This window comes from Meriones unguiculatus, chromosome 5 (genome assembly GCF_030254825.1).
Source record: "Meriones unguiculatus strain TT.TT164.6M chromosome 5, Bangor_MerUng_6.1, whole genome shotgun sequence".
NCBI classification, from domain to species: domain Eukaryota; kingdom Metazoa; phylum Chordata; class Mammalia; order Rodentia; family Muridae; genus Meriones; species Meriones unguiculatus.
Window position 1 is genome coordinate 36,025,684 of NC_083353.1, and position 288,358 is coordinate 36,314,041.

At 38.8% G+C, this 288,358-nt stretch overlaps 3 long non-coding RNA genes across 4 annotated transcripts; all 3 read left to right on the forward strand.

The window, feature by feature from the left end:
* The first annotated feature begins 594 nt into the window (after positions 1–594).
* On the forward strand, positions 595–20,906 carry LOC132654205 (uncharacterized). 2 transcript variants are annotated; one of them, XR_009591843.1, is made up of 4 exons: positions 595–1,112; positions 12,064–12,186; positions 14,016–14,064; positions 17,710–20,906. It is a non-coding gene; the product is annotated as an uncharacterized LOC132654205 (long non-coding RNA). The 2 variants fall into 2 exon arrangements; XR_009591844.1 differs by lacking the exon at positions 595–1,112 and adding an exon at positions 6,855–6,950.
* A 7,288-nt stretch (positions 20,907–28,194) lies between these two features.
* LOC132654206 (uncharacterized) lies at positions 28,195–121,872 on the forward strand. The gene is made up of 4 exons (XR_009591845.1): positions 28,195–28,401; positions 30,736–31,101; positions 31,575–31,629; positions 121,409–121,872. It is a non-coding gene; the product is annotated as an uncharacterized LOC132654206 (long non-coding RNA).
* Positions 121,873–250,348: 128,476 nt separating this feature from the next.
* Positions 250,349–266,258, forward strand: LOC132654207 (uncharacterized). The gene is made up of 3 exons (XR_009591846.1): positions 250,349–250,432; positions 251,722–251,868; positions 265,684–266,258. It is a non-coding gene; the product is annotated as an uncharacterized LOC132654207 (long non-coding RNA).
* Positions 266,259–288,358: the final 22,100 nt, after the last annotated feature.

The window sequence follows — 288,358 nt, forward strand, 5'->3', positions numbered from 1 at the left end:
TTTAACTTGCTCGAATCTCCAGGCTGCGGGAGACCAAAGCTACTTTTGTGCTGGATTTTACCTTCTTGCCCAGAACGTGCGCGGCGCGCGTATAAACAGACGCGCTCGTGCGTGAGCACAAACACACAGGTACGCGCGCGCACGAACACACACACACACACACACACACACACACAAACAAACACAAGGAGAGAGATTGAGAGAGAGAGAGAGAGAGAGAGAGATTGAGAGAGAGAGAGAGAGAGAGAGAGAGAGAGAGAGAGAGAGAGAGAGAGAGAAACTCCGTAAGAAAGAAAAAGAAGAGGCAGGGATGCCCAGTGAAGAGCGGAGGGCTTTGGGCTCTGGCTCAACCCGGGCTTTGGGGAGGGGGACTGCGGGAGGTGGGGTGGAGCGCGACTCAACGGACTGCTGCCAGGGTGCTGCTGGACAGGGTGAGAGGGCAAGGATGCCCTGCGGTCCCTTGCACTTCTCGGACACAAAACAGGATGGCTAGGCTTCCTTCCATAATGAAGTAAAAGTTCCCGACGGCTTGAAGGCTATGGATGGCTACCTTGGCCGTGAGAGGCTGGCGGCGAAGCGGCCTCTGGGGCTGGTTGGACTGGGTGGAAGCCCTCGCAGGGGGTCCTGCGGTGCTAGCTTTTGTACGGCCCCTCCCAGGCCAGTCCGGAGCTGACGCACCAGCTCCCCAGAGACGCTGGGGGCGTCGCACTGCAGCTGGGTGGGGAGCAATTTATTCCTGGCGGTCACATCCCACCCCATCTTCTGTTACTCCACCCTACCCCTCCCATCCCTCCACCTCTTCCCTCCTCCTCCTCTACCAGAGCCCGCACTATCTTCTGGCTCTTCTTCTCTTCACCCTGCATTCTCCCTCTCTCCTTTTCTTTTCCTCTCTCCCTTCCCCACTCCCCCTCTTTGGTGTTCTTTCCCCCTCCTCTGAATAACCAAGCTTTTGCCTCTGAAAGTCGAGAGAGAGAGAGAGAGAGAGAGAGAGAGAGAGAGAGAGAGAGAGAGAGAGAGAGGCATGCGGTGACTGGAAGACAGAGGGGTTCTGCTACATCTGGGAGCGGAAATTTGATTCTTCTGGGCCATGGTTTACCAGGGCCTCGCCTGAGGTGAGTATCCTGGGACCCCAGGAGTTCCCACTTGGAAGCGTCCAGACCCCGCCCAAGTCTGAGAGTTCGGCTGTAGTCAAACAGCGGTTCAAACTGGGATGGAGTGACGGTTGGGGAAGCGCTACAGAAAAAGAGTCCGGGGCCAGACGGGTGCTGTCAGCCTTGTAGATCCTAGCTCCGTCTCCAGCCCAGGGCTGCCTCCCAGGTTGGTGGGGTATCCGCGACGGCTGCGGCTTCCAGCGTCCTCTCCCTAGGTCGCTGACCTCGCAGCTTCCCTCCTTATACACCCGGGTTCAAGGGAAGCTTTGCAGCCAGGAAATGAAAAAGTATGCTTCTCTCCGACCTTGAACGGGGAAAGTTTGGCAAGGAGGATGCGCTTTGGTTCTACCTTTCCCTCGAATCCAACCTAAGATCCCTAGATTGTGCAGAATATTCTTATATTCCTTTTAAAAAGGAACGACTTGAACGAAAATTCGTATGCAGTCAAAATGATTATTGGATTACCATGACTGATCAGCTGCTGCTGACCTACCAATAAGAGTTTTTAAATACACGCGCAATTCATGCGTGCCCCCTACACGCAAACACACTCGGCAGGCTACGTGTAAACAGCTCTGAGTTACCAAGAATAAAGAGGGAATCTAAAGGGCTTTTAACTGTTATGTACGTATCTCTCATTTGTGTGCAGACTGGGTGGGGGGCGCTGAAGGAACACTCGTTGGCTGGGCATTTTCTCTGTGTGCTGCCTGTGTTGTCAGCTGGCTCTGGTTTCTAAGCATCGAGTGTTGCCAAAGGCTGGGGCCAGCATCCACCATCCACCTCGGCACCCTAGCGGCCGAACAGGACTCGTTTGTTTGGTGAAGAGCAGTGAGGACCTGGAAGAGACTGGAGTGTAGTTAGGTCGGCCCCCTGCCACCCATTACACCTGCGGCAGATGGCTCACGGAGTAGACCGGTTTTGTTTGACAGAATCAAGAAAGGAGGAGGAGGAAGAGGAGAAGGGGAGGAGAAGAAGGGGGGAGGAGGAGGAGGAAGAAATTCAGCCTCTCCCCACTCAAATGAAATACCATAAAGAGCCAGAGAGATGAAAGAAGCCACGTCCACGCCATCAAAAGCAACAATGCTGCCTCCCCTGAGTTATCCTGGGCAGTTAGTGACCTTGATGCTTGGTTTCAACAGATAACATGATAGAATTTTAAGAATGTAGTTTTGATCAAATGTTTTCTACACACCACACACACACACACACACACACACACACCTCCAAGTAGATGCACACAGGTGTTCCTTCCTCTCCGTGAAGCTGAAGGAAAAGCCACTCACAATTCAGGAAGCCTGACCTCTTCTGAAGAGTTTAATTCACTCGGACTGCCAACTTACAAGCATAAATGTTCCCTCCCCAGACAGCCATCTAGCTGGGGTTTAAGCAGGCTTCAAATGTGTCTATCTCATTTTTACATAGAGTAATGTTCCTTTCTGATCAATATCGGCACCTTCCTTCATGTTACTCAACCGTCAGGGAATGAAGTAAGCACACCCTCCCTGGTGACAACAGAGCATGGGGAGATGTGACAAAGAGCACATACCCAATCAATCTAGTAGCGAAGCCTGTTTTCATTTGTTTAATTCTATACTAAACAGGAGAGTTAGGAGGGAACTAACTACATCAAGGGAAACCAAAACACAGCAGGATTTTGTCTCCACCTTCACATGATAATCACCCACATCTATATTTATAGCAAATATTTTAAAGCAAATATTTTCATATTTCTTATAAAATTATTGTGCTGACCTAATTTTCTGTTCTAAATCAAGTAGCTCTCCTTTGCAAAGGGTATAATATGCTAACTTGTTAGGACTGTTTAGTATGCAGACACAGAGATTCCAACATTTTTGAAGCACACATTTTATTTTTCTGCATTTTTCACATTAAGGCTAAATAATGTTTATAGTTATACCAAAGATGATGAAACAGGAATCCATTCTAGCTATGGTTTGGGGGTCACACGTAAAATACGTTCTAAAACCCCCACATGGAAAGGGAAAGAAGCGCTGCCATTTCCCAAGGTGCTTTCAATGTCTAAGGAACCCTTTGAACTGGATTTGTTTGACTGGGGCTTGGATATCCAGTGTAGTTTAATTGTTCTGCAGTCATTTTCCTTTTCTATGAGGGTTTTCATTTTTTCAAGAAGAAACCTTAATATGTAGCAAGATATAAGGCTCATTGAGAAGAAATACCATAAGAACAGTATTAGCAGTGCAAGTTTGCACATAGATAATACAAACGGCTAAGGGTTTACTTTAAGGTTTGAGTCCATATATTACTGGATACACTCCTATCCACTTTCAGGAGAACTAGAAAAAGAAAACTGCATTTGTAAAAACAAGCCAAGGCTTCTTGAGCACTTGAGAGATTTTTTTAATATAAAAAAGAAAATAGAAGACCATTTTAAAACTTCTGTTTTTAAGGATACTAAGAGCTTCCTGTTTTATTTAAAGAAAAATAAAATTAGGAAACTTTTGCAGTTATTCAGAATAAAGACAATAATTTTGCTTTATTCTGTTTTGTAACAAAGCTTATTCCCTCCCTCTCTGTGTTAGAAACATATTAGACCCTGATTCCACCCAGTACTATAAATCTAAGAATGTCCAATATGAAGTCTTGACCTTTGAACTGACAGTTTCATTTACTGATTAAAAAAACCCCGGGATTTGTTAATAAGTGACATTTTAAATTGAAACCTCAACGATTCCAAATGCTGCAGTGTTCCAAGAGGAAGGAATCTGCCCTAATTGAACAGGTTAGTATCAGAATCACAGTAAGGTTTCAGAGTCCCTGCTGGCTCAGACCTTGGCACATGGAAAGAAAACATATAGAGGGTAGGGAAGCTGGGTTCCCCAGTCCTCCACCCACACCAGTATCTTTTCGAAAGAAATGGCTATATTGTTTTATGGGAAAGACTCATAAGACAAGGTCTAGAATACACAAATTGCAGCCAGACATACTTTATATAAAATATACAAGCGTTAATATATCTACTTTGATATACATGCTTTGTGTGTCTGTGAGTACGTGTGAGTGCGTGTGTTTAGGACTCAAAAAAATCACCATCACTCCAAGTTTGCCTTAACTTGAGGAATTAATCAGATTATAATTCTTAAAGAAAAAAGGTATCAAATGTCAGTTTCTGGGAGCAGTGCAACACGGTAAAGTTGGGAAAGCCATCTAGCACCTAGAAGGGCTTGGCCAATTTCCAGGCCTATGCTGCCACCCATTTGTAAAGATAACAGTCTTCACGTGGCGCTGAAGTAGGTGTGGTGGTGAGGAGGACTATATTATTCGCCCGAGTAAATTCGGATTTTGACATTTGTTTGGGTCTCATAAAACCGAAGGGCTGTGGTCAATTGCATTTGCAGGTCCTTAGGGTTCCCGAAGAAAGGACCGTCAACTAGAGATGGGGTGTGTGCTGCCTGTGTTATCAGGCCTCTTCTGCAGCCCCCTAGGGCCCTCTGGAAACTAATGTTTGTCTTTCTTGTCACAGTAATGGCTAGAGAGGTCCAGAGAAGCTTGAACACAAATCTCTTGAAGCCCCACAAGGTCCAAAAGAATTCAGGTTCTCCATGCCGGGGCCGCCCCGACGACCCAAGCGTGGTACTCAGGGGCCAGTAGGTGTCGCTGTTTCCCTGCTGGCAGGCGCCTGGAGCCCGACGTTGGCCCCTAGCACCACTCAATTTTCGGGCCCTGTTGCTTCCCCAGATTCCTCTGAGCTCTGGAGGTGCGACTGCTCCCTCATTCTGCATCCCGAATCCCTGCCCTGGTAACATTTGGCCGCGAACACAAACACTGGTTGGCCTAAGTAAAGGAACATCTATGGAGAGAGAAAGGAGACAGGAATTTGGTGGGGGCCCAAAGGCCTCCCCGAAGAAATAAGCTGAAAGCCTCGTTCATCAGCCACCCAGGCTCCTTCGTTTCTCTTCACAAGCCAAGAGTGGCTGGGGGTTATCAGGAGTTGGTAAAACCCTAAATTAAGCAATTCAGACAATGTTGTACTTTGACTTTAAAATAAATATAAACAGGAGGCTCAAAATATTCCTGTGCGGGAACTATTCTTAGAGTTTTAATATCCTTGTCTCAAAAGACAAAGAGAGAGAGAGAGAGAGAGAGCGAGAAAGAGAGAGCACCATAGGCCTAGACCATGAGCTACCTATGATCTTGTCCACATGTCTGCACGCAGTGACCTCCTTGGCCACCCTTTGCTCTGGCCCAGAAAGGGAACTTTTTAATTACATTCGTGTCCCCGCCGTCCTCACCAAAGCATTTCTTACTCGGTATTAATCTCCATTGGATAGGCTTAGCTCATCTGTGGAATCTGTATTAAAATTCTAGGTATTGAGAATTCTGTTCCTTTCTCTAGCGTCCCGCGGCCCCCTGGCTTTGGCTCGGTATGCCGAGTAAGCGATTATTAATCAGAGGCGTTCTTTTTGTGTCTTTCAAAAAGAGGGCATTTGGCTTGCAGATTCCAAGAGAGACATTTACAATGGTTACATCCTATGGATGACTGGAGATTTTTTTATTATTACGATTGGGATTTCTTTGCATAGGGAACTCATTTCTCTGATAAAAAGGTGGCAAGAGAAGATGGCATCAAACACCCTACATTCACAGTCTTGTGTGGTCACAAGAGGTGCCGTGGAAATGAAACTAGCTCTGTATATAATTTGAATCTAGAGTAATGTCTTCAGTCAAGAGTTTGCTGTGATTTTTAAAGGTTTATACTGCTGTTTTGTGTAAAAGTAAAACATTCATAAAGAGGAAAACCAAAACAAATATAAAACTAACAAAAAAAAATCTCACTTAAAATCCCAAGTATACCGGAAGAATTTTGCTGTGCTGTCTAGGCTTAGGTAGGCCTTATCATCTGCAGCGCAAGAGGCTTCGTATTCAGAGAGGCTGAATTTCAAGCCAGAGTTGGCAAATATCTTCATTAAATGTCATGCCCTTTGCTATGTTCTTAAAATTAGCTCCCTTCTTCAAAGTTACATGTCTGTTACACAATTTTAAATAATAATTTCTGATAGAGAGCAGATTTATCTCTGGGGGAGGGGGACAGACACGTATCTAATTGGAGGTTGTGAAGTTCGGTGAGATGATTTTTTAGGTTGAAATGCTCGAATTCATATATTTTGATATTTCTTCCGATCTCATCCTTTCGGTTTTCCAGTTTCACTCAACCCCATCTCTCATTTTCCGCTCTTTCTTGCCTCTGTCTTCCTCCTGCCCTCTACAGCGCCTCTCCCCCTTTCCTTTCACTCTTTCTGTTTCTCGCCTTTCTTTCTTTCTCTCTTTCCCGCTCCCTTTCTTGTATAATTTGTTGTCTTATTCTATCAGTCACGTTAATATGAAACTAGCAAGTGGGAGGCACAGCACCCTAATTTGGCTCTCTCCCCGACGCGCATAAGGGACTTTAGGGAGGTGTCGGTAGCTACCAGGTTATGGACCCGCGCGGTGGTCCTAGGTGCGGAGCACGCTGCTTGTGGAGGAGTTGGGGTCCGCCTAGTGTTGCGGGGCTTATTCAAACACCGCCCGCTGCGGCTGTGATTCGCGGGGACTCGGCCTCCATATGGTAAAGCGGGGGCGGGGGTGGGGTGGAGGGAGGCACAGAGGGGAGGGGAGGGGTGGATGGGGTTGAGGGCGGGAGGGAGGGGGCTCCGACATCGCGCGCTCTGCTGCCGTGCTGGGACAGAGCACCCGGACCGGCGGCAGCAGCGGCAGCGCGCTACCTACCCTCTACCGCAACACTCAACGAGCCAGGAAACCACCAAGCCAAGGGCGCTCGGGGTAAGCCACAGCGTGCTCATCGCAGCGATGGTGACGCCAATGAGGGAGATTAGAAACAGAAAAGATTACAGAGCGATCAGAGATAAGAGGTGTACCTCTCTCTGTTCCTTGTCACACAGCGCGCGTGCACATGCATCTGTACAAACATGCATGCTCAGACAGCAATTCCACATTCCTTGCTACTTCCATCTAAATACATGCACAGACACTCGATGCCCTGCTACGTGGCCACTGTGTTTGTCCTGATCCTGCATGAAAGCGGACAGGTATGTGCCAGAGCCCAGGCAAGAATAAATAGCCACGCACAATTGAGCTGAGACATTCAGGACATTCAGCTCTGCTGAATTGACTCATTCGGCCAGGTTCCCTCCACCCCAACCGGCATTCTGTAACCAGTTGTGGAATTCTGCAATTATTCATAAAATGTGCTGAAATTTTACCCCAGGAAACGTAATCTTGCTATATATGGCAAGGTAAGGGTGAACCTGAAGGATGGATGTGTTTCCATTTTTTAATGTTTTACGCATAGCCATCTGACCACTTTTTATTGGGTGACATACCATATGAGCACTTTCGTGTAGGCTTGGAAAAACTATAGCCAGAGGTAAGGCTGGAAAATGCCATAAGGATTAAGAGTGCTGAAAATGGATGCTAGAGAGTCCAACATGAAAGATGGCATACAGCTGTAGGTTTGAAATGGCAGGAAATACATGTGAATATTTATGCACAAAAGCCATTGGGGAGGGCTGAGTCTTGCCTTGAGTAGCTGTGCAGGTAAGTCATTCATAAGAAAACTAATTACCTGTGCATGTACTCGGACTTGGTTAATTGAAAAAGCTGCATGTATGCACATTTTCCCGTTCTTTGTGGATATGCAATTATGGGTTGGTTCTTTTCTTACATGATGGCTTTAGGGAATGTTAATATATAATTTAAACATACATATATTCAATAGACATTGTGCCGAATAGCTATATTGCCAAGAAACAAAAATCCTATTCTATAAACAAGATTACTATTGCTTGAAATCCAACTGAAGGCCTGTATATTTTAAGGCACATCAACTGGTTTAATACAGTTAGCTGTTTTGTTTGTGTGTTTTCACTTCAAAGTCTGGAATTAAGGATTCTTTGCAATTCAGATAACGAGCTTCCATACGTATTGGGATAAAATTAAACTCAGTACATTTTAAATACTGCAGACATGATACAACATACAACATGGTTGAAAATGTCTTCCTGGCAGAAGGCTGTCCATTGCTGTGTCTACACATTTTTAAATAGATTTTTTAACAAGAAATGTTAGAAAGCAATAAATATGTGGTGAATATAGCATTCCCTGAGTTAATCAGCACAATTCTTTATTCATCTTTTGGAATCCCTTCACTCACACGTACTTTCTCAATATATTGGCTCCAATCTATGATTCTACTAATATGAAGTTAATCAGACAATCAAACTTCGAGCCTCAAAACCGTAGGCATTATAGTCAATGGAGGGTATGTAAAGAAAGACAAAAAGGGATGTGTTTCTTTTATGATCGAACTAGGATGTTCTCCAGTTGGCACTGCATACATAACACGTATGCATATTTGTAATCTTAATTAAACAGAAGGGAGGCAACAGTGTAAATAATCTAGCTAGAATAGCAGCAGACACTAACCAAAAAAAAAAAAAAAAAAAAAAAAAAAGACGGATAGAAAGGACAACAGAGACAGACATAATAAAACAGTAAAGAAAAAATGGAGGGGGGAGGGGAATTAACAAAACTGTAGAACCAGAAAATTTCAAGGAATTTTTAAAAATGCAAATATAGCTTTACATATGCATCAGTATTAAAAATAATACACGCTGGACCCAAGGGGAGTTGGAGCAGGAGGAGGAAAGGTGGAGGAGTGGAGGAGGAGGAGGAGGAGAGGAGGAGGAGGAGGAGAAGGAGGAGGAGGAGGACGAGGAGGAGGAGGAAAGAATGGAGGCGCCACGGAGCCCTGATTATGCATGGGCCGGAGCTGCCTCCTCTAACCTGTTCTCGGAGCAGGGCAGCCGGCGGTCCTCAGCCGCCCACAGAACAGGAGCCGAAACAACCGTTCCCGAAGGCTACAGCGTTTATTTTTTCTCTTTTGGGGAATTTTGGCGGTTGTTTCAGGGGCTAGCCAACTGGCCCCTTTAATTAAAAGCTTCAATAAAAGGCGATCGCTCCAGGAATGCACCCGCTCCTCTTCGCGCAGGATTTGCATATTTTTTTAAAGCCCTAATTTCCTTGATGTATGTAAATGTAGCCGGACGTAGAGGGAGACAGGGAGCTGACGTCAATGGACGTGACCTCGCAGCTAAACCTTGAACGTGAAGCCGGGATGGGGGAAAACACGGAGCGGCAGCCGGTGGAGCCCGAAGAGTGTGTGGCAGTGTTTTCGGTGGAGGAGCCCAAGCCGGAGCTGGCAAGAGGGCCCTTACCAGCCCCAGGGGAGAACCAGCCGCTGCCTGGTTACTGCCCCGCGGCAGTTGCCAGCCTCGCCCGCCTTCCCGCCACTTACGCAGACTAAGGTTCTGCTCCTCCAGCCCCACCAAATACACATTCTTTTCTTTCCCCAGGGTGGGAGGGGGGTGAGAAAGAAAGAAAGAAAAGAAAAAAAGAAAAGAAAAGAAAACACACACCTAAAGCAACAAACCGAAAGCAACAGATAAACTAAACGAATCCCAAGTGTAGTAGAACTACGCTCTGGTCGCCTGTCAGAAAAGAAGATTGACAATGGAACATAGCATTTTTTTTTTTCCTTCTTCTTCTTCTCTTCACAAGAAGAGGAGAGGGAGACAGCAGACACCAGCAGAGCAATTCCTAAAACACGTTCCCAGTAGGGAGAGGTAAATTGCCCAACCTAAAGGTGAGGGCTTCTCTTTTTGGTACCTGTTTACCTGTGAACAAATTATGCGCATCAGCTTCGTTAACAGCGGTGCCGGGAGCGAATTTTACTGTCGTGGGAGTGTCATACGTGTGTGTGCGCGGGCGCGCGCCCGTGTCCGTGTCCGTATATGTGTGTGTGTGTGTGTAAGGTGCTTATACTGGTGAGCACAGAGGGAGGCGACTCGAGACAGACTATTCTTTGCATGGCCAGGTCTGGGCTCTTATCCCGCCAGGGTGAGGCTCGAATTTCCCTCTTTGAAGAGATAAACCTAAAAAGGCTTCCCTTGGGCAGCTTTACCCTTCTGATTGCATTGTCTGAAGAAGGGGACTCGAGGCGGGAGCCCTCCCCTGGGCTGCGGCTGGCTTTAGGCCTGGTGTTTTCTTCCAGGAGCTCAGGCCTCTGCGCCGAGGCGGTGGCGCGCGGGGGGGGGGGGGACTCGGCGAGGAGGCCTGTGGGCTCCACTCCCTCTCCGCGAGCCAGCTCGCGTGTGCCCGCGCACCGGGAGGGGGCCGCTGGCACGTCCCGAGCATCCTCGCCCCCGCCTGCGCTCGGCCCCTGCTGGGAGCCGCGAGGCTCGGATCTTCGGCCCCAGCTGAGTTCGGGGCACGAAACCGCCAGCAGGCTCTGATGGGGCGCTAGAGGCCGCGGTGTCAGCTTCGCCGGGCTGCCGTTTCTGCCTCCACCTCGCAGTCCCAGCTTTGTTTTCCTGACTTGCTGGCGGCGACTGGGCCCCACGCCTGCTAGGGGAGTGTGTGCTTGTGCGTGTGCGCGGGGGCCGTGCGTGTGCGCGGAGGCCGCGGGCGCGCGCGGCGGGTGGGGACCCTCCCGCCAAGGACGTGCTTGGCTGGCTGTCCTCCGGCTGCACTTGGCGGGAAAGCTGGGGCCTGCGGGCGCGCGCTCGCAGTGCTCAGGACTGCCTTCCTTCTTTTTTCTCCCTGGCCGCATTTACATACTGGCGGTGTCGAATTTTACAGAGCACCACCCCCTCTTCGCCCGGGGTCGGACGCGCTCGCGGGCTCCAACCTCAGCCCGGGGCTCCTAGGTATCCATCGGATGCTGCTTCCAGCTCAGGTCTCTCAAATAGGCCCAAGGGAGCAGACAGCCCTCACTGGAACAGAGTCCTGCAACCCCCCTCCCCCGACAGCCTGCACCCTGACAGCCTCCGCTGGTCTTGCAGCCCCCACCTTCCCCGAGAGCCCCCACCTTCTCCTCTACACACTTCCAGCTCCTCCTCCCCATGTCAGTCTTCCTGACACACGCACACATACACACACACACAAGCGCGCGTTCCTGGTACCTTTTGAAAAAAAAAACTAGAGTTTAGAGAAGAAAAATCTTTATAATGTATTCCTTGTCTATAACGAAACACCTTAACAATCAGAAAGGGGAAGGGACTTGAACCAAAAGACCTTTCTTAAAAAAAAAAAAAAAGTCTGCAAGTCAAAAGGTCATTCTCCAAGTTTGTAAATAAAATTGCAAAGGAAACCCCATAAAGGAAGGAAAGGAAAGGAGGAAGGAAAGAAGGAAAAAAGCCCATAAGTTAATGAAACGGTGCACTGAGCAAACAAGACGGAGATTCTTTTAAAAATGCTACCAAGGGGAGAAAAGCTAGGGTAAGAGGGGAAAAAAAGGTAGAAAAGGCAAGATAACTTTCCAAAGAAATGTGTGCTTTTGCATCCTACAATAGAAAAATGTAGGCATTGCCCTCCTTCAGAGGAGACATTTCTAATTTGTTCCGTCTGTCAGGAGGGAACTATGAGAGGTTTGGGTGCAAATTCATTATCTCTGGCAACGCAGAGCGTAGTGTGGGGACTGAGAAAGACCGTGGCAATGGATGAACAATAGCGCTTCAGTTCATCAGTAACAAAAGCAGTGGGGAAATTGGTTGAGTTTCAGAGCACGTCCTCCTCGGCAGAGGGGGCTGGACTAGACCTTGGACAGCCCCCCCAAAAACTTGCCGAGCCTCGCACACACCACTTCACTCTGCACTCCGAGGCTCAGGGAGCAAGTGCTGGGAGTGGGGGGGAAAGTTGGCATTTCCCCCCTCCTCGGTCTTTTGCGTCCTTCTCTCTCCCTCGGAAGAGAAGAGCGGCATAAACTATTTTAGACGCAATCAAGGAAGAATCTCACACCATGTGGAATTGAGCGGCAGTTTTAAACGTACTAAAAGAAGACTGATCTGAAATTTTATTTTTCCTTTCTTTTTTGGAGACGCCTAAAGGAGCCTGTTTGTGTGCTGTGGCCACGTTCTGCTGTGACTGGATCTTCTGCCTAGCGCCTCGATTTCGGTCGGATTGGATTTGGGAACAACACTGCCTGGCGCAGAGAGAACAAGTGAGTATCTGGGCGACGTGAAAGCTGCAAGCTCCCACGGCTGTGCGAGGCCTGCAGCGCCGTAGCTGCCCGGCACCCACATTAAGGGCCGCTGAGGGCCGCTCCGAGGGCCAGTCCGGGCTTTGCTTCAGCTAATTGATTGTATGTCTCCTATGCCAAACCTGTTGATCTTGTGAGTTGTCCGAGCCAGGACTGTTAATTATCCTTCGGACTGACCCCTAATCCCAGAGAGATGCCAGGAAAAATTCGCGCAGGAAAAAGAAATTTTGTATGTAAATTTGTGATGTTGGTGTTGGAACTTTCTTCTGTTAGATGCAGTTGCTAAATTCAGTTAGGTTTATGTTCCTGAAATTCTGGATTCTAATTTTGAATTAATTTGTCTATTTTGAATAGCCCCAAAGTTTTAGTTCCCTGGCGCTGAAGCCACTGTCTGATTAGATCCTGGTGGAAAACTTGTGTATACAATAGCTCACTGCGTCTGGTAGGTCCCCCCTTCCCCCCTCCCCCCCCCCCCCCGCTTTTCGGATTTTGGAGGTGAGAGACTACTTAATAGGGCTACCCCGGGTTTAGCTTTTACCGAGATGCGACCTTCATGGTTAGTGTGGGACTTGGAGCTATTCGGCTCCAGAGGCCCCTGGAATCGGAGCGAAGCCTGTCTTGCTTTGCTTAGAGCCCAAAACCAGCTGAAAGCGAGACCTTCTTTCGGTGGTTAGGAACTATGCAGAAAATCCTGAGCCAGGAGTACATAGCCATGGTTTATTTATTTTTTTCTTTAGAATCTGCGGCGTTTTTCTCTTGCAAATGTGCCTGCGGTGCTTGAATGGAGCACTGTCTGAAGGGCTCAGGGCAATTCAGTGGAACTGATCAGAAGTTAGACCCCAGGCCCTGTCATGTCACGGCCACGGCCGTGGGGTGGGGAGGGGGGCTAGAGCTGTGGCTGCCTTGGGCCCACAAGGATGGAATCAGATCGTTTTCTCCCTGTCGTGGTGCCGACTCCTGCCCACCATCCTCTATCTCCACCTTGGCACCAGTAACTAGGGCGCCTGAACGAGGGAGACGCTGTAGTCAGCGCAGTAATTTCATTTTGCAAAAACAACAGCTCCACCCCTCCAGTCCAAAATAATAGTAAGCATTAAAAAAAATCATTAAAAATTCCAACCTTATTTTTAGGAGTATTAAGACTTCCTTAATATTGGATTGTGGGGGGTGGAGAAAAGGGTATAAAAATCCACCACTTTCCAGCAATCAGGTTTTACATTATTCATTGATTTAACTGAAGGAAAGAGCCAATCAGGAGCCATAGCTATGCATGCACATCTCACTGCGCTGTGGCTTTACAGTAAACTATTTGCATATTTTTAATGGATTAGACATTTTCCTGGGATTCCCATTGTTTGAAAGGCCAGAAAATTCAGTCCCTTAAATATTTACAAAATAAGACTTTGTTCCAGACTTAAAATCCTTGCGTGGTGGGGCTATCTCTTCTCTTTTGTATGGCAGGTTACAAGGTTCAAATCCCAAAGGTTTCCTAAGTCTCTCTTCTTTAAGCTAAAAATAAAAGGAGAAAGAAAAATTAATTTCTCAAACCCCTCTAGATCCTGCATATTTTGCATTCCCATTATCATGCATGTCTCCATTTAAATGTAAATTAGCATATTTAACCCTGTAGGTGCTAGGGCCCAAGATACACAGTACTGGTGTTTTATATAATCTTTTGGCATTTTAAAGAAACACAGTTATTGTAATACTTTAAATTAAGTCTTATCTATACATGATGACATATGTATATATATATAAACTCTGATCATTTGTTTTATTGCCTTTTTCAGATAAGACTTCAAAGAAGCATAATATGAATAGGCTATTCAACAAACAAAGGTAATTTAAAATTTTTATTTGATAAAATCTGGCTGATGTACAAAACCAAAATCGAATATTGTTTATTGGCAGACAGGTCTGCAGTGTATCTCATATCTCCCCTTGCAACAGAGAGAATTCTAGAAACATCTACATTTCAGTTATTTCTCCTGCAGAAGCCTTTGTGAATATGTGTGTAATATATACATATATGTGTATGCACAAAGCATAAGATAAACATGGCCTACAACAGCCTAGAAGAAAGAAGCTCACATTCAGAAGAAAGAGTAAGATATTTTTATAACAATGAAAGCCAGCTGAGTTCATTACAGTGCACCATGGACATTGATGTCAATAAAATGGCTTTTTATAAAGACAATAGCTGTATTGACAGTAGAGTACAGTTTGCACACCTGTTATTCTTATGGACTAAACATTGAAAATGAGTTGTTGTTAGGCCAGTTCTTTTTGTACTCTGTATTAATGGTGAATAGGGTTTAGACATGCTCTAAATATTGGTCATAAAACAAGTGTATTTGAATTAATTAACTAGCATACTTCTGACCTAAATATGAGGAAAACCATAACTTTGTACTTTAAACCAGCAGAGATTGTTTTAGGCCCAAGTAAACCAGGATGTTTCAAGTCATTTTCAGCAATCTGAAGACCTATGAAAAGATCAGAAAGCAAGTATGACAATCACACGGTAGTCTACTAGCTGCTAATGGGAATTGGAGAATAAGCAGGCAGGGCTGTTTGAACTCAGTATACCCTTCACTGTGCTGATTTTCAAGTGGATCTTCTGCAGCTCAGCTAGATAGTCTATTAAAAGCAAAAATATCTGAGTTTAAAGTCTAGTTCCTGAGAGCTCTCTTTACGTGTAATCTTGCTAGGACTCCTTGGAGCTGTGTAATTGTAACATATTGTAGGTTGTATATAATAATGCATATGATAAACTATGTTATAAACCTTGGCAATATTATGAATAAGGAGGCACTCGCTGTTAAATATTTGTGTATTTAATTTTTTTCTGTGTGTCTGAAAGGTTGCTAGACAAATAAAATATTTAATTGGCTACATGTCTAATAAACAGACTGCCCATAATCCTGATCCTGGCTCAATTCACTCATTGGGGTTACCATGATGAATACCAAATATGGAGATCAGTCTTGTAGTAAGTTGGTCTGACTATATAGGGCTGCCCTAAGAACATGCTATTTTAAGATATTATCTTCTATAGATTCTAGTGGAAGAAGCATTCAAACATTCAGTGTGTTAACTCTCATGGTAGATACAGTTTCTAAAAACATATTTATTGTTAAGTATGGGAATATAGTCATAATATTTTTCAAACTTAGAAAATATCAGGATAATAGACACACATATACATGTAGCTTGCCCTTTCACACCTAGGTATACATGAAGCAAAGAGATTTTTTAAAGAGATTTTGGATTTCTTGGGCTTTGACTTAGAGAGTTGAGTCTATTTGACCACATGCTAACTTTATGTAATACATGCCAAATCACTAATCACTCTGCTGCTAGTTCTTGGAAAGCAAGGCCACAGTGCTCGCTAATCTTCCAGGATTCAAAGCTCACTAGGATATTTGCACGTCAGAGTGGTTTGTGTCTCAGTAAAGTTGTTTATGTTTAAGTCTGGTTTAAAAAGAAACAATTTCAGGAACATGCTTTTAAGACTGGATCATAGTATCCATGTGCATTTTATTTTTATTTTTTAATATTAGTTACAGTTTATGAACTTTGTATCCCTGCTGTATCCCACTCCCTCATTCCCTCCCAATCCCACCCTCCCTCCCTCATCTCCTCCCTGCCCCTTTCCAAGTTCCCATGTGCATTTTATACCTGACTTCTTGTTCATAATTTGATAAGAAATATAGATGAGATCTTTCCACATCTTAGTCTTTTCTAAATAACAGGTAAAAGAATACTTACCATAAAAGTAAACAAACTAATCTAAGGACAAGTTGGCATCTCTGTTACTAAGCCATATCTTAACTAGAGTGATATTATCTTCATTGGAAATTTTTATGGCTTAAAAAACACTTGTCAGTCTCTCCTTCTATGGGTTTATATTTGTGGGCTCTGTATGTGACTGATTAAGCAGGTTCTCATTCATGTGTTAAATGAATACTGAATTACTAAGAAAAGTATATGCTTCAAAAAATGTAAATCTAAAAGTGTTTCAGAAATGTGTACAACATTAGAAACTATTGCTGTAATGTTTACCTCTGCTGCATTCTAATGCACACACCTTTTTCATTCAATCATTAAAAAGAAGAAGCAGCTCATCTGCCATTGGGGGAAATAGACAAATTATGGAAGAGAGAGATTTTGAGGCACTGGTGATGTGTACAATGGGTATCATGGTTATTAATTCTCTTTTAGGGTGAGGTTTTAAAAAGCAACAGCATTAAAAATTAGTAATTTTGAATAATAATTCATAATGTTTACCCACAGAGAAAAATGCCTCTTATTTAGAATCCCCGAATGTTTTGTTGAGAGGCATTTGAATGTTAGATATTATAGATGTGCAAGACAGATTATCTATTATAAAGAATGGAAAAGAAAAGGACTCTTTGAAGTCATTTTAAAGTCACACTTTAAAAACTTCTAAGACAATGAGTGAAGCTAATTAATTTATGGAATGACCTACTTCTAGATAGACGAAGATACGAGTGGGTGGGGCAAGGGCAGTGTGGTGGCTCCCGCACTCCTCGCATCCAGGTGTTTTATCTGCGTTCTCAGGAGACAACACTTTCGTCTTAATTTTATGAGCAAGTCTAGTCCAAATCTTGTCCGGTGTGAAAATGGATGTTTAAAACAGTAGACAAAGGCTCAACATTTTCACTACAGCAGAGTGCGTACAACCTTAGAAACTATTGCTGCAATGTTTACTTGTGCTGCGCTCTAACGCACACACTCTTTATAATATGCAACATAAAGAAAGAGAGAAAGAAGCTCTTCTGCTTAGATCGATCAGATCAGTTTGAACTTACAGAACAAAATACGCTGCCCTATCGCCATGGTACACAGACACAAAACAGGACTGTTCTGTAAAGCCATTAGAAACACAACACCAAAGCAAATTGTCATTGTAATCACACATCAACTCCCTGCGTAAATACAGACCCGATTCCCAGCCCCAGAAAGCGAGGCCCTGCTTTAAGCAATAGTAAAGTGCCTTCCGTCTGCCTGCCTACGCAATCTGCCAGAAGAGAAATGCAGGCAAAAGACGTTCCCCAGACCTAAAATGCTTTTATCTGTCCTTAGAGAGAGATTTCCTCCAGTCTTTGGATATTAGAGCGATCTACACAGGCGCCGAGGAGGTAAAAGGCCCAGGGTTGCTTTTCCAGGAGCAGTCGGTAGTGCTAGTGGATGAAATGTTGACTGAGAAAATGGGCTTGTAGCAAAGCTGCTGCTTCCACCACCACTGCCGCCGCCGCCGCCGCCCCCACCACTACTGGGCAGCGGGCGTGGGGCAGTTGGCTGATCACCGATGCATATCAATAACCATGTACTTGAGATTTCTCATGACATCATCATTACCTTGGTCTCCCGCGGTCTCAAACCTTTGACCTTGCCGGGCTGGTCCACAATTTGGCAGTGAAAGCCGCTCCAATGATGGCCCTTTTCTCCTTCTTTCAGACCGAGGCAGCAGTACGCCAGCAAGACGGCATCTTCTCCTCAGCCTAGAAGTCCGGAGAAATCGAGGATTCCCCCCCACGCCCCCCCAAAAAACATTCACATACAAGATGTGTACAATCAAGCTGCCAGCACTTGGTAAAAAGCTCAAGGTGCCTAACCGAATGATCCGGAGCAGATCTTTGAATCAGATATCACCTCTATAGAATGGGATTTTCCCCCTTTTCCTCTTTAAACAGCGCTGGAAACTGCCGATGGCTTTATACGTCTCAGTAGAGGAAAGCTGAAGAATCTTACGGGAGAATGAAGCAATTTACAATGCAAATAGAGGCCTGTGAAGGGATGGACTCTGCTGCTCACTCCAAACAGCTTGCTGCACCTTAGTCGCTGGTCATGTATTTTTTGATATTAATAGATGAATTGTTGGCTAACGCTGCTGGAAATTACTTGCTGGAAGGGGAAAAAAAAAGTTTGGAATAAACTCCTGAATGCAACACATCTCATTTGGATGTTCTAGCTACACACCCTCAGACAGAAACCAGGTCATGTTTACATGAAACCAGGAATCTTAAAGGCGGCAAATATCCCGGAGGACTATGCTTCCCGTAGAAGAGGATCCGGCTCTGGAGTCCAGCCAGATGAAGACAGCCCTGTGAGGGAAGTGAGTTGTTATCTTTGGTTATCTAGCTGTATGAGTGTATTGGTCTTCATAAAGCTAGATAACCGAAAGTAAGAACTCCTTCAAGATCAGCGAGGAGCGTTCCAGAAAGACTGCAGCCAAGAGACAGTAAAAACCAGAAAGGTCAGGAATGCTTATTGAATCTAACTTTTTTCTTATGATTGGAAGTGGGCCACAAGGAAACTAAGTGACACGTATTGAAGTGTGAAGGGTCCAGGTTGTGAAGGGGCTGTACAACTGCAGAGGAGAATTGTGTAGTGTTTCTATGGGCGAAGATGCATGTACTTTCTCTATTGTTCTATTTTGAAGTGAACGTTTACATATGAGATTTTTTTCCCCCTAGAAAGCTGTTGTAGCTAAGCTTGGTACCTCGTTTTAAAAATGATTTCATAATTATGTAGATTTGGGCAGTTCTCTTCTGAGGCCCCTCCCCCAGGTTTGAAGCTTGTGCGTGGAAAAAGTTTCTATGTATTTGGGGCTGCACATCAAATTCTATGACGTTAGACTTTCAGTAAAGCTTATACTGAAAGGTTAATAATTTATATCTACCGAGGACTTAGAGCTAGCAGGGAAAATGGGGCGGAGGGAGGCTGATTTTTATTCTTCTATTCAAAATACAAGGACAGATGCTTCTGTGTTCCAAGAGGGTTTCCTTGAGGAAGCTACTGAAGCAGAAAGACATGATGGAGACGAGATCACCTCCCCTCTTGTCAAAGTGCTAAAAAAATGTTCTGTCTTACTCTGCGCCTAGCATTGGAAATGAAAGTGACATTTACGCCACAACCCACGTGTGCGCCTCCTCTCTTTTTGTTTAAGGATGATCAGGTCTATCCAGGAAACAGCTCTGGCATCCCAAACTGAAATAATTAGGACGTATATAGACCTGACAAAAATGGAAAGGGGGTGGGGAACCTAAGGGTCTGTCTTGCCTAATTGATTCCGCTAAACGGAAAGCAGGAGATGTGAACGGCAGGACGCTCCGATTCCCACGCTCGGGGGCAAGTGGTAAAGCCTGGCCCGCAGCCTATGACAGACAGCCCTGTTGGGGGGTAGGGGTATGAAAAAAACATCAAGCACACACACCATACTCATCTCCATCGCTTAAGAAAGTAAAGGCATTTCCCACCCACAGCCATCTGCAGCCTCCCAAATGGCAGCACCAACTGCTTGGGAGCTGCTACATACTGTCACTGTTAATTTTTAAACCACGGTTTAATCTAGCCATGATTAAATTTGGCTTTTTTCTTTGGTTGAAACTTTCATTCTTTAAGGAAAGCAAGTGGAAGGGGTGCCAAGAACGTCCCAGCACTGCATGCCCTTCTTCCTCGGGTTGTGGTGAGGGTGACGGGTCACCTTTGGGCTTTTGTCTCGGCTGAGTTATATTTTAGAGTCATGTCTCATAACACTCGTCATTATGACTTACTTCATCGGGTTGTTTACTTCCTTATGTGAAACTCAGGAACTTGGCCTACTTAAGCTAATCTACATTCTGGAAATAAAGCTATAAAGTCATCAGTCTATAGAAAGTTTATTACAATCACAATGTTAAAGAACTTGTTTTAGAAGAGTCATAGCAGGATGTGTTGTACACAGCTTCTGTTCTTTCTTTCTTTCTTTCTTTCTTTCTTTCTTTCTTTCTTTCTTTCTTTCTTTCTTTCTTTTCTTCTTCTTCTTCTTCAAATCTAAAAGTAACTAGTCCTAGCATAACTAGTCCTAGCATAAACCTTGAGGGTTTGGAGAAAACCATTGTAGTCCTCTGAGATTCCTTGTATTTTGTTATATGTCATCAGGCAAACATTTGTATAGGCATTTGCACATAAATACAACCACTGAAATGAAAAAACAATGTCCAAAATTGCCTGGTATCTTCCACATGGCCTAAATTACTGACATTTTCAAATCCATAATATTTCTTCAGGAACAGTACATATTTCTGTATAGCTTCAACTTCTTATAAGATTCAGACTGGAAAAGCCTGTTAAGCCAATGTTAGTTTCATTCAGAAAAGCTGAGAAACTTTAATAACGTAAATTCTCAATTTGGCTGCTGACCACGTGCCAAAGTTTTACTGCTGTAGTGACTGTTGAGAAGACCCTTGTTTATTTACCTTACCTTTGAAGCACTGTTTGTGCAAACAAGCTTTCATTGTTAAGTGCCTGTATTCCTTTCATTTGCTTCATGTCCAGGGGTGCTATTTACCTAGAACCATTGTCTACTACAATTAACATTTACATTACAAAGTGTGTGGTTTTCTTTTTCAAGGAGGTTCAATTAAGGCAATAAGATGTTTGCTGGGGAAATCTATTGTTTACTCAAAGCTCTCAATGGAGTCAAATTACTGAAGTTTTTTTTTTTTTTTTTTTGCCTACATCTTGGTCGTTTATGTAAATATGTTAACTATAACATCTAAGGAAAATAAACAATATTAAAATTATATGTTTGCCATTGTCATATCCAACTTGCTTTGTATCATACTAATGTTGCATAACTTATCAATCAATAAAAATACATTTCAATGTTATTTTCATTTTATTTTTTGCTGTTCCACTGCTCTTGCTGCAACATGTCCCAAATTTTCTTTTTTCTATTTATTATGCATCAAACTTCTGACATTTTGTTTTATTTGTGTGTGTTGGAGGAGGTTCCATATCTAAGCATGAGCCCAAGATAATCTCTACAATAATGACCTTATAAGGTGATATTTCTTTGAAATCTGAAATATTCTGAAAGCATGCACATTTATGTCAAAAGAAGTGTAAATATCAGTTAAGTAGTTCTTTGAAAGCTAGTTTTAACATTGGCAGAAACCAGATCAAGTTTATTTAGCATACCACTGCATTGTAAAACAGTTGGAGTGAAGTTGCAGGTTGCGTGAGTGTGCATGTTAACTAGGGAGAAGCAAGGCGGTCTTTGTGAAAGCATAGCAGCAGATTGCTGGGCAAGGCCAATGTTAAAAAGGCAGCTGAATTTAACACCATCTGGAAGAAAAGATCCCTTCACGACTTTCTCACACCGTCAGACAAAACTAGTGTCTCTTGTTCTGAGCCCTTGTCTATGCGACCATACAATACTGAGTCATTATACTTTTGCTGAGAGAAAATTTGAGAACACAATATGGGTAACCAGTGAATGACCAAGTCTCATTGTGGCCGTCTAAGTCGATTGAAATCTACGTCTAGAGCTATGAATGGTTGTATTGTTTTCCTCACCAGGGCTGTACTAAATGTCAGCACAGTGTAAAGAAAAACTTGAAGTCTGCAAATAACTTACCAGATCTCAATTATAATATTTTCCCACACTAGAACTAATATCATTGCAAGGCGCTACAGTGCAGAAAATACCAAAAGAAATGAGAAGAAATAAGAGAGGTCATTGCAAAGTTATTTTATCTAGACAAACAGTTTAATTTTCTGATGGGAAGTTCAGGATGCAAGTCTAGGTGAAGAGTGGAGTTCATTACTTTGGATGGTGAAGTTACAAAAAAATCCTCTTGTGCAATTAATATAGATTAAAACAAATATTCACTTCTACCTGAAACTCTAATTGAGAATAAATGGACTCTACTTGGATTTTATTGCTATAACTCTAGTTAGACTTTTTAGTGTGATTCCACCTTAAATTTTGCTTTGAATTTCATCATAGTACTCTTTTAAAGTTTATTCTTACGATTGCTGTTGTAAATGAAAGCCATACAATTATATTTCCCAAAATACACAAGAGCTGAGTGGTGTTTTCTAGTGCTCTATATGCTTCCTCTTTATTGTTTATAAATTCTTGTTACACAACTGTATCAATCAGTTATCTTTAAAATTACTATTCTCATGTTTTATTTGATTGTAAACAGTTAGAAAAGGGTAGCAAAGCAGTTCAGAAAGAGTAAAATAAGTTGGTTGTGTATTTTTATTAGATGTCTATTTTAAATATAATTGACTTTGAAAATTTGTTATTGTGTCACCAAGTGTCACCTATTCTTAATATGTAAGTGCAAAACAATGAGTAATTGCTGTTTTGCTGAATAATCCATCTGAGTTGCCAATATCAAAGGTATTATTTTGTGTATACCTAAATAGGAACATTAACTGCAGTTTTTGACATTTAGAATATTTTTATGAAGTACTTAGAAAGAGGATGATAAAATGATTCCTTTAAAAATAAGTGTAAAGCTATAAGCAACTTACATTATTTGTTGTATTTTGTGATACTAGAAATTAACAAGGAAAAGTCACTCAATAATCAAATTCTAAATTATATGATATTAAGCACAAATAAAAATCCAACAAAGCAGCAAAAGTAGAAATTGAATAGAAGTTAGAAAACAGATGCATAGGAAGACTTGTAAAATATCTTGGCAAATATGCATGAGCATATTTTCAGTATCTTTCCCTCTCTGGAGTTACTATGAATATGCATGATAATAATATAACTGCACTATTTACATTCAAAATGGAATGTTTTTTCAATGTAGCTTTTCTTTGGGTCTTCTTAAGGCATTACATTTTTGTAGTGCTCTTCATGTGTATTTTTAAAAAGTATATTTAAAAATGATTTTCTTACTTAAAATATGTAAAATTCTAATTTGATTTTGTGTTGTTTAATGAAAATTAAAAAATTATTTAAATAATGGGATGAGAATGAGTACATTTCAAATTTAAAATCACATCTTATTCATAGACTACATAAACATTTCAGGGTAAGTCATAATTCTAAGAATTTTTATTTTAAAAAGGGATTTGTGTTTTAAAGTGGGTAGATACGGTGCTAGAGAGGTGTTAAGAGTACTTGTCGCTTTTTCAGAGGACCCAGGGTCAATGCATAGCACCCACATGGCTGTTCTCAACTGGCTGTAACTCCAGTTTCAGGGCATCTGGTGCTTTCTTCTGGCTTCCTTGGGCACCGGGTACCAGGCACAGACATGGTGTATAGGCAAGGACGAAGCAAAGTAGTCATACACATAAAATAGAATAAAATAAAGTAAAATTAAAGTGCCTAGATAATGAATGAAAAAGACATGTCTAAGGGTTTGCCTATGAGTTGCTTGTGAAAAATGCCCTTGTGACCTCAGAATGTCATACTCACGTTATAGCATTGTGTTTGGTTTTGTTTTGTTTCTTTATTTTAAGATAGGGTTTCTCTGTGTAGTTCTGTAATTTGTTCTGTAGACCAGGCTGACCTTTAACTCAGAGATCAGCCTGCCTCTGCCTCCTGAGTGCTGGCTTTAAAGGTGTATACTGCTACGGCCTGAGGTCATTTTATATCTTTCTGTGACTTATATTTTCCTAAATTAAAAACAAATCAGCATGTTCTGTTGAATTGGGGTAGATGAATTCTGGGTGGTGGTGAGATGGCCCATAAAGGTTAAGTGTCCCTTGTGATTAAAAATTAGAATTGCAGTTGTTGAATAGAAAATAATTGTAATACTAGGTCAATTGTCTTACCAGTACTTTGAGACTGTTTAATAGATCTAACAGCAATGGAGCATGTAAGGCAGTTAGTTCTTAGGTTCTCCGGATTAATGGATGGCTTTGTTATCTTGTTATTCTGCCGCCTCCCCTTGGCCCCTCCGCCAAGTTAAACAAAACTACTGCAGAAACATCCATTCCCATTTGCCCAGAGAACCTATTTCACCTCTTCCGGAAATTGTTCTACTTTCCTGTGGAATTAATCCTAAAGTGGTGAATGGAAATGAAAAGTATATAGTTGTGACTGCTACTAAGGAATATTTGCCTGCTCTCACACAGGGCTGCGGGTCTGAGTACATGCCTGAGAAAGGTGATGGCCGTCATTTGAGGCAGAAACATGTGGCTTTCTGCTTTACAGCCAACTGCCAGACCACAGGGGATAGAGTTTAAAAAGTGCAGACAATCTTCTTTATTCAGAGAAAGAGGGAGTTCTGAATCATATGTGTTCAAAGAGAGGTGCATCACTGTGCTTAGTGGTTTGACTCTGTTTTAGCTCAGAGTCTGCACGACTAGAGATCTAAAAATAGCTAAGCTTCGCTTCTCAAGGTGCTTGGTGTGGGCGTTGTGCAGAGCAGACATCAGGCTGTGACTGGCTGCAGAAGTGGCTGGGCCAGGCAGTGACAGTGGCTGAGGCTGCGGGTCTGCTGCTGGGCATCACAAGGCCCGTCAGCGCGGGCCAACAGCCGGAGTCCTCGCTAGGCAGCCGCGTTTCGCGGTGGGCCACAGAAAGCGAGAGTCTGATTGGTGTTTCCCGGGAGACCGGCTGCCCGAGGTGCAGGAGCTGGTGCGCCGGCGTGCGCGCTCCCGACTGGAGCGCGGGATAGAGGCGAGGAGCGCGCGGTGGCGCTGGTGGCCTGGGGGGGGGGAAGGGGGAGGGGGGAGGGAGGAGGGGGGAGGGGGGGGAGGGGGGGAGGGGGGGGAGGGGGGAGGCGTCTGTGGTCCCGAGCTCACGTGCTCGAGCCCCGCTGCAGGGAGGCTGAGGACTCCGCGGGGCCGTGCCGCCCAAGCCGCCCCTCCTTTGCCTGGCGCGCTGAGTGCATCCAGGGGGGCTGCTGAATGTGATTTGCCTTGTCCGTTGGCCCGGTACCAGCGACCTGGTCCTGCTGGCCTGCTTAGGAGTACCTGAGTTTCCTTTGCGGATGGGGTGACGTTGGGGGTTAGTCTCGTTTGGACAAGGGTTTCCGACAGGCTGGTGTTTAATGGCTCAGAGCCTCTTCCTATCTGGTCTGCTCTCTGTGGTTTAAGGGGTTCTCTACTGAGCTTTTCTAGCTCTTACCATTTTCCCCCCTGAATTGTTCAGGTTTAATGGTGGTATCCCCTTCAACTCCTCATACTTTTTTTTTTTTTTTAGCTAGAGAGTTGCTGCTAACAGAAAAGGAACCCCCATCCCCCAGGTGGAACACTGATTCGGGGTGTTCCTGGACTTGGGTTCACGGAACACCCACTTGGAGTCTCACCCCCCTCTACTATCGCCAATGGGAACTCTGGGCATCTTCACTCCATTAGATCTGTTGCAACTATTAATCTCCTTGTTGGGTGGATACAGTAGAACTTGTTCAGAGATTACTTAAAAAAAAAAAAATCTGGGTCTTAAGCACTTACTAAAGCCAGTTAATAACATCATGCATGGACATTTAAACTTGTTGTAAATTGCAGACGGGATTAAGCGGAAGTCACGCTGTGCGCAGCTAATGATACCATCTTAAGTCTAACTGGCCTAAATCCACCTCCCCTGGCTCAGGTCCGGGTCTTAGACCCCTCAATGATCCTAGAAGAGACAGTGGGCCGTGGATGTGTGAACTGAGCAGAAACTGGGAGTATCTTTAGTTTTTGCTTTAGGTGACAATCAATTTTCCAGAGAAGCTATGCTGGGTCTTTCTGCTGGAATGGAATGATCCATCAAGAGGAAGTCCAAGCTATCCTGGTGTGCACATGCATGTGAGGACAAAGACACTCAGTGAAGGGTACTGGCGAACATGTAGAACATATTTTTATTTTATTAACCGCAAGTGTGAAAGGTTGTTGGATGATGCTAAGGCGAGTCTTTCAGATTCCAAAGTCGATGCTTCCAGTCGCTGGTCTGTTTGTATGGCCAAGGCAGGTGTTTTCTTGTCTATTTTGAAAAAGTAGTTCAGTGCCGTATTTCACAGGTACATTTCTTAGAGTATGAACAACCTCTGTCATAAGTTTCAAACTGATTACTGTTTTAAAGAAGTTTGTGACTATTTTATGACAGGGCCAATTAGAAATAACTCTGGAAAAATTCTTAAAAAAATGCTGCGATATTAAAACAGCCTACAATATCCATCTGGTTCTGTCACTAAGTAGGTATCTGGCAGATTTCTTGTGTTTATAGATTTCTTTTAACAATCATTTGCCTTGGGAAAATAAGTTATCAGGATAATTTTAACTGCAGATTAGTTCTGAGCATTAAATTTTTTTAAACCCCTATATGACAAGGTTAAAATGTTTATGTCTCTTATCATTCATTAATAGTGTGAGACTGAAAATAACTGTGGTTACTGATCACTGTAAAAACTGGTGAAAACCTGAAAATTAATGGCTAAGGAATCACTTGAAATAAGGTTGTGTGAAAAAGTAACAGAAGAGCAAACTAACAATACTTTTTAATAATTAGGTTACAAAAAAATTCAGAATATTAATCATGATGTCTTTTAAATATTTGCCTTTTAGAGGAAAAATTCCATCAACATGTATGTAAATAAAATTTATTAGAATATAAAAATTACTGACATATATGATAAAAATATCTCATTGAATATTTCAGATAATTTATATGTTTATCAGGTTCATCTAATGAAAAAAACCTGCTATAATCTATTTGGAATTAATGCCTTCATGAAGACAATAACAGGTTTAATATCATTGAAATTCAGATTCTACCAACTAGCTTCCTGTGAAGGCTAAATTTCTTGTATAGTAATAATAAAAGTGTACTTAGTTCTTATTTTTAATTCAGCAAGCATTATGAAAGATCCTGAAACAGTTGCATGAATATAAGAGTATTGAGGAAGAACCCACATGATAGCTTTTAGGCCGTATATTTTCAAAAGCAGATATTTTATAGAAATTTGTTGCTTAAAATTATTTTAATATATTACATTTCCTTAAAATACATGCTGCATGTACTGGGTTAAATTGCCACTGTCCAGCACTAGCATCTGAAATTGACGGGGTAGAGCAGTTTGTGGGATAGCTCGAAAACTGTTTAAAAGCTTTAAATACAAAACTGTGGCCATGACTAATTGATGGCAAGTGAATTTGAAAAAAAAATAGGAAAGAAATGTTTTTGAATCAAGATCTCATTTTGTCATGATGGAGCCTAAATTGGCTTCAAACAGAAATCTTCCTGTCTCATCCTCTGCAATGATGGGATTACAGTGTAAGCCATCATTCCTAACTCAGAAATGAAGCAATAACAACAAAACAAAAACAAAATCCCAAAACTGGATCTTTATCTTTACAGTTTAAATTAGATGTTCCTTGAATGGTTTTAATAGTGAAAATAACTAACCAACAAGGAAATAGGAATTAACAAATTAATGTTTGTACTTCTTTTTAGAATGACTGTTGACAATTTGTATACACTTAGGTTAATACAAGAAACAAATAGCTTAGTTATTCCAGAATCATACTAGAAATTGCTGTGTAGCTGAAGTTTTCCTACTGAAGACTCAAGCTCAATTATAACCTGAAGTCTCAGTTTGCAGATATGACAAGCAGCAGGCTTCAAATACTGTATCTATTTCTTCCAATTAAGGAAGAGTCCCTAACAGGCCTGAGCTCAGGGAAAGTGTGCTTCCTCTCCAATAGGCAACTCTGTATCCATTAGTATGCTATGGGCAGGAAAGAGGACTTGGATTTCTACTCTTGTAGACTTTAGTCTTAGGTCTGTGTTGTCATGTTAGAATATTTGAAGTGAAAACTATTCATGTTAACCAATTACTGTTGACTAAATTATTTTCTTACCACTGGAAATAGAAATTTGGCTTTGTTTTTTTTTTTTAAGTTAATATTCAACTAGCTCTATTTCATTACAGATTTTCTAATTCAATTTTGAGTTTTCAAATTATGTTTTATACAATGAAAAGGTCTTCGGCAGAAAATGCAACTTGAAACGGGAAAATATTTATGCTTTTATTGTTACAAGTGATCAAGTGCTGCAGTGCTAGATGTTCGGCTCTCCTGAACGCACTACATTATTAACTTAATGTAATGCTCAGAGTCATTACCACAGTCATGGTCTCTTTCTGATATCTCTCCAGTCCACTGGATTTTGAAGTGTGATTATGTAAATTTTCTACTGATAAATAAATGACTATAATTGTACTTGAAATACCACTCAAATTCTTAAGACCATGGATTCTAAATAATATATTATGCATTCCTTAATTATTTATCAAGACTAATTCAAAATAACTGTAGGGCAAAGCATACATTTATTTTTAAATAGCCATCCCCTTTCCCAATTTTTTCAGATTAAAAAGTATTCCAGATGGTGAAAACACGTGGAATGAGAAAAGGTTGAAGAGTGGAGTAAGTAGGAAGTTTATTCTTCAAGCAGACATGTTTGCCTTGTCCAATAGTACTTCTACCTTGATGCTATGTTTATAGCATGTAATCTTAACACCATTTTAATAAAGGATATTTTGGTGGTAAAAATTTTTTTTTAAGTGGAAATGCCAAAATTCCTTATCATTATATGACAAAGGAAGAGGGAAAGTTAAGAAATAAAATGTTTTGTTTTATTTTTAGCCATGGTTAGTTTTGAAAATTCTTTTATAATCATGAGGAAATTGTAAAATTTGAGTAAGGGTTCTATGTATCAAATGGTACTAAATTTTAAGTATATATATATTTTTTTAATTTAATTTTGGATACATAAAATCCCAGTAATTGAGTGGTGTCTTTTCATTGTTCAATATTGTGTGGCTGTTTCCAGAACTCTGGGTGTACTGTGCCTTTAAAGGAAGCATGTGTATGTTTCACCTACATAAATCCTAATTGCAGAATCTACCCTAATCACCATGTGGAAATCATCTGAAGCCTCAAGTTCCTGAGCTTCACACTTTCCCTTTTTATTCTGCAGACCACACCTTATCTGGTTGCTAATGAAATACAGGAGATTGATTGCAGAAAATCTTCAAGGGAATATTTGCTGTAGCACATATAGTGAGCTCCATTTGGTGCATTAGCATTTAGCCATTTTATGCAAATTTAGAGAAAATGACTCATGTATATGATTTAATATGCATCAACGATAACTCATACCACCCTTATAAGAAAAAAGAAATTAAAAATTCATTAGAAAACTAGACTAGTGTCACTACGTGGCTGAAACGTTATTAAAGCATATTTCAATGTTTTGCTTACAGTAGTGTTCTCATCATGGTGCCACCATTTCATGACAAAGGCCGTCGAGGGGAAAACATTCAACTTAAAATGTCTGCTGGCACACATCGCTGGATTTGTGTGTCACTAAACAATGAGCGAGCATAGCCTTGAATACCAACTATTTAATTAGCACTTTTGGAAGCCGTGCATAGAAAATAGCTCATTTACATGCATCTGCTTAGCGATTAGTCCCATAAAAAGCCACCATTTTTTTTTGTTGTTGTTGTTTAATATTCTGAGCATTTTACCATTCGGCCATGAAAAAAATCAAAACATATGTTATTATTTTCAAATTCTGAAATTCAGATATTTAATTAAAACAGGCAAAGTCTTTATATTTCTTTTCAAGATATATTTAAATTACTTAACCTTAAGTGTACCATAAAAGGCTGGATGCAAGTAATAATTAAGAACTTCAAAGGGCAGCGGAAACCCTCTAACAGTCAGTCTTTGGTTTAATTAAAGGCTATTATTGGAAAGCTCTCAAATATACAGTTATCTTTAATGACAAATAAGGACTAGTAAAAGCAGAATTTGAACGTTATGAGTATCTTATTTTAAATATACTGATATACTCTAGAAAGTATTCTTCATCATTCCATTTAAAAATAAATGACATACATTTCCTGTAAAATCTAACTGATAACACTAAAAGCCTATTTGCTTAAGATGCTTTTTTGCTTTTCGTTAATTATCCAGTCTACATGTACCTGTCATTATAACAAATTAATTGTATGCTTCTTTAAAATAATTTCTGCCAACTTAAATGCCTTTAAGAGGACATGCTTTTCTAATACACTTTATGAAGGCACATATACAAATGTGCAAGGATGCATTAACAATAAGACTGGCTTTCCTTAGTCATTTTGGAGGCAATATTCTTTTTTGAATGTAAATTGATATTTAATATTACCATAAAAATTATTTCCTTTATATTTTTGTATTATTTACCACATTTTTGTCAGACACCAGACAATTAGCCAGGAAAAAAAAAAACACTCAAATGATGCTAAATAAATTGTATGTAAAATAGAAATGCACATTTATGTAAATTTTAAAATTTATTGTAAGTATTTGTACTTATACTTATTGGACTACTTAGCCTTCTGTATATTTATTTGCATGAGAAATTCAGTTGAATTTGCATAGATACAATTCAGGGCTGATGAATGAGTGCTGTGTACATAGGCTTTTTTGTTGTTGTTGCTGTTGTTGTTTTTGAGACGGGATTCCACTATGTAGCCTTGCCTGGTTGTCACTGTGTATAGCAGGCTGGCCTTCAACTCAAAGAGATCCTGCCTCTGCCTTCTGAATGCTGGAGTACGCTAACATTCTTTTTGTTTTGTTTTCCTCCCCCTCCCTCCCTCCCTCCCTCCCTCCCTCCCTCCCTCCCTCCCTCCCTCCCTCCCTCTCTCTCTCTCTCTCTTTCTTTCCTTTTCTTTTCTTTCTTTCTTCTTCTTTTTTTTTTTGATACAGGGTTTACCTGATAGCCTTGGCTGTCCTGGAACTCGCTCTGTAGACCAGGCTACCCTGGAACTCAGAGATCCACCTCCCTCTGCCTTCCTAGTGCTGGGATCAAAGGCACCACCACTGCCCAGCTTACATACATTCTTAAGTGAACTTTGAATGTATGTTTCACTGATCTTGTTTGCTAATTATCTTCCTTTAATGACTTGTAAGCACATCTATAATTCAAAAATAATCTATTTATTATGCATGTAAAATTTTACTTTTATCGGTAATTTGTTATTTTGCAGATGTGGCAATTTCCTCTGCTCATTCATGAGCCAATGAATATCATGGGATGTATGAACTTACAAAGGTTGCTTAGATTAACTATGGGTATGAATTTATCTACCTTATCTTGCTAACTAGATAGATTATACATATGTGTGCATGTATATAAACATATGTATGCATATACACTTTTCACAATGGAATATATGTCTGTATGTTTGTATATATGTATTCCTTTGTGGAAAGTGTTATTTATGTGCCATTTGTATAGCATGCTGTCTTCTTTCTTTCTTTCTTTCTTTCTTTCTTTCTTTCTTTCTTTCTTTCTTTCTTTCTTTCCTTGTTTGTTTTTAAAATAAGGTTTCTCTGTGCAGCCCTGGCTATGCTGGGTAGACCAGGTTGGCAGTGATCTTAGAGATCTGCCTGCCTGTGTCTCCCAAGTGCTAGAATTAAAGGTGTGCCCCCCCAACACCTGGCTTATAGCATGCTGTTTAATTTGTTTTCACTTCTGTTACCTATTATAGTCTCCTCAAAAATGGTACCCCCCTTTTTTGAGACAATCTCATTATGTATTCCAGAGTGACCTGAGGCTTCCAACTGTCCACCTTAGTCTCTGAGGTGCTGCTGCTCCAGGTGAGCGCTACCACACAGCTAAAACTAGCCTTCTCTTTTACTTGATGTTCGTTGCCTCTCAAAACACAAGCACTCAGGAGAAATAGAAGGTTTTAAGTGTGTTGAACCTACTTGTCTTGGACATTGTTGAATATTTCGTATTTGCAATAGCAATGACAAATTGTGTTATTTGTAGATGAATCCTTTTGAAATAACCCTTGCCAAATTGGCTAACAGGTTGATTTGGAGGGAACGGTTTCCTTCCACAGGAGAGCCCTCATGATGTTGCCCCGCTGTTGAGATTGCTCGCATTTCCTAGAGAAAATAGTTCTTTGGGAGTGAGTGACTGGAAACAATCTCTAAACAGGCTTTCAAATCTGTTAGGTGAACGGGTTCTGAGAAACAGTGTTGTAGATGAGGCGTGATGAGTGGACCTCATATAGGGCCAGCCAGGTTAGCAGGACACTGAAGCCTCAAAACCCTGAAACAACTGCATGAAGACATCACAAGTAAAGTATGTGGAGGAAATTTTCTATATTAGTTCACTTCAATTAAGATATGTAATTCAGGAGCTGGAGAAATAACTCATCGGTTAAGAGCATTGTCTGCTCTTCCAGAGGACCCTGATTCAATTCCCAGCACCCACATGGCAGCTCAAAACTGTCTGGTCTGTAACTCAAATTCCAATGGATCTGATTCCTTCACACAGATATATATGTATTCCAAATGAATGTAAAAATAAATAAATTTTAAAAAGCTATGTAATTCACTGAAATACATTGCTTATGAAAATGGCTGAAAATATACTGCTCATGAAAATACAAATTTAAGGTCAGTATCTTTCAGATCTAACCTCCTTGACTGAATTAGCATTTTGTTTAGTAGTGCTAGCATCAAACTCAGAACCTTTATTGTACTTGATTAGGGCTATTGTGTGTGTGTGTGTGTGCGTGTGCATGGGTACTTCCATACTTGTTTCTTTGTGTGTGCTTTGTGAGTGCTTGTGTGTGGTGTCTGTTCTTTTGTGTGGATACAGATGTGTGAGGGTATGTGTGTGTGTGTGTGTATTATGTTCCCATGTGTGGGTGCAGGTGTGTGAGGTGCATGTGGAGGCTGGACATTAGGTTTCTTCCTCTGTCACTCTTCACCTTATACTGAGGCAAGGTCTCTCACTTCAATACAGAGCTTACAAATTCAGCTGGTCTGGCTAAGCAGCTTGCTTGGAGAGCTTCTTTCCCTAGCTCTGAGATTACAGGCAGACCTCCATGCCTGCCCAGGTTTTTTATTTTTTAATTATTATTTAAATTATTGTATCTATCTATCTATCTGTCTGTCTGTCTGTCTGTCTGCCTATCTATCTGTCTATCTATCTATAATCTTCTATCTATCTATCTATCTATCTATCTATCTATCTATCTATCATTCTTTTATCTTTCTATTTATTATTTAGACACTTTTCATCCTGATTGTAGCTCCCTTCCTCCTCTTCTCCCATCCCACCCACCCTTCCTTTTCCCCCTATCCCCTTTTCCCTCAGAAAAGGGGAGCCACAGCCCCCTTCCTGCCTCCTCCACCTACCAACCCACCCCAGCATATCAAGTTACATGAGGACCGAGCCTCCTACCCCCACCCCATGGCCTGGCAAGCTAGCCCAGCCAGGAGGAAGTGATTGTAAAGCAGCAACAGAGTCCTCATCAGAGACAGTTCCTCTCCCCTTATTAGCGAACACACATGAAGACAGAGCTGCCCAGTGTCTACATCTGTGTACGGGGCCTAAGTCCAGTCCATTCGAGATCTTTGGTTGATGCTACAGTCTTTGCTAGCCCTCCCCTCCTCCGGGGGTGGGGACTGGTTAGTTAGCTCTGTTGGTCTTCTTGTGGTGTTCCTGTCCCCTCCCTTCTGTCCTTCCCCCAGGTCTTCCACAAGACTCCCTGGGCTTAGCCCGATGTTTGTCTGTGAGTCTCAGTGTCCGCTGTTGGGTGGAGCCTCTTAGAGGATAGCTATGCTAGGCTCCCATCTGCAAGCATAACAGAGTATCATTGATAGTGTTAGTGGTTGGCTCTCTCCCATGGAGTGGGTGTCAGGTTGGGCCAGGCATTGGCCTGACATTCTCTCAATCTCTGCTCTATTTTTATCCCTGCACATTTGTAGGCAGGGTAAATTTTGTGTCAAGGATTTTTGGGTGTGTTGGTGTTCCCCTCCTCTACTAGGAGTCCTATCTAACTAAATGGTGGCCTCTTCCATCTCTATGACCCTCCCACGCTACAAGGAGTCACCCCACATCCTCCCAGGGGCCTACTCTGCTGTAGATCTCCAGCTTGTCACAGAGGTGCTTCTGCCCACAGTTTCTCTTCTCTCCGAAAGTCTTCTGTCCTCTGGTCTACATTCACCCCAGGTCTGATTTCCACCCTCATTTCTTTTCTACACCTTCCCGGCTTTTAGACTGGAGATCTGGTGTGAACTCTAGTCCCCACAGTTGTATGGCAAATGCTTTGTTCATTGAGCTGTGTCTTGAGCCCCTAGGACCAGTTTTGAAAGCTTCCTTAGTTACCTTAGAATACTAGAAAATATGATTAAAGATACACCAAGAAATGATACCTCTGTGATATAACAATTAGTCTTACCAAGAACTTAACCTGCAGTCAAAGAGCTACATGGAATATTTAACTCACTGATTATTATTCATGCAGAAATATTTCATATATAGACAGCAAAAAAGCAGACTTCTCACATTATTACAGATCACAGGTTCAAAATAACAAGAAAGAAGCTGGAGAGACCGCTGCTCTTCCGGAGAAACTAGATTCAATTCCCAGTGCCAAATGGTGATTCAAAACCATTTGGAACTACAGTTTCAGGGGTTTCTATGCACTCTTATTGTCTCCAAAGGAACCAGGATCATATGACGTTGGGCACAAAAATAGCAAGCAAAACAGCCATACAATAAAATACTTTTCAAAAATCCAAGAGTAAGATGAGAAACGCAATCCAATGAAATGTTTATTAAATTTATGTTCCACCAAGGTTCTATTAGAAAACAAGTGGTGAACTGGTACATTAAGAAGCAACAGTCAGGAGACTAGAGAGATGGCTCACTGGTTAAGAGCAGTGACTGCTCTTCTTCAATTCCTAGCACTCGTATGGCAGCTCACAACTCCAGTTCCAGGGCATCTGACACCCTCACACAGACATATGTGCAAGCAATACACAAATTACATAAAATAAATAAATAATTAAAATAGTTTAAAAGAGAAGCAACTCATATATGTTCACAAGACTGAGTAGTAGACAAATCTTCAGAAAGTACAGCCCATTCCCACTTATGTACAATTAAGAAAGGATTTGCCTTAAATATTTGTCTGTTAATTTTCCAGTGTTATTAACATGCTATTTTAGCCAATGAATGACATTTTTAATGCAGTTATTTCTGCTTCTGTGCTAAAAGAGAACACATGATAACGTGGGGGCATACTAGGATTTCCAACTCATCTGTTTTGACCATCATGACTTTGAATTCTGGTAAAATTAAGACTGGCATTGTCAACAGACTATCATTCAGAAAACCAAAAAATTCAAATGAATTGTTCTGTCTGCATCAATTTCATGATTCTGATTTAGTTTTAAATTATTCATTTATTTTTAGAGAGTGTCTCACCATATAGCCCTTGTTAACCTGAAACTGCCTCCGATGCTTTTGCTTTTTTTTTAAAAAAAATTATTATCATTTACTACAATTTATTCAATTTGTATCCCAGCTGTGGCTCCTCCCTCATCTCCTCCCAATCCCACCCTCCCTCTCTCATCTCCTCCTATGTCCCTCCCCCTGTCCACTGATAGGGGAAGTCCTCTTCTCCTTCTATTTGACTCTAGCCCATTAGGTCTCATCAGGAGTGGTTGCATCATCTTCCTCTGTTGACTGGCAAGGCTGCACCCTCCAGGGGGGAGGTGATCAGAGAGTCTGTCACTGAGTTCATGCTAGAGAAAGCCTCTGCTCCCCTTATTACGAAACCCACTGGGAGACTGAACTATGGGCTACATCTGAGCCCTGGTTTTAGGTCCTTTCCATGCATTGTCTTTGGTTATGGTATCAGTCTCTGCAGGGGCCCGAGGACTCAGGTTTTTTGGTTTCTTTGTGGAGCTCCTGTTCCCTCCAGGTCTTTCTATCTTCCCCTTCTTTGATAAGATTCCCTGCACTCTGCCCAAAGTATGAGCCTCAGCCTACCTTGAACAGCAAAGTCTTTCATAGGCTCTCTGTGGTAGGCTCCTGTGCTGTCCCGTCTTCTCCTACTTCCAATGTCTATAGCATTTGCCCTTCTGAATGAGGATTAAGGGTCTTCCATGTTGTTTAGCTTCTTTAGGAGTATAGATTTTAGTATGTTTATCCTATATTATATGGCTAATATCCACTTATGTGTGTCTTTCTGCTCCTGGGTTACCTCACTCAAGATGAGTTCCCACCATTTGCCTGCAAATTTCATGATTTCCTTGTTTTTAATAGCTGAGTATACCATAATTTCTGCATCCATTTCTCCACTGAGGGACATCTAGGTTGTTTCCAACTTCTGGCTATTATGAATAGAGCTGCTATGAACATGGTTAAGCAAATGTCCTTGTTGTATACATGAGCAAATTTTGGGAATATGCCTAGGAGTGATAAAGCTGGATCTTGAGGTAGCACTATTCCCAATTTTCTGAGAAAGCACCAGATTGATTTCCAAAGTGGTGCTTTTGGCTTTTAATGACAAAAGAAATTTCATGTACAGAGGGCTACACTTCTCCTTCCTACATTAAAGGTAAAACTAAGTCTATTAACTGGCAAATATTTATGGAGTTACTAATAAGCATTAGAATGCTAGAGGATTTTTATGTAGTTGTGAATATAGGGTTATGAGTCACAAAGCTTTGAATGAGGACCACTGAAAAAGTAAAGGAAGTGAATAGAACAAATGAACTGTAAATGTTTCAAGCTCTGTTTGAAGAAATTAGATTAACAAACATGAAAAAATACAGTAAGCACATACTTAAAAATAGTTAGCACTTATTACTAATATAGAAATTCATAGTAAATAGAAATTAATATAGAAATGTAATGTCAGCAACTTTGGATTGGAGATGTGAAAGAGTTATGGAATTAAGAGAGGTAGAAATAGGAGCATTATGGGCCAGAAAAACAAAATGATTGATGATGACCCGGATGCATAATAAGTAAGGCATATTTTTGAGACTAAGAAGAGAAAGTGGCTTTATAGTCAGCAATGGTGATTAATATTTGTAGACAGGTGGGATAAGAAAAAAATCTTTAAATTCTTGAAGTGTCTCATTGGAGATAGGTGTGATGATAGAAATTATGAATTGTTATTTCAAATTATTTTTAATTTTATTCAATACAAGGGACTGAACCCATGACCTAATTTATGCTAAGCAATTATTCTGCTGTTTTTCTTCATACCTAATCCTAGTATTTTTTTATTTGATACAGTCAACAAATATTTATTGAGGATATAATATATGTAAAATACTTGGCTATTTCTGAAAATACAGTGAGACTAAATTAATTGATGGTTAACATTATGAAATGTGTATTGCAGTATAGAAGTTGGATTTAAAACAAATAATTGTAGCCAGGTGTTGGTGGTGCATGCCTTTAATCCTAGCATTTGAGAGGCAGAGGCAGGTGGATCTCTGTGAGCTTGAGGCTAGCTTGGTCTACCAGAATGAGTTCCAGGACAACCAAGGCTACACAGAAAAACACTGTCTCAAAAAACAAAAACAAATAAACAAACAAACAAAAACTCAAATAATTGTCTAACTGACTAACTGCATAAGTAGGTTTTAGAATGGAGAAATACAGACAAGTCTGGGATTAAAGACATGGCCAGAAATAATGCTTGGCAAGTTAAAAAGAAGGATGAGATGACTTAGTGAAAGAGAGGATGCCAGGCAGAACTTACAGAGAAACAACATATGTCAGAGTTCTCAGGCAGGAAGAATCCTACTATGTCTGAGAAATTTCAAGATGAGTGTGAATAGGGTAAAGAAGTAGATAGAAATCAAGGCATGATGCTCCAAGAAAGTCTTGGTGTCCCAAACTGATAGTGTTGGTAGTTTTCATCTTTGACATAGGTGTGACAGAGCAACATCGATTGGTTGTAAACTAAGACTGGTATATTTGAATTTATATTTACAAAAAAATTTGTCTTTATTACTGGGTGAGGTAAAAACTCATGAAGCTGTTGTACAATTAGGAGAGGATTATGCTTTGAGCTAGAGTAGTTTGAGAATGGAAAAAGACAGATGTATCTGAGAGAAGTTCAAAGAAGCAACAATAACCCAGTATACAAAATAAGAACAGAGTTTAAAAGAAAAAAGTTTCTCTTGTTATTTTCAAGTGGATCAAAGTGAGCCACTAGTTGGAGACTTAGAACATTTTGAAAAGGTATGAAACCTGAAATTGGGAAGAAAGAAGATTAGTTATATGTTAAATATATTTAAAGAACAACAACTCATATTTTTTAAAAATAAACATTTTACTGCAAATGCAGTCTGTTTGTACCCTGTTTCTATCTTAGGAAGATTTTAATATATATATATATATATATATATATATATATATATGTAATATGTATAAATCCTTTCTTAATTACACTTTATTCATTTTGTATCCCCCCTGTGATTAGCTCCCACCTCCTGTTCCAATCCCTCCCTTTCTCCACCCACTGATAGGGGAGGTCTTCTTTTCCTTACTTCTGATCCTAGTCAATTAGGTCTCATCAGGAGTGGCTGCAGTGTCTTCTGTGGCCTGGCAATGCTGCTTCCCCCTCAGGGGGAGGTAATTAAAGATCAGACCAATCAGTTCATGTCAGAGACAGTCCCTGTTCCTATTACAATGGAACCCACTTGGATACTGAACTGCCATGGGCTACATCTGTGCAGAGGTCTTAGGTTATCTCCATGCATAGTCCTTGCTTGGAGTATCAGTCTCAGGAAAGACCCCTGTGCTCAGATTTTTTGGTTCTGTTGCTCTCCTTGTGGAGTTCCTGTCCTCTCCAGATCTTACTGTTTCCCACTTCTTTCTTAAGATTCCCTGCACTCTGCTCAAAGGTTGCCCATAAGTCTCAGCATCTGCATTGATAGTCTGCAGGGCAGAGCCTTTCAGAGGTCCTCTGTGTCAGGCTCCTGACTTGTTCCCTCTTTTCTCCTTCTTCTGATGTCCATCCTCTTTGCCTTTCTGGATAGGAATTGAGCATTTTAGCAAGAGTCCTCCCTCTTGATTAGTTTCTTTAGGTGTAGAGATTGTAGTAGGTTTATCCTATATTATATGTCTATATGAGTGAGTATATACCGTGTGCATCTTTCTGCTTCTGGGATAGCTCACTCAGGATGATCTTTTCCAGATCTCACCATTTACCTGCAAATTTCATGATTTCCTTGTTTTTTATTGCTGAGTAATATTCCATTGTGTAGATACACCACGATTTGTGCATCCATTCCTCCACTGAGCGGCATCTGGGCTGTTTCCAGGTTCTGGCTATTACAAATAAAGCTACTACAAACGTGGTTGAGAAAATGTCCTTATTGTGTACTTGAGACTCTTCTGGGTATATGCCTAGGAGAGGTATAGCTGGATCTTGAGGAAGCACTATTCCTAGTTGTCTGAGAAAGTGCCAGATTGCTTTCCAGAGTGGTTGTACCAGTTTACATTCCCACCAGCAGTGGAGGAGGGCTCCCCTTTCTCTACAACCTCTCCAGCATGTGTTGTCTCTTGAGTTTTTCATCTTGGCCATTCTGATGGGTATAAGGTGAAATCTCAGGATCATTTTGATTCGCATTTTCCTGATGGATAATGAGGTTGAGCATTTCTTTAAGTGTTTCTCTGCCATTCGATATTCCTCTATTGAGAATTCTCTGTTTAGCTCTGTACTCCATTGTTTAATTCGATTACTTGATTTTTGGCTGTTTAACTTCTTTAGTTCTTTATATATACTGGATATTAATCCTCTGTCAGATATAGGGTTGGTAAAGATCCTTTCCCAATCTGTAGGCTGTCGTTTTGTTCTGATGACAGTGTCCTTTGCTTTACAGAAGCTTTTTAGTTTCATGAGGTCCCGTTTATTGATTGTTGCTCTTAGAGCCTGTGCTGTTGGTGTTCTGTTCAGGAAGTTGTCTCCTTTGCCAATGAGTTCAAGGAAGATTTAAATATGTGTGTGTGTGTGTGTGCACTTTTCATTCATAATGAAACTAGAATGGAGTCCATGAGAGAGAGAGAGAAGGAGGGAGGGGGAGAGAGAGAGAGAGAGAGAGAGAGAGAGAGAGAGAGAGAGAGAGGACTGGTTAAGGGGAAAAGAGGCAAATAGAATACATATACAGGGGTGAAAAAGAAAGCTACTGGAGGTGAAGGGGAGTGGAAGGAGGGAAAAGGCAGACAGAAGGGAGTATTAGGGGAAAAGAATCAACAAAAACAATGTGCATATGATCATGGCATAACGATACACTCTATGTGCTAATTTGAAAACTACTAATAATATTTTGCCTGGATGTGTTAGCATTCTAGTACTGTAACAGATACTTCAGATACTTGAGATTCATATATTTAGAAACTGGAAAGATCAGTTGGCTCACAGTTTTGGAAGTTTCAGTCTGTGCTGAGGAGGATTTACTCCCTTTGGGTCTGCGGCAAGGCAAGGCAGCGTTTGAGATGGGGCAGTAGAGCAAACTCTTAACCTCCTGATGTTAAAGTGTGTGTGGGGGACTGGTATCTCACAACCCCATTGGGGGGCATTCTCCCCATGAGCTAAGGCCTCTCATTATTCCACATTTCCTAAGGTTTCCACATTGTAAGGTGGTGCCACTGTAAGGCAGTGGCACACTGAAGACCAGATATGGCTCTAACACATGGGCCTTGGGAGGACAAGTCAAATCTGAGTTAGAGCACTTGGTTATTTCAGTGGCTTTAGTGGCTATAAGAGGTACATAGACTAGAGAGGAAAACGGACTTATCTCAGGAGTCTGGAGTTTAGCTAACAAGAAGGATGTAGGGACATAGCTCTGTGATTCATGTGCTTGCTGAGAAAGCATAAGGACCTGAGTTTGGATCCCCAGGACATAAATGATTTTAATTATTGCACAGAGAACACAAGAGACAGGAGGATCCCTAGTACTTAGTGGCCAGACAGTCTAGCTAACTCTGCTTTTTCTGGCTCAGTGAGAGACTTTCCCATGAGGCAATAAGATATATCTGATGTCCTTCTCTGGCGTCTGCATACACGCACATGCATTCCCATACTCACATGTGTATGCACCACACACGTATTCCCACACTCATATGATGGTCCATACACACACACACACACACACACACACACACCTACATACGAATAAAGAGGTGAAACAACTGTGGAAGTCACCCAAGTCAGGCTCCAGCTTTTACACACATATTACATATACAAACCACACAGGAAACATACACATGAAGACAGAAAAGAGCAATAAGAAAGTGGTTGTTTGGATGGGTATAAATCGAGATTAGTATTGGATTCACAGAATACAGTATGTGTATTTTAAGGAAGCAGTGTATGTAGAGAACTGCAACCAAGGCCTGATTCTGAAAATTTTAGGAGAAATAGCAGTTGTCACCCATGTATCAGCTCACAGGTGGAAACCCAGTCACCTGTGGGAAGATTTAAATGTGTGTGTGTGTGTGTGTGTGTGTGTGTGTGTGTGTGTGTTTTGAGACTGTGGAAATGCAGTCTCAAAACAAAAGTAACTTAAATTTTAGCAGTTTTCTTTCACTTACTGAAACAAGTGAAATGACTATGGTTTTCCACAGCTAGAATATGAATAAGCTGAGCACCAGGTAGCAATCCACTAAATCTAGCATTCATACCATGAAAGGAAGATTTCAAGTCTGAGGACAGCTTGAACTGCATGATGAGATTATGTCTCCAAAAACAGAAAGTGAGAAAAGATTAGGCACGTGTTCATATAATTCTAAAAACAACTAGAAGGTAAATGATGCTGCATGAATATTATGAAAATTATTATCTAGTTATCCAAATATGCTGGAGTGCATGGGCACTTCTCTCACAAAAAAAAGGTGCTAATCTTTGCATCTAGTGAACATTCGAACTGGTTTGGGTCTATACATTTTAGTCCTAATTAGGAATTTATTGTAAAGATGAAAAATTGAGATTAGACAAACAGATAAGAGACAGTATTAAGATTGTTAGGACGATCGAAATACAAATGGAAGGTGTGACACTTGAGAATGGTCAGACAAGTTGTACTTGGAAAAGTCCAAGTCAGTTTCAAAGTGACACCTTGATGCATGAAGTTGAAAGACCTGCTTTTACTGTTTTTGTTTGTTTCACTATGAAGCTCACGTTGCCCTCAAATGAATATCCTTCTACTTCAGCCTCCTGAGTCCCAGGAGTCCTAACATGTATCACTATGGCCAGCTCTTACTTACACGTTTGAAATTTCTAAGAAGTACATGTTTACTTACTTAAGTGGAATGAACCCATTGGGTTTAATAGGAACAAAAGTTTCTCTCACTTTTGGTTCTCTAGTAACGGTCATATGAGACAGAAGGATGCAGAGGAAAACACGACACAAACACGACTACTTAACTGCATGCTTCACCTCTATGATTACGCATTCAGGTCCCCCACCTGCTTTCTATCTTCAGCTCTTGTGGATCAGATGTAAACTCTTAGCTACTGAGCAAGCCCAGACCTTCTTGCCTGCTTCCATGCTCCACCACGGTCATCACTGACTCAGCTTCTGAGACTGTGAGAAAACCTCAATTAAATGCTTTTTTTCACAAGTTGCCTGTGTTTCACATGGTGTTTCTTCATAGCAATGGACAGCAATAAAACACTACTGAAGTTTTTCCAAAGGATTTTAAAAACCGGAGCGCGCGAGAGAGACGGAGACAGAGAGAGACAGAAACACACACACAGAGACTGGCCTTGGCTTGGGCTTTTTGCAACCTTAAAGTCTACCCCTTCAGTGATGCATCTTCTCTAAGCAGCCATACCTCCTAATCCCAAACAGTCCACCATGTGACCCTGGGGACTGAGGGTCATTTTCATTCAAATCACAACCAGGAGTAATGGCAAGCTTCCTCAGTTCCCCTCTTCAGGGGTCACTGTATATTCTTGAGATTTGGAAACTGTTTTAATGTTGAAGCTGAAATCACTTTTCCTATGTGAAACGTTCTCAATTTATACCTATATTAGGCTTTGAAATATTTTTCTGCTATTTCACATCCTTATGTAAAACATGATGTCAAAGGTATGCCAAGATTGAATTCAAACATAAAATTTGTATATTTCAGAATTAAGGGAGCTATCTTTGGTATGGTTAATTTGTAAGAAATTCATAGTAGGAGAACTAAAGAAAAGTTATGAATGCTTTGTGTCACAGTTAACTCATAATTGTGGGTTAGTTCATACGGCTTTCCCGGAAAACATCATGTGCTTCACCAGTTTTCAAAATGACAAGATAACGGGCTGTTTTTCCACTCTAACTTAGATAAGACCCGAATCTTAGCTTCTCCTGTAATCAACAGTCCTGAAAACAAAACAACAAGTGTAACAAAACCAAATTTAAGAATCTCAGGAGAGCTGGCTGTTCTGCTGCTGGCCCTTAATCTCAGTGCTCAGGAGATAGAGGCAGGCAGATCTCTAAGTTTGAGGCCAGCATGGTCTACATAGTGAGTTCCAGGACAGCCATAGCTACACAGAGAGATCCTATATGACACATCTTATGAAGCACAACACAGTAGAATGGAGGATGCAGGTGTAGAATTTAACAGTTAGGTAAGTAGTTAAATGTCTTGGGTTTTCATAAAAAACATTATTAAAAAATCTGAAAAGCAAATATAGCATTGATCAATGATGAGTCTGGGGAATAGCTACAGATGTGACTGGGTAAACATTGTTTTTCCTCAAAAATAATGATTTCTCAACAAGATAGACAAACCCTTAGTCAAGCTAACTAAAAGGCAGAGAGACACCATCCAAATCAACAAAATCAGAAATGAAAAGGGGGACATAACTACAGACAATGAGGAAATCCAAACAATAATTAGGACTTACTTCAAAAGTCTATATGCCACAAAATTTGAAAATCTAAATGAAATGGACAATTTTCTTGATCATTTCGACTTACCAAAGCTGAATCAGGACCAGGTAAATCAATTAAATAGTCCTATATCCCCCAAGGAAATAGAAATGGTCATCGAAAGTCTCCCATCCAAAAAAAGCCCAGGACCAGATGGTTTCAGTCCAGAATTCTACCGGACCTTCAAAGAAGAGCTAACACCAATTCTCTTCAAACTATTCCACAAAATAGAAACAGAAGGAACATTACCAAACTCATTCTATGAAGCCACACTTACTTTGGTAACTAAACCACACAAAGGCCCAACAAAGAAAGAGAATTTCAGGCCAATTTCCCTTATGAACATTGATGCAAAAATACTCAGCAAAATACTTGCAAACTGAATACAAGAACATATCAAGGATATCATCCACTATGACCAAGTAGGCTTCATCCCAGGTATGCAGGGGTGGTTCAATATACGGAAATCCATCAATGTGATCCACCATATTAACAAACTGAAAGAAAAAAAACACATGATAATCTCCCTAGATGCTGAAAAAGCATTTGACAAAATGCAACATCCATTCATGTTTAAAGTCTTGGAGAGATCAGGGATACAATGCACATGTCTAAACATAGTAAAGACAATATGCAGCAAGCCTATAGCCAACATCAAACTAAACGGAGAGAAAATTAAAGCAATCCCACTGAAATCAGGGACAAGACAAGGCTGCCCACTCTCTCCATATATCTTCAACATAGTTCTTGAAGTCCTTGCTAGAGCTATAAGACAGTTGAAGGAGATCAAGGGGATACAAATTGGAAAGGAAGAAGTCAAATTATCACTGTTTGCAGATGATATGATAGTATACATGAGTGACCCCAAAAACTCTACCAGGAAACTCTTAAAGCTGATAAACACCTTCGGCAAAATGGCAGGATACAAATTTAACTAAAAAAAAAATAAAAAAAAAATCAGTAGCCCTCCTGTATACAAAAGACAAAAGGGCTGAGAAAGAAATTAGGGAAACAACACCTTTTACAAATAGCCACAAATAACACAAATAACATAAAGTACCTTGGAGTAACCCTAACCAAGCAAGTCAAAGACTTCTATGAAAAAATATTTCCAGTCTCTGAAGAAAGAATTAGAGGAAGATATCAGAAGATGGAAAGATCTCCCATGCTCATGGCTTGGCAGGATTAACATAGTAAAAATGGCCATCTTACCAATAGCAATCTACAGATTCAATGCAATTCCCATCAAATTACCAACACAATTCCTTACAGACCTGGAAAGAAAAATTCTCAACTTCATATGGAATAACAAGTAACCCAGAATTTCTAAAACAATCCTCTATAAAAAAATGATCTTCTGGAGGTATCTCCATCCTTGATCTTAAGTTGTACATAAAAACTGCATGTTACTGGCATAGAAACAGAAGGGTGGATCAATGGAACTGAACAGAAGACCCAGAAATAAACACACATACTTATGGACACCTGATCATTGACAAAGATGCCAAAAACATACAATGGAAAAAAGATAGCATCTTCAACAAATGGTGTTGGTCTAACTGGATGTTTACATGTAGAAAAATGCAAATAGATCCATACTTATCACCCTGCACAAAACTAAAGTCCAAGTGCATCAAAGACCTCAACATAAAACCAGGCACATTAAATCAGTTAGAAGAAAAATTGGGGAAGAACCTAGAAGTCTTTGGTACAGGAGACAACTTCCTGAACAGAACACCAACAGCACAGGCTCTAAGAGCAACAATCAATAAATGGAACTTCATGAAACTGAAAAACTTCTGTAAAGCAAAGGACACCGTCTTCAAAACAAAAGGACTGCCTACAGATTGGGAAAGAATCTTCACCAACCCATTATCTGACAGAGGACTAATATCCAGTATATATAAAGAACTAAAGAAGCTGAAAAGCAGCAAACCAAGTAATCCAATTAAAAAATGGGGAACAGAGCTAAACAGAGAATTCTCTATAGATGAATATCGAATGGCAGAGAAACACTTAAAGAAATGTTCAATGTCATTAGCCATTAGGGAAATGCAAATCAAAACAACCCTCAGATTTCACCTTACACCCATGAGAATGGCCAAGATCAAAAACTCAAGTGACAACACATGCTGGAGAGGTTGTGGAGAAAGGGAACCCTCCTCCACTGCTGGTGGGAATGTAAACTTGTACAACCACTCTGGCAATCAATCTGGAGGTTTCTCAGACAACTAGGAATAGTGCTTCCTCAAGATCCAGCCATACCACTCCTAGGCATATACCCAAAAGAGGCTCAAGTACACAATAAGGACATTTGCTCACACATGTTTGTAGCAGCTTTATTTGTAATAGCCAGAAGCTGGAAACAGCCCAGATGCCCCTCAACTGAAGAATGGATACAGAAACTGTGGTACATCTACACAATGGAGTATTACTCAGCAATGAAAAATAAGGAAATCATGAAATTTGCAGGTAAATGGTGGGACCTGGAAAGGATCATCCTGAGTGAGCTGTCCCAGAAGCAGAACGACACACAGGGTATATATTCACTCATATAGACATATAACATAGGATAAACCTAGTAAAATCTGTACATCTTAAGAAACTAATCAAGAGAGAGGACCCTGACCTAAACACTCAATCCCCATCCTGAAAGGCAAAGAGAATGGACATCAGAAGAAGAAAACAGGAAACAACCTAGGAACCTGCCACAGAGGACCTCTGAAAGCTTCTGCCCTGCAGACTGTCAAAACAGACGCTGAGACTTTGACCAATTGGTGGGCAGAGTACATGGAATCTTATGCAAGAAATGGGAAATAGTAAGATCTGGAGAGGACAGGAACCCCACAAGGAGAGCAACAGAACCAGAAAACTTGAACATAGGGAACTTCCCAGAGACTCATACTCCAACCAAGGTCTATTCATGGAGATAATCTACAAGCCCTGCACAGAAGTAGAACATGGCAGTTTAGTGCCCAAGTGGATTACATAGTAATGGGAACAGGGACTGCCTCTGACATAATCTGAACTCCAACCAAGGTCTATTCATGGAGATAACCCATAACCCCTGCACAGAAGTAGAACATGGCAGTTTAGTGCCCAAGTGGGTTACATAGTAATGGGAACAAGGACTGCCTTTGACATAATCTGATTGGTCTGCTCTTTGATCACCTCCCCCTGAGGGGGGAGCAGCCTTACCAGGCCACAGAAGATGACAATGCAGCCACTCCTGGTGTGAGCTGATAGACTAAGACCAGAAGAAAGGAGAAGAGGACCTCCCCCATCAGTGGACTTGGGGAGAGGCATGTGTGAAGAAGGGGGAAGGAGGAGGGAGAGGCTTATGGGATGATACAAAGTGAATAAAGTGTAATTAATAAAAAATAAATAAAATAAAAATGATTATTTCTATGTGTTTTCTAGAGATAACAAATATAAGAGATATAAGAAGAAGAAGAAAAAAAATTGCTGAAGATTTTAATTCAATCCCAGTGAAATTTTTGTGTTTTATTTTGGCCTCTCAGAGTTAGAAACTGAGGTAAGTATAGGAAAACATACATAGTAGAAGCTGAGAAAAGCAAGAACATTGGAGAAACATTTAGATATTAGAGTACCCAGTTCAGAATAGGGTTATTCTAGGTCAACAATAACAACAAAAAAACCACTTCAAGAATATTATGGTTTAACTGGCTACCCCTATAATTAAGAAAACCTTCAAGCCAGAAAAATTCCAGCACTACAAATCATACATTTTCAAATTAGCAGATTATTTAAGAAAAAAAAAAAAAAAGGATAACTTTGAATGGTGAGGTATGGAGAGAAATTAATGTCTATACAATACAGACTATTTCCTTCTAGGATTACATGCTGTGGTATATTTAGGTATAATTTATAAGCACACATTTGATATTTCAAATATACATATTTAGAAATTATATTTATATCTATAACTATTTCAACACTCACTTGAGTTTCTTGGCAAAATAATCCTTTTTTTATATGTCAAATTTTATCTTCAACTGCGTGGAAAGGAAAAATGCATTAAAATAATGTTTACTGTCTGCTATTATGGCTATCTAAATATATTAATTCTAGAGTAAATAAGTGACAATTTTCTTTACCTAATGTTTAAGTGTATGTGTGTGGAGAAGTGCCTTTGATGATAGTTAAAATTAACATAAGCCATATTTGGTATGCAAGCATTATTTCAATCAAATATACATTATCATTTTTTCCCCTGTAAGCCTCTGAATTTGAGCACAGAAATAAAGGCTTGGTTCTGCGCACTTCTGCACTGCCAAGGAGCAGGCTGCTTTAAGTTGCCTAAGTGCACGGAAGGCAGGTTGGCTCTGGGAAGAATCGTGAATGAAGGGAAATTTCTATCTTGTATTTGGATAATAAATCCTTCCTCCTCTGAGCTTTCTACCTTCATGGCTGTTTCTGTTTCCACACCCATTCTTTCCTGAGAAATCTCTCCTTGTTCTCTCTTTCTTAGCTCTGTTGGTCCTGGTGCTAGAGACAGAATTGAAAGAAACCAATTCCCAAGTTGAAAATGGTCTGCAGCTTACTGTCCGTTTCAGTTTATTCCCACTTCTGTTACCAAATACTTTATATTAGATACCGGAAGTAGTGTGTTTTTTTTCCCCTCATGGTTCTGGAAGGGTGAAAAGTTCAGGCCATGTCAGGCCTGGTGTTGTCTGATGTCCTTGTGGCATTCAACAGGTGGAAAGGCAAATCACAGGGAAGAGACAGGCACTTCTAGAACATCCCCTCTATGAAAGCATTGTTCTCATTCATGATGGCAGAGCCCTTGTAAATTAATCATTTCCCTCCATGTAACTTCCTACCCAAATTTTGGAAGGATGCACAATTAAACCAGTATTTTATTTCTTTAAGCATAATGTTGCTTCAAAGAAATTGTTTCACTGAATAAGTACTCACTCACTCTTATGTTTATTTTTTAGACATTGACTAGTTTAATCCCCAGTAATCCATGAGGTAGGTTTATAATTAAGGAATTTCCGGTGACCAATAGGGGAATTATAAAGCATTTGATAAACTTTTTCTTTGTAATCATATCACAAAACAAAACTAGTCATGTAGCCAATTCTGCCTGTTACTTCGATGATGGTACTCATGAGGCTAGGCCAATCCAACTCATATCTTCTATTCACTCAGATTCTACTGCAGGTAGTGGTGACAGTCAATGGGAAGATTCAATCAGAACCTCATGACAGAGGTTTAGCTGACATATTCAGGTAGAAACATTTACACTTAAGTATGAAAAATTTGAAAAAGATATGTGAAATTCTTGTTTTTTATGTGTCGCATTGTTGAAATATTATCATTAGTAATGTCAAATATTAGTAATGTCAAATATTTTATATTTTATATATAATATTTTAAAACACTGAAAGTAAATTTTCTTACTTTTGAAATAACACAGTGTGATTCTACTTTTTGTATTTCCTTTACTGAATATTTCCTTTTCATTTTAAACAATCCTTTTTAGAGAAGTGCTTTTAAAAATGAATTGCATTCATTTTTAATGGTGCTATACAACAGTGAGAATATTTCAAAGATATAATGAATTGTTTTTATTTTATATTTATTTAATTTTTAAATGTACAACAGTACTTAAATGTGACCACTGAGGAACATTCTATCTTAAAGACACTTGTAAATACATAAAATATTGGAGGATGAGAATTTACATAGTACATAATTTAATAAAATTTCTATCAAACTTTCTTACAGCATGCACAATTACTAAGAGAAAAGTGCAAGTAGTGAAAGCAACAATGGGAAGGAGGAAAGTGCTAACCAGAGTAGACTAATTTTAATTAGGAAATGTCAAATTTGAATGTAAATGGCAACAATTGTTTATGTTTCTCAAATCTCATATGACAAATTGATTGAGAAGAAATAGGACAACTCTGAAGCTTATTATTATACAAGAATTTCAACTGTCAGTTGATTTCTCAAAGAAGCCCGGACAACTGGTACCACCATTTTTCTCAAATCATGAACAATAGAGATAGGCCTAAAATAGTAATTCTCAACCCTGGCTATACATTAAAAAACTTCTAGAAATAATCAGTGTTTAAAATTATTTCCCACAGTTTCTGATTTAGACAGGCAAAGCATACAGAACACATTCATAAAACGTCTCTCTAGAGGCAGAGTTCAACAATAGCCAACACCATTCAGAGGTTCACCAGGAAGGTCTTCACACTACTATCCCTTCCACATAATTCTGTTTTCTAAATGGGGTTTTCTGACCTTAGACAACAGAAGTTTGATGTTTCATAGAGATTAAATTTAGCTGCAGTAGTTAATCTGGGCTTGATTCAACATACTTAAAATCAAAATGTTTCATAAAATGTATTACATCAAACTTGTTAAAGCATATAACTTTATACAATAAAAAGTGAGTTTATAAATTAGAGGTAGGCATTGCTTTCTATTCTAGTAATAATTGAAATAAGCTATATTTAAAAATTGTACAACTCAATTTGTCATTATTCAGTTAAATAGATGAATTATATTCAAGGAGATATTTTGTTAATTTGTTAATATTATGACATTAATTTCTGAAAGTGAACTGGGCATTTACCCGGTCTAGAATCCAGAACAAATTCTACCTATCAATGACTTCAGGTTCTCCCTGAACATGGTCAAATCCCAGAAATACCTTCATCTGTCTTTCTCCCTCACTTTGCCTTTTATATGTCTAATTTTAGCTCTCTACCTTACGACTCTGATCCTTGCCAACTTAAATTTAATAAAAGTTTAATTCTATTATTTCCCCCTTTTAGCCCTACTAACTATGAAACATCATGGATAAGAAAAACAAAAATAAAGACTTGTTACTGTAAGTTGGCAGTAAGGAAAAGCTTATAGGCCCATTTAGTTTGTCTAAAGTTTCTCCAAACTGGAGGTCAAGGTGACGGCTCAGAGATACAGTGTTGCTGCCCAAGCATGAGGACTTGAGTTCCGGTCCCCAGAACCTCTGTATGTTAGGCACAGTGGCACAAACCTTTCACCTCGGCCTGGAAGATGGGTGATAAGAGGACCCCTGAGGCCCACTGACCACGTAGTCTAGCCATGATGGTGAGCTCTAGGCTCAATGAAAGGCCCTGTCATATAAAACAGTGGAGACTGACAGAAGAAGACTTCTGTTGTTGCCTTCTGGATCTGCATGTGCACACACCAGAGCACGCACCACTCAATACATGTATCACTCATGTGCATATGCCACCCATAGGCATATGCCACACATACATACAGGCTATAAATTTAGAACTTTTAAAATAATTTATGAAAAATCAAGCTTTCTTTTTCTTAATTTTTAATTTTTTTTATTAATTAGAGTTTATTTCACTTTGTAACCCAGTTGAAGCCCCCTCCCTCATCCCTTCCCAATCCTACCTTCCATCCCTCTTCTCCTCCTATGCCCCTCTCTCAACTCACTGATAGGGAGGTCCTCCTCCCCTTCCATCTGACCCTAGCCTATCAGATCGCATAGGACTGGCTGAATTATCTTCCTCTGTGGCTTGGTAAGGCTGCTTCCCCATCAGGAGGAGGTGATCAAAGAGCCAGCCACTGAGTTCATGTCAGAGACAGTCCCTGTTCCCCTTACTAGGGAACACACTTGGAGACTGAATTGCCATGGGCTACAGGGGTTCTAGGTTATCTCTATGCATGGTCGGTGGTTGGAATATGATCTCTTTTTTCAAAGAAACTATAAAATAGATCTGAAAGCTGACTTTCATTCATTTAAAATTAAAAATGAGCAGGTCTGGAGCTTCATTAAGTAAAAATTTCTTGAAAGGCATACTCAGTTCTTGGTTTATAAATACTTTTATTTCTTTGTTACCCTATGGCCAATTCCCAAATGTCAGAACACAAAGAATGGATTCATGTGAGAATTCTGTGGGCTTATGAGGAAACTCCAAGAAAACAAGACAAGAGTCCTGTGACCTCACTTCCTTCAAAACACAGAACTGTGTCTTCCTGTTTCTTCCAGGAGAAGCAGACAGGGGTCAGTTTACTTCAGCTGTTGCTATCCACATGTCTCTGTGGGATAACATGTTTTGCCATGTGTCACTTGTCCTGCTTGAACACCTTACTCATGTGATTCTTTTTAACATACATGGTACAAACCATCTGATGCTCTAAATAAAGTTGGTTATTGCCTCATTTTCAGGCCCCCTTTTCCCAGGTTCACATTGCTAACTAGAGCAGTAAACACCCAATGGTAGATTTATTACAATACAAGGATGTCACTTTTCAAGTGATTAATAGTTTATAGTATTTCCAAATATTTTTATGATTTATTATCAATTTATCCTTCCCTATACAGTTATGAGTACTAATCACATTTTAAATCTTATAAAATAATTTGGACACATACGAAATAAAATATAGAGAAATAGAATAATCACTGATATATTTGATGAAGATGCAACTTAGTTGTTGATTTGAGCTTGTTTTTGATCTTAAGTGAATTGCAGAGCTCTGTGCTGACAGAATGAGATGGAGATGAAGTAGCATCAGAAGTAAAGCATCTACTGCATCATTACTGTTGTGTCTTCTGAAATACCTGCTGTAAGAATCTGAATGCAGTTAGATGTGATGGAACATGACTTTAGCCTCAGCACTCAGGATGGTGAAGCAGGCAAACCTCTTGAGTTCAAGGGTAAAACAGTCTACATACTACTTAGCAATATTTGCAATATTGCAGAATTTGCAATAACTAATAAAAAATAAAAACCAATTGAAAGAGGCCATGGTAGCAGAGAAGTAAGTTCTTCATAAGCTTAACAACTTCCATATTCAGAGGCTGAGCTGGCGATACATTGCTTCATGTGACACATCAGATAACACTGGATCTCTCTGGAGAACAATGAAACTTTATTCTATTGGCAAATGACTGAATACTTCTACCATGGATAGGGTTCAGCTTAGTATTCATTGAATTAGGAAACGTATTCTGGAAATAAATTTACTTTCCCTGACAACACCAGTGTTTTTCATCTCATTGGCTGCCTTCATAGTATTCATGATCATAATATTCTGTTCATTTCACTTTTTAAGACTTACTTATTTTATTTTACCTGTACCAGTGCTTTGTCTGCATGTATGTGCACCGTGTGCATGCTAGTATTAGAGGAAGTGAGAAGAGGGTATCAGATTCTCTGGAGCTGGAGTAATGGATGGTCGAGTGCTAATGTGGGTGCTAGGAATTGAACCAAGGTCACCGGCAAGGGCAACAAGTGCTCTTAACAACTGAATCATCTCTCCAGCTCCTATACATGTCACTTTATACATAAAAAATTTCAGAGATAGGCTTATGTCCAAGAATTCAAGGGTCTTACCATGTATGTTATCGCCTAGAAATAATTGGCCTCCTAAAGACTCAGCTCAAGCCTGACAAGGTGGCGCATGCCTTTAAGCACAGCACTTGTGAGGCAGAAGCAAGTGGATCTCTGTGAGTTTCAGGCAAGACTTGTTTACATAATAAGTATCAGACCAGCAGGGGTTACATAGTATAACTCCCATCTCAAAAACAAAGAAGCCTACAAACCAACAAAAACAAACAAACAAACAAACAACAGAAAAACCCCGAACAAACCCAATAAAAATTCAGTAAAAACAATACCCCGGAGTGATGACACTTTTCTTTGAAGAATAAAGCACACTTTCACTCAGAGATCAAATAAGGTGCTTGATGTTATGTAACAAAATTACATATAGTTAGAAATCCAGAAGTAGAGAAGTGGCTCTTTTTAAAAATTAAGTATTTTTGTTAATTCTTTGAGGATTTAACACACTATATTTAGATCATACTTACTTCCCATTCCTTCCTTTTGACTCCTCCCAAATCCACTCTCTTCTTCAGCCCCTTTGGATTTCTTGGTCTTTCTCTTTTGATTTTGTCAATGACCCACTGAAACCATTTTGTGCTGCTCATGTACTCGTGTTTCTGGGGTCATTCAGGAGTCATCTAGCATCATGGTCAACCTACCAGAGCTTGCACACTTAAAGAAGACTGATTTTTTTCTCTCCCAGAAACCATCATCATGGTGCCACAGTTACAGGAAGAGGCTCATGAGACCTTTCCATGATGCAATGCTGGTTGGCTTGTTGTACACGTCTTGTGTTTGCACACCTACTTTGAGTTTATGAATACAATACAAAAAATTATTTTTAGTCACTCTGGTGTGTAGTCATATTGTGGTTTTCACTTGTGTTTCTTTAATGATTAATGAGACCGTGAGCAGAATCAAGTTAATGACACATTTATCACTTTAGAAAATTTATTTTGTGTCTGCTTCTTTTCCATTCATGTATTTCTTTTGGAAACGTGATTATTAAAACCTTATGCTTATTCTTTTAAAAAGTAGATTGCTTTATTGTTAAGAAATTTTGAATTATATATTCTGAATTCAAGTACTTAACCATGAGTATAATTTTAAAGATAGCTTTCCTAGCTTATGGATTTATTTTCATTATTTCAGCCACAGTTTAACATCTTTAAACATGTCTTGTTTTTATTTTTTGTGTTTGGGTGTTTTTCTTGCACGGATGTCTGTGCATCATGTGGATACAGTGTTTATGAGGGTCAGAAGAGTGTATTCCATCAGCTGGAACAGGAGTTACAGAGGTTGTGAGCGACCACGGGTACTGAAAACCAAACCTGCTTCTTCTGCAAGAGCAACAAGTGCTTTTCACATCTGTTCCATCTCTCCAGTCCCTCAACCATATCTTTTGAAAAATGAAACTCAGCTATGGACATATCCAGATCATCAATTTTTTCATTGGTGGATTATGCTTTTTTAGTAAAATATTTTGTGTAGCTCAATGTCAGTATATTTCTTAAATTTTTTATAGCTTTAATCTTATTTCAGGTTTGTCTATGTTTGATTTTCCCTTAAAGTTTGTGTGTGGTATAAGATATGAATCAAAGCTTAAATATATATATTTTTTGTATTTAGGAGTCAACATTCCCAGTACTTTTAATATTGAAAGCTTCTTCATATTGAATTTTATCTTTCAAAATAAATCATGTGTTTTCTGTTTGTTGATGAAACAACCTCATTGTCTCTTTAAATATGATCCGGATATCTAAAACATTTTAATGTTTTTGTCCAGACAGTCACAGCATATTGCATAAATAGTGTCCAAATGGGATCATCAAAGCAAATACATTAGTAATAATATTAATTGTAGAAAGAAATGAAAATTTTACTTGCTCAATACTAGATAAAATATTTTAGAAGAAAATAAAGTTTTACTCAGTCAATATTTTTATATAGTAAATACTTGATTCTAAGTACTTTCAAAAATATAAATTGGGATTTTTTGGTAGGTAGCCTCTTAATATTATATTAAGCGGTAACATATACTTAAATATTAAAATTAATAGCTATCAACTTGTGATCTTTTAAAAAAGTTTTATTTATTTTATTACATGTTTGTGTTTGTCTGCATATATTTATATGTGCATTTCATGTGTGCCTAGGACCTAAGGAAGCCAGAAGAAGGCATTAGATTCCCTATAACTGGAGTTGTGAACCACTATGTTTGTGCTGAAAACCAAATCCTAGTCCTCTGTCCTGAAAGAGCAGCATGTGCTCTGAACCAGTGAGTCATCTCTCTAGCCACAAGTTGTATCCTTATAAGTAGTTGTATAGATCCATATTTATCACCCTGCACAAAACTAAAGTCCAAGTGTATCAACGACCTTACCATAAAACCAGACACATTAAATCCTTAGAAGAAAAAGTGTGGAAGGGCCTTGAACTCATTGGCAGAGGACATAACCTCTTGAACAGAACACCAGGAACACAGACTCTAAGATCAACAATCAATAAATGGGACCTCATGAAACAAAAACAAAAACAAAAAACAAAAAACAAAAAACAATCTTCTGTAAAGTAAAGTAAAGGACACTGTAAAGTAAAGGACACTGTCATCAGAACAAAACGACAGCCAACAGACTGGGAAAGGATCTTCACTAACCCTATATCTGACAGAGGGCTAATATCCAGAATATATAAAGAACTCAAGAAGTTAAAAAGCAACAAATTAAGTAATCCAATTAAAAATGGAGTACAGAGGAAAACAGATAATTCTCTATAGAGGAATATTGAATGGTAGAGAAACACTTAAAGAAATGCTCAATGTCCTTAGTCATCAGGGAAATGCAAATAAAAACGACCCTGAGATTTCACCTTACACCCATCAGAATAAAAAACTCAATTGACAACAAATGCTGGAGAGGATGTGGAGAAAGAGGAACCCTCCTCCATTGTTGGTGGGAATATAAACTTGTACAACCACTTTAGAAATCAAAGTGGCGCTTTCTCAGACAATTAGGAATAGTGCTACCTCAAGAGCCAGCTATACCACTCCTAGGCATATATCTAAAATATGCTGAAGTATACAACAAGGACATTTGCTCAGCATGTTCATAGCAGCTTTTTTTTTTTTTTTTTTTTTTTTTTTTGTAGCCAGAACCTGGAAACAACCCAGATGCCCCTCAATGGAGGAATGGATACAGAAATTGTGGTACATTTACACAATGGAATACTACTCAGCAATAAAATACAAGGAAACCATGAAAATTGCAGGCAAATGGTAGGAACTGGAAAAGATCATCCTGAGTGAGGTATCCCAGAAGCAGAAGACACACATGGTATATACTCACTTATAAGTGGATATTAGACATGTAATATAGGATAAACATACTGTAATCTGTACACCTAAAGAAGCTAAGTAAGAAGGAGGACCCTGGGCATGATGACCAATCCTCACTCAGAAAGGCAAAGGGGATGGAAGAGAGAGAAAACAGGGAACAGGACAGGAGCCCACCACAGAGGGTCTCTGAAAAACTCTACCTAGCAGGGTATCAAAACAGATGCTGAGACTCATATTCAAACTTTGAGCAGAGTGCAGGGAATCTTATGAAAGAAGGGGGAGATAGAAAGACCTGGAGGGGACAGGAGCTCCACAAGAAGAGCAACAGAACCAAAAGATCTGGGCTCAGGGGTCTTTTCTGAGACTGTGTAGGCATGTTGGAAATGGAGACTGGGTCCTCTTGAAGAACCCCCAACGCTTCTCACCATTGAGTCATCTCTTCAGTTCAGTCTGTAATTTCTTGTCTTGCATTCCAACCTTCAAAAGAAATATTGTCTTGATATTGTGAACATAGAGTAAAAAGTGTAGAATTTTCCCCTTCTAAACAACTATAGCCTTTGTTCAATCCCTTTGAGTAATCCCATGTTTAGAACATGTGAATTAATGATTATTTTCTTAGTTATGAGAAACAAAAAAAACAATAGTTAAAAAATGCAAACACACTCAAAGCTATTTTAAGTTCTGGCCATATAAAAAATAATCAACCAAGGTGTGTTTTGTTTGTTTGTTTTGTTTTTGCTTTTGTGTTTTTTTTTCTTTTGTTGCAACTTCTCTAACATTCATTTGCAGTCTTATAACAGTGGGGAAAATCTACTGATACTGACTTTCTAAAGATGCTTGAAAGAGCCGAGACACATGTGAAATCTTAGAGTAAGTCCCAAACTACATTTTAGATCAAAGACTAAAAGGAGGGGTTGGCTGATACACTATGTAGAAATAGAAGCCCTGCCAAAGGCGATGTTTTGGCTGTTGGTCTTTCTCCAGGTGTAACACATAAAACCAACATTTTTGTATTGCTTCTGCCCAAAGAAAGTCTTAAAGACAGAATGTTGCTGACAACCTTACTCTGTGTTCCATGGAGTATTGTTAAAAACAGGAAAAATATCACAAGGCAAAAGTGATTGAGGCTCTGAAAAGACCAGAAGCATGCTACTATTATTTCTTTTTAAAAAATGAGCAGATAGTGAAAACTTCAGCCACAAACTTATTCTGAATTCAGTGTTGTTGCCAGAGACTTCTATAGTAAATAAAAAAGATTGGCATAGAGCTCATTATATTTTGGAATCTGAGTCTTTCTTTCTTTTCTTTTTTTCTGTATTGTGGCTTTAAGCTTTATCTGTTTTTCTATAAATTAACATCTTTTTTTTAGAGAAAAATGTTTATTTTAGATATTTTTAATTAACTTTTATTTTTATATTAATCATAGGTTATTTACCTTGTATCCAAGCAGTAGCCCCCTACCTCATTCCCTCCCAATTCCATCCATCCTCCCTCCCTCATCTCCTCCCTGCCCCTTTCCAAGTCTACTGTTAGGGGAGGGCCTCCTCCCTTTCCATCTGACCCTAGCTTATCAGAAATCTTCAGGACTGGCTGCCATGTCCTCCTTTGTGGCCTGCAAGGCTGTTCCTCCCTCGGAGTTGGGGAGGGGGAGGAAAAGGAGCCAGTCATTGAGTTTATGTCAGAAATAGTTCCTGTTCCCCTTACTAGAGAAACCTACTTGGTTACTGAGCTACCATATGCTACAGGGGTTCTAGGATATATCCTTATATGGTCCTTGGGTTGGAGAAACAGTCTCATAGAGAGCCCCCGTGCCCTGATATAGTTTGTCTTGTGGAGCTCCTGTCCTTTCCAGGTCATACTAACTCCCCTTCTTTCATATGATTCCTTGCACTCTGCCAAAGGTTTGGTTATGACTCTCCACATCTGCTTTGATACACTGCTAGATAGAGTCTTTAAGAGGCTCTCTCCAGTAGGCATCTGTCCTGTTACTTGTTTTCTCCTACTAACCCTGTCCATCCCATTTGTCTTTCTAAGTGAGGATTGTTCATATTCTTCCGGGTCCTCTTTCTTGTTTATCTTGTTTAGGTGCACATATTTTAGTATGTTTATCCTTTATTATAGGCCTATATAAGTAAGGATATACCATGTGTGTCTTTCTGCTTCTGGGATACCTCACTCAGGATGATCTTTTCTAGATCCCACCATTTGCCTGCAAATTTCGTGATTTCCTTGTTTTTAATTGTTAAGTAGTATTACATTGTGTAAAAGTACCACAATTTCTGTTTCCATTCCTCCATTGATGGACTTCTGGGTTGTTTCCAGGTTCTTCCTATTAAGAATAAAGCTGCTACAAAAATTATTGAGCAAATGTCCTTATTGTGTACTTGAGCATCTTTTGGATATATGTCTAGGAGTGGTATAGCTGAATCTTGAGGAAGCACTATTCCTAATTGTCTGAGAAAGCACCAAATTGATTTCCAAAGTGGTTGTACAAGTTAACATTCCCACCAGCAACGGAGGAGGGTTCCCCTTTCTCCACAATCTCTCCAGCATATGTTGTCACTTGAGTTTTTCATCTGGGTGTAAAGTAGAATCTCAGGGTCACTTGAGTTTTTCTGATGGGTGTAAAGTAGAATCTCAGGGTCGTTTTGATTTGCATCTTCCTGATGGCTAAGGATGTTGAGCATCTCTTTAGGTGTTTCTCTGCCATTCTATATTCCTCTACAGAGAATTCTCTGTTTAGCTCCATACCCCATTTTTAAATTGGATTGCTTGATTTATTGCTTTTTAATTTCTTTAGTTCTTTATGTATTCTGGATATCAGCCCTCTGTCAGATATGAGGTTGGTGAAGATCCTTTCCCAGTTTGTAGATTGTCCTTTTGTTATGATGACTATGTGTTCTGTTTTACAGAAACTTTTCAGTTTTATGAGGTCCCATTTATTGATTGTTGCTCTTGGAGCCTGTGCTGTTAGTATTCTGTTCAGGAAGTTGTCTCCTGTGCCAATGAGTTCCAGTCTCTTCCCCACTTTTTCTTCTAACCGATTTAATGTGTCTGTTTTTATGTTGAGGTCTCTGATCCACTTGGACTTTAGTTTTGTGCAGGGTGATAAATATGGTTCTATTTGCATTTTTCCGCATATAGAAATCCAGTTGGATAACTTAACATCTTTATCTTAAGGAACACACCTTATTCTAGAATTATTTTAGACAGTAGAATTATTTAATATATTTTATTTATATATTATTTCATTACATCTGAAACTTACTATAATTATATGAAGATATTTTTTCAAAATTATAAAATAACTACATTTTATTACTTTTCTCATTAATTTTTCTTTTATAATCATGAAAAGTGAATTAAGAGCTCATAGTGAAATGACAGGAATCAAAACATTACCTCCAAAAACTACTAGAAAGTTAACTTCCAAACATTTTTATCAGTATAAGGATCAGACAAACATGATATTGAGAAAAAGTATATTTTTGACACAGACGCCCCTTGGAATGTGCCATTTTAGCAGGATCTTCTCCTAAAAATCTTTTCTGCGTCCATATTCACCAGCTGTCCTGGGCGGTTGTCAGCGTTAAAAACTGCAGTAAATATCTATACCTCCTAAAGAGAATTACAAAAAGGAAAGAGCTGAGTTGATGTTGGCCCATCAATATTTTTCACATACAGCCTCATTTTCTGTTTTTTATTTCAATTTAATTTTTCTTCCAATTTTTTAATATTAATTACAGTTTGTTAACTTAGTATCGCTGCTGTATCCCGCCCCCTCATTCCCTCCCAATCCCACCCTCCCTTCCTCATCTCCTCCCTGCCCCTTTCCAAGTCCACTGCTAAGGGAGGCCCTCCTCCCCTTCCATCTGACCCTGTTTTATCAGGTGTCTTTAGGACTGGCTGCAAAGTCCTCCTCTGTGGCCTAGCAGGGCTGCTCCTCCCTTGTGGGGTGGGAAGGTCAAAGAGCCTGCCATTGAGTTCCTGTCAGAGACAGTCCCTGTTCCTCTTACTAGGGTACCCGCTTGGATACTGAGCTGCCATGGGCTACATCCGAACAGAGGTTCTGGGTTATATCCATACATCTGAAAGACTCGACCTAGCAGTGTATCAAAGCAGATATTAAGACTCATAACCAAATCTTCGGCAGAGTGCAGGGAATCATAAAAAGGGGGGCGGGAGGTAATATGACCTGGAGAGGACAGGAGCTCCACAAGGACCAAATATATCTGGCTCTTCTATGAGACTGTTTCTCCAAACATACAGCCTCATTTAATTCTCATGATTATCTCAAAGCAGTAAAACAATTTATTCATTGCAACAGAGCTGAAAAGTGGTCACAACTGACACAGATGTGTTTGTTATCAAAACTGCATCATTCCCACTCTGCTGAGCTGCCTCTTAGGCATGTATCAGCTTATGTCCACTCACTGGTTAGATGAAAAGTAGAATACCACCAAATATACTGAGTACTCAGGAGAGCTATCTATCTTTTAAAATATGTTTAAATTATTTTAACTACCTTAGGTTAGCATACAGAGTAATGAATTTCATTATGTCATTTTCACATAGAAGTGACATCATACTTTGTTGTCATTTGTTCTGGTATCTACTGCCCTGTGTCCCCCTCTGCCTGGTTCTCCTTTTCCCCAGAAAGTTTCTGCTTCTGCTTTCTAGTTTCCTAACACCCACACCCCCCCACACACCCACTCATCTTTACACACACACACACACACACCCTCACCTTTACACACACACACACACACACACCTGTAATTTTAAATTTATGTTCTATTCATAACAGAAGATATGGTATTTATCCTTCTGAATCTGGCTTGTTTTACTTAACATAATAATGCCTAGTTCCTTCCATTTTTCTGTGAATGCTATGATTCCATTTTATTATGTCTTTGTAAATCTCCATTGAGTATATGTATCACTCTCTGGTTTAAGGGATACAGACATATACAGACATACTCAGCTATGGCTGTGGGGAATTTGAACTCAGATCCTCATGTTTGTGTTTCACCTGTCACTTGACAGATGAAGCCATTCCTCAAACCTCTGTGATTATTTTTAATGTATTCCATAAAAAACAGATTTTCTTCCCTAATCCTTAATGTGTCAGCATTAGTTTAAAATTCACCTTTTTTTTTTCTTTTTGAGAAAGAGGGCTCCCCTGTGTAATCATAGCCTGGCTTGGATTTCTTTTTATTCTATAAAATCTGTAATCTTCATTTGTCATTATTTTTAGACACAAATTAATTAATGGGGTCAAATGACTAATTCAACACGGAGTTCTTATGAAGCAAAAATCATTCAGGAGACGAATCATTTGTAAGTTTCCATACATGGGTGACAATTATAGTCTCTTTTTGGTTACTTTTTCATTTGCTTTAGTGGGGGCTTCTCTGAAATGCAAAAGATATTGGGAGGTTTTATATTTGATTCAGTAATAACACTGCATCAAGTCATGCTAGGCAGACTTAAATTCAAGCAAGGATTTTGTGCCTATGTGTGTGTTTTTCAACCATCAGAATTCCTGAAGAATACCTGTACAAATCTCAAGTGGTTTCATCTGCACATTGATGAGGGATGTGTGATTCAGCAGTGCACTGCTCACATCAGGTACTGGCAACTGGCATTAGACAAAGCTAGCAGATTTTGGCAAGTATTCTTTCTACGATTTATATTTGGAGCACTTCTACTTCAGTCAAGTCATGGAATGCTACTGAGGATTTGCCTGTAAAAATATCTTTGTACTACAAACATCACAGAGGATAGATCAGGCTTCCAACTACAGCTTCAGGAAGATAACAAGGTGGCAAGCAATTTTCATTTTCTGTAAAGTTTCATGAATAGCTGACCAGAACTACAGATGGGTATTGACATCTTTGGGAAAATGGTTACAGGATCCACACTTATCATAGATTCTAATCCATAGGTCACATCTTTTCCATGAAATGGAATACTCCCTTCAACCTGTGCACATCCTCCTATATACAGTCATAGTGTCTAGGCTATATATAATAAACAATATAATGTAGATTATATTAAAGTAGTTGTTACTCAGTATTATTTAAGGAATAATAATTATAAATAATAATAATATAAATATAATAATAATGATAATTATAAATAATAATAATTATTTAAGGACTGTTTTCAATGTTTAAGGTTAGTGTCAAGTGAACAACATAGTCTATTGACAGCCATAAATTACATCCCCTCTGGTCAATTTAGTACAAACAGTAGTGGCTACAGTCAGGGTTAAATAGCATGTAATATAGTGGTTTTGTTTATTTGTTTTTGTTTTTTGTTTGTTTTGTTTTTGAGAATAAGCTAAACTTTCTTTTGGAATATGTGAAATTTCACAATATCAGCTTAGTTTTGGATGTGTTGAAGACTTCAAACATAAGAGGTCAGAATAAATATCTTAGCAGTACAGCGGCACAAGCATAAGCAATAGCTCCCTGTTGGTAAGTTCTAGATACAGCAGTCTTAACATCTCTGTTTGTGAATCAATGTCCGTGAGACTGTCACCATTAAAATAATTGTGACGATAGCTTCATACATATTTTCTCAAAAGTCTTCCGATAGGTGAAGGTAGAAACCTCAGTTTGTCTTTTCAGCAAAAGACAAAAATATTTGTCAGAATCCACAAGTAATTCTTTTACTAAATCCTTTTACTAAATCCTTCTTTTATGAGCCATCATGTGGTTGCTGGGAATTTAACTAAGGACCTTTAGGAAGAATAGCCAGTGTTCTTAACCTCTGAGCCATCTCTCCAGCCCTAAATACTTCTTTTAAATGCTTGTGTTGAATTTACAATTAATTATACAAAATTAGGCTTTTGACAGATGCTTGTCTCCAGCCATGCCTTTGATTACTAATAGTTTTTTTAACTTGGTAAAACAAAGAAAATGCAGTATATGATGCAGACAACTTATCTTCTCTGATTTATTTTCAAGAGAATTTGTTTTCTTTCCTTGGGAGGATTTCAGGTCACAATTTTTAAATTGACATTGAAGAACCAGCCGAGAAATATAGATCATGCAGGTCAATTAGATTATTTTCTAAGTTAAGCTCATGATTTGGTCCAAATAGAAGCGCTAATTTTTCAACCTATACTTTATGATATTTTTCAATTTCTTTCTTAAGGAGAAATAACTTTAAGTCATTATATTTGGTTCTGATGTTTTCTTATGCATTTATTTAAAAAATGATTTCTCATTTCTTCATGCCATTGAATTAAATAAGATCTGTAATTAAAATCAAAGTCAAAAGTGTCTTTGGGAAAAAAAAGTATTTATTTTCCCAAAACAAACAGTACCAAGACACTGACATATACCTGGTCTCTAAGGTATGCGCCCAAGTCTCCCAAGGTGATGTGATCTTCAGTTACCTGGTAGGAGACCTGTGGGAGTGCAGGCGCCATACTGAAGGTGAAGGGTGAATTAACAAGAAGGCCTCCACCGAAAGCAGTGCTCTGAGGCCAGTGCGTTTGCATGAAGAAGCAGCAAGTGAAATACAAAATGCATAAAAACTCTGCGCAGCATCTTTAGAGCCTTGATAAAAATATAAAATGTCTTTAACCCTTTTGCTGTTCTTGCAAACGCCTGCAATTCAAGAATTATATTATTCTGGGGCTAACGTATTTTAAACCTCAATAACCGAATGTTTCCTTTGGGATACCTTCAGGCAAACTATATATTGATTTTCTCAGAATGCACTGTTTTTCATTAGTACCAAGGTTTGGTGGATATCTAGTCATTTGTTCACCAAATTCCTCTGAAAATTGAAATGGACCACTCTGTTTTGGCTGTGGAGCCTTCGGAGCATGGGTGTGCTTTTCTGCTCTCTATGTAACAGTAACAGAACGGAACCTGAGCCTGGACAGATTTCTTGTCAGAGCATGTGCTACCAAATTGTGACTTCAAATTGGTCTGTCATTTCCCTTTAAACATCGTTTTGGTTTTTTGTTTGTTTGTTTTTGCCATTTAGGTTTCATGACTTTTTGGACATAGTCAAGACTAACAATGATTTTCCTCTCACCTTTAAGCCATAAAGTTACACATTTGCCTATAAGGTAAATAAAAATAAGATCTTCATGTAAATTATCTTCATGTCAAACCTTCATGTAAATTACCTAGAAAAGACAGGTTATTAAAAAACAAAAACAAAACCAAATCACACTACCTCTGGTCCACATTCACTGTTTCATGTGTTAGAAGATGACAGGTTCTCAGAGTTAGAAGTAAAAGTCCTCAAGTGATGTTGTGATTCCAAGCTCCTCCTCTCTTAACCCATCTCTAGTTGAGAACTCTACCAAAGTAAACTGGAAGTCTTCTTATGCTTTATCCTGAAAGCCAGAAGAGAGAGAGAGAGAGAGAGAGAGAGAGAGAGAGAGAGAGAGAGAGAGAGAGAGAATCTATAAATAAAGCAAAAATAAAAATTAAAAAAGATAACATTAAACAAACAGACATACAAACACACAAACACATAACACTAACAGGACAAGGAAACTTCTAAAATGTCCTCCAGTTCATTTTCTGTTGGCCATCTCCTGCTGGGCATGTGGTCTATCTTAAAGAGTTTGTTTACCCAGCAAGACTGTACTGGAGAAAACGGAATTTTCATTTGCAAGTGGTTATCTATTGAAGAAAGCTTCTGGGTTAGGGATGGGGATGTGATCATTTCCCTCTTTAGATCTATGACCCCATCTGGTGCAGATAGGTACAGGCCCTGTGCATGCTGCTTCAGTCACTTTGAGTTCATATGTACTTAAATACTGTTGATTTAATAGTTCTTCCTTATGTCCTTGGTGTCCTCCATTCCCCCTGGCTCTTATATTTGTTCCTCTTCTGCAGGGTTCCCTGAGCCATGAGGGGAGGGATTTAGTGGAGACATTCCATTCAGGTCTGTATATTCTAAGGCCTCTCACTCCTCTATGGTAATGCTTGGCTGGGGTCTCTGTATTTGTTCCCATCTGGTGCAGAAGGAAGGTTCTCTGATGATGTCTGAGAAATGCACTGTTTTTTGAGAAAAGTACTGGTTTTTGAGTGAAGCAAAAAGTCATTAAAGTCATTTTATTGCTCCTTTTTCTGTTTTTTTTTTTTTTTTTTTTTTTACAGTAGCATTTGATTTTCCCATAGTTCCCTGGGCTATCTAGAATCAGGTTCTTGGTTACCCACGCAGTGCTGGATATGGCTTCCATTTTCTGAAATGGGCCGTTAGTCAAATCAGATGTGAGCTGGTTACCCCGATTAATGCTGTGCTACCATTTCATTAGCTTCTTTTAAAGGATACCATTATAGACCAAACAGTTTGTAAAGAGGCTTATGTTTGTTTCTTGTGTGATAGTATGTAGATTATCTTTCTGTACCAAAGATTATAGCATGTAGGAATAAAGGCTCAATGTAGGTACCAGTGTGACTTCTTCTTTTTCAATGAGTTGTGTAGATGTTGTCTTCAGCACTGGGCCTTGCTCTTAGTTTATGGTAGCAGCCTGTAGTTTTGGCAACAGTTTGGATTGTTTGGGGGTTCCCATAAGATTCCTGTGGCCAACAATTCAATGAATTGTATCCCAGTCTTTGTACTGGACGCTTCATTTGTTGACCAGAGATGGCTAGTGGGGGCTCTGTTTGTTTGTTTGTTTGTTTGTTTTTACTGTTTTAATCCATTCTTCTGTTGAGGGCCATCTAGGATGTTTCTAATTTCTATCTAGTATGTATAGAGCAACAATGAACATGCTTGAATAAGTGTCTCTGTGGTATAATGAAACATTCTTTGGATATATGCTCAAGTATCAGCCATTAAGACTGATGATAATCAATCTTAGACAAGTGGCAAAGAAGAGTCTGAGACAAGACAAGCAGCCTGGAAAGAGACAGAGACAGTCAGAGCCACCTATAAGGGACACTCTCCAACCTGCTGAGCTGTCTGCAGGGTTTCCAGCTATTGTGAGGTGTCGCTGTGCTTGGAATGATCTTAGGTGGTACAGCTGTCTTTGAATCATTTCTATACCTGTAAATAACTCAAGTGACCCCTCACCCATATTTCTGCAAGTAACCCCACTAAAGCTTATTGATTCATCATGTTGGACTTTGTTGGTATGTATACTTTGGCCTGTCATGGGGGATCCCTATCTGGGCTGTGTAGAAATGTGTGTGTGTGTTCCCAGAAGAAATATTCTCACATAACAACATTCGTTCAGGACCTCATTCACTTAGGGCTTCCTCCATGCCCCATATACCTGATATAGATTTCCAGTTTGGGGTCTAGCACTATATTGTCACATATTCTATTTATTATTTGCTACCCACTGCAACAAAAACTTTTCTAATGAAGGCTGAGAATGGCACTAATGCATGGTTGTAAACATGAGCATTAGAAGCACAACAATCATAGTAAGTTTATCCCAGAGTGTATGATCTCCATAGCCATAAGCATTTGAATAGATTTCCTGGACTGTACGAAGTTCCTTCTTATGCAATGCATCTGCAATTAGAAAGCGGTAACAGTGATGCCACTATTGCCCTACAGAATACATCTTGTGTGGTAGGTGTAATTGTAGCTTAAAGGGTTCACAGCTGTGTAAGACATGATGGCATTTTCACTCTCATGTTAATTTAGTTTTAATTCTCCATGTCTTATTATTAATGTATATGTTGTCTTTAGCAATAAAGTATTACCTTCAAGTTCCAGTGGACAACACCAAGGGCAATGGCAATAGCCTGTTTTATTTTGGGGGCATCTGGGGCCTCCCTAACCAAAAATCTGTTAGGTGATATCACTTATCTGACACTGAGATTTTTACCTTATAATGTATGGTTTCTGAGAAGACTAATTTATGGAGGGTATCTCTATTCAAATGCTTTAAAAAGTGGGTTCAGGATAAGTTCCCTCCCATTTAAAAAAACAAAATGTTTCTAAGAAGCCAAAATTTGAAATAGATGCAATGAAATATTTTCAGAAAAACAAGTATTTTCTTTCTCTGCTCCTTTTACAGTATTGTTCCTCTACTACTCTAAAGTTCATGTCTGATTTGCTCCCAGATAAACTCAACATTGCAACTGAAAGCTTTGTGACAGACTTATTTTTCCCATACAAAATAATATTTTAATATTTTATTAACCTTTAATAAAATTTTTGTTAGTTTTTTTGTGTAGAGCTGAGGCTTTGAATACAGTGTTTTGCTTCTAAACATTTTCATTCTATCACCGTTATAAGGATATGAAGAGGCTTTGCCCATGCCTAAAACATAAATATGATGTTCCTCTATCCAGGCATTGATTAAATCTTTCTTCTTCATTTAAAAAAGTGACAAGGGATTAAGAACCTGTGGAACTCTTTAATAAAAAGGTAATTTTTAGAATGATTCATTTTTCAATATAATAACACTAGGTCTACTTTAAGATCTCTGCACTTTGGTGGACATATCATGATACTCTTCTGGGCATCTTTAGAGAGTTTAGTTATCTGGTTCTTCCCTAGTCCAGTATGATTTTAAAAAGTAAGTTTGCTGTTCATTGCACAAGAATTGCTCCAGTGTCTGGGAAGCAAGTGTCAAGTGGTATCCTAGGTCCCAGTAACTGCAGTGAAAAGAATGATTCTGCTGCTCAGCCTCATGAAGCTGTCAGTCTGAGAAAATGAGAAGTTTAGATGATACTGTTGGCTAAGATGAACTTGACATTGAAAGGATCATTAATAAAATGTTACACTATTTATAACAGTCAGGTATAATTACATTAAATTTATATATAATATGTAAACAAATAATACCCAGAATAAATGACATTGGAGTACTAGTCCCTAAGTGCAACATTTTTATATCTGTGAAATATTACTTATTTCAAGAAAAGTGAGCAGGAAGTGGTTTGGATAAACCTTCCATTTGGCTTTGATGACTATTCTAGAGCTAGATCTTAGAGATCATCTGCTTGACTCCATGTTGTAACTATGAGCATACCAAGGCGCATCACAAAGCCATGTGCAATGTGGCAGTTCTATGGCACAATCAGAATTCAGCTATTGCTGAATAGTCCCTGTGACAAACAGGTTTATTTTTTTTGTGTGTGTGTTATTTAAAATATACCATTTTATTAGTTCTTTAGGAATTTCATTCCTGCATACAGTGTTTGACAGAATGCCTTGGTTTTGGCTGGGTTCAGCAGTTTTCCGGCTACACCATCTTGTCTACCTAAGGAACAAAGTGCTTGGCTGAAATTCCTGGTAGTTAAAAAAGACTTCAAATTTCACAGATTTTCAGAATCAATGTGAGAATAATGCAGAGTTCCTACGCATACCTCCTTTCCTTATTATTAACATATATGGGTATTATATATTGGTCAGTAGTAATATTGATACATTAATATTCATTAAAGCCTATTCTTTGGTTGATGTTCTGTTTGCCTTTTGTCCTTTATCTGTTCTTATATGTCAATAAGAACTTTACATTTAATTTTCATGTTTCATTAGGTTAGTCTTGGCAGTGTAGGTTTTATGTAGGTTTTTCTTAGTTTTGAGGACTTAGTTTTGAAAATGTTTGGTTGCATGTTGTTGCATGTCATAGGACTGAAATTGTTTAATGTTCTGTTTGTCGTTAGGCTGCAGTTATGAGTTTTGAGAAGTGAGCCAGCCATCATAAAAGGAAAAAGACTATCAGTAAAGGCTGTTGATGTTGACTGTAGACCAGATGGCTTGCATGGTGTCATTGTTGTCAAATGGCAGCATTTGTCAGGTTTCTTTATTACAAACTGAAAACTTTAACCTCCTTCCCACATCACAGAATGCACCCCATACTCAAATGCGGGGTGTAATTTTCTACCTTTTATAAAGTGGAATGGCTACAAAAATTATTTGGAATTTACATAAATGAGGGCTTTGTGTCTTTCATTTATTCACTACTTTCTCATAATTTCCACATTTTTGGAAATGCATTAATGAAAAGTTATGCTCATTATTGAAAATTACTGAATAAATAAACAAGATACGTAACCCAATAGTACCTTAGCAATTGGTAGAGTTATAATCTGACAGTGCGTTGTTCTTTTGTAAATTATTTTGTTCAGATGGTTCCAGCTCCATCCAAATGCTCTCTGTCATCTGACTCCCTTGTGCTGTGTGTTTCTTATTTTTAAGCACCTCAGCATTCCTGAGACTTAGATCACATCCATCCCGAGTTCATGATTAATTTATTATGTCAGGTAATTTTTATTCTTTTTATTAGAAAATAGTATTAGAAACCATGATGTGGCCACTAGTTGTGCTCATTTCTAGTGGTACGTCATCACACTTAGGCTTTCTCAGCTGATGAAGCAAAAATATGTGTGTGTGTGTGTGTGTGTGTGTGTGTGTGTGTGTGTGACCTTTTATGTATGTATTATAGGTATTTCTATAACACAACCATCTGGGTCTGTATTAGACTAAGCAGAAATTCATACTAATTGAGACTTCTGAGCCACAGCTACACAGACTCTTGGGGCTCTCTTTCTTTCGTTGTCAGTTATCTCCTCCAAAGAATTTGCCACCTATTTATTTAATGCTTTAAATTCCAGTATACGTATATAACTGACTACATAATTTCAGCAGTGACTCCGAGTGCAGGATTTCTGTACTAATCATTCTCTCTTTAGTCTTATAGACTCTGCTAATTTCTAAAGTTACTTAGGTCAGCAAATCATTTTACCATCCTCCTCTGTGAGGTATTACCGATTTCCTAAATTGATAATAGTTACAGTTTATTTTGTAACAATCTGCAGTCCTTCTAAATAGTTTTTTTAATTTATATGTATCAAGGTTTATTCCTTGTATTTCAATGTTCTATGCATTTTGACAACTGCACAATATTATGAGTTCACCATTACAATCGTATCTATAGATCAATTCCCACGTCCCACCTCATAAACCCTCCCTTCAGGGATTAAGTCCTAGCCAAGAGTCTCTTTCTCACAGTTTTTCCTCTTCTGTGATGTCATAAATAGAGTAACACTGTACCAGCCTGTTCAGACTGGCTTCTTTCAGTTTGCATTTAAGATCTATTAATGTCTTTGAATAGTATTGGTTTTTAATCAAATAAGATATTAATATGTATTTTTTCGGTGGATTTTCTTGAGATGGAATTGCTGTCCATGAAGCATATGAACAGCCGGAAAGAACAGAACACTAAAAGATAATTGATCACCCTCCTGAGAAGGAACACACATCAGGAATTTTATTTTAATAATGCTCTTTCTGAGAGAAACATGAAACACATAGTCACATAATCTTATTACTTTAGCACAAAAGGTATACATTTCATTATAAATGCATAAATTTGTAAGAATTGTTATAAAATTAACATATTTTAAAATTTATTCATGTTACTGAAACATTTCTCATGTTTTCATGTACTTTTCAAAAATGTAATCTTGAATGCTTTTATTTTATTTTTTTATTTTTAAATTGAACCTGTCAGTTATATTCTCATTATTCATATGCAAAGAAAACATTTTAGGTACATTTCCTATCAGAATTTGAATGACTTATAAAACCTTATGCCTTTAATTTTATTTAGAATTATTTTATGTTAAGAATCTTTACAAGAAAAATTTTAAATTTAATTGTTGTGTAATTATTTTGATGTTCTGGCATGTTGGCACTTCCTTTTCTAATACTGTAAAAAATTATATGATACTATCTCAATAATCAATTTGTAAACAAAATTTTCTACATATTTCAATTATTTTCTTCAGAGACATTCTTAAAACAAAAATTAAGTTCAAATCTTGTATCAGTTAGAGATAATTTCATTTCTGTAAGAAGCAATAACCCTCAACTAAAAAAAGCTTGGATTATTTTCAGTTACAATCAAATAATAATTATTTTATGAATTACTTAAAATAATAATGATAAAATTTATAGTATCATGCATAAAGAAACCCAGAATTAGAATTCAGAGCTGTCAGTATGAGGCAAGGTAATGACAAATTCTTGTCCTGTTAGGGCTTTTTCATTCTTAGTTTCCTGTGTTTGGTATCAGGGTTTTTCCTCATTGGTTGTAATATGTTGCTGTTGTTCTGGGCATTTATACTGTTACCACCACAGGCAGTGAGCTCTCCTAGTCCTCAGTGTAAAAATCATCATTATCACCATCACCATCATCATCACAATTATTATTATTATGCATGTATGTTTGAATGCACAATGTGTGTGGTCATTTGTGCCATCATGAGGTGTGTGTGTGTGTGTGTGTGTGTGTGTGTGTGTGTGTGTGTGTAGGACAGAGAGTAACTGTACAGTTTTCCTGCACTTCTGCCTTTTCTTAATCCAGTGTGGAGATCAGCTTATCAGGCTTGTCCAACAAGTGTGTGCACCTGCTGAGCTCTCCATCACCCCTACTTACCCAGTTTTAACCATTCAAAGGTACTCCCCAGAAGTCTCCGGTGATGCTTTCTCAGATCTCATTGTCTAGATTTGAGTCTGTGTCTGGCAAGGCGGGGATGACATCATGACTGGCTCATTTATGTTATTTATGTCTTGTTCAGAAGAATCTGCGTCAGGGTCCTTATCAGACTTTACATCTAAAAATTTCTCTTATATTTGATTCCAGACTCCATACAACTTTTTTTTGCATTTACTTTTTTATTTATTACAATTTATTCACTTTGTATCCTAGCTGTAGCCACCACCATCATCCCCTCCCAGTCCCTCTGTCTCTCTTCTGTTCCCATGCCCTCCCCAGCCCACTGAAAGGGGAGGTCCTCCTCCCCTTCCATCTGCACCTACCCTATCAGTTCTTTTTGTTATTTATTTAATTTTATTATTATTATTTTTAAATTCATTATTAATTACACTTTATTCATTATTCACTTTGTATCCCCCCTGTGGTTTCCTCCCTCCTCCCGTCCCAATCCCTCCCTTCCTCCACCCTTTGCATGCATGCCCCTCCCCAAGTCCACTGATGGGGAGGACTTCTTTTCCTTCTTTCTGATCCTAGTCAATTAGGTCTCATCAGGAGTAGCTGTATTGTCTTCTTCTGTGGCCTGGTAATGCTGCTTCCCCCTCAGTGGGAGGTAATTAAAGAGCAGGCCAATCAGTTCATGTCAGAGACAGTCCCTGTTCCTATTACAATGGAACCCACTTGGATACTGAACTGCCATGGGCTACATCTGTGCAGGGGTCTTAGGTTATCTCCACGCATAGTCCTTGCTTGGAGTATCAGTCTCTGGAAAGACCCCTCTGCTCAGATTTTTTGGTTCTGTTGCTCTCCTTGTGGAGTTCCTGTCCTCTCCAGATCTTACTGTTTCCCACTTCTTTCCTAAGATTCCCTGCACTCTGCTCAAAGGTTGCCCATAAGTCTCAGCATCTGCATTGATAGTCTGCAGGGCAGAGCCTTTCAGAGGTCCTCTGTGTCAGGCTCCTGACTTGTTCCCTCTTTTCTCCTTCTTCTGATGTCCATCCTCTTTACCTTTCTGGATAGGAATTGAGCATTTTAGCAAGAGTCCTCCCTCTTGATTAGTTTCTTTAGGTGTAGAGATTGTAGTAGGTTTATCCTATATTATATGTCTATATGAGTGAGTATATACCATGTGCATCTTTCTGCTTCTGGGATAGCTCACTCAGGTCTTTTCCAGATCCCACCATTTACCTGCAAATTTCATGATTTCCTTGTTTTTTTTTTTTTTTTTTTTGGCTTTACATATCAGAATCATTAAACACTTACATGGAGGTTCAAACACTACTTAATGGTAGAGCTGAAATTGCAATCCAGTAACATGATGTCTCCTTCATTGTTGTCTCCTCACAAACTGACACTTGTACAAAGGGATTTACTTGTGGTACAAATACCTTGCTAAATATGGTGTAAGTCAAGATGTCAAATTGAGAAACAAGTGAAACAAAAGTGACTTGTTTTTATTCAATACAAGATGTGCCCAAAAGGAAAATAGCTAGCAGTAATGAATTTGCCATTAATGGAATATGTGATTGAAAACAACGTGGTCATTTCTAAGAATATTACTGAAGTGTAGATTTTTTTTAATTTAATTTATTTTATTTATTTATTTTTTATTAGTTACACTTTATTCATTTTGTATCCCCCCAAAAGCACCTTCCTCCTCCCCTCTGAAAGGCAAAGAGGATGGACATCAGAAGAAGAAGAAAACAGGAAACAACCTAAGAACCTGCTACAGAGGGCCTCTGAAAACCAGGAGAAGAAAACAGGATTTCCTTGTTTTTTATTGCTGAGTAATATTCCATTGTGTAGATACACCACAATTTGTGCATCCATTCCTCCACTGAGGGGCATCTGGGCTGTTTCCAACTTCTGGTTATTACAAATAAGGCTGCTACAAACATGGTTGAGCAAATGTCCTTATTGTGTACTTGAGCCTCTTTTGGGTATATGCCTAGGAGTGGTATAGCTGGATCTTGAGGAAATGCTATTCCTAGTTGTCTGAGGAAGTGCCAGATTGCTTTCCAGAGTGGTTGTATAAGTTTGTGTTTCCACCAGCAGTGGAGGAATGTTCCCCTTTCTCCACAACCTCTCCAGCATGTGTTGTCACTTGAATTTTTGATCTTAGCCATTCTGATGGGTGTAAGGTGAAATCTTAGGGTCATTTTGATTTGCATTTCTCTTATGACTAAGGATGTTGAACATTTCTTTAAGTGTTTCTTTGCCATTCTATATTCCTCTATGGAGAATTCTCTGCTTAGCTGTGTACTCCATTTTTTAATTGGATTACTTGATTTGTTGCTGTTTAACTTCTTTAGTTCTTTATATACACTGCATATTAGTCCTCTGTCAGATAAAGGGTTGGTGAAGATCCTTTCCCAGTCTATAGGCAGTCGTTTTTTTCTGATGACAGTGTCCTTTGCTTTACAAAAGCTTTTCAGTTTTGTGAGGTCCCATTTACTGATCTGAAAACAACCCAGATGTCCCTTAATGGAGGAAGAGATACAGAAATCGTGGTACATTTACACAATGGAATACTACTCAGCAATGAAAAACAAGAAAACCATGAAAATTGCAGGCAAATGGGGGCGGGAGACTAGAAAAGATCATCCTGAGTGAGGTATCTCAGAAGCAGAAAGACATACAACGTATATACTCACTTATAAGTGTATATTAGACATATAATACAGGATAAACATACTAAAATATGTACACCTAAAGAAGCTAAGCAAGAAGGAGGTCCCTGGGTAAGCTGATCAATCCTCACTCAGAAAGGCAAATGGGTTGGACATTGGAAGAGGGAAAAAAAATAGGGAACAAGACAGGAGCCTACCACAGAGGGCCTCTGAAAGACTCTACTGTTCCGGGCATTAAAACATATGCTGAGACTCATAGTTAAACTTTGGACAGAGTTCAGGGAATCTTATGAAAGAAGGGGGAGATGAAAGACTTGGAGGGGACAGGAACTCCATAAGGAGAGCAACAGAACCAAAAAATCTGAGCACAGAGGTGTTGTCTGAGACTGATACTCCAACCAAGGTCCATACAACTTTTATTCAGTTAAAATAATTAAGGAAAACTTGCAGAGAAATTTAGTCATTTTCATGTAAAGGCATTTTTATGTTTAGCGAATGAAAGATGGTTTAACTGAGTCTAAAACTCATGCATCACAAATTAGCATTTTACTTAAAAAGCTATAATGATGATGCTTCATGGGTTCATGTAAAGTAAAAGTGGAAAGCACTGTTTTCCTACAAGGAGAATCTGTGTCCAAGTTAACAGTAACATTTTCCCTCTTTCTGGTTTTGCAAATGTTCATTTTCTTTGTATTTAAAAATCCTTTAAGGTCTTTTCATTTTCTATTTTTACTGATATCCTCTGAAATCTACCTTCTCTCAATATTCAAACTTTTAATTTCAATTAGGAAATGCTGGTTCTTCTTATTACCTTCTCCCTCAGGCTACTTCATTTTCTTTCAAATCCTTGTGCTTCCCTCCCTTGGAGTTCTTACTGCCTTCTGTCCTTAGTTTTCATTGTTATACTTCTCACATTTTTAGAGAAAAATCTAAAATTTCAGTATCTCAGTGCTGTTTGTTTCCTTGGAGCATAAATGGCACTAATTGTTTCCATCCAAATTGTAAAAGATAATGTTTATTATGTATAATATATGTACAGATATCACAAAATGATTACCGTAATCAAACTAAAGAACATATTCATTCCCTCATAAATTTACCATTCTGTAATCAGTATACAAAAGATCTACTCTCTCAACCACATTCAAACATACAGTATGTATTATTAGCTGTGGTCATCATTGTACACAGTGTGATTCTATCTTGGGTAAGATTATCATTTGGAGAACTTTTTTTTTATCATTTAATCCTTTCTGGATATTCCTTAGATTGAATTTCCTTCCACTTCTAAAATCGTATTGTATTGCTCATATTTTTGTTTATATTCCTTTTCTCTGTAAGCAGGTAAATCTAATTTGCATATTATTTTATTTCCTAATTTAGTCATTGATATATTAATTTTTAATTTTTATTTCAGTTTTATTAATTACAGTTTATTGGCTTTGTACCCCAGCTGTAGCCTCCTCTTTCATCCCCTCCCAATCTCACCTTCCCTCACGCTTCTTCTCCTATCTCCTCTCCAAGTCCACTGATAGGGGAGATCTTCCTCCCCTTCCATCTGACCCTAGTCTATCAGGTCTCATCAGGACTGGCTGCATTGTCTACCTCTGTGGACTGGTAAGGTTGTTCCCATGTCAGGGAGAGGTGATCAAAGAGCCAGCCACTGAGTTTATGTCAGAGCCAGCCCCTGTTCCTATTACTGGGGAACGCTCTTGGACACTGAGCTGCCATGGGCTACATCTGTGCAGGGATTCTAGGTTATCTCCATGCATGGTCCTTGGTTGGAGTATATGTCTCAGAAAAGACTCCTGGGCTCAGATATTTTGGTTCTGTTGCTTTCTTTGTAGAGCTCCTGTGCCCTCCATGTCTTTCTATCTCCCCCTTCTTTCATAAGATTCCCTGCACTTTGCCCAAAGTTTGGCTGTGAGTGTCAGCATATGTTTTGATACCCTGATGGGTAGATTCTTTCAGAGACCCTCTGTGGTCGTCTCCTGTCCTGTTCCCTGTTTTCTCCCTCTTCGGATGTCAGTCTTGTTTGCCTTTTTGAATGAAAATTGAGTGTCTTACCCACAATCCTCCAAAAGATGCTCAAGTATACATGGATATTTGCTCAACCATGTTTGTAGCAGCTTTATTTGTAATAGCCAGAACCTGTAAACAACCCAGATGCCTCTCAATGGAGGAATGAATACAGAAACTGTGGTACATTTGCTCAATGGAATACCACTCAGCAAATAAAAACAAGGAAATCATGAAATTTGCAGGCAAATGATGGGATCTAGAAAAGATCACTCTGAGTGAGGTATCTCATAACCCAGAAAGACACACATGCTATATACTCAGTTGTAAGTGGATATTAGACATATAATATAGGATAGTAATTCTAAAATCTGTACACCTAAGGAAGCTAATATCTTAAATTAAAATATTAAATTAATACCACATCGTGCTACAATGGCAACAGAGAGTTCTCTCTACTTTTATCATAAGGAAAGATATCTTTTAGAAGTCTCTAGAGATAGATACAAAGTTTGACTAGCCACTATGAACCATATTGTTTTTGATCCTAGAGATATATTGGTGCAAAAATAAGAGACAGTTGCTCTTTAGTGAAGAGACAATGCAATGGACAGTATACAATGTCAAATAACTAATTTCATGAACAAAAGTGAAATTGAGTTTTGGAGCAGAGTGATGAGTAAAGCTATTTTATAAGAGATGCTCAGAGAAGTCTCACTGCAGGTGATGGTTATACTGAAAAGGAGCCAGGCAGCTAGCTTCCCTGAGAATGCCCTGGAGATCTTTGCTGAGCTGGAAGAACAGCAAGGAATCAGTGTGTGTGCACTAAGACCAGGATGAGAAGCATGGAGAACAGACCAGATTCTCTTCTCAGGATCAGATACAACTCTGTATTTCCTTTTTTTTTTTTGTTGTTGTTGTTCCTTTTCTTTCTTTCCCATTCTTTTAGACCAGGTATTCCAGGGAAAGTTCTCAATTTTCATTCTCCTGATAACGCCTGTAGTTATTTTTCTCTGAGACTTTCCCTGTAACATTTGTAACATGGAAATATAACATGTTACATTTCTCAGCTAAAGAGTCTATTACTGGACTAAATCCCCAACATCAAAACTTCATTTCTGAAGAAAAATTTGACTGCATAAATTTCTGGATTGTTGCTGTTTATTTCTTATGTGAAAAAGAGCATTGTCTCACTCCCCTTTGACTTCTGTGATTTCTGGTGAATAAATTCTTTGTCTTTGTAATGCTTTTTCTGCTTTTGGTATTCTATTTATTCCCACTTAGTGTGATTGCTTCTTAGGTATCAGTTCATGGCAATTCGATTATTATGTGTTTGGGGTAAGAAGATCCTTAGTTTATGGTGTTAAGACTTTAATCAAGTTTTTTTAATTTGTAGGTTTATATGTTATATTTGGAAAATTTTAGTGTACATATCAGTGTGTGTGTGCACACTATCTCACATTCTTTCTCCTCTTTAGTACACATTTGATGGAAATATTGTTTTTATTATTTTTTTCTGTAGGACTTTGACCTCTATTCAGTTTCCAATCTATTTTCTCTCTATTGTAGTAACTGGATACTTTCTATTCATGTATATTGAAATATACTTATCCCCTTTTTTACACTGATTTATTTTATAATAAAATCATTAATTATTTTTTGTTAGCATATGAAGTAATGTGTTTCACTGTGGCATGTGTATGTGTATGTGAAAAACTCATTATATTCCATTCTTTATTTTTTTAATTTTTTATATTACTTACACTTTATTCACTTGTATCCCAGTTGTAGCTCCCTCCCTCATTCCCTCCCAATCCCACCCTCCCTCCCTCAACTCCTCTCATTCCCCTCTCCAAGTTCACTGATAGGGGAAGTCCTCCTCCCCTTCCATCTATCCCTAGATTATCAGATCTCATCAGGACTGGCTGCATTGTCCTTTATGGCCTGGAAAGGCTGTTGCCCCCTCAGGGGGTGGGGGTCAAAGAGCCAGCCACAAATGGGATGGACATTGGAAGAAGAAGAAAACAGGAAACAGGACAGGAGCCTACCACAGAGGGCCTCTGAAAGACTACCCAGCAGTGTATCAAAGCAGATGCTGAGACTCTTAACCAAACTTTGGGCAGAGTGCACTTCTCCAATCTTTATATGCTTCCTCAGAACAACCTATTATAGACTGAGCTCTCAACAACTTTTCTAGTTCAAAATTTCAAACACTTCATAAATTCTTCCCATAACAAGGTGATCAGGCCTGTCACAATGATAGCCCACTCTCTGGTACCAGTTTCTGTTTTGTTTGCTTCTATATTACTATAGTAGTGTGCTGACCAAAAACAACAAAGGGAAGGAAAACACTTATTTGGCTTACACTCCTACATCACAGTCCACCAGTAAGGGAAGTTAGAGCAGGAATTCAAGGCAGGACTCAAAGCAGGGACCTGGGAGGAACGCTGCTTACTGGCTTGCTCCTCAGTGACATGTTCAGCTGGTTTTCTTATACAGTCTAGGACCATTTGCCCACCTGGATGTCACATTGCCCACAGTGGGCTAAACCTTTCCAAATCAATCAATGACCAAGAAAATACTCCACAAATAAAATGAGACTTAATGTTGCTCTGCTATACTCATAGATCAGTGTCTTGTTCAGTTGTCATCAAAGGAGCTTCCCCTGCAATAGATGGGAGCAAATATAAAGAACATCAGCCAGACATTATACATAAAGTAAAGAGAATGAACAGCTGTGGAACACTCAGCCATAATTAGGTTGTCTCCACCAAATCCTGCCCTCTGGGTTCAAGGAACCTCTCAGAAGAGAAGGTAGAAAGAGTGTAAGAACCAAAGGGGATGGAGGACACCAAGGGGATAGAGGCACACTGAGTCAATATGATCAAAGATCATATGAACTCACAGAGACTGAAGCAAGATGCATAAGGTCAGCTTGGGTCTGCACCAGGTCCACTGTGTCTACATTAAAGCTTCCAGTTTAGTGTTATATAGGTTTCCTCACTCTGTGAGCTGCTAGGTCTCTGATGCTTGTGCCTGCTCTTGGGCTCTTTTTCTTCTGTTTGTTTGTCTTGTCTAATTCTGATATGATAGCTTTTGTTTCATCTTACATTCTATTTTATTATTTCTTAGAAGCCTATTCTTTTTCTAATGAGAGACAGAAATGGAGTGGATCTGGATGAGAGGGAAAGTGGGAAGGAACTGGGAGGACCAGAAGGAGAGGCCAGCCCAAGTACTGCAAACATGGCTCTGACAGGCCTTGCCCTTCTCCTCCATTCCCTCTTCCTTGCTAAAAACTCCCAGATTGCATTCCTAAATCTAGCCACTGAGGTCCATTTCTTTATTTGGCCACTTCCTCCTCCTGAGGCTGAGTACCAAGGTCCAGCTTTCAAAGCATTCAAGTCTGGCAGTCAAAAGCTCCCTTTGGCTACCCTAATTAACACCCTCAATTAAAATTAAAAACTCATTTTTTTCCTCTTCCAAGACTGGATTTCTCTGTGTAGCCTTGTAAACCAAGCTGGACTCTAACTCACAGAGATCTACCTGCCTCTGCCTTCCCAAGTTCTGGGATTAAACACCTCATCTTACCATTTACCTTTACCTTTATAAACTGCCATTTTCCAATGTGTCATATTCTGTCTCTTCTCTATCCAGAGGCCGAGAGTTGTCCCTTTCCAGTACAAACAGTTCTTACTCTTCTCCCTTTCCCCTTTCCTCCCTCATCCTTTGTTCCCTTCCCCTTCTCCCTTGTCCTCTATCTCTTTGTCTCTTATTCCCTGCCCTGTCCCTCTGGAGCAAATAAATCTTCTTTGAACTGAGAACTTGGTCTTGGGGGTCCTGAGCAGATACGGTTTCTTTGCGGAATCTATTTTCAAAATAAAAAGAAATAGAAAAAAAAATAAATCCCAGACTTGCAGGACAGTCTGATGGAGATGATTTCCCAGATGAGGCTTCCTGTTCCCAGGTCTCTCCAAGTTGTGTGAAGTTGGCTAATGCTAGGTAGCACAAAGTCTAAAACACGAAGACTTAGGGTTTTTTAAAACTATCCAAAATCTCTAAAATAAGATGTAGGTCATCTTTGCCAGGTCTTAAAACACATTCTGTTCTCATTGTGTTGACATCATTTGTTTTTATTTTTATTTTTTGGTGTGTGTGTGGGGGGGGGGTTCCTTTTCTCTAAGGATGTCCTTTCTTAGTATTGTTGGCAGATTTCCTTCCTCATTTCTCCCTTAATTTTTTTTTCCTCTCTATATTCTGTGACCTCTACATTTTATTGTCAGTTGGAGCTCAGAGAAATGGCTAATTTCAGGTCTGGTACAGGAAAATATATACTCCAAACTAGAGATGTCCTTCATATTGACAAATAGAGAAGCTACTAAAGATTATTGGAGTTATGTAAAATAAAATAAAAAACAATCCATAAAACTCAGTTCGAAAGCACCCACCCTGTTAAGATTTGAGGCAATAATAAAATAATAATAATCATATCAGATAAAACAAAATAGGTATGTTAAAATCCATGTGTTACCTTCTTTTCCTAATAGACCCTTTTCAAGGATATTAGGAAACTAGCCCATTGTGTGAACTGGTACAGAAAAGAACTTACCTAGACTCTGTAAAGAGCTACTGTGGTGAAATTACTCTCCAGAGGAAAACACCAAGCAATAAATTTGGAAGAAATAAGAAAATGTCAACGTTTCAAAATTCATAATGAGATAATGGCCTTAGGAAATGATAATAGATGGTTGACTAAAAAATCAAGCCAACAACAACTAACTCCACACATTCATTTAATGTCATTAAAAGAAATACCAGATACAGTCTGTTTTTTGACAGCCACTAGCCATGTGGTGGCTACTGACCATCTGAAATGTTAAACTCTTAACACTGTGCATGTTAAACACAAATTGAAGTAAGTGAAATACATCATTGATACTTGAAAATATTGATTCGTATTGAAATGTTAAAATTTGGACACTTAGATCCATAAAATATCAAACTGAAAATTTACCTTCTGTGTTTTACTTTTGGAAAGTGGAAAATTAAAATCATGTGTGTATGCTTGCATTGCACCTGTGATTGATTGTTCATGATCAGATGAATCTTCAGTGACCAGAAAATTGCTAAAAACTCGATAGGTATCAAATGGAGCTTTGCTGTGTAAATGAATGAAATTGCTAACAAATAAAAGTGTTTAATCATGATTTTATCTACTGAGAAACACAGATCTAATTGAGAAGGGGAGTGGTGGGTGTGAGTGGTGGAAATCATGAGGATTATGGGACGGTTTTAGGGAGAGCATGGAGAACATACACCTTCTGATGTCTGAATTGTGTTTGCTCCTTAATATGACATGATACCTATAAAAACCCCACTCTAACCTCTTTTATAAAATTCATCTTTCTTCTTAATATCATATAAGCTTTTGGACTTTTATGTTAACCATTTGCTTTGTTTTCTGTTTGGCTTTAAAATTCTATTGGTTCAACAATTGAAGTGAAAACAAACCTTGTAATGAAATGAGTCAAGGACTTTGATGTTTACTTAGCATGTTACAATTGTACAAAATAGTACAAAGTAGTGCCATGATAATTCTATACATGCATAAAACATACTTTGAGTAAATTCACCTCGTTGTCACCATTTTCTTTCCATCCAGATCTTTTTCTTTTCCCTAATATTCTGCACTTCTTTATTTGTTTATTTTTCTGGACAGGGTTTCATCTTGTAGCTCTCTCTGTCCAGGAACTCACTTTGTAGACCAGGGTAGGCATGAACTCACAGAGATCCTCCTGCCTCTGCTTACTGGGTGCTGGGATTAAAGGCGTGCTCAACCACTGCCTGGCTACTCTGCACTTTTGTGAGCTTTTACCTCCCATGTTACACAAAAGAAAGATAAAAGTTTAATTTGGGGAGTTAAATGCTGTAGACTGAATATTTATATGTTGTAATAGCGTATGTTGTAATAGCAGCAGGAAGAACTGTGGGATGACTAGGCTGTGCATAAGTTGGATTTTGCCCTTTATGGCAAGATTCCAAACCTTTGCTAGCATAGCAAAAAGATAAGTATCCAAGTATGCCTTGCTTCAAAATGATGTCGAGTTTTACCCTCTTTCCTGCAAATGGTACAGTTTCAATCTTATGTATGGTTGAATAATATTCAATTTAAAATATATATACCACCTTTCCTTTATTCATCCTTTGGTGGGCAACTAAACCATTTTTATAACCTGGTTGTTCTGAATAGTGTCATAGTAAATATGGTTGTCCAGATATACAATAGAGATTGCATTTTTGCCTGGATTGGTTTTTTTTTCATTTTTTCTTCTGAGAATTTCATACATAGATACTGTATTTACATAATTGTTACTGCAAATTCTACTCCACATTCCCTTTCAGCTCTCTCTCAACTTCACAGTCTCTTATTTAATTATTATTGTTTCATAACTATACACACAATCTATATTTTACAAACTTTTTAGTTATTCTTGGTCTTATTTATTCCTCCTACTTCCTTCTCTTTCAGTATTGTGCTCCTTAACCCTTTCCAGATAATGTACCATTTCCTGTTTTTCTCATTTCCCCCTTCATAGCATCCCTGTTCTAGAGAGATGAGCTCTCTAGAGCTTTATGGTCCCCTTTTATTTTTTTAGTTTCTGTGGTTGCTCTAGTGACATTGTCACACTGAAATCTTTTGAGTATAACCAAGACTGATCTAGTTGGATTTTATGTTAAATATGATAGTTCTAGTTTTATTTTATCCAGGAACCTCTATTTTGATTTTCATAGTGGATTTATCAATTTATATTTCTATTAAGTAGCGAATAATCACTTAATTTTCTCTGCCTTAGTCTCTTCAAGGTTCTGGAAGAGACTGCTAAAGGCTGGAGGCTTTATTAACAGTAGAATTTGACTTTTCACAGTTCTATAGTCTGGAAAATCTTAGATCAAAGACTTAATGAATTTCGTGTCACTTTCATTCTGGATCCTGAACATGTCCTCCTTCTGTGTCCTCATATTATAGAAGGGACAAGTGAGCACTTAAGGTCCTTTTATGAAGGCACCATTCCGTTCATGTGTTTCAGTCTCATAACTAGTCATTTCCCAGTATTTCTGATACTATCATCTTAGTGGTGAGGGTTTCCATACATGAATTTGGAAGGACATGGTAAGTCTATGATATTCTTTTTCTTCCTCAGTGAAGAGACTGGCTGTTATATTTTTCCTGTTAATTGTTTAACAAACTATAACTTCCCAGAACATTTACTCTTTTTAGCTGCTCTCTTATACGTACATGTAATCTAAAGGCCATTAGAAATCTTTTTACCATTTTTAATTGAAACAGATTTTTTTCATAAAATACATTCTGAATCCCTTTCCCCAAATCTTTCCACTTTTCCAGCCACCCAAATCCACACTCCTTCTTATTCTCTATCTTTAGAATACAAATAGGCATCTAAAAATAATAATAAAGTAAGACAAAATAAAAACCAACAAACCAGAATAGGACAAAACAAACACACAAAAAGAAAAAAAGCATCAAAAAAAAAAAAAAAAAAGATTAAGAAACATGTACAGGGGGATACAAAGCAAATAAACTGTAATTAATAAAAATAAAAATAAACATAAAAACATCTGTAAACACAGAGAAGCACACACAGAAATTACATGTAAAACTGGAAACCATAATATATATGCAAAAGACCCATAATATATACGTAAGGTTAAATTGAAAAGAAAAGAAAACAGAAAGCTAGGGTTGATGGAAGGGGAGGAGGAACTCCCTTGTCATTGGACTGGGGGAGGGGCATAGGAGAAGAAGAGGGAGGAAGGGTGGGATTGAAAGGGGATAAGGGAGGGAGCTACAGCTGGGATACAAAGTGAATAAACTGTAATTAATAAAAATAAAATTAAAAAAATAACGAGTCAGAACTGACCACCTCTTCTACCATCTGCCCCCATGTATGATCTAATTGCGTTTTTTGCCTTTATAAACTGACACTGGGAAACAGGCAAATGTCATAGATTTTCTCCTGAGTCCACTATAATGACCATAGTCAGTCTTGGGGGTTGTCTTCAATAAACTATGCATACCTAACTGAAAAAAAAAGAAAAGAAAAAAAGAAAACTTGGACAAAGCATTATGAGACAAATGACTTCAGAAAGTAGCAGTGAGTTGGTTTTGTGATGGCCATCTACTGCTGATACTGGACCTGGTGTTGAGTGGCTTGGAAATTGAATGTGGTGGCGCAGGCCTGTAATCCCAGCACTCAGAGAGGCAGAGGCAGGTGGATTTCTGTGAGTTTGAGGTCAGACTACTCTACAAAGTGAGTTCAGGACAGCCAATGCTACACAGAGAAGCTCTGTCTCAGAAAAAAAGTGGCTTGTATATCCAGTGAAACTCCATTGAGAAAATTGGCAAAAACTAAATTTTTATTTGCCAACAATTATCAATTGGTGATAGCTTCAGGCTTCAGCATGTGGGCTTCTTCTGTCCATTTCCCTTGTCAGTGCTAGGACCCTATCTGGCGCAGGCACTGTATATGCTCCCACAGTTTCCATGAATTCATATGTGTTGGGGTTACCCTGGGACCCCTTTGGCTGATGTGTTTAGAAGGCCTAGTTTCCTTGTATTCCCTTATTTCTGACGCCTCTTCTTTAGCATTCCATGAGACCGGGGTGGGGCTGGGTAGAGATTTGATGGTGTCTATTTAGGGTCAGATGGAAGGGGAGGAGGACCTCCCCTATTAGTGGACTTGGAAAGAGGCAGGGAGGAGATGAGGGAGGGAGGGTGGGATTGGGGGGAAATGAGGGAGGGGGCTTCAGCTGGGATACAAAGTAAATAAACTGAAATTAATATAAAAATAAAAATTATTAAAAAAAAGGATTGAGTATTTCAAGCTGTCTCAATTTCTGTTCTTTGTTTGGTTGTGGGTTTTTCTTTTTGTTCCCATTTACTGCAGGAGGAAACTTCTCTGATGGAGGCTGAGAAAGTTACTAATAAATGGGTATAGCAGAATGTTGCTAGAAGCCATTTTATTGCTACGTTCCTACCTAGTTTTGTGTTTTTGGCTGTGCAAGTGGTGATGGGGATAGGCTCTATCTCATGAAGTGGGCCTTTCATCCACTCAGACATTAGTGGGTCGCACATACCAGCTTTATGCCACTATTGCACTAGCACATCTTGTAGGCAGGTCACGAATGTAGACTGAAGGTTTTGAAGCTGGGCTAGTGTTTACCTTTCTCCTTTGGTAGTGTGTAGAACACTATGTATCCAGAACCACGCCCAATTGTAAGTAAGGTTGAAGGCCCTAGGTAGGGGCTTTTTCAACCTTTTCTTGTTCAATGAATTGTGTAGGTGTTGTCTCCAGCAATAGGGCCTCATTACCAGTTTGTGGAAAACAACTAAAAGCCTTGGCAATAGCTAGGGTTGTTTGGGCATTACCATGGGACCGCTTTGACTGACAACTTGATTAGATTAGATGTAATCCATTATTGGAATTTGAAGTTTTGACATCTTTTAAATCCCAAGCATTTAGAACATTTCTTTAGTTTCTTGCTAATATAAGAAATAAATATCCATTTCATTATAATAACATAAACATGTTTGAAATTGACCTAAGAAGCACACATAAACAACATATTCAGGATGATGGAATTAGAAATTAGAAAATGTTTTGAGAAAGAACCAAGAGGTGGAGAAATGTGAGTAGATTATATATGACCAAGAAATTCAACAAATATGAATAAATATCTTTTTACTTCTCTACAGAGTGGCTTCCTGGCAATTTGAAATCTGTGGTTTATAAGATATAATGTAGTACTTGCAATACAAATACAAAATTTTATTAAAAAATCTTTGTGTTTTTTATGTTCTTGATTTCCTACAAAGCTTGAGAACATCCCCTTTTTCTCTTACGTAAGTCTTGAAAGTTTTTCTTGGAAACCAAATAGATAATTAACTTCTTCAATGTTGGCACCTACATTTCTATATCAGAAATTAAATTTTATTTTAGCAAGTGCATTTAAATATACCTTTTTCCTGTAATTAAACACACCAGCATCAAACTATTGTTGATGAGAGAGGTAATGTGAACTGCTTTGAATTTCCCTCTAGATTTTCATAGGCATTAGTAGTTGGAATAGGTCATGTCTCCTGCTTTTATTTACTTCTGCCATATTCACTTGTAAGGTAATAATTATATCTGAGGAAAGAAAGTAGCAATTTGATAGAGGTTATAACATGGATAGAATAAGGTGTGCTGATATTTAACTACTTGGATTTCAATCTGGGGCATGCAATTTAATTTCCTTGTAATTCTGGGCAAATTATTTTCCAGCCTGAAAATTAATCTCACATATAAAATTGATAAAGTGATAATATTTGTCTCAAAAGTTTATGTAAACAACTCAACAACTTAACATCTGTTTGATGATGAGAATGGTTAAGGTCTTCAGTGATTAGTAAATATTGGGTATCATTTCTTGACAAATAGCAGTAGGACATGTGTAAGGTTCTCTGTGGTTAGAGTCAGGTCTAATTTACCTGTTTGTTTCTGTCTTATAATAATAAATTTAGTCCTAAACTTGATTTAAATCAGGTACATGGTTATAAAGATTGGTTAGACATTTAGCTATAGTTTTCTAAATTATTGTATAGAACTGAAAGATAGAATAAGATATCTAGATTATAACAACATGGAAGTGTTATTAGTTATTAAAACAGCCTGTTTCAAGGGGTAAATATTTAGAGTAAGTTTTCTGTATGAATATGAGAAGTAAATATGTGGACCTACATTCTGTAAGAGGAAGCCATCCGACGAGCTAACTTAGTGTGCACAACCATTCTTTTCATGAGTAAAACAACTGACCATAGCTCTCATACTGTGCTCTATGGATGAAGGATACCTGGATTATTCAGATATGATTTTTCATTTGGCTAGTGTGATGGCTAGTTTTATGTCAATTTAACACAAGCTAGAGGCATCTGAAGTGAGGGAGCTTCAAATGAGAAAATGCCTCCATAAGATTTGGCTGCAAGCAAGACTGTAGGTAATTTTTTTTAATTAGTGAGTGATGGGGTAGGCCTAGTCCATCGTGGGCCACCCCTGGGCTGGTGGTCCTGGACTATATAAGAAAGCAGGTTGAGTATCAGGGGAGCAAGCCAATAAGTAGCAGTTAAAGCTAACACCATGGCCTCTGTATCAGCTCCAACCCCTTCTCCCCACAGCCCCATTCCTGCCTTATTGAGTTTCTGTCATAACTTTCTTTTATGCTGAACAGTGGTATGAAAGCATAAGCTAAATAAACTCTTTGTTTTCCCCCTCAAGTTGCTTTGGACATGGTGTTTTATCACAGCAACAGTAACCATAACTAAGACAGCAAGCAACCAAAGTACAAGTTAAGATTGCTTAATCCTTGATACATGTCTTGTTTGTTTACACTGTGAAGAAACCCAAGGGCCAGGCTTTAGGTACAGTTGTTGCCCTGTCTCTCAATCATTCTCCTGTCTACACGTATTTCATGATTTATAGAGCTGTCCTAAACTGAGGCAGGAGACTTATGTTTTTCACCTTTGTTGATCCCTACTTGGGTGCAAGCTGTCATAAAGATAAACTACATTTGAAGACAAACTACATTTTAAAATCTATTTTAATATTTAAATTTGTGTGTGTGTGCATGCTCATAAGTGCTTGTATGTGTGTGCTTGAGTGTGTGTGTATGTGCATGTGAGTGCTTGTGTACTCACAGAGGCCAGAGGATCCCTGGAGCTGTAGTTACAAGAGGCTGTAACTTAGGTTGTCTTCAAGAACATTGCATCTCTTAACAATTGAGACATCCATCTTTCCATTCTCAGATAAGCTCCATTTGACAAAGAGCAGTGCAGGTCAAAGCACTGGACTCTCTAGACCCAGTCCTAGGCATAGTTACTCAGGAGAGGTGAGTAGTACTACTGAAATTACTTTAAGATTATAAACACTTTGTTTTCATAAACATACAGTGTATCTCAATAGATACTGGCACTTTATTCTATGTTTCTTTAATATTTTGTTGGTGGTTTAAAAAAAGACAGTAGGTATGGAGAGGAATTATTAGAAAGTCTTATGAAGTATGTTACTACCAATGTAGATACTTACATTTCTTTGGAGTTTTTTAGTTTTTGGGCTGGGAGTACCTACAGTAGAGCATTTACCTAACACTTGCAAAGACATAGGTTCAGTCTCCAGCTCCTCACACCCAAATAGAATTATTGACTAGAAGAAATAAAGAATAAGACTTTTAATTGATAGTAGTTTTTTTTTGCAAACAAAGATAAAACAGTAAAAAAGAATCTGAAAATAAAAACAAGAAATCAAGGTAAATGGGGCTGATGAAATCAACTTGTTCAGAGAGCTACAAGATATGTAGCCAACAGAGGCTGTTGATGCAAAACAAAGTCTTAACCAGCATCACCATTGTTCACTAATCCTAAAAGTCAGGATGCTAGCCATCAGAATGATGGCTGCAAAACAGGTGAAAATTTAAAGGTTGCTTTTCCAAACTTACTTCATCTAAGAATAAGACTTTGCTGAGGTAGCAAATTTACATCTGCAAAGCATAATTAACTATAACTTTAAAAGTAGACACTTCCATCTAGGCATGTGACAAGTGTTAGAAAATTCTTATGCTTTAACCAAGGAAGTTAACAGTAGCCTTTAGGCTGTCACATGTTAGACTTTCAGGTTTGGATGAGGCTCTGGAGAGCAACAAGCTCAACCTTGCTTGTTCTTTAAGTGAAGAGAGGGGCAAAACTACACACAAAGTAGTTGGATGATTGAAGTAAAGTCAGTGGCAAAGCCAAGAACAGACGTGGATCAAAGCATCCCTCATGTAAGGCCAGTGCTTGTCACCATGAGAAAAAGCAGCAAAATTGTGTCTCACCCTTTCTTGTCTTTATGAAGACTGAGATCAAACTTGATCTTTGTCAGGCAAACCATCATGCTCATTTCAGTGTAATGGTTTTGTAGCTCAGCAATTAAAAACAAGGAACTCATGAAATTTGCATGCAAATGGTAGGATCTAGAAAAGATCTTCCTGAGTGAGATATCCCTGAAGCAGAAAGACACACATGGTATGTACTCACTTATAAGTAGATATTAGACATATAATATAGGATAAACATATTAAAATCTGTACACCTAAAGAAGCTAAGCAAAGGACCCTGGGTAAGATGATCAATCCTCACTCAGAAAGGCAAATGGGTTGGACAGCTGAAGAGGGAGAAAACAAGGAACAGGACAGGAACCTACCACAGAGGGCTTTTGATACCCTATAGGGTATCAAAGCAGATGCTAAGACTCATAGCCAAACTTTGGGCAGAGTGCAGAGAATCTTATGAAAGAAGAGGAAGATAGAAAGACCTGGAAGGGACAGCAGCTCCACAAGGAGAGCAACAGAACCAAGAGATCTGGGCACAGAGGTCTTTTCTGAGACTGATACACCAAACAAGGATCATGCATGGAGACAAGCTAGAACCCCATGAACAGATGTAGTCCATGATACTCAGTCTCCAAGTGGGTACCCTAGTAAGGGACTGTCTCTGACATGAACTCTTGGGCTGACTCTTTGATCACCTCCCCCTGATGGAGGAGCAGCCTTCCTAGGCCACAGAGGAAGACAATGCAGCCAGTCCTGATGAGACCTGATAGGTTAGGATCAAATGGAGGGGGAAGAGGACCTCCCCTCTCAATGGACTGGGGGAGGGGCATTGGAGGAGAAGAGAGAGGGAGAGGGGGATTAGGAGGGAATGAGGGAGGGAGCTACAGTTGGGATACAAAGCAAATAAACTATAATTAATATGAAAAAATAAAAAATTAAAAAAAAAAGAACTGAGGGAAAGGCCAATTTAGATGTGGGACTATGGTGAATCTATTTGTTGTTTTTGACATAACAAGTACACTTATTTGTTAGCCTCTTATGTTCTTCGACCTAAGTCAAGGAATCCCCTTACCTTAAAAGTACGAAGGACTTAGATGAAGTTAGAGTTTTGAAGGTTCAACGTTTTTTGCTTGTGGGTTCTTGGGACTGAGAATTCATTCAAAGCAGTCTCCCACATTGGGGTTTTCAGCTTTGATGATGCTTAAAGAAACGCACTGATTTGGAGATGTGTTAATGCTAAGTCAAGTCACTGAATTTTCCAGAAATATTCAAGGAGAGGTCTTCTGAAGTTAAGCCTGTGAAAAGAAAGATTTTTGATTTGTGAAGGGAAAGCTTCTAATATACACCTTAAAATATGAAACATGTTACAGAAGAGTCCTCAACTTAGTTATCTGAAAGCCATGTGTGCACAAGCACTGCTGAATGGACTCAGAACATTGTATTTATGTATAGATATATATTTGTGTGCTTGCGTGAGCACATGAATATTTGTATGTGCATGTGTTTGTGTGTAACAATAACAATTAAAGAAGAGAACATCAAGAATTTGAAAGGGAGCAAAGGGGGACATGCAGGTATGGATCAAATGGAATGAGTGCTTCGCTTCGGAAGGGAAGCTATTTTAAATAATACAGGCGGGACCTCACTGTGAAGCTGGTCCCTAAGGAGCATCAAAAGAGACGAGATGGCTAGTCTAGGGACACTTGAAGGGGGTGAATGCAGCAAGTGCAAAGGCCCTGAGTGGAAGCGCATATAGAGCGTTGAGAAGTCTATACAGTTTGAGCTGATCACATAGGGGATAAAGCCAGAGAAGAGATGAGCATATGGACTTAACACTGGTTATTGGTGTTGAACAGGACAGGGTCATGATCTGTCAAACATATTTATAAAAGATAGTTGTGGCCACCATGTTGAAAGTGTGCTGTAGCTATCAGGAGCATAGATGGGACACCAGTTAGGAGGATGTGGCCATGAGGAGGGGTAAGGGTGATTAGTAACACCTAAAATGGTGGTCACTTGTCAGGGATCTAGACATTCTCTGTGAATATTTCTGATCAGTAAGGAAAAGTGAATAAACAGAGAACTCTGGAATAATGCTAAACTTTACCTTAAGCAACTATAAGATGAATTTGCCATTTTCTGTGACAACAACACTAGGAAGGGCAGTTTGGGAAGGAGGACCAGAAGTTTGATTTTAAGCATTATTAACTGCTGATGGTTGTTAGTGTGACTGGAGATTTTCTCTCACTGTGTGTATGGTGAAGTTAAGCAATCTTAACAACTCCAAATAAGTTGACTTCATTTTTAGTGTGAGGCATCAAAAACTTTTATTTTATATCTGAAAAATTTTACAAAGTATTTGTTCAGTGTTTGCTACAGTTAATATTTATATTTTAATGGAAATATACATACTTTATAAAAATCAAGAATATAGTTTATTTTCTTGAATGCTAGGAAAAAATAAAATGTATTTTTCTAATGATGAGAATAATACCTTCAGTGAAATGTTAGTAATAAAATAATAATTTTTATTGTATTATTTTAATAATACAGAAAAATCCCAGATAATAACATATTTACCTAAAAATGCCTTGCAAAAAAAGAAGAGTATGTCTGATCCACTCTTTTATCTAGCTTCAGCTTCCAAGGTCAATCCACAGAGTACCACATGGAAACCTTGGCTGTCTATGTTGCTGGTGCAGCAGCTCCTTCAGGCCACCCTTAAGAAATCCTCTAAGTGACAGTCTTAAGATGACATTCTTCAGTGATATTACCTTACTCATATTAAAGTAAAACATTTTCTTTCTATGTTCACACTTGTGTGACGTGTCTAGGTTTTATTGAAATGTTTGTATAAACATGAGTTCTATACCTCTGAGGAAGAGTCATAAGTACATACCTAATTGAAATGCAGCTCAGCCAAGGTCTGCAAATGAGGACTTTCCAGGGAGGTTAAAATATTTCAATATTCTGTTTAAAAAAGCAGGATATTTTAAATGATCCAAATAGAAGCCTCTAGATCAGCTATATTTTGAAAATATCTAAGTGGAAATGAATATTTTATAATTACACAAGAGACTATCTAAAAAATATTTCTGTGTAGTAGGATGATTAATGTATATTTGTCTCAGCCATTTACAGATAGTAAACTTAGATTATCATCAAATTGATTAAAGCCTGAGGTATAAATGTATTTTAACCAAGTATATCCCAAAAATAAGTGACAAAAAGAAGCAGGGATGGAGGGGGATGGACATAGTCCCACTTAGACTCAGATCCTTTAAACTGAGATTTGTGGTACATCAATGATTGATTTTTGGAAAGAAAGCTATAAGCTTGTAACCATCAGGATTCTTCTAGTACATCACGTCACCCTAAGGAGTATTAAAATCACCAAATGCAAAACTGCTTGAAATAGGCTGGAGTCCCAACTCGTGGAATTCAGAAGCTATTTTAAATACAGAATCTCCCTTTCAAATAATATGTTCTTTCCTTATCTCACTCTTGTGGTTTTTCCAACAGTGGTAGTGTATTTTAAGGGTCCCCCACAATACCTCAAACCCTTAAAATGTTTAGAACTTCAAATAAATCTTTTTGCATGGTCTTTTGGATAACAGTCCTTTGTTTAAAGAAAATCAGACTGAAACTTGTATTAAGTGATTAATGTAAAAGCTCATTCTTGTGTTTCCCTGTTACTTCAATTTTGATCTTTCAACTATGACCTTGGCTTTTGATCTGTCTCCAACATATTAGAACATAACCGCTGTAAAGAACTAGCCTTTATACTAGCTGAGTCTTCAGTGTGGACTTTAGTGACTCCCCATCATTCAGGCCTTGCTCCTCAATTTTGATTCTACCTGAGTATTCATTCTTTCCCTGATTTACATTGTATCAATGGGTTACCAGCTTTCCTCTTTCTAGGAACATGTTCAACATCTAATTTCTTTTAATATTAAAATCAACAAAATAAACCAAACTGTGGCAAGGTTTTTACTATGTTTATAGGAGGAAGTAAACAAAATTTACAAATGTTAGGGCAAAGGAGGATTAGTTACAAAATACTTTGGAAAAACATTGCTAGAACAATAAGAATACAAGTATAATAATATGTAAATATTCATAAATATATTAAATGCTCACTTAGTTTCAAATGTGAGCTAATGATGATATTTCAAATGATGCTTCTTTGGGAACTCTTAGGAATCAAATCATTATTCTAAAAATGGAAGAATATTAATTGTTGAATTTTGGACAGTAAAATAAATCTTCTCAGTTTTCACCAAACACTACAAAACTTCTTAGTGTTCCAACTATGTGTTATGTCTACTACACTTGTAGCATGCTGGGTTTTATAAGATCGATTCTGGAAAATTTACAAACTTATTAAGTATAATTTTGTCTGTGATATAGAATAGAATTAATGGTGATATTTAAGTGAACTAATGAAGATACTTTGCTCCTCCTTCCCTTTCTTCCTTCCTTCTATTCTCCCTCTCTCTTTGTTCCTTTTGTCCCTTCTCCTTTCTTGTTCTCTCTCTCCTGCTACTCTCCCTCCCTCCTTCCCTCCTTTTGTCCTTTCTCCCTTTCCCCCCTTTTTTCCTCCCCACAACCCCTGACAGGACGTTTTGCAGTTCAGCCTGGCCTTAAACTCCTGATGCACCTAAGAAAAAAAGACTTTAAACATTTGGTGCTGGGGATCAAATTCAGTTTTTTGTTGTTTTGTTTTGTTTGTTTGCATGGTAGGTAAATACTCTACCAGATGAGCTATATTCTTAGCTCTGGAGGTGTTTTTTTAAACTTTAAATATTAGTGGTATTAGTGGATAAAATCATAGGACCAAATTCAAGCCAGAGTTTCTCTGCTACCTTCTCTTAGTGTCAGGGGGTCCTCTAGAAGCTTTCCTCTAAGATGCAATTCCAGATAGCTCGGGACTTCCCCAGCATTCCATGGAGGATTGCATTTTTACTGAAGCTTATATCATATCGTACTCAGGCATTAAAGGAGTAGCTGAGTTTTCAGTGCTTTAGGTAATTTCTCTCTTTTCATTTCTGCAGGCAGGAGATACATGATGTTTCTTCCTCAAGAACTAGTCTGAACCCAGTTCCAAAGCACCTCTTTTCCCTAATTCTCTTCATGTCCCCCATCCCCCGGTTCTTCGTGCCACTTTGAGCTCTCATATCAGCAGGGATTCTAGACAAAACTTCTTCCAGGACATATTTCTTTCTCTGGAAGGAATAGATAATACCATTCTGCTGTCCCTGGCTGTACATACATTCCCACATTTTTAGCAAACATCCAGATGCACCTGACTGTTTCTGTCTTCAAGATGTCTTTCTCCCATCCCTCAGAGGAAGCCTACAGCTCTATTATTCTGGGCCCACATGGAACTTTGCAGACCATTTCCTGTGCTCTGCAGCCTTTCGTACACTGGAAGCTGGACATCTCACTGGATGTGAATTTTCCAGAAGTCTTGACTTATTTATTTTCTAACATAATTCCTGACCCTTTGTGACCATTCACTAAAGAGTGAGAGAGCAGAAGAATTAAAGAATGGGTAAATGGATATAGGCTCCTGTGTCTTTTCATGGTCACTCTTCCCGTTTCATTCCTGTGCTTATGAAACTTTTTGTTTACTTGTTTTCATGGATGTTGTGTACTTATATTAAGTAAATATTTGCATTCCAATCTAGGTAAGCAACCTTGAGATACTTTGACTTTAGATTTAACTCTAACACCCTATATATCAGTAAATCACTGTGGTTCATTGTTTTATATTTGCCTACAACAGAAAATCATGAATGAACTGCTCTGAAAGGGCAATGGTTAGGGCTAGTTGAGGGGAAAGCCAAGCTATTTGATTTGTTCTATTGGATTTCCCTCTGAACATAAGCACTTGCCATTTTACTGGCAGCAGTAAGTTTTTCTGTTAGTAAATGCTTGATAATCAGAGAGCAAGCAGCCATCTTGTGAGTAATATAAACTTTGAAGTGGTTTCCACCACCTTGGCAGTCCTGCAGTTTGAAGACAAGTATTGATAACTGAACTCGAACTGTTTAATCTCTGCCTGCCTTCCTCCTGCCTAGCTATACTTTATCTAGTTATCTCCCCTTCCTCTTTCAAATTCAAAGGCTCTTGATTTTAGTTGACAGATAGTGTGGCCTACAGATGACCTCACTTTTGTAAGCCATATGTTCCCCATATTTATAGGACATATTCATTGTTTATTTTTGGTAGCTCACTTTATTATGTGAGTAGGTGTCTTGCTTAGCATTTTATTGCTGTGAAGAGACACCATGCCCAAGGCAACTCTTACATAGGCAAACATTTAATTGGGGCTGGCTAACAGTTTCAGAGGCTTAGTCCATTATCATCATGGTGGGAAGCATGGCAGTGCAGAGGAAGAAATGTTGCTGGATAAGCTGACAGACAGTTCTACATCTTGATTCAAAGGCAGTCAGGAGACTGGATGTGTTTGACATCAGGTGTGGCCCGAGCATTTAAGAGCTCAAAGCCCCGCCTCCACAGTGACACACTTCCTCTAATAAAGCCCCACCTATCCCATTAAGGCCACATTTTTTTTACATTAAAACTAAACATTTCTTATTTATATATCCTATGTAAGTTCATAATAAGTTCAGAATGACAAAGTTTGACAAGGCCTAAAGTTTAACAGGGTTCAAAATCTTTCAAGAATATATGTCTGTTCAATTAGGATTGATCTACCTACACATTTTCCAGCTATCTCTTAGTTGATAGTGAGTTCAGGACAATAATTTTATCTGTCTTCCATTCCAAGACACAAAATAAATTTAGAATGACAGTGTATTATGCCATAAGCTGACATGGTATAAGGAATTACAATAAAACAGTTTGTATATTTTGATATTAAGGTTTCACTTAATTTAGACATTTCTTGGTAGCCCCATTATATTTTGGGTTTATGGAACTTTTTTTCTATTTTTTTAATTACAATTTATTTACTTTTTATCTCCCCTCTAGTTCCTTCCCCCCCTTCCCAACCGCTCTCTTCCTCCCCCTTCTCCACACACTCCCCTCCCCAAGTCCACTGGTAGGGGAGGGTTTCTTTTTCTTCCTTCTGATCCTAGTCTGTTAGGTCTCATCAGGAGTGGCTTCATTGTCTTCCTCTGTGGCCTGGTAAGGCTGCTCCCCCCTCATGGGGAAGTGATCAAAGAGCAGGCCAGTCAGTTCATGTCAGAAGCAGTCCCTGTTCCCATTACTATGGAACCCACTTGGACACTGAACTGCCATGGGCTACATCTATGCAGGGGTTCTAGGTTATCTCCATGCATGGTACTTGGTTGGAGTATGAGTCTCAGGAAAGACCCCTGTGCTCAAATTTTTTGGTTCTATTGCTCTCCCTGTGGATCTCTTGTCCACTCCAGATTCCCTGCATTCTGCCCAAAGTTTGGCCATAAGTCTCAACATCTGCTTTGATAGTCTGCAGGGCAGAGCCTTTCAGAAGCCCTCTGTGGAAGGCTCTTACCTTGTTTCCCGTTTTGTTCTTCTTCTGGTGTCCATCCTCTTTGCCTTTCGGAGTGGGGATTGAGCATTTTAGCCAGAGTCCTCCCTCTTGATTAGTTTCTTTAGGTGTACAGATTTTAGTAGGTTTATCCTATATTAAATGTCTATATGACTGAGTATATACAGTGTGTGTCTTTCTGCTTCTGGGATGGCTCACCCAGGATCAGCCTTTCAAGATCCCACCATTTACCTGCAAATTTCATGATTTCCTTGTTTTTCATTGCTGAGTAATATTCCATTGTGTAGATGTACCACAATTTCTGTATCCATTCTTCAGTTGAGGGGCATCTGGGTTGTTTCCAGCTTCTGGCTAATACAAATAAAGCTGCTACAAACATGTGTGAGCAAATGTCCTTATTGTGTACTTGAGCCTCTTTTGGATATATGCCTAGGAGTGGTATAGCTGGATCTTGAGGAAGGGCTATTCCTTGTTGTCTGAGAAAGTGCCAGATTGCTTTCCAGAATGGTTGTACCAGTTCACATTTCCACCAGCAATGGAGGAGGGTTCCCCTTTCTCCACAACCTCTCCAGCATGTGTTGTCACTTGATGTTTTGATCTTGGCCATTCTGATGAGTGTAAGGTGAAATCTCAGGTCGTTTTGATTTGCATTTCCCTGATGACTAATGAGGTTGAGCATTTCTTTAAGTGTTTCTCTGCCATTTGATATTCTTCTATTGAGAATTCTCTGTTCAGCTCTGCTCCCCATTTTTTAATTGGGTTACTTGATTTGTTGCTTTTCAACTTCTTTAGTTCTTTATATATACTGGATATGAGTCAGATAGTCTTCTCATCTCTCTTATTGCAAATCCATTTTTCTAAAACTGGACAGACCACACATGATGTGTTGTAGGCCTCTGAGTGAGGATGCCATACTCAAGTGTCCACCAGCCCAGAAACAAGTCTTTGTTATTTAAGAGCAATTGCAGGGGTCTTGAGGTGATCAGTTTTTGCAGAATATGCTAGGTGTGTGTACGGATCATGCCTGTGTCTTACTATTCTTTGTTGCACCTCCCTTCTGCTCCCACCAATAGCTATTCTGTTTTGCTTTAACCTACTTTACTTTTGCCACCTTTTACCTAGATACATCATCTTTGTTTTCTATTTTTTCCCTCATCCCACCACTTCTCCTTCATTGGAATGAAATCCTGTGGGTAGGAATTTTGCATTGTTAAATTGTCTAAACAGAAGGATTTTGTAAATGTTTAGTGAGAGAATGAATATTGAAAATTAACACTTGAATATTAAGTAACCTCATGTGTTGCTCTGTGGGTTCACAGTACAGCAATGAGAACAGCAACTTCAGTGCTCTGCTGGAGCTTTATGGCTAACCATTGTCCAAGTAATACCTTGAAAGAGCTGAAGGACAGGCAAGGCACTAGTGGGAGACAGCAGTAGCTATTATCAGAGAGCAAGAGAATCAGACAGGATGGACTGCTGAAAGCTAAGAGAAGAGGAGGTCTGGGATCCATGTCAACTTTTGCTTAGTCATACTGGAGGCAGATGTGTCTGCTGTGATGGTTTAAGGATATCAGGAAGTTCAAAAGTAGCTGCTCAACTTCACTTGATCATCAGGGATGTCCTTGAGAGTACTTTGTGAAGTTGATTTTATAAGGACATTATTAAATCCTATCTCAGTGACTACCCTGGAAGAGCAAAGGACCCCAGAGTATCTTGCTTAGCACTGCACAGATATTCATGGCTAAAATGTCTTCCCCAATTTTTTTTCATTCCTTGTGTGAGGACCAAGGTTTTACACATTTGAAAGGCTCCCTTAAGCCTTACTTAGTGAATGAGACATGATATTCATCCTTTCCTTTTGCTTTTTCCCCACTGACTACTGGCAAATTCTGTTGGCTCTTCCTCATTATTTCCTTTCTAGTATTTCTGGTTCCATCACCATGTCAAACAGCCACCACCTGCTTTTCATCTTCCTGTAGTAACTGCTAAATTTGTCTCAGCGTTTCTGTTATGTTCAGCTCTAGTTCATCTTTGATAGTGCAGCTTCCATTCTCTTCGGAAATCAGATCATGTCATTGTGTCACTGAGATCATGCTCCATAACAGGACACTGGAATAGTCTCATGTACTGTGATATTGCCCACATTTGGATCTTACCACTTTCTATGTTCTGCTTCCTTCTTACTGCAGAGACTGTCCCTTTTACCTTTTCCACAGGACAGCAGATGCTTATCTTATGGACTTGACAGTGTGACAGTGTGACTTCTTCCTGGATGCTCTTTCCAACAATTTTCATTTGTCTGGCCCTTCCTCACTTTTCCGCTTTCAGCACAAAAGCCATCCGTTCAGGGAGGGCTTCCTGCCCCATCTGACAAAAGGGTCTCCCTCTCAGCTTTCATTGTCACAGTGCTGACAGAGATTGTTATTTCAGTTTTTGAGTCATATCACTGTTTACTTATGCCATCCATCTTGTGCTTGAGAACAAGGGTTGTTGTGCTCCATTTGGCATTTTCTGGGTCTAGAATAGTGCTTACATTTAGTACTCGTTGCCGTTTATATTTGCCACTAATGTAACATTGTTCTGAAGACAAAAAAAAATTTGTTTTTTTTAAGTTTTCATAGATGTATACTGTAAACTTAACATAATTATCTGAAGCCCTTTTTCCATCCCTTTTCATTCCGGCCAACTCTGTTCTCCCTCTACTCAATTTCACTTCTAGTTTCATGTCATATATGCATACTTGCTTGTATGTATTTAAAAATCTAGGAATCACAAATAAAATGAAACATACCAGAATCTTTTTTGAGACTGACTTAATTCATTTAATATGAGCTGCATCCATTTAACTGAAAACACCCTAACTTCCATCTTCTCTTTGGTTAAAAAAATTTCATTGTGTGTCTAGACCACATTTTCTTTACCCAGATTTTCTTTACCCAGTACCTAGATTATGGACATTTGCTCATTTAATTTTTACTTATAACTCCAAATAAAAGTGAAGAAACCAGGATAATGAATTAAATACTGATTAAATAGTGATACTGAAACTGAGATACTGATCTTGCCAAGATCAGTGAGTGATAATGTTTTAGACTAACATTTCTCCTATTCTAGTATTGCTAGAATCACCCAGGCACTTATAAAAGTGGAGGTTGCTGGACCTCACTGTAGTGTTTTTTTTTTTTGTTTGTTTGTTTATTTTTTTATAGCTTTGGTGTGGGTTCTGAAAATTTTCCACACCACCCTTTAAGAATCAGTCCAAAGAACCTAAAATTATCTCCCCTGGTATCCATATGAATAGATGCATTCCCAAACCCTACTGTGATGCTCACTGTGTGGCAGGAGGAATCATGGTTCCTACAAGCAGTTTGACCTTCCATGAATCACAGAGGCAATAAATGGAAAAGTATCTTGGAGGCAGTCTTTGGATCCAGATCAAGTCATCTTCACTTTGCCTAGGAAGTCTCCAAAAGGTATTGGACTTTTTATAATGATGTTGTAGTAGATCAATTGTAAAGATTTTATGAATTTGGCAGATGAACAAAGAAAATTTGAATCTATTCTTCTGTTTGTTTGTTTTTTTCTTAATTTAATTTGAGTGATCAAGATGGTTTCTTGACAAGTTGACTTGCCATTTATTTTCTGTCTAATTTCGATGTCCCATAAGTATGTCCCACCACTTTCCATGTTCCAAGTTGCCTGAGCTTCTGGTAGATTGCACATGAGGTGGTATTAAAGAAAGTTCCCTAAAAAAAAAAGAGGTGAAATTCAAGAGTACTTATTAAAAATGTACAGACATTTAATATTTATCACAGTTCATTCACTTTGTATTTCAGCTGTTGCCCCCTCCCTCGTTCTCTCCCAATCACACCCTCCCCCCTCCCTCCCTCATCTCCTCGCATGCACTCCACCCAGTCCACTGATAGGGGTGGTTCTCCTTCCCTTCCCTCTGACCCTAACCTATCAGGTCTCATCAGGACTGGCTGCATTGTCTTCCTCTGTGGCCTAGAAAGGCTGCTCCCCCCTCAGGAGGAGGTGATCAAAGAGTCAGCCACTGAGTTTCTGTCAGAGATAGTCCCTGTTCCCATTACTAGGGAACCCACTTGGACACTGAGCTGCCATGAACTATATCTGTGCAGGGGTTCTAGGTTATCTCCATGCTTGGTCCTTGGTTGGAGTATCAGTCTCAGAAAAGACCCGTGTGCCCAGATTTTTTTGGTTCTGTTTCTCTTCTTGTAGAGCTGCTGTCCCCTCCAGGTCTTTCTATCTCCCCCCTTTACATAAGATTCCCTGCACTCTGCCCAAAATTTGGTTATGAGTCTCGGCATCTGCTTCAATACCCTGCTGGGTAGAGTTTTTCAGAGGCCCTCTGTGGTAGGCTCCTGTCCTCTTCCCTGTTTTCTCCCTTTTCTTATGTCTACACTGTTTACCTTTCTGAGTGAGGATTGATCATCTTGCCCAGGGTCCTCCTTCTTGCTTAGCTTCTTTAGGTGTAAAGATTTTACTATGTTTATCCTATATTACATGTCTAATATCTACTTATAAGTGAGTATATACTGTGTGTCTCTCTGCTTCTGAGATACCTCACTCAGGATGATCTTTTCTAGTTCCCACCATTTGCATGCAAATTTCATGATTTAATTGTTTTTAATAGCGGAGTAGTTCCTTCTGTAAATGTCTCACAATTTCTGTATCCATTCCTCAGTTGAGGGACATCTGGGTTGTTTCCAGAACAATAAATGGAGCCTCAAGAAACTGAAAAGATTTTGTAAAGCAAAGGACACTGTCACCAGAACAAAACAACAGCTTACAGACTGGGAAAGTATCATTACCAATTCTGTATCTGACAGAGGGCTAATATCCAGAATATATAAAGAACTCAAGAAGTTAAAAAGCAACAAATCAAGTAATCCAATTAAAAAATGGGGAACAGAGCTAAACAGAAAATTCTCTATAGAGGAATATTGAAGGGCAGAGAAACAATTAATGAAATGCTCAACATTCTTAGTCATCAGGGAAAAGCAAATTAAAGAGACCCTGAGATTTTACCTTACACAGATCAGAATGGCTAAGATAAAATACTCAAGTGAAAACACATGGTGGAGAGGATGTGGAGAAAGGGGAACCCTCTTCCATTGCTGATGGGAAAGTAAACTTGTACAACCACTTTGGAAATCAATATGGTGCGCTCTCAGAAAATTAGGAATAGTGTTACCTCAAGATCCAGCCATACCCCTCCTGGGAATATATCCAAAATATGCTCAAGTATACAAGAAGGACATTTGCTCAACCATGTTCATATCAGCTTTATTCGTAATAGCCAGAATTTGGAAATAACCCCGATGTCTCTGAAGTGAGGAATGGATACAGAAATTGTGGTACATTTACACAATAGAATACTGCTCAGCAATTAAAAACAAGGAAATCTATAAATTTGCAAGCAAATGGTAAAACTTGAAAAGATCATCCTGAGTGAGGTAATCCACATGGTATATACTCACTTATAAGTGGATATTAGACATAAAATATAGGATAAACATACTAAAATCTGTACAACTAAAGAAGCTAAAGCAAGAAGGAGAAACCTGGAAAACGCAAACGGGGCAGACATCAGAAGAGAGAGAAAACTGGGAACAGGACAGGAGCCTACCACAGAGGGCTCCTCTTCATGATTAACATTCCAGTGCTGTACTCACATGACAAAGACTAATAAGAGCAACCGACACACCCTGGATCTATTTTAGTGATAAAGACAGGAGTGGGAAATGGTACAATCTACCTTGTCTTCATTACCACAGTGCTAAAACTGCCATCAATTATAATCATCCAGCATCTCCCAAATGTGAGAGTTTGTTGGTAACTTCTCAGAAGGGCTCTATCTTCTTTAGTCCCCTCTCTCTGTAGAATGTGGATGGAAATATATTGATAGTGTTTGCATTGATGGCATTCTCTCCACTTATAAAAGCCTGTGTTGAAAAAGATGTGATGTCAGCACATAACAGCAGATTTCTATGGACAGCCATTTCTGTTTTATTGCCTATCATCTTATAGGCAAAATAGAAAATGTTCCAAGCATTTACCTTGAGCTATATTTCACAGACATAGTTAGCAATGCTGAATGTTTCTTTTGTCTTTGCCAAATGTGCAGAAATATTCATGTACTTCCTTTTGACTGTGGCTTTATGTTCATCCCCACCCCCTACCCTCTGAACTGTAGATTGAACCTAAGGCTTCGTGCATGTGAAGCAAGCCCTTAACCACTTAGCTCAAGCTCTGAGTAAGAGCATGTCAAGAGACTCAATCTTGGTATGCAGGCTCTTTCAAGATCTGCTGCTGTGACATTTGATTAGGTCCGTGGCCAAAATAAGTCATCATGGAAAGTGTGAATCATGTCAGGCCTCACTTACTTGGAAGCACCAATGCAAGTGAAACACTCAGAAAATAAAGTCAGATAGGAAAGTGAGCTGGGATGTTAAGAAATCCTGTGGAACCAGACACTACAGCAGAAGATTTTGCAGGAGAGGCTTAGTTTCATCTATGGGATCTATGAGAAATTCACTAGGAAAATTTGAGAAATTTACAGGAAGGATAGGACATGAGTGAAGCCTGAAGTACTAAATGCTTGAAGAACAGACATAAAGATTGTCAGGGGACTTGGAAGACAGTCAGCTGCAAGATTATGTCTTCTAGATATTATGTTGAAGTTACCCCCATGAAATCTCAACAACATGGATTCCTAAGCAAGAATTGAACATTGATAATAGCAACTGGCATTCTGACATGGATGAAGAAAATTTCATGAGACTCCACCCATGGATGAAGAGATATGGGCAATTAAGGATGGAGAGATGGAGAATCAGCTCTAAAAACACACACACATAAACAATTACTATACAGACTCACCATGTTCTTCTAGTCTTATATCTATTTGTGTACATGTTTGCAAATACACACATACACATCCACACATCCACATGTGCACACACAGAATTAGAGAAAACGAGGTCATGAATTTGGGAGGGAAAGGTGAGAATGTAAGATTATGGAAAGAGGAGAGGGAGAAAAATGCCATAATTATATTTTAATTATAAAATGAATTTAAAAAAATGAAGAACCAACAACAAATTACATGGCCAACATAGTGTGAAGGGGCAGGATTGGAGGAATCAAGAAAGCTGCACTCATGACCATGTTAGTGTATTTCAGGCTAGACTGGAGGACAAAGATTCCACAAATTGCTTCCATATTTTGTGAGGGTGTGTGTGTGTGTGTGTGTGTGTGTGTGTTAAATATCTTTAATTGAAGTCAGCTTTCACTTCAACACATTCAAGATGGAGCATGATTAATAATTCAGCTTTATTTGCCAAACTTTCACTATGGACATTGATCAGCAGCTGAAGTTACTGACTTTCAAATGTGTGCTAATTATCAATAGTGTTAGTCTTTGAGGCTTACTTATAGTCTCCAGGCGGGGCAGACTCACTTTCAGGAAGCATACATTCATTACACAGAATGCCTGAATGAAATCTTACTTTGCCTACTAATGATACTGTTGCATGCTGTACCATTTCTGGAAACAACAAATTTGTACAAAAGTACAGTTTCCGCGATGAGTCAGTTATTTTTTCTTTGAAATACTTCTTTTAATGTTAGGCTAGATTAGATGAGTCCAAGAAATTAACAGTTTAGTGTAAATCTTTTCTTGGTATTCTGTGAGGGATTGTCAGGGAGCTTTGAATGTATAAACATCAGCTCTTGGAGTTGGGTGTCCCAGTCAATGTGACACTCATACCCTGGCAGCCACAGGCAAGCCATGGAAATCTGGCAAACACTAGAAGGAACAAGTTATACTACAAAAACTGAATGCCTTATCTTTACCTAGACAGCTGCTTTGAGAGAAAAAAGTAGAAGCTAAAAATCCAGGCAAAATAAAATGAAGCCATAATATCCTATGGAATTCACCATGCAACTGACTCATTCTCTTTGACTTTTAGTTGATTTTGGGACAACATATGATAAACACTCACATATTCACTTATCTTCAAGAATGATGAAATAATAAAATGTGGCTCTAAATGTATATGCTCATTATATTACTTGGTGTGCTTCACTTTTTAAAAATGTTAGTATACAGGTATATGTCATGTAGGTCATACATTCTCTAATGTGGTACATTCAACAATAAAACAGCTGATATTTATTCTCTACTGAGTGTTTTATGTGCACTATCTTAGTAATACTCACCACAGCTTTGATTTAGGAACTCTTATTATGCTTTCCTTGGATATCGGGAAAAGAAGAGAGAGAGAGAGAGACCTTACACAGTCTATCCAAGGCAACACAGCAGAATTTAAGAGACATTTGTGTATTTTGCAACTAGGTATTTTTAACTACTATTCTAGCCTCACACATCTTATGAGCTTTCTCCTATTGTATTGTACTTTAAAAAAACTTGAACTAAGAAATATGAGGGAAAATTTGCCAACTGAGAAAGAACATATGCTGTTAGGTAATATTTTCTTGCTGTTTTCTCAACATATCAGAAGGGGCAATGTGTATTTTCAAGTGATATTTACTATCAATAAATACACAGTGCTAGCTGTATTATAGGTCAGTATTCATTTAACATTTTAATTATTTTATTTATAAAATTCATTTGAGGACATATTAAACATTGACCATATTTCCCACTTATTCTTCTGCCCTCCCTTTCCCTGTCCTTTTCTGCCCACTTTAGTCACCTTTGTTGCCATAGAGAATGTCATGTCAACTCTTTTTTTTAATTTTTTATTTAAGTTTTATTAATTACACTTTATTCATTTTGTATCCCCCCATAAGTCCCACCCTCCTCCACTCCCGGTCCCACCCTTCCCCCCCTTTTTGCATGCATGCCCCTCCCCAAGTCCACTGATTGGGGAGGTCCTCCTCTCCTTCTTTTTGATCTTAGTCTATCAGTTCTCATCAGAAGTGACTGCATTGTCAGGGTTCTAGGTTATCTCCATGAATAGTCCTTGGTTGGGGTATGAGTCTCTGGGAAGTTCCCTGTGTTCAAATTTTCTTCTTCTGCTGCTCTCCTTGTGGAGTTCCTGTCCTCTCCAGCTCTTACTATTTCCCACTTTTCACATAAAATTCCATTCACTCTGCCCATCAGTTGGCCATCAGGCTCAGCATCTGCTTTCACAGTTGGCATGGCAGAGGCTTTCAGAGGCCCTCTGTGGCAGGTTCCGAGGTTGTTTCCAGTTTTCTTCTTCTGTCTTTCAGAGGCCCTCTGTAGCAGGTTCCTAGGTTTTTTCCTGTTTTCTTCTTCTTCTGATGTCCATCCTCTTTGCCTTTCAGGATGGGGATTGAACATTTTAGTAAGGGTCTTCTCTTTTGCTTAGTATGTTTAGATGTACAGATTTTAGTGGGTTTATTCTGTTGAATGTTTATATGAGTGAGTATATACCGTGTGTGTCTTTTTGCTTCTGGGACAGCTTACTCAGGATGATCCTTTCTAGATCCCACCATTTACCTGCAAATTTCATGATTTCCTTATTTTTCATTGCTGAGTAATACTCCATTGTATAGATGTACCACAGTTTCTGGATCCATTCTTCAGTTGAGGGGTGTCTGGGCTGTTTCCAGCTTCTGGCTATTACAAATAAAGCTGCTACAAGCATGGTTGAGCAAATGTCCTTTTTGTGTACTTGAGCCTGTTTTGGGTATATGCCTCGGAGTGGTATGGCTGGATCTTGAGGAAGCACTATTCCTAGTTGTCTGAGAAAGCTCCAGATTGATTTCCAGAGTGGTTGTACAAGTTTACATTCCCACCAGCAGTGGAGAAGGGTTCCCCTTTCTCCACAACCTCTCCAGCATGTGTTGTCAATTGAGTTTTTCATCTTGGCCATTCTGATGGGTGTAAGGTGAAATCTCAGGGGCGTTTTGATTTGCATTTCCCTAATGGCTAATGAGGTTGAGCATTTCTTTAAGTGCTTCTCTGCCATTCGATATTCCTCTACAGAGAATTCTCTATTTAGCTCTCTTCCCCATTTTTTAAGTGGATTGCTTGGTTTGCTGCTTTTCAACTTCTTTAGTTCTTTATATATACTGGATATGAGTCCTCTGTCAGATAAAGGGTTGGTGAAGATTCTTTCCCAATCTGTAGGCAGTCGCTTTGTTTTGATGACTGTGTCCTTTGCTTTACAGAAGCTTTTCAATTTCATGAGGTCCCATTTATTGATTGTTGCTCTTAGAGCCTGTGCTGTTGGTGTTCTGTTCAGGAAGTTTTCTCCTCTACCAATGAGTTCTAGGGTATTCCTCACTTTTTTTTTCTAGCCGATTTAATGTGTCTGGTTTTATGTTGAGGTCTTTGATCCACTTGGACTTCAGTTTTGTGCAGGGTGATAAGTATGGATCTATTTTCATTTTTCTACATGTAGACATCCAGTTGGACAGGCACCATTTGTTGAACATGCTATCTTTTTTCCAGTGAATGGTTTTGGCATCTTTGTCAAAAATTAGGTGTCCATAAGTGTGTGCATTTATTTCTGGGTCTTCTATTCAGTTCCATTGATCCACCAGTCTCTTTCTATGCCAGTACCATGCAGTTTTTATAACTGTTGCTCTATAGTACAGCTTGAGATCAGGGATGGAGATACCTCCAGAAAATCTTTTATTGTAGAGGATTGTTTTAGCAATTCTGAGTTTCTTGTTATTCCATAGGAAGTTGAGAATTTTTCTTTCCAGGTCTGTAAAGAATTGTGTTGGCAGTTTGATGGGAATTGCATTAAATCTGTAGATTGCTTTTGGTAAGATGGCCATTTTTACTATGTTAATCCTGCCAAGCCATGAGCATGGGAGATCTTTCCATCTTCTCATATCATCTTCTAATCCTTTCTTCAGAGACTTGAAATTTTTTCATACAAGTCTTTGACTTGCTTGGTTAGGGTTACACCAAGGTACTTTATGTCATTTGTGGCTATTGTGAAGGGTGTTGTTGTTTCTCTAATTTCTTTCTCAGCCCTTTTGTCTTTTGTATACAGGTGTGCTACTGATTTTTTTGAGTTAATTTTGTATCCGGCCACTTTGCTGAAGGTGTTTATCAGCTGTAGGAGTTCCCTGGTAGAGTTTTTGGGGTCACTCATGTATACTATCATATCATCTGCAAACAGTGATAATTTGACTTCTTCCTTTCCCATCTGTATCCACTTGATCTCCTTCAACTGTCTTATTGCTTTAGCAAGGACTTCCAGAACTATCTTGAAGAGATATGGGGAGAGTGGGCAGCCTTGTCTTGTCCCTGATTTCAGTGGGATTGCTTTAAGTTTCTCTCCATTCAGTTTGATGTTGGCTATAGGCTTGCTGTATATCGCCTTTACTATGTTGAGATATGTGCCTTGTATCCCTGATCTCTCCAATACTTTGAACATGAATGGATGTTGGATTTTGTCAAATGCTTTTTCAGCATCTAGGGAGATTATCATGTGTTCTTTTTTTCTTTCAGTTTGTTAATATGGTGGATCACATTGATGATTTCCGTATATTGAACCATCTCTGCATACCTGGGATGAAGCCTACTTGGTCATAGTGGATAATATCTTTGATGTGTTCTTGTATTCGGTTTGCGAGTATTTTGTTGAGTATTTTTGCATCAATGTTCATAAGGGAGATTGGACTGAAATTCTCTTTCTTTGTTGAGTCTTTGTGAGGTTTAGGTACCAAGGTGACTGTGGCTTCATAGAATGAGTTTGGTAATATTCCTTCTGTTTCTATTTTGTGGAATAGTTTGAAAAGAATTGGAGTTAGCTCTTCTTTGAAGGTCTGGTAGAATTCTGCGCTGAAGCCATCTGGTCCTGGGCTTTTTTTGGATGGGAGACTTTTGATGACCACTTCTATTTCTTTTGGGGATATAGGACTATTTAATTGATTTACCTGGTCCTGATTCAGCTTTGGTAAGTCAAATCGATCAAGAAAATTGTCCATTTCATTTAGATTTTCAAATTTTGTGGCATATAGACTTTTGAAGTAAGTCCTAATGATTGTTTGGATTTCCTCAGTGTCTGTAGTTATGTCCCCCTTTTCATTTCTGATTTTGTTGATTTGGGTGGTGTCTCTCTGCCTTTTAGTTAGCTTGGCTAAGGGTTTGTCGATCTTGTTGATTTTCTGAAAGAACCAGCTCTTGGTTTCATTGATTCTTTGAATTGTTTTATTTGTTTCTAATTGATTGATTTCAGCCCTGAGTTTGATTATTTCCAGCTGTCTGCTCCTTCTTGGTGTGTCTGCTTCTTCTTTTTCTAGGGTTTTTAAGTGGGCCATTAAGTTACTTGAATGAGCTGTCTCGAATTTCTTCTTTAAGGCACTTAGTGCTATGAACTTTCCTCTTAGCACTGCTTTCATTGTGTCCCACACGTTTGGGTATGTTGTGTCTTCATTTTTATTGAGTTCTAGGAAGATTTTAATTTCTTTCTTTATTTCTTCCCTGATCCAGCTGTCATTTAGTAACAAGTTGTTCAGTTTCCATGTGTGTGTAGGCTTTTTGCTATTTCTGTTGTTGTTGAAATCCAACTTTATTCCATGGTGATCAGACAGGATACAAGGAATTATTTCAATCTTCTTGTATCTGTTGAGGCTTGCTTTGTGACAGACTATGTGGTCTATTTTGGAGAAGGTTCCATGAGGTGCTGAGAAGAAGGTAAATTCTTTTGTGTTTGGGTGTAAGGTTCTGTAAATGTCTGTGAGGTCCATTTGATTCATGACCTCTGTCAGAGATATTGTTTCTTTGTTTAATTTCTGTTTAGTTGACCTGTCCTTTGTTGAGAGTGGGGTGTTGAAGTCTCCCACTATTAATGTGTGGGGATCTATATGTGGTTTAAATTTTATCAATGTTTCTTTTACAAATGTGGGTGCTCTTGTATTTGGGGCATAGATGTTCAGGATTGTGATGTCTTCCTGGTGGAAGTTTCCCTTGATGAGTATGAAGTGTCCTTCCCCATCTCTTTTGATTAATTTTGGTTGAAAGTCTATTTTATCAGATATTAAAATGGCTACTCCTGCTTGTTTCTTGGGTCCATTTGCTTGGAAAGTCGTCTTCCAACCTTTTACCCTCAGGTAATGTCTATCTTTGTGCCTTAGGTGTGTTTCTTGTATGCAGCAGATTGCTGGGTTTTGTTTATGTATCCATTCTGTTAATCTGTGTCTTTTTACTGGAGAGTTGAGTCCATTGATGTTGAAAGAGATTAATGACCAGTGGCTGTTAGATCCTTTGATTTTGATGTTGGCTGTGGTCATAAGGTCGTGTGCTTGGTTGCTTTTTGTTTTACTGTAGTAAGGTTAGTTATTTCCTGTGTTTTCTTGACGGAAGCTAATTTTCTTGAGTTGTATTTTCCCTTCCAGTGTCTTATGTAATGCTGGATTTGGATGTAGCTATTGTTGAAATTTGTTTTTGTCATTGAATATTTTGTTTTCTCTGTCTTTGAAGACCTAGAGTTTTGCAGGGTATAGTAGCCTGCGCTGACATCTGTGTTCTCTTAGCGTCTGCATGATATCTGTCCAGACCCTTCTGGCTTTCATAGTCTCTGTTGAAAAATCAGGTGTGATTCTAATGGGTTTGCCATTATATGTTACTTGGCCTTTTCCCCTTGCAACTTTTAGTATTTTTTCTTTGTTCTGTATACTTACTGTTTTCATTATTATGTGACGGGAGGATTTTCTTTTCTGGTCAATTTTGTTGGGTGTTCTGTAGGCCTCATGTATTCTTATTGGCTTCTCCTGTAACTTGGGGAAATTTTCTTCAATGATTTTGTTGAAAATATTTTCTGGGCCTTGGAGAAGGGAGTCTTCTTTTTCCTCTATACTATTATTCTTAAGTTTTGTCTTTTCATATTGTCTTGGATTTCTTGGATGGTCTGTGTCAGGAATTTTTTGGATTTAACATTTTCTTTGGCAGATACATCGATTTCTTCCATTGTATCTTCTACACCTGAGATTCTTTCTTCCATCTCTTGTAGTCTGTTGGTTATGCTTACCTCTGTAGTTCCTGTTTTCCTCCCTAAATTCTTCCTCTCCATTTTTTCCTCCATTTGTGTTTTCTTTAATTTTTCCAGTTCTATCTTCAGGTCTTGATTTGCTTTGTTTACTTCCTTCACCTGTCTGATCGTATTTTCCTCTTTTTCTTTTAGTTCCTTCAACTCTGTTTCTTTTACTTCTTTCAATTATTTAATTTATTTCTTCTTTAATTTAATTATTTCTTCTCTGAAGGCCGCAAACTGTTTGGCTGCATCTTTCTGTATTTCTTCACGGATGGCCATAATCTGTTTGTCTTTAACTTCCTCCATTTCTTTATGGATAGCCATGATCTGTTTGGTTTTATCTTACTCTAATTCTTTACGTATTTTATTTGTTCCTCTATTATCCTCTTCATCAGCATAGATGTAAGGCCATCTTCTTGATTTTCTATTTTGCTGCGTTGTCCATGGCTGTTTGCCCCTGGATGGCTGTTTTCTGGAGATGCCATATTGCTCTGTCTTTTGTTGGTTGAGCTTTTACGCTGACCCCTACCTATTGGGCTGTTTTAGGTGTTGGCTGTTAGTTTCTGTGCTTCCTGAAGTCCTGAGGTAGGGAGAATCCCCTTGGCCGGAAGATGATTTTTCTTGAAGGAGTCCTCCTCTGCTTTTTGGTTATGGTCACTGTATGGCCAGTGTTTCTCAGGAATTGCCACTGCTCACCTCAGGTGTATAGCCCTGAGTAGTAGCTGTGGTCTTTGTTATGCAGGGGGGCTCTCCTCTTACCCATAGAAGTTCTCAAGACAGCTGCCCCACTGCTGGGTTTCTCCTTACAAATTTAGTGAGCTGCTGCTGTTGTTACATTTTTCCAGGTACATTCCTCTTGAAGAATCTGCTGATTCCCTAGCTGTGGGTTTTTCTCCCAACAGGGAAACTCAGTCTGTTATCCTGGGGCATACAGTTCTGTCCGGGAAAGTAAGAGGAGTGCCCAGCAAGTCTCTGGGCCAGAGGCTGAGTGCTCTGCTCTGGGCCTGGAGAATGTGCACCTAGGTTGAGTTGGTGCCTGGGGGCACCGCTCAGGTCTGGAGGCTGGGTGCCTCAGTCTGGACTGGAAGTTGTGTGTCCCTGTCTGGAATGTCGGCTGCAGGCACTGCTCTGGTCAGGACGCTGTGGGTGCAGCCCTCTTGAAGGACCAGGGGTTCCCACCGTTTTGTCAGTCTAGCTAGGGATAACTGGTTGATCCTTGGCACAGTATCTGAGGGCTGCTGTAATGGCTCTCTGGCTTTTGAAGGTCTGAAGATGCAGCTGTGTGCTCCAGTGCCCTAGGGGTACTCAATAATGGCTGCTGAGCACAGCACTCCTGCCAGCATTGGAAAGCTAGAGCCTAGAGTCTGCATGAATCCAGAAAGTCTTTTGGTGCTGGGTGTCCTGAGTGTTAGACCTGATTACCGCCCCCGCTGGGGGTTTCCTCCTGCCAGGGACACGCACTCTTTGCTTTGGGAACCGCCATTCTGTCTGGGGTGGCGGTGAGTAGAACCACAGGCACAGACGCCCGCCCGTGGCTCCGCCTTTCTGGCCGTTGTGAGCCTGAGTGTCTGCCTAAACTGGAAATTTTCCCAAGACCTTTTCGGGGTGGTGGTATCAGCTGAGTGCTCTGCGATCAGACCAGCCGTTTCCCTCCCTGTGGGTTTGAACCCAACGGTGAAACTGAGTCTCTGGTGCCCACAGTTCTATCTGAGGCAGTGAATCAGGCACGCATGCAGGGTTCTGTGCAGGTGCCTGGGTCCCCGGCTCTGGCTCCGGGCTGGCTCCTGGGGCGCCCTCGGAACCCGAGTCTTTTCCAGCGGATGTCTGGGTGACCTAAGGTCAGTCCCAATTGTTTACTGCTCTGTGGGGTTATCTCTCGACTGGAAAATCCAGTCTGTGCTGTTGTGGGCCCACAGTTCAGTCTGGGACAGTGACCAGATCATGCTGGCGTGTAGCTCTGGGCTGGCGACCAAGCACCTGGCAGAACCAGGGTCTCTTCCTCAGTTTAGCTGGGTGAGTTAAAGCTGATTGAATCCTCCACCGTGGGATATCCTCTCACCTGAGAAACACAATCACTTGTGTTTTATGGCCTCAAGTTCTGCTTGCTGGTCACTGTGCCGATCCTGCTGTGCTGCTCTTCAGAATGAGAGTCCTCCCGGCTCTGCCATCTAGCCCCACCCCCCTATTCACATGTCAACTCTTATATCAACATATACCTGTGATTTCATGAATCTAACCATGCTAGAGGATCCTGGTTGTCTACATGACACACTGGGAAGAAAGAACCTCAACTAAAGAATTGCCTCCATCAGATGGACCTTTGGGCATGTCTGTGGAACATTGATTTTTGTTTCTAGTTAGTGGAGGATAGCACACTTTATTCTGGGCAGTCCAGTCCCTGTGCAGATGGATCTGCACTGTGTAAGAACCAACTAAAGTCCTATTTAGAAAGCCTGTGCCTATATCATGAAATATTTTCCCTGATTTTTCCTCTAACAGTATCAGAGTTTCAGATCTTTCACTAGGGCCTTTTACATAATTTGGAATTGATTATCATGTAGTATAAGAGATGAGGGTGTAATTGCATTGTCTTATAAATTGATATTTAAATTTCCAAGAGTCATTTGTTTTAAGAATCAGGTGACTGTTGGTGTTCTGTTCAGGAAGTTGTCTCCTGTACCAAAGAGTTCTAGACTCTTTCCCACTTTTCCTTCTAATTGATTTAGTGTGTCTAGTTTTATGTTGAGGTCTTTGATCCACTTGGACCCAAGTTTTGTGCAGGGTGATATGTATGGATCTATTTGCATTTTTCTGCATGTAGACATCCAGTTAGACCAGCACCATTTGTTGAAGATGCTGTCTTTTTGCCATTGAATGGTTTTGGCTTCTTTGTCAAAAATCAAGTATCCATAGATGTGTGGGTTTACTTCTTGGTCTTCTATTTGATTCTGTTGATCCACCATTCTGTTTCTACGCCAATATCATGCAGTTTTTATTACTATTGCTCTGTAGGACAGCTTGAGATCAGGGATGGAGATATCTCCAGACAATCTGTTATACAGGATTCTTTTAGAAATTCTGGGATTTTTGTTTTTCCATATGAAGTTGAGAATTGTTCTTTCAAGGTCTGTAAAGAATTGTGTTGGTATTTTGATGGGAACTGCATTGAATCTGTGGATTGCTTTTGGTAGGATGGCCATTTTCACTATGTTAATTGTACAGATCCATGAGCATGAGCGATCTTTCCATCTTCTGATATCTTCTTCAATTTCTTTCTTCAGAGACTTAAAGTTTTTTTCAAACAGGTCTTTCACTTGCTTGGTTAGAGTCACACCAAGATACTTGATGTTATTCATAGCTGCAGAGGTCCTCTGAAAGACTATACCCAGCATGGTATCAAAGTACATGCTGAGACTCATAACCAAATTTGGACCAAGGGCAGGGAATCATATGAAAAAAGGGGGAGACAGTAACACCTAGAGAGGGCAGGAACTCCACAAGGAGAGCAACAAAACCAAAATATCTGGGCACAGGACTCTTTTCTGAGACTGATACTCCAACCAAGGACCATTCATGGATACAACCTAGAACCTCTGCTCAGATGTAGCCGATGGCAGCTTAATATTCAAGTGGGTTTCCCTAATAAGGTGAACAGGGACTGTCTCTGGCATGAACTCAGTGGTGGTCTCTTTGACTACCCCCCTTGAGGGGGAGCAGCCTTGCCAGGCCACAGAGGAAGAAAATGCAGCCAGTCCTGATGAGACCTGAAAAGCTAGGGGTCAAATGGCTTGGAAATGGGCATTGGAGGAGATGAGGGAAGGTGGGTAGGATTGGGAGGAAATGAGGAAGGGCACTACAGTCTATAGTTGGGATACAAAGTGAATAAACTGTAATTAATATAAAAATAAAAATTTAATTAAAAAAGAATTAGGTGACTGGACTCATTATCTGTCTTGTTCTTTGAAGTGTATTTCCTATTTGGTTAATTAATTCTTATCACATCCCTGTGAGATAGGCACTATTGTTATCTTCCTTTTGCACACAAGATAGTGTGAACAAGTCAAGTAACATACCCAAGGTATGTGGGTGTTTGGGTTCAGATTCCAGCAGTCAGAACTCAACCTTGTGTCTAACTACTAGGTACTTCAGCTCCCAAGTTTTTATTTGTTTTTGTTTTTCACTTTTAAAGAGCTGTGTATTTTTTTGTATTTCTTCATTTTTGCAGTTTCTCTTGCTCCTTATAAAGTGTGTGTCTACATATTTAATCAACTGCCTGCTTGAGGAAAGACTGAGAGCCCTTACTCACTACCAAAGCAGAAGAATGTTTGGACTGAGCCTAAATATCATTTAAACAAAATAATTTCTGAATCATACTTGAAAACAATATTACAATGGATCATCTCATTTAACATGTAAATGAGATATGTTATGTATAAAAACATAGCTAGTCTTTGATTGCCCATACCGTTCTGCCCTCGAACGTGGCTTCCCTGTAAAGTTCTTTCACAGTCTCAAAGGAACCCACACACATGGTGCTACCGACCACACACTCACAATCCAAAGCTACTTTTTAAAAGAAAAGATTTTTTAATTTATTCCACAAAAATATTATCAAAAATTACAGTGGAGTTTGACGAGGTGTCCTCTGCTACAAGGCCCAGTGAGTGACATTGGTGAAGAAAAAAAGTGTTCATGGAATATGGTCATGAAAAATCAAAGACTATATTTTTAAATGTTAATTACTTAAAATGAATAAAATAAAGCTTATACTTATTATGTTATGGAATTGGATAATATCTTTTGCATTTATTATGAATTTGAATCTTGATTTTCAAAATTAATTCTTACAACAATTCAGTGATCACTGAAATTGATATTTACAGGTAAAAATTATCTCAAAAATCACTGTAACATTTTTTAAATTCAGAGGCTCTGAAATATAGTAGAACATGTCAACAGCACTTAGATTATTCACGAGCATAATTTCTTCCAGTTTTCAAATAAACTAGAGCTTCGAATGATTTTTAACATAAAAACTTTAATTATTGCTTTAAACATTTTAGCATTTCTTTTTTTTTTTTTTCAATGCAGTTTATTCAGGAACCTTGAACAATCATCTGACCCTGGGGAAAGCCAGCCCACAGCTTAAATAGCCTCTGGGTAGCCAACCCCAGCGTGCCACATGGGCAATGCAGATAGGTCCACATACATGGAAGCAAGCCAGATCCTCAGCCTTAGCCAAATGTGGAATTGTTCGTGACAGAGAGCACTCACCATCGGGAAGGTGGAAGGCAGAAACCAGCTCCATCTTTAAGGCATAGCATTCCGCAGCTCTCTACAGTTCCCCCTTTTTGTTTTAGATGCATCAGGCAAGAGTAGAGGTCTGATCTCTGATATTAGAAATAAATTGGGACTTTGTACTGATGTTCATTTAGGTGTCATCCACCCAAAGAGCATCAGACCCGTCTGATACCTTTTTCTCAGAGGCGGGACCTGGGGCATCAACCCGCATGCAATCAGACATGCTCTTCTCTGAAGTCCAAAGCGGCTGACCCTGAGTGCAGCGTAACATTTTAGCTTTTTATGGTATCCAACCATGCTTGGGGAGACTGTCCTGCTTCAATGGCTGTAAAGGCCTGAATGATCATGGCTGCATTACGCTGTTGTGAGACTCTAATCTTGCATATATACCACAGGCAAACCAAGGAGACCAACACCAGAAGGCATGCTAACGCTCCCATGCCCGCCCATTCCTTCAGATGATTCATGGCTGCAGCAATCCATGATGATAATCCTGTGGCTAGTCCTGCGTCCACTCTGGTAGAATTTATCGTGACAATGGCCACTCACATCTGCTCCATCGTAGTATCGAATTCTCCAGTCCAATTACCTAAAATATAGCTTGACAATTGTTTAGACAGATTTGCAGCACAGGAAAAAGTCTCATGTTATATGCTAGTGACTCAAAGTCCAGCATATTTTCATTGACAGCCAAGTTGAGCGATTTGCCATAGGGTATCAATTTGCTCCTGCATGAGGTCAATCCTCTGATTGAACACCATCAAGCCTCCTTTTAGTTGAGCATTAATTCCTTTTTGTACAACTAAGGCATGAGCTACATTGGCTAAAAGATTATTCAGGGTCTGAGCAGTCTGCCCAGTATGACTCATGGCTAATGCCCCGGTGGTAGCTCCAACAGCCGTCAATGAGATGGTAGTAACAATGGTGGCTGTAGTTCCAAGATCCCTTTTCTGTCTGAAGAGAGTCATAGTGTGAGGGGCATCAACGGGCACAGGCACCCAGCGAGGCATGCGAGTAACCAGGGCATACCTAAATTTACTAGCATTCCAGCATTGGACAAAAAAGCAAGTATCATTACCACAATTACTTGGCTCTATCTGGCTAATAATGAATAAAAATGGGGGATATAAACAAACAGGTGGGGGCTTATAGGAAATATTATGAGAAGCCTTAACCCCCTCTTTGGAACATCCTGCATCAGTTCTAGAACTAGCAGTGGTGGTGTCCGAAGAAATTTTAGCATTTCAAATAAATTATTTCTATTTTTAAAATGCCCAGAATTATGAAACATAAAATATCTGATAGTATTGACACATAGTAACTAGTTGTATAATTTTAATGATTCAGAATGTAGAAATAATTATGTGTATAGCACTAGTGTATTTTTTCATTGAAAGAAAAGTGTTGATGCATGAGGATTTAACTTCATAACTTTGAGGATTCTCTGGCACTTTTGTTATGCATGAACTAATGAATAACTAAATATCTTTTAGTTATAGACTTTCATTCAGTGAGCATTGAGTTTAAGGAATATTCTGTGTAGGAATATGAATCATGAAGCAGGTAGATTTTTCAGCTAGCTACTTATATCCCCATAGTGATAACAGGTATTAAACTTCAGCCAGAAGGAGATCCTTATTTCATGTGGTCTTCAAATAATTTTAAACCATCTAAATTCTCTTTAGGCTCAAATTTCCTGTGTTTCAATAACCTGGGCTTCTTTTTGTTGAAGCTTGTTATCACAGAATATGTGCATTCAGAAATATTTTTATTTAAGTCATAAAATACAATGTACTCCTGTTATAGCATGGATATTGCCTGGCTTTGAGTTTAACATAAGCAAAGCTTCTTTCAGCTAACACTGAAGTTAGAATGGAGTTTTCACAAAAAGCACAGAAGGTGAGACTTGCATTTTAAAATAAATGTTACTAAATGTTCCAGCAATGGAGAAAAGGTTTTTCTGTTTCATAGTCAATGTAAAAGGGCAGGACCCATTAGATATCATCAATTCAAGTTCAGTGACTAGGGATGGATGGAAAGACTAATGAGAGTCATGAGCTACGGGCTGCACCTGCACTTGAAAAAAATCAACATGGTTATTTGCATATTTTATCACTATAAGTATAGCTTTATTCTGATTTAATGATTCAGTCTCCACTTAACATCGTATACAAAGTCAACACTTGCATATCATGTTTCTTGTTAAATTTTTAGTAGTAGTGTATTGTGGCAATCTATTTTTAGATACACAAATGTTTGTAGAAGAATATTGTAAACCTATTCATACATCCATCCACTTAATCATTCTCTTAGTCATCCATTCAACAAAACTTTGTGTTCTTTTTAGCATGAATTACTTCCTGTGGCTGTCTTAAAACACATTGATAAATGAAAACAACACAAAAGTTAAATAAGCTCATGTATTTGATCCTTGCTCTTACAAAGATTCGGACCCACAGAGGAGGCAAATATTAATAACAGAATTTCACTAATCAAGTTAGAATTAAAGTTGTTATCTTGTGGAAAGCCTTTCAGTATAACACAGCAACCAATCTTCATCTTTGGATAAGGCAGTGGTACAAAGGATGGCTCTTATAAGGTCTAAATAAAGTGGAGGATGGAGAGTCTTACAATAGAAGCAAAAGTATTTGCAAAGGCTCCAAGAGGAGGAACAGATAGGAAATATGAAAGGTGTCCAGAATTGAAGAGGTTCAGAGAGAAGAGGAGTGAAAAACATACAGATAGACCAATGATCAAACATTTAGTAGCTTTTAGCCCATCTCCCTTTGTCCTCTTTGTTTGTTTGACTCTTTGCTATTTAAGACAGTCTTATTATATTGCCTTGGCAGACCTGGAACACCCAGTGTGGGCAAGGTGGTTGTAGACATGCAATGGCACTCCCAAATTCTGGCCCTGTATGCTAGGATTGTAGGCATGCACTACTATGAAAGTTCTAAGAATTATTTTTGACCATCATGCTTCTAACAGTTTCCTAAGTCCTGCTAATAGTAGAGATTGAAAAGAAAAAATGAACCTTGCAGAGATTATGGGGTAGGAAGAAAAGAAGGACATTACTATTCATAAACAGGTGCATACAACCAATGAAAAAAATCTTATTAGTTTGCCATGAACATTGTCTTACTTCATATTGGAACCTAAATTATTATATTGAATTCATTTGAGACAGCTGATCAAAAAGAAAGCACAGACAAGCAGGTACTCTTTTGATTTAATGGCTTTATGAAAAGGAAAATTCCCAATAGTCTTCTCTAAGGATGAAATGGGAGCATATACAGTTTAGATGTCATGGTAATAAGCATATGTAAGCAGGATATCAACAATTACTTTCTTTTCCTTTTAAATGAGCTGACTAGGGAAAATGATTTATTTCTCTTCCTTTTGGCTGAGAATTTCTTTTTTCCTTCCATGTGATAGTATTTTGAGAAAAATGACCTTTATGATGTGGTGAATATACACCATTGACTATTACTCAACCATTAAGTCCTGATGCAACTTGATATACTTGGGGAAGGTGGATAGGTGCTGGCTCCCCTGCTCTGAGGAGTAAGTGAGGGGGATAGGGGAAACAGGGAGGGAGGTTGTGACTAGCAAGAGAGGAATGAGGGGTCTACCACCAGGATGTAAAACGAAAAAATAAAAATCTTAAATAAAAACAAAAAGAATCAAATAATGGATGACTAGCTTATGCTCCCCACAGGGGTAGACGCCAGGGTGAGTGTCTAGTTGGCAAAAGGAGAAAGATGGTGGTGGAAATTAAGAAGCATGAAATTATGAAATGTGCAGACAAATTGATGGAACTAGAAATGATCATCCTGAGTGAGGTAACCCAGAACCAGAAAGACAGACATGGAGTGTACTCACTTATAAGTGGATATTAGACATATAATACAGGATAACCATACTACAATCCACAAACCTAAAGAAGCTAAATGACAAGGAGGATCCCAAGGAGAATGCTTAATTCACATGCAGGAGGCCAAATAGAATAGACACTGGAAGTGGTTAAAGAGAGGGATAAGGAAAAGAGCCTACCATAGATGTTCTCTGAAAGACTCTACCCAGCAGGGGATTGAAGCAGATACAGCTAAACTTTGGGCAAAATGCAGGGAGTCATAGGAAAGAGTGGGGAAATAAAAAGACCCAGAGCCCACAGGAACTCCATAAGAAGACCAACAGAGCCAACAAATCTGGACCCATGGGGGCCTGCAGAGACTGATGCACCAACCAAGGACCATGCATGAAGGGGACGTAGACCCCTCCTCAGATGTAGCTGATAGGCAGCTCAGTCTCCATGTGGGTTGCCTAGTAAGGAGAGCAGGGGCTGTCTTTGGCATGGACTCTGTTGCCCGCTCTTTGGTCTCTTCTGTGTCGTTGCGGGTAAGGGTCTTGCTAGGTCACAGAGAAAGAGGAAGCAGGCAGTCCTAGTGAGACTTGATAGGCTGGGGTCAGATGGTAGGGGAGGAGGGCCCCCCTTTCTGAGGACTAGGGGAGGGAATGAGGGAGGGAGGATGAGACAGGGAGGAGACGAGGGAGGGGGCTATAATCGGATGTAAAGTGAATAAATTATAAAAAAATAAATTTAAATTAAAAAAGAAATTAAGAAAGAGCTGGAGAAGACCCCGCCCGCTTCTGCCGCTGGTCTTTGTCACCAATAACAGCCGCTGCCACTGAATGGATCAGTTCTCCCAAGGGAACCGTCTGGTCAGAGCCAGCTGCAGATCTGCACTTGGATGGATGCAACCTTTAAAGAACTGGCTAGCTTAGTAAAAAAGTCTACCCAGAAGCCAGAAAGGAGGGCACACACTTCAATTTTGAAATTGTTTTTATGAATCTTAAAGGACCTGGATATCTAATTAAGAAGATCAGCAGGACCATGCCTGGCAGGAAGGGCACTCCTGACACTGCAGTCACAGAAGCTCCAAATAGGGGATTATCTGGACATAGCCATCACTCCTCTAAATCGGCACCGCCTTGGTCAAGGCAGATGAGACCATCCTGGATTCTGTTGACTTTCTTGAAGTTATTTTTCAGCTAGTTTGTAAAACGAACTTAGTCTTTTCCTCCCAGAAAAACAGAATGAAATGTTTTGTTTGTTTATTTGTTTGTTTATTTGTTTGTTTGTTTTGTTTTTCAGGAGGATGGATGGAATCAGGGGTCACCATGTTCAGCAAAGTAAACCAGACTAAGAAAGGGCAATATCACACATGTGCTTTCTGTCACATATAGGATCTAGATTAAAACAATAACAAACCATGAAAGTAAAAGTGAAACTATTTGGATAAGGAAAGAGACCTGTGGAGGAGAGAGGAGGAACAAGAGAAGATCATAGGTTCTTGAACATCACCAATATTCTACACATGAACAACAGCATCATCAACATGAACAAAGTCACTCTACACACACATGAAAATCTCCTACCAAATCCATTATGATAATGGATGATAATTCATGTGTGATAATGCCCTGGTGTGAGTCCTGACCTCCTGCTCCCACACTCCTATTATCATACTTTTGGGGAGCAACCTTACTAGGCCACAGATGACAATGCAGCCACTTCTGATGAGAACTGAGAGACTAAGATCAGAAAGAAGGAGAGGAGGACCTTCACTTCTGATGAGAACTGATAGACTAAGATCAGAAGGAAGGAGAGGAGGACCTCCCCTATCAGTGGACTTGGGGAGGGGCATGCATGAAGAAGGGGGAGGGAGGGGGGATCAGGAGGGAAGGAGGGAGGGGCTTATGGGGGATACAAAGTGAATAAAGTGTAATTAATAAAAGTTAAATAAATAATTTAAAAAAAAAGAAAATCCAAAATGTAGAGCTTGAAATTGAAAAAAAAAAGTTTTGCTTTCAACGTAGCTGTTTTGTAAACTAACTTTAAAGATGGAAAAATCTGCTTGTCAGGTATGTAGCACAGGGCTAGGGAGATGCCCCAGACGGGAAAGGCTCACTAGTACACATTTGGAGTCCCAGTCCTTCAACTGCCAGGAGGGATTGAGAGATAGGAAAAAAACGGACTATGAGCCAGCTAGCCCCAGAAACTCTGCCTGAACAAGGCAAGAGCAGACTGCTGTCTCTTCTGTGACCTTGACACCTATGCTATAGCTAGCCTGCCTACCTACACACACACACACACGCACGCGCGCGCGCGCGCGCGCGCACACAGGCACACACACACAGACAGAGGCACACACACAGTCACATACTCAGGCAAGCATGCATGCGCACACACATTCATTCATGCACACCCACAGTTTCACATACATATGCATACATGCATGCATGCACACACACCACTAAAATAAATATTAAGAGTATGTAGTGCATTTTTTAGATGTAATAAGAGCTGTATAAATGGTGTTGATTGTTATGTTGATTTCAATAGTATTAGGCCCTCTAGACACAGCAAGGGGTGACACAGATATAGACTCACACATGGGCCCTGTGACAACAAACACAGGGCCAGCACAGTCTAAGACAGATGGGTTCCCAGAGCTGAGAGGGAAAGTGGACGCAAGCCCCATCCCTAGCCTAGATTCTATCTTCAATTGATAATCATCCACAAAGGACAAACTACTTTTGTCCTCCAGAGTTTCACTAGGTGTGCAAACCTAAGGGAGGCCCCATGCCCAGAAGGAGATGAATAACACACATACACTCAACGCTGTCTTTGCAGGGTTTAGTTGTTTTGCAACTCTTTGTCTTGGCTTTTTTTTTTAACCTTATCTGTCTTTTGATTTTAGTTTTGGGTTTCTGTTTTTGTTTTTAGGGGACTTTTGTGCGGAGGAAGTGTGTGTGTGTGCGTGTGTTTGTGTTAGTATCTGTATATAATTCTTTTGCTTCTTCTTGAACTCTTTTTTTGTTTGTTTTTTCTTTTTCTGAATTGTTTTAATCTGGTTTGTTTTTATTCTTTTTTGATGCCTCTTTGTTTTCTATCGAGAAAGAGAAAAATAAATGTGGTGGAATTCGGTGGGTGGGGAAGATCTGGGAGGAGTTGGGAGAGGGATAACCAAAATCAAATTATATTGTACTTAAAAAATCTATTTTCAGTGAGAAAAAAGTATTATAAACATTGTAGTTGCCCTTGTGTGACCATTTATTTCACTGTTGGATACAAGCGTGGGAAGATAAGCACATTTAAGATGTGCAGTGTAACTGCTTCACAGGAGAAAGCAAGGCAGAGATCTTAGAGAATTAAGAAGGGTGAAGATCTTCAAGATTTTCAAATGGCCCAGATCTGGTGTCTAAAATAGCATATTATAAATTCTTTTGGAGGTCATCTTACATACCTGCTAGTTTCATGTGCTGAAAACTCTTCCCTGTGTGTCTTGGGTGTCTCTGGAAGCATTTCTTGTTTTTGCATTTTGCATTCCCTTTACAGACATTTTCTTTCTGTACTATTTTAATTAGGCAATATTGTTTACTCAGCTAAAGACCAAGGACTGTTCCAGACACTGAGGACAGGCCATTCCTTCCCTAGTCTCCTAGAGGAACTATGTACAGTTGGCCTTCAGTACGCTGGTGTTCCAGATCATCAGAGTCAACAAACTGTGGAAGGAGATACATATAAAAACTCATAACCAAACCTTCGGCAGAGTACAGGGAATCATATGAAAGAAGGGGAGTTAGTATGATGGGGAAAGAATAGGAGCTCCACAAGGACCAAATATATCTGGGCACAGGGTCTTTTCTGAGACTGACATTCAACTAAGGACCATGTATGGATATAACCTAGAACCTCTGCTCAGATGTAACCCGTGGTAACTCAGTAACCAATTGGTTTCCCATAGTAAGGGGAACAAGGACTATTTCTAACAGAAACTCAATGGCTGGCTCTTTGACCTCTCCACCCCCCAAGGGAGGAGCAGTCCTGTTAGGCCACAGAGGAGGACTTTGCAGACCTGATAAAACAGGGTCAGATGAATGGGAAGGAGGTCCCCCCATCAGTGGACTTGGAAAGGGGCAGGGTGGAGAGGAGGGAGGGAGGGTGGGATTGGGAGGGAATGAGAGAGCAGGATATAGCTGGGATACAGAGTTAATAAAATGTAACTAATAAGAAAAATATAAAAATTTAAAAAAATTCATAAAGTTCTAAATAGCAAACTTGATTTTTATAAGAGCTGAGTAGCACTTTCATCTGTGATGTGCAGGCATATCCTGCTGCAGCTCCTGCCACCTCAAAGCTCAGACTGTTACCAGCAACTGAGCATCATTCCCCTTGCACTATTTTGTATACAGTTAAGACAATGACTGCTGCGACTTTATAGAATGCATATGGATATATTTTCCTCATTATTATTTCCTGAACAATGCAGAATAACATCTTTTCACATAGTATTGGCAATACCTTAAGTATAAAAAGTAAACTGCAGATGGATTTAACTTATATAAGAGGATGTGTATAGGATATATGCAAACATTACAGCATTTTATAGAAGGGGCTTAACATCTGTGGATTCTGTTATCATCAGGGGGTCATGGAATCTATCCTCTGTGGATACAAAAGGACAACTGTATTTCTGTTAAGATTCATTTATTTTAAAGTGTGCTTGAAAATCACCTAGATTCACATTTTCTCACATTTTATCTGAGAAGTGCATGATGTTTACTTGTGAGATGGAAATGAATTTTAGTATTGCATTGACTGCTGTGGGGTGTTGAGTTAACTTCATCTCATTAAATGCATGGGTGAATTAGTGTATTTATTTGCATGTATGATATATCTGTATTTCAAAGCAAACATTTCAAAGGATCATAGAAATATGTATGTAAAGTTTGTATTTGCCTCCTAGTGATGTTCTTAGAGAGGGTAGGCACTACACATATCTGCTTTTATAAGAAAAATTGGACTGTTTGGAATTCCATTACTCAATTTTCATGGGCATAGATGTAGGCAGTCTTCTAGATGCAAAATTTTCAACTATTTATGACATAATTTTAAAATATGGCAGTAAATAGGTAAGATCAAATTCTACCCACAGGTAACCTAGTGTGTGCCCAAGCAGTGGCTTTTCTGTCCTGTGTTTATAACAGAGTCAAGACACACAGGGCTAAGCATAGTTTTGTGAGACAGTTCTAAGTCACACACATTTCATTTTTATAATGTGGGTGTTTTACAGTAAATAACCTGAGATGGAGCACATATTGGAAACAGTGCCAGAGGCTGTTAAACCAGTTTAGTTACCCACAGATGTGAACTCCTTTAATTAAACACAACATGATCCCATGTTTTTCCATATGCCTTCTTTTGGATTTTAGTTCTTACTTTTTATTTTATCATAAATAGATTTCAATCATGATTTAAACATGCATGAGCTTGTTTTTACTTTGATGTAGGGATATCTGATTCCCATGGAAGTTAATGGGAAGCATGGGTGCATGCAGAGGAAAAAATGTACCCACAGCTTCCAAAACAAATTTAGAACAATTTAAAATGCCCTGCAGTATTAAAGAGCTGGCTTAAGGGGTCAATAAGAGGGTAATATATACTTTAAAGATGATTTTGTGAAAATTCTTGTAGCTTAAGGACCAAGGGAAGAATACATGGGTGTGCCCTCCAAAAAGAAACAAAACAAAACAAAACAAAACCCAAAAATTACACATAAGGTAAAGTGTAAATTATGTTTTCCCTTTCTAGGAAGCACATGACTGCTCACATTCTTTATGTGTACTAGTTTGTATTTTCAAGAGTGGAATATCCATTGTTTAAACTCACAGTGTCTTTGTGAGGTAGGCATTTCTTACCAAGAAGCCTCCAATTAGTGACATACAGACTTATTTAAATTTTGGTTCCTAGGATCTAATATTTTTAAAATTTCATTATTGGATTGCTGCAGCCATGAATCATCTGAAGGAATGGGCGGGCATGGGAGTGTTAGCAGACGTTCTGGTGTTAGTCTCCTTGGTTTGCCTGTGGTATATATGCAAGATTAGAGTCTCACAACAGCGTAATGCAGCCATGATCATTCAGGCCTTTACAGCCATTGAAGCAGGACAGTCTCCCCAAGCATGGTTGGCTACCATAAAAAGCTAAAATGTTATGCTCAGGATGCGAGGCTAAGCACTGCACTCAGGGTCAGCCGCTTTGGACTCAGAGAAGAGCATGTCTGATTGCATGCGGGTTGATGCCCCAGGTCCCGCCTCTGAGAAAAAGGTATCAGACGGGTCTGATGCTCTTTGGGTGGATGACACCTAAATGAACATCAGTACAAAGTCCCAATTTATTTCTAATATCAGAGATCAGACCTCTACTCTTGCCTGATGCATCTAAAACAAAAAGGGGGAACTGTAGAGAGCTGCGTAATGCCACGCCATAAAGATGGAGCTGGTTTCTGCCTTCCACCTTCCCGATGGTGAGTGCTCTCTGTCACGAACAACTCCACATTTGGCTAAGGCTGAGGATCTGGCTTGCTTCCATGTATGTGGACCTATCTGCATTGCCCACGTGGCATGCTGGGGCTGGCTACCCAGAGGTTATTTAAGCTGTGGCCTGGCTTTCCCCAGGGTCAGATGATTGTTCAAGGTTCCTGAATAAACTGCATTGAAAACATTTTTCATTTATTTATTTACTAATTACAGTTTAGTTTGTATCCCAGTTATAGCCCTCACCATAAAATTTTTTCCATTCAGATCTTTCACATGCTTGGTTAGAGTCACACCAAGGAACTTTATGTTATTTGTGGCTACTGTAAAAGGTTGTTGTTTCCCTAAATTCTTTCTCAGCTCTTTTGTATTTTGTATGCAGGAGGGCTACTGATTTTTTTTTTTTAGTCAATTTTGTACCCAGCTACTTTGCTGAAGGTGTTTATCAGTTGAAGGAGTTCTCTGGTTGAATTTTTGGGGTCACTCATGTATACTATCATATCACCTGCAAAGAGTGATACTTTGACTTCTTCCTTTCCAATTTGTACCCCCTTAATCTCATTTAATTGTCTTATTACTCTAGCTAGAACTTCAAGTACTATGTTGAAGAGCTAGGGAGGGAGTGCTCAGCCTTGTTTAAATCCTGATTTCAGTAGGATTGATTTCAGATTCTCTCCATTTAGTTTGATGCTGGCTACAGGCTAGCAGTATATTGTATTTACTATGTTTAGGTATGTGCCTTGTATCCCTCATCTCTCAAAGACTTTAAACATCAGTGGGTGTTGGATTTTGTGAAATGCCTTTTCAGCATCTAAGGAGATGATCATGTGTTTTTTTTTCTCCTTCAGTTTGTTTATACAGTAGATTACATTGATGGATTTCCACCCCTGCATGCCTGGGATGAAGCCTACTTCTTCATGGTGGATGATATCTTTTATGTGTTCTTGGATTCAGTCTGCAAGTATTTTATTGAGTATTTTTGCATCAATGTTCAGAAGAGAGATAGGTTTGAAGTTCTGTTTTATTAGTTGAGTCTTTCTGTGGTTTAGTTATCAAGGTGATTGTGGCTTCATAAAATGAGTTTGGTAATGTTCTTTCTATTTCTATTTTGTGGAATAGTTTGAAAAGAATTGGAGTTAGCTCTTCTTTGAAGGTCTTGTAGAATTCTGCTCTGAAACTGTCTGCCCCTGCACTTTTTTTTGGAAGGGAGAGTTTTGGTGACTGCTTCTATTTCCTTGGGGAATATAGGACTATTTAATCGATTTACCTGATCTTGATTTAATTTTGGTAAACGGACTTTATCAAGAAAATTATAACTCATTTAGAGTTTCAAATTTTGTGGCATTTAGGCTTTTGAAGTAAGACCTAATGATTGTCTGGATTTCCTCAGTGTCTGTCATTATGTTCCCCTTTTCCTTTCTGATTTTGCTGATTTGGATAGTTTCTCTCTGTCTTTTAGTTAGTATAGCCAAGGGTTTGTCTATCTTGTTGATTTTCTCAAAGAACCAGCTCTTGGTCTCATTGAATCTTTGAATTGTTTTCTTTGTTTCTAATTCATTGATTTCAGCTCTGAGTTTCATCATTTCTAATGGTCTACTCCTCTTGGGTGTGTCTGCTTCTTTTTTTCCTAGGTCTTTTAGGTGTGCTGTTAAGTTGCTTGTATGAGAAGACTCAAACTTCTTTCTGGACGCACATAGTGCTATGAACTTTCCTCTTAGTCCTGTTTTCATTGTGCCCCATACGTTTGGGTAAGTTGTGCCTTTATTTTCATTTAATCTTAGAAAGTGCTTAATTTCTTCCCTGACCAAGCTGTCATTGAGTTGTTTAATTTTAGTTTCCGTGTGTATGTAGGCTTTTTGTTATTTCTATTGTAGTTGAGGTCTAGTTTGAGGCCATGTGGTCTGATAGGATACAAGGGATTATTTCTACCTTCTTGTATCCATTGAGGCTTGCTTTGTGCCTGACTATATGGTCAATTTTTTAGAATGTTCCATGAGGTTCTGAAAAGAAGGTATACACTTTTGAGTTTGGGGAGAAACGTTCTGTAGACGCCTATAAGATCCATTAGATTTAGGACCTCAGTAGATGTCATTATTTCCCAATTTAGTTTCTGTCTAGATGATCTGTCCCTTGGTGAGAGTGGAGTGTTGAAATCTCTCACTACTAAGGTGTTGGTATCAATGTGTGATCTAAGCTTTAATAATGTTTCATTTACAAATGTAGGTGTTCTTGTATTTGGGGCATAAATGTTTAGGATTGTGATGTCCTCCTGGTGGATTTTTCCTTTGATGAGAATGAAGTGCTCCTCTTCATCTTTTTGATTAATTTTGGTTGAAAGTTTATTTTATTAGATATTAGGATTGCTACCCCAGGTTGATTTCTCGGTCCGTTTGCTTGAAAAACATTTTAATAGCAGATTACTCTGAGGTAGTGTTTATCATTGTTGCAGAAGTGTGTTTCTTGGATACAGAAGAGTATTGAATCCTGTTTTTGCAACCATTCTGTTAGTCTGTGTCTGATGTTGATCGATATTAGTGAGTAATGAATGGTAGTTCCTTTTTTTTTTTTTTTTTGCTTTTGGTCTTAGTATTTTATTATAGCAACAGAAGAAACTAGAACAATCTTTGACCCTTGGTTTATTCTTTTTTTTTTTTTTTCAATGCAGTTTGTTCAGGAACCTTGAACAATCATCTGACCCTGGGGAAAGCCAGCCCACAGCTTAAATAGCCTCTGGGTAGCCAACCCCAGCGTGCCACGTGAGCAATGCAGATAGGTCCACATACATGGAAGCAAACCAGATCCTCAGCCTTAGCCAAATGTGGAGTTGTTCCTGACAGAGAGCACTCACCATCGGGAAGGTGGAAGGCGGAAACCAGCTCCATCTTTAAGGTGCGGCATTACCCAGCTCTCTACAGTTCCCCCTTTTTGTTTTAGATGCATCAGGCAAGAGTAGAGGTCTGATCTCTGATATTAGAAATAAATTGGGACTTTGTACTGATGTTCATTTAGGTGTCATCCACCCAAAGAGCATCAGACCCGTCTGATACCTTTTTCTCAGAGGCGGGACCTGGGGCATCAACCCTCATGCAATCAGACATGCTCTTCTCTGGGTCGAAAGCAGCTGACCCTGAGTGCAGTGCTTAGCCTCGCATCCTGAGCATAACATTTTAGCTTTTTATGGTAGCCAACCATGCTTGGGGAGACTGTCCTGCTTTAATGGCTGTAAAGGCCTGAATGATCATGGCTGCATTACGCTGTTGTGAGACTCTAATCTTGCATATACACCACAGGCAAACCAAGGAGACTAAAACCAGAAGGCCTGCTAACACTCCCATGCCCACCCATTCCTTCAGATGATTCATGGCTGCAGCAATCCATGATGATAATCCTGTGGCTAGTCCTGCATCCACTCTGGTAGAATTTACCGTGACAATGGCCACTCTCAGCTGCTCCATCGTAGTATCGAATTCTCCAGTCCAATTACCTAAAATATAGCTAGACAATTGTTTAGACAGATTTGCAGCACAGGAAAAATTCTCCTGTTGTATGCTAGTGACTCAAAGTCCAGCATACTTTCATTGACAGCCAAGTTGAGCTATTTGCCATAGGGTATCAATTTGCTCCTGCAAGAGGCCAATCCTCTGATTGAACACCATAAAGCCTCCTTTTAGTTGAGCATTAATTTCTTTTTGTACATCTAAGGCATGAGCTACATTGGCTAAAAGATTATTCGGGGTCTGAGCAGTCTGCACAGTATGACTCATGGCTAATGCTGCAGGCGGTGGTAACTTCAACAGCCGCCAATGAGATGGCAGTAACAATGGTGGCTGTAATTCCAAGATCCCTTTTCTGTCTGAAGAGAGTCATAGCGTGAGGGGCATCAATGGGCACAGGCACCCAGCAAGGCATGGAGTAACCAGGGCATACCTAAATTTACTAGCATTCCAGCATTGGGCAAAAAAGCAAGTATCATTACCACAATTACTTGGCTCTATCTGGCTAATAATGAATAAAAATGGGGGATATAAACAAACAGGTGTGGGCTTATAGGAAATATTGTGGGAAGCCTTAAACCTCTTGTTGGAATATCCTGCATCAGTTCTAGAACTAGCAGTGGTGATGTCTGAGGTCTGAGTAGGTTCAGGAGACCATTGCCCCCAGGGGTGAGACGTGCTCCATGTAAATTGACTAACTCCATGTTTTCCTCCACTTTTGAAAGTCATTTAAGGTTCTTAAATTATTTTTTCCCTTTTTTTAAAAAAATTTTTCATCAATTACACTTTATTCATTCTGCATCCCCCCTAAGCCCCTCTCTCCTCCCCTCCCAATCCCACCCTCCCTCCTCCCTCTGCATGCATGCCACTCCCCAAGTCCACTGCTAGGGGAGGTTCTCCTCTCCTTTCTGATCTTAGTCCATCAGTTCACATCAAAAGTGGCTGCATTGTCCTCTACTATGGCCTAGTAAGCCTGCTCCCCCCCTGGGGGAGGTGATCAAAGAGCAGGCCAAACAGATTATGTCAGAGGCAGTCCCTCTTCACATTACTATGTAACCCAATTGGACTCTGAAATGCCCTGGGCTACATCTGTGCAGGGGTTCTGGGTTATCTCTATGAATAGACCTTGGATGGAGTATGAGTCTCTGGGAAGTTCCTTGTGTTCAAATTTTCTTGTTCTGTTGCTCTCCTTGTGGAGACCCTGTCCTCTCCAGCTCTTACTATTTCCCAGTTCTTACCTAAAATTCCATTCACTCTGCCCAACAGTTGGCCATCAGGCTCAGCATCTGCTTTGATAGTCTGTAGGGCAGAGGCTTTCAGGGGCCCTCTGTGGTAGGTTCCTAGGTTGTTTCCTGTTTTCTTCTTCTTCTGATGTCCATCCTCTTTGCCTTTCCAGATGGGGTTTGGACATTTTAGTTAGGGTCCACTCTCTTGCTTAGTTTGTTTAGATGCACAGATTTTAGTGGGTTTGTCCTATGTTGTATGTCTATATGAGTGAGTATATACCATGTGTGTCTTTTTGCTTCTGGAACAACTCACTCAGGATGATCCTTTCCAGATCCCACCATTTACCTGCAAATTTCATGATTTCCTTATTTTCCATTGCTGAGTAATATTCCATTGTGTAGATGTACCATAATTTCTGCATCCATTCTTCAGTTGAGGGGCATCTGGGTTGTTTCCAACTTCTGGCTATTACAAATAAAGCTGCTACAAACATGGTTGAGCAAATTTCCTTTTTGTGTGCTTGAGCCTCTTTTGGATATATGCCTAGGAGTGGCATGGCTGGATCTTGGGGAAGCACTATTCCTAGTTTTCAGAGAAAGCTCCAGAAACATTTCCAGAGTGGTTGTACAAGTTTACATTCCCACCAGCAGTGGAGAAGGGTTCCCCTTTCTCCACAACCTCTCCAGCATGTATTGTCAATTGAGTTTTTAATCTTGGGTTTTCTCATGGCTGTAAGGTGAAATCTCAGGGTTGTTTTGATTTGCATTTCCCTAATGGCTAGTGAGGTTGAGCATTTCTTTAAGTGCTTCTCTGCCATTCGGTATTCCTCTACAGAGAATTCTCTGTTTAGCTCTCTTCCCTATTTTTTAAGTGGATTACTTGGTTTGCTGCTTTTCAGCTTCTTTAGGTCTTTATATATACTGGATATGAGTCCTCTGTCAGATAAAGGGTTGGTGAAGATTCTTTCCCAATCTGTAGGTGGTCGCTTTGTTTTGATAACAGTGTCCTTTGCTTTACAGAAGCTTTTGAGTTTCATGAGGTCCCATTTATTGATTGTTGCACTTAGAGCCTGTGCTATTGGTGTTCTGTTCAGGAAGTTTTCCCCTGTACCAATGAGTTCTAGGGTATTCCCCACTTTTTTTTCTAGCCGATTTAATGTGTCTGGTTTTATGTTGAGGTCTTTGATCCACTTGGACTTCAGTTTTGTGCAGGGTGATAAGTATGGATCTATTTTCATTTTTCTACATGTAGACATCCAGTTGGACAAGCACCATTTGTTGAACATGCTATCTTTTTTCCAGTGAATGGTTTTGGCATCTTTGTCAAAAAATTAGGTGTCCATAAGTGTGTGCATTTATTTCTGGGTCTTCTGTTCAGTTCCATTGATCCACCATTCTGTTTAATGCCAGTACCATGCAGTTTTTATAACTGTTGCTCTATAGTACAGCTTGAGATCAGGGATGGAGATACCTCCAGAAAATCTTTTATTGTAGAGGATTGTTTTAGCAATTCTGAGTTTCTTGTTGTTCCATACGAAGTTGAGAATTTTTCTTTCCAGGTCTGTAAAGACTTGTGTTGGCAGTTTGATGGGAATTGCATTAAATCTGTAGATTGCTTTTGGTAAGATGGCCATTTTTAGTATGTAATCCTGCCAAGCCATGAGCATGGGAGATCTTTCCATCTTCTCATATCTTCTTCTAGTTCTTTCTTCAGAGATTTGAAATTTTTTTCATAAAAGTCTTTGACTTCCTTGGTTAGGGTTAATCCAAGGTACCTTATGTCATTTGTGGCTATTGTGAAGGGTGTTGTTTCCCTAATTTCTTTCTCAGCCCTTTTGTCTTTTGTATACAGGAGGGCTACTGATTTTTTTTTGAGTTAATTTTGTATCCGGCCACATTGCTGAAGGTGTTTATCAGCTGTAGGAGTTCCCTGGTACAGTTTTTGGGGTCACTCACGTATACTATCATATCATCTGCAAATAGTGATAATTTGACTTCTTCCTTTCTAATTGTATCGCCTTCATTTCCTTCAACTGTCTTATTGCTCTAACAAGGACTTCCAGAACTATGTTGAAGAGATATGGAGAGAGTGGGCAGCCTTGTCTTGTCCCTGATTTCAGTGGGATTGCTTTAAGTTTCTCTCCATTCAGTTTGATGTTGGCTATAGGTTTGCTGTATATTGCCTTTACTATGTTTAGATATGTGCCTTGTATCCCTGATCTCTCCAATACTTTAAACATGAATGGATGTTGGATTTTGTCAAAGGCTTTTTCAGCATCTAGGGAGATTATCATGTGGTTTTTTTTCTTTCAATTTGTTAATATGGTGGATCACATTGATGGATTTCCATATATTGAACCACCCCTGCATACCTGGGATGAAGCCTACTTGGTCATGGTGGATGATATCTTTGATGTGTTCTTGTATATGTTTTGCAAGTATTTTGTTGAGGATTTTTGCATCAATGTTCATAAGAAAGATTGGCCTGAAGTTCTCTTTTTTGGTTGGGTCTTCGTGAGGTTTAGGTACCAAGGTGACTGTGGCTTCATAGAATGAGCTTGGTAATGTAGCTTCTGTTTCGATTTTGTGGAATAGTTTGAAGAGAACTGGAGTTAGCTCTTTTTTGAATGTCTGGTAGAATTCTGCACTGAAACCATCAGGTCCTGGGCTTTTTTTGGATGGGAGACTTTCGATGACTGCTTCTATTTCCTTCGGGGATATAGGACTATTTAATTGATTTACCTGGTCCTCATTTAGCTTTGGTAAGTGGAATTGATCAAGAAAATTGTCCATTTCATTTAAATTTTCAAATTTTGTTCAGTATAGACTTTTGAAGTAAGTCCTAATGATTTCTTGGATTTCCTCAAAGTCTGTAGTTATGTCCCCCTTTTCATTTCTGAGTTTGTTGATTTGGATGGTGTCTTGCTGCGTTTTAGTTAGCTTGGCTAAGGGTTTGTCTATCTTGTTGATTTTCTGAAAGAACCAGCTCTTGGTTTCATTGATTCTTTGAATTGTTTTATTTGTTTCTAATTGATTGATTTCAGCCCTGAGTTTTATTATTTCCAGCCGTCTGCTCCTTCTTGGTGTGTCTGCTTCTTCTTATTCTAGGGTTTTTAAGTGAGCCATTAAGTTGCTTGAATGAGCTGTCTCAAATTTCTTCTTGAAGGCAGTTAGTGCTATGACCTTTCCTCTCACTGCCTTCATTGTCTCCCACAAGTTTGGGTATGGTGTGTCTTCATTTTCCTTGAGTTCTAGGCAGATTTTAATTTCTTTCTTTATTTCTTCCCTGACCCAGCTGTCTTTTAGTAGCAAGTTGTTCAGTTTCCATGTATGTGTAGGCTTTTTGCTATTTATGTTGTTACTGAGGTCCAGCTTTATTCCATGGTGATCAGACAGGATACAAGGGATTATTTCAATCTTCTTGTATCTGTTGAGGCTTGCTTTGTGACCAACTATGTGGTCTATTTTGGAGAAGGTTCCATGAGGTGCTGAGAAGAAGGTAACTTCTTTTGTGTTTGGGTGTAAGGTTCTGTAAATGTCTGTGAGGTCCATTTGATTCATGACCTCTGTCAGAGATATTGTTTCTTTGTTTAATTTCTGTTTAGTTGACCTGTCCTTTGTTGAGAGTGGGATGTTGAAGTCTCCCACTATTATATGTGGTTTAAGTTTTATCAATGTTTCTTTCACAAATGTGGGTGTTCTTGTATTTGGGGCATAGATGTTCAGGATTGTGATGTCTTCCTGGTGGAATTTTCCCTTGATGAGTATGAAGTGTCCTTCCCCATCTCTTTTGATTAATTTTGGTTGAAAGACTATTTTATCAGATATTAGAATGGCTACTCCTGCTTGCTTCTTGCGTCCATTTGCTTGAAAAGCCGTCTTCCATCCCTTTACCCTCAGGTAATGTCTATCTTTGTGACTTAGGTGTGTTTCTTGTATACAACAGATTGCTGGGTTTTGTTTATGCATCCATTCTGTTAATCTGTGTCTTTTTATTGGAGAATTAAGTCCATTGATATTGAGAGAGAGTAATGACCAGTGGCTGTTAGATCCTTTGAAGTTGATGTTGGCTGTGGTCATACGGTTGTGTGCTTGGTTGCTTTTTGTTTTACTGTAGTGGGGTTATTTATTTCTTGTGTTTTCTTGAATGTAGCTAGCTTTCTTGGGTTGTATTTTACCTTGCAGTGTCTTCTGTAATGCTGGATTTGTTTGTAGGTATTGTTGAAATTTGTTTTTGTCATTGAATATCTTGTTTTCTCCGTCTATGAGAACGGAGAGTTTTGCAGGGTATAGTAGCCTGGGCTGACATCTGTGTTCTCTTAGGGTCTGCATGATATATTTCCAGTCCCTTCTGGCTTTCATATTCTCTGTTGAAAAGTCAGGTGTGATTCTAATGGGTTTGCCATTATATGTTACTTGGCCTTTTTCTCTTGCAGCTTTTAGTATTTTTTCTTTGTTCTGTATACTTACAGTTTTGATTATTATGTGGCAGGAGGATTTTCTTTTCTGGTCTAATTTATTGGGTGTTCTATAGGCCTCTTGTATTCTTATTGGCCTCTCCTTCAAGGTGGGGAAATTTTCTTCAATGATTTTGTTGAAAATATTTTCTGGGCCTTGGTGCAGGGAATCTTCTTTTTCCTCTATTCCTATTATTCTTAGGTTTTCTCTTTTTATGTTGTCTTGAATTTCTTGGACGGTCTGTGTCAGGAATTTTTTGGATTTAACATTTTCTTTGACAGATACATCGATTTCTTCCATTGTATCTTCCATACCTGAGATTCTTTCTTCCATTTCTTGTAGCCCCTTGCTTATGCTAACCTCTGTAGTTCCTGCTTTCTTCCCTAAGTTCTTTCTCTCCACAATTTCTTCCATTTGTGTTTTTTTTAATTTTTCCAATTCTATCTTCAGGTCTTGAGCTATTTTGTTGGTTTCCTTCCCCTGTCTGACTGTATTTTCATGTTTTTCCGTCAATTCCTTCAGCTGTTTGTTTGAACAATCCACTGTTTCTTTTATTTCATTCAGTGATTTAAACATTTCCTCTCTAAGTGCCACATACTTTTTGGCTGCAGCTTCTTCTATTTCTTTTTGTATTTTATTTGTTTCCTCTGTTATCATCTTCTTGAGCATAGATGTTAGGTCATCTCCTTGAATTTCATTTATGCTGGGGTGTCTAGGGCTATTTGCCCCTGGATAACTGGGTTCTGGAGATGCCATAATGCTCTGGCTTTTGTTGGTTGAACTTTTACGATGTCCTCTACCCATTGGGCTATCTTAGTTGCTTGAATTTAGTTTCTGGTTGTTCCTGGACTGTTGTAGTGGAAAGAATCCCTTTGGCAGGAATATGGTTTTTCATCAAGGAAGCAGATAGATGCTTCCAGCTTTTTGGGTATAGTCCCTGGATGTCTGGTGTTTTTCAGGAGTTGCTACAGCTCACCTCAGGCATAGAGACCTGGGTGGTAACTGTGGTCCTGATTAGTCAAGAGGGCTCTCCTCTCACAGGGAGAAGTCCTGGAGACAGCTGCCCTCCTTCTGGGTTTCTTGCTGTAAATTTAGTGATCAGCTGCTGTAACCTGTGTGTCCCGTGGATTGGTCGGTTTGTTAGGGATAACTGGTTGCCCCTTGGAGCAGTATCTGGGGGTTGATCTCAGGGTTCCCAGTCTTTTGTAGGTCCGAGGTTGGGGCTCTGTGTCCCAGAACCCAAGAGGTAATCTGTGGTGGGTGAGTACTGCTCTGGTGTCTTGGGGCACTCAGTTCTGTCTGTAAGAGTAGTTGGTACAAAGCAGGCCTCTGGGTTGGTGGAGCGTGAGCCCACCTGCTAGTCTGCAGAAGCTGAGTTTCCAATCACTCTGTGCTCCCTGTTTGGACCCAGATCTGTGATGGCTGGCCGTACTCACCTGTTTGCGATCTGCAGTCTGCTAGACTTTCCCTAGGTGACCCCAGCAGCACGGTTTCTTCCTTCTCTGTGGGGTCCTCTCCGGACAGGGGTTCCCAGTCCCTGTTGTACTGGGGCGCGCAGCTTGTCTGTACCACTGAGCTGAGTGTGCAGCTCTCTGGGTGCGGCAGGAGCTTGGCTGTGATGGCGGCAGAGACCTTCTGGGGAAAGACTGGGTGACCCGCGATCAGACCTGCAACCTTGCTTCCCCGTGGGGTCTCCCCTTAACTGGGACTCCCAGTCTCAGGTAGCCTTGTGCCCACGGATCAGCCTGGGAAAGTGATTGGGACACGCCTGCTTGTAGCTCCAGCCCGGAGACCCAAAGCCCGATTTACCCGGGATTTCTTCCGGGTTCTGGCTGGGTAGCCGTGAGTGGACCCGACAGATTCCCACACCGTGGGAGCCTCCCCTCACCTGGGAAACATGATCGATGTAGTTTCAGGGCCCCGAGTTCAGTCTCCTGGTCTCTGCACAGAGAGTGCTGTCCTGCTTCTCAGATGCGGTGTTCTCCCGGCGCCGCCATCTTGGCTCCCCCCCCCCCCCCGCCCCCGTAGTTCCTTTTATTGTGGAGTTGGTGGTGTTACTGTTTTTCAATGCCTGTTTTCTTTTAATTCTTTGTTGTAAAGTTATCTATATCTTGTGCTTTCTGGAGGGCTGGGTGGCTGTGCATATATTGTTTAAGTTTAGTTTAGTCGTGGAATATTTTGTTTTCTCCATCTATGTTGAGTGTAGTAGTCTAGGTTGGCATCTGTGGTCTCTTAGAGTCTGCATGACATCTGCTCAGGCCCTTCTGTGTTTCATAATTTCTATTGAGAATTCTGGTATGATTCTGATAGGTCTACCTTTATATGTTACTTGGTCTTTTTCCCTTGCTGCTTTTAACATTTTTTCTTTGTTCTGTAGATTTAGTGTTTTGACTATGATGTGATGTGAGGAGTTTCTTTGCTGTTCTACTCTATTTGATGTTCTTTAGGCCTCTTGTATGTTAATGGACATCCCTTTTTTTAAGTTGGGAATTTTTATTTTTTATGATTTTCTTGAATATATTTTCTGGACCTTGGAGCCTGGGATCTTCTTTTTCATCTAACCCTATTATTCTTAGATTTTGTCTTTTCATGGTGTCCTTGATTTCTTGGATGTTTTGTGTTTTGCATTTTTCGGGTTTTTTTTTTTTTGAGTGATATATCAATTTCTGCAATTTTATCTTCTGCATCTGAGATTCCATCTTCCATCTCTTATATGCTGTTGGTGATGCTTATCTTTGTGGTTCCTAATCTTTTATCTAAATTCTCCAGTTCCAGGGGTTTCTCTGTTTGTGTTTTCTCGATTGATTCTAATTCTGTTTTCATGTCTTGTACCATTTCCTTCATCTGTTTGAATGTGGATTCTTTTCTTTGCATGGTGTTGTCTACTTTTTTGTTCATTTCTTCTCTACATGCCAGTACTTGTGGCTCTATCTGTGCCTCTATTTGTTTGACTGTCTTTGCCTGTATTTCTTCAGGAGCTTTGTTCATTTCCTCTTTATGTGCCTCTAATAATTGGATAAGCATAGATTTGAGATTATTTTCCTGTGTTTCCAATGAATTAGCATATCCATTGCTTTTAGGGGTTGCTGGTGAAGCCATAATATCCTGATTTTTGTTGGAGGTGATCTTAAGCTGACCTCTAGCCATCTGTTTATCTGTAACCTTTGTTGTTTGTTCCTGGAGTCTTTTCTTCAGACTGGGTCTGTCTGTCTCTGGTGTTTGGAGTATTCTTCAGGAAGATGAAATAGATCCACTGGTTTGAAAGTGAATATTGCTATTTCAGTTGTAGCTAAGGGAGGAAGGTCATGAATGCATATGTGCAAGCATAGGCATATGCGTGGAAGTGGTCTTTGAGGAAGAGGGTGCTAGATATATGTAGATGCATGGAAGGGTGAAGTTTAAGCACAGGAGGAGTTGCAGGTGCTAGTGCTGTTTGAGGGTGCTATATGCAGATGCCCTGAAAATCTCACTGGCTTACAGTCTTTTTGTACTGTCCTCCTGGTTTTCAGATCTGTCTGGGCTCTAGGAATTTTTTTACCTTGACTCCACTGGTAGACCCACAGTACAGGGGCTTCAATGTTGAGAACACTGTCCCAAGGATCCCTATGTTACCTACAGGGGGTTATGAGTGGGAAGGATTTGATGTCTGTCTTCTAGCTTAGGATCTGGGGCTCTGCAAGCACTCACTTAAAGGTGCACTCATTTGCTAGCAGGTCTAATCTGAAAGCACAGGGGTCCCCCCTGTTTTCTATTGTCATATTTAGACCCATAGGGGCAAATTAGAGTGTAGGAGATCCATCAACTTTAGTGGTGTTCACTGTTAAGCTGCAGGGCAGGGAGGCCTGTACTTGGAGCAGCTCCCTTTGATGTCTCAGTCACAAAGCATGGAGGCTCCTGCTTGTGCTAGCTGCTGCCCAGCTGCAGCTACAGCCCTGGGAGGCCAGCCTGTGTCTCTTCAGTCACAGAGCCTGGGGCAACCACTGCTGCCTCTGCTGATCAGGGAGGCCCGTGATTGTGGTAAGGGGAAGTGCAGGGGAGTAGAATATTAGCCACTCTCAGTCCCTAGAGATGTCCACACATGACCTGGATCCAAACTTTCCCAGCTCATGGGTTGTCCCCTCTCTCAAAAGAAGCCTCACTGTCAATATTCTGGCTTCAGCTACCCCTCCACTCACCAATTTTAGAGTTTTGGATCTTTTCACCTCAGATATGGTGCCTGCTGGTCACCGCCATCTTGGACTCCCACAGGATCTAATATTTTTAAGTCATCAGCTTAGCTTCCTTAAGTATGCACCTGTACAAACAAAGACACAGGATAGCAACGTTCTCCAGACAGTTAAATGGTGACATGTTGGGAGATTTCACAGGGAATCCCTCTACTGAGTGTCTAAATGGCACAGAACATATTTGGTCATTCTTATCTTCTAATCTTTTCACTTCACATCTGTTTTGCTATTATTTATGAAGATGCAAGGACAATACATGGCTAGAACCTGCATCTTGAAATGCTATTTATATATTGGTACTCTCCTCTACTCCTTAAAAGCATCAACAAATATTACTTATGTCAGTTAAAATAAATACACTATTTTCTTATTTCATCCAAGGCATGATAATAAGAAAGAGCCAATGTCAACCTCAGTCATATCATACAATAGTATAGATCACCTAAGAGATAGAACTATGTGTGTAAAAGAAAAATCATTGAACTAAAGTTGTAGGACTTGGCTTCTTTTTTAGTGTTTGAGACTGGAACTTCTCATTAGAAAAATATGGTGCACTTAAAAAAATACTGATGCTAGGTGTTAGAGAAATGGCTCAGTGGTTGATAGCACTTGCTGCCAAGGTATGAGGTTGGGAGTTTGAAATATAGCACCCATGTATAATCCAGTAAAGGCTTTGCACAGGCTTGCAGACAAGGAAGATGGCTGGTGCTTACAGGCTGACAGCCTAGCTAAAACAACATGAATTTCTTATTCAGCAAAAGACCCTGCTTCAAAGGAATAAGACAGAGAGTGGTTAAGACCAGCCAACTATTTTCTGTAGAGTTCTGCACATGCACACCACACACTTTACACACATCACATGTTCATACACACCACACATATATTTACCATGTATGAATGTGCAGGAAAGAGAAGAGAAAACTCCCACGAGAGATTGAAAGAATGAGCAGCAAAGGCAGATAAATAAAAGGCAAACAAACCAAGGAAATTATAGTTTATTTATCCTTAATGAAAAAGACAAAACTTTTGTGGAATAAATTTGTGCCAGGCTTCTGCAAACATATTAATAGGAGACACTGCTAAAACCTAGAGGGGTAACTAGAAACTGACAGACAAGTAGACCAAGTTACAATACAAGGTCTCAAATGCAGCATTTGCTGACATTAAATAAAATTGTGCAGATCTCTGCAGGACAGAATATAGACCTTAGGAATGTGGTCAGGTTAGGTATTCAAGAAGATATTAAGTATGAATGCACTGTGTCTTGAGGGATGCACGGAAGTAGGTCAGATGGAGAAAGGGTCCTTCAGGCAGAGAGAGTGAAGCAGAAGTGGGAGTGCAGAGCCCCCTCAGAAAACTGCACGATGCTCATATCACTGCATCGAAAATTCATCTGGGAAACTTGGAGAAGATGAGTGAGGATTCGGGGAGCTAAGGCTAAGTATGAGTGGGTTTATAATTCATTATGATGGCCATGGGGATATATTTTATTTTCTATAGGGCAGGAAAAGATTGGGTTGGGTTTCTTTTTGTTTTGTTTTGTTTTTAAATCCACTCCACTAACCTTTGGGGAGGGAAGGAGACTGGAACAGTTCACCACTGCTGTGTCCCAGACAAAGATGATTAAAAATTGAACTAAGGGTGGAAAAGCGAAGAGTGACTTAGTAATTGAGCTTTTTCAGAGAGTAGACAAAAAGTTTCATACAAATATACGATAATCATGTTAATTTTCAAAATAAAACCAATCATGAAAAACCAACTTGTTCGTTATAATGTTCTTGTGGAATGTATACAACTTACCCTTGTTCATTCAAATGCTTATTTCTCTACCCCACTATCTGTTTTCAATCCAGACGTTGCATTGTGATGTCTATTCTAAGCATCACCTGTGTCAAGTCTGTGTAAACATGTCACCATTTGTTCTCTGTATTTTCAATAAAACAACCAGACAAAGCTGTGTAGTGGAGAGACATCCAGGTCTGGAGGGGAGGAGACAGAAGCGAGTGGGAGGAGTCAGAGAGGAGAGATTGGCAGGAGAAGACTTGGAAGGATGAGGAGAGATGAACTGAACCTAAGATATGACTAAAAGCAAGTATAATGGGTAAAATCTGCAAAGTAGTAAATTATGAAGGCTTGGAGGTTTAGGATGGAGTAATTATTGCCCAGCATTGTGCTCTAGGTTAATTAAATAAATCCAAGTCTCTATGTGGTGATTTGGGTATACAGCTGGTTTAGGAATAGCCTCTATTTAACTAAAAGATAAATCACTAAAAAATATTAATAACCAACAACACCAACTTATTAAAATGGGGTCTTGGTGCATTGGAGAATGACTCCAAAATCTATATTACAATTTCTGACACCTGTGGATATGTTGCTTTGATGGCAAGGGGAACTTTGCAGATTTTTTTTTTGAGGAAGAAAGGTTATTCTGGTTTATTGAGGTAGGTCCAGTGCAATATCAAGGGTGTTGGAAGAGTGTTATGACAAGTATGAGTCAGTATAGAGATGTGACAATAGAATAAAAAGCTAACTTAACATAATCAAGTTTTCTGAGCTAAAGACAGTGGGCTGTCTCTGGAAGTGAGAAAATGAAATGTGAGGCTGTCTCTTAGCAAGCCTGAAGCAAGGAAACATCCCTATGGGCCTTGTGTCATTTTTCCCCCACTAGCATCACTGAGATCACATTCTTTATTCACATTTTTTATATTATTAGTTACATTTTATTAACTCTGTATCCCAGCTGTATCTCGCTCCCTCATTCCTTCCCAAACCCTACCTCCCTCATCTCCTCCCTGCCCCTTTCCAAGTCCACTGATTAGGGAGGACCTCCTCCCCTTTCATCTGACCCTATTTTATCAGCTATCTTCAGGACTGGATGCAAAGGCCTCCTCTGTGGCCTTGCAGGACTGCTCTTCCCTTGGGGGGTAGGGAGGTCAGAGAGCCTGCCATTGAGTTCCTGTCAGAAATAATTCCTGTTCCCCTTCCTATGGGAAACCAGTTGGTTACTGAGCTACCACAGGCTACATCCAAGCAGAGGTTCTAGGTTATATCCATACATGGTCCTTGGTGGAGTGTCAGTCTCAGAAAAGACTCCTGTGCCCAGATATATTTGGTCCTTGTGGAGCTCCTATCCTTTCCATGTCATACTAACTCCCCCTTCTTTCATATGATTCCCTGCACTCTGCAGAAGGTTTGGTTATGAGTCTTAGTATCTGCTTTGATATATTGCTAGGCAGAGTCTTTCTGAGGCCATCTTTGTTCACATTTTAAGAACTATTTTCATTAAAGGGAACTTAAGAGAGAGAAGGAAAGTAAAGATCTTGTACAGCAGGAGAAGTCCTTGCAGGGGGACACTACTGAGCATCACTGCCTTGGGGTTAATAAGACTTTGTTAGATAGAGGAAGGGAGGTGGGTACTGACCTGACCAATCTAGTTCCCATCTTGATGTTGAGGTGCCTTCTCAGCTCTCTCATGTCTTTATCATTGTTTCCCAGAAAGGAGTGCTTTGTAGGGAAAAGAGATAAGAAAATAAGACTCCTACAGCTCTGTCAGGAATCTCCAGCCTCTGTCATGAAAGGTCCAAAGATATTTTGTAATTCTACACTTTTCCTTCCTTTTATTAAAAATAGATTTTTTCATACAATGTATCTTAATTGCAGTTTCCTCTACCAGTATTCCTTCCAGTTCTTTTCCACCTCCTTTTCCATCTGCATCCACTCCCTTTCTGTCTCTCAGTAGAAAAGAACAGCCTTCTAAATGATAATAACAAAACAACAAAATAAAATATAATAAGATAAAATAAGCCCCATCACATTGAAGTTGGATAAGGCAAACCAACAAAGCAAAAGAGCCCCCAAAGAAGACACAAGAACCAGAGACCTACTCATTTACACACTCAGATGTCTCATAAAAGTACTAAACTAAACTGCATAAAACACATATGCAGAGGGCCTGGGCAGACCTGTGTAGGCCTTGTAGGCTGCTTCAGTCTCAGTGTGTCAGCTTCGAAGGCCTTGTTCTCCTGCTGTCCTCCATATCCTCTGGCTCCCGCACTCCTGTTTTCTCTTCCAATGGGATTCCATGAGCTATGAAGGGAGAAATTTGGTGGAGATAGCTCATTTAGAGTTGTATGTTCCAAGGTCTCTTTCTCTATGTAATGTCTAGATATGGGTCTCTTGTATTTTCTCCTATCTGCTGTAAGAGGAAGCCTCTCTGATGACCGCTGAATAAGCCACCACTCTATGAGTATAAAGTACAGTGGCTGTACAAGTTTGCACTCCCATCAGCAATGGAATGTTCCCCTTACTCTATATTCTCACCAAGAACAGTCACTAGATTTATTGATCTAAGCCATTCTGACAGGTGTAACATGGACTCTTAAATTAGTTTTGATTTACATTTCCCTGATAGCTAAGGAAGTTGAATATTTCTTTAAATGTTTCCCAGCCATTTCGTTTCCCTAATTCTCTGTTTAGATCTGTATCCCATTTTAAAATTGGGTTATTTAGATTTTTGATATCTAGTTTTTTTAGTTCTTTATTTATTTTGGTATTAGTCCTCTATCAGATGTGGAGTTGGTAAGAATGTTTTCCCATTTTGTAGGCTGCCACTTTGAATGATGGTGTCTTTTGCCTTACAAAAGCTTTCCAGTTTCATGAAGTCCCATTTGTTATAATGTTGATTTTAATGTCTGTGCGCTAGTTATGTTCTGTTAAGAAAGTCTTCTCGTATGCCAATGCATTCAAGGCTATGCCCCATTTTCTCTTCTATTAGGTTCAGAGTATCTGGTTTTATGTTGAGGCTTCTGATCCATTTTAAGTTGAATTTTGTGCAGGGTGATAAATATAGATCTATTTGCATGCTTCTATATGCAGACGTCCAGTTTAAACAGCAGCATTAAAAAAATGTTGACTTTTCCAGTGTGTGTTTCTGGCTTTGTTAAAATGACAAATCAGGTGTCCATAAGGTGTGTGAATTTATGTTTGGGTCTTCAATTTAATTCCATTGGTCAATGTGTCTATTTCCATGCCAGTAATGCACTGTTTTTATTACTAGAGCTCTGTAGTATAACTTGAAATTGAAAAGAGTGAGACCTCCAGCAACTCTTTTATTGTTCAGTATTGTTTCATCTGTTCTGGGATTTTTGTTTTTCCATATGAAGCTAAGAATTGTCATTTCAACTTTTGTGAAGAATTATGTTGGAATTTTCATGAAGATTGCATTAAGCCTTTAGATTTCTTTTGATAAGATGATCATTTTTACTATGTATACATACTGAAACATGAGCATGGGAGATCTTTCCATAATCTAATACCTTCAATTTCCTCCTTCAGAGATTTGAAGTTTTTAATTATACAAGTCTTTCACTTACTTGGTTAGAGTTACACCAAGATATTTTATATTATTTGAGGCTATTGTGAAAGGTATTGTTTCCCTGATTTCTTTCTCCAACCATTTGTTATTTCTATAGGAGATGACTACGATTTTTATGTATTAATCTTGTATCCAGCCACTTTACTGAAAGTGTTTACCACCTGTCAGAATTCCCTGATGGAATCTTAGGGTCACTTACATATATTATCAATCATCTGCAAATAAAGATACTTTGACTTCTTCCTTTCCAATTTGTATCCTCAGCTCTTCTTCAGCTGTCTTATTGCTCTAGTGAAGACTTCAGGTCCTATATTAAAAAGATTGGAGAGAATGGACAGCCTTGCTCATGATTTAAGTGGGTTTCTCTTTATTTAAGTTGATGCTGGCTGTGGACTTGCTGTAAATCACCTTTATTGTGTTTAAATATCTCCTTTGTGCCACAAGTCTCTCCAGGACTTTTATAAGATGCTTTTCTTATTCTCCAGTTCTAGATATTTGATTCTATTTGTTTCTTATAATTCCCCCTCATTTTGTTTCCATTTTTACTTTAGTGCCTCTGTGTTTCTTGTGTTGTGCATATGTGTGCATGCTTTGCATAGTGGTGGGCACAAAAGACCTGAGGTTGATGTCTGGATTCATCCACCATTGCCTTTCTACCTTATTCACTGAGGTTGGGTCTCTCAATCAAACTCAGTACTCATTGATATGACATATCTTCCCAGTCAGTTCACTCTTAAGATCTTAGATCTCTGCCTTCTGGGCTAAGATTACAAGCACGTCGAATTGCACACCTGCATTTACATTGGTTCTGTGGATCTGAATTTGGGTTCTCATACTTTTATGGTAAGCATTTGAACCATGGAGCCATACCATTTATCCACACCCCTCTAATTGTTACTAAACAAAAACTAGGATGTTGGGGGCTTGGGAAAGACTTGTAGGCAGCTTTGTGCATATGGTTGGAGTACAATCTAGGCAGCAATCATTATTAAATGCTCAGGCTGAAACTGGAATTCTTAAAAGTCCATGTGATGACAGTCTCGTTCTCTAATCTCACTGTACCTACTAGTTAGGTTTCAAAATTTACCTAATATTACACCAAGGTTATGGGTTTACATGCTAATCTGCATCTTGTATGGATATGTGTGCATTTCTGTTCAAAGAGCCCTCCATGTTTCACTGTTGCCTAAACTGATTTACCAGAAAAACAGCACAGGATCCTTGTTTAAAATCCAAAGTTTTGGGTTACACTGTCACAGTTATTGAGCTCTAATGTTCTTGTGTTTAAGGAAAACTCTGGTTATCCTTAAAATTCTTCAAGATTTGTCACACAGTCTTCAGTCATTTTCCTGTTCCTATCCACTTTTCTCAACTGTGCTCCTTGATTCTCTCTGGCTTTAACAATAGGATATGTTAGTCTTTTGCCAGCTTTCTTGACTCTGAATGGCTTGGACATTTTCACTTTTTTTTCACTTATTAATATGAAAGCTTCCATCTGCTTCTCAAGTTACAGAAAATGAACAAACTCTGACTTCCCATTCTTAGGACTTTTATGAGTTCTTCCCTTTTGTATTTCTTTACTGTCCCCTCACAATGGTCTTTATAAAGAGATAAGAAAAACATGTATACTTGAAATACTCCCTTGAATCAAACCTCAAAGATCATGCTTTAAAAAAATTCTCCTCAGCTAGGTGTTGATAACATACAACATGACAGATTGGATATGGGGATAAGGGAGATAGGACAGACTTGGATAATCCTCAACTGAATGGCCTTATAAACTGAGCAAAATTTTATGTGTTGCACTGAAAAGAAGAATTGAAAGGAAAACTGCTTTGCCAGGGAAAGATAATGAATTTTGTTTTTCAAATGTCCAGTTCTATATGAAAGCCAAGGAAGGAGCTCTGATCTGGAAGCATCCCTTTGTGAGCCATTTAGTCACTGATTCATTCATCAATTTGTTTTATGAAGCACCGTTTAAATGTGTGTCAGGACATGGAAACGGAAATATGTTATAGAGGAGAAAAACAAATATCAAGTAGGTATGTATGATAAGGCATGGTAAGAACAATGATAGGTGACATTCAGAGTTCTATGAGGATTCATAGGAGGGCCACTAATCCCAGACCTAGGTCATCAAGGGAGGAATTGACATTTAGGCTGCAATTTAAGGATGAATGGGATGAGCCTGGCCAAGGAGCCTAGAGAGGGAAGTTATTTTAGAAAGAATAAAGAGTGACTAGGGAGGCTGAGAGTCAAAAGAAAACATTGCTTGGAATGTCTATATGACTGGCTAGTAGGAAAGAATTCAAGAATGGGGGGATGGAAAGGCAAACAAGGGTGAGGTAGTATATGATCTTATACACAGCAGGGCTTTAAATAATCATCTTTAAAGAAGATTTGAAACTGGTCATTGTGATGTGAGTGAGAATTGTCCGCATAGGCATATAAAGTTGAACAAAAGTTGGTGGAACTTCTTTGGAAAGAAAAGGAGGTGTGGCTTTGTTGGAGGAGGTCTGCCATTTCCAGACATGTACATTCCCTCTCTCTCTCTTTCTCTCTCTCTCTCTCTGTCTGCCTCTCAATATCTTCTTGTCTCTCTCTGTCTCTGACTCTCTGTCTCCCTGCCTGGCAGTTGTCTCAACAGGTAGGAGCTCAGCAACTGCTCCAGCACCATGCTTGCCTGCTTCCTTCCGTGCCCCCCCATGGTGACTATGGCCCCACCCTCTGAAACTATGAGCAATCTCTCAATTAAATGCTTCCTTTTATAAGTTTCCTTGGTCATGGTGTCTCTTCACAACAGTGGAAAAGTAACTAAGATACTGATGATAATGTCTTCAGCATTCTGTACCTTTGATCAGTGTCAGAATCACCCATAAAATTTGTTCAAAATGCTCTTATATGCACACCATATAATTTTCCTCAGTAAATTATCTATTAACCTTAATAACCTTGTATAGTCAATTTATAATTCCAAAATGTTATTGCTTTTAAAAGCCAAAATTGGGATTTGAACTCTAGCTCTTAAATCTGTGTCCTTTCTCTTGATTCATGATGCCTCAGATATAAGTATTATATAAAATAAACCTTGAGATTAGTTGAGAACTTATGATGGAGGTTTTTAAAAATTCAAAATGATACCATGAGAAATTATTTATTCTCTATTTCTTGAAATTTCAGGAGAGGAGAAACAAGCCTAAAACTTTGAGGATTAGCAACCATTAAATATGATGCTTTATTGCACATGCCTCTTAATTTTGCTTGGAGTAACTTAAGAATAGAGAAAAGATAGAGTTTTAGGGCAGGAAAAATCTAAAAATGAAAAAAAAAACAGCTGTAGAAATGGGGGGTAACTTCAAGATTCAATTGATACTTTGGAGGAATAGTTTTAACACAATCAAAGCTATTGTCATAAAAACAAATTAAGACAAAAGTTCACAATGATGAAAGATAAATACAGTCTTTACACACTACTGCTAGATATGCATATAACTTCATTATGGAAATGAAGCTGTCATTATGGAAATTGGTAAGGAGATTATATGCATACATGGGCACACACACACACACACACACACACACTAAACTACCATATGACCCAGATATACCATTTCTGGATAAATATTCTAAATCATAGTATCATAGAAACAGGTACATATTCATGCTCATTATAGCAATATTTTCATTAACCAAGATATGAAAACAAATTGGATCAATACATGAGTAGATGAAGAGAAGATGGTTTATATACAAGCTAGAGATATAGTGAGCCATAAAAAATAAAATTATGTTATTTGCTGAAAATGGATGCAACTTTATATCATCACATGGTAGAACCACACTCATTTATGGCAGTCTCAAAAATTTAGAAAAGAGAGATGGCACTAGGGTAAGGAAGGAGTCTACTAAGAATGGAGAGAAGGTTGGAGGACAAAGGGAAGATATAGGAGTGAATACGGTCAAAGTGCCTGATGCCCTTGAAGAAACTGTCTCTATGAATATGCATTGCAATGAGTACATGCTAGTGAACTTTTTAAATTTCTTATTACACTTTATTCATTTTGTATCCCCCCATAGGCCCCACCCTCCTCCACTCCCGGTCCCCCCCTCCCCCGCTTCTGCATGCATGGCCCTCCCCAAGTCCACTGATAGGGGAGGTCCTCCTCTCCTTCTTTCTGATCTTAGTCTATCAGTTCTCATCAGAAGTGGCTGCATTGTCAAGGTTCTAGGTTATCTCCATGAATAGTCCTTGGTTGGAGTATGAGTCTCTGGGAAGTTCCCTGTGTTCAAATTTTCTTGTTCTGTAGCTCTCCTTGAGGAATTCCTGTCCTTTCCAACTTCTTTCCTAAAATTCCATTCCCTCTGCCTTCAGTTGGCCATCAGGCTCAGCATTTGCTTTGACAGTCTGCAGGGCAGAGGCTTTCAGAGGCCCTCTGTGGCAGGTTCCTAGTTTGTTTCCTGTTTTCTTTTTTTTCTGATGTCCATCCTCTTTGCCTTTCAGGATGGGGAAAGGATCATCCTGAGTGAGTTGTCCCAGAAGCAAAAAGACACACATGGTATATACTCACTCATATAAACATACAACATAGAATAAACCCACTAAAATCGGTACATCTAAACAAACTAAGCAAAAGAGGACCCTAACTAAAATGATCAATCCCCATCCTGAAAGGCTAATGAACTTTTGAAGAGTATGTTACTTTAGAACAGAGAATTGGAAGTGGCTAGCTGTATGTCAGAGAACACGTAGAACAAGTCTGCCAAGCCCTTGAAGTGGCTATACTCAGCTAGCGAAGAACAAGAAGAAGAGTTAGGAGGGAGGGGAAAAAACAAAACAAAACAAAACAGGGAGATATTTTGCTATGGCTTTTGATTATTGAAACAATGTCTGGACCAAGTTCTTTGGTTTGCATACTATTTTTAGATAAAAGAGTGTCCTGAAAATTATCAGAGACTTTTGTGGTTACCTGAAATTTAATTCCTGATTTCCAGAGAGGATGGAGGACTAATGCCCCCATGCCCCTTCCCATGCGGCCTCCCAGGGCGATCCGGGGCCATCTGTCTTCTGAGAGAGCTGACTCTTCTTGAGAGCTGTGTATTCGCAGTTCCTTGAATTATCAGACTATGCTGGGTGTGGTAGCTCATGTCTGTAATCCCAGAACTCAGGGAGGCAGAGACAGGCGGATCTCTGTGAGTTCAAATCCAGCCTGGTCTACAAAGTGAGTCCAGGATAGCCAAGGCTAGACAGAGAAACTCTATCTTGAAAAAAAAATGAAGCTGTCCATAAAGGATAGAAACACGCTGTTATGTTGACTACCACTAGAAAACAGGCAAAAATAATTTGCTATCCAATTGATTTTATTAATCGGGCATAATACTTAATTTTTTTGCTTCTAACTTTAAATTACTTTCATTTCATCTGGGGTAGGGGTTTCATAGAATGCAAACTAATTTTAATGAAAAATTTAGTAAAAAAATTAAATAGAAAAGCTAATTAATAATTTTATTGTTTTATTTCCACATTTGACACTGTCCTTATTTTCATTAAGACTAAAGATGCAGATGAATTAATTATTGTGTTAAAAATCAAGCATACTAGAAATCCTAAGATAATTGTTGCTATAAAACTCTTTTGTTTTAATTTTAAAAAGCGTAAGTGTGTCTAGGTTATTTCCAAGGTAACCAACCCATTTGAGTTACTTAGTACTCAGACTTTATTCAAATTTTTAAATGGAGTTATTTTTAAAATAAGAAAATTCAATTAAGAACCAATATAAAGAATCAAATGGAAAAAAAACATTTTGAAGTTCATAAAATTTCTCATGGATATATGCAAATTTCCAATCATCTATATTTACAACAGAAATATTCACCTGTGCCCTCATTCACTCATGCTGTGGAAAACAATCAGTTTGTCTCTATAGCACAATTCAATAACAATTTAAGGAAAACCATACCATCCTCTGTATTAGAATAACAATCAACTTTACTGGTAGGTTCATATTGTAGTTTTTTTTTTGTTTTTTAGAAAATTTTGATACTGAGTTTAAATTCTCTTTTCTTAATTAGTAGATATATGTTTGTGGGCAAATTTTCTAACCTAGCAGATCTATGAATTTTTTACATGTAAATTAGATCAAACATAACACTTACCAATTTGTACAAATCAAATAAAATAATGTATACAGTGCAGATAATGTACATAAAACAGAAATTGTCCATAAAAATACTCTTAAAACTTTGTTTTAGATGTTTAACTGAATTTATAGGGATAAGCTAATTAGTTACCAATTTTAACAAATATCTTATGTTTTAAAATAACCTACTTTAAAGAGTTTCTATAATAGACATCAGGAGAAGGAACTTGTTAAAATAAACTTTCTCCTCTGACTCTGAAATAGAGCACAGTCCACCCAGGAATTGTGCTGGATGGCAAGGATGTTTCTTCCATGTCAGCAAATTCAAAAGAAGATATCATTATTATCTTTAAGAAGCTTATGATCCCATTGAAATAATGCCAATCAACACATGGAAAACTCATTGATAGACCACCAGAAAGATGAAATGAATAAAGAGTCTGCCTGCCTGAAATAAAGATGACAGATCTGAACATTTTCAATGCAGATTGTTCTTTACATATTTGACCAAGTAGGCCATGTCTAAACAGTTGTCAAAAGGAAATCATGAAATTTGCAGGTAAATGGTGGGACCTGGAAAGGATCATCCTGAGTGAGTTGTTCCAGAAGCAAAAAGACACACATGGTATACACTCACTCATATAGACATTAACATAGGATAAACCCACTAAAATCTGTGCATCTAAAGAAACTAAGCAAGAGAGAGGACCCTAACTAAAACGCTCAATCCCCATCCTGAAAGGCAAAGAGGATAGACATCAGAAGAAGAAGAAAACAGGAAACAACCTAGGAACCTGCTACAGAGGGCCTCTGAAAGCCAGAAGAAGAAAACAGGAAACAACCTCGGAACCTGCCACAGAGGGCCTCTGAAAGCCTCTGCGCTGCAGACTATCAAAGCAGATGCTGAGCCTGATGGCCAACTGAAGGGCAGAGTGAATGGAATTTTATGTAAGAAGTGGGAAATAGTAAGAGCTGGAGAGGACAGGAACTCCACAAGGAGAGCAACAGAACAAGAAAATTTGAACACAGGGAACTTCCCAGAGACTCATACTCCAACCAAGGACTTCATGGAGATAACCTAGAACCCTGCACAGATGTAGTCCATGGCAGTTGTGTCCAAGTGGGTTACATAGTAATGGGAAGAGGGACAGCCTCTGACATAATCTGATTGGCCTGCTCTTTGATCACCTCCCGCTGAGGTGGCAGCAGCCTTACCAGGCCACAGAAGAGGACAATGCAGCCACTTTTGATGAGAACTGATAGACTAAGATCAGAAAGAAGGAGAGGAGGACCTCCCCTACCAGTGGACTTGGGGAGGGGCATGCATGCAGAAAGGGGAGGGAGGGTGGGATCGGGAGGGGAGGAGGGAGGGGCTTATGGGGGGATACAAAATGAATAAAGTATATTTAATAAAAGTTAAATAAAAATTTAAAAAAAAGTGTGATTAAAAAGTTTTTTGTCTCACAATCCAACTCTATTCTCTTGTATTATTACTCAGGTCTTATAAATTGAACATTTATATAGTGTTTTATGTAAAACCATCTATTTTCATACTTTTTCTAAGAAATTACATTTATTCTTTCTTCAAAATAAATAAGGAGAACCCACTGTGTCAAATGCTGCCAAAAAGACTGTGTACTATGTCAAAATTACTACTGGAGTTACATTAGGCAGTAACTATGCTTTAATTATACAATGAGAACATTTCCATTTGATTCTGTTAAATAACTAAATAACACAAATATAATGGTAGTTTTATGCTTATAAAGCTCTATAGATGACAGGGTTTAATTAGAGCTAATAAACTATTCCTTGTTGACAAGATCAGGACAAGACAGAATAGCAATTCTACAATTCTTAAGCTTTGTTTGTTTGTTTTTGTCTCCACTAGGGGTTACATTTAGAGCCTTGTGCATACTAGTCAAGCACTCTGTCACTGAGCTACATCCATCAGCAACTGGGATTTTATATTTTAATAATTATTGGCTAAGGGAGGAGTTTCATGCCCACCTTCCCTCTCCAGGCTGGATTTGATCTTGCACAGTTATTATGGATGCTGTCATAACCACTATGAGTTCATGTGTGTAGCTATCCTGCTGTGTCCAGAAGATGTCACTTCCTTGTAGTCATCTACTGCCTCTGCCTCTTAAACTCTTTCTGAATCCTCTTTCACAATGATACTTGTGCCCTGGGTTAAGGGGTTCTGATATAGATTTCCCCTTTAGGACTGAGCTTTCCACAGTCTCTCAGTCTCTCCACATTGGCTAGTTGTGGGTCTGTGCTATCATCTACTGCATATGTAAATTTCTCTGTTGAGGCTTGAGAGATGCTTTATTCTATGTGTGTGATGTTATACTACTTAGAATTAGTTTGACACAATGTTCATTTGGTAGAGAATACTAGTAATACTATTGCTAATTATAGGAGGTTCTCCTCTAGGACCTATTAGGAATTTGGCCTGATAATTGTGCCAGGTATGATTTCATTTTGCCGAACATCTAACCAGAAAGTTATTGGTTACTCCCATGATAATTGTGGCACCAGTGGGTACATTTCAGGCTATCATTCTTATAGCCTGCAGGCTTCATTTCTTGGTAAGACTGATGGTTGCTTTTTTCCTCCAGCAGCGAGAACAGCATCTCCAAGATTATGAAAGCTAGCCAGTACGGATGAAACTTCCAGGTCAGTGTAAGATTGATTTCTCCATATTCGAGGAAAAAAGTATGAGGTGTCTTCAGCAAGAGCATCTTACCATGAAGTTCTTGAAGTCAACCAATAGCATTAAAGGTACACTGTATATGGCAGCTAGTGCAAGCAGGAGCTTCTCTGCTCTGTGACGGAGACTGCAGAGGCAGCTACCCCAAGTAAGGATCTCACTACCAGGCAGGCAAACAATGGACACCACTGAGCTGAGGGGTCACTACATGCTCATTTGCCTTTGCAGGCCCAAAGCTGAGAGGAGAGAACAGGGGGAAACTCTGTTTCCTATTAGGCCTGCTAGCGAATGAGGCACTTTCAAGTGAGTGCATGCAGAGCACCAGATCCAGGATCACTCTACACTAGCAGCCAGACATCAGACCCCTCCCACCCACACCCCCATTATGGGGAACATAGGATTCTCAACTTTGAAGCCCCTGTTCGGTGAGTCTACCAGTGGAGTCCAGACAAACAATTCCTAGAGCCCAGACAAATTTAAAAACCAGGAGGACAGTATGAAAAGCCTGTAGGCCACTGCACTTTTCAGGGCACCTGCACATTGCACCCTCAAACAGCACTAGCACCTACACCCAATCCTGATCTTAAGTTCCAGCCTTGCAGGCATCTACATGCTCTAGCACACTCCCTCTCAAGGCACACTTCCACGCCCATGTCTACACCTGCACATAAGCATCTGCCAACTTCCTTCCTTAGTTACAGCTTAAACACCAACATTCACTCTCAAACCAGTGCCACTCTTATCTCCCTGAAGAAAACTGCAGAAACCAGAGACAGATGGACCCTGTCTGAAGTACAGACTCCAGGAACAAACAGCAAAGTCATTGGATAAGCAGAGGTAGACATAAGAACACATCCAACAAAAATCAGGATATCATGGCTTCACCAGCAACTCCAAAAAGCAATGAACATGCTAATTCATTGGAAACACAGGAAAATGATCACAAATCTATGCTTATACAATTATTAGAGACACATAAAGAGGAAACAAACAAAGAAGAAGAAATACAGGCAAATACAGTCAAACAGGTAGAGGCACTAGTAGAAGCAGATAGAGAAGAAATGAACAAAAAATAGAGGTCATCATGGAAAGACAGGAATCCACATTCAAACAGATGAAGGAAATGGAATAAGACTTGAAAACAGAATTAAATTCAATAAAGAAAACACAAAGAGAGAAAACCCTGGGGCTGGAGAACTTAGAGAAAAGAGCAGGAACCACAAAGATAAGCATCACCTAGAGAATATAAGAGATGGAAGAGAGAATCTCAGGTGCTAAAGATACAATAGCAGAAATTGATACATCTCTCAAAAAAAAAAAAAAAAGTAAAAGCAGAAAAATGCCAAACACAAAACATCCAAGAAATCAAGGACACCATGAAAAGACAAAAATCTAAGAATAATAGGAATTGATGAAAAAGAAGATTCCAGGCTCCAAGGTCCAGAAGATATTTTCTTTTTATTATTATTGTTATTAGTTACATTTTATTAACTCTGTATTCCAGCTGTATCCCCCTTCCTTATTCCCCCCCAATCCCACCCTCCCTCCCTCAGCTCCTCTGTACCCCTTTCCAAGTCCATGGATTGGGGAGGACCTCATCCCCTTTTATCTGGCCCTGTTTTATCAGGTATCTTCAGGAGTGGCTGCAAAGTCCTCCTCTGTGACATAGCAGGACTGCTCCTCCCTTGTGGGGTGGGGAGGGAGCCTGCCACTGAGTTCCTGTCAGAAATAGTCCCTGTTCCCCTTACTATGGAAAACCAACTGGTTAATGATCTACCGCAAGCTTCGTCTGAGCAAAGGTTCTAGGTTATATCCACATATGGTCTTTGGTTGGAGAAACAGTTTCAGAAAAAAACCCCGTGCCCAGATATATTTGGTCCTTGTGGAGCTCCTATCCTTTCTACGTCATACTAACTCTCCTTCTGCCGATGGTTTGGGTATGAGACTTAGTAACTGTTTTGAAACACTGCTAGGTAGAGTCTTTCAGATGCCTTCTGTGGTAGACTACTGTCATACGTCCAATGCACATCCCATTTGTCTTTCTAAGTAAGGATTGATCATCCTACCCCATGTCCTCTTTCTTGTTTATATTTTTTAGGTGTATAGACTTCATTATGTTTATCATATCTTGTAGGTCTATATAAGTGAGTATATATCATGTTTGTCTTTCTGCTTCTGGGATACTTCACTCAGAGTGATCTTTGCTAGATCCCAGCATTTGCCTGCAAATTTCATGATTTCCTCATTTTTAATTGTGAGTAGTATTCCACTGTGTAAAAATACCACAATTTGTGTATCCATTCCTCCGTTGATGGACATCTGGGTTGTTTCTAGGTTCTGACTATTACAAATAAAGCTGCTACAAACATGGTTGAGCAAATGTCCCTGTGTAACTGAGCAAATTTTGGGTATATACCTAGCAGTGGTATAGCTGGGTCTTGAGGAAGCATTATTCCTAATTGAGTAAGCGCAAGATTGACTTCCAAAGTGGTTGTACCAGTTTACATTCCCACCAGCAGTGGAGGAGGGTTCCCCTTTCTCCACAACCTCTCCAGCATGTGTTGTCACTTGAGTTTTTCATCTGGGCCATTCTGATGGGTGTAAGGTGAAATCTCAGGGTTGTTTTGATTTGCATTTCCCTAATGGCTAATGAGGTTGAGCATTTCTTTAAGTGTTTCTCTGCCATTCTGTATTCCTCTACAGAGAATTCTCTGTTTAGCTCTGTTCCACATTTTTTAATCAGATTACTTGGTTTGTTGCTTTTCAGCTTCTTCAGTTTTTATATATCCTGGACATTAGCCCTCTGTCAGATAAAGGGTTAGTGAAGATTCTTTCCCAATCTGTAGGCAGTCATTTTCTTTTGATGACTGTGTCCTTTGCTTTACAGAAGCTTTTCAGCTTCATGAGGTCCCATTTATTGATTGTTGCTCTTAGAGCCCGTACTGTTGGTGTTCTGTTCAGGAAATTGTCTCCTGTGCCAATGAGTTCTAGGTTGTTCCCCACTTTTTTTTCCTAACCGATTTAGAGTATCTGGTTTTATGTTGAGGTCTTTGATCCACTTTGACTTTAGTTTTGTACAGGGTGATAAATATGGATCTGTTTTCATTTTTCTGCATGTAGACATCCAGTTGGACCAAGACCATTTGTTAGCTGTCTTTTTTCCATTGAATGGTTTTGGCATCTTTGTCAAAAACCAATATTCATAGGTGTGTGGGTTTATTTCTGGGTCCTCTATTAGGTTCCATTGTTCCTCTTTTCTGTTTCTATGCCAATACCATGCAGTTTTTATTACTATTGCTCTGTAGTACAGCTCGAGATTGGGGATGGAATACCTCCAGATGATCTGTTGTTGTACAGGATTGTTTTGGAGATTCCGGGTTTTTTGTTTCTCCATATGAAGATGAGAATATTTTTTTCAAGGTCTGTAAAGAAATGAGTTGGTATTTTGATGGGAATTGTGTTGAATCTGTAGACTGCTTTTGGTAGGATGGCCATTTTCACAATGTTAATCCTACCAATCCATGAGCACGGGAGATCTTTCCATCTTCTGATATCTTCTTTAATTTCTTTCTTCAGAGACTTGAAGTTTTTCTCAAACAGGTCTTTCACTGGCTTGGTTAGTGTCACCCCAAGGTACTTTATGTTATTAGTGGCTATTGTGAAGGGTGTTGTTTCCCTAATTTCTTTCTCAGCACTTTTGTCTTTGGTATACAGGAGGGCTTCTGATTTTTTTGAGTTGATTTTGTATCCTGCCACTTTGCTGAAGGTGTTTAACAGCTCGAGGAGTTCTCTGGTTGAATTTTTGGGGTCGCTCATGTATACTATCATATGATCTGCAAATAGTGACACTTTGACCTCTTCCTTTCTGATTTGTATCCCCTTGATCTCCTTTAATTGTCTTATTTCTCTGGCTAGGACTTCAAGCACTATGTTGAAGAGATATGGAGAGAGTGGGCAGCCTTGTCTTGTCCCTGATTTCAGTGGGATTGAATTAAGTTTCTCTTCATTGAGTTTGATGTTGGCTATAGGCTTGCTGTATATTGCCTTTACTATGTTTAGGTGTGTGTGTTGTATTCCTGATCTCTCCAAGACTTTAAACATGAATGGGTGTTGGACTTTGTCAAGTGCTTTTCAGCATCTAAGTAGATGATTATGTGGTTTTTCTCCTTCAGTTTGTTTATGTGGTGGATTACATTAATGGATTTCCATATGTTGAACCACCCTTGCATGCCTGGGATGAAGCCTACTTGGTCATAGTGGATGATGTCTTTGATGTGTTCTTGGATTCGGTCTGCAAGTATTTTATTGAGTATATTTGCATCAATGTTCATTAGAGAGATAGGTCTGAAGTTCTCTTTTTTGTTGGGTCTTTTTGTGGTTTAGGTATCAAGGTGACTGTGGTTTCACAGAATGAATTTGGTAATGTTCCTTCTGTTTCTATTTTGTCGAATAGTTTGGAGAGAATTGGAATTAGCACTTCTTTGAAGGTCTGGTAGAATTCTGTGCTGAATCCAATAAAAGTCTCGCCCAGGACTTTTATTTGGAAAGGAGACTGTTGATGATTGCTTCTATTTCCTTGGGGGAAATAGGACTGTTCAATATTTCTACGGGATCTTGGCTTAATTTTGGTAAATACAATCTTTCAAGAAAATTGTCCATTTCTTTTAAATTTTCGAATTTTGTGGCTTAATTATTGTTTACATTTCCTCAGTATCTGTAGTTATGTACCTCTTTTCATTTCTGATTTTGCTGATTTGCATAGTTTCTCTCTGCCTTTTAGTTAGTTTGGGTAAAGGTTTGTCTATCTTGTTGATTTTTTCAAGAACCAGCTCTTGGTTTCATTGATTCTTTGAATAGATTTATTGGTTTCTAGTTGATTGATTTCTTCCCTGAGTTTGATTATTTCCAGCTGTCTGCTCCTCTTGGGTGCATCTGCTTCTCTTTTCCCTAGGGCTTTAGTTGGGCCATTAAGTTGCTTGTATGTGGAGTTACAAATTTCTTCTTGAAGGCACTTAGTGCTGTGAATTTTCCTCTGAGCACTGCTTTCATTGTGTCCCATAAATTAGGGTATTTTGTACCTTCATTTTCATTGAATTCTAGGAAGTCTTTAATTTCTTTCTTTATTTCTTCTTTAACCCAGCTATCATTGAACAGCAAGTTGTTCAGTTTCCATGTGCTTGTAGGCTTTTTTCTAATTCCATTGTTGTTGAGGGTCTGCTTTAGTCCATGTTGTTTAGATAAAATACAGGGGATTATTTCAATCTTCTTGCATCTGTTGCAGCTTGCTTTGTGACCAACTATATGGTCTATTTTGGAGAAGGTTCAATGAGGTGCTGAAAAGAAGGTACACTCTTTTGAGTTTGGGTGGAAAGTTCTGTAGACATCTATTAGGTCCATTTGATTTAGGACCTCTGTAAGTGCCTTTATTTCCTTATTACATTTCTGTCTAGATGATATGTCCCTTGGTGAAAGTGGGGTGTTGAAGTCTCCCACTATCAAGGTGTTGGGATTGATGTGTAATTTAAGTTTTAGTAATGTTTCATTTATGAATGTAGGCACTCTTGTATTTGGGGCATAGATGTTCAGAATTGTGATGTCCTCTTGGTGGATTTTTCCTTTGATTAGAATGTAGTGTCCATCCTCATCTTTTTAAATTAATTTTTGTTGAAAGTCTATTTTATTAGATATTAGGATAGATACCCCAGCTTGATTTCTGGGTCCATTTGCTTGAAAGTCATTTTTCCAACCCTTTACTTTGAGGTAGTGTTTATCACTGTTGCAGAGGTGTGTTTCTTGGATGCAGCAGAATGCTGGATACTTTTTCCACACCCATTCTGTTTGTCTGTGTCTTTTTTATTGGCAAGTTGAATCCATTGATGTTGATAGATAATAGTGACCAATAAATGTTAGTTTCTTTTGTATTGGAGTTGATGGTTTTACTGTGTTTCATTGCTTGTTTTCTTTTCATTTTTGTTGGGATAATATCTGTATGCTATGTTTTCTTGGATGAAATTGTTTTCATTGGATTGGAGTTTTCCTTCTAGTGTCTTTTGTAGGGCTGGTTTGCTGAGTAGATATTGTATAAATTTAGTTTTGTCATGGAATAATTTGTTTCTCCTTCTATATTGATTGAAAGCTTTGCAGGGTATAGTAGTCTGGGTTGACATTTGAGATATCTTAGAGTCTCCATGACACCTGCCCAGGCCCTTCTAGCTTTCATAGTTTCTGATGAGAAGTCCGGTGTGATTCTGATAGGTCTACCTTCATATGTTACTTGGCCTTTTTCCCTTGCTTCTTTTAATATCTTTTCTTTGTTCTGTAGATTTAGTGTTTTGACTATGATGTGACAGGATGTGTTTCTTTTTTGGTCTAGTCTATTTGGTGTTCTGTAGGCCTCTTGTATATTTATGGACATCTCTTTCTTTAAGTTGGGAAAATTTTCTTCTAGGATTTTCTTGAAACTATTTTCTGGACCTTTGAGTCTGGAGTCTTCTTTTTCATCAATTCATATTATTCTCAGATTTCGTCTTTCCATGGCGTCCTTGATTTCTTGGATATTTTGTGTTTGGGACTTTTCTGATTTTACTTTTTCTTTGAGAGAAGTATCAATTTCTGTGATTGTATCTTCAGCTCCAGAGATTCTCTCTTCCATCGCTTGTATGGTGATGCTTACCTTTGTGGTTCGTGATCTTTTCTCCAAGTTCTCCAGCTCAAGGGTTTTCTCAAGGGTTTTTTCTGTTTTCATGCCTTGCACCATTTCCTTCATCTGTTTGAATGTGGATTCCTGTCTTTCTATGATCGACTCTATTTTTTTGTTCATTTCCTCTCTATATGCCACTAATTGTATCTCTACTTGTGCTTCTATTTGTTTGGCTATATTTGAATGTGTTTCTTTAAGAATTCTATCCATTTCCTCTTTCTTTACCTCCAATTGACTGGCCAAAACTTTGAAAGTTTTGTTCATTTCCTCTTTAACTGACTGAATTTGCATAGTATTGTTCTGAGAGAGTTGTTTGTTTTCTCTTTATGAGCCTCAAATAATTGGGTAAGCATAGCTTTAAAGTCCCTTTCCTGTGCTTCTGATGAATTGGAGTATCCATCAATTTGGGGATTGCTGGTGAAGTCATGATGTCCTGATTTATATTGGAAGTATTCTTTCCCCTACCGCTGGCCACTGGCTTATCTGAAACCTTCCCTGTTTATTTTTTGGGTTCTGCAGTTCAGACTGGTACTGTCTCTCTCTGGCGTCTGGAGAGTTCTTCAGGAAGCTGAGAGAGGTCCCATGTCCTCAGCATGTGCTGTGTACTAGCTGTACCTATGGGCAAAAAGTACGCAGGCGCAAACAGGGCAAATGCAGGTGCGTGTGTGTGTTTGTGTGTGTGTGTGTGTAGAAGTGTGTGTGTAAGTTTTTCTCGGGGGACAGAGTGATAGATAATGTTGAACCCTTGAGTGTGTGGGAGGGGCTCTGCACTGTATATGTAGCAGGCACTAGTGATGGTCGCAGCACAATTTCTGGCATTAACTGCCTTAACTCCTCAGTTGGACCTACAGAGCAAGGGCTTCAATGTCCCAAGTGACCCTCTGTTTCCCAAAGTGGGTATGTGGGTTGGAGGGGTTTGATGCCTGGCTTCTGTTTTAGAACGACCCTGGATCTGGGGCTCTGCATATTCTCAAGGGTGCACTCACTCTCAGGCAGGTCACTTGGCAGGGATCAGGGTACCTGGGCTCTCTGCTCTCTGGTTTGGCTCTGCTTGTTTGATGTGCTCCGCCAGCTCAGTGCTGCTGCCACTGCCAGGTTAGGAGGTCCTGCTGCAGCTGGAGACTGGGATGCCAGTCCAGATGTTTTCTGGTAAGACCTGGGGTCCCTCCACTGTACTCTCCAAGCCTGGGAAGCCCAGTGCCTGGTGTGCTTAGCTTGTATGGTGGGTCTGCTTCCCAAAAAATGTTTTTAAGAAAATCATTGAAGAACAATTTCCCAACTTAAAGGAAGAGATGTCCATTAACATACTAGAGGCCAACAGAACATCAAATAGAGTAAACCAGAATAGAAACTCCTCTTGTCACATCATAGTCAAAACACTAAATCTACAAAACAAAGAAAAGATGTTAAAAGCAGCAAGGGAAAAAGACCAAGTAACATATAAAGGTAGACCTATCAGAATCACACCAGACTTCTCAAAAGAAATTATGAAAGCCAGAAGGGACTGAGCAGATGTCATGCAGACTCCTTAAGAGACCACAGATGCCAACCTAGACTCCTACACCCAGCAAAGCTTTAAATCTACATAGATGGAGAAAAAAAAATATCCCATGACAAAACTAAACTTAATATCTATATAGCAACCTAGCCTTACAGAAGATACCAGAAGGAAAATGCCAATGAAACCAATAACACCCAAGCAAACACAGACTATAGGTAACTTCACAACAAAGAATTAAAAGAAAACAGGCATTGAAACACAGTAACACCACCAACTCCACAATAAAAGGAACTACCATTCATTGCTCACTAATATCGATCAACATCAGACACAGACTAACAGAATGGTTGCAAAAACAGGATTCAATACTCTTCTGTATCCAAGAAACACACTTTTGCATCAATGATAGACACTACTTCAGAGTAAAGTGCTATTAAAATGTTTTTCAAGCAAACGGACCGAGAAATCAAGCTGGGGTATCTATCCTAATATCTAATAAAATAGACTTTCAACCAAAATTAAACAAAAAGATGAGGAGGAACACTTCATTCTCATCAAAGGAAAAATCCACCAGGAGGACATCACAATCCTGAACATTTATGCCCCAAATACAAGAGCATCTACATTTGTAAATGAAACATTATTAAAGCTTAACTCATACATTGATGCCAACACCTTAGTAGTGGGAGATTTCAACAATCAACTCTCACCAAGGGACAGATCATCTAGACAGAAGCTAAATTGGGAAATAATGACACTTACAGAGGTCCTAAATAAAATGGACCTTATAGGTGTCTACAGAACGTTTCTCCCCAAACTCTCATGGAACATTCTCAAAAACTGACCATATAGTCAGGCACAAAGCAAGCCTCAACAGATACAAGAAGGTAGAAATAATCCCTTTTATCTTATCAGACCACCATGGCCTCAAACTAGACCTCAACTACAACAGAAATAACAAAAAGCCTACATACACATGGAAACTAAAACTTAACAACTCAATAACAGCTTGGTCAGGGAAGAAATGAAAAAGAAATTAGAGACTTCCTAAGATTAAATGAAAATGAAGGCACAATTTACCCAAACTTATGGGTCACAATGAAAACAGGGCTAAGTGGAAAGTTCATAGCACTAAGTGCGTCAGTTTGAGTCATCTCATATAAACAACTTAACGGCGCACCTAAAAGACCTAGGAAAAAAAGAAGCAGCACACCCAAGCGGAGTAGACCATTGGAAATAATGAAACTCAGAGCTGAAATCAATGAATTAAAAACAAAGAAAACAATTCAAAGATTCAATGAGACCAAGACTTGGTTCTTTGAGAAAATCAACAAGATAGACAAACCGTTGGCCAAACTGACTAAAAGGCAGAGAGAAACTATCCAAATCAGCAAAATCAGAAAGGAAAAGGGGAACATAATGACCAGACACTGAGGAAATCCAGACAGTCATTAGGTCTTACTACAAAAGCCTATGTGCCACAAAATTTGAAACTCTAAATGAAATGGACAATTTTCTTGCTAGAGCCCATTTACCAAAATTAAATCAAGATCAGGTAAATCAATTAAATAATCATATATTCCACAAGGAAATGGAAGCTGTTATCAAAAAAGTCTCCTTATCAAAAAAAGCGCAGGGGCATATAGTTACAGGGCAGAGTTGTACAAGACCTTTAAAGAAGAACTGTCTTCAATTCTTTTCAAACTATTTCATAAAATAGAAACATTACCAAATTCATTTCATGAAGCAACAGACACCTTGATAAATAAACCACACAAAGATCCAACAAAAAAAGAGAACTTCAAACCTATCATCTCTCTCATGAACATTGATGCAAATACTCTCAATAAAATACTTGCACACCACATTCAAGAACACATAAAACCTGCTTCTCAGACACAGTGCTCTCCCGGTGCCGCCATCTTGGCTCCCCTCCGGTAATGGAAAAAAGATAGCATCTTCAATAAATGATGCTGGTCCAACTGGATGTCTACATGTAGAAAAATAAAAATAGATCCGTACTTATCACCCTGCACAAAACTGAAGTCCAAGTGGATCAAAGACCTCAACATAAAACCAGACACATTAAATCGGCTAGAAAAAAAAGTGGGGAATACCCTAGAACTCATTGGTACAGGAGAAAACTTCCTGAACAGAACACTAACAGCACAGGCTCTAAGAGCAACAATCAATAAATGGGACCTCATGAAACTGAAAAGCTTCTGCCTAGCAAAGGACACCATCATCAAAACAAAGCAACTGCCTACAGATTGGGAAAGAATCTTCACCAACCCTTTATCTGAGAGAGGACTCATATCCAGTATATATAAAGAACTAAAGAAGCTGAAAAGCAGCAAATTAAGTAATCCACTTAAAAAATGTAGAACAGAGCTAAACAGAGAATTCTCTGTAGAGGAATATCGAATGGCAGAGAAGCATTTAAAGAAATGTTCAACCTCATTAGCCATTAGGGAAATGCAAATCAAAACAACCCTGAGATTTCACCTTGCACCCATGAGAATGGCCAAGATCAAAAACTTAAGTGACAACACATGCTGGAGAGGTTGTGGTGAAAGGGGAACCCTCCTCCACTGCTGGTGGGAATGTAAACTTGTACAGCCACTCTGGAAATCAATCTGGCGCTTTCTCAGACAACTAGGAATAGTGCTTCCCTAAGATCCAGCCATACCACTCCTAGGCATATATCCAAAAGAGGCTCAAATACACAAAAAGGACATTTGCTCAACCATGCTTGTAGCAGCTTTATTTGTAATAGCCAGAATCTGGAAACAACCCAGATGCCCCTCAATTGAAGAATGGATGCAGAAATTTTGGTACATCTATACAATGGAATATTACTCAGCAATGAAAAATTAAGGAAATCATGAAATTTGCAGGTAAATGGCTGGACCTGGAAAGGATCATCCTGAGTGAGTTGTCCCAGAAGCAGAAAGACACACACAGTATATAATCACTCATATAGACCTACAACATAGGACAAACCCACTAAAATCTGTGCATCTAAAGAAACTAAGCAAGAGAGAGGACCCTAACTAAAATGGTCAATCTCCATCCTGAAAGGCAAAGAGGATGGACATCAGAAGAAGAAGAAAACAGGAAACATCCTAGGAACCTTCTCACAGAGGGCTCCTGAAATCTAGAAGAAGAAAACAGAAAACAAACTAGGAACCTACCACAATGGGCCTCTGAAAGCCTCTGCCCTGCAGACTATCAAAGCAGATGCTGAGCCTGATGGCCAACTATTGGGCAGAGTGAATGGAATTTTATGTAAGAAGTGGGAAATAGTTAGAGCTGGAGAGGACAGGGTCTCCACAAGGAGAGCAACAGAACAAGAAAATTTGAACACAGGGAACTTCCCAGAGACTCATACTCCAACCAAGGACTATTCATGGAGATAAACTAGAACCCCTGCACAAATGTAGCCCATGGCAATTCAGTGTCTAAGTGGGTTACATAGTAATGGGAAGAGGGACTGCCTCTGACATAATCTGATTGGCCTGCTCTTTGATCACCTCCCCCTGAGGGGGGAGCAGCCTTACCAGGCCACAGTAGAGGACAATGCAGCCACTTTTGATGAGACCTGATAGACTAAGATCAGAAAGGAGAGGAAAACCTCCCCTATCGTGGACTTGGGGACGGGCATGCATGCAGAAAGGGGAGGGAGGTGTTGTCACTTGAGTTTTTCATCTTGGCCATTCTGATGGGTGTAAGGTGATATCTCAGGGTTGCTTTGATTTGCATTTCCCTGATGGCTAATGAGGATGAACATTTAAGTGTTTCTCTGCCATTCGATTTTCCTCTGTCGAGAATTCTCTGTTTAGCTCTGTTCCCCATTTTTTTTAATTGGATTACTTGGTTTGCTACTTTTCAGCTTCTTTAGTTCTTTGCATATACTGGATATTAGTCCTCTGTCAGATAAAGGGTTAGTGAAGATTCTTTCCCAATCTGTAGGCAGTCGTTTTGTTTCGATGATGGTGTCCTTTGCTAGACAGAAGCTTTTCAGTTTCATGAGGTCCCATTTATTGATTGTTGCTCTTAGAGCCTGTACTGTTGGTGTTCTGTTCAGGAAGTTGTCTCCTGTGCCAATGAGTTCTAGGCTGTTCCCCACTTTTTTTTTCCAATTGATTTAGAGTATCTGGTTTTATGTTGAGGTCCTTGATCCACTTTGACTTTAGTTTTGTACAGGGTGATAAATATGGATCTGTTTTCATTTTTCTGCATGTAGACATCCAGTTGGTCCAGCACCATTTGTTGAAGATGCTGTCTTTTTTCCATTGAATGGATTTGGCTTCTTTGTCAAATATTGAGTATTCATAGGTGTGTGGGTTTATTTCTATGTCTTCTATGCGGTTCCATTGATCCTCCTTTCTGTTTCTATGCCAATACCATGCAGTTTTTATTACTGTTGCCCTGTAGCACAGCTTGAGATTCAGGGATGGAGATACCTCCAAAGACTCATGACCAAACCTTTGGCAGAGTACAGGGAATCATAAGAAAGAAGGGGAGTTAGTCTGATGGGGAAAGGATAGGAGCTCCACAAGGACCAAATATATCTGGGCACAGGGTCTTTTCTGAGACTGACATTCAACCAAGGACCATGTATGGATATAACCTAGAACCTCCACTCAGATGTAGCCTGTGGTAGCTCAGTAACCAATTGTTTTCCAAAGTGAGGGGAACAAGGACTATTTCTAACAGGAACTCAATGACTGGCTCTTTGGCCTCCCCACCCCCCAAGGGAGGAGCAGTCCTGTTAGGCCACAGAGGAGGGCTTTGCAGCCAGTCCTGAAGATACCTAATAAAACAGGATCAGATGAATGGGGAGGAGGTCCCCCCACATCAGTGGACTTGGAAAGGGGCAGGGTGGAGATGAGGGAGAGAGGGAGGGACTGGGAGGGAATGAGGGATGGGGACATGGTTGGGATACAGAGTTAATAAAATGTAACTGATAAGAAAAAAATAAAAAAAGAAAGGGGAGGGAGGGTGGGATCGGGAGGGGGGAGGCAGGGGCTTATGGGGGGATACAAAATGAATAAAGTGTAATTAATAGAAAAAAGAACACATAAAACATATCATCTACCATGACCAAGTAGGCTTCATCCCAGGCATACAGGGGTGGAAATCCATCAATGTAATCCACCATATAAACAAATTGAAAGAAAGAGAGAGAGAAAAAAAGACATGATCATCTCCTTAGATGGTGAAAAAGCATTTCTCAAAATCCAACATCCACTGGTGTTTAAAGTCTTTGAGAGATCAGGGATACAAGGCACATACCTAAACATAGTAAAGACAGTATACCGCTAGCCTATAGCCAGCATCAAAATAAATGAAGAGAATCTTAAATCAATCCTACTGAGATCAGGGTCAAAGCAAGGCTGCCCACTCCCTCCCTAGCTCTTTAACATAGTACTTGAAGTTCTAGCTAGAGTAATAAGACAATTAAATGAGATTAAGGGGGTACAAATCGGAAAAGAAGAAGTCAAAGTATCACTATTTGCAGATGATATGATAGTTTACATGACTGACCCCAAAAGTTCATCCAGAGAACTCCTTCAGCTGATAAACACCTTCAATAAAGTGGCTGGATAAAAAACTTACTCGAATAAATCAGTAGTCCTCCTGTACACGAAACACAAAAGGGCAGAGAAAGAAATTAGGGAAACAACAGACTTCACAATAGCCACTAATAATATAAAGTACCTTGCTGTGACCCTAACCAAGCAGGTGAAACACCTGTTTGAAAAAAAGCTTCAAGTCTCTGAAAAAAGAAGTTTAAGATATCATAGAAGGAAAGATCTTTATGCTCATGGATCTGTAGGAATAACATAGTGTAAGTAGCCATCCTGCCAAAAGCAATCTACAGATTCAATGCAATTCCCATCAACATACCAACACAATTCTTTACAAACCTTGACATAAAAATTCTTAATTTTATATGGATAAACAAAAAACCCAGAATTTATAAGGTATCTTCAGGACTGGCTGCAAAGTCTTCCTGTCTGGCCTAGTAGGACTGCTCCTCCCTTGGGGGTGGGGAGGTCAAAGAGCCTGCCATTGAGTTCCTGTCAGAGATCGTCCCTGTTCCCCTAACTATGGGAAACCAATTGGCTACTGAGCTACCATGGGCTACATCCGAGCAGAGGTTTTAGGTTATATCCATACATGGTCCTTGGTGGAGTGTCAGTCTCAGACACCTGATAAAAACAGGGACAGATGAAAGAGGAGGAGGTCTTCCTAAATCAGTGGACTTGGAAAGGGGCAGGGAGGAGATGAGGGAGGGAGGATGGGATTGGGAGGGAATGAGGGAGTGGGATACAGCTGGGATACAGAGTTAATAAAATGTAACTAATAATAAAAAAATAAAATAAAATTAAAAACAAACAAACAAATCCAGAATTGCTAAAACAATACTTACAACAGCAGATCATTTGGAGGTGTCTCCACCCCAGATATCAAGCTATACTGCAGAGCAATATTAATAAAAAAACTGAATGTTACCAGCATAGAAAGAGAATGGTGGTTCAATGGAATCAAATAGAAGAGCCAGAAATAAATCCACACATATGGACTCACTTTTGACAAAGATGCCAAAATCATACAATGGATAAAGGACAGCATCAAGAAATGGTGCTAGTCTAACTGGATATAAATAGATCCATTTTTATCACCCTGCACAAATTTAAGTCCAAGTGGATCAAAGACCTCAATATAAAACCAGACACACTAAACCTGTTAGAATAAAAAGTGGGAAAGTGCCTTGACCTCATTGGCACAGGAAACAACATCCTGAATTGAACAACAACAGCACAGACTCTAAGATCAACAAACAATAAACGGGACCTCATGAAACTGAAAAGCTTCTGTAAGGCAAAGGACACTGTTGTTAGAACAAAACAACAGCCTACAGACTGGGATAGGATCTTCACCAACCCTATATCTGACAGAGGGCTGATATCCAGAGTACATAAAGAACTCAGGAAATTAAACAGCAACAAATCAAGTAATCCAATTAAAAATAGGGTACAGAGTTAGAGAATATCAATAGAGAAATGTTGAGTGGCAGAGAAACACTTAAAGCAGTTCTCAACATCCTTAGCTAATCAGGGAAATGCAAATTAAAACGACCCTGAGATTTCACCTTACACCCATCAGAATGAATAACTAAAGTGACAACACATACTGGAGAGGATGTGGAGAAAGGGAAAGCCTCCTTCATTGCTGCTGGGAATGTAACTTTTACAACCACTTTGCAAATCAACCTGGCATTTTTTCAGACAATTAGGAATTCCTCAAGATACAGCTATACCACTCCTAAGCATATAACCAAAAGATACTCAAGTATACAACAAGGAGATTTACTCAACCATATTTGTAGCAGCTTTATTCCTAATATCCAGAATCTGGAAACAACCCAGATATGCCTCACTTGAGGAATGGTACAGAAATTGTGGTACATTTGCACAATGGAATTCCACTCAGCAATTATTAACGAATCTTGAGAACTAGAAAAGATCATTCTGAGTGAGGTATCCCACATGCAGAAAGACACACATGCTATATAACTCACTTATTAGTGGATATTAGAAATACAACATACAATAAACGTACTAAAATCTGTACATCTAATGAAACTAAGGAAGAACGAGGACCCTGGGTAGGATGATCAATCCTCACTCAGAAGGGCAGACAGGACGGATGTTGGAGGAGGGAGAGAGCAGGGAGCAGGATGGGAGCTTCTCACATTGGCCCTCTGAAAGACTTTACCCATCAGGGAATCATAGCATATTCTGAGGCTCATAATCAGACTTTGGGCAGAGTGCAGGGAATCTTATGAAAGATGGAAGAGATGGAGAAACATGGAGGGGACAGGAGCTCCACAAGGAGAGTAACAGAACCAAAAAATCTGAACACAGGGATCATTTCTGAGACTGATACTCCAACCAAGGACCATTCATGGATATGGCCTGCAAGGATGTGTCCCAGGCCACTGAGGAAGATTGTGTGGCTAGTCTTCCTGGGACCTGATAGGCTGGGGTTGGAGGGAGAGGGAGGAGAACCTCTCCTATTGGTGGACTTTTGAGGGGTTTTTGAGGAGATGAGGGAGGGAGGGTGGTATTGTGAGGGGATGGGTGGGCTGCAGCTGGGATACAGAGTGAATGAACTGCAATTTATGAAAGAATGCACAAATTTAAAAGAATATGCTATATAGTTTCTGGGAGAGGGAAAAAGTCGGATTTTCTAAGAGTATAACCCCTGGTATGTTGGCCTCACTCCAGTGGAAGGATGGACATTGAAGAAAACATAAGCTGCACTAATTAGATGAGTTTTTTGTTTGTTTGTTTTTTGTTTGGTTTTGTTATTTTATTATTATTATTGTTATTATTATTATTAATAACACTTTATTCACTTTGTATCCCCCCATAAGCCCCTCCCTCCTCTCCTCCCGATCCCACCCTCCCTCCCCCTTCTTTATGCATTCCCCTCCCCAAGTCCACTGATGGGGAGGTCCTCCTCTCCTTCCTTCTGATCTTAGTCTATCAGATCACATCAGGAGTGGCTGAATTGTCATCTTCTGTGGCCTGTTAAGGCTGCTCCCCCCTCAGGGGAAGGTGATCAAAGAGCAGGCCAATCAGATCATGTCAGAGGCAGTCCCTCTTCCCATTACTATGTAACCCACTTGGACACTGAACTGTCATGTGCTACATCTGTGCAGGGGTTCTAGGTTATCTCCATGAATAGTCCTACTATAACTGTACGTATAAAGAAACTAAGCAAGCCGGAGGATCCTGACTAAAACGCTCAATCCCCATCCTGAAAGGCAAAAAGGTTGGACATCAGAAGAAGAAAACAGGAAACAACCTAGGAACCCGCCACAGAGGGCCTCTGAAAGCCTCTGCCCTGCAGACTATCAAAGCAGACACTGAGACTTATGGCCAGCAGTTGGGCAGAGTGCATGGAATCTTTTGTAAGAAGTGGGAAACAGTAAGATCTGGAGAGGACAGGAACTCCACAAGGAGAGCAACAGAACCAAAAAATCTGGGCGCAGGGGTCTTTCCTGAGACTGATACTCCAACCAAGGACTATTCATGTTTGTTTGATTTTTAAGTAGAGGTTAGAGGTTGGAGAAATGGCTCAGTCGTTAAGAGTACTTGCTGCTCTTGCAGAGGACTTGGGTTCAGTTCCCAGGACCCAGCAGGCGGCTCATATCCACCTAACTTCAATTCTAGGAAATCTATGCCCTCTACAGGCACCAGGCATGCCCGTGGTATATATACATATATGCAAGATTTCACACATACGCCCAAAATAAAAATAAATTGTTCGTAAAGAAATGTTATAATGTACAGTAAGCTTTTTTGGTAGGAAATGGGGAGCAGATCTGCATGGAGTTTGGGGAGGGAAAAGAATATGATCAAAATACATTGTACGAAATGTTCAAACAACTAATAAATATATTCCTCTATGTATGTGTGTGGACATATATATAATAAAATTGTAGAGATCTCTTCAATAGTTTTTATTCATGTAAGTTATGCCAATTGATTTTTATGCCAGAAATTAAAATTAAAAACATAAAACATTAATTTAAAACTAAGAGAAATAAACAACACATCATTATATTAAATGACTATTTTACAAAGCAAACAATATTATTATATTATAAGCACTGGTTGTCCTTTCCAAGCTTGCCTGCATCACTATGTAGATCCAAGAAACAAGCTTTTGTCTACTCATTGTTTAGATCAGTCCCTTATGGGCCTTATTTTAATATATCAAACAACAAAGGTAATGCCAACCCCTTATAAACGAATTTCTGCTTTGGCACTGAGATGGAGTCATCTTTTAAATTAGCCTAATTAAACACTCAAATTATTACGTTTTATACAATTTTTTACTTTAGAGGTGCATGTTAGCTAAAAAATAAAATGTGTAGTACTTAAAAAAATCAAGATATTCTTAAATAACTATAGACATGAAACCTCTATTTACTGTTTCCCTTGAGATTCAACTGTGGTAAGAACTCTGCTAAATTTCCAATCTTCCTACATACAGCACTCTCTCTAAATGCTACTATATTGACTACTTTTACTGCAAAAGCCATTTTCCAAAACCAATTATGCTTACAGAAATATCTTGCAGATGATAACAAGATTATATGATATAAATTGCCAAGACATGGGTGATTGCTCCTACCTCTAAGAAACCCAACTAAGCATTTGTATTTTATTTTTATTAATTTTAGGATGAAAGTCCCAAATTTAAAAAAAAAGAGATTGCCTGAACATAGAAAAATATGCAACACTGTGTTTTCTCACAATGTGGTAAAAATTAATCAATGAAAGAGATAGCGTGGCTTCATTAGATAATTCCTTCCTAAGAGTAATATGTTATTCTAATTATACTTTGCAAAATCTCAGTAGGGATACATAATGGACAAATATTCTTTTTCTATAGATGAAAAAATAAAAGCATAAACAGGTTAGGGAGAAGCCAGAGGTCACAAAACGAGTCAGTAACAGAGCCAAGAAGATGTAATGAAGCTCTTTTCTTTAAAGATGGTGCCCCAGATGTGTAAGCACTGTAATCCTGATTATATATTTGTAACTACAGCAAAATTTAGAAAAAAAAAAACAAAAACTTGTGGGTCAAAACACACAATGGAATGAAATGAAATTTTACTTAAGCAATTACCTTGGTTGGGAATGACAACAAACATGATCACTACTGTTTTATTTTTCTTTGCATTTAAAAACATCTGTTGTCCAACCACAAATAAATGCAAATATAACTTAGGCACAAAGTTCCATTCTTACCACTACCCCATTGAAAACCCTCAGGTGTGAATGAGTGTTTAATTAGGCCATATTAGATTAATTTCATGTCTCCATTGGTTGTAACAAATGAAAAGATAGTGTGCACTGTCTTAGGGATAGACATTTAAAGCTCAATGTCACTTTCATATTTTTCTGTGTGATTGGTCTGCTAGGATTTCCCTTTAATGAAAATTTGGTTTGTAAATCAGAAACCCTTCTTAATTGCAAGGAATGCAAAGCAGGAATTCTTTTTTAAGGGATTGGCATTACCTTTGTTGTTTGATATATTAAAATAAGGCCCATAAGGGACTGATCTAAACAATGAGTAGACAAAAGCTTGTTTCTTGGATCTACACAGTGGTCCAGGCAAGCTTGGAAAGAACAATCATTGCTTATAATATAATAATATTGGCTACATAGCAGTAGAATATTTGTTATAAAATGTCTTAAATGTCATTTCTTAATGACATTTTTAGACAATTTTAACTACTTTTAAAATCATTGCATATATATTATAATTATCACATACAAAAAAATTCTCACCTTCAATTTAAGAAATGCTTGGGAATTGAATGTGAATTTAAGTAGTAAAACCTAATTTTTAAATCAGAAAAATTATTCTAGCCGACACATGAGTTTTGCTTTGTCACTGTACTGTATCCCGTTCAGTAGAACAAAGACCAGATGCATAATGAGCCAATGTAAATGAAGTCAAATCAGCAAAAGCATAGTGGGGGAGGGGAAGGTGTAAAATATGACAGTCGTATAATGACCAGGGAGTAGAGAATTTAAATGTTTAATGCCTGCACATTCAGATTCATTTTCTGTCATCTCTTTGAATGGGTAGACTGAGGCGCTTGGCAGTCCAGCATGAAACATCATTCTCTAGACCAAAATAATTACTAACGTTACTTTATGGATATGATCTGCACTTATAATAATCTTTTCCCTATCACTTTCCACTCCCGTGCCCCACTGTAGTAAGGGGCATAGTACGAAAGGTGGTCATAGTTAGAGATAATTAGGGAAATGCTGTAAGTATTTATCTGGAGCTTTCTGTCTTCCCCTTCTGTACTGCGTGCCAGCTTCCCACCTCCCAGCCGTGATGGAAGCTCAGAGCACAATAGAAACACAGCAACAACATGAATTGCAAATGCATGTATATCTTTCCGTACAACCTACCTTATTGACTCTTAATAAAATCAGTATCTGCTAAAAAATGTCTTGAGCTGTAGATTGCTTTGCTGTTGATGACGGGCTTTGGAAAAACACTACACACGTGCCTTACAATCAACTAGACAGAGTTGTGTTAAACAGAATAGCTAGTGCTTGTCTGTAAATTTGCCCCCTCCCTCTCCAAAGGAGGAATGAATCTTCTTAATAATCTATGCTGCTTAGCAAGTGTTATAACCGTACATGTGAAAGTGTATTTTATATACCCCACGCTTTAGTACTATAACAAGCCTTTATCATAATGTTCTCATAGTTAACGTTTTTTCACCCTAGAATAGGACTTGTCAAGAATATTAGCATCGAGACCATCGAGTGCAATGTCCTCAACACCCCATTTTTTTCTCTTATGTAGTTCCAAAATATTGCTGTCTCAAAACATAGCCATAAATTCATTTCACTGTCCAGGTGGTTTAATGCATAGTAATTAAATCGGAGCTATAAACAGCAAAGCGTACACATGGCCTTCTCTGATTTCAGTGTTCTGTTAGAATAGTGAATATTAATCTCTAAAAACAAATGCATTGATAATTTCAAAGGGGAATTTTCTTTTGCTGTAGAAGAGTATCTATTGGAGGGAAATTATTGTAAATTAAGTTAAATTTCTGGTTACGGTGCTAATGAAATTATTCAAAAGAATTTTTCTTCATATCAAAAGAAAAGAAAGAAAACAAATCTCCTTGGCACTTGTAACGTGCACTAGAGGGCTTCTGCTAAAGGACCTGCATGCAGGGATGTGCTTGTCTGAGGGATGGAGTAACAGGAGCTTAAATACTCCTTGCTTTGTAAATATTTAAGTGTTATATCTAGAGGAGGAATAAAATATAAACTTTCACCTTTGAACCTTCCTGTGAAATAACTTAATGTTTCCAAATGTGAATATTGAGCTTAATCAGTAAATTTAACCCAGATTTATGAACTTTTTCATTTTAAATGTATTTATATTTACATATACACAAGCACAAATATGTTCATAAATTTATTTTATTACGTCCATTTTATACAAACCAAACATTCAGCAGTTAAAGTACTAAAAAAGCCAATCAAAATACTCTTCATATATCTTTAAGTCCATAAATCTCTTTAAATTTTTTCTTTTAAAGAAACAGCTAAATTATAGAGATGCAGACAGCATTACAGAACATTCGCCAGGTATATCTTGATTCTTATTTGAAATTCCCACAAGAGTATAGGCACGACAGTAATATAAACTGTAGGAAGAGGTGAAAAAAAAAAGTAGAACACAGGGACTTGTAAATAAATCTATGAATATCAAGAAGCACAGATGCTAAGATTATGCATTTTCACCAGTATGGTTCTCTGCTGGTAACTATAAGGGTAGAATTTGTAACATTCATTCAGTGTAGCAGACCCTGATGAGGAAGGGAGAGAAAGGAGAAACTAGAGAAGGCTGGAAGGAGGGAATTAAGAAGGAAAACAGGAAGGGAAAGAAAGAAAGAGAGAGAAAGAGAAAGAGAGGGAGAAGGAGAGGGAGGGGGAGGGTAGAGGGAGACACACACACACACACACACACACACACACACACACAAGGCCAGACACAATACCGCATAATAATGGAAACATTCCTGCATGTCTAATGGCTTAAATATGTTCTGTGCCTCACTCTAGCCCTATGCCACAGCTGATGTCAAAGAACCATTTAATATTTTATCAACAGTCCTTCTTTGAACCAGAAATATATTTGTATGTGTCTGTGTATCCATATATATAATATGTATATGTATATATATATATATATTTGTAGAAATCATTCAAAGTTCTTCAAGCATGAGGAAATGAAGCACCTTGAATGGAAAAATTTTAAGCCATAATATTTGTTAATATCCAACATTCAGTAAGATTCACACGATTTTCCAATGAGACTTACATTATTTACATATTAGAAATGTCAGTATGTCCTATTTACTGAGGAAACATATACTCACATTTTATCTTTTTATTAAACAGTAGGAATGCATAACTATTTTAAATGTAAATTCAATCACTGATTGAATTATGATTATAATACCAGTTGTACTTCTAACTAGTTTTTGTTGAAAACGTTGTTTTCTTGTTTGACGAATAGTCTGCTTGTAACAAGGAACGACTGAATTGTCTTAACAAAGAAGATGAAGGCTGTATATGTTGGTTACAATAGAATAACCACCTTCCAGATCTCTTAAATCCACAATATATGTAGTGTGAGTCCTGAGTGGCTTTTGTTTTCAATGTCTTTTGTAAGCTTTTAGGGTTTTTTCTGCATCAAATGTCAAGTTAATTTACAGGGCGCTATTACTGATATGTTTCCTTGGTTTGTGGTTTTCTGTGAAAGGCAGGCAGCTGAGACCAAATCTTAGGCTAGGGGGAGGGGCAGCCGAGCCCTAACACATACACTGTGCCAGGGTCTGTAAATTGGCTGCCTGTATGACAGCGGGCCCAGGGAAACCTCGTCTTCATTTGCATGCCGAAGAATATCCAGGATTAAACCGGGCTGATTTTCATACAGGATTTAGACCTGACATTTATTATTCGGTTCACAGACCTCTTGAAAGAAAGTTTGTTTTCCACTCATAGATGAAAAATCTTCCAAGATAAATAAAGACTGGCTTAGCAGCAACAGTAAATAAATATCTTTCCTGTATTTCTTATGAATTTATCTTATATGATTAACAGACAGATGTTTCCACCAAATTATTATATTTTGCTCTTTAGCATTTACAAAAGAAAGTATCTATCAAGGCCTCTCTGTGTTTATATGAAATGTATTCATTTAATTTGGAAGTTGAATTTTCATAAATAAATTTAAAAACAGACATTTTATTTTTCAGAACAAATTACAACAACATTGGTGAAGTAAAACACTCTGAGATGCTTAACTCTGCATCTGCTTCTTGTGCTTTATGGGGACAGAGGGAATTCCGGTCACACTGTAAGCCTCAATTGCATACTTCTACACAAAACAAGAAAATTACAAATGAATGCTTCACATGAGCCCTATCTGCTAAATATAGAACCTAGATAGTTTATTTTTGTTGCTAAATAGATTTACAAAATATTTGGATGTCTTTTTACATTTAGACATTAATTGTTTGTCCAGAAAAACACTTATAGTCCAATATGTTTGTGATATTTTAACTGAACTAGGATGTAATTTCTAATATTGAACAAAACATGTCCTGATGCAATACCAGTGTGAAGAAACATGGCATGCTGCTTCCCTCTTTCAGAATGCTTTTCTGTGTGGTTAGAATAAAGACTGCAAGTTGAGATTAAGCAACCCCAGAAGAAAGTAAAGAGTCCTCATGTGCTAATAAACAGAATAGAGTCTTCAAATAGATTGAAAATATACTTGTTCATTTAGTAAGCATAAGGTAGACTAGCACAAACGTTGGCAATTAAATAACACTATTCTGTCTGTCAGTGCATGTGGAAGAAACCGGGCGAAATCTGACACTTAGATTTTTAATGTGTCAATGAAACTTTTGTAAATGGATTTTGGTATTTGATTTCTTTATGGATGTTATACTAAATGTATAAAAATCCTAAGTGTTTTACAATATAAACATCTTCTCTGGAAATTTTTCTATTTGTTTTATTATAAATATATACAAATCAATTCATGACTATATTGAGAAGTATTTATTACTAAAGTTTTAGGCAGACTATATCAATGAACTTCTTTTAGGGAACTATCTTTATCATATATATTAATCTATTTATTAACCAAGCAGTTAATAAATGAACATGGTGAGTCTACATAGTTTTGCTTTGATTTAATACATACACATGCACACACACACACACACACTCTAACTCAGTTAAAATATAAGTACAACCAAGGAGTTTAAATTATTGCTATGAGAAGATTTTGGTCATCTGTGGAGAAGTACTTCAGCACTGTATATGTACAGGTTTCAAATGTTGCCATGAATATAATTGACATAAATATAACTATGTCTAAACATGCAAAGTGCAGTAAATCAAGGCAGTAATTCGAACAATTCATGACAAATCCTTTGCTTTTTCTTGCAATAAATAGTTAAGGCATATGTGTTTTACCCCTGAATTAGTTGGATGATTGCATCAATTCTTCAGTTTGTGTTACACATGTATAAAGACATAGCAATTGTGTGTTTGCTGAAAGGGGCACATTAGAAAACATTCCAAAACAAAAGTGCATTTATTTCCAACATTGCTATCTTAGGGGTCTACCATACCACAATCTTTGTTTATTAACCAAACTGGGACCTTAACAATGGGCAAAAGTTTAATGCACTTTCTTAGGAAATTATTCCTAAAGTAAAAAAAGAGTGATAGTTAGAGCTCTAACATACAGATATACATATGTCCTACAAAGCATGTTCCTCTAACCTATTCTGGAGCAATGCCCTAGCATCCACTCTTGCATTTTTATTAGCAATATGCTTCCACACTGGGTCCTGTGCACTGTATGGAGAATATTCATTGTGAGGTGTTACCAACATAGTACTGAACAATATTTAATTGTGAAAGTTTGATCTTCAACCTGAAATCATGAAAGTGTATGCTCGAAAAAAAAAAAAATTCTGAATCTAGTTGTTTAGAATGGAGAGGGTAATTCTCAATCCAGTCAACTTTTAGTGACTTTATTGCTAATACATTTAAAAATATGGCTGATATAATGACTTGAGTGAACACAGTTATTTTGCTGTTTTTAGTGATGGCATGAGAAATGGGTAATAATTGCTCCCACTATTTAAAATTCTTGAAAGAATTCACATTCACTCACTTTGAACATTAGATGCCTCTCAATCATATTGTGGGAGTCTTTATATCTTCAATGTAATTAGTACTGTACAGTATTCATGACAAACACTGTGAGCCAGAAAAAGGATTCCTGCTTGATAATCATTGCAAATATGAAGTTGTCAAGCTAGTCCTAATTAGTCACTGAGATAAAGAAAATACACAAGTCTCTAAGAAGTGGTGCTCACTTATAACAAAATTCAAATATGCTCTAAATAGATTATTGTTTCAAATGCTTGTGCTTAATAAAGTTTGTAGACCACATTTGCCAAATAAATCTGTCAGGTAAGCAAGCACAGTTTAAAAGTAATTATGCCATTTAGCCTCATCTTAAAATGTCATATGCAAAAGTCCATGCTTTCATTGGTTTAAAATGTGTAAGACCCTAGATAAAAGTATTGTTCAATAAATATCCATGTAGTATACTCTTTAGACTTCAACAGGTAGAGAATCATTGTAAAACTTGCTTTAAAAGCATCTAGAAAAGCTTTTCATTGTTTAACGTTTTTATTAATTCAAGTTCTTACCACTTCATACTATTCCCTGGAGAAGGACCGAGGAAATATTAAAAATACTATAGAAATATAAAGGATAAAATATTTGTCACTCTCGTTTAAATTGATGTATGCTGCTGTCCTATAAACGTCACATCAGATAACCCTGAAAAATTACCATGAATCTCCATAATTACGCATATTCATGATGGTGTTTTGCATAGTGCTAACAGCTGACTGCATGTAGGGTAGGACATGAAGGGGGTAAGAATGATGTGACAGATTTAAATTATTACCAGTATCATGGAAATAGACATGGCAATAGTACCATTTTGTTAGGACTTAGAAAACAAAAACATATCATGAAATTGCATAGTAATTAAATAAGTAGACATTTCTTCTTTTACATGTTTCACCATAAGACCTTAACAGGGATAAACTGACTAGAAATATCATTCTTACTTGAAATATGCTTGTATTTGCCATAAGCTCCTAGTTATAAAGAAAGAAGGTGCTTTTTAACTTTTCTTTGGGGGAAAAGGAGAAGGTGTAATGAGAGTGAGTGTTCAAGCTCATTTAGACATATGAGTTTCTTATATGGTTGACAAGCTCTTGATGTTCTGAGTGCAAAATATCTAGATGTTTTTTTTTTTCTTCTGGTAAATATGAGTCATATGCAGGAAACTGTTAAAATGGTGTAAGAGACATAAAAGTTGTTTGGTGTCCATCTCAACAGATATTTTGTGCTGAGGCAGAGAGCAGAGTTAATCGGGGACTCTAGAAGTAATTATCGACAGAGTTTGGGTAATACAAATGCTTGGGTAAACAGGGACTGTTCTTTCCACAAGATTGCCAGTAGAAACAACAATACTGGTATTGTCCTCCACTTCTCATTAGGGGAGCTTGAGGAGGGGCTGCTGCTCTTGGAGGCGGATGGGAAACTGACAGGCAAACTGTGCTGGGAACAAGTCTCCTGATCCCACTACCACGGGCTCTGGCTTTTGGCATCAGGAGTGCCAGCTGCATAAGGAGAAGCCAAGCCTGTCATACCATCTTCACATCAAATCTTCAGGGTACAAGAGCCAGAGCATAGTTAGAGCTTAATGAAGAAACAAATACAAAAGAGAAGCTTAGGCCTTGTTAACACTTGCATTCATCTCCTTGTATGGAAACTGCACTGGGAAGGTTGTCTTATAAAACTCTTCATTCTTCTCTTCAGCAGAAAAGTTACATTAAGGATGCATTTTTTATAATGTAAAAGGGTAGGGAAGGGAGAGAGTCTTTCAGCTCTCTCATAACTATCAGCTAGCAAATTGTTTTGTCAAAAATGCCACATGAAACAGTGATGTCCATGACAACTGTCAAAATTGGTAAATAAATACTTTTGAATTTTTATATTAATAATATTGGACTCATGGCCATGTAAGGCATTTCTTTGCATGCATAAGTGGTACCAATGCATTTCTCTGAAAAACTAGGATGTGAAAGTCTGTCTGTTGTTAAGGGATAACAGTCTCATCAATAGGGTGAAACATTCACGTTTTGTGGCACCACATTACTTTTCAAATTAGTTGTATTTGAGAAAAAGAAATCACATTTTTGAAGGTCTCTTCAAAATATCCAGAAAGTCTGACAGCAGAATGCTACAATTATTTTTTTATTGTTGTAAGCAGTCAGTCAACCACACAAAGGTCCATTGTGTATAGCTGCAATGCAAAACTTGTTTTTGTTTATTCTGTCAACCACTTAATGTACTCAGGTGCATTTTAAATGATACTGTTCTAAAAAGAACATGTATACTTAATGGAATAGTATACTTTCTATTCCACACTTTGTATATAGGGCCTACTCAGGAAAGAAATATCTGCAGTGCTTAAACTTCAGAAAGGAGGGCCAGCTATTTGTTAAGGGATCTGAGCTTAGAAGGGTACACATTGCTGTATTAGAAGTGAAATGCTTGGTTTTTATAAATTCTTATATATCTTAGATGCAAGCTCAATGAGAGAAACTTGTATGTACCTTGCTTGGCCTATGATGGAAAAAAAAGTAAGACTATGGAGAGCGAGGAATTATTTCAGGAAATAACTTCATGGTTGTACTTCCTGTACTCGTAAAAATATAGATCCAAACACAATGCAAACTTACTGCCAAGTGAGCTCACTTTATAAGAAAACCATTAAAACATACGACAGGAACAGCTGAAAGACAAGCCGTTTCACACACATACTGTATCAATCCAAGTAAATTCACAACTACTCTCACACAATGATAATAACAAAAACTTTGTGATTTTTGCTATATCAAGAAAGCTCAGCTTTGTATACAGAAGAATGTCACAGCTGAGATATAACTGCCAAATTATCCATCCAGTTTTTGAGGTACATTCCTTAAGTTTTTATTTGTCTAGTATAAATATGTTCTTTTTTTCATATGCATGATTACAAGATAAAATATTCCCTTATTGCAGAACTGTTATCCTGTCTCCTGTCCATACCATCATTTAGTGTCACGTACTGAGTCCTGCTGCAATTTTGACGTTTGGAGTCATTATTTTTGCATGATATGATTTAGTTCATGGTATATGCATTTGAAGTATTTATACATATTACACATTTTTTAGGCCACACACTTTTCAGCATCCCAACATCCTGGATGTCACCAGCTCAACATGGCTGATTCTTAAAATGTGAGATCATGCTGTAGCTGACCTCAACAAAAACACTATTCAGTGAAAATTGTTACAATGAATTGTTTATTCAAATGGTGCTCTGTGTTTTTGAGCATTAATTCTCCAGCCTTTTCTGACCAAGAACAGTTGCATACTGAATATTACTGCTTTTTACTTAAGAATTTTATTAGTGATCACCTTAGTAGCTTATAATTAAATGTGACAAGCACATTCATATGGTGTCTCCAAATGTGTATGAAGTTCCATACTATTAATACAATTTTGTGATAACAAGTACAATGAGACTTTTTTCTTAAACAACATAATTCCTTTAAATAATTTGTTTTTATTTTTATTATTATTAATTTTTATTTTTTATTAATCACAGGTTATTTACTTTGAATCCCAGCCATAGTTCCCTCCCTCATTCCCCTCCCAATTCCACTCTCGCTCCCTCCCTCATCTCCTCCCTGCCCCTTTCCAAGTCCACTGCTAGGGGAGGTCCTCCTCCCCTTCCATCTGACCCTAGCTTATCAGGTATCTTCAGAAATGGCTGCCATGTCCTTCTCTGTGGCCTAGCAAGACTGTCCTTCCCTCGGGGGTGGGGGAGGTAAAGGAGCCAGTCATTGAGTTCATGTCAGAAATAGTTCCTGTTCCCCTTACTTGGTTACTGAGCTACCATGGGCTACATCTGAGCAGTGGTTCTAGCTTATATCCATACATGGTCCTTGGTTGGAGAAAGTCTCATAGAGGTCCCCCGTGCCCTGATATATTTTGTCCTTGTGGAGCTCCTTAATAATTTATTAATAATTACTTCAGCATTAATGTGTGGGATTAGTCTCTACTACTGGCCACTAACCTTAGCAGCCGCTGTACGTAAGTAGAGAAAATACCCTGCCAGCAGAATCTTAAAAGGAAAATCTCTGTAGTTAATTAGAAGAATGTAAGATGAATATAACATGTAAAACACACCCTATACTTAATATACACATATATTAGGCTAATACAGATGTAACTTTTCAATGACACAATAATAGAAAAAGAGTAAGTTCACTGAAGAACGCCATAAACAAAACTAACAGAAGGGACTGTTACTGTCCTGTAGTCACTGCATATCAGTATTACAAGTAGTTAAATATTTGCCAGACAACAATGAGCAAGCATTAGTGACTTTTCTGTTTGAAATGTATTGCTCAACTGAAACTGGAGTCTTTTAAGTGTGGCCAGTGCTCTGGGCGGCACTGACATGCTTAATGGACAGTCATATGGTCCCATTTGACAGCACAAGATATCATGAATATATAAAGAAGAATATACTTTTTTGGGTAAGTCTTAGTCTTAATTTATAAAAATTTAAAACTTTCCTCGAATAGAAAGAAAAGATAAAATAGACTTTAACTTATATCTGCATGTATCTTCCTTGAATCTTCCTTTATACTGAAATGGCTTTATGTGAAACGTGAAGAATCAAATTTTCTTTTCAAAGTACTGAAAATCTTGTCTAGTGAAGACAATTTCAAATTATTTTTAAATTTAATTTTATTTGTATATTTATTTACTGCATTTTTTTCACTTTGTATCCCCTTTGCAGCCTTTTCCCTCGTCTCCTGATAGGGGAGGACCTCCTCCCCTTCTATCTGACCCTAGCCTATCACGTCTCATCAGGACTGGCTGCTTCATCTTCCTCTGTGCCCTGGCAAGGCTGCACCCCCCACCAAGGGGAGATGATCAAAAAGCCAGCCAGTGAGTTCATGTACAGAGCCCCTGTACCCCTTACTAGGAAGCTCACTAGGAAACTGAGCAGACAATGGGCTTTCCTTGACGAGTGAGTCTAGGTCCTCTCCGTGCATGGTCCTTGGTTGTAGATTTGGTCTCTGCAGGCCCCCCTGAGCCCAGGTATTTTGACTCTGTTGTTCTCCTTGTGGAGTTCATGACCCCTCCAGGTCTTTCTCTCTCTGTGTTCTTCTGTAAGGATTCCGGCACTCTGCTCAAGGTTTGGCTATGAGTCTCGGTATCTCTTTCGATATCCTGGTGGGTAGTCTTTCAGCGGACCTCTGTCAATTCTAAAATCTTAACAAAAATCAAACGCGTAATAAAGCTGTATTTTTGGTCAGTGGACACACTTCTCTCAACTTCCTTGTTTTGTAATACCAGAGTACTACTAAAAAGACGCTTGCTCACTTGCCCTTGCCTGACATGAGGGTCTCCCGCAGTTCTGGACTGCGGCTCTTGGGGAGGGTAACTGGAGAGGAATGGGGGAGCCATGTCATCAGCCAGCTTCTCAGCTAGAGCACCCTAAGTGAAAGCTCTGCTCGATAGAGAGCAGAGACATCTCTTTTGTGCTCCTCTTGGCAAAACCATCAAAGGAAAGATCGCTGGCTTGTGTGTTTGCTCATGAGAAATGGCTGAATTAGGAGTAGGGACTGTCGAGTTTATTTCAATCTCATCCATGGCTCAGATGGCCTGGATATGTTCATCTTTCTTCGCTCTTCTCTCAAAACTCTGTATGAGGGTCTAGAAAACATTCTGTACTGAGCTGTAGTTTGACACCATCTCACTGCACATGAAAACTGCTTGTCCTTTGTGAGTCAGCAGCGTACTTTGTTGTAGTGATGTCCTAAAAGACTTAGGAGGAGACAGTATCAGGACTGCAGCTCCTCATCCCAGAACCAAAGCCTTGGTCTCATCGAGGTTTAGAATTAACACCTTCTGTTGCGATTTTAGACATTGCAGAAAAGATCATGTTGCAAAATACCTAGTATTTGGCTTGGAGCACAAGAGATGTCTCAGCTTAGTAACAAAGAAGAGGCCTGAACAAACCAAGAGCTGAGTGCTTGCTTAAAAATGGGTATTTCACCCTAAGAGGCGCGTTTGTGTTGTGAGAGGGCCACAGAACACTTCCTACCTGTAAAAAGTGGTGCTGTGTGGCATCACTATCTGATTCACACATCAACCTTTCACATTTCACTTAGAACTTTGTCACAATATAGGCAAGAAGTGAAAACTACAGTTCTTGAAAACAATTGAATGTAATGAAGTTGTCACAGAAACTGTTTTTTTTTTCCTTTTCCTTTCAATATGTAAACTACACATAATAAACTAGATAATGATTTTCTGAATAATTTTAGATACATTTTAAGTATATGAGCCACAGATTTAAAAATAAGTTATTTTAAGCACCCTTCCACATATTTTCTCTTGAAAACAAAAAGTTGAGAGAGTGTAATACTGTCTTTTTATTTGTATAAGTGAGGAACTTTTTGACATCCATCTTCAGGAAATGCACCTTGAAGTAACATCACATCACTTAGTTATAGACACTCTTAGGTGTCTTATTTCCTGTTTTTTTTTTTTTTTTGTTGTTGTGGTTGTTTTGTTTTTCACCACAAATTCTCTCATATTCATAAAACTTGTTACAGAATGGCCTAACATTACTTCCCAGGACAGCATTTATTCAGAATGTTTTCTTAAGCAGAACAGAGTAAAAGGTTATTAAATATGACCAAAAACTATTTCACGAAGAAGGGTATGTTTTTAGTGTCATTGTCTGCATTTGGATTTAATCAAAATTGCTGATGTATGTAGGCCAACAAAAAAGAACAGTGGTTGTGCTGTAGGCATTATGTTGACCTGTTAACCTGAATTTCATTTCTGACTACCTTTGTATTTAAACTTAAATTCCATAACCTACATATGTTTGGGTCATTGATTCTTATCTGAGAATTTTACCTCTATTTAAAAATAACTGTACCAGCAAAAGCAGGTGTTTGTTCTAACCATAAACATTTTGTTCATTCTTGGAAGATTCTGTGTACAGACACAATATATTTTGATCATACCAACCTGAAACACCACTCCAACTCCTACCAGACCCCTCACCAACTTTTTCTAAAGATGTGGAGCTTGTATGACTAAAAGTGCTTCATCACAGCATACTGCAGGTTCAACTGAAAGGGTGTTCAGATCAATGGGAACATAAACAGAGGAGCTGTACACTTTGAAATTTGTGAAAATCATTCCACATTTCCTTACCCTTTAAGTGCTAATGAATTATAAAGACTTTCTAAACAGTGTTCCCAGGAGGATAATTGACAAATCTCAATCACTGAAATTAAAATTGGTATTGTTAATATTTTCAGGACATAAAAATTGTATGTTAGAAAAATTAAAAAAAAAGAGTAATCTTAAAGAACATATGAGTTCTATCTTCTCAGCTGCCAACTGGTGGTATCTGCACTTTTGTAAATGATAAAACTTACATAAAAGAGTATACAAAAGAATGTTCAACTTTGAAAATTAATCTACAGAGATTGGAAAGAAACTAACCTTTAAATCTAGGAGTTGAACCCCCAGGAAACTTTAAAATCTATTTTCAGCTATGTCATCTTCATTGTACACTGACTTTAAGTCTCCAAAACCATTCTCTGTGTAGTATATAAAGTTGATTTTTTTTCCTTTTTTTTTTTGTCATCTGGAAGTTGGTAATTATTTTACATCATTATTTGAGCATCTGTTTTAGTGCTCAGTTGGTTATTTTTTGATAATTTAATAATCTTAATGTGATTTTTTGCAAAATGAGCTTTTTAATTGAAGCATGAGGTCAAGATGATGAAGTATTTACCTTGGTTTCTGTAGTATTATATAGCTTGATGAAGTAAACTTTTGTGTACTGTTACATCAATAAATATGCAAATAGTAAATTTTCATGGAAAGCTTTTTGGACACTATTTCTCAGAGCAGTATCATAAGTAAAAATGTATTTTTATTAATTAAGGACAATTAATTAATGACACATATGACCTTATATTTTTTAAAAAACTTAAAAATATTTGCCAATATTTAACTCTTCCAAGTACAAGGCACAGACATCTCTTTCAAGCATATTTTCTGTTCTGTATGTTTTAAGAAGTCATGTGAAGACATAATTATATTTCATATTGTATAACAACATGAGGCATGATGCCCAATACAGAATGAACTCAATGGCACTTTTTGAAATGTTTTACCTCATGATTTTTTTTTTTACTCTTATGTGTCTTTTTCCTAAATATGACGGCTTCTATTATTTTTCCAGGGGGGTTGTGTGTCTTTTGTTTTCTAAAGAGAGAGGAAGAAGACATGGAGTTGGAAGGGTAGGGAGATGTTGATGTGGGGGGTGCTGGAGGAAATGAGGGAGAGAAAACTATTATCAGAATATATTGTATGGGAAATTTCTATTTTCAAAAAAAATACAAATATATACTTTTTATGGTATAAAAAGAACAGGAGACAATTGCAGACAGAAAAGTGGATGGCTGTGCCCATATTTTATTCTAAAAAGTAACACATCATATAAGTACTATTTACTGATATTGGGATTCAAAGATATATTAATAAATGAAGGCTTTATAACATCTCTCATATCCATTTACAATGACTTCCTAGCAATAAAATCACATTTTTAAATCTGATATTCCAAACTTTATTTTTAAGTTTTTATTTGTTTATAGGGAGTGCTACATTTTTCTTAGAAGAAATCACAACCTTTATGGCACTGCTGCATTAATGCTACACGTTAGCACGAACAATGTGCTGGACACAGGTCCTATAGTGCTTGCACACTAATATTTATTTTTGTTCTTTGCTACATACACATGACTCTCTCTTAATGAATTCTCTTTTCTCTTTTTATTATATACATGTCTTCCTTTCTCTGCCTTTCCTCTTCCTCTTCATCTCTATTTTGTCATCCTTTCCTTCTACCATGGGCTCTCCTTCCTTCCCTGCCTTCCATTCCTCCATGGCCGCATAGTGAACATTCAGAACATTCAGCTGTGGTTGGGCTTCTAATCTTGCTCAACTTCAGCATTAGCAAAGGGATTCTGTTTCTTGAATTCATTAATAGTGTTTTTCCACAAAAGGCTTTGTATTTCTCTTCTGAATATTGAGCCTAGCTTAGTAACACTTCATTTATGTTAAAGACATATTTAATCTGTAAAGGTGACCTTTTCTCTTGTTTTTCATTAAAGAAACACTGCATTACAAATATTAATTATTCCTTGATGCAGTATTTTAATTAACTAACCATGTGTTATTCACAGCAATAAAGAATGTAGTAATGTATGTACTGTAATGCAAGATCCATATCAAAGAATCCATTTCTACAGAGAAGGTGTGTTTGGCTATCTCCTCTGGATGCAGCTGTTTATATGAAATATTCAGTCTAAAATAATGCTTTCTTTTGTTTTTTGTTTTGTGTTTTTAAATGTCCACACAAGCCTGTTTAAAATGCTGAACATATCGTTAACCCCATCGTTAATAAGTGAGCGTCCACTGATGCATATTAGCAGGCTCCAGCAATGTGCTGAAATTGTCACTGAAGTGTTTAGAGCCTGAACACAGAAAATGACAGGCAATGCCGAAGGTCCAGCTCCACTGCATGTCTTCACTGTAGCTGGAGTCACTGGATTGGTGAAACCAGTTTAGGTTCAAGGTCGCTGCTGACATTCAGCTGTCATGGCTTCATTGTCCGCTGGCCTTCTCTCCATTGACATATTCAAGAGTACTTTACAGCAACCACAAAGAGCCAGTCAATTGATACCATTACACTTGATGCACACACAAACCACAAGCCTGTTCAGGACTGTTGATACAGTCTAACATTTATTCATTAAGGGACCTATTGAAAATGCAACTTACCCAGCCCCACTTTTAACAACATAGACTTACTTGTTTAGTCCAAACATTTAGCTTCGTCTTTTTCAAGTTTTGCACAGTGTTCACTAATTGAGGTAACATTATCTGCATTTTAATGCTACACCATTTATGTCCAGTGAAAGATTACCTGAAGAACCCTGCCATTACCACACTAGCTTAAATACAGGCAGTTGTATAGAAAAATATATACAAAAGATGTGGCAGGGGTTGGGGGGAGAGGGAGATATTTACTTGTTCTGGGAAGGCCACAGAAACCCAGTTGCTTAGAAATGAAATAAGAGTCTGGAGTGAAAGGAGGGAAAGCTAAGCTTGGGTCAGGGAAGAGGCAGTGATTAGCTCCATTGTTAGGAGCTCTTTGAGCTTCATTGGTTGTAAAGAAAAACCCACTAATGAATCTATTGAAGCTTGCCAGAACTTTGTGTGGAAGACAACATAAGTTATGGTGTTGATCTAAAAAAAATTGTAATAAGGCGTGTGGATACATAAAACAGCACATATGTCTCTTTATTAACAGCTTGCTCATAAAAACAAAAGTTGTTTAAAGATTGTATGTTGCACAAGTGGCCTATTTAACATCATATGTTTGAGACAATATTCTCAGGTCTTGAAAAAAAATCTTGATGAGATATAAGAAAATATGTCCCATTTTATAGTTAAAAGATTAGGAAATCAGGGAAATGTAATGTAGTTAATGACCTCTTGGTTTCCTACCAATCTTTGTAAAAGAAAGAAGTTTAAAAGGTGAAAGGTTCTCTAACATTCTGTATATCTTAAACATGCAAAAATATTTCATTAAGGAATGTAATCAAGTGACATGAAAAGTCACAGACTTTGGGGGGAAATGGCCAATATGACCATGTACTGTGCATAGGAAAGAATGTGCTGTTCTTAAAACTGTACACGGTATTTCTAATAGAATTGAATCTATTTTCCACTCTGACATAATATTCAATTATAAGAGTCTATTTAGAGCACAAACAACGTTATATTCTAAAACAAGGCTATTGGTAATATTAGGATCAATTAGCAATTAGTATAGAAGAAAAAATAATTCCAGTCAATTACTTGATCATTGCTAGTACTGGAAAACATGCAGTGTGACATCTAAGATATCTAAGGACCAAGGAGACTTTTTGTGGAAATTATAACCAAAATTTGTTACCATTTGCTTTTCTGTCGTTACAGTTTTAAAAACATATAAAAGTATTGAATATGCGTGTGCACGCATGCACATGTGTGTGTGCAAATATGGAAGCTAGGGAGAACTTGTAGGAATTGACTTTTTCCTTTCACGATGTGGGCTACAGGGATCGAACTCATGTCATCGGCTTTGATAGCACATGCCTTTACCCATTGAATCATCTTGTTGCCTCCAACCGTTTCTTCTGCATAAGATTTTAGGTCAGAAAACTTGGCTTATTTATTGAGAGATTTTAGATAAGAATTGAAAACATGTACAAAATACTCAAGAGCTAAAGAAAATCAACTTCTATAAAATAACTACCATGTGCAAGAAATTTGATTGCATACATCTGTGTTATTTGATTTCCATTACAACCCTCTGTATCCTGCAAATGTTATTTCTTTTCATGAATGAGGGTTCTACCAACCTACCTTAGTATACAAAGCAAGAAAAGGGAAAGCTGCAGCTTAAGCCAAGGACAATATTCTTCTGAAGCTCATACGATCCTGAATCTTTATTCCAGCAAAAAAGACATAAAAGACCTTGATATGACATGGATGAGGTTGCTGGTACTGTTCATGGCAAATACTGCCTTCTTCCTCTTTTCTAGCTCTCATTTCCTTCTGAGACAACTCCCTATAGTGGGGCTTTGCATTTTGCCTTTCTTTTCCCTTCTTTCTTTTTCTCACTGGAGATTGACCACATTCTATACAGATGTCTTTCATATTACTCATTTTTCATTACAGCTGCATAGATGTGGTTTCACTAGAGAGATCTACTTGTTCATTCTTGTTCATACTGTATCTTGATCTGGAGTCAGGGCAAATTTTAGAATCTCTGCAAAAAATCTAAAACGGTTATATAATCATATTGCATATAATCATCAGAGCTTCTTGTCAATATTCTTCTTTATTTTTTATTATTTGGGAAACAAGCTTTTATAGGCGGTCACCCTACATTTCCACCGGAGAGCCCAGGTCAGTCAGCATGTACCACGTTTAAAAGTGCTGTCTGCACATGTGTGTTTTTGTGCATACATGTGAGCTTCCAGAGCTCTCTCTCTAACAACTAGACATTCTCTGTTCACACTGCCATCGTACAGATAGAATTTTATGTGGTTCTGACACTTTTGTTTAAGAAAAATGGATCTGTTTTGAAGTACATAATATTAGTTAAAGAGTTTTGTAACTTTTGGGGTACTTGCTTATTTGAATATCAAACTGTACTGCTTGAAAATGAGAAAAGTGCTTTTCGTACATATCCACTTATTGTCTCTCAGAATACAATTTTGTTTTGTCTGTCTGTATTTTCAAAAGCTATTAAAAATGTTGACTTGGAAAAATAACACCAAATAGTATTAAAATAATAGCAAAAGTAAAACAACAAAAACAAAAACAAAAACAAAAAACCCACCAGGGAAAACAAACCACAAACCTGCTGAAAATAAGTACAGATTTAAATTTTCTGATATAATGTGATTAAAAATATTTAGGACTATGTTAAATTTTACATTATAATATAGACTGTTCTGGAAGAGATTTCTTTCATTGTACAATTGTAATTTTTACTGTTCTTTATTAAAATACAGTTAAAGTAAATGTTATATGACATAATGACTCAGTATTTCACCCTTTGGTAAAATAAATAAATCTTACAAACAAGTTACCAAAACTATAGACTTTTAAGAGTGAAATATGTTTCTGCTATACACTCTCAGTTAATTTCTAATCTAAAAGAAGGTATAGTTACTCTTTGTAGCTTATAATTAGTGAGATCAATAATCAAGGCAGTTGTGATTTATTTTCCTACAGGAAATAAGAGGTGAGGACATCTGGCTCAGATGACTGAGATGGTCAAATACAAGCAGACTTAAATTTGCTTTGTTATGTGGTTCTCTTCAGGGAGACAAAAGAGTATATATGTCTCCTGAGAATATTTGTGCAGTGTCAAAACTGAATAATCTTTTCTTCATAGTAACAGAACTCTGTCACAGACAGTAAGTCCTCGGGAAGATGTCAGTGAGCACTAAACTCTGATTGATAGGATATACCATATGTATACACATTCCCATGGTGGCACGTAATGGTTGAGAAATTACCTTTTGGTTCTATTAACAGATCTGTCACTTCTAGGTCATAATAAGATTTCGAAGGGATACCACCTTTCAGTAGAAAGCTATCTTGGCCACAGTAGTGTGTGAGAGTTGTTTGTTGTTTAGGTTGTTCATGATGCTTAGCCAAGGAGACACTTCCTTTCAGATCTTCCAAACCCCAGGGCTCTGTTCTGGGCAGTTCAGCCTAATGGAATTAAGCCTGACATGTTTCAACTCTATTTCTTTATAAAATAAACATAAAACAATGGCTTAGATTTCTAATAAAACTGTAGAAGCACGGTGAACTCCAACTCTCCCTGTTCTTTACACATCTGTAAATAAAGCACATAAAAGAGGAACACAACAGGACAAATCAACATAAATTTGAAATCCACCGCAGCATTCTAAATAGTGCAGTCTCATTCAAAGAGAGGCTGACCCCGAGGCTTCGTGCAGTTTGAAGCTAATTGTTTTCGTCAGGATGGGAACGTCTGAAAGTCCATGGCTGTGTCCCACCAGTAAGGCTCCGGTAACTGAGCTGGCCCACAGAGAATGGGTCCACTTTGTAGCGACACAGCGGGCTCAGACACCACCTATTCTGCTCTCCAAACTGTCATGCATAACAACTTTATTGTGCTAAATTGAACTTGAAAGCAACCAAAGGCTATGAGAAGGAGAGGCTATGAGAAAAGCGTGCTGTCAGCTCTGGCAAAGGCTGACCTGGAAAGTAGGCTCAGGGACGGGGAATAAAAGACCAGGCCCCATGAACACAGCATATTGTTTCATTTTAAAGTATGATTCCCATACCAGAGAAAGTAGCAAATGTGATGTAAATTTATTTAAATAGATTCGACCGCTTAAAAGTTTTTCAGCCGCTCTTATCCAACTTTCCCAGCTCTCTGATTCGTTACTTACAGTGGGAATATAATGACATATAGTCATCATTGTAACAGCTTCTTTGCAGGGGCACAATGATGATTAATAGCCAGCAGCAAATTTTCACATGGGCTCTGAAGCACTATGGCATTAAGCAGCCAAACAGTCCTAAATCCCCCTTTTCTGTTGGGCTGAAAGTCCCCTCCTTGTACCTTGCAGACAGGAACAAAGCCTCTCCTAATTCCAATCAGCTTTTCCCATTCGAAAAGACCTTCTCCTTTTCATAATAGATTCATGTGCATTTTTTAGGGTTCCAGTGAGCTGAAGACACTTTTCTCCTTTTCTCTGTTCTGTCCCCGGGCCAGCACCCCTCTTTTCTGAGGGAGTGAAGAGTGGGAAACATTCAACAACAACAATAACAAAAAGTCGGTTGTTTTTTTTCCTTACAAAATTTTTACTAATTCCTCAAGGAGTACTAGGGTGTGCTTTAGATTGAAAGGTTCTGTGACAAAAGTTACCTCTTGGATGTCTCCATCGTGAGTTTTAGTTATGAAAAAGTATGACCTGAAATGTCAATGGCAGAAACGCTCTGTGGATGCACCATTCCTGAAGGGAACTCTGAGTAGCATTGGCTCCTGTCAAAGACTCCCAGCTGGAGCAGTAACAGAGCCTGGCTCCAGAAATAGATTTTTATTTTCTCTCTGTGTTGGTAGCCATGAGGAGAGGTACAAATGACCGAACTAGAAGGAAGCAAACTGAAAGCTCCCAGCACATGGTGCCCTTACTTAGAATCCTTTCACTTCTTAGCCTTCTTACATCATAATTACTAGCAAACACCCCTGTATAGTCTGAAGAAAAAAACCCCTCATCCATAGTTTCCACCTCCTGTGATGGCAGCACAAATGGCATCAGCCAATGCTGTTTTGGGAAGGGATTGCCATACTAAACTCAATTTTGCCTCTGTGATAACACAGTGGCCACTTAATACAGAGCACAATCTGTTATATTTAAATATTTGCTTATGTTTCATACAACTCTGTCCTCACCTTTTCTCTATAGGTGATATGAATGTATCTCTGTTTTCTACAGACCCTCATTTAAGCCTACTATCCTTGGATAAGCATTAGCAGTGATCTCTCTCACGCTGTTAAATGTCCCGATCTGAAGAATTAAAAAAAAAAATCCTACATGCCTTTGCTCTCGAAATGGCCCTAAATGACTTACACAAAGAAGAAAGGCAGGCTATGTCATACCAGAGTGACTGAATTGTCTTATATTTTCAAAGTTTAGGGGAAATGAACCAAATTTGGAAGCCTTGCTGCTGGTGGAGCCACCAGCTCTTGTTCCTCTCACTATTCAGAGGTCAGTTGACCCTACATAGCTTCTTTGATTTGTGGCAAAAGCATACTATTTATTGAAAGACATATTATAAGCCACTTTTTAAATATGACACTGTCCTGTGGCTGGGTCACTGTTCTTACTCTAAATCAGAACAAATACTTGAGTAGCCAGATAAAAATACCCTGCCATATTGCAGAGCAGTGGCCTTTCCTATGGTTTAGTGTCTCCAGAATAAGTGAAGAATACATGAAATGGATGGAAGAAGCTGTGTTCATCATTTCCATGCCAATGTTTTTTATTAGAAAGCAACACGTGAAAGTAGTTATATTATGTATTTATCATTTTCTCTCCAAATCTTAAACATGTGATGACAGTTCAGGATTTGTGTTATAAAATCAAAATTTATCTGAGAGTGTGACAAATCCAGTCAACAATGTCCCTGGATATTAGACTTTGGATATGGATTATGGGATTGGTGGAGAAGCGTAATATCATGTATTGTCACAGAGCCCCCGCAACAGGGTCACCACAGAGGAGTGAAGATGAGTCAATTCCTGAAAATTAGGAAATAAATGGCTTCCTGATATGCAGCATTCAGAACAACTGCAAAAATCCTCCAATTTTTTTCCTTTTTCTGTCAAAACCTATTCTATATTCAAGCACCATAAAGAGAGGTATCTAGGAATTATGATTGCCCAAGCAGTTCATTGGGGGACCACAGTTCTGTCATGCAGCCAGTTTTCATAGCCTAATCTGGGCCTATCCCATAAGTACAGGCATGTGTCATTTCTCCTATATAGCATTCTTTTGGAAATGAACCACGTGAAGTACACTAAACACGATAACTGATTAGTCTTAAATTTTTTTATTGGGAGTTTACTTGTGAAGTGAAAGAATAATCTTGATAGCAGTTCTACCATTCTGTGCTTTGTGGTAGCCATTTGCCCTCTTCAATGGGGTAAGAGAATGAATCATCACCAAATGCCAACATCAGGAAATCATTCACCTAAATTTGTTGAGTCTTTCACCATGACTCAGACACTTACTAAAACGAAAGATAAAGGAGAGTGTTTGCCTTCGAATCCTAAGGTAAGTCTGAGCTGCGTTACAACTGGCTTGAACATACCTGTAAAACTTTTTCTGACATGGTCTTCTGTTCTCACTTCCTGGTCCTATTAAAGCCATGAGAAATGGAACTGGAACTGTTGATTGAGCCCCTGCAGTCTCAAGACTGAGTAGATAACATTGGTCATTATATTAAAATGGCCATGCACACTCTATATTCACAAAAGACTGCTTCTTACTGGCTCTGAGCAGGATTTTTATATTCACCAAGACAGTTTTATTTCAAACCCGAGGTTCTTAGAGGGACTTCTAGGGACACACAGAAGGATTCAAAAATCCTGTGCTGACCTTGTTTTCTGATGTCGTACAGGAAATGAGGGTCAGAGTGCCACCTTTGATTTTGGGTGGAAACTGTAATGCTACCTCATGTTTTATTCTCATGCACATCACTTCAGCAGTTCCATCGCACAATGCTGTCACTTGAATCCCACAATACTTCTCCCTTACAGGAGAACTTGTTTTATACAAAGAGTATAAACAGAGGCCATCTATTTCTTTATCAATTAATTTACTTTACATCCTAATCACAGCTTCCCCTCTTTCCTCTCCTTCCAGTACCTCCCTCTTACCTTCCTTTCCCCCATTAACCCTTCCTCCCTTTCTCCTCAGAAAAGGGGAGACCTCCCAAGAATATTAACCAGTCTTGGCATATCAAGATGCAGTAAGACTAGGCACATTTTCCCTATTGAGGCTAGCCCTGTCAGGGGAAAGTGATCCAAAGGCAGGCAACAGAGTCAGAGACAGCCCCTGCTCTTGCTGTTAGAGCTCCCACATGAGGACTAAGCTGCATCTGTTACATATGTACAGAGGAAGACCCACTATTCTTATACAGATAGTGTCAAACCCTTCATTACAAAAGCCTAATGCTTAAGTTATTTACTATATGTTCATAGATTTTCTTTCTGCTAATCCAAAATCATCTGAGTAAGTATATCAAGACCAAAGTGGCAGCTCATTATTACATTTATATTTACATAAATATATGTTTAGAAACATGTCTATTTAGAAACATCATTCTCTTTGTGGAAACTCAATTGGATAAAAGATAGATTCCAGCACTCTTCAGTAGAACACAGTAAGATAACTACAGCTGATAGAACTTAATCAGATATTTTAAAGTAGCCAGTAGAAAGGATTTTTAAAAATCTTCCTGATATTTAAGATAGGATACATGTCTGGGTGACAGATGGGCTTATTTCCCAGATATGACCATTATGTACTATACAGATATATAGAAACATCAGATTTTACTCATATACATGCATATATCTGCTTCTATATATAATTTTAACAGTTAATAAAATGCAAATATATGGAAAAACAAAAAGATAAAGAGAGCAGAGATTGAGGAAATGTCCAACCCATGCCTGGCTACACTATGGGAGAGAGAGCAAACCCCTGACACTCTTACCAACACCCTATTATGCTTGCAGATGGGAGCACAGCATAGCTGTGAGACTACCCCCAACAATGGCTAAAATCAGACGCTGAGACTCTCATCCAAACATTGGGCAGAGTGCAGGGAACTTTGTGGAAGAGTGGAGGGAAGGATAGAAGGACCCGGAGGGGACAGGAACTCCACAAGAAGACCAGCAGAGCCAAATACCCTGGGCCAAGGGGGGCTTGTGGAGACTGATGCCTCAACCAAGGACCATGTATGAACTGGACAGAGGCCCCCTACACATAAGTATTGATGGGTAGTTTGGTCTTCATGTGGATTCCCTAGGGTAGCAGAGACTGTGTCTGATGAGGACTCTGTTGCATGCTTTTCGATCACTTTCCTCCTTGTGGGGCTGCCTTGCCAGGTCACCATGAAAGAGGATGCGCTCAGTCCTGATGTTGCTTGATATACTGGGATGGGTAGGTGGCTGGTGGTGGGAACTCTTCTTTTCTGAGGTGTAGGGAAGGGAGCATGGTGGAAGATGGAGGGAGGAGTGACCGGAAGGAGAGAAAGTAGGGAGCTACAGATAGGATGTAAAGTGAATAAACAAACAAACAAACACTCAAACAGAAGTGTCTCCTGAAAAAGATTCACCATTTAGCTTCACTAAGTTCGTAGTTCATTATAGGGTGAATGAATTTAAACTGATAAAGCAACTAATTTAAGGTTACACAATCTAGTCTGAACACAGGAATATAAAATTCTAGTTGTGTGAATTCCAATGAAAACAGCTTTCTACAGTATTTTCCCCACAAACTTCCTCTTTTTCTCTTTACTTTCTCAATTCAGCTGTAGTGAACTTAAAATTAGAGTGTATAGTCTGCTGCTATATGCACAGGTGAGTCCCTTACTCAACCCACACCAGAGAAGCTTCTTTCAGTAGAAGAGAACCCAGAAACAACCATGAGACACTTTGGAGCACTCAGTCATAGATGGGATTTCTTCATCAAGCCTTCCCCTCCAGACTCAGTGAGGCAGATTTCAAGAGCCAGAGGCTAAAGATAACTCCATGGAAAGGGTGTCTTCCAGATAAAATAGGACTGTTACACATGTAAACTCGCAGAGGCTGTGGCAGCAGGCCCAAGAACTGTAAAGATTCAAGCCACACAGTGTCCCAGCACGGAGAAAGGAGGCTGAACATGGGCTCTCCCCTTAACTAAGAAGCTATCTGCAGTTGATACCCACCTGCAAAGGGGAAATAGCCAGAACCTGGAAACACCCCGGATGTCCATCAAGGGAGGAATGGGTACAGAAATTGTGGTATTTTTACACAATGGAATACTACTCAGCAATCAAAAAGGAGGAAATCATGAAATTTGCAGGCAAATGGTGGGATCTAGAAAAGATCATTCTGAGTGAAATATCCCAGAAGGAGAAAGACAAACATGGGATATACTCACTTATATAGACCTATAAGATATGATAAACATAATGAAATCTATACACCTAAAAAAGATAATCAATTGAGCAGACATGGGGCAAGATGATCAATCCTTGTTTAGAAAGACAGATGGGATGTGCATTGAATGTATGACAGGAGTCTACTGAGCGCATCTGAAAGACTCTAACTAGCAGTGTTTTCAAAGCAAAGACTCATGACCAAACCTTTGGCAGAGTACAGGGAATCATAAGAAAGAAGGGGAGTTAGTCTGATGGGGAAAGGATAGGAGCTCCACAAGGACCAAATATATCTGGGCACAGGGTCTTTTCTGAGACTGACATTCAACCAAGGACCATGTATGGATATAACCTAGAACCTCCACTCAGATGTAGCCTGTGCTAGCTCAGTAACCAATTGGTTTCCCAAAGTGAGGGGAACAAGGACTATTTCTAACAGGAACTCAATGACTGGCTCTTTGGTCTCCCCACCGCCGAAGGGAGGAGCAGTCCTGTTAGGCCACAGAGGAGGGCTTTGCAGCCAGTCCTGAAGATACCTGATAAAACAGGATCAGATGAATGGGGAGGAGGTCCCCCCCCATCAGTGGACTTGGAAAGGGGCACAGTGGAGATGAGGGAGGGAGGGAGGGACTGGGAGGGAATGAGGGATGGGGACATGGTTGGGATACAGAGTTAATAAAATGTAACTGATAAAAAAAATAAAAAAAAAAAGAAAAAAGAGAATTCTTTGTTTAGCTCTGTATTCCATTTTCAATTGGGGGTATTTGGTTTTTTGGTGTCTAAGGGCATGGTGTTTGATTTTTATTTCATCACTCAAGGGACAGAAGCTGGCAGATCTCTGAGTTCAAGGATAGCCAAGTCTCCAAAGCAAGTTTCAATTGGTTTAAGGCTTCATAGTGAGGATTGTCTCAAGATAAATGTATAAACAGGTAAAAATAAAAAGTAAAGGGAAGAAAAAAGAAAGAAGGAAAAGAAAGAAAATACTTGGAATATTTTTTGGAATTATAATGTAATTATAATATTCGCTTCTTATTTTTCCTACATCCTCTCACATGCACCCCTCCTTCATCACTTTCAAATCTAGAGCTTTTTTTTACATAATTTTAATTATGTGCATCATTAAAAAGAAAAAAATATATATGTCCTTAAATGTAAATTTGACTATTTTTTCCAGTTTTTGTGTGTTTTAGTGCCTTTCTTTAAAAAGTTAATCCAGGACATTATTTTCTTATTTTAAGTAAATTTTAATTTTAAATACACCAATATATTTTCAAACTTAAAAACCTAGAACCTCCACTCAGATGTAGCCTGTGCTAGCTCAGTAACCAATTGGTTTCCCAAAGTGAGGGGAACAAGGACTATTTCTAACAGGAACTCAATGACTGGCTCTTTGGTCTCCCCACCCCTGAAGGGAGGAGCAGTCCTGTTAGGCCACAGAGGAGGGCTTTGCAGCCAGTCCTGAAGATACCTGATAAAACAGGATCAGATGAATGGGGAGGAGGTCCCCCTATCAGTGGACTTGGAAAGGGGCACAGTGGAGATGAGGGAGGGAGGGAGGGACTGGGAGGGAATGAGGGATGGGGACATGGCTGGGATACAGAGTTAATAAAATGTAACTGATAAAAAAAATAAAAAAAAGGAAAAAAAAGAAAAATATTCATTTTGTAACAGTTCTTACAGAATTGTTGATAAAGGGTAACCTTGAATGTATGGCATTCTTTCTGCTTTGGGTTCTCAAGTGGTTGGATTATAGCTGTGCACCATGACAACTAACTCAATTATTTTTTTAAATCCATAGTGGAATTAAGTCATCTATAATGTGTAGCTATTACCACCACCCTTCCACAGAACATTATTCACTTTCTGAAACAGAAACTGTGCTCATTAAAAACAGAGCTATGCACTATCCCCTGCTAGGGTCTAGAAACCACCATTCTGCCTTCTGCTTCTGGAATTTAACTCATCCAAGTACCTAATATTCATGGAATTATACAACATTTGTCTTCTCCAACTAGTTTGTTTCATTCAACAGAATTTAAGCATATGTTATATTTCTTTCCCTTTTAAGGTTTAATGATATTCCATTGCATCTTTTAGTATATTTGGTTTTCTGTCCATCTGTCAATGGATATTTAGGTTGCTGTCCCTCTTTATTTTTAACTAATGGTATTAAAAATGTGGGCTTTTTGTTGAGATTACTGATCCACTTGGACTTTATCTTTGTGCAGGGTGATAAATATGGATCTATTTGCATTTTTCTACAAGTAGACATCCAGTTAGACCAGCACCATTTGTTGAAGATGCTGTCTTTTTTCCATTGTATGGTTTTGGCATCTTTGTCAAAAATCAGATACTGTAGGTGTGTTGGTTTATTTCTGAGTCTTTGATTTGATTCCATTGATCCACCATTCTGTTTCAATGCCAGTACCAGGCCACAGAGGAAGAGCGTCCGGGCAGTCCTTATGAAACTTGATAAGCTATGGACAGATGGCAAAGGAGGAGAACTCCTCCTTTGCATGGACTAGGGGAAAAAGATAGGGGAGAAGATAGAAGGAGTGTGGGACTGGGAGTTGTTAAGGGAGGAGGCTTCAATAGGTATCTATAATGAATAGACTGTGATAAAAATAAAAATTAAAAAGACAGAAAAAAAAGAATGTGGGCATGAAAATGTCTCTTTGTGTGCCTGCTTTTAATTTTGGGGGGTACATTATCAGAAGTACAATTCCTGGGTAATATATTAACTCTATGTTTAACTTTATGGGGAATCACAATGTTTACTACAACAAACAAACCACTTTATTTTCCCATCAGCAGTGTGTAAGACTTCAGATTTTTCATGTCATTGTCAACATTTGCTATTGTCTCATTTATTTCATTGTTTAATAATAGGTATTATAATAAATGTTTAAAAGCATATCATGTTTTTTCTTAAATTACTATTGAAATTTTCCTTCTTTCTCTCTTTCTTTCTCTCTCTCTCTTTCTCCCTTCCTTCCTTCCTTCCTTCCTTTCTTTCTTTCTTTCTTTCTTTCTTTCTTTCTTTCTTCCTTTCATTAGAGATCAAACCTAGGGCTTTGTTCATAATAACCAGAGCTGTGCTACTGAACAATACATACAACCTATGAAAGTTAACTTATTGGATATTTATGTATCTTCTGTAGAGATATGTTTATTCAAGTGCTCTCTTTGCTTTTGGATTGAAGTCTGTTGTTCTGGATGATGATAGGTCATAGGAATTCTTTATAGAGTCTAGCTATGAATCACCAGCTATGTGGGTTGCAAATTCCATCTCTCATTCTGCAAGGTGTTTTTTTTTTTTTTCCATAATTTTATTTTTCTCATTAGTTACATTTTGTTAATTCTGTATCCCAGCTGTATCCCTCATTCCCTCCCTAATCCCACCCTCCCTCCCTCATCTCCTCCCTGCCCCTTTCCAAGTCCACTAATAGGGGAGGACCTCCTCCCCTTTCATATGACTCGCTTTTGTCAGGTATTTTCCGGACTGGCTGCAAAGTCCTCCTCTGTGGCCTAACAGTACTGCTCCTCCCTTGGAAGGTGGGGAGGTCAAAGAGCCAGTCATTGAGTTCATGTTAGAAATAGTCCTTGTTCCCCTTACTATGGGAAACCAATTGATTACTGAGCTATCATGGGTCACATCCGAGCAGAGGTTCTAGGTTTTATCCTCTCATGGACTTTGGTTGAGTGTCCATCTCAGAAAAGACCCTGTGCCCAGATACGTTTGGTCCTTGTGGAGCTCCTATCCTTTCCACATCAAACTCCCCTTCTTTCATATGATTCGCTGCACTCTGCCGAAGGTTTGGTTGTGAGTCTTAGTATCTATTTTGGAGTACTGCTAGGTAGAGTCTTTCAGATGCTTTCTGTGGTAGACTCCTGTCATACATTCAATGCTATCCCATTTGTCTTTCTAAATGAGGATAGATCATCATACCCCATGTCTGCTTTCTTGATTATCTTCTTTAGGTGTATAGATTTCAAATTCCATCTCTCATTCTGCAAGGTGTTTTTTTTATTCTTCTGTTCATAGTATCCTTTGATACATAGGTAGTTCTCATTTTATTACGGTGCAGTTTGTATGTATGTTTTTTTGTTATTGTTCTTCTGTGCTTCTGTTGTGATTCCCAAGAAATCATTTACAAATCTAACACAAAGCTTTTCTTCTATAGTTTCTCAGAGTTTTATAGTTTTTGATCTTTGATCTACATGGAGCTACTTTTCTAAGTGGTATTGGAATATGTTATTGTTGTACAAAGTTTGGTATAAATATTCTTTTGCACTTGGATATTTAGTTTTCCTGGTAACCTTTGTTAAAAAGACATAGAAGTTCATTTGTAGTTTTTTCTCCTTCATACATTTTCTTGAGCACAGAGGAAACTAGGCACATGAGATATAGAGTTGTAGTGAGCTACCACTGTTTAAAACACTAGACTTGTTATAAATGACACTGAGTAATTAGCTGCCTGAAATTTGTTTTCCTATTTCTACTCTACCATTCATTCATTCCTGTGAATAATATTGTGCTAGTCCACAAAGACTGAGCAGTTAATGAGATAAACAGACCCTACCCATTTTTGAAGTTTAAGTTATGGTCATCTGTCACTTAAAAGTGGAATGTATAATAAAACCAGCTTCTTGAGGTTCCTATAAGGATGAAAAGTGGGAAAACTGACATTATGACAAATTATTATATCCTTAAAGCTATGGAATCCTTCCCCTTTGTTTAAAAACATACAGTCATAAGGAGTGTATGTTGTTTAAATATTGGTCCACAGATGCTATTATATTGTCCCACCAGGAAGTAGAGTCCTTCAGCCTTAGTCAAGGTACAAGGTATAGTAAAAAGGGCTAGTTTTTCATATGAAACATCAACTACAAAAAGGAGTTTAAAAGGATGGAAACCATGGTTTTCAGAACAATGAGCAATCAGGTAACGAAGAAAGGGTATTACTAAGAGAGAGCAAAAACATAAAGCGAACCCAAATATCAGAGAGCCTACACTGAGTCCACCAGACTGCTTGTGTAGTTCAGTGTCTGGAGAGACGTATTATAGGTCAGAGTATTTAACTGGAAACACACTCAGAGAAGTAAGTACAGACTTCTCCAGAAGGTGACTAAATTTGTTGTTTTTTATTGTTGATGTCAAATATCTGTCAAGAATCAACTTAAGGGAGAAAGGGCTTTGAGTTACTGTTTGAGAAGGGGTACCATCCAACCTGGCAAAGAAGTGCTTATGGCAGAAAGTTGAGCAGAGAATCACACTGTATCCAAAGTCAAGAAGCTCAGCTCACACAGAAAATGTGGAGCAACTGTGAGATCTCAAGGCCCCTCTCCAGGGAGTCACTTCCTCCACTTCCTCTATCTCCTAAGCAATTATCATAACAAAGCTTCTCTCTGGGGACCAAGAGTTCAAACATATGAACCCCTAGGGCTATTTAGTATTTAATTAATAACAATATGATCTGCTTATTCTTTGGAACACAGATCAGCAAGTGTATAAGAGGAAACTTACAGAAACCAGGGAACGAAAACATCAAAATCAGAGAATGTGGTGCCAATTCTCACTAAACTGACTATGATACCTTATGACAAATTTGTAGACAAATTAGACATATAGAATAATCGGTTGTCTTCTGGTGTTGGTCTCCTTGGTTTTCCTGTGGTATATATGCAAGATTAGAGTCTCACAACAGTGTGATGCAGCCATGACCATTCAGGCCTTTACAGCCATTGAAGCAGGACAGTCTCCCCAAGCATGGTTGGCTACCATAAAAAGCCAAAATGTTACGCTCAGGATGCGAGGCTAAGCACTGCACTCAGGGTCAGCCGCTTTCGACCCAGAGAAGAGCATGTCTGATTGCATGCAGGTTGATGCCCCAGGTCCCGCCTCTGAGAAAAAGGTATAGGTCGGGTCTGATGCTCTTTGGGTGGATGACACCTAAATGAACATCGGTACAAAGTCCCAATTTATTTCTAATATCAGAGATCAGACCTCTACTCTTGCCCGATGCGTCTAAAACAAAAAGGAGAAACTGTAGAGAGCTGTGGAATGCTATGCCTTAAAGATGGAGCTGGTTTCCGCCTTCCACCTTCCGGATGGTGAGTGCTCTCTGTCACGAACAACTCCACATTTGGCTAAGGCCGAGGATCTGGCTTGCTTCCATGTATGTGGACCTATCTGCATTGCCCACGTAGCACGCCTGGGTTGGCTACCCAGAGGCTATTTAAGCTGTGGGCTGGCTTTCCCCAGGGTCAGATGATTGTTCAAGGTTCCTGAATAAACTGCATTGAAAAAGAAAAAAAAAAAAAAAGAATAATCGGTTGTCTTTGGATTAATGTTACTCTACTGCCAAGTATCAATCCCTTAAAGTAACAATTCCCCAAATCAAACTGTTTCTAAGGAACCACATGCGAAAATGCAGCTCAGGTGGCCAGCACTCAACAGAGTTCAGATGTAACTCAAAACTACTAGATGTTTAATAAGCAAAATATATGATAAAGAGGTGGAACTGACAGGGATGTAGTAGGTAGAGATAATGAAGGTAAAGAAAAACTAAATTTCCAATGATTTTATAACACTAAAACTGGAATAGATAAAACACTGATGGGAGTCACAGAATAGGCGACAACAGAGATCAACATGAGACATGCGAGAAAAGCTATTCAAAATGAAACACACCGCAAAAGGTAATTTAAAACATGAAAAGATATGGGATCTGAGTAGTAACTCCAAAAGGCTCCATATGTATACAATTTAGAGTCTCTCAAGAAAAGGAAGAATCAAAGAAATGGTTGAAATAACGGTGAGATGTTTCCCAAATTCAACAAAAATTATCTTACAATCTCAATGATTTCCAAGAAGAAGAAATATGAGCATCATATATAGTAATGAAGTTGCTCAAATGCACTGATCAAGAAAATTGCTCTTTAAAATAAATGTAGGAAGAAAATTATTCATTTTACAGAAATGAAGATGCCAAAAATTACCTAGAATTCTATACCCAGCAAAAATAACTTTTAAAAAGAAAGATGTTTCAAACATAATAACTAAAGAAATTTTCATGCACAGACCAGCATCTGAAGGAAATTAAAGAAATTTTGTTTAATAGTGCACACCCAGAGTTCTAGCATTCAGGAGGCTGAAGCAAAGGAGTAGGAGTACTATCCTCTTTGAGCTACATCGTAAGACTCTGTCTCTCTGTTTTAAAACAACAAACAAATCAAATTAATGAACAAAATAAAACAGAAACTAAAACATAAACAAACAAAAAGAATGTTAAAATTATTTGAGGAAAAAAGATCACATGGAAATAAAAAGTATGAGAAAAAAACTATTTCATGAATATTATTATTAAATTGTATTAAGATCACTTAAAGACAACTATATATTATGTAAAGGACTCTCAAAATTCCACAGTATGATTAGAAAGGGAAGGAAGTTCCCACCCCATATGATTTATGATTGAAGAGATGGAACTGCTTATTTTCTAAATCATCATTAAACTTTTTATTCATTACCATCTTTATATCTAAAGACATACAAATCATATGCTCAATAAAATTATTTAGAAACTCAACATTAAACAGTTAAATGAACAACATGAAAAAGCATAAGATTTGTTGATGAAGATGGTATAAGTAAAGGATGTTTTAGCAATAACCATGAGGGGATAGTCATGGAATTAAAACAACAAGAAGTACATTAGGGTGGCTAAAACTAAAAATGAGTTGTAAAATCAAATGCTAAAAAAAATACAGAGGTGGAATCTAGAAAAGATCATCCTGAGTGAGGTATCCCAGAAGCAGAAAGACACACATGGTATATACTCACTTACAAATGGATATTAGACACATAATATAGGATAAATATGCTAAAATCTGTACACTTAAAGAAGCTAACCAACAAGGAGGACCCTGGGTAAGATGCTCAATCTTCATTCAGAAAGGCAAACGGGATGGAGATTGGAAGAGGGAGAAAACAAAGAACAGGACAGGAGCCTACCACAAAGGTCCTTTGAAAGGTTCTACCCAGCAGGGTATCAAAACATATGCTGAGACTCATAGCCAAGATTTGGGCAGAGTGCAGGAAATCTTATGAAAGAAGGGGGAGATAGTAAGTCCTGGAGGGTCTCCACAAGGAGACCAACAGAAAAAAAAAATCTGGGCCCAGGGGTCTTTTGTGAGACTGATACTCCAACCAAGGACCATGCATGGAGATAACCTAGAACCCCTGCACAGATGTAGCCCATGGAAGCTTAGTATACAAGAGGGTTCCCAGTAATAGGAACAGGGACTGTCTCTGACATGAACTCTTGGGCTGGCTCTTTGATCACCTCCCCATGAGGGGAGACCAGCCTTACCACTCCACAGAGGAAGACAAAGAAGCCAATCCTGATGAGACCTGATAGACTAGGGTCAGATGGAAGGGGAGGAGGACTTCCCCTATCATTAGACTGGGGGAGGGGCATAGAAGAAGAGGGAGGGAGAGTGGGATTGGGAGGAGTTGGGGGAGGGGGGTACAGCTGAGATACAAAGTGAATAAACTGTTATTAATAAAAATAAAATTAAAATTAAAAAAGAAAGAAAAATTAAGTGTATTTATACATTTGTTCTTGAAAAATAAATGAAAATGAAGTTAAAAAATAATAGAGAAAAACTACATTACTAGTTTATTTATTAAATAAATACAAAATGGTTTAACCCTGCAGAATATAGTATCACTGCTTATGAAAATCTGAACAATCAGTTAACATTATAACCATGGATAATTTGGTATATTATTCACATCAAAACTTGTACCTAGTGGTCATAGCAACTTTATTTTTAACTCAAACCTGGCAGCAACAAAAACACCCTTCAGTATGTCAGTAGTCAAATAAAGCTTGCACATTAACACTGTAGAACACTAATCAGCAATGAAAAAGAAAATACTTTGCGTGCATATAACAATTTGTTGATCAAGAAAATCATGATAAATGTAAAAAACAAAACCCAATGTCCCATATAATAGGATATCATTTAAATGCAAACTTGTCAAATAACAAAAATATGAAACAAAGACTAGATCAATTTTTTTCCATAAATTGAACATTGTATTATAGCAGTTTCCTCCCAGACTGAAACATATTCTGCAAAGAAGTTCTTTAAAAAGAGAAGTAAACAAGTCAAAATAGCTTTAGGGAATCCCCTAAATAGGCAAGATTTACTCTGCCCCTTCCTGCAGATTAGGGCATTAAAACTGATGAGAGGCAGTGCTCTTAACTTCTGAGCCATCTCTTTAGGACTAGAGATTTTAGTACATTTATCATGGGACAGGAACTCCACAAGGAAAACAACAGAGCCAAAATTCCTGGTCCCATGGGGACCTGCAGAGACCCATATTCCAACCAAGGACCATGCATGGAGAGGACCTAACCCCCTATTCAAATGAAGCCCATTGGCTGCTCATTTTCCAAGTGGGTTCCCTAGTAAGGGGTCCAGGAGCTGTCTCTGACATGAACTCAGTGGCCAGCTCTTTGATCACCTTTCCCTAGGGGGTTCAGCCTTGCCAGGACACAGAGGAAGATGATGCACCCAGCCTTAATGAGACCTGATGGGCTAGGGTCAGATAGAAGGGGAAGAGGATGTCTGCTATCAGGGGACTATGGAAAGGGCATGGGGGAGAAGAGGGATGGTGGGTGGGAATGGGAGGAGACTAGGGGGGTTACAGAGAAGTTACAAAGAGAATAAATTGTAATGAATACATATATAAATAAAATTAAATTTAAAAATTAATAAAATTTTTAAAAAAGAAAAAGCAAACCACACTGCAAAGAAGACTCTCACAATGAGCTCAGACCAGCTGTCTGGAAGAAACAGAAACCAGCCGACCTTCCTGATGGAGGTTTAAGTCTCTTGGAAAAGAGACACTGTCCAACCAGTTGAGCTACCTGCAGGCTGTGCAGTGTGCATCAGGTTCCCAGCTTTGAGATGTCACCCATAGTGCAGTGGGTGTTTGTTATTCAGCTGGCTTTGAATAATTTCTGCTACTGTAAGTAACTTTTCACCCATATTCCTGTAAGTAACTCTGGTAAAACTTACTGGTTCACCAATCTGGGCTTTGGTGGAATCTGTACTTTTGTCTGTTCTGGGATCTCTATAACAGATATCTATGTAATGTATCCCCAGAAAAGGTTTTATCACACAACAAAGACAGTGAGAGTAATGGAGTATGTGATGGGTATGACTAAAGTGAAGGACTACAACAGAAAAACTGATTCAGGTTGGATTATACGAAAACATTTTTGCACCTTCTTGTACATATACAGTTATCTCAAATTTTATTTTAAAAAGAACATGATTGGTTGTTTATTTCTGTAATGGTCTCCATCTGTCAGAAGTCTTTGCAAGAAATATGTTTAATAGTGAAATTATATACTGAATACATAAGGATTTTTAAAAACTCAACACTAATTATAAAAGAAACTAATTTTTTTAATGGGCAAGATTCAAAAAGACTTCATCAGAATGTCTAAACTGACACCCTAAGGCATGTGCAATGTTAGTTGGCTATATAGTCCTAAAAAATATGAATCTAAAACTATACTGTCATGCCATTACATGACTATTTCTGGAAGCTTGACTACAGCAAGTACCTTTCAGGGTAAGAAGACACTTGAACTGAGGTATTTTTGTGGTAGCACAAAATGGTGTGGCTATTCTAGAAAACAGAGCAACTGTTTCTTTCAAAAGTTAGATATGTACTTAGTGTGTTGCTCAGCTAATCCACTTACATGTAAAATAAATGTATACAGCAGTTTAAAGTTTTGTTCCTGTGTTCATATAGCAGCTTTGCTAGTGACATCTTCAGACTACCTCAAATACCTCTAGTATCTGAAAAAGGAAATAGGTTGTGGGAATGTCTGCATAAAGGCAACCCACTTCACAACAGCACAGAATGAATGAATAAGCTATTAACCTCACAATATATATGAACTTAAAAATAGTTTTGCAGAAAGAAACCAAAGGAACTACCGTTTAGATTTCATTTTTATAAAATCTAGAAAATGCAAGCCAGTTAATGGTGATAGAGAGCAGGACAGCAGATGTTCAGACGAAGACAAAAGGAGAAGGCTGCAGAGGGGTATCAGAATAGTTCTGGGATGATTAGTCATTATTTTGTTGTGATTTCTCGGCACAAACCAGACATTGCATTTTATTATCTGTTAGTTATTCTTTAAGTTAAAAGTATTTTTAAAGAATCAGATGGAATTGATTTTCTTCTTCCTTGGAGTTGTGTCAGCTAGGAGAACATGCAAATTTGGACTTCATCATCTCTGATCTTTGTAAAGAATGTCCGAGGAACTTTCTTGCTTTTGTTTTAGAACACTGACTTCTAGTGCCATGAAATGTTCTGTGAGAAGTATGGCTGTCCCAGGTCCACATGGGAAGATATTCAGATGCCGGCAGTCTGAGCTGAGGCTGTCATCCGACTGCAGCTGTCTCATACCATTAGGCGATGGCATGATTTGTTGCTCAGCACCATGTGGCCAGGATAACGCTCATTCTCTTTTCACATTATGAGTATAACTTGACCTTCTCAGAGAAGAGATTTTGTTAATGAGTCAGCAAATGTCATTGTAAATGCATGTGAATGTGGGATGTGAGTATTTTTTGACTTTAGGTGTCCTTCCTTTTCTCTCAGTCTCCCTTATTATTTTGATACAGAATCTCTCACTCTTCTGGAGCTAGACTAAGGCCAGCCTAGTGACCCTCCTGTCTCTGCCCAGCTCCAACAATCTTGGTGTGTGACATTATACTCAGGTTTTCCATGAGTGCAGGTCTTTCTGCTTGGCCAGCAAGCCTCCCCTACCCTAGCCCATTATTTGCTCCTGATGAAGTGATACAGTCTGCCACATAGTAAGTGTGTACATTAGAAAGCTGTGTTCTGCTGTTTGTGTTCTAGCTTTGTTTCTAGAAAATAAACTAACCATGTCTATAGATGGAGAGAATCACTAGATTCCATTGATATTAGTTTGTGCTCTGCAAAGGATTGAAGAGACAGAGACCTGCCATTTGCCTTGGTGGATGTTGTGACACATCTTTATGAGAGAGAGGATTCAATCCAAACCTTATATACCACATGTATCAGTTAATTGATTTTGTTGATGATTGTGTTTTGATTTTGAGTGACATCCTTCATGTAATGTCAAAGGAACAGTTTGCATGTGTGCATGTTACCCTATTAACATTCAGCCACAGGGAACACAATATAAGAGATCTGACCTGAGGAGGACCCAGTGGCGTATGCCCATAATCTCAGTACTCAGTGAAGCAGAGGCAGGTGGATCTCTGTGAGTTCAAGGACAGCCTAGTCTACAAAAAGGAGTCCAGAACAGACAAGGCTGCCTGGAGAAAACTCATCTCAAAAAAGAAAAAAAAAAAAAAGAAAAGAAAAAAGAAAAAAGAAAAAAGCTTGTATTTGTTATAGGAAAACTTCTCCCAGCCCCCACCCCTGCCCCTGCACAACTTGCCAGATTCCTTTTATTTAGGATTATTCTAGCAAGTATATTTTTCGAACATTTTGTAGTTTGAAATAATCTTAGCAATGGGACTATGTGAGGATGAAGCAGGATGGTTCTTAACGCCTTCATGTTGGGAGCTGATGGATTTGATGTAAATATACATACTAGTTAACATAATCAGATTATGTAATTAGGCAATCAAGTAATTCATAGCTTTTACAGGAAGGAAAGACCTGAAGTAGGATTTCCCAAACTTATGGGTGAAGTAAGTTATTGGTTCTGAAGCCTGTTTCATGTTGCTTGTGTCTAGTAAGTTGAGTATAGCATGTGGTGAAATTTCCTCATACTGGCTCATATGAGCCAACTGTTATTATCTCCCTTTAGTTCTTCATCCCATCATATCATATTGGAAGTTTAAAATCAGTTAGGATTGTAGTATTTATATTACAACACAACAAATTCTGCAGGTCAAGCCTCTTACACCTGCTCCTTAAGATTCTCAGAACAGATTATCAAAACTTAGCAGCACAATCTAGGTATACCTAGTTACACCTCAGATAAATCTCAGGTTAGGTAGGTTTATCTGATGGAGAGTGATTTGGGTCATACTGAGCTGCATTAGTAGTTGAGATTAATGCCAAATGGGAGGAGAATAAGCGAACACCAGAAGGGAAAAATACAGGTAATCAGTTTGTTAATACAGTAATGCACAAATGCATTTATTTCTCTATTTCCAGATTTTACCAATTCCCATGAAACAAAAATGAGGTTTCTTAAAGAAGAGAAAGAAGAAAGAGTTAGGTGTTGACAGTTTTTGTACCACCAGTTTTGAGAGTGCAAGACAGGCAAGGTGAGTTGTGGGTGGCAACTGTCATGCAGAGGACAGGCTTGGATGCCCAAAGCTGAAAGTGAGCACCAGGCCTGTTGGGGAAAGTCAACACCAGGAAGCTCCAGCAAGATTGCTGTGAAAGTTTAAATTATTAAAGGTGAGAGTTGAAAGGTACAGAGGGAGTATTAATTGCAACTAACAGAAATGCAAATTCTATTTGATATTACTTTAAACTACAGTATGCTCATTAACAAACATTAAAATCCACATATTACTATTTTAGAACAAGGCAATTTTTTTTTCAATGCAGTTTATTCAGGAACCTTGAACAATCTTCTGACCCTGGGGAAAGCCAGCCCACAGCTTAAATAGCCTCTGGGTAGCCAACCCCAGCATGCCACGTGGGCAATGCAGATAGGTCCACATACACGGAAGCAAGCCAGATCCTCACCCTTAGCCAAATATGGAGTTGTTCGTGACAGAGAGCACTCACCATCAGGAAGGTGAACAAGGCAAATTTTAATAGAGAATATTTATTTTGGAAAATAATGTTTCAGTCTGAATCCTCCAATAGCTAGTGAGGCAACATATTCATAACCATGAGATGCAAGGGAACTAGTGGCCAGCCTCAGAAGTGAAGCCACACCACTGAGTGCCATATGATGAAGCAGAAGAATTAAGTTGGTGCCCTTATAAATTTTGATGTTGGAATCCAAGATGATGGTGACCAGCGTGCACGTTATTCAGAGGAGCTGAAACTCCGAATTGGTGAGTTGAGGGGCTGTGGAACCCAAAACAATGGTACTAGGAGTCCTGGGAGAAGGGGGACAAACCCTGATTTGAATCTAATAGGACACAGGTCAACCTCAGACATCTCCATGACTCCTGGAAAATCGATTCCCGGGCACTTCCCATAACGGGCGGAAGCAGCGGTAGAGGTGGCCAAGCCTGCAGCAGAAGAAGCGGCAGAAGTACTGCAGCCAACAGTAAGGCAGCAGCAGAGGCCGCAACTAGCTGCTGAAGCAGAGGAGGCACCCCGCAGTGCACACAGCTTGCCTGCACACAGTGCTGCTTGCTCCAGGCACAGATCTCCCTCCTTGATATTTGAGACTGAGAACACTCAAACCCCTGGCATTTCCCCCAAGAACTCTGATCCCTAGCCTTTCCCAAAGGGGGTAGCAGCAGAGGAAGCACATAGCACTTCCCAACTCAGAGAGCAGAGCCCAGCTTCTACCTGGGCTTCTAGCCCAGAGCACAGGAATGGGCACATAGAGCCCACAACAGAGTACTTGTCCCGCCTGCAGCATCAGCCACAGACCTCAGAGCCCAGTCTGCAGAGCCCTCCAGAGATTGGAGACCACTGGGTATTCAGGAAACCTGTGCAGGCGCTTTGTGCCCACAATCTGTGCTTGCTAAACTGCCAGCATCCACATCCCCTCCTGCGCTTGCTCCCAACTCCCAGATCCCAAGCACCTACACTGTCTAGCACTCCTCTTCAAGACACACTTAGGTGCACGCTCGTGCTCTCGCGTGCACGCGCGCGCGCGCGCACACACACACACACACACACACACACACACTTACTCCCCTGCAATAACGAATCTGCACCAGTGGCTTTTCCTCCCTCAGGTACAACTAAAGCAACAACACACACTCTCAAACCACTGGACCTCCCTGATCTTCCTGAAGAATACTCCAGAGACCAGAGAAAGATAGTTCCAGTCTGAAGTTCAGACTCAAGGAAAAAACAGTAATGATCACATATAAGCAAATGGCCAAATATAGGCATAAGAACTCACCCAACAAAAATCAGGACACCATAGACCCACCAGCAACCCCCCAAATTAATGGAGATTTTAATTCAGCTGAAACATAGGAAAATGACTTTAAAGCTATGCTTATGCAGTTATTAGAGGAACAAAAAGAGGAAATGAACATAGCTCTCAAAGAAATACAGAAGACTATAACTGCCCACATACAGGAACAATTAGAGACATATAGAGAAGAAACAAATAAAAAAATAGGAGCCACATTCATTCAAATGAAGGAAATGGTACAAAGCATGAAAACAGAATTAGAATCTATAAAGAAAACACAGAGAAAACCCTGAAACTGGAGAACTTAGAGAAAAGATCAGGAACTACAAAGGTAAGCATCACCAACAGAATACAAGAGATGGAAAAGAGAATCTCGGGTGCTGAAGATACACTGCTGAAATTGATTCCTCCCTCAAAGAAAAAGTAAAATCAAAAAAGTTCCAAACACAAAACATACAAGAAATCAAGGACACCATGAAAAGATGAAACCTAAGAATAAGAGGAATAGATGCAGGCTCCAAGGATCAGAAAATACTTTTTAAGAAAATCATAGAAGAAAATTTTCCCAACTTAAGAAAGAGATGTCCATAAACATACAAGAAACCTACAGAACTCCAAATAGACTAGAACTACTTCACGTCACATCATAGTCAAAACACTAAACCTACAAAACAAAGAAAAAATAGTAAAAGTAGCAAGGGAAAAAAGTCAAGTAACATATAAAGGTAGACCAATCAGAATCACACCAGACTTCTCATCAGAAACTATGAAAGCCAGAAGGGCCTGGACAGAAGTCATGTAGTCTTTTTTTTTAATAATTTATTTCATTTTATTATATGTATATTGGTGTTCAGCATGTATGTCTGTGAAGATGTTGGATCCCCTGGAAGTGGAATTACAGACAGTTGTGAGCTACCATGTAGGTGCTGGAAACTGAACCGGGTCCTCTGGAAGAACAGCCAGTGCTCCTAACCCCTGAGCCATCTCTCCAGCCCTATCATGCAGTCTTTAAGGGAACACAGATGCAAACCCAGACTACTATACACAGCAAAGCTTTCAATCAAATAGATGGAGAAAACAAAATGTTCCATGATAAAACTAAATTTAAACAATATCTGCACAGCAATCCAGCCCTCCAGAAGATACGAGAAGGAAAACTCCAATCCAATGAAAACAACTACAACAAAAAAAGTATAGGATACAAATAATTTCCCAACAAAAATGAAAAGAAAAAAAAGCAATGAATCATAGTAAGACCACCAATGCCACAATAAAATAGAACTAATAGTCATTAGTCACTATTATCTATCGACATAAATGGACTCAACTCTCCAATAAAAAGACACAGACTAACAAAGTGGTTGCAGAAACAGGATCCAACATTCTGCTGCATCCAAAAAACAAACCTTTGCCAAAAAGATAAACACTACCTCAGAATAAAAGACTGGAAAAAAGTCTTTCAAGGAAATGGACCCAGAAAAAAAGCTGGGGTCACTATCCTAATATCTAATAAAATAGACTTTCAACAAAAATTAATCAAAAAAGATAAGGAAGGGCACTTCCTTCTCATCAAAGGAAAATTCCAACAGGAGGACATCACAGTTTTGAACATCTATGCTCCAAATACATTTGTAAATACATTTGTAAATATATTTGTAAATGAAACATTATTAAAGCTGAAATCACACATTGATCCCAATACCTTAATAGTGGGAGACTTCAACACCCCACTTTAACCAAGGGACAGATCATCTAGACAGAAACCTAATAAGGAAATAAAGGCACTTACAGAGGTTATAAATCAAATGGACCTAATAGATGTCTATAGAACTTTCCACCCAAACTCAAAAAAGTATACCTTCTTTTCATGGAACCTTCTCCAAAATAGACCATATAGTTGGGCATAAAGCAAGCCTCAACAGATACAAGAAGATTGAAATAATCCCCTGTATTTTATCTGACCACCGTGGACTAAAGCAGACCCTCAACAACAATGGAATTAGAAAAAAGTCTATACACACATGGAAAACGAACAACTTGCTGCTCAATGACAGCTGGGTTAAGGATGAAATAAAGAAAGAAATTACAGACTTCCTAGAATTCAATGAAAATAAAGGTACAACATACCTAATTTATGGGACACAATGAAAGCAGTGCTCAGAGAAAAATTCATAGCACTAAGTGCTTTCAAGAAGGAATTTGTTACATCTCATACAAGCAAATTAATGGCCCAACTGAAAGCCCTAGAAAGAAAAGAAGCAGATACACCCAAGAGGAGCAGACAGCTGGAAAAAAATCAAACTCAGGGCGGAAATTAATCAATTAGAAACAAATAAAACTATTAAAAAAAAATCAATGGAACCAAGAGCTGGTTCTTGGAGGAAATCAACAAGATAAACAAGCCCTTAGCCAAACTAACAAAAAGGCAGAGAGAATCTATCCAAATAAGTAAAATCAGAAATGAAACGGGAGACATAACTACAGACACTGAGGAACTCCAAACAATCATTAGGTCTTACTACAAAAGCCTATATACCACAAAATTTGAAAATCTAAATGAAATGGACAATTTTCTTGATATATTCCATCTACCTAAATTAAGTCAAAATCAGGTAGAAAGATTGAATAGTCCCATATCCTCCAAAGAAATAGAAGCAGTCATCGAAAGTCTCCCTTCCAAAAAAAAGTCCAGGGCCAGATGTTTTCAGCACAGAATTCTACTAGACTTTCAGAAAAGAGTTAACTCCAATTCTCTTTAAACTATTCCACAAAATAGAAACAGAAGGAACATTACCAAACTCATCCTATGAAGCCACAGTCACCTTGATACCTAAACCACACAAAGACCCAACAAAAAAAGAGAACTTCAGACCTATATCTCTTATGAACATTGATGCAAAAATACTCAATAAAATACTTGCAGACCGAATCCAAGAACACATAAAAGATATCCTCCACTATGACCAAGTAGGCTTCATCCCAGGCATGCAAGAGTGGTTTAATATATGGAAATCCATCAATGTAATCCACCATATAAATAAACTGAAGGAGAAAAATCACATGATCATCTCCTTAGATGCCAAAAAAGCATTTGACAAAATCCAACACCCATTCATTTTTAAAGTCTTGGAGAGATCAGGCATACAAGGCACATACCTAAACGTAGTAAAGGCAATATACAGCAAGCTTATAGCCAACATCAAACTCAATGAAGAGAAACTTAATTCAATCCCACTGAAATCAGGGACAACGCAAGGCTGTCCAGTCTCTCCATATCTCTTCAACATAGTTCTTGAAGTCCTAGCTAGAGCAATAAGACAACTAAAGGAGATCAAGGGGATACAAATCAGAAAGGAAGAAGTCAAAGTATCACTGTTTTCAGATGATATGATAGTATACAAGAGCGACCCCAAAATTTCAACCAGAGAACTCCTTCAGCTGATAAACACCTCCTGCAAAGTAGCTGAATACAAAATTACATCAAAAAAATCAGAAGCCCTCCTGTATACCAAAGACAAAAGGGCTGAGAAAGAAATTAGGGAACAACACCCTTCACAATAGCCACTAATAACATAAAGTACCTTGGGGTGACACTACACAAGCAGGTGAAAGACCTGTTTGAAAAAAACTTCAAGTCTTTGAAGAAAGAAATCAAAGAAGACATCAGAAGATAGAAAGATCTCCCATGCTCATGGATCGGTAGGATTAACATAGTGAAAATGGCTATTCTGTCAAAAGCAATCTACAGATTCAAAGCAATTTCCATCAAAATACCAACATAATTCTTAAAGACCTTGAAAGAAAAATTCTAACCAATTGGTTTCCCATAGTAAGGGGAACAGGGACTATCTCTGACAGGAAACCAATGGCAGGCTTTCTGACCTCCCCACCCCCCAAGGGAGGAGCAGTCCTGCTAGGCCACAGAGGAGGACTTTGTAGCTGGCCCTGAAGATACCTGATAAAACAGGTCCAGACGAAAGGGGAGGAGGTCCTCCCCAATCCGTGAACTTGGAAAGGGGCAGGGAGAAGCTGAGGGAGGGAGGGTGCGATTGGGAGGGAATAAGGGAGCAGATATAGCTGGGATACAGAGTTAGTAAAATGTAACTAATAATAATAAACAATAAAAAATTTAAAAAAAGAAAAACTCTCAATTTCATATGGAGAACCAAAAAAACCCAGAATTTCCAAAACGATCTTGTATAACAACAGATTGTCTGGAGGCATCTCCATCCCTGATCTCAAGCTGTACTACAAAGCAATAGTAATAAAAACTGCATGGGATTGGCATAGAAACAGAAAGGAAGATCAATGGAACCGAATAGAAGACCCAAAAATAAACCCACACATCTATGAATACTTAATTTTTGACGAAGAAGCCAAGCCATTCAATGGAAAAAAGATAGCATCTTTAACAAATGGTGCTGATCCAACTGGATATCTACATGCAGAAAAATGAAAATAGATCCATATTTATCACCCTGCACAAAACTAAACTCCAAGTGGATCAAAGACTTCAACATAAAACCAGACACATTAAATCAGTTAGAAGAAAAAGTGGGGAAGAGCATGGAACTCATTGGCATAGGAGACTACTGCCTGAAGAAAATACCAACAGCACAGGCTCTAAGAGCAACAATCAATAAATGGGACCTCATGAAACTGAAAAGCTTCTGTAAAGCAAAAGACACTGTCATCAAAACAAAACAACAGCCTACAGACTGGGAAACGATCTTTACCAACCCTACATCTGATAGAGGGCTGATATCCAGAATGTATAAAGAACTAGAGAAGTTAAAAAAAAACAAATCAAGTAATCCAATTAAAAAATGAGCACAGAATTAAACAGAGGACTCTCTGTAGAGGATTGTAGAATGGCAGAAAAACACTTAAAGAAATGCTAAATGTCCTTAGCCATCAGAGAGATGCAAAGCAAAACGACCTTGAGATTTCACCTGACACCCATCAGAATAGCTAAGGTAAAAAACTCAAGTGACAACACACACTAGAGAGGTTTTGTCAGAAGGGGAACCCTCCTCCTCCATTGCTGGTGGGAATGCAAACTTGTAAAACCACTTGGGAAATCAATCTGGGGCTTTCTCAGATTTTTAGGAATTGTGCCTCCTCAAGATCCAGCTATACCACTCCTAGGCATCTATACAAATGATGCTCAAGTACACAACAAGACATTTGCTCAACCATGTTTATAGCATCTCTATTCATAATAGCCAGAACCTGGAAACAACCCAGATGTCCCTCAGTTGAGGAAAGGATACAGAAATTGTGGTATGTTTACACATTGGAATACTAGTCAGCAATTAAAAACAAGGAAATCATGAACTTTGCAGGCAAATGGTGGGACCTAGAAACGATCATCCTGAGCGAGGTATCCCAAAAGCAAAAAGACATACATGCTATATGCTCACTTCATACTGAAATCTATACACTTAAAGAAGATAAACAAGAAAGAGGATTTTGGGTGAAATGATCAATCCTCAGTTAGAAAGACAAATGGGATCAACATTGGATGTAAGAGAAAACAAGTAACAGGACAGCAGCCTACCGCAGAGGGCCTCTGAAAGACTCTACCCAGCAGTGTATCAAAGCAGATATTAAGATTCATAACCAAACCCTCGGCAGAGTGCAGGGAATCATATGAAAGGGAAATTAGTAAGACCTTGAGAAGACAGGAGCTCCACAAAGACCAAATATATCAGGGCACGGGGGCCTTTCATGAGACTGTTTATCCAACCAAGGACCTTGTATGGATATAACCTAGAACTACTGCTCGGTTATAACCCATGGTAGCTCAGTATCCAAGTGGGTTCTCTAGTAAGTGGAGCAGAGACTATTTCTGACATGAACTCAATGGCGAGCTCTTCAACACCCTCCTCCCCCCCATGAGGGAGGATCAGCCTTGCTAGGCCACAGAAGAGGAAATTGCAGCCAGTCCTGAACTAATAAGCTAGGGTCAGATAGAAGGAGAGGAGGTCCTTCCTTATCAATGGACTTGGAAAGGGGCAGGGAGGAGATGAAGGAGGGAGGGTGAGATTGGGAGGGAATAGGGGGGCTATGTCTGGGATACAAAATAAATAACCTGTGATTAATAAAAAAATAAAAATAAAAAATAATAAATTTTGATGTCACCATTTGAGAAAACAGTACTTTGTGTGAGAATTACATGGAAAGATTACATGGGGTGTGCTGCAGCTCTGTGATGCTTTCTCTAGGTGCTGATGGTGCCAGCCTCCAGATAAACACTGAGAGCAGAGTTTTCAAGATGTAAAACCTAATAGTGTGCACTGCATTGCTTTCAAACTCTCTTAACTAATTCTCTAGTAATGATTATTATTGTCCCCCTTCCTACTAAATAAAAAGATCTACTGCACTGGTGAAAGCTATTGATCTCCATAACCACTAAATAAGAATAAGAAAAAGTAATAATTTGAGCAGGAAAATACATACAATGTATTAATAAGTCTGCATGCAACTAGAGAGCCCCGGGATACATTTTTTTTTAGTTGATAGACCCAGTAGACTTTAGTCACTTGGTCTGCTATGTTTTCCCCAGATGACCTTCACCTGTAAGTGTATGCTGTCTCCACACCTCTGCATTGTTATTTTCCTCCCATTGCTATTTACAGCTCCCAGGTTTGTGTCACTTATGGATTTGTTCATGTGTCACTTACCCCACTTACCCCCCACCCCAGTCAATTAAGCTCAAAATTAAATTGGAGGTTGCTCAAACTGCTTGCCACTTGGATAAGTTATACACCATGGCTTATTCTGCCAATAAGCATCTAGCTGATTATCTTCTGCAGGTCACTTAGCTTCAGTAGTTGTTTTTTTCAGGTAGCCCCACGGAGGACTAAGTCATATTTTACCATTTCAACTAGAATGATCTCTGTCTCTCTCCTTTGTCTCTCTTCTCCTTTGTGTTGTATAAACAGTATTACTTTCTTCCTGTTTAATATGATGGGTCAACACTATCTTTTAAAACATTAAGATGGAAAAAAACTTCACTAATTTAGCCAGCTTTTAACATAAAAGTCATGCATGCCTCACTTAACAACAGGAATACAATCTGAAAAATGCGTCATTAGGCAGTTGCATTATTGTGCAGACATCATAGTGTACTTTCACAGCCTAGATAGTACAGGCCAATCACTTGGCTTGAGGCAATCAAGTCAGCCAGTAAATGTGGGATATGTGAGGCTGCTGCCAGAAAATACACAATATTGTTTTACAGTGAGTGTTTTAATATGTAGAACTACAAAGTAATAATAAGAAGTACTCTGTGGAAAGTACGCAAATCAGCAACACAGTCATTCATCATCATTATTGCATTTCTCTGTGGACTGTGTTGACTGTACTTTCCTGTGACTTGCAGACACAGGATTTCTTTGTACTAGGACCTCTACAAACGTGAGCAATGCATTATACTAGGACACTAGGACAGTTGTTACATCAAGAAGCTGTAAGAAAATCTCAGCTCCATTCTACTGTAAGAGATTATTGTCACATGTGGTCCCTCATTGACTGATTACCTAACACATGACTGGACATAAGCAAATGTGGCCTTCATTTCTTCATTTCTTATTGCTCCACTTTTGTGAACACTTTAAGTTTTAGCATTCAGGTGAATAACAGTCTTATTAGTTTTCTTTAATATCTATTCTTCATTGGGAACTTCTTTCAATTTGGAATCATGGGATTCATTGTTGTGTCTTTAGTACTGAGTATTCTTTAATGCAACAGAAATGCTATGAATGCTAATACAAACACTAACAGAGGTAACACACACCTTTCACTGATGAAAAATTAGTGCATGGTTAGTGTAGAAAGCCTGGCTATAATACAGACAGACATCCACTTTTTAACAGAGTATCTTGGCAATATACTGTGTGACTCATAAACAAGAGTTTTGTTTGAAATCCCTGGAGAAGCCCCCCACACAATGCTTGTCTACCAACCTTACAGTGAACCCTGACATTATGTTGCAGTTATCAGAATACCACTATTGTGTTCAAGATATTTTCTTAATATATAGAAAATCCAAATAAAAACTTGGCTTAAGAGTCTATTTCTAAGTAATTCTAAAAAACATATTTTTTTTACCGACAATAAATCATATATTTATTTCAAAGCAATTCTCTGGTGTATATACAAGTTGTAACATTAAACAGGAGATCAAATTTTCAGACTAATGACATGAATGTCCTTATTTTCACATGAAGAATTAAATTTTGGCTGACTATGTGACGATGAAGATGTAGAGCACAATAAATATTTTCAGAGGCAATGGAAATTTTGATTTTATAATTATTGCTGAAAGTGCAACTCTATAAAAACATTTTCTACAACATGGCAGATATATTTAGAACCATTTCAAAAATTCTGTTTTGTTTAATGGGGTTCAGGTAAGCCATTCAGACAGCAGTTCTACATAATACTCAATACATTCTAAAAATACTGATATAATCTGAATACAAGATCGCTATTCTGTCCCTGTTCTCATGGAAGCACCTTCTTCTTGGTTGTGGTAGCTATATAGAATGTCTTGCTCATTTGGTTCAGGAATACTTTCTCTACTTTGGGGCTTTGTGTTTTTCATGAAATTTTGGGTTGATATTTTTCTACTTCTATAGAGAACACCACTCGTAATTTCAAGGAGACTGTACTGAATCATAATTGCTTTGGGTGCTGTGCATATTTTAACTGTGAAAATTCTTCTAATACACAATATGAAAGGCTGTTATGGCCATTTGCTCCTCGAATTTGTTCATTGGTACATTTTGATTTTCATGTAGTGACTGCTTACCTTTCTGATTAAACTTACTCCTTTGTTTTTGGAATATTTTTGTTTTGTTTTTTTCTGAAGTTACTACATGTGGGATTACTTTCATGATTTCATTTGTTTTACGTTTTAGTTATCGGTGTATACAAATACTAATTTTTTCATGTTGATCTAACTCATAAATTTAACACACTTATGAGTTTCAATGGTTGTTTTGTGGTGCCTTTAACTCATATAATCCACAAACAAGGATAATTTGTTTCTTCCCTGCTCAGGATTTAATCTAGAATGTTTCCTAGAGGCTTATATGCTGAAGGCTTCTTTCTAAACTGCTAGGATATTTGGCAAGCAGGGAAACCTTAGGGGGATAGCTGATCTAAATGGAGGAAGGTCGTGTGTGTCTTTAAAGGACATATGGAGTACCGGGTCCCTACAATAGTTCTCTCTTCCTCTCTTCTAACCCCTTCCTGGTTTCTTCTTCTCTGGTTGTCGCTGTCAGGAGGCAGTAGTTTCGTCCCAGCACAGGCTCTCAGAATGTGCTACTTTAACAAAGCCCCAAACTCTGGAGTCAAATGACCTTTGACAAAATCCTCCCAGCCTGTGAATCGGAGCGACCTTTTCTTTGCATAAGCTGCAACAAGTACTTGTCTGATGGAGGACAAGTGATGAGCATCTCTTCCTATTTCATTCTAGAAATAGACTGCTTTTACTAGAACTGTCAGTATCCTGTCAGACAATAGTGGTGAGAATGCATATTCCCCTTCTGTTGCACAGCTTTTTTTCTCTTTCCTCAAGAGAAATTTTATTATTCAAATGTTGATTCTTTGTTGCTGTACCTTTCAACTGCCTGTGCCCACTTTTTCTTTTCTTTTTTTTTTCTTTTTTTTTATTACTTTATGTTTAAAAAACATATTTTTAAAAGTCCTCTCATATTTTGGGTATTCAGGAAAATATTGCCTTAGATTTCATAACAGTTTTGCATATTTATCACCATAAATATAAAATTATGGGCTCTGGAGAAGCTCAGTAGATAAAACACTTGCTGTGCAATCATGAGGAAAACTGTGGCAATCCCCAGAACTCACATAAAAGTTTGACTCATGGGGTGGTCTATCTATAATCACAATGATTTTTAGGTAGACAGGGGACCTCTGGGGTGAGCTGTGTAGCCAGGGAAGCCAGACTACCTGAATAGGGCAGCTCCTGGTTAATTGAGAGAGCCTGTCTCTTAAAATAAAGTGGAAATTGACTGAGGCAGACACAGCACACTTGCACATGCATCTACACTCTTGTATTTCCTTGAAAATATCTGTATACACACATCCACATAAAAAGTAATTAAAAATAGAATCAACACAGTTTCTTGTTACTTCCTTACTCATTTTCCAACCCCAAATATTCAGTGTGTTCAGTATTAAGAGAACCAGCCAACATGCCCCATGACCTCAATTTCTGTGCACACGTCAACCCCAAAGGACTGAAATTTGAAGAAAGTTACTTTAATAAATCTAGGAAAGTGAATTAATATTCCCATAATGAGATACTTAGACCACTTCTCTACTTTTTATCACAGCATTTGATATAGTTCTCTGGGTACGTTCTGTGCACAATCATGATTATTTTCATAGTTTGAATTCCAAGGTATAAAATTGATTAGTATAAGAAGAAACAAAATTTTAAGAGTTTTAAAATAATTATCCCTCAAAAGGTTGGTAATTCACAGTTTTTTCATTGGTATTTCAGAATGCCACTTTACTTGTGTCACTAATAGATTTTTATAATTTACCACCCAGTTATAACAGTGATCTCTTTACATCTAATTTCATTTCTCTCCACTCAGTTTTATTTTTATCTCTTTCCAGCTCCTGGCTATTTTTCAAGACAAATCCCTTATGTCTCAGCACTTGATCTATAAATATTGATTATATAATTACAAATGACTGACAGACAAGGTGGCACACATCTGTAATCCCAACACTCAGGGAAGCAGAGGCAGGTGGATTTGAGTTTGAGGCCAGCCTGGTCTACAAAGCAAGTCCGGAACAGCCAAGGCTACACAGAGAAATCCTGTCTTGAAAAAACAAATTAAAAAATTTACAAATGACAAAGACTCTTCTCTTTCTTTCTTTCTTTCTTTCTTTCTTTCTTTCTTTCTTTCTTTCTTTCTTTCTTTCTTTCTTTCTTTCTTTCTTTCTTTCTTCTTTCTTTTGTTCTTTGAGTCAGTGTTTCTTGATGTAGCCCTGCCTGTCTTGGAACTCTCTCTGTAGACCAGGCTGACATTGATCTCAGAGATCTTCCTGTCTCTGCCTCTGGAATGCTGGGATTAAAGGCAGGTATCACCATGCCCCACAGGCTTTTCTTTTTCAATGTACTCTCAAACTAAAATTGTAGCTAATGGTGCATACACTGGTTAGTTTTATGTTTATGTGACACAAACTAGAGTCATTTGAGAAGAGGAAACATTGAGAAAATGGCCCCAGCAGATTGGCCTGTGGCAAAGCATTTTCTTGACTGATGCTTGTTGGAAGAGGTGCCACCCCTGGGTTGGTGGTCCTAGAGAAAGCAGGCTGAGCAAACTAGGAAGAAGAAGCCTTCTAGAGGCTATGGAGGAAGCATCTCTCCATGGCTTCTTCTTCATTTCTTGCCTCCAAGTGCCTGCCTTGAGTTTCTGCCCTTCATGATGAACTGTAAAAGGAACATGTAAGCTGAAACGAACCCTGACAGGGACATGTAAGCATAAATGAACATTTTCTCCCCAGGTCATTTTTGGTTATGGTGTTATATCAAAGGAGTAGAAACCTTAACTAAGAGTACATAAGAAACATTAACTTTTAGGTAACCTAGTCTTTTCTTCACGGTTTCTGTTATTGCTAACCTCAGAGAAACGTTTTTTTGTCTTATAATGTTATAAGATCCATGTATTTTATTTTAATAATAACACCAATATGTAACTTTCTTAGGATTATTTGAAAATGTAGAATCACACTATTTTTTACTTAAATTATTGTAAATGCCATCGCATGCCAACAAAATACAAACAGGCATTATTATTTCAAAAAGTGATAAACTTTTTATTGTAAAGTTGTAGAATACTTTATTTTATTTGATGCATAAATGATAGCTAGATAAGATACATTTTGGCAGTGTCAATAATTATTAAATGCATATTGAATCCATGTACTATACCAGACATACTCTTTGATACTGAAGATATGAGAATGAAGAAACAAAGCAAATAAGAATGATGCTTACTGTGTGTAGCTCACTGTTGCTGGGAACTTTTTCTAAAAGCTTCTTATTTTTTCCTTTTACACCACTTTCAATTGCTTTCTTTAAGTAAATTTCTGAAAGTGTAAACTGCTCTTAGAAAACTGATTTTTATAAACACTACTACATTCTACTAAGGAAACTTTTGGCACCAGTCTAACTACACTGCATTGCTATTAACATGTATGACTATGTATCATTGCTATTTTCAGTCTTAGGGAAGTGAGGGGGAAGATGTTTTGCCAGTGTTGTTAGTGCCATTTTATTTATGGCTTCTGAAGTTACCACTTGCTCACATTTTGTTAAACTTTTGTATTATTTCTTTTGTGAATTGCCTGTTCATACTCTTTGCACATTTTTTTTTCTCACTTAGTTCTCTGCTTTTTTCCGTCATCAAAAATGGTAGCTCATATCTGAAAAAATTTCTAAAAACCTTTGGTTAGGAAAACTATTATAAGCTTTAAAATGTAAAGTCTACCTGTTATAAAAATTATTAACTGATTTGAAGGCTTTTCTGTGTTACTCAATAGCATGCGGATTTTCTCACACTACAAGACTCTATTTGAAGCATCAATCAGTGCACATGCCACATGGTCTTTAGAAATAAATGGAAAACAATTCTGGTTTCATGTTGAAAAGCAGGAGAAAAGGGCCATCAGTGATTGTGACAAGGGTTATAAAGTCTCACTGTCCAAAAAATGGTAGTACTGGCAATGACAGTAGTCATCACACATGCAGCAGTGGAGTTACACAGAATAGTACAGAAAACTCAAAATAACTCTTCATTTGAGCATAGCAAAAGTCATCAATGCAGTTAGCACCTGTGTGGGCAATCTCCAGAGAAAAGCCAATGACTGAATTATTATGGAGTTCAAATACATTCTTGCTGTGAGACAAATTGTTATGGAAACATAGGCTTTCTTAGATTAGACTGTTTCTAGTTGGTGAATAGGGAACTGAATTCAATTTCTAGGACCATTAATCTCCTACATTTTACAGGCAGTAAATTACCTTTAAATTAAAACAAACAAACAAGGTACCTGTCAGACTGTGTGTCAGTATAAAAACAGGCTCACAGCAAACTATAATTAGGACCACTATCTTGACTGACTTAAAAGGTCAAGTAAAGAAGACAGCACCCATTTTCTCTTCAAAGAGAAAAAAAATACAGTTTTGTTTAGGGTTTCTATTGCTGTGAAGGAACACCATGACCACAGTAACACTTATAAAGGAAAATATTTCATTGAGGGTGGCTTATAGTTTCAAAGGTTTAGTATGTTATCATGGTGGGAAGCATGGCAGTGTTCATGCAGCCATGTTACTGGAGAAGGAGCTGAGACTTCTACATTATGATCCACAGGCAGTAGAAGGATATTGTGTGTCACACTGGTTGTAGCTTGAACATATGAGATATCAAAGACCACCTCCACAGTTACATACTTCCTCCAGCAAGGCCACACCTACTCCAATGAGGCCACACCTCCTATTAGTGTCATTCTCTATGGGCCAAGCATTCAAATACATGGGTCTCTGGGGGCCATTCTTTTATGTTTTTTAAACTTTCTTTTAAAAAAATTTTTTTAATATTAGTTACAGTTTGTTAACTTTGTATCCCTGTTGTATCCTGCTCCCTCATTCCCTCCCAATCTCACCCTGCCTCCCTAATCTCCTCCCTGCCCCTTTCCAAATCCACTGATAGGGGAGGACCTCCTCCCCCTTCATCTGACCCTGGTTTATCAGGTATCTTCAGGACTGGCTGCAAAATCCTCCTCTGTGGCCTAGCAAGGCTGATCCTCCCTCATGGTGGGTGGGTGGGTGGGTGGGGGTGTAAAAAAGCTTGCCATTGAGTTAATGTCAGAAACAGTCCTTATTGCCCTTATTAGGTTACCCACTTGGATACTGAGCTACCATGGGCTACATCCGAGCAGAGGTTCTAGGATATATCCATACATGGTTCTTGGTTGGAAAAACAGTCTCATAAAAGACCCCTGTGCCCAGATATATTTGGTCCTTGTGGAGCTCCTGTCCTCTCCAGGTCATGCTAACTCCCCCATCTTTCTTATGATTCCCTGCACTCTGCCAAAGGTTTGGTTATGAGTCTTAGTATCTGCTTTGATACACTACTAGGTAGAGTCTTTCAGAGGCCCTCTGTGGTAGGTTGCTGTCCTGTTACTTGTTTTCTCCTACATCCAATGTCCATCCCATTTGTCTTTCTAAGTGAGGATTGATCATCTTACCCGGGGTCCTCTTTCTTGCTTAGGTGTATAGATTTCAGTATGTTTATATTATCTTATAGGTCTATATAAGTGAGTATATAACATATGTGTCTTTTTGCTTTTGGGATACCTCACTCAGGATGATCGTTTCTAGGTCCCACCATTTGCCTGCAAAGTTCATGATTTCCTTGTTTTTAATTGCTGACTAGTATTCCATTGTGTAAAAGCACATTTTCTGTATCCATTCCTCAACTGAGGGATATTTGGGTTGTTTCCAGGTTCTGGCTATTATGAATAAAGCTGCTACAAACATGGTTGAGCAAAGGTCCTTGTTGTGTACTTGAGCATCTTTTGGATATATGCCTAGGAGTGGTATAGCTGGATCTTGAGGAGGCATTATTCCTAATTGTCTGAGAAAGTGCCAGATTGATTTCCCAAGTGGTTGTACAAGTTTGCATTCCCACCAGCAATGGAGGAGGGTTCCCCTGTCACCACAACCACTCTAGCATGTGTTGTCACTTGAGTTTTTTATCTTAGCTATTCTGATTGGTGTCAAGGTTGTTTTGCTTTGCATTTCTCTGATGGCTAAGGACATTGAACATTTCTTTAAGTGTTTCTCTGCCATTCTGTATTCATTTACTGAGAATTCTCTGTTTAACCCTGTGTTCCATTTTTTAATGAGATTGCTTGACTTGTTACTTTTTAACTTCTTTAGTTCTTTATATATTCTGGATATCAGCCCTCTATCAGATGTACGGTTGTTGGAGATCCGTTCCCAGTCTGTAAGCTGTGGTTTTGTTCTGGCAACAATATCTTTTGCTTTACAGAAGCTTTTCAGTTTCATGAGGTCCCATTTATTGATTGTTGCTCTTAGAGCCTGTGCTGTTGGTGTTCTGTTCAGGAAGTTGTCTCCTCTGCCAATGAGTTCTAGACTGTTTCCCCACTTTTTCTTCTAATTTATTTAATGTGTCTGGTTTTATGTTGAGGTCTTTGATCCACTTGGAGTTTAGTTTTGTGCAGAGTGATAAATATGGATCTATTTTCATTTTTCTGCTTGTAGACATCCAGTTGGACCAGCACCATTTGCTGAAGATGATATGTTTTTTCTATGGAATGGTTTTGTCCTCTTTGTCAAAAATCAAGTATTCATAGGTGTGTGGGTTTATTTCTGGGTCTTCTATTTGGTTCCATTGGTCCTCTTTTCTGTTTCTATGCCAAAACCATGCGGTTTTTATTACTATTGCTTTGTAGTACAGCTTAAGAGAAGGGATGGAGATACCTCCAGATGATCTGTTGTCCAGGATCATTTTGGAAATTCTGGGTTTTTTGTTTCTAGTTGAGAATTTTTTTCACAAGGTTTATAAAGAATTGTGTTGGTATTTTGATGGGAATTGCATTGAATCTGTAGATTGCTTTTGGCAGAATAGCCATTTCAGTATGTTAATCCTACCGATCCATGAGCATGGGAGATCTTTCCATCTTCTGATATCTTCTTCAGTTTCTTTCTTGAGGGATTTGAAGTATTTCTCATACAGATTTTTCACTTGCTTGGTAGAGTCACTCCAAGGTACTTTATGTTATTAGTGGCTATTGTGAAGGGTGTTTTTTTCCTAATTTCTTTCTCGGTCCTTTTGTCTTTGGTATACAGGAAGGCTTCTGATTTTTTTGATTTAATTTTGTATCCAGCCACTTTGCTGAAGGTGTTTATCAGCTGAAGGAGTTTTCTGGTTGAATTTTGGGGTCGCTCGTGTATACTGTCATATCATCTGCGAATAGTAAAACTTTGACCTCTTCTATTCCAATTTGTATTCCCTTGATCTCATTTAGTTGTCTTATTGCTCTAGCTAGGACTTCAAGAACTATGTTGAAGACATATGGAGAGATTGGACAGCCTTGCCTTGTCCCTGATTTCAGTGGGATTGGTTTGAGTTTCTCTCCATTGAGTTTGATAGCTAGGCTTGCTGTATATTGCTGTATATTGCCTTTATTATGTTTAGGTACGTGCCTTGTATCCTGATCTCTCCAAGACTTTATTCATGAATGGGTGTTGGACTTTGTCAAATGCTTTTTTGGCATCTAAGGAGATGATCATGTGGTTATTCTCCTTCAGTTTATTTATATGGTGGATTACATTGATGGATTTCAATATATTGGACCACCCTTGCATGCCTGGGATGAAGCCTACTTGGTCATAGTGGAGGATATCTTTTATGTGATCTTAGTTTTGGTTTGCCAGTATTTTATTGAGTATTTTTGTGTCAATGTTCATAAGAGTTATAGGTCTGAAGTTCTTTTTTTTTGGTGGATATTTTTTGGTTTAGGTATCAAGGTGACTATGGCTTCATAGAATGAGTTTGGTAATGTTCCTTCTGTTTCTATTTTGTGGAATAGTTTGAGTATTAGCACTTCTTTGAAGGTCTGGTAGATTCTGCACTAAATCCATCTAGCCCAGGGCTTATTTTGGAGGGGAGACTATTGATGACTGCTTCAATTTCCTTACGGGGTATAGGGCTATTCAATCTTTCTACCTGATCTTGATTTAATTTAGGTAAATGGAATCTATCAACGATATTGTTCATTTCATTTAGATTTTCAAATTTTGTGGCATATAAGCTTTTGTAGTATCACCTAATGATTGTTTTGATTTCCTCAGTGTCTGTAGTTATGCCCCCCCCTTTTCATTCCTGATTTTACTGATTTGGATAGATTCTGTCTTTTAGTTAGTTTGGCTAAGTGTTTGTCTATCTTGTTGATTTTCTCAAAGAACCACCTTTTTGTTTCATTGATTCTTTGAATAGTTTTATTTGTTTCTAATTGATTAATTTCAGCACTGAGTTTGATTACTTCCAGCTGTCTGCTCCTCTTGGGTGTATCTGCTTCTTTTTTTTTCTAGGGTTTTCAGTTGGGCCATTAAATTGCTTGTATGTGGAGTTACAAATTTCTTCTTGAAGGCACTTAGTGCTATGAATTTTCCTCTGAGCACTGCTTTCATTGTGTCCCATAAATTTGCGTATGTTGTGCCTTCATTTTCATTGAACCCTAGGAAGTATTTAATTTCTTTATTTCTTCCTTAACCCAGCTGTCATTGAATAGCAAGTTGTTCATTTTCCATGTGTGTGTAGGCTTTTTGTTATTTCCATTGTTGTTAAGGTCCAGCTTTCGTCCATGATGGTCAGATAGAATACAAGGATTTATTTCAACCTTGTTTTATCTGTTGAGTCTTGCTTTGTGGCCAACTATATGGTCTATTTTGGAGAAGGTTCCATGAGGTGCTGCAAAGAAGGTATACTCTTTTGAGTAGGGTGAAAAGATCTGTACATGTCTATTCGGTGCATTTGATTTAGGGACTCTGTAAGTGCCTTTATTTCCCTCTTTGGTTTCTCTCTAGTTGATATGTCCCTTGGCTATAGTGGGGTGTTGAAGTCTCCCACTATTAAGGTATTGGGATCAATGTGTGATTTAAGCTTTAATAATGTTTAATTTATGAATGTAGGCGCTCTTGTATTTGGGGCATAAATTTTCAAAATTGTGATGTCCTCTTGTTGAAATTTTCTTTTGAAGAGAATGTAGTGCCCCTCCTCTTTTTTTTTTTATTAATTTTGGTTGAAAGTCTTATTTATTAGATATTAGGATTGTTACTCCAGCTTGTTTTCTGCATCCATTTGCTTGAAAGACATTTTTCCAGTCCTTTACTCTGAGGTAGTGTTTATCTTTTTTGCAAAGGTGTGTTTCTTGGATGGAACAGACTGTTGGATCTTGTTTCTGCAATCATTCTGTTACTCTGTGTCTTTTTATTGGAGAGTTGAGTCCATTGATGTTGATAGATACTAGTGACCAACAAATGTTGCTTTGTTTTGGTGTGGGGTTGGTGGTGTTGCTGTGTTTCATTGTATTGTATTCTTTTGTTTCTTTTTGTTGTTGTTGTTGTGTAGTTATCTATGACTTATGTTTCCTTGGATGTAGTTGTTTTTGCTGGGTTAGAATTTCCCTTCTAGTAACTTCTGTAGGGCTGGGTTACTGTGTAGATATTGGTTAAATTTTGTTTTGTCATGGAATATTTTGAATTCTCTCCCTGTATTGATTGAAAGTTTTTCTGGGTATAGCAGTCTGGGTTGGCATCTGTGGTCCCTTAAGGTCTGCATGATTTCTGCCCAGGCTCTTCTGGCTTTCATAGTTTCTGATGAGAAATCTGGTATGATTCTGATAGGTCTACCTTCATATGTTACTTGGCCTTTTTCCCTTGCTGTTTTTAAATTTTCTTTGTTCTGAAGGTTCAGTGTTTTGACTATGATGTGATGTGAAGAATTTCTTTTCTGGTATGGTCTATTTTTTGTTCTGTAAGCCTCTTGTATGTTTATGGACATCTCTTTCTTTAAGTTGGGAAAATTTTCTTCTATGATTTTCTTGAAAATATTTTCCAGACCTTGGAGCTTTATGTCTTCTTTTTCATCCACTCCTATCATTCTTATATTTTGTTTTTTCATGGTGTCCTTGATTTCTTGGAAGTTTTGTGTTTGGAACTCTTTTGATTTTTTCTTTGAGATATGTATCGATTTCTGCAAGTGTATCTTTGGCACCTGAGATTCTCTCTTCCATCTCTTGTATTCTGTTGGTGATGCTTACCTTTGTAATTCCTGTTCTTTTCTCTATGTTCTCCAGCTCCATTTTTTTCTGTTTTTTTTTTTTAATTGATTCTAATTCTGTTTTCATGTCTTGCACCATTTCTTTTATTTGATTGAATGTGGAGTCTTGCTTTTCAATGATGGCTTCTATTTTTTTGTCTGTTTCCTCTCTATATGTCACTAATTGTGCCTCTACTTGTTTGGCTGTATTTCCTTGTATTTCTTTGAGAGCTTTGTTCATTTCTTCTTTATTTGCCTCCATTTGTGTGATTATTTCTTTGAGTGCTTTGTTCATTTCCTCTTTGTTTGCCTCAATTTGTGTGGCCATTTCTCTGAGAGATTTGTTCATTTCCTCTTTATGAGCCTCTAATAGCTGAAAAAACATAGTTTTAAAGTCATTTTCTTGTGTATCTAGTGAATTGAATAGATACTAGTGATAGTATCTATGCATTGATTTGGGGGTTGCTGGTGAAGCCATGATTTCCTGATTTTTGTTGGGTGTGTTCTTACATCTGCCTCTGGCCATCTGCTTATCTGTAACCCTCACTGTTTGTTCCTAGAGTCTATAGTTCAGGCTAGGACAGACTCTTTCTGTTTTCTGGACTGTTTTTCAGGAAGATGAGAAAAGTTCACTGGTTTGGGAGTGTGTGTTCTGGTTTCAGCTTTACCTAAGTGAGGAATGTGACACTGGCGCTATTCACAGGTGCTTTTAGTGGGTTCCCTGCCTATCACAGTGGTCTGCAGGCCACTGGTATGCAGTTCTGTCTGGGATCCAGGAAATGCTTGCCTGGAATTCACTGATAGATCCACAGAGCAGAGGCTTCAGTGTTGGGATCGCTGTCCTAAGAATCCCTATGGTGCCCACACTAGGGGTGTGGGTGGTAGGTATCTGTTTTCTGGTGGCTTGCATAGAGGGGCCCTGGATCTGGGGCAAAAACTCCCTAGAAGGCACACTCACTTCTTTGCAGGACCAGTTGGAAAACACAGCAGTTTCCCTTGCTCTCCACTCTCTGATTTGATCCTGCTGGGCAAATGTGGGTGTAGACTAACAGTCAGCTCAGTGGCACTGTAGCAGCAGGTTTTGTTGTCCACCTGCACTATGCACTGTGCTGGGAGCAGCCTGTGCTGAGGCCTGGGCAGTGTGGGGGACTCTTCAGGCCTTGGGGGCCATTCTTTTTCAAACCACTACATCATAAACAATGGAAAACTATAGGTATAACTCAGCAGTAAATTGCATGCCTGGTAAATGTTAAGATCTGAGTTCAGTTCCCAACCTGGAGAAAAAATAAACAAACAAATGCTTACATTTTTTATATGTGATATGACACATTCATTTTATTCAATCACAATAGCTTTATATATATCCTTAATGACATGCCTTGTGTTTATGGTACATTTTCGTTTTTATTTTAATTCTCGTATTCAAAATAGAAATGATGTTTTGGGTTGCCAAATGTACCTCAGAAGTATCAGGCATAATACTCTGACTTCAATATCTAGAAGAACATTAAAAAGAAAGAAAACAAAATAGAAATAAAGGAGAAACAGAAATAGTGGTTTGAAGGTAAAATCATTCATTTTTTAATTACATGTGAAATCAGTTTTTCCACATTCCAAATTCATTGATTACTAATGTGAATGAATAATATCTTCAGAGTCCTCTGTCTTCTACCTGGCATGTTCTGCTAAATAGGGCCATAAACTTGTGGAAAACCATCAACTATAAAACTGACAGGATAAAAGAATGACAGAAATCATTTTGGCTAGTATAGAAAACCTACTAGTGTTGTCATTAATTTTTGCGTGTTTATATGGGATAAGGAAAGATACCTTAAGGGGAGAAACACTTAATGAAATGCTCAGCATTTTTAGTCATCAGGGAAATGCAAATCAAAATGACTCTCAGATTCCATCTCACACCCATCAAAACTCAAGTGACCATATATGCTGGAGAGGATGTGGAGAAAGGGAAACCCTCCTCCATTGCTGGTGGGAAAGTTAACTTGTACAAATGCTTTGGAAATCAATCTAGTGTTTTCTCAGAAAACTGGGAATAGTGTTACCTCAAGACCCAACTATACCACTCCTGGGCATATATCCAAAATATGCTCAACCATACAACAAGAACATTTGCTTAACTATGTTCATAGCAGCTTTATTCATAATAGCTAGAATCTGGAAACAACCTAGATGTCCCTCAATTGAAGAATGGATAAAGAAATTGTGCAACATTTACACAATGGAATAGTACTCAGCTGTTTAAAACAAGGAAATCATAAAATTTTCAGGCAAATGGAAGGAACTAGAAAAGATCATCCTGAGTGAGGCAACCCAGAAACAGAAAGACATACATAATCTATACTCACTTATAAGTGGATATTAGCCATATAATAGAAATAAACATACTAAAATCTACAGCCTTAAAGAATCTAAACAACAAGGAGGACCCTAGGGAATATGCCTAATTCTCATTTAGAAGGGAAAACAGGATGGACACTGGAAACAGAAGAGAGGGAACAGGATGGAAACCTACCACAGATGTCCCCTAAAAGACTCTACATAGCAGGGGATTAAAGAAGATGTAGAAACTCCTAGCCAAACTTTGGGCAGAATGCAGGGAGTCTTATGGAAGAAGGGGGACATAGAAGGACCTAGGGGGAACCAACAAAGCTAAAAAATAGCTGGGACACAGGGGGTACTGCAGAGACTGATGCATTAACCAAACACCATGCATAGAGAGGACCTAGACCCCCTGCTCAGATGTAGCCAATAGACAGCTCAGTATCCATGTAGTGTCCCTAGTAAGGGGAGAAGAGACAGTCTCTGACATGAGTGGTTGTCTGCTCCTTGATGACTTCTCTCATAGCCATCCCATAGAGAAAGAGGTTCTAGGCAGTCATGATGGAACCTGATAGGTTAGGATCAGAAGGTAGGGGAAGAAGACTGCCCCATCAGTGGACCAGGGGAGAGGGATAAATGTATCCACCATATAAACAAACTGAAAAAAAAATCATCTCTCTAGATGCAGAAAAGGTTTTTGATAAAAATCTAACACCCTTTCATAATAAAAGTCCTGAAAATATTAGTGATTCAAAGGACATACTTAAATATAACAAAGGCAATTTGCAACAAATCTATAGCCAACATCAATTTTAATAGAAACTCAGAGTAAATCTACTAAAATCAGGAACAAGAAAAGGTTTCCATATGTATTCAATATGGTACTTGAAGTATTAGTTAGAGCAATAAAACAGCTGAAAGAGATCCAAATTGGAATAGAAAAAGTAAAAAAAAAAAAGATATTTGTAGATGATATGATAGTATACATAAGTGACCCTAAAATTTTCATCAGAGAATTTCTACAGCCAAGAAACACTTTTTCTTGTGGCTTGAATAAAGATCAACTCAAGAAATCAGTAGCCCTAAAAATAAATGACAAAAGAACTGAAAAAAGAAATCAGGGAAATAACATCTTTCATAATAGCCTTAAATAATAAAAAGACAGTGAGGCAACTCTAACCAAGCAAGTGAAGGACTCGGTGATGAAAACTTCAAATCTTTGAAGAAAGAAATTGAAGAAGATATCAGAAAATGAAAAGGTCTTCCTCACATATGGATCTGTAAGATTAACATTGAAATAATGACCATCCTTTCAAAAACCATGTACAGATCTAATGGAATTCCCACCAGAATTCTAGCACAATTATTTACAGAACTTGAAAAGACAATTCTCAACTTCTTATGGAAAGACAAAAAAAAAAAAATCCCAGATAAAACAATCTTGAACAATAACAGAACTGCTGGAGGTATCACTATTCCTGATTTCAATGTGTACTACAGAGCGATAGAAATAAAAATTGCATGGTATTAGCACAACAACAGATATGTTGATCAGTGGAATCAATGGAATTGAGTCAAAGACCCATACATAAACCCAAACACAAATGGACACTTGATTTTTGATAAAGCAGCTAGAAATACAAACTGGAATGAAGACCTGTATCTTCAACAAAATGGTGCTGGTCAAACTAGATGTCTGCAGGCAGAAGAATGCAAATAGATCCTTTTTTTTATCACCCTGCATAAAACTCAAGTCCAAATGGATCAAAAGCCTGAACATAAAACCACTGAGCCTGATAAGTGAGTAAGAGCCTTGAACTCTGGCACAGGAGAAGACTTCATGAATAAAACATCAACAGTATAAGCACTAAGGTAAAAAAAAAAATCCACAAATGGGCTCTCATGAAACAGAAAAGCTTCTGTAAGGCAAAGGACACTGCTGATTGGACAAAGTGGCAACCTACTGAATGGGAATTTTTTTTAACCAATTCCACATTCAACAGAAGAATGATGTTCTTAAGAAACTAGATATCAACAAACCAAATAATCTAATTAAAAATGGGGTATAGATAAAAATGTAGAATTCTCAATAGAGGAATCTCAAAGGGCTGAAAAACACTTAAAAATGTTCAACATCCTTAGTCTTCAAGGAAATGCAAAGAAGAACTACTTTGAGATTCCAGCATACACATGTCAGAATGGCTAAGATCAATAACACACATGGAAGCTCATACTAGCAAGGGTGTGAAGCAAGGGGAACACTCCTCCATTGCTAGTAGTAGTGGAAATTTGTACATCTACTATAGAAATCAATACAGCAGTTCTTCAGAAAGTTGGGGATCAGTCTACCTCAAAACCACTATACCACTCTTTTGCATACACACAAAGGATATTCTTTCCTATCACAAGCACAGTACTTAACCATGTGTATTGTGGCTTCACTCATAACAGCCAGAAAACTGGAAATCCCTAGATGTTACTCAACAGAAGAATGGATAAAGAAAATGTGGTCCACTTACACAATGGAGTATTACTCAGCTGTTTAAAAAAATGACCTCATGCAATTAGCAAGAAAAAAATCATCCTGAGTGAAGACACCCAGATGCAGAAAATCTTGTTGAATATGGAAACGTCAAGCTGTTGCCTACATGGTACCTTTACCCATAAGTTTTGTCTGTTGGTGCAGGAAGGTATGAGAATGTCTACCAAAAGAGAATGATGGACATCAACCCAGCCTTTGACCTACTATCTGTCCTGCCTACAAAATATGCAGGGGCAATGGTGGCATAGAACTTGTGAAAGTAGCCAACCAATGTCTGATTTGACCTATGGCCCACTCAATGAGAAAGATTAAACTAGATAGTCCAGAGACCTATGGTTTGAAAAATCAATAAAACGATTCCTGATGATATTTTGCTATACTCAGAGATCAGTGCCCTATCCAGTCATCAACAGAGAAGCTTCCTCTGGCAGCAGATAGAAACAGATGCAGAGATTCACAGCCAGACATTATGTGAAGAGAGTATAAGTTGGAGGCCTCCATTAAAGCCCTCACCTCGGAGCTGAGGGAATCCCGTGGAAGTGGAAGAAAAATGTTGTAAGAGTCAGAAGAAATGGAGGACACCAGGAGAACAAAGCACTCTAAATCAAGTAACCAAGGCAGATATGAATTTACAGAGACTGAAGAAGCAAGCACAGGGCCTAAATGGGTTTATGCCAGTTTATCTGTGTATATATTGTATCTATTGGATTAGTATTTTTAATGGGACTTTATGAGTTGGTCTCTTAATCTCATACCTGCTTGGAACTCTTGGAACTCTTTTCCTCCTGTTGGGTTGTCTTCTTCAACTTTAATATGATGTTTTTTTCTCTACCTTGTTATGTTTTATTTTTTCATGTTTGGTTGTTACCTCTTAGAAGCCTGTTCTTTTCTAATGAGACAGATACAGGGAGAGTAGGGGAGGTTGATAAGAACTAGAAGAAGTAGACGGAAGAAAAACTAGAATCAGGATATACTGGGGGTGGGGTGGGGTGGGGAAGGGTTATTTGTCTAATGTTTCCACATCACACTCACTATTATTCATTGAAGGAAGTCAAGACAGGAACTCAAACAGGGCAGGAACCTGGCGGCAGGAGCTGATGCAGAGGCCATGGGAGGTTGTTGCTCACTGGGTTTCTCCCCATGTCTTGCTCAGCCTACTTTACTTTTCATGAATTGTTTTAGAGTCTAACATAAAGAAATCCAGATCCCATTCATCTCCCTCTTATCCCATGCAAGCCCCCCTCCTCCCCGTGGCCTCCATGCCACCATAGGCACTATTATGATGCAGCCATAAAAGGGTGGGTCTGATTTCCTGGAAAGGACAGGGCCAACTCGCCTCTACTGGTGGACACCAACATGGCTCCCAGTGGCATCGCCATCCCCGACCTTGGATTTCTGCATGGGTTTTGGTGGTTAATATGGGATATATCTTTTTTTTAATAATTAAATTTATTTATTTTTATTAATTACAGTTTATTCACTTTGTATCCCCCCATAAGGCCCTCCCTCCTGCCTTCCTAGTCCCATGCTCCCTCCTCCCTCTTTACGCATGCCCCTCCCCAAGTCCACTCATAGGGGAGGTCCTCCTCTCCTTCCTTCTGATCTTAGTCTATCAGATCACATCAGGAATGGCTGCACTGTCATCTTCTGTGGCCTGGTAAGGCTACTCTCCCTTCAGGGGGAGGTGATCAAAGAACAGGACAATCAGATTATGTCAGAGGCAGTCCCTCTTCCTATTATTATGGAACCCACTTGGACACTAAACTGCCATGGGCTACATCTGTGCAGGGGTTCTAGGTTATCTCCATACCTGGTACTTGGTTGGAGTATGACTCTCTGGGAAGATCCCTGTGTTCAGATTTTCTGGTTCTGTTGCTCTCCTTGTGGGGTTCCTGTCCTCTCCAAATCTTAATATTTCCCACTTCTTACATAAGATTCCCTGCACTTTGCCCAACATCAGAAGAAGAAAACAGGAAACAACCTAGGAACCAGCCACAGAGGGCCTTTGAAAGGCTCTACCCTGCAGACTATCAAAGCAGACGCTGAGACTTATGGCCAACTGTTGGGACATATCTTTTTTAAATCAGCATGTAAACAAAAATTAATCACCCATCTTATTTTTTTAGTTACTGAAATAAAAAGAAATGTGGTTACAATCATTTTTGCTTTTATTACTGTAGTCCTGTTGACGGTTATTAATGAAAAAGTTAAATGAGTATAATAGAGAAATTCACCCAAGAAAATATTAAGTACATAAAAGTGAATGCATGCCATTCATATTTGGTATCAAAGTTAATGGAATCAATTGACAGACAATATACAAAAAATGCGTATCTGCTTCTTAGGGAAAATATAAAGTATTAAAGTTTTCGGTAGCTAGACATTTAAAGCTAAGAAAATTCTAGAAACTAACTACATTTTACCTTTGCTCTCACGCTCCTGACACACAGAAATAAAAGAAGAATATTCTTTTATAACATTTAAAAGATGTATTTATTTGCTAATATGGCTAGAGTCTCTCAAGTGGTTGTTCTCAGGAGCTTCCTGCCTTAGTCTGTTGGTGGCTGAGATTGCATACATACCACAAGTGTGCTTAAGAGTATTATTTTCATTCTTTTTAAAAGGAATTTTTTCCTAACACCTAATAAATTAGACCAGAAAAGAAAATCCTCCTGCATGTAATAAACAAAACAGTAAGTATACGGAAAAAAAGAGAAAATACTAAAAGCTGCAAGGGGAAAAGGCCAAGTAACATATAATGGCAAACCCATCTGAATCACACCTGACTTTTTCTTCTTTTTTTTTGAGGAAAACCTTTGTATTTTATTTTTAAAGAAATTTTATAACAGTCATTTTACTTCATTTCAGACACATTTTGTGGAGAAAATATGTATTTAGAATATTACCCCTTCTCCCTGATCATCATCTATTGAAGGCCATTCTCCACACCTGACTTCTTAACAGAGACTATGAAAGCCAGAAGAGCCTGAAAAGATATGCAGACCCTAAGAGAACACAGATGTTAGCCCAGGCAAATATATCCAGCAAAATTCTCAGTCATCATAGATGGAGAAAACAAGATATTCAACAACAACAAAAAATTTAAGCAATACCTACCCACAAATCCAGCATTACAGAATATATTAAAAGAAAAAATACAACCCAGGAAAGGTAACTACATTCAGGAAAACCTCACAGGACATAAATAACCTCACTACAGCAAAACAAAAAGTAGCCAAGCACACAAACACACTACGATAACCAACAGCAAATTCAAAGCATCTAACAGCAACTGGTCATTAATCTCTCTCAACAGAAATGAACTTAATTCTTTAAGAAAAAGACACAGACAAATAGAATGGATACTTAAATAAGACCCAACAATCTATTGCATACAAGAAATATACCTAAGTCACAAAGATAGATATTACCTGAGAGCAAATGCCTGGAAGATGGGTTTCAAAAAATTAAAAACCACACATAGATCCCCACATATTAATAGAGGGAAACTTCAACACCCCACTCTCACAAAGGACAGGTGAAAAAAAACAGAAATTAAACCAAGAAATAATGACTCTAACAGAGGTCACGAAGCAATTTGAAACATCTCATACAAGTAATTTAATGGCTCCCCTGAAAGCCCCAGAAAAAAAAAAAAGAAGCAGACACACCCAAGAGGAATAGACAATCAAACTGGAAACAATCAAACTCAGGGCTAAAAATCAATGAATTAGAAACAAAACAATTGAAAGAATCAATGAAACCAAGAGCTGGTTTTTTTGTTTTGTTTTGTTTTGTTTTGTTTTGTTTTTTGAAAAGCAGCAAGATAAACATACCCTTAGAGAAACTAACAAAAAGACAGACAGACATCATTCAAATCAACAAAATCAGAAATGAAAAGGGAGATAAAGCAAGAGACACTGAGGAAATCCAAACAATCATTAGGTCTTACTCCAAAACCTATATGCCACAAAAATTGAAAAGCTAAATGAAATGGACAATTTTCTTGATAGATTCAACTTACCAAAGCTGAATCAAGACCAGGTAAATGAATTAAATAGTCCTATATCCCTTAAGGAAATAGAAGCAGTCATCAAAAGTCTCCCATCCAAAAAAAAAAAGCCTAGGGCCAGATGGTTTCAGCACAGAATTCTACCAGACCTTGAAAGAAAAGCTATCGCCAATACTCTTCAAACTATTCCACAAAATAGAAACAGAAGAAAGATAACCAAACTCATTCTATGAAGCCACAGTTATGTTGATACCTAACCCTCACAAAGACTCAAAAAAGAAAGAGAATTTTAGGCCAATCTCCCTTATGAACAGTGATGTAAAAATACTCAACAAAATACTCTCAAACCAAATCCAAGAACACATCAAAGATATCATCCACTATGATCAAGTAGGCTTCATCTAAGGTATGCAGGGGTAGTTCAACAAATGGAAATCCATCAATGTAATCCACCATATAAACAAACTGAAAGAAAAAAAACAACAACCTATGATAATCTCCTTAGATGCTGAAAAAACATTTGTAAATAATCCAGCATTTATTTATGTTTAAAGTCCTGGAGAGACCAGTGATACAAGGCACTTACCTAAGCATAATAAACTCAATATACAGCAAGCATGTAGCCAACATCAAACTAAGTGAAGAGAAATTTAAATCAATCCACTGAAATCAGGGACAAGGAAAGCCCACTCTCTCCATATCTCTTCAATAAAGTACTTGAAGTCCCTGCTAGAGCAATAAGACAAATAAAGGAGTTCAGTTTGCGAGGGGATTCAGTACTGAAAGGAAGAAGTCAAAGTATCACTATTCACAGTTGATAAGATAGTATACATAAGTGACACCCCAAATTCTACCAGGGAACACCTATAGCTGATAAACACCTTCAGCAAAGTGGCTGGTTACAAAATTAACTCAAAAAAGTCAGTAGCCCTCTTGTACACAAAAGACAAAAGGGTTGAGAAAGAAACTACAGAAACAATACCCTTCACAATAGCCACAAAGGACATAAAATACCTTGGTGTAACTCTAACCAAACAAATCAAAGACTTGTATGAAAAAACTTCCAGTGTCTGAAGAAAAAAATAAAAGAAGATAACAGAAGATGGAAAGACCTCCCATGCTCATGGCTTGGCAGGATTAACATAGTAAAAATGGCCATCTTACCCAAAGCAACCTACAGATTCAATGCAATTGCCATCAAATTACCCAACACAATTCTTCACAGACATTGAAAGAATAATTCTCAACTTCATATGGAATAACAAGAAACCCAGAATCGCTAAAACAATTCTCCAAAATAAAACATCTTCTGGAGGTATCTCCATCACTGATCTCAAGCTGTACTATAGAGCAACAGTAATAAAAACCGCATGGTACTGGCATAGAAACTGGCTAGTGGATCAATGGAATCAAATAGAAGACACAGAAATAAACCCACACAATTATGGACAGCTGATTTTTGACAAAGATGCCAAAACCATACAAGGGAAAAAAGACAGCATCTCTAACAAATGGTGCTAGTCTAACTGTATATCTACATTTAGAAAAACGTAAATAGATCCATACTTATCACCCTACACAAAACTAATGTCCAAGTGGGTCAAACACCTCAACATAAAACCTGACACACTAAACCTGTTAGAAGAAAAAGTGGGGAAGAGCCTTGAACTCATTGTCACAGGAGAAACTTCCCAAAGAGAACACCAACAGCATAGGCACCTAAGATCAACATCAATAAATGGGAACTCATGAAACTGAAAAGCTTCTGTAAAGGAAAGGACACTGTTGTCAAAACAAAACTACAGCCTTCAGATTAGGAAAAGATCTTTACCAACCCTCTATCTGGCAGAGGGGTAATAACCAAAATATATAAAGAACTCAAGAAGTTAAACAGCAGTGAATTAAGTAATCCAAAAAATGCGGTACAGAGCTAGAAAGAGAATTCTCAATAGAGTAATATCGAATGGCAGAGAAACAATTAAAGAAATGCTCAACATCCTTATCTATCAGGGAAATGCAAATTAAATAGACCCTGAGATTTCACCTTATACCTATCAGAATGGCTAAGATCAAAAACTGTAGAGACAGCACATGCTGAAGAGGATGTAGAGAAAGGGGAACCCTCCTCGATTGCTGGTGGGAATGTAAACTTGTACAACCACTTAGGAAATCAATCTGGTGCTATCTTAGACAATAAGAAATAGTGCTACCTCAAGATCTAGCTTTACCACTCTTGGGCATATATCCAAAAGATGCTCAAGTATACAACAAGGACATTTTCTCAACCATGTTTGTAGTTGCTTTGTTTGTGATTGTCAGAAGCTGAAAACAACCCAAATGCCCCTCAGTTGAGGAATGGATACAGAAATTGTGGTACATCTATACAATGACATATTACTCAGCAATAAAAAACAAGGAAATCTCATTAGCCATCAGGGAAATGCAAATCAAAACGACCCTGAGATTTCACCTTACACCCATCAGAATAGCCAAGATGAAAAACTCAAGTGACAACACATGCTGGAGAGGTTGTGGAGAAAGGGGAACCCTCCTCCACTGCTGGTGAGAATGTAAACTTATACAACCACTCTGGAAATCAATCTGGAGCTTTCTCAGACAACTAGGAATAGAGCGTCCTCAAGATCCTGCCATACCACTCCTAGGTATATACCCAAAAGAGGCTCAAGTACACAATAAGGACGTTTTCTCAACCATGTTTGTAGCAGCTTTATTTGCAATAGCTAGAAGCTGGAAACAACCCAGATGCCCCTCAACTGAAGAATGGATACAGAAATTGTGGTAAGTCTACACAATGGAGTATTACTCAGCAATGTAAAACAAGGAAATCAAGAAATTTGCAGGTAAATGGTGGGTACTGGAAAGGATCATCCTGAGTGAGCTATCCCAGAATCAGAAAGACACACAGGGTATATTCTCACTCATATAGACATATAATATAGGATAAACCTACTAAAATCTGTGCACCTAAAGAAACTAATCAAGAGGGAGGACTCTGGCTAAAATGCTCAATCCCCATCCAGAAAGGCAAAGAAGATGGACATCAGAAGAAAAAGAAAACAGGAGACAAGTTAGCAACCTGCCAGCAAGGGCCTCTGAAAGGCTCTGCCCTGCTGACTATAAAAGTAGATGCTGAGACTGATGGCCAACTGTTGGACAGAGTACATGGAATCTTATGAAAGAAGTGGGAAATAGTAAGATCTGGAGAGGACAGGAGCTCCAAAAGGAGAGCTTCAGAACCAAAAATTCTGAAAAAGTCTCTGGTCTTTCCAGAGACTCATACTCCAACCTAGTACCATGCATGGAGATAATCTAGAACCCCTCCACAGATGTAGTCCATGGCAGTTCAGTGTTCAAGTTTGTTCTGTAGTAATGGGAACAGGGACTGCCTCTGACATAAATTGATTGGCCTTCTCTTTGATCACCTCTCCCTAAGGGGAGAGCAGCCTTACCAGACCACAGAAGATGATAATGCAGCCACTCCTGATGCGATCTGATAGACTAGGATCAGAAGGAAGGAGAGGAGGACCTCCCCTATCAGTGGTTTTTGGGAGGGAAGGTGAGATTAGGAAGGGAGGAGGGAGGAGTTTATGGGGGGGATACAAAATGAACCAAGTGCAATTAATAAAAGTCAAAATAAAAACAAGGAAATCATGAAATTTGCAGGTAAATGGTGGGAACTAGAGAAGGTCATCCTGAGTGAGGTATCTCAGAAGTAGAAAGACACACATGGTATATATTCACTTATTAGTGGATGTTAGACACATAATATAGGATAATCATACAAAAATCTGTACACTTCAAGGAACGAATCAAGAAGGAGGACCGTGGGTAAGATGCTCAATCTTCATTAAGAAGGGCAAAGGGGATGGACTTTGGAAGAGGGAGAAAAGAGGGGAAAAGTACAGGAGCCTACAACAGAGGGCCTCTGAAAGACTCTACCCAGCAAGGTTTCAAAGCAGATGCTGAGAGTCATAGCCAAACTTTGGGCAGAGTGCAGGGAATCTTATGAAAGAATTGGGAGATAGAAAGACCTGGAGAGGACAGGAGCTCCACAAGGAGAGAAACAGAACCAAAAATCTGGGCCTAGGGGTCTTTTCTAAGACTGATACTCCCAACAAGGTCCATGCATGTCGATAATCTAGAACCCCGGCAGAGATGTAGCTTATGGCAGCTCAGTATCCAAGTGGGTTTCTTAGTATTGGGAAAAGGAGCTGTCTTTGACATGAACTTAGTGGCTGGCTCTTTGCCAACTCCCCCTGAGGCTTACCAGACCACAGAGAAAGACAATTCGGTCAATCCTGATGAGACCTGATAGGCTAGGGTCAGATGGAAGGGGAGGAGTGCCTCCCCTATCAGTGGACTGGGAAAGGGGCAAGGGAGAAGAAGTGGGAGGAAGGGTGAGATTGGGAGGGGAAGAGGGATGGGCTACAGCTGGTATACAAAGTGAATAAAGTGTAATTAATAAAAATATATAAACATTAAAAAAATAACAGTGGTTTGTAGGGACAAAAAAAATCTATTGATGTTCTCAGGCATGTTAAAATGAGCAGGACACTTCGATATCTTGTTGCTACTGTAGACATTTGAAAAACAAAAGAATTTTTTTTCTACTTTCTCCCAAAACAAAACAAAATGAAACAAAACAAAATAAAAAATAATTCCTTTTGTCCAGCCTTTTCAGAAATAGACTGAGTGTCTCAGAGGTCAAGCAAACCACATCTCAGAGGATAAGGAGGAAAGGCAGCTGATCTTTTCAGGTGGGACGCTGAGTAAAATACTTCCAGAAGAAATTCACGTCTCTTGGTGGTGGGACATATTCCAACTTCCCACATTTGCTTAGATGTTTTCCGACACAAAGGTCGTAAAACAAACAGAGATTTTGACTTGGAGTCCACAGTTAGCCCACGTGACATATTTGTGCAATTAGAATGCTTTCACAGGGGCCACACAAGTCCCAGCGACTGTGTACCTTCTGATTACACTCTGTCATTTTGGGGTTATTGCATCCTACACAAAACAAACCCAGTGGCTTCTGACTTCTTTAGCTTTTTTTTGCTTTATTCTGATTTTTGCCAGTTACCCAGGTTCTCACTACAGAGTCTGGTCTAGCCTGAGACTTACAAATCCATCTGTTTCAGCTTCTATGTGTTAGGATTACAAACCCATGCTGCCACCAGGCTCTAAAGCTGATATATTTTAAAAAGAAAATTATATTCAACTGTCCTTTTTATATCAAGAGAAAGTCTTAGCTTGATGCTTACATGTTTAATAACCAGTTACTAATATCTCTTTGAACAGAGAACAGGAGTTCTTTAAAGAGCCTGGGAGGGTTGTACACTATCTAAACAGAAAAAGAGAAACATCGAAGCCCATCTCAGATAATACTATCAATATTTGTGATGATAGCTCTTGAATCTAAAAATCCAAGTGGTTTCCTATGTTAGTTTACTCACTTTGTATCATGGAAACCTAAAATATAGACCTTAAGAAAGGTTAACCTAAATTCACCATTGACAGGAAATGTCACGAAGTGTCCAGTACATCTCTAATCTTTTGAATATCACAGGGACTGCCCTATTGTACTCCTAGAATAGACAGAATATTGGATGGACCATTGCTCAAACTCACTGAACTAATTCTTCTGCTTTTAACGAAAATCTCTTATTTCTTTGAAAAGACCTCGTTTAAATTGCAGATGAATCTGGTCTGGGGAAAGATGTCCCTAAAGAGAAAGTAACGTAAGTAAGTGCCCATGTTAGTGCTATCTTACTGTGTGCACAGGATAAATCTAGCACAGATTGAACTAATCTAAAGTTCAACATCTGTTTCATTCAAAGTGGAACATTTGAAATTCAATGCAAAGAAGGACTTTCAAGCCTGGCTTTTATTCTGAACGACTAATTGCAGCAGTCAAGTTCCAATATTTGAGACCATAAAGCCCAATAGCTAGCCTCAATAACAGTCCCATAAAGTAGCATTACAATCTGATGGGTGTATTATAGGTTACCTACTGTTCTGAGTAGGAGCCATATTCTATAATTTTATAAATTTTTGAATTTAGTAACATTGAATTTCAGTAGTATCACAGTGATGATACCATACTTTGGGACATATATAAAATGAGATTTCTATTTTTTTTTCCTAATTTTTAGCAAGTTACAGATTGTTTTTTTCTCTGTAAAGTGGGGATATAAGTAACACCCGTTACAGAGAGAACACTAATGAACTAATGTGTCAGGTGAATTTAAAATATAGTATAACTAAGCTCTTAGCACTATATCTGGTTAAGAGTGAGGGGTCAAAGTATACAAACTGTAATTAAGCATCATCAAAGTTAAGCATCATCTTTATTCAGAACTGACCCTTAGATTTAATAGTTTGGTGTATAGAACACGTACATCAGGTAATGCTGCATATTTATTGAAAGAATCTCTGAGCAGCATGCACAAGGTCACTAGATCCACCCTTTTTGCTTTAGCAGTGTTTGAATGAGGCATACTGTAGGGCGGTCTGCATTTAAACTTTAACTTGCCTTCCAGTCTCTGCTGTCAGTTTCTAAGACTGTGTCAGTGTAGTCTCAGACTTCAGGATGAGCCAACGTCTTCATTGCCCTTGGCCTCATATTGCCAACATGCTGTGACTTTCCAGATTTTTCAGTTCTCCAACTGGGTAAGGGCTGGTGTCAACTTCGTAGCCAATGTGTACCTGTGGGCCTTCTACATTTATCGTTTTCCTGGGACCCATGATTCTGCAGTGGGCCACTTGTTTCCTGAGCTGGCTAAAGAGAAGCATGGGAGCAGTCAGTGTATACTGAAGATACGAAACCAGCCTGCACTGTCCAGACACACAGATGCCTTCGCAAAATGGCTGCCATAAAATTTACGGTGCCATGGAAATTATGCTGCCCCTGGAGATGAACCAGAACCAGACCCTTCTGGATCTTTATGAGCTGGGATCAAGCCCCACGCCTATGACTTCTTGGGGAGCCACTTCTCTAAAGAGGAGGTGAAACTCACCAAGCAGTTAGATGTTCACCTACCTGTCCAACCTCTGCAAATTGGCAGACCTGAGCCTTTGATGAGCACTTGTCTTCAAATGGCTAGCCTTTAAGATGTCGGGAACACAAATGGGTTTCCAGAGACCCTTAGACTTTGCCTCAGCCAGCCTGGGATCTCTGCCTGAGACTATCCAGCCACTAAGTAGCACTGTGATTGCTCTGGTGCCTCCCCTAAGCTGCGAAGTGAATGAAAATAAAGAGAAGAGATATTTTTTTGACATTTTCAAACATGTAAATGCTTGGCACAACGAAATAAGATAATTTTCCTTTTGCTCTTAAAATGTTAATATTTTAACATCGTTACCATTGGTAATACAGAGCATGTTCCCTATCTATCTTTAGTCATTCATAGTTTCTGTGACATTCTTTTTGGCCAACTCTGCATTAGGTTAAGTTCTGTTCCCCATTCCTCTAATGCATCATGATATTTATTATTGGAAAGACAACACTGAAAGCAGTTTATTACTGACACACCCTTAACTGCTTTGTCACCTTTTACAAAGAGGAAATTCAAGTCAGGGCAGATTAGTTGTTCACACAAGTTCAACTGAGTCACAATTTATGCTTAGCTTGGTTGATGTTCAGGTAATTTATTGGTGAATGCTCACACACAGCTACTTCAGGGTTGTCCAGATCCTGGTCCAATACTCATTTTATAGGAAATATCTGATGGCATTCTGAATAAGAACTAACTGTCCTACAGATAAGACTGTTACCCAACAATGTGCTTACATTTCTGTTTGTTTTTGAAAAGGAGTCCCAGTTTGTAGCTCAGACTGATTTTAAATTTTTGATTTACCCTTCCCAGCCAACTGAGGGATGGAATTACAGGTTTGTGAAACTGTAGATTACTAACTGTTCATTGTAGCTATCTGACAGAGGTCCCATCAGACCAATTTTATATCTTAGAAATATTGTCAGGAACTTCAAAAAGTTCAACTCAGTTATTTTAGGTTCTTTTTTTCTAAGGGTCTGAAATTAATGACAAGCAAATTCATAAGCATATGGTTGCTTCTGAGAACATGGATTACTGTGGATTTGTGCATATTCAGCCATTATGCTGTGGTACAGTTAAAACTTGCTGACCCATAGAAATTCTTCAAAATGGCTAAAGCATTTCTGAACAGAGATTGTTGTTGGTGCATACCCCAGCTCTCAGGAGGCCAGAGCAGGAGGATAATGAATTTGAGCTTAGCCAGAGCTATATAGTAAAAACACATAGGGAAATAATTGATTTTTTTGAGTAAATGCAAATAATATGTCACCAGTACTGAAGTCTACCATTTAATGGTTTGAACTTTTGGGGGAACACTGAAATCATGTTGGCCCACTCAAGAAAGTAAAATGACTTTGAAGAACAATCATTGTAAATAATGAAGGAAAGGGGAATTATTTTGGTTTTCTAGATTAAGTTAGCTTTAAATATTGTTTTTGTTGTCGGTGATACTGGTAGGGGGTGACAGTGGTGGTAATAGTGGTGGTGGTGGTGATGGTGGTGGTGGTGTGTGTGTGTGTGTTTATTGTGTGTCTGTGTATCTTTGTGTCTTTTTGTCTCTGTGCCTGTGCTTGAGTGTGCAGGAGTCATCACACATTGTGGAAGTAAGAAGACAGTTTCCTTCTACCTTTATATAAGTTTCAGGGACCAAACTAAGATCTATGGTTTTGTTTTAGTTTTACAGCAAATGTTTTAACCAGCTGAGCCATAGTACCAGATGAAGAAGAGGTTAACTTTTTGGAAATCATGATTCCTGAAGATATTGTATGTATACAAATTTCCATTATAAGTAAAAAGAATGTTGTGATGTTTCTATAAGGTATATCATTTGTTTTGAAAGATGTTAACTGTTATTTACTTTTTAAGATGCCTTTTAAGAGGATATATTTTTAAAAAGTAATGTCTGAAATTGCTTGAAAAAAGTCCTGTTCTGTGATTCTGCATATGATAGTGGGATTAGGCAAGTGACTGATGGCTTGATCTGCCAGAGACCAACCAGAGAACTGCTAACTTTTTGGATGTGAGCCAAAGGTTGCTTTTGGGGTTAAGATAAGCCATTAATCTCCTGACTGAAACAAGAAGTCTAGACATCAAATTGCTCTGGCATAGTATGTGTCAGAGCTGTTGTGGATTGACTGCATTCTAATTTTGGACACTGTGTATTCTGAGAATTGCAAAGGTGTCTTGGACACAAGTATAGCCTGGTTGTCATGGCTTGACTATGGCAGCTGATCAGAGAATGTTATCTAAGGTAAGTTTGGGATTTGCATGAATTTTTTTAAAAATTGGTTACCAATGGAAAGAAAGACCTGCATAATAGGTCTAACTTGTTTTATTCATGTGTAAGGACATAATAAGGAATCATAAGCTGGTATTAGGCTTTGTTGCTGATCCTCTGAGAGGTTGTGAGAATCCTTAAGAAGGAGGACCCTAGGGTGGTTGATCAATCCTCACTCAGAAAGCAAATGGGATAGATATCGGAAGAGAGAGAAAACAGAGAACAGGACAGAAGCCTATCACAGAGGGCCTCTGAGAGACTCTACCCAGCAGGGTATCAAAGCAGATGATGTGACTCATAGTCAAACTTTGGGCAGACTGTAGGAAATTTTATGCAAAGAAGGGGGAAATAGAAAGACCTGGAGAGGACAGGAGCTCCACAAGGAGAGCAACAGAACCAAAAAATCTGGGCTCAAGATTCTTTGCAAAGACTCGTACTCCAACCAAGGACCATGCAAGACTCAGATGTAGTCCATGGCAGGTCAGTGTCCAAATGGGTTCCCTAGTAAGGGGAGCAAGGGCTGTCTCTGACATAAACTCAGTGGCTGGCTCTTGGCCATGTCCCCCTGATGGGGGAACAGTCTTAGGCCACAGAGAAAGACAATGCAGCCAGTCCTGATGAGACCTGAGAGGCAAGTGTCAGATGGAAGGAGAGGAGGAATTCCCCTATCAGTGGACTAAAGGAGAAGCATGGGAGAAGAGGGAGGATGAGATTGGAAGGAGACAAGGAGGGGGCTATAGCTGGGATAAATTGTAATAATAGTTTTTTTTTTTAGGTCACTGAGAGAGTCACTTGAGACTGCTGTGTGCTGATCTCTATGAACTGGAAGGCCCACTCAGACAATAGGAGAGTTTTCTAAAGAGCCAGGGTAAACTAAAGGAAAAAAAAAAAAAAACCCTACACAAAATCTCACCATTGTTGGGTAAGTTTGTATAAAGGTGCTTGTCACCATAACTGATGAAGTGAGTATGATCCTTGGAATTTATATGGTGGAAGGAGAGCACTGACTGCTAAAAATAGTCATTTGATCTCCACACACATGACACACACATGTAGTTCTCCATGACCAGCCACTGTCTCATGTAGACTCAATAGTAATAAGTAAATAAATCTAATTTAAAAATCCAAAAGCCATCTAAATGAGTACTCCCCAGGCCCAACAGTCTTCAGAACAACCATATAACCCTTAGAGAAAAGTAAAGGCTGCATGCAATGCTGGAATTGGAATGCTGATGCCTTCCATTTGATTTTCCTCAAAACTCTTTTATTTGTCCGTTCTTTCAAGTGTTTCAAGGTAGAAAGATGAGTAAAACTAAATTCTTCTCTCAGTGACTTAACAATGCAACAGAGATGTTTACATCAAACAAAAATCTGTCACCAAGAGAACAGTGAAGCATTTGGAAATAGAGATTGCTGTCTAAAAATCCAACAATCTTAATTTTCTTATATTGCTTCACATATTTTTGTAATCCACTAATTCATTAGCTACCTCTCTTATAGTTTGTGAACAATAAAAAGTCTATTCTCTAGCCTAACTCATTTATGCTCTTCTAGACAATTGCATCCTGAATGTTTGTATGACAATGTCTCACAGGAAGTTTAAATGAAACCAACTGTTTTATCCTCAAAACATGACACCTGTGAAGTGACATAGTTGGACTAGTTTTAGAACATTCAATGAAGAGCCAACCTGATCATGGAATCCACTAAGATTCTCTTTCCATTATAATTTTAACTTGTTTCTGTGATTAGTTGTTTTCTGTCCCTCTTGATTCACATGTTACAGATTGGCATCTCATGGACAAAGATCCAGCTGAAAATTAACATGTATGAAATAGAACGGGAGAAAACAGGTTTGATAGAAGGGAAGGTTGAGCTGAGCAACAGAACCATTACTTACATCTGTGTTGTAGGCGGTGATTAATATTTACTATAGGTTTATCTTCCAGTAAAGCTTGCTGTTAATCTTAAACAGCTGTATAACCAAATCACCACACAGAGACTGGGTTTTTAGTTAACCTAGAACACAATGCTGGGCAACATTTACTCCCTCCTAAACCTCCAAGCCCTCAGTTTCCTAACATTTAGATTTCCCACATTATACTTGCTTTTTGTGAAATCTTAGGTCTAATTCATGCTCCATGTCCTCCAAGATCTATCCTCCAGCTCTCTCTCCTCGCTCTTCTTTCGCTCCTTCTCCTCCCACCCTTTCCTGCTCTCTAGCTCCTCCCCTCTTTCCTGTCCTCTGGCTCCTCCCATTGCACAACATTGTATCTAGTTGCTTTATTTTGTCCTGTTTACACAAGAGTTGAGACAGGATGCTTATAATGAGTATCACAATGCAATATCGGGATTGAAACCAGAGAGTTGGGGGTAGGGAAATCCAGCATTTGAATTAACAAGGGTAAAGCATATACATTTTTTCTTTTTTATTTTTATTAATTACAGTTTATTCACTTTGTATCCCCCCATAAGCCCGGCCCTCCCCTCCCTCCCCCTTCTTCTCTCTTGCCCCTTCCTCTTCCACTGATAGGGGAGGTCCTCTTCCCCTTCCTTCTGATCTTAGTCTATCAGATCCCATCAGGAATGGCTACATTGTCATCTTCTGTGGCCTGGTAGGGCTGCTCTCCTCTCAAGGGGAGGTGATCAAAGAACAGACCTATCAGATTATGTCAGAGGCAGTCCCTCTTCCAGTTACTATGGAACCCACTTGGATACTATGCTGTCATGGCAACATTATATCAACACATCTGACTTCATAAAAATCCTAAAAACTAATGAGGCTCCTTAGGGGTCCCACATGGGACAGGAATATTAGAAAAGTCTCCTTGTTTTACACTTTTTTCTGTTTTCTTTGCAATCATCTTTTTATAGATTTCCAAGTAAATTTTTTTCGAAGTCTTCAGGGATTTTCTAACTCTTCTTTCCCTCTTCTGCACAGTCTTCTGCTAACTCAAACAAACTCAAACTCAAACAAATACCATAGCTTAGAATACCTCCATCCCCAGAAGGAAAAGACTTAAAAAGGACTTTTTAAACTTATACTTCTCTAATTTTCAAACTTCTTGTTTACCACTGCTCCTGGACCCAGCCTACATGCTAGCAACATGGAAATCCATGCAGTCTCTCAGTGTGCTCTGTTGTTCTGTGTGTCTGGTCTAGTCACCTGCGAAGGTTTCTCTTGCCATGACCTACCTGCTGAGTTCATTCTGACTATTTGCCTGAAGTTTGTTTCTTACAGTGTTTCTCATCTTCATTTTAGGACAAAGTGAAGTGGCATCACTACTGTGTGCTCTCATAGTTAGCTGTGATCATTTGCTTATGTCTTTTTTCATACTCTAGGATGTGAAAACTAAACCACTAACATGTGGTTGTATCTGTATGTTATAAATAAAAAAAAACCAAAATCATATTGCATTCATTACTCTTACAACAATTTCTGGTTTAAAAGTATGTGCCAATTATTTTATGTTGCTCTGATAAAAATTTCAAGAAAAGAGGCAGCTTATTGAGAAAGAATTAATTTGATTAGGCAGTTCCAGAAGCAAGTCCATAATGGCTGGGGTGACATAGCAGCAGGTGGCTGAAGAGGGAATCTGAGACATCATATCTCACCTGCTCAAAGGTAAAAGAGAGCAAACTGGAACCTTCAGTGACATAGTTCCTCCAGAAAGTTCCATGTCCTAAACATTTTACAATCTCTCCAAACAGTGCCACCAGCTAGGAACCAAGTGCTCAAATACATGAGATTATGGGGGACGTTTCTCATTCTAACCACCACAAGTTATATGCTTAAAAATGTTCAAGAGAACAGGGTAGGGTGGTATGTACTTGTAATCTCAGCTGTTTGTTGTCCAAAGGCAAGATGATCAGGAATTTGAGGTCATTTTGGGCAAAATGGCAAAGATACACACATACTCTCTCTTTCTTTCTCTCTCTTAAAAATAGAGGGAGATGGTGGAAGCCTTTTGTATACTATAAATTATTTTCTATTCACTAGCCATGATTGTTTCATAGTTAAGGGCTGCAAGAATGCTATGTCTGCAACACAGAAGAATTGGGCTTTTGTGAATTTTACTCTATTCCTTTTATGGATTTTTATTAAGATATAAGAAAAATCAGACATTAATAATTTTCACATACAGATATTTAATAGTCCTACCTGGTAAATCCTAAAACTGTGAACACAAGTGGACCTTTAATGTATGTTTCACTCAGAGCCCCTTGGGCCAGTTGGGCAACCACTGTGAGACTGATTTGCAAATGTGTAAAAAGTATGTCAGCAAGTGAGTAGTGTGGGATAGTGCAGGGGTTGCTTTTTTGAGCAAACAAAAGTTAAGAAGGTGTAATAGTAGTAGTTACTTTCAGGAGACAAATCCATAAAAACTACACCAAGCACCACCGGCTATGTTCAGAGAATGCAGATGCCTCCTGGAGGACACGGCAAGAAGGAGAAGTCAAAATGTTGTATTTTTGGATATCAAAGCATGGCAGGTTGGAGATCCTAGGTACAAGAACAAAGTAAGATGTTCTTGTCACTGTAGGAATCAAGTCTGTGAGAGAGTAACCACAAGACCAGCACTGCAGGCCTGTACTCCCCCACAGTGCCAGTGCGCAGGTACTGCCTTCAGCCTGCACTTCTCTTTAGGTACAGGACCGCCGGAACTGCCGGTGAAGGACGGGAGCTGGGGCTTGTGAAATGACCTTCAGCATTAGGGGAGATATGAATGATCATTAAACTGTATGTCAGTCTGGGTTCTGGGAATTTCAGTGTTTATAAAGTTTTATTAAATTTGATAAAATGTGTTTCATTAAATTTAAATTCAAAATGTTTAAACTTGAAGAAATTTATTAAAACTCTATTCTGCTAGTAACTGAGTTACTGAAAAATACCTGAAGTTTCTATTTAGGGAATTTGTTTTGTAAATACACTGAAAACAAATTATTTAACTTGTTTCCATCTTCCTGTCTGCAACCTGTGTGCTGTATAATTCAGAAGAGTAAAGAAGCAGGAAGGAAAAGATGCACTTAAAAACAAGCCTTTCTCCTTTTCTTCAAAATGAAAGCCTACGGGGGAAACACTAAGAAAAAAGAAGGGACCCGGATGGCATTCAGAGGAAATAATAAAAGGACCTTTTGTCCAAAACAAAGGTACAACTGCAATGATATGTTGGCAGCATCTTTCTGTCTCAGAACCTGGCCTTTGTGGCTGTGCAGGGCTGGGGGTGCTCTGGCAGTAGGGATGTGGAGGAGGCACGGCTCCCTAGCGTACACCACTTGAACTGTAACCATTAATGGAGATCACTGTAGAGTAAGTGATGCATGGCTTTTGCAAGGTTTCCATCTTTTGTTCATCTCTATCTGGAGCCTGTAGAAGGCGTTTGACCATTTATAGACCGGGACAAAAGCTCAAAACATAGTGCTATGCATCATAATCAAATTATGATTAAACAGCTTTTATTTCTTTGTAGCTATATAATATTGTTCAGTTCTTTAGCAATCTATTTAGAACTAAGGGGCGGTGGTACCTTACTGTATGTAATAAAGCACCACTGAGTTTTTGCTGCATTGACCACAGTCTTGATTGCTGAGTAGAAGTGTTTACTTCAAGAGTGGGAGGGATTTGATTAAGTCTAGTTTGTTTTCTTTCCTTGATGTCCCTTCCCTCCAGCCTTTAATATAAATAAGCCACTGCTCGTAATTTCTTCCTGCTCATTCTTATCGCTTATGGAGCTAACATGATCCTCAGAAAGCAGTTCCATTCATTTGATGTGACCAGGTAAAGTCAAAAGCTTCCTGCTTCCCCAGCACTGGCGACTCCTTCACTGTTTGCTCCTCAACTCTGATCAGGGAAAACCACACAGCTGTGTCATCAGATAAGTTATTCATGTAAGGATGTAAATATGAGAAAGAAGGCAGAGATGAAAGGGAAGGGAAGAAATTTGACAGTGGAGGAGAGCAGGAGAAAAAAAAAGCAAACACTGAAGAAAAGGAAAAATCAACAGGAAGAAGAGAACAAGAAAAACATCATGGGGGAGTGACTGAGAGAAAAAAAGGAAGCCAGAGAAAGGGTGAAACAGCAAACTGAGGCTAGCTTCCACCATGGTGCAGGTGGGTGCAGTCTTCTGCTGTCGGGGGCCTCTGAAATGCTCTCCATAGCTTTGCCCAGCACAAGTCCCACCCTGCCCCCCAATACCACCATTAATGATGAAGGAAGCCTTAGCTGCAGAGGTGGCATTTTCTCCTAATTTAATTTTCAGTTACTGAACTCAGTTACTGACTCCTTAGAGCCTGAGGGAGGATGAGCCTTTGTTAAAGCCCTGGCTGTTAACTTTCACTTTCTTTTCAACCTCATTATATTTCCTGAGGTTTAGTTCTAGACCTAAAGCGCTGTGCTGTGGCTAAACTCTGTAAAATAACGTTTTGGGTGAAAAGTAACACTTAGAAAAATGTCACACAAATTTTGACTTCAGTTGTATCCAGTGATGTCACCAAATGTATTTCTAGCTCAGATGACTCTAGTAATAGGGTATTAAATTGGTCACGGACTTAGTGGAAGCCCTAGCTTGTGATTTCTCCTTTATGGCATCCTGCAGTGCAATGATGAACCAGAAAAACTTCTTGTCTGGTGAGACCTTTATACGCATATTCAATGAACAGCACACCCAGGCAGTCAGAGGCTTCACAGTAGGCTTTGAGAGGGGGCAGCTTACCTGGCAGAGTCCAAACAGGGCATAACAAATTCTTAATGAATTGTCATAGCATTTAAATGACATTTCCTGTGAGTACAGGTCTTTCTTTTTCTTTTGTTCATCTGAGGAGGATTTTTTAAAAGCCGAGAATATTAAAAATGATGTTTTGAAATGTATTTGCAATGACTAAAGATTAGAATGACAACTACAACTGTTTAACTCTGGTCAACTGTGCATAAAGACCAAAATAATTTCTGTAGAATGGACTGTAATCACTCTCTCCTGCTATGACCAGTAGGGGTGTCACCATGCTGACCCAGTCTCTGGCCTCTGGCTTGTTAACCTCCTCCCAACAGCACAATCAGGAAGTTCTGTTGACTTAAGTGCCCTTCAAGCCCTGTTGTCATTTGTCTCTCTTCTGCTGGCCTTTGTGACAGGCTGTTCTGTCTGTGTTGGTGTTGTGATCTGTCTTTTGTGTGTTGAAGAAAGATGGACCCATGCAAATCATCTATGTGGAGCAGGTTCTTTCTGTGGGGAGTAAAGTCTGATTGGACACCCATGCCTTTGCATTGCTGGTGTAATGCCCACATTTACACTTTCTCTAAACAACAATAGCTACATTCTACTGAGAAATTATTTCTTGACTGACCTTATAAAATACAGTTCTGTGAAAGAGTCTTTATTGAGATAGAGTCTTAGGTAGCTCATATTGGCCCCAAAGTTGCTACATAGCAGAGTCTCAACTTATGATCTCTTGCCTCTGTTTTCTGACAGCTAGGATTACAGGTATTTACCACTATGTGCTACTGGGAATTGAACCCAACCCAGGGACTTGTACATGCTCTCCAAGCACTTTACATACAGGATTTACATTCCTGTCCCCTAAAAATAATTTTTAAAGATTATATGGATGTTTAGATTCCTAAAAGTTTTATATTTTATGATTCTTAATATTGTAAAGATTAGCTTTATTTGGTAGAAATGTAGGTCAGATTTTATTTGAGCTCTGTCTTAAAGAGAAGACTTAAAAATATATACAGTAAAGATTATACTTTAAATTGGGTATGGTGAAGCTTTCAAGCTTAAGGCAGGATGATCTTGAGTTTCAGGCCAACCTCAGCTACATAATGACAATATTTTCTCAAAAGCATAAAGATATACTATTGTAATAAATTAAAAAATAAATGAATGTTGGACTATATAATGTTTATTATTATTTGCACTGTAATTATCATGGTGGTATTACCTAACCCTCTATCACAGATAATAAGACACAGATACCTGTTAGATTTTATAATTGCCTTATTTACCTTGGACCAGGCAGATATTCCTACCTATGCTGTCTGAATCATCTCACCATCCATCTCCTAGCCTCTATCCAATGCCATCCTCCTTAACTATCCTATATTCAATCCATAATCTTATCAATACTTGCTTTTATTCTTCATCTGGGCCCTTTGATGCCATTATTGGAGTCCTTCTTCTCTAGGCTAATTTATCGTGGCATCCTTCTCCTTCCTCTCTTCCCATTCATCTGTCTCTCATGATTCTCTCTTGAACCCAAAAGCCCAAGAACTTTAGCCATGCCTAGTTCTTTCTGCCCTGCCCAAGTATAGGCTATTTAATTAGCCAATCAGATAGATTTACACAACAGGCTAGGTGTACCCAGATCTTGTATGTGTGTGTGTGTGTGTGTGTGTGTGTGTGTAACCAGATCTTGACAGTAACATGCATCAGACCAAATTCCAACAACATTCATATCATGAACCATTTATTACAATATGCATGGGTTTTAGAAAGAACCCACTTGATTTTTCTGGTTTTGTCTTTGTTGTTTTCTGCTTATTTTATTTTCACAAATGCTGCTTACAACCTAGTTCCCATACTTCATTACCCCCCAACAGATAAACACATCACTTGAAAACCAGTTCTCTAGATTTTTGGAAAAAATAGGCACAATGGATTAAAAAAATCATCGTTAATGGGAAACAAGACATAAACACACACGAATAATCCTCATTTTAAACAACACACAATAAAGTTGTTGTTATATTGAATTATTTACTTCTTTTTCAGTAATCAGGAATGGATCCCAAGAACATACAAGTCAAGTTCTATACCACTGTACTATATCTTCAGCCCTTCTTTTTTTATTTATTATTTTTAAATTTTTTATTAGTTACATTTTATTAACTTTGTATCCCACTCCATCATTCCTTCCCAAACCCTCCCTCCTCCCTCCCTCATCTCCTCCCTGCCCCTTTCCAAGTCCACTGATTGGGGAGGACCTCCTCTTCTTTTATCTGACTGGCTGCAAAGTCCTCCTCTGTGGCCTAGCAGGACTGCTCCTCCCTTGGGGGTGGGGAGGTCAAAGAGGCTGCCATTGAGTTCCTGTCAGAGATAGTCCCTGTTCCCCCTACTATGGGAAACCAATTGGTTACTGAGCTTCCATGGGCTTCATCCGAGCAGAGGTTCTAGGTTATATCCATACATGGTTCTTGGTGGAGTGTCAGTCTCAGCAAAGACCCCTGTGCCCAGATATATTTGATCCTTGTGGAGTTCCTATCCTTTCCACTTCATACAAACTCCCTCTTATTTCATATGATTCCCTGCACTCTGCCGAAGGTTTGGTTATGAGTCTTAGTATCTGCTTTGATACACTGCTAGGTAGAGTCTTTCAGGGGCCCTGCGGTAGGCTCCTGTCCTGTTACTTGTTTTCTCCTATGTCCAATGCACCTAACATTTGTCTTTCTAGGTGAGGATTGTTCATCTTACCTAGGGTCCTCTTTCTTGTTTATCTTCTTTAGGTGTATAGCTTTCATTATGTTTATCATATCTTATAGGACTATATGAGTAAGCATATATCATGTGTGTCTTTCTCCTTCTGGGATACTTCACTCAGAATGATCTTTTCTAGATCCCACCATTTACCTGCAAAGTTCATGATTTCCTCATTTTTGATTGCTGAATAGTATTCCATTGTGAAAAAAAAAAAAACACCACAATTTCTGGATCCATTCCTCCGTTGAGGTTGTTTCCAGGTTCTGGCTATTACAGAAAAATCTGCTACAAACATGGTTGACCAAATGTCCTTGTGTACTTGAGCAAATTTTGGGTATATGCCTAGGAGTGGTATAGCTGGATCTTGAGGAAGCACTATTCCTAATTGTCTGAGAAAGTGCCAGATTGACTTCCAAAGTGGTTGTACCAGTTTACATTCCCAGCAGCAACGGAAGAGAGTTCTCCTTTCTCCACAACCTCTCCAGCATGTTGTTACTTTAGTTATTCTTCTTAGCCATTCTGATGGTGTAAGGTGAAATCTCAGGGTCATTTTGATTTGCATCCCCCTGATGACTAAGGATGTTGAGCATCTCTTTAAGTGTTTCTCTGCCATTCTATATTCCTCTACAGAGAATTCTCTGTTTAGCTCTGTTCCCCATTTTTTTAATTGGATTACTTGATTTATTGCTTTTTCACTTCTTTAGTTCTTAATGTATTCTGGATATCAGCCCTCTGTCAGATATAAGGTTGGTGAAGTCCTTTCCCAGTCTATAGGTTGTCCTTTTCTTCTGATGACTATGTCTTCTGTTTTATAGAAGCTTTTCAGTTTCATGAGGTTCATTTATTGATTGTTGCTCTTAGAGCCTGTGCTGTTGGTGTTCTGTTCAGGAAGTTGTCTCCTCTGCCAATGAGTTCTAGGCTGTTCCCCACTTTTTCTTCTAACCGATTTATAGTATCTGATTTTACGTTGAGGTATTTGATCTACTTGGGCTTTAGTTTTGTGCAGGGTGATAAATATGGATTTATTTGCATTTTTCTGCATGTAGACATCCAGTTGGACCAGCACCATTTGTTGAAGATGCTATCTTTTTTCCATGTAATGGTTTTGACTTCTTTGTCAAAAATCAAGTATTCATATGTGTGTGGGTTCATTTCTGGATCTTCTATTTGGTTCCATTAATCTTTCTTTCTGTTTCTATGCCAATACCATGCAGTTTTTATTACTATTGCTCTGTAGTACAGCTTGAGATCGGGAATGGAGATACCTCCAGATGATCTGTTGTTGTACAGGATCGTTTTGGAGATTCTGGGTTTTTTGTTTCTCCATGTGAAGCTGAGAATCTTTCTTTCAAGGTCTGTAAAGAACTCCTCAGCTCTTCTTTATTTATTTTTTTAATTTTTAATTATGCTTTATTTAGTTTGTATCCTCCCTCTTGATTAGTTTCTTTAGGTGCACAGATTTTAGTAGGTTTATCCTATATTATATGTCTATATGAGTGAGTATATATCGTGTGTGTCTTTTTGCTTTTAGGATAGCTCACTCAGGATGATCCTTTCCAGATCCCACCATTTACCTGCAAATTTCATGATTTCCTTGTTTTTCATTGCTCAGTAATATTCCATTGTGTAGATGTACCACAATTTCTGTATCCATTCTTCAGCTGAGGGTCATCTGGGTTGTTTCCAGCTTCTGGCTATTACAAATAAATTTGCTGCAAATATGGTTGAGCATATGGCCTTATTGTGTACTTGAGCAAATTTTGGATATATGCCTAGAAGTAGTATAGCTGGATCTTGAGGAAGTGCTATTCCTTGTTGTCTGAGAAATCACCAGATTTATTTTCAAAGTGGTTGTACCAGTTTACATTCCCACCAGCAGTGGAGGAGAGTTCCCCTTTCCTCGCAACCTCTCCAGCATGTGTTGTCACTTCCTCAGCCCTTATTAAAATATTATTTTAAGTTATGATGTAATTTTGATGTCCAGAATGGTTTCTACCTTACATTCCTCTTGTCTGAACTTTTGCATTAATAGGATGGCAAAATATTTGCCATCATGACAGCTTAAGAATCAAACTTAATTGCTGAGTTTGAAGAGTCTGACAGAAACAGACCCTCTACACTTTAAGTAAGTTTGTGAGTAAGTGCATGGTTATGTTTTTAAATAGTTAGTATGTTATTTAACCTTCAAAAATCACATTGTAAAGTAAAAGGTTTATTAACTGAGGAAAGTGAGGCTAGATACAGGCAATTTGCTTCAGGTTGTGATAGGTTGGCAGGTATTGTTCTGGGTTCTACAAATGACTCTCCACCCACTTCAGTGAGATAGAGCCAATCAGAATAACCAGGGAGCTCTTTCTTACCACACAACCTCCCTCTTCTCCCACATGCCTCAAGCTCCATACCACTATCTATTGCTTAAACTGAAGGGAAAGGAAAAGGGTGATGGAAAGAATGTAAGAGGCCAAGGTCAGTGAGAACCAGAGCCTAATAGTGTCATCGGCCAAAACTGCTGCAGTCATGAACTCAGCATTTGTGGCTATGTATATGGGACCTGCATAAGATCAAACCAATCAGCATGGAGAGGGGAAGAGTTCATGACTCCCAGCCCTAACTGAGAACTACAGACATTTTATGTCTTCTGGTTGGGGGGGGAGACAGTTTTCTTTAAAGGAATGGCTCTTTGGCCATGTTGTAGTGGATGGACCCACACACAGAAGTATATGGACAGAACAGCTTGGAGTTGATGAGCTTTAAATTTTTTTAAAAAAAGGAAGACAAGAAGTTGGTGTAAGAGGTGGAAATAAACTTGGATGGGGATAAGGGAATTGTTGTGGATAAATATAATCACAATATGTTGTATGAAATTCGACATATAGTCATTAATTAATTAATCACAATTTAATTAAATTTAATTAAAATATTTAAAAATAAATGTTAGCCGTATTGGTGAACTCTTGATTTTACTGAGAGACCCTGATCCAAAATAGGTGGAAGCAAGTGAGCAAAACTCCAGATGTCAACCTCAGGCCTCCAAACATGGACAGCTCCTTCCACATTCGAATGTGCATACACAAATGACCACACACTTCACACAGATGCATATGTTTGTTTGTTATCTGATTGGATCTTGCATAGGTTTGATCTCCAGAACGCAGAGAGGAAAATGTTGATGTTGTGGTTCAAATTTATATCATATTTATATTCTGCCAGGAGGATCTCAGGCTCACACTAGGCAGCATAAGTCAGGCCAAGAGAGACCTCTCAAACCAAGGTGGATTGCTGGGCATAACAGCACATGCCTGTAATCCTGTCCTTGGGAGGTGGAAGCTTGGTTTTAGGAGCTCAAGGGCAATTTCATGGTTTTAAAACATTTAAGGTCAGCTTGGGTTCCAAGAGACACTGTCGCAAAAAAGAAGAAGAAGAAGAAGAAGAAGAAGAAGAAGAAGAAGAAGAAGAAGAAGAAGAAGAAGAAGAAGAAGAAGAAGAAGAAGAAGAAGAAAAAGAAAAAAAGAAACACTTAAAGGCAGGGTCCATGCCCAGCAAGAAATGGCAAACACAAAATGAACTCAGTCTCAGTCATATTTTTGAGGATTGTTTTTCCTTTCATTTTACTTTGTTTTGGCATTTATTGCCTTGCTGATCTTTTGTTTGTTTATTGCAGTTTCTGATTTAGTGTATATGTTTCTCACCAATTTTCTTTTTGTTGTTATTTTGTTTTTGTTTTTTTTTTTTTTGCTTTTCTATTCATTCGTTCATTCATCTATCTATCTATCTATCTATCTATCACCTATTTATTTATTGTACAGTCCGAATCCTTCTTTTTGTACACTAGGCCACGAATTCATATGGAATGGGCTCCAGAAGCTCAGGCTCCTTCCTCAGAAAGTCCTCACAAAGTGTGTTTCTCTGGGGTTGGGGTCGCAGGCTGGTGCATCAGCTGAACCAGGTGTCCTTCTCTGGCTTCTTTCTTCTTCTGGTGGTTCTCCTTTACGTCCTTCAGGACGCTGTCCTGCTCCTGATGTGCTCAATGCGCAGGTTGATTCTCTTGCCGAGGGTCTTGCCCTTAACCTTCTTGCTCACAATAATGCCCAGGGCATGTTGGCTGGCGTTGTAGACTCCTTTGGTTTTGCAGTGGTAACACTTATGGGGCATTCCTTTTTGAACACTGCCCATTCCCTTGATGTCTACAACGTCACTTTTGTTGTTGTTTTGTTTTTGTAGATTTACATGTATGTGGCCAAAGGAACAGCTTCGCGCTCCCTAAAAGGTCTGGAGAACATAGAGCGAGTGCCCCTCCTCTTTCCCTTTGTGTTTGCTTACTCTGCAGGTACTGCACGATGGCTGCTGCGGCCAGAAGCTGTTGTTTGTTTGGGTGTTTGGGTGTTTGGCTGTCTGTTCTTTCTAAAGACAGAAAAAGGAGGTGTAGAATTGAATGAGTGTGGAGGTGGAAAAACCTGGTAGGAAAGAGGGAAGGGAAACTGATCAATACATTTCATAAAAATTATTTTCAATAGAAAATAAAAAATAAGTAAACAGCACTCTCTAAAATCCGCTAAAGTGGAGAACTGATAAGGTTGACCTCAGACTTCCACACATGCGCAGACATGTGGGTGAATACCCCATCCCCAACAACTGTTAATGGAAGAAATTTTTATAAATTTTTTGATATTATACTATAATTATATCATTTCCCCCTTCCTTGCTTCCCTCAAAATTCTCACATATACCCTTCCTTACTCTCTTTCAAATTCTTATTCTGCTTTTTTATTAATTGTTGTGGTTGTTGCTGCTACTGCTGGTGCTGGTGGTGGTGGTGTTGGTGGTGTATGTGTATGTGTGTATTCCTTAATAGGTAAGTACAAACTGCTCAGTATGTGTAAGGATACATGTGTATATGGATTCAGGGCTGATGATTTGGTACTGGATGACTAATAGCTGTGCTCTTCCTTGGAGAAGACTATTCTTCCTGCTCTCAACATTTCTTAGTTTCCTGTAGTTCTTTGTCTGGGGCTAAGGGCTTTGTGAGCATTCCCTCTCTCATGTTAACATGTTTGTCTGTTGATGTCCTCCAGCAACCCACAGCTTTCTAACTAGATTTAGATCTGCTCAACAAGGAGGAAATCATGTCTCCTTTTGGAAACAAAGCCAAATAAATGCCCAGGGATGCTCAAGTTAAGGATCTTGGAGAGGAATATACAACTTAAACTTTAGTAGCCCAGAATAACCCCTAACTATACTCTTAATATTTATCTTTATACCCACAGCTAAGTGCAGTCCTCACCCCTCATCTAGGAAACCTGTCTTTGCAGTGGATGGAGACTATTGTGAAAACCACAAGTTATCAAAATGGAGAATTATAGAGGCCATCCCTAACTGATCCATCTATAACACAACTCCTGCACCTTAGGCTCAGAGATCATGGTGAAAGAGAAGGAAGAAAGGCAGAAGATCTGGAAATTTGCTCTGAGACTGTGTCTCTTAGGAATGTCGGAAGTTCACCCAGAAAATGTCATCAACTGTCTAAAGGAAGGAATTTAAAACATGATACAGACGTGGATCTGATTCTTTAAAATTGAGTATAAATGATTACATGTGGAGTAACCAATATTTCAGTGATGAAGTCTGGACTTCCACACTGTTCTTGCACCATCAGAAAGTCACGCTTTATCTGCAGTTCCTGAGTAGAGTAAGAAGGATTGAGCAATGTCATGAGTCAGGGCTTTTCCAGAGAGCCTGGGTTCAATACTGGGAACCCAGTGGTCCACAACTGTCTGTAACTCTAGTCCCAGTGGGTCTCACGCCCTCTCCTGCCTGCCACAAGTACTGGATGCACATGCTCCACAGGCATACATGTAAGCAAAAACTCATTTACATAAACTCATATTTTTGTTTTACATTTAGTTAGAGTATGAATGCAAAAATATGGATACAAACAATAGAGCTGATCTTTGTGGATTTTCAGCATTACCTCTAGAAAATACTTTACACTTGTCCCTCTTCAAGCCTGCAACAGCAGCACTTTCCCAAAAAATTCTTACTGGTATTTTCTTCCCCAAACACTTTCCAGCTCACATTTTATTAGCTTATTTGGTGTTTAATTACATTGTACTTGTGAAAGAATGACAGCATCACCTTTAAGAACAAATATGGCTAATACATATGGTGAGAGAAGTCTAGGGAATCTGTGTAACATATAGCTTTGTGGTCACAGGCTTCAAGCCTTTGACTTGGAGGCCTAGACAGTCAGGATAATGGACACAAATCCTGAGCATCTTCTCAGATTTCCAGGATGGCATTCTTTTCCTCTCTTGGCATCTTCAGGTACTAAGTCGTGTTCTCACATTGGGTTTCAGTGAACTGGCCTATATCAGGCATGAGATGTGGCTTCCTGAGTGGTTCCCAGAGGGCCAGGTGAGGCCATTAAATGCAGCAGAAAGAAAACCTTGTCTCATGAATCACAGGAAATGAGCAATGGGAGGGATCTGTCAGGAGTCTCTTTTTCTCTTCTTTCCCTGGACAACAAGGTAAGCTTCTTTTTCAACCTTTTAGGAGAAAGCCCTTTGTGCTGAGTAAACATGTCTGCCCAGGGAATTGTCCTTATCTCTCCTGAACTCTGTGTGAAGGGGTGGCCATCACCATAACGACTCCATGTCTTTTATTGCCCACCTTCTCCCTTTCTCTGCATCTTCATTACCCTGGGCTTACATGTCCCTGGTGTCAGCACTTTAATCTCTGCCTGAGGCTCTGACTTCTAGAGGAACGATACAAAGGCAGTCAGTTAATTTGATGTCAGTTAAACAGAAGTTTAAACAGCTTCCTTGGCATAGTGTTAGTACTGGCGGAAGAGAGATGAGGAGCACAGAGGAGTGTGAGGTAGACAGAGTAATTCACAGTGTATTAAGCTTAAGTATGCAACTCAATGTATATTGATATCTAAAATTAAAATGAGCCTGGAGGGATAAAAATGAAAAGAATAAACATTCAAAAGAACAAGCCTTCCACAGTCTGATAGGAGAACAGGGACATAATGAAAGAAATACTAACAGTATGAATCCAACAAGGAACACTGACAAATTGTATGTTATGTCATTATGCTTACCACACCACAACACATGAGCTCTTGAACCAGACATTCTTAACTTGCTAATTTTGAAATGAAGGAATGGTGTCTTAGGAAACTCAAGGGGATTTCCCATAGTCACTCAGCTAAGAGATCCTGAGCTTCTAGACTTCAAGCCTAGGTAGCTTGACTGTTAACCACGGAAGAGGAAGATACAGGAAGATATTGGAGCCTGAGGCATCTGTTAGAAACAGGACACCATCCAGAGACCTGAGAACAGGATTTCAGATCCCAAACAGGGAACCATTTAAAAAAGTAGGCCAATTGAGGTGTGACCACTGAATGATTGTGCAGGTTAAGGCAGCCTCCATGTAGTCAGAGCCAGCTGCTATGAGCTTGCTCCCTTTGAAAGACATTGCTTCTTTTTTATTTTTAAATAGTAATTACTGATGATGCTAGAGCTGTCAAACTTTGTTATTTCATTGATCAAATTATTTAGCAAATGTTTAATAACCTTTGCTCAGAAGCTTGGGAAATTGTACCTGTATATATGTAGATACATAAGGTATACTCCAAAATTAAAGAATTTGTTTTCTTGTGGAGAACAAGCCAAGCATTTCAAAAATTATAAAGGGATATAAGGGAGAAAAGGCATGGGAAGAAGCATCTCCACTGATGCTAGAGAAATAGGGACACTTTCCTGAGAGCTGAGCCTTCATTCCAGGGAACAAGGGAAGAGAGGATGTTCTATAGAGAAGGAACTAAATAAGGAAACAAATAGAATGGTGAAGAATTACAGCACATTCTTATAAACAGCTTCAAATATGGCATGCTGAGCTATCACCCACAAATGAAGTCAGAATGAGGCTTTCAAGAGTGAAACGCTCGTCCGGATGAACCAGGGTATTTTGTCAACCAACATTAAAAGGGCACAGGCTGGAAGAGATTTGAGAATCACTTGGAGTTAGTTGTGTTTGAAAAAAGGCTTTCATATCAAAGGCAGAGGACCTGTGTCATTAGCTAAGCAGCTGATTTAAGCTCCATTTTCTCTTTTATTCTGAAGAATAAACAGTTCCTTGGGGATTTTTGTAGTAACTGAGATTTACAAACAAAATAAAACAAAACAAAAATACCCACAGAGCTGACATAATGGTGTTCTGTAATAGGTGTTCAATAAACATGGCTTCTCTGTGTGTTCTTTAGGACAGAAATGTAGGACAGAAATGGCATAAGGGTCAGATAGACAAGAGTGGGATTGTCATGGATCTTCCATTTGAAGCTAGTCAATTATGAATTTATCCAGAGAAAAATAATTTTCACTTTGGAAAAAAAAAGTCTCCAGCAGTTTACATTGACTACCAGGGCAAGTATATACATCTAGATCCCTGGGTGGCCTCTGGCATCACAACGCATTGAGACATTTCTGTACTGCTGGTTAAAAAGCAGTACGTTGTGGGGTTAAAAAAATGGTTCAATGACTAAGAGTGTGTTCTCCCCAAGTATGAGGGCCTGAGACTGAATCCCAGCACCCATATGAAAAGGTAGGCTGTTGTTTGTAGGCCTGTAAGTCCAGAGCTGTCAGAGGTAGAGAATCCCTGGCTCCCACTCCCTTCAGGTTCAGTGAGACACCCAATCTCAAAAAGAGAATGACAGGATAGGGTGCCTAACACCCTCACCTGGCCTCTCCAGGTGTGTACAGGCCTCATGTATATGTCCTGATGCTGAGTATTCCTTAAGCTTTCCTATAAGGAGTACCCAGATTCGTGTTTAAATAGCTCATTTGGTAGGCAATTGAGAAAAACTTCCTATGAAAGTGGAAACATGGAACAAGGCTGGTGAGGCATTGAATGAGGACCACAGGTTACCAGCTTTTCTCGACCAGGTAGTTCTCTTCACACTGCTGAACTCATGCCTCGGAAAAGACAGGTGTTTTTGTGCATACTGAAAGGGGATAATGCTAAAAGGTCTAGGTGTGCTGAGTGTGCAGGGATGGTAAAGACAGAGGAAAGATCTGCTATGAATGGAAGGCTGCCCTTAGGCAAACAGGGAAAGGAGAAAATAATTCAAATGCCTCAAACAATTCAGAAAAATCCATCACAAACCATGCAAGATGGCCAATTGGATTTTAAAAATTCTCAGTTGGGGAGATTTTGCTTATCATAAGCGGAAAACCTTATGGTTACTAAAACGTTAAAAGAAAATATTGTATGAGCCAAATATAATTATGTGAATAGTTGAAATTTCAGTCACTTCATTTCCTCAGGGTCTAGGAATTAAAAAAACAAAAACAAAACAACAACAAAGAAAATCAAGTGTCTCTATGATGTTACAGGGCAAAGCCAGCAGACAATTGTCAATAAATGAGATGTAGAAAGAACTAGGAAAAAAACTATTCCTGCTCCATCCTCTTCTATCCTCAAGCTGCCTGACTCAGTCTCACTTGTCTAGACACTAAAATACACTGACACATTGTATGGTGCTTCTTCTAAAGAAGGCTGATGAGTTCTTAATGTCCAGATTTCCTTTAAAAGTTGGGTACTCTGTAGATGAATGTTAGCAGAGTCTTTTGGCCTTGGGCATCTTGCCTTGCTTCAGGCACAAAGTGATAAAGCTATCCTAACCTTGGCTGAAACTTCTGAAACCATGGGAAAAATAAATATTTCCATCCTTAAGCTATTTTTCTTTCTATTTTGTCACAGCAAAATGACAATACAGTACACCTTTCCTGTAAGTACACATTTTCAATGTGCTATTATCACTAAATTACTATAATAACTTAAATTTTACTGGAGATAGAGACACTTAAACATAATTCTACCTTCTTGTATTTAAAACAATTCACCAAGAAAGTTGGTATGATTTAAAAGCAATTACTTTTCTTTTCTATGTTCTGTTTCTAAGTCAGACTTTGCATAAGAAACATATACCCAAAGATAGTCCTTTCTGTATATGATGTAATAATGATTAATTCCACTGTAGTTTCTGATGATAACCTTATTGAAGTCTATATTTTTAAGGCCAGGCAACAGAGAATGGTTTCAGAATATCTGGCTTGTCCAAAAACAGTAATGGGGAAAAAGATAATACAATTATTTCTTCCGTGATATACTATTAATGAGAAATCAAAGCTGTATAAGTTCTCAATTTAGTCTCGTGGAAATTTTATGTGTGAGAAATCTAGTGCCACACAAATTTTTTTTCTTTTTTAATTTTTATTTTTTATATTACAGTTTATTCACTTAGTGTCCCAGCTGTAGCCCCCTCCCCCATTCCCTCCCAATTCCACCCTCCCTCCCTTATCTCCTCCCATGCCCCTCTCCAAGTCCACTGATGTTTTAAAACATATATACAATGGTATGGCTAAGTCAAACTAACATGCATAAGTTAGTTAACATGCATTGACACACATAGTTAACATTCTGTTATGGTGTGACATTTCATGTCCTTTCTCTGTCTGATTGACCATCTTCTATTTGTCTGTCTGTCTTCTATCTACCTATCTATATCTATCTACCTATCTATTTATATATAATTTATCATCTTTCCATCTGTCATGTCTGTCTGTTTTATCTGTATGTAGTAACTTGTACCACATAAGAAATTTGTGCTCTCTACTCAGTAGTCTAAAACAAAGGTACACTGAATTTTCAACATTAAAATGAAGGCATTATGGGCACACTCAAAACCACTTACAATACAGACATTTCTTAGGAAAATACGCATTAAAAAAATGAAACTGGCATAAATCTATTTAAAGAAAAATGGTCATCCAGTTACTGGCTCTCCTTCACATCCGTGCTTTTTAAGGCCACACAAAAATTTTAAGGGGAAATGTGAAATGGATATGAATTGCATGCTTTCCTTTGAGCATGATTAGAGTTAGAAGATTTGTATGAATATTTCTTTGGGTTTTTAAAAAATATTTTCTATAATTTTTAATTTTGTACGTGTGTGTATGCATGCACACACACATGCATGCGTGTGCACATGCACACGCATGCACATAGACATACATACGAGTACAAGTCTTTAAGGAAGCCAAAGGTATAGCATTCCCCTGGAGGAGAGGTACAGGTGGTTGTGAGCCACCTGATGTGGGTCCTAGTTGAACTTGGATCCTCTGGAGGAGCAATAAGCATCTTTCCATCTCCCTTTCTTTGGATTCTTAAACACTTACTTTCAGATCCCACCTCCCACTCTTTGTAGTATGATCAGACAATTTATTCAATTGCCTTTTCTTTTGTCATTTTAAAGTATTTAGACTTATATTCATATTTACTAGTTTAGTACCATGGATTAAGTACAATTAATGAATTTTAATAGAAATAAAACTATTCTTAAGTATTATCCTTAAAATGAATGGCAAAGCCTGACACAGAAAGTAGACACTCAATAAAAGCAAACATTATTCTGATAACAGTCTGTGTTATTTGTACTGCATCATGACACATGTTGAAAGGAGCACAGAAAGACTAGAGACTTTGGAGTTGAACACATTGGGATTCAAATTTCTTTAATGTGCTTCTTGCCAATTTAGTGACTGTGGACATGGTTTTCAATTCCCATTGCCATTGTTTTTTACTTTAATGTGAAAAATAGGAATAGCTATGTTCCAGTGTTAAAAATGAAACAGAATATACAGGGCTCCTTAGTTTTAGAATTTTTTAATGATTATTTTTAAAAGTAAAATTTAATATATTACATATCTCTTTTTTATATCCCAAATATTAAAATTTACTTCTCCTTGAAAATTATTTTTCAAGGAACTAGATTCCTCTTTTTAGAGAACATCTTCAATAAGAAAACGTGATGTTACAGCAGATGCACAATGAAGCAAAGAGTGAAAGAAAAGATGAAATAAAACCCAAGCTGAAGCTATGAGTGAGCAAGGGACAATCCAGGAAAAAAAAACTGTGCAAAAATAATAGTAAATCAAAGACAAATTAAATAAAAATTCCTTACCTACTAATTAGCCAAGAAAATAAAATCACTCAGAAGAGCATTTCCTTGTGTTACATTTATTCCTCCCTCATATCTGTGACAGATATTGTTTTTTCTTATATTTATAAAACTGAACCATCTGTGCCCCTAAATGAAAGGTATTTTCCTCTTTCTAATACCTTCCTCAATACTCTGCTTTATATCTCCTTTTTCATATATTGACAAGGTAGAATGGTAGAGAGACTTTTTATGTTAAACATTGTATACATTATCCCATACGTATAATATAATATATATGTGTATGTTATGACAGAATAAAATAAAATATATTACCCTCACAACTAAAATTTAGATCCAAAAATCTATTAATTAAACCAACAAAAGTATAAATATACTTACAATGTCCAACTGTTGCTTACTCTTTTTTCTTTTTATTCATTCTTCTCATATATTACCTCCCAAAACAGTTTCCCCACTTTCTCCTGCTCCCAGTCTCTCCCCTACATTTTCTTTCCACAAGATCAAGCCTCTCTCCACTTCCCTTCAGAAAGCAGAAGGCCTCTCAGGGACATCAACCAAACACAACATAACAATCTACAATAATACCAAGCACATCCATGCTGGACAAGGCAAATTTGTCCAAGGAAAAGGATCCCACAAGTAGGCAAAAGAGTCAGGGACAGCCCTCACTCCCACTGTTAGGATTCCCACAGTAACACTGAGCTACATAACCATAACACATATGCAGAGGAACTAGCTTAGACCCATACAGGCTCCCTGGTCTCTATGAGACACTGTAGTCCAGGGTCAGATGATTCTGTGGGCTGTGTTTTCTAATGGTGTCCTTTACCCCTCTGGCTCCTCTAATTCTTCCTCCTTCTCCTCTACAGGACTCCCCAAACTCCACCTAACAGTTGGCTGTGGGCCTCTGCATCTGGTCCTATCAGTCATTGGATGAAGTCTCTCTGATGTCTCTGATAATGATTATACGAGGCTCCAATCCCAGCTCATCCTGCAAGCATGACAAAGTGTGTATGTGAGAGGTTTTATGGCTGGGTTGGTGTCCGAATCCTTCCACTTGAGGTCTTGCCTAGTTGCGGAGGATGGCTGGTTCAGGCTCTGTGTCCCCATTACTAGGATTCTTTGCTAATATCCTCACAGATTTCATGGAGTTTCTGTTGTACTAGGTGGCTACCTCATTCCCCAAAAGGTGCCCAATTCCAATTGTCTCTCCCAGTATTCTCTCCCTCAACCCCCACCACCTGATTCCTTCCTGTTCCCATCCCCATCTGCCCCCAGTCCATACAAGATAACTATTCTATTTCCTCTTCCTAGGAAGACCCTTTGTGCCCCCCCTTTAGTCCTCCCTGCTAGCCTTTCTAGGTCTGAGGATTGTAGCATGATTATCCTTCGCTTCACAGCTAATATCCACTTGTAAATGATTATATACCATATTTGTCTTTCTGAGTCTGAGTTACTTCACTAAGGATGATTGTTTCTAGTCCATTTGCCAACAAATTTCTTGATTTTGTTTGTTTGTTTTGTTTTGTTTGTTTTGTTTTGTTTTTAACAGCTGAGTAGTACTTCATTGTGTAAATGTACCACATTTTCATTATCCATTCTTTGGTTAAGAAACATTTAGGTTGTTTCTAGTCTCTGGCTATTATGAATAAAAGCCACTGTGAACATAGTGTCCTTGTGGTATGGTGGAGTGTCCTTTGGTATATGCCCAGGAGTTACCTGGTATGGCTGGGTGATTTTCTGAGAAACCACCATCTAAATTTCTAAAGTGGCTGCACAAGGTTGCACTCCCACCAGCAATAGAGGAGTATTCCCCTTTCTCCACATTCTCACCAGCATGAATTGTCACTTGAGCTTTTGATCTTAGCCATTCTTACAGGTATAAGATGGAATCTCAGAGTCATTTTTGATTTGCCTTTCCCTGGTGGCTAAGGACACTGAACATTTCTTTAAGTGTTTCTCAGTCATTTCAGATTCCTCTGTTGAAAATTCTGTTTATATGTGTACTCCATGTTCAAATGCAATTATTTGGTTTGTTGATCTCTAGTTTCTTGAGTTCTTTATATATTTTGGATATTAACCCTCTTTTGGATGTAGGGTTGGTGTAGATCTTTTCTCATTCTGTGGGCTGCCATTTTGTCCCACTGATTGTATTCTTTGCCTTAAAGCTTTTCAATTTCATGCAGTCCCATTTATTAATTGTTGTTCGGAGAGGTATCTCCTGTGTCAATGTATTCAAGACAATTCACCCACTTTCTCTTCTATCAGATTTAATGTTACTGATTTTGTGTTGAGGTTTTATTTATCCATTTTGACTTGAGGTTTCTGCAGGATGATAGATATGGATCTATTTGCATTCTTCTACATGCCGAGATCCAGCACCAGTTGTTGAAGATGTTTTCTTTCATTCCATTGTATATTTCTTGCTTGTTTATAAAAGCAATCTGGTGTCCATAGGTGTGTGGATTTATGTCTGGGTACATTACATATCTTAAAACACTGTGCTAAAAACTCATTTAGAGAATAAATTTTAAAATAGCTTTTTTGTTTGTTTTGTTATTTCAAGGCAGGGCTTTTCTCTGTGTAGCCCTGGCTGTCCTGGAACTTGCTCTGTAGATTAGGCAAGCCTCAAATTAGAGATCCACCAGCCTCTGGCTCTTAAATTCTGACATTAAAGGAATGGACCACCACAACTCAGCCAAAATAGCTTTTAAGAATATCTACTAGGAGAATTGCTCAGTGGTTAAGACAAGTGGCTGTTATTTCAGAGGCTCTAGATTTGATTCCCTGAATCAACTTGATGACTTGGAATTGTCTGTAACTCTAATCTCAGGAGATCTAGTTATCTCCTCTGGCCTCCATGGGCATCAGGAACATACATGGTACACAGAAATACGTGTGGACAAATGTCCATATATGTAGAATAATATTTAAATTAAAAAATAATGTGCTATGTCTGGACATAGTAAGGTACACATTTAATCCCAAATTCAGGAGGCAGAGACTGCCAAATCTCTGTGAGTTGGAAGCAGACGTGGTTCATAGACTGAGTTCCAGGCAAGCCAGGGGTACTTACTAAAACCCTATCGCAGCACAAACAAACAAATGCAAATCTGATAGAGACACTATTGGCTAGTCAGATTGCTAAGAACAACTTACTGTTAAGTGATCATCCTTAAATGGAATACACCTATCATCACCTTCAAAGAGCAGGAAACATCAAAGAAAAGGGGACAGAAAAAATACAAGAATCATCTACAAAGATTGGTTGTAAAACACTGTTTTAAGTATAGACCGTGTGTGTTTTTCTGCTTCTGCGATACCTCATGTAGACATGTAATATAGGATAAGCCTCCTAAAATCTGTACATCTAAAGAAACTAATCAAGAGGGAGGACTCTGGCTAAAATGCTCAATCCCCATCCTGAAAGCCAAAGAGGAAGGACATCAGAAGAAGAAAACAGGAAACAAGCTAGAAACCTGCCACAGAGGGCCTCTGAAAGGCTCTACCCTGCAGACTATCAAAGCAGACGCTGAGACTTATGGCCAACTGTTGGACAAGTGCAGGGAATCTTATGTAAGAAGTGGGAAATAGTAAGATCTGGAGAGGACAGAAACCCCACAAGGAACCAGAAACCCAGAGACTCATACTCCAATCGAGTACCATGCATAGAGATAACCTAGAACCCCTGCACAGATGTAGCCCATGGCAGTTTAGTGTCCAAGTGGATTACATAGTAATGGGAAGCGTGACTGCCTCTGACATAATCTAATTGGCCTGCTCTTTGATCACCTCCCCCTGAGGGGGGAGCAGCCTTACCAAGCCATGGAAGATGACAATGCAGCCACTCCTGATGTGATCTGATAGACTAAGATCAGAAGGAAAGAGAGGAGCCTCTCCCCTATCAGTGGACTTGGGGAGGGGCATGCATGAAGCAGGGGGAGGAAGGGTGGGATTGGGAGGGGCTTATGGTGGGATACAAAGTGAATAAAGTGTAATTAATAAAAAGAGATAAAAAAACAAATAACAACAGCAACAACAACAACAACAAAACACTGTTTTAAGGACATTACACAGCCATGGCATTCACCAACTCACAAGAGCTTCATTTGCCCATAGGCCACAAAGATGAATACATCAGCATTTATTATAGATAGACAGGGACTCATGGGACTGAGTTCTATCCAGGAACTAATGGTAGCAGAGGGCTACTAGAGGGAAGCAAGCCATTGTCTTTATTAATGTGCTCACTGGTGAGTTTCTCATGTTGCTTCATACTCATATCTATCCAAACAGCTCTAGTTAGACCCAGTGGGATACATAGCAAAACCAGAACCAAACCCAAACACAAAATCAAAAGCCATGAAAGTGAGAATGGCTTTTGCTGTACATTTGTGGAAGAGCTAGAAGGGATGGTTTCAGGGTAGAAGAGGGTGGGAGAATGATTGTGATCAAAATGTACTATATACATATATGAAATTGTTAAAGACTACATTAATAAAGTTTTCAGAGTACACAAAAGAAAAATATCTGCAAGTAGTTATAAAAATTATTATCAAAGATACTAGAAACATTAAATTTGTCTCTCATCAGTAATTGTTCTTATTTCTGTTATAAAAAAGGGCTATTAACACTGCTCTGATTACCTTTCACCAAAACTTTTTTAAACTTTCATTAATTACGCTTTATTCACTTTGTATCCCCGCATAACCCCCCTCCTCCCCTCCTAATCCCACCTTGCCTCCTCCTTCTTCACGCATGCCCCTCCCCAAGTCTACTGATAGGGGAGGTCCTCCTCTCTTTCCTTCTGATCCTAGTCTATCAGATCTCATCAGGAGTGGCTGCATTGTCATCTTCCGTGGCCTGGTAAAACTACTCCCTCCTCAGGAGGAGGTGATCAAAGAGCAGGCCAATCAGTTCATGTCAGAGGCAGTCCCTGTTCTCATTACTATGGAACCAACTTGGACACTGAACTGCCATGGGCTACATCTGTGCAGGGGTTCTAGGTTATCTCCATGCATGGAACTCAGTTAGAGTATGAGTCTCTGGGAAGACCTCTGTGTTCAAATTTTCTGGTTCTGTTGCTCTCCTTTTGGAGATCCTGTCCTCTCCAGATCTTACTATTTCCTACTTCTTTCATAAGATTCCATGCACTCTGCCCAACAGTTGGCCATAAGTTTCAGCATCTGCTCTGATAGTCAGCAGGGCAGAGCCTTTCAGAGGCCCTCTGTGGCAGTTTCCTAACTTGTTTCTTGTTTTCCTCTTTTCCTGATGTTCATCCCCTTTGCTTTTTGGGATGGGGATTGAGCATTTTAGCCAGAGTCCTCCCTCTTGATTAGTTTCTTTAAGTGTACAGATTTTAGTAGGTTTAACCTATATTATATGTGTATATGAGTGAGTATATACTGTGTGTGTCTTTGTGCTTCTGGAATAGCTCACTCAGGATGATCCTTTCCAGGTCCCACCATTTACCTGCAGATTTCTTGATTTCCTTGTTTTACGTTGCTGAGTAATATTCCATTTTTGTAGATATACCACAATTTCTGTAGCCATTCTTCAGTTGAGGGGCATCTGGGTTGTTTCCAGCTTCTGGCTATTACAAATAAAGCTGCTACAAACATGGGTGAGCAGATGTCCTTGTTGTGTACTTGAGCCTCTTTTGGATATATGCCTAGGGGTGGTATAGCTGGACCTTGAGTAAGCACTATTCCTAGTTGTCTGAGAAAGTGCCAGAACAGAGAATTCTGGATAGAGGAATATCGAATGGCAAAGAAACACTTAAAGAAATGCTCAACCTCATTAGAAATCAGGGAAGTACAAATCAAAACGACCCTGAGATTTCACCTTACACCCATCAGAATAGCCAAGATGAAAAACTCAAGTGACAACACATGGTGGAGAGGTTGTGGAGAAAGGGAACCATCCTCCACTGCTCATGGGTATGTAAACCTGTACAATCAACAAAACTGTTATAGAGAGATTCCATTTTTTAAAACACTACACGCTGAAGTCATAGAACCTGTAGAAACAAAGAATGTATATACCATCCTGGAAGCTTCATTCATATTGGCTAGTTTTCATAGTGCTTGACACTACTATACATAGTAATTACCTAGTTGTGAGCCCTGAAATATACAGTTACTTTCCTGGTAAGACATGCCCTCTAATACAGTAGTGGCATGAATGTTATAGAAGTTACTAAGATTTAAGACCCTATGAGATAGAATACATACCTAGCATCATTTTTGTGGTTAAGAACCTGTGTCTAGACAGAGAACTTATTATTATTACTCAATAAATGGATACAACAGTAAACAGACTTCAAAAGATAAATCCTTTTATGTGTAGACTGGTACATCTCTCAATCCTTATCAGAGACGTTGCTTTTTACATTACCTGTTGGGTAACAGAGACACACAACTGGTCAAGGTTCAGAAAATAAGAGAATGTAGAATGCTCAGACCTCAACGGGACATCTATATAAGATCCTTCTAAGGCTTGGGGATCACAACAGGAGAAGAGGCAGAAAGGTGTTAAGAATCAGATGTTGTAGATTACTTCATCAATATGGTGTTTCCTAGACACAGGAGGGCAGTTGTACATACAAACTCACTCACATTTGACAGCATGCTTAAGATCTGTGTAAGCTCAGGCCAGACAAAATTCCTAGCATGGAAGAGGGAAGTTTCACCTCAGGCTGGGGAACTACTGACAACTGATTGCTTCTGGAAGAGGGAGAGTCAGCTTTCTGTAAGGCTCCAGTGGGTGGTTCTATGTTCAGTGGTGTGTGGTTAGCACAAGTTGGACTCAATGACTTAGTATCATTTTATTTATTTATTTATTTATTTTTACAAAAGAAGACGAAGTAATAAGGGGCATGCAGAAATGTTAGGTAGATATGGAAAGAATTAAGAGACGGATTAGATGGGTCAATGTAATAAAAATATGCTGCATGGAGCTAAACAGAGAATTTTCAATAGAGGAATATCGAATGGCAGAGAAACACTTAAAGAAATGCTCAACGTCCTTAGTCATCAGGAAAATGCAGATCAAAACGACCCTGAGATTTCACATTACACCCATCAGAATGGCTAAGATCAAAAAATTCAAGTGACAACACCTGCTGGAGAGGATGTGGAGAAAGGGGAACCCTCCTCTACTGCTGGTGGGAATTTAAACTTGTACAACCATTTCAGAAATCAATCTGGTGCTTTCTCAGACAATTAGGAATAGTGCTTCCTCAAGATCCAGCTATACTACTCCTAGACATATATCCAAAAAATGCTCAAGTATACAACAAGGATATTTGCTTAACCATGTTTGTAGCAGCTTTATTCATAATAGCCAGAAGCTGGAAATAGCCCAGATGCCCCTCAGTTGAGGAATGGATACAGAAATTGTGGTACATCTACACAATGGAATATTATTCAGCAATTAAAAAAAAACAAGGAAATCATGAAATTTGCAGGTAAATGGTGAGAACTGGAAAGGATCATCCTGAGTGAGGTGTCCCAGGAACAAAAAGACACACAGGGTATATACTCACTCATAAGTGGATATTAGACATATAATATAGGATGAACATACTAAAATCTGTACACCTAAGGAAGCTAATCAAGAAGGAGGACTCTGGCTAAATGTTCATTCCCCAGTCAGAAAGGAGAAGAGGATGGACATCGGAGGAGGAAGAAAGCATGGAACAGGAGCCTAAAACAGAGAACTTCTGAAAGGCTCTACCCTGCAGGGTATCCAGGCAGATGCTGAGACTCATAGCCAAACTTTGGGCAGAGTGCAGGGAATCTTATGAAAGAAGGGGGAGATAGTAAGACCTGGAAAGGACAGGAGCTCCACAAGAAGAGCAACAGATCCAAACAGTCTGTGCACAGGAATCTTTTCTGAGACTGATACTCCAGCCAAGGACCACTCATGGAGATGGCTGGAACCCCTGCACAGAGGTAGCCCATGGAAGTTCAGTGTCCAAGTGGGTTCCATAGTAATGGGGACAGGGACTGTCTCTGACATGAACTGATTGGCCTGCTCTGTGATCACCTCCCCCTGATGGGGGAGTAGCCTTACCAGTATACAGAGGAAGACAATGCAGCCACTTCTGATTAGACCTGACAGACTAGGATCAGAGGGAAGGGGAGGAGGACTTCCCTTATTAGTGGACTGGAGGAGGAGCACAGGTGGAGAAGAAGGAGGGAAGGTGGGATTGGGAAGGGAGGAGGGAGAAAGGGTGGGATTGTGTAGAGAGGAGGGAGGGAGCTACAGGGAAGATACGAAGTGAATAAACTGTAGTTAATAAAAATAAAAATAAATTTAAAATATGCTATATGAAATTATCAAGGAATCAATAAAATATAAACATACACACAAACCCCCAAACAAAAAAAAGGCTGTTGAATATTTGCTTAACTCTGAAACCTAAGCAAATTACAACATAACTGCGTATCATCAATCATTATACATTGTTTTAAAAATTATTGCCGAACTAAGTATATCTTCTAATTATTATTAATATTACAACTTAAAAGGTTTCTTGAGATAGAGTCTTTTTGTAAAACCCTGGCCATCCTGCTACTCTTTATATAAGCCACATTGATCTTGAACTCATGCCAATTCTTCTAGTTCAGTTTCTATTGCATCCTGGCACCTGGAAATTGTATAAGAATTTTTTTATGAGCTTCCTTTAATCAGTAAGAATTTCTGATTCTTACGATATATATGGTATGTATGTGACTTGATCAGAAACTTTTATTTTATATTTCTTAGGAGAATCACTGTTTTTTAACTAACAATGTAAAATGGATTCCTGTAACTAGAAGAGTCAGATTAATAACAGAGGTAATTCCTCTGTGTGACACCCCCAGTGAAATACTCTGTGGGCTGCATTCTTTCTCCTCTCACGAGGTTTGGGTAGGAGGTAAAATTGAAAAAGAGTAAGGGTGCATTAGAATCTGACACCCCAGAGAGATTTTCAGGTAAAGAAAAAGGGAAAGAAGAGAACTGTCTCATGTAGAGGAGACTGGAAAATAGACAAGTGCAGTCAGGCATTGATGGTAAGAGGAAATGGGGTGTCAACTGCTTGCTGGACTCCTTTAGGCTATGCAACCTGACAGGCAAGTATTTCAGCAAAAGAGGTACCATCTTGAAAAGTCCTGGACAGTCAGTTGATCACTAGTTCTCAGAACTGAATGGAGTTTAAAAAGACAGAGAAACTTCTTAGATGGATATCAATAGTTTTGAATGTGACTGTTTAATAATCTAAACTGTATAATGACCACCAGCCTGGGTAGAAAGTTGTGCAGGGAGACATTGTTATAAAAGCAAAAGCCAATTATGCTTGTCAGTGCATCAACTGGAAGGAAGGGATGTCAGAAAGGAAAGGAAATTTTGGTTTTCTTTTGTGGAGGGGAAGACTGAAAAAAGTGGGTTAATTAAGAGATTAAAAATATTGTGTTAATTGAGGGAGTGTGAGCTTGTATTTCTTGCACTGACTTCACAGACATACAGTCTAAAGACTTTGTTCCTACCAAATACCATCATACTTTGATTCAAATTATCAGGTAAACTTTCTTTTTATGAGGATTGTTTCAGCCTTCACACTGTCAACCAACTTAGATCTTGTTAAGTAGAACACATTTATTATACTGAAACGAACTTTGCATAGCTCTAGTTATGGCCACTTAAATGTCAACATTGTTAACAATGCTGTCTCTAAATGAGATACCTGCAGGAAAGCTCTTTTACTAGGAGGGCCTTCCATGTTATAATGCTTCCTGTATGTGAATGTATTATTAATAAAAAGTCGCTTCCAAAGTGTTCATGCTCCCATCTCAAAAAGACATTTTTAGTATTCTAATCAGTTGGTTTTTAAATTCAGTTTTAAAAAATTTATGAGTAGTTAGAAAAATCACCCCAAATATTAACACATCCAAAAACAATTAGACATTAGATGATTAAAATATTTTCAGGTATTCTAGCACTAGTATTTTTTTTTGTTTGTTTGAATACATGGCTTGGGCTGAGGCCAGAGCTTTTTATTTATTTATTTATCCACTTATTTATTTATTTATTTTTTATTTATTTATTTTTTTCCAAAGCAGTTTATTCAGGAGCCTTGAACAATCATCTGACCCTGGGGAAAGCCAGCCCACAGCTTAAATAGCCTCTGGGTAGCCAACCCCAGCGTGCCACGTGGGCGATGCAGATAGGTCCACATACATGGAAGCAAGCCAGATCCTCAGCCTTAGCCAAATGTGGAATTGTTCGTGACAGAGAGCACTCACCATCGGGAAGGTGGAAGGCGGAAGCCAGCTCCATCTTTAAGGCATAGCATTCCGCAGCTCTCTACAGTTCCCCCTTTTTGTTTTAGATGCATCAGGCAAGAGTAGAGGTCTGATCTCTGATATTAGAAATAAATTGGGACTTTGTACCGATGTTCATTTAGGTGTCATCCACCCAAAGAGCATCAGACCCGTCCGATACCTTTTTCTCAGAGGCGGGACCTGGGACAGGACAGTCTCCCCAAGCATGGTTGGCTATCATAAAAAGCTAAAATGTTACGCTCAGGATGCGAGGCTAAGCACTGCACTCAGGGTCAGCCGCTTTGGACCCAGAGAAGAGCATGTCTAGCACTAATTTTTACCAAAAAATCATATTGAGATCAATATTTGTGTAAGCACATTTGGGTATTCTGAGCCACTCTCAATTTTTCAAGAGATTAGGATTGTTCCTTTTACCCTATGTGGAATTCTGGGTTTATATCTATCCTTCTGTCCCCGTGATCTTATTTATTTTTCTCCTTTCCATTGTCAACTTCACGGAGCTATGAGTGGAGATAGAGTGCTGCTTGTTAGAGAAACTGAAGGAAACACAGCATGAACTCCATGCCGCATTACATATATCCCTCACTTATCTACCTTCATGATCAGCTTCAGCAACCTTCCTTATACCTTCGTACTTCCCTGAGTACGGATTGTTGGGTTGTGAGAAAATTAGCTGTTATTAGCTAGAGTGTCCCTTTTTGCAGATGTCTATAAAGTAATATAATGTCCATAATGTACTTTTTTTGCCACCAATGTAGAAAAAATGTCTAAGGTACATGTATTTGTATTCTGTCAAATCCATGTGATTCTTTAAAATAGAAGCATTAAAAAAGTAAATGATGTGTGTTTTGCCTACATATATGCACCAGGTGCGCGCAATGCTTTGGGGGCCAGAGAAGATGTGGATTCCTCAGAATGGAGATTCTGAGCTGCCACATAGGTGTAGGCCACCAAACCCAGGTTCTCTGGAAAAGCAGGAAATGCTCTTAAGCATGGAGCCATGCCCACCCAGTCCCCAAATGTAAGTTTTTAAATTTATAAGCCTCACTAGACATGGGAGTGCACTTGTCATGGAAGCAAGTGTGGGCTGAGCGAGGAGCTGACAAACAGTCTCCCAGACAGACAGTCAGTTACAAAGTCATCAGCTCCCTGTGATAGCCACTAATCACAACTCACACAAACATGAGAACCAAGTAGCAACAACAATAAAAGTTTTGGGAACTATGTAGATATTTATTTTGTTATACCACTGGTTAGCTTCATGTTAAAAAGCCTTTAAAGCACATAACTAAAGCAGAATATTCAGTAAATTAAAGTTTACATATAAAAAGTACAAGCTAGAATTATACTAAATATACCAGAAGCACAAAATATACCAGAAGGCACTTATCTTTAGATATACCTTAAAGATGTATGTACTCATATATTATACATGGCTGTATTTGCAGGTAAGCAGATTGTTGTAGATTATTTATCGAGCATATGTGCCGTAAGTAGTACTATATATCTAGTATATATACTATATTTTTCTCTATGTTTCTATATGTATATATTTGTCTTTGTAACTATAACCATATATAGGTTCATAAATATTATGCTTAATTTATTATTATAATCTTCCCATTATTCAAGCAGAGTTTTAATTTAAAGGTTGATTAGTTATGTTTTTCTTAATACAGAAACTAAAAATTTTACCTCAAGTTAAAACTGGAAAGAGTTAAATTGAGAATCTTCATTGATCCCTCTTTACCAATTATAGTGAAATTTATGATACAAAATAATGAATAAAATAATTCTGTCCTGGTTCACATTGCTTTGACAGTAGGTGAGTGCTGAGTTGGTAAAAGAAGGTTATTAGGTAAGTAATAACAATTAATCAGTGGTGTGTCAATTGCTAAGATAAACAGCCATTGACTGAGAACATGTTTTCTCTGAAGGTGACCAGGCAAGGGGGTCCCAGGAGCAGCCTGTTGGCAAAACTACACTTTTTCTTCTGTTAAACAAACTTGAAGCTAATCAGAAAATGAGCACAACTGAGTAACATGAAGAATTGTTTTTAACAATAATATTTGTGAGATGCTTTCTATTAAAAACAAGTTGTGAAGTATATGTCTGCATGTCATATCTTCATCACACATCTCATTCCCTGTTTACTTTCATTCTCACTCACTGTGTATTTGTGGTGGCTTCAACAATAAACAACCAAGAACAGATTGGCAAAAGGTTTTATATTAGGAAGCCACACCCCAGGAGCTAGTCAGGAGCCAGTCTACTTCCACTGAAATTGTAAGATCAAAAACTCAAGTGACAATACATGCTGAAGAGGATGTGGAGAAAGGGGAACCCTCTTCCATTGCTGGTGGGAATGTAAACTTGTACAACCACTTTGGAAATCAATCTGGTTCTTTCTCAGGAAATTAGGAATAGTGCTATCCCTAGATCCAGCTATACCACTCCTAGGCATATATCCAAAAGATGCTCAAGTATACAAGGACATTTGCTCAACCATGTTTGTAGCAGCTTTATTCATAATAGTCAGAACCTGGAAAGAACCTAGAAGTCCCTCAGTTGAGGAATAGATACAGAAATTGTGGTACAGTTACACAATGGAATACTACTCAGCAATTAAAAACAAGGAAATCATGAAAGTTGCAGGAAAATGGTGGGATTTAGAAAAGATCATCCTGAGTGAGGTATCCCAGAAGGGGGAAGACACACATCACTTATAAGTGGATATTAGACATATAATATAGGATTAAACATACCAAAATGTGTACACCTAAGGAAGCTACTCAAGAAGAAGGACACTGGCTAAGATGTTCAATCCCCAGTCACAAGGCAAAAAAGATGGACATAGGAGGAGGGAGAAAACAGGACAGGAGCCTACCACAGAGGGTCTCTGAAAGACTCTACCCTGCAGAGTATCAAAGCAGATGCTGAGACTCATAACCAAACTTTGGGTAGAATCTTATGAAAGAAGGGGGAGATAGAAATACCTGGAGGGGACAGTTGCTCCACAAGGAGAGCAACAGAGCCAAAATATCTGGGCACGGGGTTTTTTTCTGAAATTGATACTCCAGCCAAGGACCACTCATAGAGATGGCCTGGAACCCCTGCACAGAGGTAGCCCATGGCAGTTCAGTGTCCAAGTGGGTTCCATAGTAATGGGGACAGGGACTGTCTCTGAGATAAACTGTTTGGCCTGCTCTGTGATCACCTCCCTCTTCTCCCCATGGAGAAGCCTTACCATGCTACAGAGGAAGACAATGCAGCCACTTCTGATTAGACCTGATAGACTAGGATCAGAGGGAAGGGGAAGAGGACCTCCCTTATCAGTGGACTTGGAGAGGGGCATGGAAGGAGATGAGATAGGGAGGGTAGGATTGGGAGGGAATGAGGAAGGGGGCTACAACTAGGATACAAAGTGAATAATTAATATAAAAATTAAAAGAAAAGAAAAGGAATGTATGACTTTCACTTCATGGTCCAAATCACCCAAAGGATCAATTTTCATACCACCTTCTGTGATGACCATAAGGACCTACTCTCTTTCCTCAGTGCCTCTAAGAGACACAGATTTTGCTGTTTCAAAACCAAATAAAATATAAATCAAACAGCTTGAAAGAGATGCTCAGATGTTAATTTTCTACATTTAATGATAATCAAACCATTGGAAGCTCAATTTGGATACAGTCATTCATAATTAAACTCCAAAATAAAGTGAACAATTAAGACCCTTGTCTAGATAACCTGGCCCCAACACACATTCCATTAGTAATAGCTTGTTTTTTTTCCTCTATTCACATCATACCTCAATTCTTATCATGTTACATATGTGGGTTCCACCATCATGGTACTATTTTATTACCCTATATTCAGAGAATTAAAATCTTACCGAGTTCATTTATTTGAGATAATTATAATTACTCATCTATTAAAAAATAACATTCAGTAATGTCCTATGGGGGGTATGTTAAATCCATTTCTAAGTAAAGGTGAAAATAATTTCTTGTGTAAAACATAGCACATCATGTGATGGCTGCATCCAGATAAGTGCAGTTCTCACCTGTCATCAAGGAAACTTCTCTTTGCAACAGATGGAGACCATTACGGAAACCACAATGATCAAAACACAGAGAGCAACTGATGCTGGGGTGCCCAGCCCCAGCTGATACATCTACAACACAAACCCCACACCTAAGCTCCAAGGATATTTTGGATGAGGGGGCGGAATGTTTGTCCTGAGATTGTGTCTCCTATGACACGGAAACTACACTTATAATATTTTAAAAACAGGTGGTTACCTAAAAATGATATGAACAATAAACATCAACAGATGGTAATGTGGAAGGGGGCTATCTCACAGAGTTCAACTCCTAGAAAAAGAACGAGGAGCAACTAATGAGTACTGTTCCTCAGGAAGAAGCACCCTCTAACTGGTTCTCCAATATCAAATGATAAGCCCTGAAATCTTGTATACATGTATATACAATATGAAATGGACTCAGCACATTGTATTTATATATTTATGCACATATTATGACAACAATGATTGATCCACGTATTTGAGAGGGACCGAGAAGGACTATGGAAGGGTTGGTATAAAAAGGGTGACCAGTATAATGACATAATTATATTTTAACTAAAATTTTAAAAATAAAGTGGTTTGTGGTGGTGCATGCCTGTAATCCCAACAATCACGGAGGCAGAGGCACACAGATTTCTAAGAGTTCGAGGCCAGCATGGTCTACAAAGCAAAGTAAACCAAAGTCTAGTACACCTAAGACTCAAAAATAAATATATATATATATATATATATGTAGATAGATAGATAGATAGAAAAATTCAGACATTTAAATATATCTATAAGGTTTTTTTGAAATTATTTCTATTGATAAATGCCCCAAGCCTCTGAAACCTTGCACATGTAATAGTAGCCTAAACTCTTCTTTGGAACCATGGTCTGCAACAGTGCTACATTTGAAGGTAACCTAGAAATGTGTTTCTTAGGCCACATGAGTACAGATAGTACCTTTGTAGTGTATCATTTATACCAAAATGTCATGAAACACTGCAGGCAAAAACAATAAACATCTCACATGTTTTCACTGGGCAGTAGCTGTGCTGATGGAGGCAACTGAAGAGAGAGCACCATCAATTCTTGAATGTCATTTTCATTATGGAACTGGGTGGTCTGGTGTGACACCTAACCATCGCTCAACTTTTGCTCACCCTTTCTGTATAGTGTACAGAAATAGTTCAATAGCAGACATAGTCTTTTGGCAGAAGGTAAAAACGGATTAGAAAAGTCGGACCTAGTTATTTTGAAACCTCAAAACACATAATTTTTGGAAAGAAAGCAATACTTGTTCCTTGGTTTTTATTGTTACATATATGCAAGTATATACATAAATATATAAACAACCTGCTGAGCACATTTTATTTGCATGCATATGTATAGTTTCAGGAATGACCACTCTGCATTGCACAACCAACCAATACGGAGACTCACTCCTTGAAAAAAGCAATTCTTACCTTAAAATTAGCCAGTCAGTATGCATTTCATATATATTGTTTGTGGTAAAAATC